The sequence below is a fragment of the Chiloscyllium punctatum genome, chromosome 34 (genome assembly GCF_047496795.1).
Source record: "Chiloscyllium punctatum isolate Juve2018m chromosome 34, sChiPun1.3, whole genome shotgun sequence".
Taxonomy (NCBI): domain Eukaryota; kingdom Metazoa; phylum Chordata; class Chondrichthyes; order Orectolobiformes; family Hemiscylliidae; genus Chiloscyllium; species Chiloscyllium punctatum.
In genome coordinates, this window is record NC_092772.1 from 56,576,421 (window position 1) to 56,783,510 (window position 207,090).

A 207,090-nucleotide genomic window follows, 5' to 3' on the forward strand; every position below is an offset into this window, starting at 1 on the left:
GAAAACAACGAGGTAAAAACAATGACTGCAGATGCTGGAAACCAGATTCTGGATTAGTGGTGCTGGAAGAGCACAGCAGTTCAGGCAGCATCCGAGGAGCAGTAAAATCGACGTTTCGGGTAAAAGCCCTTCATCAGGAATAAAGGCAGAGAGCCTGAAGGGTGGAGAGATAAGTTAGAGGAGGGTGGGGGTGGGGAGAGAGTAGCAAAGAGTACAATAGGTGAGTGGGGGAGGGGATGAAGGTGATCGGTCAGGGAGGAGGGTGGAGTGGATAGGTGGAAAAGAAGATAGGCAGGTAGGACAAGTCGTGGGGACAGTGCTGAGCTGGAAGTTTGGAACTAGGGTGAGGTGGGGGAAGCGGAAATGAGGAAACTGGTGAAGTGCACATTGATGCCCTGGGGTTGAAGTGTTCTGAGGCAGAAGATGAGGCGTTCTTCCTCCAGGCGTCTGGTGGTGAGGGAGCGGCGGTGAAGGAGGCCAAGGACCTCCATGTCCTCGGCAGAGTGGGAGGGGGAGTTGAAATGTTGGGCCACAGGGCGGTGTGGTTGATTGGTGCGGGTGTCCCGGAGATGTTCCCTAAAGCGCTCTGCTAGGAGGCAAACTTGAGCTTGCAATTAGGAGGTGCTGCCTCCTTTTGGTAAAACAAGCTAGGACAGGATGTACACATTTAATAGTAAGGTCCTGGAGAGTTTTATTGAACAACGAAACCTTGGAGTGCAGGTTCAGAGTTCCTTGAAAGCGGAGTCGCAGGTCGACAGGATAGTGAAGAAAGTATTTGATACTCTCGCCTTTATTGGTGAGTGCATTGAGTATTAGAGTTGGGGGGTCAAGTTGTGGCTGCACAAGACATTGATGAGGCCGCTTTTGGAATACTGCATTCAATTCTGGTCTCTCTGCTATAACAAAGATGTCAAACTTCAAAGGGTTCAGAAAAGATTTACAAGGATTATGATTAGATTTCCGACAGTGAAGGATGTTAGAGGGTTTGAGCTGAAGGGGAGAGGCTGAACAGGCTGGGGCTACTTTCCCTGGAGTGTTGGAGGCTGAGGGGTGACCTTACAGAAGTTTATAAAATCATGAAGGGCATGGATAGGGTGAATAGTCAAGATCTTTTTTCCCCACTGGGTAGGGGAGTCCAAAACTAGGTTTAAGGTGAGAGAGGAAAGATTTAAAAGGCACTTAAGGGGCAACTCTTTTAAATGGTGCATGTATGGAATGAACTGCCAGAGGAAGTGGTGGAGGCTGGTACTATTACAGCATTTAAAAGGCATCTGGGTGGGTATATGAATAGGAAGGGTTTAGAGGGATATGGGCCAAATGCTGGGAAATTGTTCTCTATTAATTTAGGATATCTGTAAGTCCATACTGTCTGTGCTGTATATCTTTCTTTATGACTCTAAATGGGACTAGGTTAATTCAGGATATCTGGTCAGCATGGACTAGTTGGACCAAAGGGTCTGTTTCAGTGCTGTACATCTCTGACTCTGTGAGACAAAGAGCTGGGTTCTAGATTAATGACATTGACATTTCAAGAAGCTCATTGTCTTGCCCTTGACTGAGAAATTCACGAGGAAGATGAAACTGACGAGGAAACGGCATGCATAATGAATGGGAGGAGAGCGCTGGTAGCTCTGATCGCTGAGGGAGGGTTGTTTCAGTGGAGGATACACCAGCTGCCGATGTCCAATAGTTAACTCCCAAGTTTTGCCTCAACCTTCAAACCTTGGCAATCAGTTGAGGGCATTGCGCCCCCTGGTGGAAACCAACCAGAGAAAGGGCCGCCACTTCACGCCCATCTGGAGGCAGTGCTCAGTCCGGTGTCCCGCATTCACGTAGCTACCTCAGCAGAGGTGGGATTGAATCTCACGGTTGCATCCTCAGGCAAGTGACCAACAGACAAGAGAAGCAGGGTAAGCTGTCGCAAGCTGAGATCTTCCAGCGCCTAAGACCCAATGTCGGTGCTGTAGACTGGATTGATAATATCAAACTCTTCAGCATGTCCCTCCAATCTGACGTGACCTTGAGAGGACAGAATGCAAAGGACAATGAGTTTGGCTTGAGATAAGTTAAACACTAATCCCCAAACTAGCTCCGACATCAAATCCATTATTTCTCTGAACCATCTTTTCAAAACTGAAATGTCACTTTGGACAGGAGAGAAACAGCCCTGAGACAGGTAATCTCTTAGAGAGTCATAGAGTTGTACAGCATGGAAACAGACCCTTTGGACCAACTCATCCATATAGCTGACCAGGTATCCTAAAGTAACCTAGTCCCATTTTCCAGCATTTGCCCGTATCCCTCCAAACCCTTTCTATTCTTAAATCCATCCAGATGCCTTGTAAATATTGCAATTATATCAGCCTCCACTATTTCCTCCACCAGCTCATTCGCAATGTCTGCATGAAAAAGTTGCCCCTTAGGTCCCTTTTCCCTCTCACCTTAAACATATGCCCTCTAGATTCAGACTCCCCCTACCCTGAGGAATAGACCCTTGGCTATTCACCCTATCCATGCCCTTCATGATTTCAATAAGATCACCCCTCAGTCTCTGATGGTCCAGTGAAAGTGGGCCCTGCATATTCAGCCTCTCCCTATAGCTCAAACCCTCCAACCCTGGCAAGATCCCTGTAAAACTTTTCTAAACTCTTTCAAGTTTCACAGCATCTTTCCTATAGTAGGGAGACCAGAACTGAATACAGTATTCCAAAGGTGTCCTCACGAATGTCCTGTACAGCCGCAACATGACCCTCCCAACTCCTGTACTGAATACAATGACCAATAAGGGCAAGCGTACCAAACACTTTCCTCATTACCCTATCTACCTGTGACTCTACTTTCAAGGAGCTATGAATCTGCACCCCAAGATCTCTTTTATTCGGCCACACTTCCCAGGACCACGTCTTGACGTGGATAGAGAACTGGATTGCAGACAGGAAGCAGAGAGTTGGGTCCTTTTCAGAGTGGCAGACAGTCACGGGTGTGGTACTGCCAGGTTGAGTGCTGGGACCCAAGCCATTTGCAATATACATGCACAATTTGGACAAAGGAGTTGAGTGCCAGATCTCCACATTTGCAGATGATACTAAGCTGGATGGCACTAAGGAGGATGCCAGAAGCTGCAGGGTGACTTGGACAGACTGGCTGAGTGGGCAAATACAATATAATGTGGGTAAATGTGAGGTTATCCACTTTGGTCACAAATGCGGGAAGGCAGATTATTATTTGGAAACAGTGAGGTGCAATGAGCCCTGGGTGTCATGGTGGAACAGTCGCTGAAGGTTGGCATGGAGGTGCACCAGGCAGTGAGGAAAGCTAATGCTGCCCTTCATAGTAAGAAGATTGGAGTATAGAAGTACAAGCCTTGGTGGGGCCACACTTTGTGTAGCATGTGCAGGTTGGGTCTCCTAGTCTGAGTAACAACATTCTTGCTGTTGAAGGAGTCCAATGAAAGCTCATCAGACTGATTCTCGGGAAGCCAGAACTGACATATGAAGAAAGACTGGATCGACTGGGCTTGTATTTGCTGGAGTTTAGAAGAATAAGGGGGAATCCCCTAGAAACATCTCCAATCCTGATAGAACTGGACAGATTAGATGCAGGAAGAATGTTCCTGATATTGGGGACCCAGGGAATCATACCATAGGAATAAGGGGGAAGCCATTCAGGGCTGAAATGAGGAAGAATTTCTTTATTCAGCAAGTTTTGAACTTGTGGAATTCTCTCCCACCGACAGCCCTTGGGGCCAGTTCATTAGATATACTCAAGAGGGAGTTGGACGTAGCCCTTGCAGCTAAAGGGATCAAGAGGTATGGAGACAGTGTGGGAGTTTGGAGACTGAAATTGCGTGATCCTATTGAACAGTAGTGCAGGCTTGAAGGGCCGATTGGCCTAATCCTGCACCTATTTTATATGTTTCTATGTTAACTCTGTCACCCCCAGCAGGCTGCTACCATTAAACACATCAGCCCAAGTCTTGATCTTCGAGATCCAATGTGCATTTTGTGATCCAGTGATAAACTCGTGTTGAATGTCAGCTAAGGGCTTTAGTCCCACACATGGACCAGTGATGTGAGTCTTTCTCACGGTTAATGCTTTGATTGAATCAATGATCATTTCTGTGAAAGCACAGACGCAGCAGGCAATGAGGAAGGCAAATGGGATGTTGGCCTTCATAGACAGAGGGCTTGTGTCTGGGAGCAAGAATGTCCCGCATCGACTGTTCAGGGCAAAACTGTGTGGTTTCGGGGGTCTCCATATCTGAGGAGGGACATTCTGCAGGGAGCACAGTGAAGGTTTCCCAGACTGGTTCCTGGGTGACAGACGAAGAGAGGCCGAAGAAGGTTAAGATTATATTCACTGGAGTTTAAAAGAACAAGGGTTTGGAATCTCATAGGGAATTCTAACAGCGGTAAAAGCAGGAAGAATATTCCTAACGACCAAAGGGACAGTCCAGAATCAGTCTAAAGGAGACTGGGCAGGACTAAAATGAGGTCTTCACCCTGAGAGTGGGGGAGTCTGTGGAATTCTCTGCCACCGCATGCAGGCGGGGATAGAACATTGAATGTCATTCAGGGAGGAGTTGGATGGCGTTCTTAGGGGCGAAAGCAGGGGGAGGTAGGGACTGAGTTGGAAAATTCTCATGAAGAGAGGGAGCAGTTTAGAAGGGCTGAATGGCCAAATCCCACTCCCACTTTCTATGTTTTAGAGTCATAGAGATGTACAGGACGGAAATAGACCCTTCAGTCCAACCCGTCCATACCGACCGGATTACCTAAACTACCCTAGTCCCGTTTGCCAGCACTTTTGGCCCGCTTTGATTCCACAAGACAAGATCATTGCTTTACCTTGCTTCGACTTGTTTCGAGCTCGGATTGTAAGAACAACTGTGAGAACTGCTGCCAACAAGGCCACAGCGATGACATAGTAATATCGTGGGACCACATGCCTCCCAGATGGCTTCCTGAATTCTGGATTGGACAAAGACATTTCAGTAACTTCTTCTGTTCGTCTCCTCTACCTGCAACTTGACTCCAAACTTGTGCCGGTTAAATCAACGCGTGACATTTATAGAGGCAGGTTGATCCCGAAATTTCACAAGATGCTTGTCAGACCTCAGCTGGAGTATTACAACCAGTTATGGGCCCCACATTGTAGGGAAGATGTCAATGCATTACAGAGAGGAGCCTGTCCCTAGTTGCCCCCTTGAGAAGCAGCCTTCCTGAGCCACTGCAGTTCCATGTGTTGTAGGTAGATCCACAATGTCCTAAGGGAGGGAATTCCAGGATTTTGATGCTGAAGGAACAGTGATATACTTCCAAGTCAGGGTGGGGAGTGGCTCAGAGGGAAACTTGCAGGGGGTGTGTTCCCATGTATCTGCTGCCCTTGTCTTTCTAAATTGAAGTGTTCATGGGCCTGGAAGGTGCTGACCGAGGATTTCTGGTGAATTTCTGCAGCGCATCTTGGAGATGGTACACACTGCTGCGACTGACCATTGGTGTTGGAGGGAGGGGATGTTTGTGGATGTGGGGCCAATGAAGCGGGGCTGCTATGTCCCATTGAGCTTCTGGAGTGTTATCAGAGCTGCACCCATCCAGGCAAGTGGGGAGTTGTCTCACTTGTGCTTTGTTGATGTTGGCACAGGCTTTATGGGGGGGGAGAGTCAGGAGGTGAGTTACTCACAGCAGGATTCTAGGCCTCTGACCTGCTCTTGTAGCCACCATGTCTATGTGGCAAGTCTAGTTCAGTTTCTGGTCAATGGTAATCCCCAGGATGTTGATCGTGGGGGGATTTCAGTGATGGTGACACCATTGAAAGTCAAGGGGGCACAGATAGACTCTCTCTTATTGGAGATGGTCATTGCCTGGTGTTTGTGTGGCGTGAATGTTATTTGTCACTTGTGAGCCCAAGCCTGAATATTGTCCAGATCTTGTTGCATTTGGACATGGAAGGTTTCAGTATCTGAGGAACTGTGAATGATGCTGAACATTGTGGAACTGTCACCAAACACATAAAAGACCCTCGATGCAATATCACCCAATATTGCAGACCTGTCAATGTCACCATCGACCCATCAATCTCGCCCAACCACCACACTCAATCCAAGCGGTTTCTCCCCCAGCCAATGGTTTCACCTTTTGCACCTTCCTCCTGCCCTATGACACCTGCTCTCCTACCATTGGGGTTAACCCATTCAACCGTTGCATCAGTTACACCTTCCTGTTGGGGAGCCTGGTTATCGCCTCCATCCTACTCACCGCTGACGGTCACCTGCAAGCTTTCGCTGAAGACGGATGCCAACACTGTCCCGTTGACCGTCAGGTTGTAGCCACAGGAATAGTTCCCTGCATCGTCCTGGCTCACATCGGCGATGATGAAGGTAACAGAACCACCTGCCTTCCATACTGTCCAGTAGTGAGGCAAGGAAGTGGCGCCATCCCTCTGCAGAAAGAACTCTTCATTGGGCTGGCTCCCCTCGCTGAGGCAGGTTATCGAGAGGTTCCCTCCAATCTCATCCACCGCCGACACGCCAGTTATCACCGGCTTCACCGCCTCTGAAAGTGAAAAAACAGGTGAGAGGGCACGGGATGGCAAATTCCGACAGTGTGGCCCAACCCCTTCCCAATCTGTGACCAGGACCGGCAGAGGTATCCTTTCCATTTGACACAACCAGACAAGAATTTGCAAACCTCCATGAAGGAGGTTGGTTATGGGGTTTGGAAAATACAGGTAGAGTCGGTTATAGTTTTGGGAATTCAGATGGACTCGGTCACCATTCCAGTCAACACAGATGGAATTGGTTAGAGTTTCAGGCAATCACCTGACAATTTTGTGACGGCACGGATCAGTGGAATGATTATCGAGCTGGCAAATGGCAATTCTTTTTCGATATATCCCATAACCCTGTCCGACTATCCATATGTGAGTTAGGTTTCGTCCTCAAACAAGATTGAGCTTTAATTGATGATGTTGATTAGATTGCCTTGTGGTTTATCTGTGTTATAGAGTCATAGAGATGTACAGCATGGATACAGACCCTTCAGTCCAACCCATCCATGCCGACCAGATATCCCTTTCCAATCAAGTCCCACCTGCCAGCACCTGGCCCATATCCCTCCTACTAAAGTTGCGTTCAAGATGATAAATTCTTAATTTTTGTTTAAGTGACAAACTTGATGCCAAAGATTCGTTATTCAAAAAGCCTGTTTGGGGACAATTGAGCAATTTGGAGTGCCGTTCAATGTTGTAATTTCACTGTGTTGCATCTCCAGTGAAAGGGAGGCTGATTTGGTTCGGCTTGTTGTCCATGTGTTGGAATCAATTTGCCTTTAGTTTATCTGTGTTCTGTTAAAGTCTCACTCTATATAATAAGTTTTTAATTTGTGTTTAAATTATAAACTTGGCGCCCAAGATCTGTTATTTGTAAAGACAGTGTCATTTGGGGTGGCTCAGTGGTTTGTGCTGTTGCCTCATAGCGTCAGGGGTTTGGGTTTGATTCCAGCCCCGTGTGGAGTTTGTACATTTTCCCCCCGTGTCTGCGTGGGTTTCCTCTGGGTGCTCTGATTTCCTCCCACAGTCCAAAAGGTGGATTGGCCATGCTAAATTGTCCCATAGTGCCCAGGGATGAGCAGGTTAGGGTGGATTGGCCATACTAAATTGCCCTGTAGCATCCAGGGATGTGCAGGTTAGCATGGATTGGCCATGCCAAATTGTCCCATAGTATTCAGGGATGTGCAGGTTAGGGTGGATTGGCCATGCTAAATTGTCCCATAGTGCCCAGGGATGTGCAGGTTAGGGTGGATTGGCCATACTAAGTTGTCCCATAGTGCCCAGGGATGTGCAGGTTAGGGTGGATTGGCCATGCTAAATTGTCCCATAGTGCCCAGGGATGTGCAGGTTAGGGTGGATTGGCCATGCTAAGTTGTCCCATAGTGCCCAGGGATATGCAGGTTAGGGTGGATTGGCCATGCTAAATTGTCCCATAGTGCCCAGGGATGTGCAGGTTAGGGTGGATTGGCCATGGTAAATTGTCCCATAGTGCCAAGGGATGTGCAGGTTAGGGTGGATTGGCCATGCTAAATTGTCCCATAGTGCCCAGGGATGTGCAGGTTAGGGTGGATTGGCCATGGGAAATTGTCCCATAGTGCCCAGGGATGTGCAGGTTAGGGTGGATTGGCCATGCTAAATTGTCCCATAGTGCCCAGGGATGTGCAGGTTAGGGTGGATTGGCCATGCTAAATTGTCCCATAGTGCCCAGGGATGTGCAGGTTAGGGTGGATTGGCCATGCTAAATTGTCCCATAGTGCCCAGGGATGTGCAGGTTAGGGTGGATTGGCCATGCTAAATTGCCCCATAGTGCCCAGGGATGTGCAGGTTAGGGTGGATTGTCCATGGGAAATTGTCTAGGCGAAAGTGAGGGCTGCAGATGCTGGAGATCAGAGTCTAGATTAGAGTTGGGCTGGAAAAACACAGCAGGTCAGGCAGCATTCAAGAGCAGGAAAATTACATTTTAGGCAAAAGCCCTTCATCAGGAATGAGTCCTCATTCCTGATGTAGGGCATTTGCCCGAAACATTGATTTTTCTGCTCCTCGGATGCTGCCTGACCTGCTGTGCTTTTCCAGGACCACTCTAATGTAGACCATGCTAAATTGTGCAGGTTAGGGTGGCTTGGCCATGCTAAATTGTCCCATAGTGCCCAGGGATGTGCAGGTTAGGGTGGATTGGCCATGCTAAATTGTCCCATAGTGCCCAGGGATGTGCAGGTTAGGGTGGATTGGCCATACTAATTTGTCCCATAGTGCCCAGGGATGTGCAGGTTAGGGTGGATTGGCCATGCTAAATTGCCCCATAGTGCCCAGGGATGTGCAGGTTATGGTGGATTGGCCATGCTAAATTGTCCCATAGTGCCCAGGGATGTGCAGGTTATGGTGGATTGGCCATGCTAAATTGTCCCATAGTGCCCAGGGATGTGCAGGTTATGGTGGATTGGCCATGCTAAATTGTCCCATAGTGCCCAGGGATGTGCAGGGTATGGTGGATTGGCCATGCTAAATTGTCCCATAGTGCCCAGGGATGTGCAGGTTAGGGTGGATTGGCCATGGTAGTTGTGGGTATAGGGGGCCAGGGTGGGATGCTGCTCAGAAGGTCAGTGCAGACTCAACAGGCCAAATGGCCTCTTGCTGCACTGTCGGGATTCCAATAGTGACGATTGACGGGTTAAACCCATGCGAATTATGGGTCGGAAATATATAGCTTGCAACATCAGTAAGAAATAAATAAAGAGACATTGTTACCCTGTACGGTTATTGACACAGCGTTACTAAGACTGGATATTAGATGTCTCCCAAACACAATCATTTCACACTGGCAAGTGTAGCTCCCTCCGTTTGCGCGGGTGAGATTTCCGATGGAGATGGATGCCATATGTTGGTCAGGGCGCGCCTCCAGTGAGTGTAAGAGCTCTCCGTCTTTGTAAAACATGACCGATTGGAGCTGGGACTGACTGGGATTGGAGCAGCTCAGGGTCGCTGCACTCCCTGTCAGGTACAGGCCGGTCTGATGGTCCAGGGAGACAGTCACGGAAAGAGTTAACCCTGGAACACCAACATAAGAGATTGTGAGCCTTCAGCTCCAGGAGTACATCTTCCAGCCCATCGAGTCTGCTGTGCTGTTCAATGGCTGATCTGATCTTCTTCGACTACAGCCCTCTCAACTCCCCCTTCCTGATGAAAAATTTCGGCATCCTGTACACTCAATGACCCAGCCTCGGTGGGAAGGAATTCCGCAGATTCGCTGCTCCCCTCAGAGTGGAGAAATTCTTGTGTGTCTCTGTCTTTCCCCTTATTCTGAGGTGATGCCTCTCTGGTCCCAGAATCTCCCACATGCAACGGGAAACTAGCTCTCTCTCCACATCTACCCTCAAATCAACTCATCTAAGAATCTTCAGTCAGCTTGCCTCTCATTCTTTTAAACTCCAATGAGGACAGGCCCGAGCCACTCAACCTCTCTTATTAGACAGTCCCTCCACACCCAGGATCAGTTGAGTGAACCTTCTCTGGATTGCCTCCGATGCCCAGTCTATCTTTCCTTAGATATGGGATTCACGGGATATTAGCATCGCTGGCTGGGCCCAGCATTTATTGCCCTCTGTCCCCAATTGCCTCCTTGAGAAGGTGGGGGTGAGCTGTCTTCTTAAACTGCTGCAGTTCACATATGGTAGGTAGACTCACAATGCCCCTTAAGGAGGGAATTCCAGGATTTTGAGACTGTGGCTGACATATTTCCAAGTTGGGACGGAGAGTGGCTTGGAGAGGAACTTACAGGGGGTGGTGTTCCCAAGTCCTTGACCTTCTAGATAGAAGTGGTCACGGGTTTGGAATATGCTGCCTGCGGATCTTTAGTGACTTGCTGTAATGCAATTTGTAGATGGTACACACAGCTGCTACTGAGCGTTGGTGGGGGGAGGGAGGAGATGGTTGTGGGTGTGGTGCCAGTCAAGCGGGGGCTGCTTTGTCTTTGGAAGGTGTCGAGCTTCTTGAATGTTGTTGGAGCTGCCCCCATCCAGGGGAAGCATTCCATCTCACTCATAACTCCTCTCAATGTAATCCCCAGGATGTTGATAGTGGGGGAATTCAGTGACGGTAGCACCATTGAACACCAAGGGGGTGATGGTTAGATTCTCTATCAATGGTAATGCCCAGAATATTAATACTCAGTGATGGTAATGCCACTGAACATCAAGGGGCTGACGATTAAATTTTCTCTCAGTGGTAACACCCAGATGTTAATAGTGGGGGATTCAGTGATGATAATACAATTGAACGTCAAGGACATGATGGTTAGATTCTCTTTCCACGGTAATCCCCAGGATGTTTATAGTAGGACTGAGTAATGGTATCATCATTGAATGTCATGGGGTGGTGGTTAGCTTGTCTCTTCCTGGAGATGGTCACTGTCTGGCATTTGTGCGGTGCGAATATTAATTGTGCAATGCCACTTGTCAGGACAGAACCCCACTGGTCCTCACCTACCACCCCACCAACCTCCAGGTACATTGTATCATCCTTCGTCATTTCCGCCACCTCCAAACGGACCCCACCACCAGGGATATATTTCCCTCCCCTCCCCTATCAGCGTTCCGGAAAGACCACTCCCTCCGCGACTCCCTCGTCAGGTCCACACCCCCCACCAACCCAACCTCCACTCCCGGCACCTTCCCCTGCAACCACAAGAAATGCAAAACTTGCGCCCACACCTCCCCCCTCACTTCCCTCCAAGGCCCCAAGGGATCCTTCCATATCCGTCACAAATTCACCTGCACCTCCACACACATCATTTACTGCATCCGCTGCACCCGATGTGGCCTCCTATACATTGGGGAGACAGACCGCCTACTTGCGGAACATTTCAGAGAACACCTCTGGGACACCCGGACCAACCAACCCAACCACCCTGTGGCTGAACACTTTAACTCCCCCTCCCACTCAGCCAAGGACATGCAGGACCTTGGCCTCCTCCATCGCCAGACCATAGCAACACAACACCTGGAGGAAGAGCACCTCATCTTCCGCTTAGGAACCCTCCAACCACAAGGGATGAATACAGATTTCTACACCTACCTCATTTCCCCTCCCCCCACCTTTTCTCAGTCCCAACCCTCGGACTCAGCACCGCCTTCTTGACCTGCAATCTTCTTCCTGACCTCTCCGCCCCCAACCCCTCTCCGGTCTATCACCCTCACCTTAACCTCCTTCCACCTATCGCATTCCCAACGCCCCTCCCCCAAGTCCCTCCTCCCTACCTGCTTCGCACACCCTCCTCATTCCTGAAGAAGGGCTTATGCCCAAAACGTTGATTCTCCTGCCCCTTGGATGCTGCCTGACCTGCTGCGCTTTTCCAGCAACACATTTTTCAGCTCTGATCTCCAGCAATTGCAGTCCTCACTTTCTCTCAAAGCCACTTGTCAGCCTATATTGTCCAGGTCTTGTTGCATTTGAACATGGACTGCTTCAGTACCTGAGGATTGGTGCTGAACATTGTGCAATCATCGGTGAACATTCCCACTTAGAGTCAAAGAGTCATAGAGATGTACAGCATGGAAACAGAGCCTTCAGTCAACTTGTCCACACCGACCAGATATCCTAGGTAAAAACAATGACTGCAGATGCTGGAAGCCAGATATCCTAACCTAATCTAGTCCCATTTGCCAGCACTTGGCCCATATCCCTCTAAACCCTTCCTATTCATATACCCATCCAGACACATGTTATAATTGCACCAACCTCCACCACCCTCTGTGTCAAAAAGTTGGCCCTTAGGTCCCTTTTAAATCTTTTTCCTCTCACCTTAAACCTATGCCTCTGGCCTTTACGATAGTGGGAAGGTCATTGATGAAGCAGCTGAAGATGGTTCGGCCTAGGGCATTACCCTGAGGAATTCATGCAGGGATGTCCTGGACCTGAAATGACTGACTTCCACAAACATCTTCCTATGTGTCAGGTCACTCTCACCCCCCCCCCCACTCTGGAATTCAACTCTTTTGTCCTTGTTTGACCCAAGGCTGTACTGAGGTCAGGAGCTGAGTTGCCCTGGTGGAACCCAAACTAGACTTTAACCATGAGCCCTCCAACTGCGACCGAGTACTTTCAAACTGCTACGACACGTTCATTTCAATGTTGTTAAACATTTCAGGCAGCGTTCACATTGATGGCCCCAATCAACATACATAGGTAGAGGACAGTTAAGAATCATCCCCATTGCTGTGGGGTCTGGAGTCACATGGAGGTACAGATCAGGTAAATAGGGCAGAATTACCTCCCTGAGGGGTATTAGTGAGCCAGATGGGTTTTTACAGGGAACAGCAATCTCACAATGGCATTGAAAACTAATTATGCTCAGATATCACTCTGTGCCCACACCCAGGACATTAGCCTGGGTTCCTGGATTGCGAGGTCAGTGATATTACTGATCACCCAGAACTCGTGTCTAACACGTGAAACACATAGAAAAAATCACGAGGAATATTTTCCCCTTTCATATTTGAGTGTTGTGTTTCATCGAGGGAGCCACTTCATAGGGAAGATGGGAACATAGAGAGAGAGAGAGAGAGAGAAAGAGGTAGAGAGAGATACACAGAGAGAAGCAGACATAGAGAAAGAGAGAGAGGGAGGGAGAGACAGAGAAAGACACAGAGAGAGAGGCAGACATAGAGAGAAAGAGACTGAGAGAGTGGGAGAGACGGAGACAGATACAAAGAAAGAGAGAGAAACGGAGAGAGAGGGGGAGACAGAGGAGAGAGAAAGAGGCAGAGAAAGAGGCAAAGAAAGAGACAGATAGGGAAGCAGACAGAGAGAAAGAGAGAGTGAGAGACAGAGGCACAGAAAGAAGGGGGAGGCAGAGAGAGAGAGATACAAAGAGTAAGAGAGAAAGAGACAGAGAGAGAGAGACAGGGAGGGAGTGAGAAAGAGAGAGAGAGAGAGACAGAGAGAGTACAGAAGCGATTTACAAGAAGGATCCAAGGATAAGAAACGCCAGCGATGAGGATCAATCTAAGAAGCTGGGAACTGTTCTCCCTGGGAGGAGAAGGATGAGATAAGGAGGTCCCAGCGAGGAGGGGGAGGGAGAGGGGGCTGGAGAGAGATGGCAGGGAGAAGCTGTTCCCGCTTGGAAAAGGAACAAGAACTAGGGAGGCAGAGGGTGCATAGGTTTAAAGTAACATGTAAATGGAGCAAGGTGGGGATGGAGAATTGAAGGAAAAATGTTCTCACCTAGTGAGTAGTTAGGGTGTGGAATGTACTGCCTGGAAATGTGCTGGGAGCAGGTTAAAAGGAAGTGTGCATTGGATGGGGCAGACACACAGAGATGGGGTATGGTGCAGACTAGTTGGGGATAGAACCAATCGCACGACAGGCCAAACTGTCTATTTCCACCTACTCCTGCTCCTATGTCTAAGGGAACAGGAATCCCCCAGGAAGCATTAACATCACAGACCCAAGTGTAGCCGTGACCCACCTGTCAGAACGATGGAGACAGACCGACTGGAAGATGAAGTGACCCAGCGACCAGACACCATGGTCTTGTAGGAACACGTGTAGAGCCCCTGGCAGCTGTTAGTCAGGTTCTGAATGGTGTGTCTGAGGGACTGTTGGCTGGTGGTGTCCTCCACAATGGAGATCGAGTCCTTTTGCAAACGGACTTGAGCCGGGGAGATGCCGTTGGGAACAACGCACTCAATGGTGACTGTCTCTCCCTCCAGGTAGACAGGGAACACAGGACTCAGAGAGATGCTGGGCTCTGTTGGAGTATCTGAAACAGGACAGACAGGCAAGATCATGTAGCAGTTGGACCAGCCACCACCTGTTCCTCTGGCTGCTCATCTCATATGCGCAGCACCTTCTACATGAAAAGGTTGCCCCTCAGATCCCTTTCCCCTCTCACCTTACACCTACACCCACTAGTTTTGGACTCCCCTACCCTACGGGAAAAAGGTCTTAAGTATTCACCTTATTTATGCCCCTCATGAATTTACAAACTTCTGTAAGGTCACCCCTCAGCCTCCGACTCTCCAGGGAAAATAGCCCCAGACTATTCAGCCTCTCGGTGTAGCTCAAACCCTCCAAAATCCTTGTAAATCTTGAACCCTTTCAATTTTAACATCTTTCCTATAGCAGGGAGACCAGAATTGAATGCAGTATTCCAAAAGTGGCTTCGCCCATGTCTTGTACATCTACAACATGACCTCCTGACTCCTGTACTCAATATACTGACCAATAAAGGCAATCATCCTATACGCCTTCTTCACTATTCTATCTACCTGAAACTATTTTCAAGGAGCTATGAATATGCACCCAAAAGTCCCTCTGTTTAGCAACACTCCCCAGCATCCTATTATTAAGTATATTAGTCCTGCCCTGATTTGCCTTTCCAAAATGCAGCACCTCACATTTATCTAAATTAAACTCCATTGGCCACTCCTCGGCCCATTGGCCCATCCGATCAATGTCCCATTTTGTACTCTGAGGTAATCTTCTTCATTGTCCACTACACCTCCAATTTTGGCGTCATCAGCAAACTTACTAACCATTCCTCTTACGTTCACATCCAAACCATTTATATAAATGACGAAAAGCAGTGGACTCAGCACCAATCCTTGTGGCACTCCACCGCTCACAGGCCTCCAGTCTGAAAAGTAACTCTCCTCCACCACCCTCTGTCTCTTATCTTTGAGCTAATTTTATATCCAATTGGCTAGGTCTCCCAGGATGTAAAGTGATCTAACCTTGCTAAATTGGAGAAAGTGAGGACTGCAGATGCTGGAGATCAGTGTCAAAAAGTGTGGTGCTGGCAAAGCACAACCAGACAGGCAGCATCCGAGGACCAGGACAGTCAACGTTTTGAGCATAAGCTTTTCATCATGAATGTTGGGGGGAGGGAACCAAGGGGACTGAGAGATAAATGGGACGGGGTTGGTGCTGGGGGGAAGGTAGCTGACAATGCGATAGGTAGATGAAGTTGGGGGGGGGTGAGGGGGTTTGGTATTAGGTCAGAATGGGGGGGGGGGTCACCTCCATCCAAGACCCCAAAAGATCCTTCCACACCCAACGGAGATTTTCCTGTGCATCCAAATACCTCATCTACTGTGTCCATTGCTCTTGATGTGGTCTCCTCTACATTGGGGAGATAGGACGCCAACCTGTAGAACATTTCAAAGAACATCGTCGGGACACATGCACTCAACAACCCCATTGCCCTGTGGCCAGCCACTTCAACTCCCCCTCCCACTCTCTCAAGAGCATGCAAGTCCTGAGCCTCCTCCACAGCCAAATCCAGCCACCCGACACCTGGAGGAAGAACACTTCATCTTCTGCCTTCTAACCACATGGAATCAATATCGATTTCACCAGTTTCCTCATCTCCACTCCCCCTTGTTATCCCAGATCAAAACCTCCAACCCGGCACCGCCCTCTTGAATTGTCTTACATGTCCAGATGAAAGGGGTAGCCATGGGTATCCACATGGGCCCCAGCTATGCCTGTCTCTTTGTCAGCTACATGGAACAGTCTATATTCGGAGTTACACTGGCATCACTCCCCACCCTTTCCTCCGCTACGTTGATGACTGCATCGGCGCCACCTCGTGCTCCCGCGAGGAGGTTGGACGATTCATCAACTTCACCAACACATTCCACCCTGACCTTAAATTTACCTGGACCATCTCTGACACCTCCCTCCCCTTCCTGGACCTCTCCATCTCCATTAATGACGACCGACTTGACACTGACATTTTTACAAACCCACCGACTCCCACAGCTACCTGGATTACACCTCTTCCCACCCTACCTCTTGCAAAAATGCCATCCCGTATTCCCAATTCCTCCGCCTCCGCCGTATCTGCTCCCAGGGGGACTAGTTCCACCACAGAACACACCAGATGGCCTCCTTCTTTAAAGACCGCAATTTCCCCTCCTACATGGTTGATGATGCCATCCAGCGCACCTCATCCACTTCCCGCACCTCTACCCTCGAACCTCACCCCTCCAACCACAACAAGGATAGAACCCCGCTGGTTCTCACCTTCCACCCACCAACCTCCGTTACATTGCATCATCCTCTGCCATTTCTTCCACCTACAAACGGACCCCACCACTAGAGATATATTTCCCTACCCACCCCATCCACTTTCCGTAAAGACCATTCCCTCCATGACTACCCGGTCAGGTCCACGTCCTCCAACAGCCCACCCTCCCCTCCTGGCACCTTCCCCTGCCATCACAGGAATTGCAAAACATACGCCCAACACCTCCCCCCCTCACCTCCATCCAAAGCCGCTAAGGAGCTTTCCACATCCATCAAAGTTTCACCTGCACTTCCACACAACATTTACTGTATCCACTGTTCCTGATGTGGTCTCTACTTTGGGGAGACAGGACTCCTACTCACACAGCACTTCAGAGAACACTTCCAGGACACCCGCACCAATCAAGCCCAACGCCCCATGGCCGAACATTTCAACTCTCCCTCCCACTCTGCTGAGGACATGCAGGTCTTGGGCCTCCTGCATCGCCACTCCCTAACCACCCAACTCCTGGACGAGGAACCTCATCTTCCACCTCGAGACTCTTCAACCTCATGGCATCAATGTGGACTTCACCAGTTTCCTCCTTTCCCCTCCCCCCCACCTTACCCTAGTTCCACCCTTCCAGCTCAGCACCACCCTCATGACCTGTCCCACCTGTCCATCTTCCTTCCCACCCTCACCTCCATCCACCTATTGCACTCAAAGCTACCTTCTCTCCACCCAACCCCCTCCCATTGATCTCTCCACCCCCGAGACTCCCAACCTCACTCCTGATGAAGGACTCCAGCCCGAAACGACAATGTTCCTGCTCCTTGGATGCGGCCTGACCTGGTGTGCTTTTCCAGCGCCACCCTCTTGACTGCAATCTCCAGCATCTGCAGTCCTCACTTTTATCTTCCTTCCCACGTATCCGTTCCACCATCCCCACTGACCTATCACCATCACCCTCCATCTTCATTAACCTATTGCATTTTCAGCTACCTTCCCCTTGGCCCCACCCCCTCCCATTTATCTCTCAGCCCCCTTGGGCACCCCCCCCCCCTCCAACCACCCCACATTCTGGTGAAGAACTTATGCTTGAAATGTTGACTCTCCTGCTCCTTGGGTGCTGCCTGACAGTCTGTGCTTTCCCAGCACCACACGTTTTGACTCTAACCTTGTTAACTTGTCAAATGCCTTACTGAAGTCCTTATAGACAACGTTCACGGCTCTGCCTTCATCAAGCTTCTTTATCATTCTTCAAAAAAGTCAATCAGGTCAGTGAGACATGATTCCCCACACACAAAGCCATGTTGACTATCCTTAATCAGTCCTTGCCTTTCCAAACACATGTAAATCTTGTCCCTTAGAATTCCCTCCAACTTGCTCACCACTGATGTCAGGCTGTCTGGTCTATAGTTTCCTGGCTTTTCCTCACCACCTTTCTGAAATAATGGCACCAAGTTAGCAACCCTCCAGTCTTCTGGCACCTCACTTGTGGCTATCAATGATGCAAATATCTCAGCAAGGGGCCCAGAAATCACTTCCCTAGCTTCCCACAGAGTTCTGGGATACACCTGATCAGGTCCTGGGGATTTATCCACCTTTAACTCACTGCTTGCAAGGGCTGGAGAGACAGAAACCCTCATCAACTGAAGACGACTTGAGATAGGCACTTGCAATATGAGATTCTGGGTTAGTGGAGCTGGAAGAGCACAGCAGTTCAGGCAGCATCCGAGGAGCAGTAAAATCGACATTTCGGGCAAAAGCCCTTCATCAGGAATACAAGCAGAGAGCCTGAAGGGTGGAGAGATAAGTGAGAGGAGGGTGGGATGGGGAGAAAGTAGCATAGAGTACAACGGCCCTGCGTCAGCTGAGGGCCACACTCTCTCAGAATTGCAAAGGACCCACTCTGTACTACATCCTCAGGAGAATTCATACTCTCATCAAACAGTATTTCAACTCCATCTCAAACATCAGAAACTGTAAGTACAACAAACTTTTATCTACCCACCTCCATAACGAGCGCTCCTCAAACATTCCCGTAGATTCCCCTGGACTCTGGAACTACTCGGACACCATTAGCCATGCGGCTGCTGCAGCTACCATCCCCACGCTGATTGATGATGTCTCTTCCGCCCCCATCATGGCCACTCTCACAGCCACTTCCACCCTTCACAATTCTACATGCACCATACTTGGCATAACTTCCGCCCCTCACATCATCGCTGATGTCACACACTCGGTGACTTCTGCCCCCGCCACTGCCATGGTCACCACCACTTCCACCCCCACCAGCGCCACTCACCTGCATTCTGCTGACACGCCCCCCACAGATCCCACTGTCACCATCCCCGCCCCCCCAGAACCCTGAGGGGAATACTACCCCTGCTCATGACTCCACCCCCATTCCCCCCACCACCACACCCACTCCAGCTACAAGCTCCACCCCCATTCCCAGCTCCACACCCACACCAGATCCCAGCTCCCAACGCTGCCATGTTTTCACGATCCCTCCAGACCTTCCCCTCACTGAGGATGAACGATCAGTCCACAGCAAATAACTCACCTTCATCCCCCTCTGTCCACGCATCAATGAATTTAACACATGCCGTGACATTGAACAATTCTTCCGCCGCCTCCGCCTCCGAGCTTACTTTCACAATCAGGACTCCTGCCCACCTTCCGAGGACCCCTTCGCCCACCTCCAACACACTGCATCCACCTGGATACCCCGCGCTGCCCTTGACCTCTTCATTTCCAACTGCCGCTGAGACATTAATTGCCTCAACCTGTCTACCTCCCTCCCCCACTCCAATCTCTCACCCTTACAACATGCAGCCCTCCAATCCTTCTGCTCCAATCCCGACCTCACCATCAAGCCAGCAGATAAAGGGGGCGCAGTGGTAGTCTGGCGCACTGACCTCCACACCGCTGAAGCCAAACGTCAACTCGAGGACACCTCTTCCTACTGCCCCCCCGACCATGACCCCACCCCCCATCTCCAAACCATCATCTCCCAGACCATACAGAACCTCATCACCTCAGGAGATCTCCCACCCACAGCTTCCAACCTCATAGTCCGGGAACCCCGCACTGCCCGGTTCTACCTCCTTCCCAAGATCCACAAGCCTGACCACCCTGGACGACCCATTGTCTCAGCATGCTCCTGCCCCACTGAACTCATTTCTACTTACCTCGACACTGTCCTATCTCCGCTAGTCCAGGAACTCCCCACATACATTCGGGACACCACCCACGCCCTCCACCTCCTCCAAGAGCTCCATTTACCCGGCCCCCAACGCCTCATCTTCACCATGGATATCCAATCCCTCTACACCTCAATCCACCATGACCAGGGCCTCCAAGCCCTCCATTTCTTCCACTCCCGACGTCCACCACAGAACACACCAGATACCAGATGGCCTCCTTCTTTAGAGATCGCAATTTCCCGTCCCACGTGGTTAAAGATGCCCTCCAACGCATCTCGTCCACATCCCGCACCTCCACCCTCAGACCCCACCCCTCCAACCGTAACAAGGACAGAACGCCCCTGGTGCTCACCTTCCACCCCACCAACCTTCGCATAAACCAAATCATACGCCGACATTTCCGCCACCTCCAAACTGACCCCACCACCAGGGACATATTTCCCTCCCCACCCCTTTCCGCCTTCTGCAAAGACCGTTCCCTCCACGACTACCTGGTCAGGTCCACACCCCCAAACAACCCACTCTCCAATCCTGGCACTTTCCCCTGCCACCACAGGAATTGCAAAACCTGCACCCACACCTCCTCCCTCACCTCCATCCAAGGCCCTAAAGGAGCCTTCCACATCCATCAAAGTTTTACTTGCACATCCACTAATATGATTTATTGTATCCATTGCTCCCGATGCAGTCTCCTCTACATTGGGGAGACTGGGCGCCTCCTAGCAGAGCGCTTTAGGGAACACCTCCGGGACACCCGCACCAATCAACCACACGCCCTGTGACCCAACATTTCAACTCCCCCTCCCACTCTGCCGAGGACATGGAGGTCCTGGGCCTCCTTCACCGCCACTCCCTCACCACCAGACGCCTGGAGGAAGAACGCCTCATCTTCCGCCTCGGAACACTTCAACCCCAAGGCATCAATGTGGACTTCAACAGTTTCCTCATTTCCCCTTCCCCCACCTCACCCCAGTTCCAAACTTCCAGCTCAGCACTCTCCCCATGGCTTTTCCTACTTGCCTATCTCCTTTTCCACCTATCCACTCCACCCTCCCCCCACCACCGATCTATCACCTTCACCCCCTCCCCCACTCACCTATTGTACGCTATGCTACTTTCTCCCCACCCCCACCGTCCTCTCACTTATCTCTCCACCCTTCAGGCTCTCTGCTTGTATTCCTGATGAAGGGCTTTTGCCCGAAACGTCGATTTTACTGTTCCTCGATGCTGCCTGAACTGCGGTGCTCTTCCAGCACCACTAATCCAGAATCTGGTTTCCAGCATCTGCAGTCATTGTTTTTACCTACTTGCAATACCAGGTCTATATTCCAAAGCTTGGGGAAATATGATTGGAGATTATTGAGGTGCTGCTTTTTGATGGGCTGAATGTCCTACTCCTGCTCCTATGTCTAAGGGAACAGGTGTCCTTCAGGAAGTATTAACATTACAGATACAGGCGTAGCTGCGACTCACCTGTCAGAACGATAGGGACGGACCGACTGAGAGATGAAGTGACCCAGCGACCAGACACCATGGTCTTGTAGGAGCACGTGTAGAGTCCCTGGCTGCTGCTGATCAGGTTCTGAATCGTGTATCTGAGGGACTGTTGGCTGGTGTTGTCCTCCACGACGGAGGTCGAGCCCTTTTGCAACCGGAATCGAGCCGGGGCAATGCCGTTGGGAAGAATGCACTCAATGGTGACTGTCTCTCCCACCAGATAGACAGGGAACACGGGACTCAGAGAGATGCTGGGCTCTGTTGGAGGATCTGAAACAGGAGGGACAGGCAGGATCATTTTCAACCAGTGTAGCAATTGTACCAGCCACCACCACTTCCTCTGGCAGCTCAATCCATACATGTACCACCCTCTGGGTGAAAAAGTTGCCCCTCAGGTCCCTTTCTCCTCTCACCTTAAAGCTATGCCCTCTAGTTCTGGACTCACCGGCCCCTTTGGGAAAAAGACTTTGACTATTCACCTTATCCATGCCCCTCATGAATTTACTAACCTCAGCCTCCAGGAAAAATCACCCCAGACTATTCAGCCTCTCCCTATAGCTCAAACTCTCCAAAGTCCTTGTGAATCTTTTCTGAACCCTTACAATTTTAACAGCATCTTTCCAATAGCAGGAAGACCAGAATTGAATGCAGTATTCTAAAAGTGGCCTCACCAATATTGATGAAGGGCTTATGCCTGAAACGTCGACTCTCCTGCTCTTCAGATGCTGCCTGACCTGCTGTGCTTTTCCAGCACCACACCTTTCGACTCACCAATGTCATCTACAGCTGCAACACGACCTCCAAACTCCTATATTCAATGCTGTGACCAATAAAGGGAAGCATATCAAACACCTGCTTCACTATCCTACTTAACTGCGACCCCATTTTTAAGGAACTATTAACCTTGACTCCAAAGGCTCTGTGTTCGGTAACACTCCTCACAGATTTAATCATTAAGTGTATAAGTCCTGCCCTGATTTGCCTTTCCAAATTGCAGCATCTCACATTTATCTGAATTAAACTCCATCTGCCACTCCTCGGCCCATTGGCCCATCTGATCAAGCTCCTGTTGTACTCTGAGGTAACCTTGGTCACTGTCCATCACACTGCCAATTTTGGTGCCATCTGCAAACTTACTAACCATCACTCCTATATTCAGATCAAAATCATTTATATAAATGATGAAAAGCAGTGGACCCAGCACCGATCCTTGTGTCAGACCACTGGTCACAGGCCTCCAGTCCGAAAAGCAACACTGCACTAACACCCTCTGTCTCCTAACATTGAGCCAATCTTGTATCCAATTGCCAACGCTCCCTGGGTTCCATGTGATGTAACCTTGCTAACTAGTCTGCCATGCAGAACATAAAACAGTCCAGCATAGTACAGGCCCTTCAGCTATTGATGTTGTGCTGACCTTTTATCCTACTCTAAGATCAAACTAACCTACATAACCCTTCATTGTACTGTCCTCCATATGTCAATCCAAGAGTCGCTTAAATGTTGCTACTGTATCTGATTGTACTCCCACCGCTGCCAGTGCATTCCACACACCCACAACTCTTTGTGTAAAGAACCTCCCTCTGAGATCTCCCCTAAGCCTTCCTCCAATCACCTTAAAATTATGCCCCCTTGTGATAGCCATTTCTGCTCTGGGAAAAAGTCTCTGACTATTCACTCTCTCTGTGCTTCTCATCATCTTGTACACCGCCATCAAGTCACCTCTCATCCTTCTTCATTCCAACGAGAAAAGCCTTAGCTCCCTCAACCTTTCTTCATAAGTCATCCCCTCCAATCCAGGCAGCATCCTGGGAAATCTCCTCTGCACCCTCTCGAAAGCTTCCACATCCTTCCCATAATGAGGTGATCAGAACGGAACACAATATTCCAAGTGTAGTCTAATCGGGGCTTTATAGAGCTGCAACATAATCTTGCTGTTCTCAATCTAAATCCCGCTATTATTGAAAGCCAAGACACCATATGCCTTCTTAACAACCCTATCAACTTGGGTCGAGACAAAAAAGCTGCAGATGCTGAAATCCAAGTTAGTCAAGAGGAGGCTGGGAGAACACAGCAAGGCAGGCAGCATCAGGAGGGACAGGCAGGAGGCTGGAAGAACACAGCAAGGCAGGCAGCATCAGGAGGGACAGGCAGGAGGCTGGAAGAACACAGCAAGGCAGGCAGCATCAGGAGGGACAGGCAGGAGGCTGGGAGAACACAGCAAGGCAGGCAGCATCCAGAGGGACAGGCAGGAGGCTGGAAGAACACAGCAAGGCAGGCAGCATCCAGAGGGACAGGCAGGAGGCTGGGAGAACACAGCAAGGCAGGCAGCATCAGGAGGGACAGGCAGGAGGCTGGGGGAACACAGCAAGGCAGGCAGCATCCAGAGGGACAGGCAGGAGGCTGGGGGAATACAGCAAGGCAGGCAGCATCAGGAGGGACAGGCAGGAGGCTGGAAGAACACAGCAGGACAGGCAGCATCAGGAGGGACAGGCAGGAGGCTGGGGGAACACAGCAAGGCAGGCAGCATCCAGAGGGACAGGCAGGATGCTGGGGGAACACAGCAAGGCAGGCAGCATCAGGAGGGACAGGCAGGAGGCTGGGAGAACACAGCAAGGCAGGCAGCATCAGGAGGGACAGGTAGGAGGCTGGGGGAACACAGCAAGGCAGGCAGCATCAGGAGGGACAGGCAGGAGGCTGGGAGATCACAGCAAGGCAGGCAGCATCCAGAGGGACAGGCAGGAGGCTGGGGGAACACAGCAAGGCAGGCAGCATCCAGAGGGACAGGCAGGAGGCTGGGGGAACACAGCAAGGCAGGCAGCATCAGGAGGGACAGGCAGGAGGCTGGAAGAACACAGCAGGACAGGCAGCATCAGGAGGGACAGGCAGGAGGCTGGGGGAACACAGCAAGGCAGGCAGCATCCAGAGGGACAGGCAGGATGCTGGGGGAACACAGCAAGGCAGGCAGCATCAGGAGGGACAGGCAGGAGGCTGGGAGAACACAGCAAGGCAGGCAGCATCAGGAGGGACAGGTAGGAGGCTGGGGGAACACAGCAAGGCAGGCAGCATCAGGAGGGACAGGCAGGAGGCTGGGAGATCACAGCAAGGCAGGCAGCATCCAGAGGGACAGGCAGGAGGCTGGGAGAACACAGCAAGGCAGGCAGCATCAGGAGGGACTGGCAGGAGGCTGGGAGAACACAGCAAGGTAGGGAGCATCAGGAGGGACAGGTAGGAGGCTGGGAGAACACAGCAAGCCAGGCAGCACCAGGAGGGACAGGCAGGAGGCTGGGAGAACACAGCAAGGCAGGCAGCATCAGGAGGGACAGGTAGGAGGCTGGAAGAACACAGCAAGGCAGGCAGCACCAGGAGGGACAGGCAGGAGGCTGGGAGAACACAGCAAGGCAGGCAGCATCAGGAGGGACAGGCAGGAGGCTGGAAGAACACAGCAAGCCAGGCAGCATCAGGAGGGACAGGCAGGAGACTGGGAGAACACAGCAAGTCAGGCAGCATCAGGAGGGACAGGCAGGAGGCTGGGGGAACACAGCAAGGCAGGCAGCATCAGGAGGGACAGGCAGGAGGCTGGGAGAACACAGCAAGGCAGGCAGCATCAGGAGGGACAGGCAGGCAGCTGGGAGAACACAGCAAGGCAGGCAGCATCAGGAGGGACAGGCAGGAGGCTGGGAGAACACAGCAAGGCAGGCAGCATCAGGAGGGACAGGCAGGAGGCTGGGAGAACACAGCAAGGCAGGCAGCATCAGGAGGGACAGGCAGGAGGCTGGGAGAACACAGCAAGGCAGGCAGCATCAGGAGGGACAGGCAGGGGGCTGGGAGAACACAGCAAGGCAGGCAGCACCAGGAGGTGGTGTAGTCAATGTTTTGACCCTTCTCCAGGACTGGGACTGGGAGTTCCAGATCAAGGATGTGGGGGGGGAGCGCTGGATGGTGAAGTAGGAATAGGTGAAGGCAGGTAGAGGGTACGACCTGGTTGGTCGATGGGAGGGATGAATCCGGTTGGTAGCTGGAAGGAAGGGTCGATCAGAGGAATGGAACAGAGGGGAGACGCTGGGAAGGGAGTCAGGGGGATGGCAAGGGAGGCTATTTGAATTGGAGAACTCAATTTTGAGTCCTCCAGGCTGTAGACTGCCAGGGCAGCAGATGAGGTGTTGTTCCTCAACTTGGGTGGCAACTTTGAGGGATCTATGGGCATGGACCCCAAGATCCCTCTGTTCCTCCACACTGCTAAGAATCCTGCCTTTATGCGAAATCTGCATTCAAATTTGACCTTTCAAAATGCATCACTTCACACTTTTCCAGGTTGAACTCCATCTACCATTTACCAGCCCAGTTCTGCATCCTGTCAATGTCCGTTGCAACATACAACGGCCTCCACACTATCCACAACTCCACTAACCTTCATGTCTTTAGCAAACTTATGGACCCATCCTTCTACTTCCATATCCAAAATCACAAAGAGCAGAGGTCCCAGAATAGATCCCTGTGGTCACTAAGCTCCAGGTTGAATACTTTTCATCTACGACCACCCTCTGTCTTCTATGGACCAGCCAATTCTGTATCCAGACAGACAGCTTTCCCTGTATCTCAGGCCTCCTTACTTTCTGAATGGGGAACCTTATCAAATGCCTTGCTAGAATCCATGTATGCCATATCCACTGCTCTACCTTCATCAATATGTTTTGTCACATCCTCAAAGAATTCAATAAGGTTTGTGAGGCATGACCAATCCCTCACAAGGCCATGCTGACCATCTCTAATCAAACAATGGTTTTCCAAGTCATCATAAATCCTGTCTCTCAGTATCCTCTCCAATAATTTGCCCACTACAGATGTAAGACTCACTGGTCCCTAATTCCCAGGATTATCCCTATTCCCTTTCTTGAACAAGGGAATAACATTTGCCATCTTCCAAACATCTGGCACTATTCCAGTGGACAGTAAGGATGCAAAGATCATTGCCAAAGGCACAGCAAACTCTCCCCTTGCTTCCTGTAGTAACCTTGGGTATATCCCGTCTAATCCAGGGGACTTACTCATGTTTTTCATCAGTTTCAGCACATCTTCCTTCTTAACATCAACCTGTTCGAGCATATCAGCCTGATTCATGCTGTCCTCACAAACAACAAGGTCCCTCTCAGATGTGAATACTGAAGCAGAGTATTCATTAAAGGACCTCCCCTATCTCCTCTGACTCCAGGCACAAGTTCCCTTCATTATCCTTAACTGGCCCTACCCTCACTCTAGCCACCCTCTTGTTCCTCATATAAGTGTAGAATGCCTTAGGGCTTTCCTTAATCCTACCATCAAGGCTTTTTCACGCCCCCTTCTAGCTCTCCTAAGTCCATTCTCCAATTCCTTCCTGGCTACCTTGTCACCCTCTAGCCCCGTCTGATCCTTGCCTCCTCAACCTTAAGTAAATGTCCTTCTTCCTCTTGACTAGATGTTCCACGTCCATTGTCACTGAAGGTTCCTTCACCCTACCATCCCTTCCTTGCCTCAGTGGGACAAATCTGTCCAGTACTATCAGCAAGTGCTCCCTAAACAACCTCCACATTTCTGTCGTGCATTTTCCTGAGAACATCTGTTCACAATTTAGGCCCCCCTGTTCCTGCCTAATAGCATCGTAATTTCTCCTCCCCTAATTAAATACTTTCCCAAACCACCTGCTCCTATCCCTCTCCATAATAAAGGTCAGAGAGTTGTGATCACTATCACCGAAATGCTGTCCCAGTGAGAGATCTGACACCTGGCCTGGTTCGTTGCCAAGCACCAAGTCTGATACGACCTCCCCTCTAGTTGGCCTTTCTACATATTGAGTCAGGAACTCTTCCTGGACACAGCTGACAAAAAATGCTCCATCCAAACTGTTTGAACTAAGGAGGTTCCAATCAATATCAGGAAAGTTAAAATCACCCATGACAACAACCCTGTTACTTCTGCACCCCAATCTCCTCCCAATCTGCTCCTCTGTGTCTCCGTTGCTACTGGGGCGGTCTGTAGAAAACTCCGAATAAAGTGACTACTCCTTTCTTGTTTCTGACTTCCATCCAGACTGACTCTGCAGACAAACCCTCCTCGACGGCCTCCCTTTCTGCGTCTGTGATACTATCCTTGATTAGCAATGACAATTCCCCCACCTCTTTTACCTCCCCCTCTGTTCCTTTTGAAACATCTAAACCCTGGAACCTCCAACAACCATTCCTGCTCCTGTGATATCCAAGTCTTCGTCATGGCCACAATGTTGTAGCTCCAAGTACTGATCCATGCTCTAAGTTCTTCACCCTGATTTGTGACACTTCTTGCATTAAGTAGACACACTTCAACCCATCACACTGACTGCAACTTTGCACTATCAAATGTCTATCCCTCATCACAGTCTCCCTGCATATTGGATCTGGCTGTTCACTAACTACTGAATCCTTTGATCCATAGCTCTGGTTCCCATCCCCCTGACAAACTAGTTTAAACCCTCCCGAAGAGCTCGAGCAAACCATGTTTGAACCTTGTTGAACACCTTGCTGAAGTCCTTATTGACAAGGTCCACCACTCTGCTTTCATCAATCTTCTTTGTCACCTCTTCAAAAAGCTCAATTAAGTGACTGAGGCATGATTTCCCACGCACAAAGCCATGTTGACTATTCCTAATCAGTCCTTGTCTTTCCAAATATATGTAAATCCTGTCCCTCAGAATTGCCTCCGGCAACTTTCTGATGCCAGGCTGACCAATCTATAGTTCCCTGGCTTTTCATCACTGCCTTTCTTAACTAACGGCACTACATTAACCACCTTCCAGTTTTCCAGCACCTCACTTGTGTGGCTATTGACGATGCAAATGTCTCAGCAATGGCCCAGCAATCACTTCCCGAGCTTCCCACAGAGTTCTGAGACACACCTGATCAGGTCCGAGGCAACTTATCCACCTTTAACTTGCTGCCTGTCAGGGCACGACTTTCAGAAGCCCTCCATCACATTGAAGAAGGCTCAAGATAGGCGCTTGGGATACCAAGGCTATGTGTCAAGGGCTGGGGGAATAGGGTTGGGGATTAATGAGGTAGCGGTTTGTAACAGGAGTGGACTCAATGGGCTGAATGGCCTACTGCTGTTCTTATGTCTAAGGGAACAGGAATACCTCAGGAAGCATTAACACCGCAAACCCAGGTGTAGCTGCGACTCACCTGTCAGAACAATGGGGACAGACTGACTGGGAGATGAAGTGACCCAGCGACCAGACACCATGGTCTTGTAGGAACACGTGTAGAGTCCTTGGCTGCTGTTGGTCAGGTTCTGAATTGTATGTCTGAGGGACCGTTGGCTGGTGGTGTCGTCTATGATGGAGATCATGTCCTTTCGCAAACAGACTCGAGCTGGGGAGATGCCGTTGGGAAGAATGCACTCAATGGTGACTGTCTCTCCCACCAGATAGACAGGGAACACGGGACTCAGAGAGATGCTGGGCTCTGTTGGAGGATCTGAAACAGGAGGGACAGGCAAGATCATTTTCAACCAGTGTAGTAATTGTACCAGCCACCACCTCTTCCTCTGGCAGCTCATTCCATACATGCACCACTCTCTGTGTGAAAAAATTGCCCCTTAGGTCCCTTTTACATCCTTTCCCACTGACCCTAACCCTATGCCCTCTAATTCTGGACTCCCCCACTCCAGGGAAAAGACCTTGACTGTTCATCCTATCCACGCCCCCCCCATGATTTTATAAACTTCTATAAGGTCACCCCACAGCCTCTGACACTCCAGGGAAAATAGCTCCAGATTATTCAGCCTCCCCTATAGCTGTAACCCTCAAATATCCTTGCAAGTCCTTTCTGAACACTTTCAATTTTAACAACACCTTTTCTATAGCAGGGAGACCAGAATTGAATGCAGCATTCTAAAAGTGGCCATACCAATGTTCTGTATAGCCACAACCTGACCTCCCAATCCTATACTGACCAATGAAAGCAAGCATACCAAATGCCTCCTTCACTATCCTGTCTACCCATGACTCCACTTTCTTTTTTTATTTTTTTTCCACAAGTTTTTCAAAAGAAAACTAAAAAAAAACCCAAGAATAAACATTGATATACAGTTAAATCTTAAATAAATGATCACCAAAATCTATCAAACAAGAAAACAGAAATACCAAGAGAAAAAAAAAGACAAAACTCAACTAACTACTCATCTAACTTACAACTAACCAGAGTGTATCATTAAAATTCTTACATTATTCAAGAGAAAAAAAGAAAAAAAAGAAAAAAAAGAAAAAAAAAATCCAACGGATAACACATAAATTGAGCAGTGATATACATGCTCGGAATGTGTTCACATCCGATCACAACAAAACCCGTATTTATCCAAAACATCCCGAGCATAGAGCATATAAAATTCACAAAAACAAAAGCTCTTTAGTACATTCAGATCAATATAAAAAACAACATTTCTAAATTGTAAAAACAAAGTATAAAACGTATTTAAATGGAGATCTTCCCCCTTATTCCCAGGGGGCATCACTTCCTTTCCAAAAAACCCATGATAATCTCTCCCAACCAGTGCCCCACCCTTGACTCAGGCACCTCACGATAGGATAAAGAAAATTCAAGTACACTGCTGAACTAGAACTAACAGTGAGTACGCTATCCCCCCCCTCCCCCCGCCCCCCCCCCCCTCCCCCCCAATACCAATACCTGGATATATTTGGTAATGTTAATACCATATATGAACATATATGACTATAACATTTACAGTCTCAACAAATAATAATTAAATATATTAATACAAAACAACAGGGGAAAACAACCCTGCTCCCAAGGACAAAGATAAAATAAGATAAGGTAGCCACCTTCACCCATCTACATTAACTAGACCCCCTGGCCTATGTATATATTTAAAAAAGGGAAAGGAAATCGCTAAGTAAAGGATAAATAAATAAGCCCACGCCCCGGAGATAATATTAAACAGTAAGATAATGAAAGGAGAAAAAAAAGGGGGGATAGACCGGGGTGGGGGGTAGGGAAAAACAACATCAACTAACTCTTATAATTTGTCTAAGAGAGTCCAAAAGTTCCTTGGCCTTCTCCAGTGATCCGAAGTTAAACACGGACCCTTCATGGCGAAAGCGTAGTATAGCTGGGTAGCGCAAGGAGTATTGAATGTTTAAATCCCTTAAATGCTTCTTTGCTTCATCAAACGCCTTCCTCTTTCGGACCAAAGCTGAGGAAAAGTCTTGAAATAACATAATCTTGGATCCTTTATGAGTCATGGCTTGTGGATCTTTCCCAAGATTTCTGGAGGCTTCCAAAAGCATCTGCCTCACCTTATAGCTCTGCAGCCGAACGGGACCGGGCGGGGGTGCTGGTTCGAGCCGGACCTGCGTATTGCGACCCTGTAGGCCTATTCTACCCTTACCTGGCCTGATCCAGCCTCCAGATTCAATAACTGTGGAAGCCACTGTTCAAGGAACCTTGTAAGCTGGCCGTCTTCTTCTTTCCGTTTGGGAAGGCCCAGCAAACGAATATTTTGTTCAACAACCTCAACCCAATCCACGGCCGATTCTGCAATGGCCTCGGAGGTCGCAGCCTTTAGCCCCGCCCCTCCGACTCGGCATTCAATTTCTTCGATGTCTCGGCTGTGCTTTTGTAGCGCATCCAAGTGTGAATTCCACCGACTTCGGGCCTCTTCTATGAAAGCATCGATCTTTGCGTTGAGTTTGGAGATTATTTTCGCGAGGCTCACCACTGTAGGTAGGTCCCCCGGGGCGACTGCGGACGCCTCTGCCGCAGCTGGGGAGGGTGGGGGGGCGGCTCCTGCTTGCTGAGAGCTGCCGGCTCTTTTCCCCCTAGTCATTTTTACAGGAGACCGAACTGTATAAATTTAGTACTAAACCACTAATAACATTAAATAAAAACAATTTTTAGTTGATTTGGTGAGTGTGGTGGAGCAGGATGGCCCACTTTGCCTAGGTCTTGGGAGGAGCACTATAGACTCAGACTTGCTGAGTCGCCGCCATCTTGGATCTCCATGACTCCACTTTCAAGGAGCTGTGAACCTGCATCCCAAGGTCTTTGCGTTTGGCAACATTCCCTAGGTCACTATTATTAAGTGTATAAACCCTGATTTGCCTTTCCAAAATACAGCACCTCACATTTATCTAAATTAAATTCCATCGGCCACTCCTCAGTCCATTGGCCCATCTGACCAAGGTCCTGTTGTACTCTGAGATGACCTTCTTCGCTGTTTGCTACACCACCAATCTTGGTGTCATCTGCAAGTGTACTAACCATCACTCCTCTTTTCAGATCCAAATCATTTATATAAATGATGACAAGCATCGGACCCTGCGCCGATCCTTGTGGCACACCGCTGGTCACAGGCCTCCAGTCCGAAAAGCAACTTTCCACAAACACCCTGCCTCCTAACTGAGAGCCAATTTTGTGCCTAACTGGCCAACTCTCCCTGGATTCCATGTGATCGAGCCCAGCTAACCAGTCTACCATACAGAACCATGTTGAACGCCTTACTGAAGTCTTTATAGACAATGTCCCCCCGCACTTCTTTCATTAATCTTCTTTGTCACTTCTTCCAAAAACTCAGTCAAGTTGATGAGACATGACTTCCCACGCAGAAAGCCATGTTGACTGTCCCTCATCAGTCCTTGACTTTCCAAACTCAAATAAATCCTGACCCTCAGAATCCCCTCCAATATCTTACCCATCACCGATGTGAGGCTCACTGGTCTTTTCCTTACCACCTTTCTTAAATAATGGCACCACATTAGCCACTGTCCAGTCTTTTGGCACCTCACTTGTGTCTATCGATGATGTAAATGTCTCAGCAAGGGGCCCAGCAATCACTTTCCTAGCTTCCCACAAGGTTCGGGGATACACCTGATAAGGTCTCAGGCGATTTATCCACCTGTCTGTCAGAGCAGGAGAGACAGAAACACTCAACACATTGAAGAAGGCTCAAGACAGGTGCTTGTGATGCCAAGGCTATGGGCAAAGGGCTGGGCAAATAGAATTGGGGACTAGTAAGGTAGTGGTTTGTGACAGGAGTGGACTAAATGGGCTGAATGGCATACTCCTGCTACTACATCTAAGGGAGCAGGAATCCCTCAGAAAGCATTAACATCATAGACCCAGGCGGAGCTGCGACTCACTTGTCAGAACGATGGGGACAGACTGACTTGGAGATGAAGTGACCCAGAGACCAGACACCATGGTCTTGTAGGAACACGTGTAGAGTCCTTGGCTGCTGCTGGTAAGGTTCTGAATCGTGTATCTGAGGGACCGTCGGTTGGTGGCATCATCCACGATGGAGATCGAGTCCTTTTGTAACCGGAATTGAGCTGGGGACTTGCCGTTGGGAAGAACACACTCAATGGTGACCATCTCTCCCGCTAGATAGACAGGGAACGCAGGGCTCAGAGAAATGCTGGGCTCTGTTGGAGGATCTGAAACAGGAGGGACAGGCAAGATCATTTTCAACCAACTGAGCTCAGAGCTCAATCGAGAGAGCCGCATACATTAGGCCCAAAGAGCTGTGATATCTTTTAATAGAAGATCTGTTATGAAGCTTTGATCTAATGTAAGGGCTTACTTAGTGGGCGGCACGGTGGCACAGTGCTTAGCACGACTGCCTCACAGCGCCAGAGACCCGGGTTCAATTCCTGCCTCAGGCGACTGACTGTGTGGAGTTTGCACGTTCTCCCCGTGTCTGCGTGGGTTTCCTCCGGGTGCTCCGGTTTCCTCCCACAGTTCAAAGATGTGCAGGTTAGGGTGGATTGGCCATGTTAAATTGCCCGTAGTGTTAGGTAAGGGGTAGATGTAGGGGTATGGGTGGGTTGCGCTTCGGCGGGGCGGTGTGGACTTGTTGGGCCGAAGGGCCTGTTTCCACACTGTAAGTAATCTAATCTACTTTGTTCCCCAAAGCAACTCTGAGCAGGTAGACTGATGGAAGGTGATGCAGGAAAGTAAACCAGGCAGGACTTACACATTTAATGGTCGGGCCCTGAGGAATGTTGTCAAACAGAGAGACCTAGGAGTGGAATGGTTAGTAAGTTTGCAGATGACACCAAAATTGGTGATGCAATGTACACTGAAGTTGGAGATAGAGTTTAATATAGATAAGCATGACATGTTGCATTTTGGTAAGGCAAATCAGGGTAGGGTTTAATAGTAAGGTCCTGCCGAACCAAGGGACTTTGGGATGTAGGTTTATAGTTCTTTGAAAGTGGAGTCACAGGTAAACAAGACAGCGAAGAAGGCACTTGGCATCCTTGCCTTCATCAGTCAGAGCAATGAGTATAGCCATTGGGATGTGATGTTATGGCTGTATAGGACATTGATGTGGCTGCTTTTGGAATATTGCATTCAATACGGGTCACCCTGCTATACTGGTCACTCTTATTAAACTGGAAAGGGTGCAATAAAGGATGTTACCAAGACTTTGAGTTACAAGGAGAGGCTGGGACGTTTTCCCCAGAGTATCAGAGGCTGAAGGGTGACTTTATAGAGGTTGATAAAATCATGAGGACATAGAAAAAGTAAATAGCCAAGGTCTTTTCCCCAGGTAGGGAAGTCTAAAGTTGTACCAACAGATTCAAGAACAGCATATTCCTCGTTGTTATCAGACTCATGAATGGACCTCTCAGATGTTAGAGTTGGTCTTTCTCTGTCATTGTGACACTATATTCTGCATTCTGTTCTGTTACCCATCTAAACTCCTATAGACCTAAAGTTCTCCATCTTTCTCCATAAGACAAACCCATCATCTCTGGAATTGATTGAGTGTATCTCCTCTGAACTCCGTCCAATACAACTCCATCCCTCCTCAAGTAAACGGGACAAAAACTACACAGGGTACTCCAGGAGCAGAAACAATTGTACAGTTATGACACTTTAGCTACTCTCCCTCTTTTCTCTGAGCTACCTCCGATGAAACTCCATCCCTCCTCGAGTAAGAACCGGAACTCTATGCGGTACTCTGAGTGCAGAAGTGCCAATACCTTGTACTGTTGTGACAACACTTTAGCTACTCCCTCACCTTTCTCTGAACTGCTTCCAATATAACACCATCGTTCCTCAAGTATAAGTAATCAAAACTCCTCACCATGTCCCAGTTGTGGTCTGGCTAGTGCCTGGTACAGTTTTTGTTGTACCCCATTTGCTTCTTCTCCACGATCCCTCTTTCCTGGGGCTTTCCGCAGTCTTTCTCCTGTTTCACTAATCTTCATCTCCTCTCTTCCTCCTGCATCACCTCACACCTCCCCTCATTAAATTCCATCTGTTTGCCCACCATTGAACCCTGTCTAAATCCCACTTTGCATCATCCTCAGCATCTACCTTCCCATCTATTTGGGGACAACTGCAAACATGCTGACAGTCCATTCACTTTCCTTCATCCGGGTCGCTGATGTATATTGTGAATAATTATGGTCCTGGCATTGATTCCTGTGGCCCACCATTAATTACAGTTTGCCATACTGAAAAGATCCCAAATTTGGAAATTTACCACAATCTAAAGGTGACTAATACCTTTTTCCACCTGAAGAGTAGTTTGAGAGCAGAGAGCATCACCTCAGAGAATAAGGGTCATCAGTTTAAGATGGAGACAATAGTGCAGTCTTACAGGTCAAGAGCACAAGCAAAAGCCCTCTAAATCTTTTCTGCACACTTTTCAGTTTAATAACATCCTCCCTATAGCAGGGAGACCAGAATTGTACTCAGTTTTCCAAAAGCGGCCTCACCAGTGTCTTAAACAACCACAACATGACATCCTAACAGCTGTAGTCAATGCTCAGACCGATGAAGACAAGTGTGCCAAGGATACGGAATTGGAGCAGGAGTAGGCTACCTGGCCCATCGAGCCCGCTCCACCAGTCAATAGGATCATGGCTGACCTTTCTTATGGAGTCAGTCCCACTTACCCACCCACTCACCGTCACCTGAAATTCCTTTACTGTTCAAACATCTATCTTTACCTTATAAACATTCAACGAGGTGGCCTCATCTGTTTTACTGGGCAGGGAATTCCACAGATTCACAGCCCTCTGGGTGAAGAAGTTCCTCCTCAACCCAATCCGAAATCTGCTCCCCCTTATTTGGAGTCTGTTCTCCCCTAGTTCTATTTTCACTCACCAGAGATTCCACCCCTCGTCACTTCTAAATCCAAACTAATAAGGAGAAGGTGCTAGAAAAGCTGAATGGCCTGAAGGTGGATATATCACCTGGACCAGACGGACTACACCGCAGAGTTCTGAGTGGTGAAAAATGTTTGCTCCTTCCTTTCCTGCCAACCTAACCAATACCCTTCCACTGACACCGTCCTTCGACTGACTGAACTGGTCCTCACCCTGAACAACTTCTCTTTCCAATCCTCCCACTTCCTCCAAACCAAAGGAGTAGCCACGGGCCCCAGCTATGCCTGCCTCTTCGTAGGATATGTGGAACAGTCCATCTTCCGCAGCTACACTGGCACCACCCCCCACCTTTTCCTCCGCTACATCGATGACTGTATCGGCGCTGCCTCGTGCTCCCACGAGGAGGTTGAACAGTTCATCCACTTTACCAACACCTTCCACCCCGACCTCAAATTCACCTGGACCGTCTCAGACTCCTCCCTCCCCTTCCTAGACCTCTCCATTTCTATCTCGGGTGACTGACTCAAAACGGACATTTACTATAAACCAACCGACTCCCACAGCTACCTAGACTACACCTCCTCCCACCCTGCCCCCTGTAAAAACACCATCCCATATTCCCAATTCCTTCGTCTCCGCCGCATCTGCTCCCAGGAGGACCAGTTCCAATACCGTACAACCCAGATGGCCTCCTTCTTCAAAGACCGCAATTTCCCCTCAGACACGGTTGACAATGCTCTCCACCGCATCTCCTCCACTTCCCTCTCTCCGCCCTTGAACCCCGCCCCTCCAATCTCCACCAAGACAGAACACCACTGGTCCTCACCTACCACCCCACCAACCTCCAGATATATCATAGCATCCTTCATCATTTCCGCCACCTTCAAACAGACCCCACCACCAAGGATATATTTCCCTCCCCTCCCCTACCTGCATTCCGGAAAGACCACTCCCTCCGCGACTCCCTCGTCAGGTCCACACCCCCCCACCAACCCAACCTCCATTCCCGGCACCTTCCCCTGCAACCGGAAGAAATGCAAAACTTGCGCCCACACCTCCCCCTTCACTTCCCTCCAAGGCCCCAAGGGATCCTTCCATATCCGTCACAAATTCACCTGCATCTCCACACACATCATTTATTGCAGCCATTGCACCCGATGTGGCCTCCTCTACATTGGGGAGACAGGCCGCCTACTTGGGGAACGTTTCAGGGAACACCTCTGGGACACCCGCACCAACCAACTCAAACACCCCGTGGTTGACCACTTTAACTCCCCCTTCCACTCCGCCAAGGACATGCAGGTCCTTGGCCTCCTCCATCGCCAGACCATGGCAATACGATGCCTGGAGGAAGAGCGCCTCATCCTCTGCCTAGGAACCCTCCAACCACAAGGGATGAATGTAGATTTCTCCAGCTTCCTCATTTCCCCTCCCCCCACCTTATCTCAGTCCCAACCCTCGAACTCAGCACCGTCTTCTTGACCTGCAATCTTCTTCCTGACCTCTCCGCCCCCACCCCCTCTCCGGCCTATCACCCTCACCTTAACCTCCTTCCACCTATCGCATTTCCAACGCCCCTCCCCCAAGTCCCTCCTCCCTACCTTTTATCTTAGCCTGCTTGGCACACCTTCCTCATTCCTGAAGAAGGGCTTATGCCCGAAATGTCAATTCTCCTGCTCCTTGGATGCTGCCTGACCTGCTGCGCTTTTCCAGCAACACATTTTCAGCTCTGATCTCCAGCATCTGCAGTCCTCACTTTCTCCTTTTTTTCAGAGTTCTGAGAGGGACAGCTGAAGAGATGGTGGAGGCACTGGTGGTGATCTTTTAGGAATCACTAGAGTTAGGGAAGTTCCTAGAAGACTGGAAAATCGCTAGCGTGACACCCTTGTTTAAACAGGGAGTAAGGCAAAAGATGGAAAATTACAGACTGGTTAGCCTAACTTCAGTCATGGGTAAGATTGGGAATCCATTGTGAAGGATGAGATTTCTGAATACTTGGAAGTGTGTGGTAAAATAGGGCAAAGTCAGCATGGTTTCATCAAGGGGAGGTCATGCCTGTAAGGGCAACTTTTTCACGCAGAGGGTGGTATGTGTATGGAATGAGCTGCCAGAGGATGTGATGGAGGCTGGTACAATGACATTTAAGAGGCATTTAGATGGGTATATGAATAGGAAGGGTTTGGAGGGATATGGGCCGGGTGCTGGCAGGTGGGACTAGATTGGATTGGGATATCTGGGTCAGCATGGACGGGTTGGACCGAAGGGTCTGTTTCCATGCTGTACATCTCTATAGCTAAGTAAGGACCAGATTAGACTAAGGAGAGTCAATGGATGTTATCCACCTGGACCTTACAAAGGTCTTTGACGAGGTGGCACACAGGAGGCTACTGAGTCAGATAAGGGCCCATGATGTTAGAGGCAAGATGCTAGTATGGATAGAAGTCTGACTGTCTGACAGAAAGTAGAGACTGGGTATAAAAGGATCTTTCTCAGGATGGCAGCCGGTGACAAATGGCGTTCCACAAGGCCCAGTGTTGGGACCACAGCTTTTCACTTTATACATTAATGATCTAGATGAAGGAATTGGGGGCGGGTTCTGGCAAAGTTTGCAGATGATACAAAGATAGGAAGAGCGACAGGTCGGCATTGAGGAGGCGGGGAGGCTGCAGAATGATTTGGACAGGTTAGGAGATGGGTTCTTGAGTAGGAAGGGTTTTGGGAAGAAAGTGTGAGAATGGGGTTGAGAAACTTATCAGCCATGACGAAATGGCGAAGCAAAGTCGATGGGCTGAATGGCCTAATTTCTGCTCCTTATGGTTTTAAGGAATATTGTCCCAGTCTACTCAATCTCTCCTCATAAACCAACTGTGTCAACTCCAGCATCGACCCCATGAACCTTCTCTACACCCCCTCCAATACCGGTACAGCCAGTTCTTCTGTAATGCAATGGTAGTGTTCTTGTGCAACCCCATGTTATAGAAAAGTCACATTGTAAAACAGTGCTTAAAGTGTTGGCGCCATAATCACATTACAGCTAACACATGTTTAAAACATTCGCGCTTTAGATACAACATCCCCAATTTGTCATTCCCATAATGGCGAACCCATTCTGACAAAACACGTGTTATAATGGAACAACATGAAAACCCATTCTCAAGTAAGGAGACCAAAACTGTACACAGTGATCCAGATGTGACCTGACCAGCGCTCTATACAGCTGCAGCATCACCTCCCAGTTTTAGGCTCCGCCCCTCCTGCAATGAAGGACAATATTCCAGTCGCCTCCTTAATTACCTGCTGCACCTGCAAACCAACTTTTGTTTGCGATCCAAGCTCCTTTTCCGCTCTGCCTCCCTGCGATTCCACTTTCAAGGAATTATGTCCCTGCACCACCCTGGGTCTCTCTGTTCTCCAACACTCTAGCAATGGAGGACAATATTCCAGCTGCCTGCTTCAATACTGGCTGCACCTGCAAATACCAATGTGATTTTACAGTTCCACGCCTCCCTCGACACCCTGTCTCCCCATTGACGGAAGAGCTGGCACAGCGGGTTCCAAAGACAGAGACGGGAAAGGCACCGAAACGTGACTCACCTATGACCCGGATGGGAATGGAGGGGCTGGCCCGGAAGGTGACCCAGACGCCAGCGACCAGCCTCTGGTACAGGCAGCTGTAGCTCCCCCCGATGCTGGTGCTCACGTTACGGTACAGGAAAACAGCTCCGTTTCTGCCGGGGTCCAGCCGGTGCTCCTTGGCCACAGACGTACCCCTCAGGATGCGGAAGCGGCCCCCAAGGTACCCCTTTGGAGCCAGGCACTGGATTGCCAGGGGGATCCCAGACACGTGGAGCGGGATGTCCGGTGTGATTGTGATGAAAGGTCGGAGCAGGACGCCTGGGGGGGAGGGAGGGGGGGACATAAGGTCATTAGGATTAGTGTCTCATTCACTTCCCCCCACCCCTCACCGCTATCACTGTGGGACACCTCGATCACAGTCTCTGCTCCCCCCTCATGGGGTGAGTTGGGCTGTTGTTGTCGATTTGTGAAGGGAGAGGGGTTGGGGTTATCATGGGAGAGGCTGTATGAGACACACACAGAGAGGAACAGGGTGGGAGAGAGGGAGTGAGTGTGTGTGTACGAGAGACACAGTTTGCAAGAGAAAGTGTGAGAGAAAGAGAGTGTGAGTGAGAAAGTGTAAAAGAGAGAGAGTCAGGCTGTGGGAGAGTGTATGAGAAAAGGAGTGAGAGAGAGAGAAAGTGAAAGAGCGATAGAGTGAGAGAGAGAGACAGAGACAGAGACAGAGTTTATGAGGCAGAGTATTTATGAGCAAGAAAGATAGAGTTTGAGCAAGACAATGTGTGAGAATGAATGAGAGAGGGGGAGAGAGTGAGCGTGTGTTTGTGCAAGTGTGGGTGTGGACATGAGTGTACGTGAATGTGAGAGTCTGCATGAGTGTGAGTGTGTGTGAAAGTGAGTAAGAGGGTGTGAAAGTGCATGAGAGTGTGTGAGTGAGAGTGTGTGTGTGTGAGATTGTGTGAGTGCGTGAGTGAGAGTGAGTGATAGTGTGTGTGTGTCTGTGTGTGTGTGTGTATGTGAGACAGTAACTCCCGCCCACTCCCCTGACCCTTTCCCAGATGGTTCCCCCTGCCCCTTTCCTTACTGGGGTTACAGACCACACTGGCATCTTCCTGGTGCCCACAATTGCCCCGGCCCCATCCACTGAATGGACACGCCCAGAGGCTCGGCTCTGTCCCTCCGCAGGACACCTCGTCCATCCAGACCATTCCTGACCCGTGTCCGAACCCAGTCCCGGGAAGTGCAGCCACGGCTGACCCACACCCCAGCTGGCGGCACACCACCCTGGCTTCCGAGATGTCCCAGGAACGGTCGCACACTGTCCCCCACTCTCTGTTGTACTGCACCTCCACTCTCCCCGAACATGAGTCACTGCCATTCACCAGCCTGACACGGGGCTCTGTAAGATCAGAGAGAGAGAGAGAGAGAGACAGGGTGTTATCACAGCAGGAGACATAGAAGCAGAAGGAGGCCATTCAGCCCATCAAGCCTGCTCCACCATTCAATAGGAATGGATTAGATTAGATTCCCTACAGTGTGGAAAAAGTTCCGTTGGCCCAACAAATCCACACCGACCCTCCGAAGAGCAAACCACCCCCCTACATTTACTGCTGACTAATCCACCTAACATTCCAGGCAATTTAACATGGCCAATTCACCTGATCTGCACACCTTTGGACCATGGGAGGAAACTGGAGCACCCGGAGGAAACCCACGCAGACGCGGGTAGAATGTGCAAACTCCACACAGACAGTCACCCGAGGCGAGAAGTTGCCCGAGGATCATGGCTGATGTGATCATCCTCAACCTCACTTCTCCCGTATCCCCCTCGATCACCCCTTCTTGATTAATAATTTCTCCATTTCAGCTTTCAATATACGCTCAATGACCCAGCCTCAACAGCCCTCTGCAGTAAAGAATTCAACAGATATACACTCCCCGTCTCGGAGAGCCTCTCTGGTCCCAGACTCTCTCACACGAAGGGAAACAACTTCTCTCTCCATCATCCTTCAAATTAAGTTACTTGGTCACTGCTAATTCTTTGAAGCTGGAATGAGGACAGGGCCAACCTATTCAACCCTCTCCACTATTTGAGGGTCCCTCCTTACATGGGACCACAGCCAATCGAACCTTCTGTCAACTGCCTCTGAAGCCGTCTGAAGAACGTTCCACCCAGAGGCATCCTTATCCTATCCCGATAACCCTGCTTTATCCCCTTCGCTAATCCACCTAACCCATACATTCGTGTACCCTTTGGGGCAATTCCCCATGGCCAATCGACCCTAACCTGCATATCTTTGGACTGTGGGATGAAATCGGAGCACCCGAAGGAAACCCACAGTGACAGCCGCCCAAGGGTGGAAGTGAACCCAGGTCCCTGGTGCTGTGAGGTATAAACAATGACTGCAGATGCTGGAAACCAGATTCTGGATTAGTGGTGCTGGAAGAGCACAGCAGTTCAGGCAGCATCCGAGGAGCAGTAAAATCGATGTTTCGGGCAAAAGCCCTTCATCAGGAATCTGGTGCTGTGAGGCAGCAGAGCGAACCCATGATCCACCATGCCTCTCTGTAAATTTATACTCTGTTTCTTTCTCTCTCTTGCTCCACAGAGTTGCTGACTTTCTCCAGCAACTTTCTGTGTTTATAACCTGAAAAGGTAACTCTGCCTCTCTCTTTCTGCGTTAATCAGATTCGGAAAGCGTCCGCTGTGCAATACAGCAGGTGTTCATACTCACGAGTGAGGGCGATTTTCACTGGGAGACTGGCGGCTGATGAGAACAACCGTCCATACTTCTGGGTCTGGTAGGAACACGTGTAGTTCCCCGCATCGATGGAGGTGAGATGGAGGACACTGTGGGTGAATCGCCGCTGGTTCCCAGTGCTGTTGGTGACGAGGGCAGAGTCTTTCAGAAACTGGATGTGAACAGGGGTGAAACGGTTTGGGATTACACACGTCACGGTGACATTTTCTCCCACCAGATACGCCGGGTACGAAGGAGCGGCCATAATCTCCGGCCGGGCCAGTGGCTCTGAAAGAAGAACATGAGAAACCTTCAGAAACAGACTCTCGGAATTACACAGTGGACAGAAAGTGAAACAACACAGATAGGCGCCAGCAAGAGTGCAGAAAGTAAGCGTGGAGGATAAAAGCAGGGAAGCTGTTGTTTATAGAGTCATAGAGATGTACAACATGGAAACAGACCCTTCGGTCCAACCCATCCATGCTGACCCAGATATCCCAACCCAATCTAGTCCCACCTGCCAGCACCCGGCCCATATCCCTCCAATCCCTTCCTATTCATATACCCATCCAAATGCCTCTTAAATGTTTGAATTGTACCAGCCTCCACCACTTCCTCTGGCAGCTCATTCCATACCTGTACCACCCTCTATGTGAAAACGTTGCCCCTTAGGTCTCTTTATATCTTTCCCCTCTGACCCTAAACCCATGGCCTCTAGTTCTGGACTCCCTGACCCCAGGGAAAAGACTTTGTCTATTTATCCTATCCATGCTCCTCATAATTTTGTAAACCTCTCTAAGTTCACCCCTCAGCCTCCGATGCTCCAGGGAAAACAGCCCCAGCCTGTTCAGCCTCTCCCTGTAGCTCAAATCCTCCAACCCTAGCAACATCCTTGTAAATCTTTTCTGAACCCTTTCAAGTTTCACAACATCTTTCCGATAGGAAGGAGACCAGAATAGCACGCAATATTCCAACAGTGGCTGAACCAATGTCGTGTACAGCCGCAACATGACCTCCCAACTCCTGTACTCAATACTCTGACCAATAAAGGAAAGCATACCAAACGCCTTCTTTACTATCCTATCTACCTGCGATTCGACTTTCAAGGAGCTATGAACCTGCGCTCCAAGGTCTCTTTGTTCAGCATCACTCCCTAGGACCTTACCATTAAGTGTATAAGTCCTGCTAAGATTTGCTTTCCCAAAATGCAGCACCTCGCATTTATCTGAATTAAACTCCATCTGCCACTTCTCAGCCCATTGGCCCATCTGGTCAAGATCCCGTTGTAATCTGAGGTAACCCTCTTCGCTGTCCACTACACCTCCAATTTCGGTGTCATCTGCAAACTTACTAACTGTACCTCTTATGTTCGCATATAAATCATTAATGTAAATGACACAAAGTAGAGAGTCCAGCACCGATCATTGTGGCACTTCACTGGTCACAGGCCTCCAGTCTGAAAAACAACCCTCCACCACCACCCTCTGTCTTCTACCTTTGAGCCAGTTCTGTATCCAAATGGCTAGTTCTCCCTGTATTCCATGAGATCTAACCTTGCTAGTCAGTCTCCCATGAGAAACCTTGTCGAACACCTTACTGAAGTCCATATAGATCACATCTACTGTTCTGCCCTCATCAATCTTCTTTGTTACTTCCCCAAAAAGCTCAATCAAGTTTGTGAGATATGATTTCCCACGCACAAAGCCATGTTGACTATCCCTAATCAATCCTTGCCTTTCCAAATACATTTACATCCTATCCCTCAGGATTCCCTTCAACAACTTGGCTCACCGGTCTATAGTTCCCTGGCTTGTCTTTACCGCCCTTCTTAAACAGTGGCACCACGTTAGCCAACCTCCAGTCTTCCAGCACCTCACCTGTGACTATCGATGATACAAATATCTCAGCAAGAGGCCCAGCAATCACTTCTCTAGCTTCCCACAGAGTTCTCGGGTACACCTGAGCAGGTTCTGGGGATTTATCCACCTTTACCTGTTTCAAGACATCGAGCACTTCCTCCGCTGTAATCTGGACATTTTGCAAGATATCACCATCTATTTCCCTACATTTTATATCTTCCATATCCTTTTCCACAGTAAATACTGATGTAAAATACTCATTTAGTATCTCCCCCATTTTCGGTGGCTCCACACAAAGGCCGCCTTGCTGATCTTTGAGGGGCCCTATTCTCTCCCTAGTTACCCTTTTATCCTTAATGCATTTGTAAAAACCCTTTGGATTTTCCTTAATTCTATTTGCCAAAGGTATCTCATTTTTGCCCTCCTGATTTCCCTCTTAAGTACACTCCTACTTCCTTTCTACTCTTCTAAGGATTCACTCGATCTATCCTGTCTATACCTTACATATGCTTCCTTCTTTTTCTTAAACAAATCCTCAATTTCTTTAGTCATCCAATATTCCCTATTCCTACTAGCCTTTCCTTTCACCCTAACAGGAATATACTTTCTCTGGATTCTCATTATCTCATTTCTGAAGGCTTCCCATTTTCCAGCCGTCCCTTTACCTGCGAACATCTGCCCCCAAACAGCTTTCAAAAGTTCTTGCCTAATACTGTCAAAATTGGCCTTTCTCCAATTTAGAACTTCAACTTTTAGATCTGGTCTATCCTTTTCCATCACTATTTTAAATCTAATAGAATTATGGTCGCTGGCCCCAAAGTGCTCCCCCACTGACACCTCAGTCACCTGCCCTGCCTTAGTTCCCAAGAGTAGGTCAAGTTTTGCACCTTCTCCATTCACATGCTGAATCAGAAAGTTGTATTGTACGCACATAACAAATTCCTCTCTATCTAAACCCTTAACTCTCTGGCAGTCCCAGTCTATGTTTGGAAAGTTAAAATCCCCGACCTTAACCACCCTACTATTCTTACAGATAACTGAGATCTCCTTAAAAATTTGTTTCTCAATTTCCCTCTGATTATTAGGGGGTCTATAATACAATCCCAATAAGGTGATCATCCCTTTCTTATTTCTCAGTTCCACCCAAATACCTTCCCTGGATGTATTTCCGTGAATATCCTCCCTCAGTACGTAAGTACACAAGGAATTGGCGTTTTCTCACCTGGGGTACCGTGGAACGTTTTGGTTTCCCTGTACTTGAGGAGGGATAGAGTTGCATCGGCGGTAGTTCAGAGAAAAGTGGGAGAGTAGCTAAAATTTTGTAAATGTATAAGGCATTGGCAATACACCCGGAGTACAGTGTAAAGTTTCAGTTCCCCTTTACTTGAAGAGGGATAGAGTTGTATCAGAGGCAGTTTGGAGGAGATTCACTCAATTCCAGGAACAAGGAGTTTGTCAGATAGAAGAGACAGTTTCTCAGGAATTTGGAAGAATGAGATGAGTTCTAAATGAATGATGTTAGACACCAAAGGGAAGGATTGACAAAGGAGATGGAGAGAGAATGGTTCCTCATGTGGGACAGTCTACAACAAGACAAACATTGCTTCAGGATGGGGCAGCACAGGGAGTCAGTGGTAAGCACTGCTGTCTCACAGAACCAGGGACCTGGGTTCAATTCTACTCTCACGTGAATGTCTGTGTGGAGTTTGCATATTCTCCCTGTCTCTGTGTGGGGTTACCTCAGTTTCCTCCCATAGTCCAAAGATGTGCAGGTTAGGGTGGATTGGCCATGCTAAATTGTCCCACAATGCCTGGTGATGTGCAGGCTGGGTAGGTTAGTCAGGGGAAATGTAGGGTTACAGGGATAGGAGGGGTGGGTCCTCGGAAGGTCAGTGTAGACTCGGTGTTTCCATCATTTCTACGAATGGCCTGTACGCCTCTAAATCCTCCCTATTCATGTACCTTTTAAATGTTATTATTACACCAATCTCCACTACCTCCTCTGGCAGCTCATTCCATGCACATATCACATGGGAATGTTTCCCCCCAGGTCCCTTTTCCCTCTCAACCTAAACCTATACACTCTAGTTTTGGACTCCCCCACCCAGGGAAAAGACCTTGTCTATTTATCCTGTCCATACCCCTCATGATTTTGTAAACCTCAATTAGGTCACCCCTCAGCCTCCGACACACCAGGGAAAAATGCCCACCTGATTCAGCCTCTCCCTATAACTCAAACCCTCCAGTTCCCAGTCACATCTTTTGTAAATCCTTTCCTGCACCCTTTCCAGTTTAATAACATCCTTTCTATAGCAGGGCGACCAGAATTGTATGCACTGGTCCAAAAGCGGCCTCACCAGTGTCTTGAACAACCACAACATGACGTCCCAACTGCTGTAGTCAATGCTCTGCCCGATGAAGGCAAGTGTGCCAAGGATACGGAATAGGAGCAGGAGTAGGCTACCTGGCCCATCGAGCCCGCTCCGCCAGTCAATAGGATCATGGCTGACCTTTCTTATGGAGTCAGTCCCACTTACCCACCCACTCACCGTCACCCGAAATTCCTTTACTCTTCAAAAATCTATCTTTACCTGATAAACGTTCAACGAGGTGGCCTCAACTGTTTCACTGGGCAGGGAATTCCACAGATTCACAACGCTCTGGGTGAAGAAGTTGCCCCTCAACTGAGTCCTAAATCTACACCCCTTTATTTGGAGGCTATGCCCCTAGTTCTAGTTGCAGCCACCAGTAGAAACAAACTCCCTGCTTCTATCTTCTCCACTCCCTTCATAAGTTTATGTTTCTATGAGATCCGCCCCTTCTGAATCCAAGTGAGTATAATCCCAGTCGACTCAGTCTCTCCTCATAAGACAACCCTCTCAATTCTGGAATCAATCCAGTGAACCTCCTCTGTGCATGCCCTCCAGTGCCAGATGTTCCATAGCGTGCTGGTGTTATTCTTGTGCAACCCCGTGCTATAGAGCATCACACTGTAGAACAGTACTTAAAGTGTTGGTGCTGTAACTGCATTACAGGCAACACATGTTTAAAACATTTGTACTTTAGAAACGCATCCCCAATTTGTTAAACCCATTGCGGCGAATTGGCGTTGACGAAACACATGTTATAATGGAATGACATGAAAACCCTTTCTCAAGTAAGGAGACCAAAACTGTACACAGTGATCCAGATGTGACCTGACCAGCACCCTATACAGCTGCAGCATCACCTCCCAGTTTTAGGCTCCGCCCCTCCTGCAATGAAGGACAATATTCCAGTCACCTCCTTAATTACCTGCTGCACCTGCAAACCAACTTTTGTTTGCGATCCAAGCTCCTTTTCCACTCTGCCTCCCTGCGATTCCACTTTCAAGGAATTATGTCCCTGCACTCTCTGCGTCTTTCTGTCTACAACACTCTAGCAATGGAGGACAATATTCCAGCTGCCTGCTTCAATACTGGCTGCACCTGCAAATACCAATGTGATTTTACGGTTCCACGCCTCCCTCGACACCCTGTCTCCCCATTGACGGAAGAGCTGGCACAGCGGGTTACAAAGACGGAGATGGGAAAGGCACCGAAACGTGACTCACCTATGACCCGGATGGGAATGGAGGGGCTGGCCCGGAAGGTGACCCAGACGCCAGCGACCAGCCTCTGGTACAGGCAGCTGTAGCTCCCCCCGATGCTGGTGCTCACGTTACGGTACAGGAAAACGGCTCCGTTTCTGCCGGGGTCCAGCCGGTGCTCCTTGGCCACAGACGTACCCCTCAGGATGCGGAAGCGGCCCCCAAGGTACCCCTTCGGAGCCAGGCACTGGATTGCCAGGGGGATCCCAGACACGTGGAGGGGGATGTCCGGTGTGATTGTGATGAAGGGTCGGAGCAGGGAGCCTGGGGGGCGGAGGGGGGACACAAGGGCATCAGGATTAGTGTCTCATTCACACCCCCCCCACCCCTCACCGCGATCACTGTGGGACACATCCATCACAGTCTCTGCTCCCCCCTCATGGGGAGGGGGTCTGCTGTTGTCAGTTTGTAAAGAGAGAGGGATTGGGGTTATTGTGAGAGAGGCTGTATGAAACAGAGAGAGAGAGGAAGAAACGGAGGGAGTGTGAGAGAGAGGGGGAGAGAGACTGAGAGAGAAAGGGGTGAGAGAGAGAGGGAAAGAGTATTTGTGTATGGGGAGAGATAGTGTGCAAGAGAAAGAGTGTGAGAGAGAGTGCTTGAGGTAGAAAGAAAGAGATGTATGTGAGAGAAAGAGAGACAGAGAGGGTCTGAGAGAGAGACACTGTGAGAGAAATGTGAGACAGTGTGTGAGAGAGTATGTGTGAAAGAGTGTGTGAGAGTGAGAGTGTGAGCAAGTGTGTAAGACTGTGTGAGAGAGGCTGCTGGAGAGTGTGTGATAGAGAGTATGAGAAAGGGAGTGTGAGAGAGAGAATGTGAAAGAGAGACACACTTTGAGAGAGAGACTTTGAGAGAGTTTATGAGGCAGAGTATTTATGAGAGAAAGAGAAAATGTGAGAGAGACAATATGTGAGAATGAATGTGAGTGAGGGAGAGAGTGTGAGTGAGTGTGAGTGTGACAATATATGTCAGGGTCAGTGTATGTTAGAGTCAGTGTGTGTAAGTGTGACTCTGTGTGGGGGAGGGGTGAGTGGGGGGTGTGAATGTGAATGTGTGTACGTGTGTGTGTGTGTGTGTGTGTGTGAGACAGTAACTCCCGCCCACTCACTCCCCCCCCCCCCATCCCTTTTCCAGATGGTTCCCCCTCCCACATTCCTTACTGGGGTTACAGACCACACTGGCATCTTCCTGGTGCCCACAATTGCCCCGGCCCCATCCACTGAATGGACACGCCCAGAGGCTCGGCTCTGTCCCTCTGCAGGACACCTCGTCCATCCAGACCGTTCCTGACCCGTGTCCGAACCCAGCCCCGGGAAGTGCAGCCACGGCTGACCCACACCCCAGCTGGCGGCACACCACCCTGGCTTCCGAGATGTCCCAGGAACGGTCGCACACTGTCCCCCACTCTCCGTTGTACTGCACCTCCACTCTCCCCGAACATGAGTCACTGCCATTCACCAGCCTGACACGGGGCTCTGTAAGATCAGAGAGAGAGAGAGAGACAGGGTGTTATCACAGCAGGAGACATAGAAGCAGGAGGAGGCCATTCAGCCCATCGAGCCTGCTCCACCATTCAATATGATTACGGCTGATCTGATTATCTTCAACCCCACTTCTCCCCCGCCCCTTCGATTCCCCCTTCCTGATTAATAATCTCTCCATTTCAGCTTTCAATATACACTCAATGACCCAGCCTCAACAGCCCTCTGCAGGAAAGAATTCAACAGATACGCTCACTGTCTCAGAGAGAAGAAATTCCTCCTTGTCTCTGTCTTCCTCTTTCTTCTGAGACGATACCCCTCTGGTACCAGACTCTCTCTCCATCGTCCTTCAAATCAAGTTATCTAAGAATTTTCAACCCGGTCATTCTTCTGAACTGGAATGAGGTCAGGTCAAACCTATTCAACCCTCTCCCTTATCAGACAGAACCTCTTTACGTGGGATCAACCAATTGAACCTTCTGTAGACTACCTCTGAAGCCAAAACTATCTTTGATCAGATACAAGGCCCTAAACCTGCGCTTAGCTCCAATACTCTCTCTGTAATTTATAACCTGTAATCATAGAATCCCTACAGTGTGTGAGCATCAGGTCCACACTCACCTTATGAAGAACATCCCACCCAGACACATCCCAATCCTATCCTATCCTATCCCTGTAACCCTGCTTTACCCCGTGGCTAATCCACCCTAACCTACACATCTCTGGACACTTTGGGGCAATTCCCCATGATTAATTCACCCCTTCATGCACATCTTTGGACAGTGGGAGGAGACTGGAACACATGGAGGTAACCCGCACAGACACAGGGAGAACACGCAAACTCCACATGGATAGTCACCCGAGGTTGGATATGACCCTGGGTCCCTGGCGCTGTGAGGCAGCAGTGCTAACCACTGAGCCACTGTACAACTCTGTCATATTAGCTCTGTTTCTGTCTCTCTCGTTCCACAGACTTGCTGACTTTCTCTAGCAGCTTTCTGTGTTTATAACCAGCAATGTTAACTCGTCTCTCTCTTTCTGCGTTAAACAGATATGGAAATCATCTGATGTGCAATGCGGCAGGAATTCAGACTCACGAGTGACGGCGATTTTCACTGGGAGACTGGGGGCTGACGAGAGCAACCGTCCATACTCCAGGGTCTGGTAGGAACACGTGTAGTTCCCCGCATCGATGGAGGTGAGGTGGAGGACACTGTGGGTGAATCGCCGCTGGTTCCCAGTGCTGTTGGTGACGAGGGCAGAGTCTTTCAGAAACTGGATGTGAACAGGGGTGAAACGGTTTGGGATTACACACGTCAGGGTGACATTTTCTCCCACCAGATACACCGGGTACGAGGGAGCGGCCGTAATCTCCGGCCGGGCCAGTGGCTCTGAAAGAAGAACGTGAGAAGTATTCAGAAACGGACTCGCTGAATTACACAGTGCACAGAACATAAAGCCACTTAGATAGGCGCCGGGAACAGAATGCAGAACGTAAGCGTGGAGGATAAAAGCAGGGAAGCTGTTGTTGCAAATATACAGGAATTGGCGTTCCCGCACCCGGAGTTCCAAGGAGAGATTTGGTTCCCTGTACTTGAGGAGGGATGGAGTTGCATCGGCGGTAGTTCAGAGAAAAGTGGGAGAGTAGCTAAAGTTTTGTAACTGTATAAGGCATTGGCAATACACCCGGAGTACAGTGGAAGTTTCAGTACCCCTTTACTTGAGGAGGGCTGGAGTTGTATCAGAGGCAGTTCAGAGGAGATTCACACCATTCCAGGGACAAGGAATTTGTCTGATTGAAGGGACAGTTTCTCTGGAATTTGGAAGAAGGAAACAAGTTCTATATGAATGATGTAAGACACCAAAGGGAAGAATTGACAAAGGGGATGGAGAGAGAATGGTTCCTCATGTGGGACAGTCTACAACAAGGCAAACATTGCTTCAGGATGGGGCAGCACAGGGAGTCAGTGGTAAGCACTGCTGTCTCACAGTACCAGAGACCTGGGTTCAATTCTACTCTCAGGTGAATGTCTGTGTGGAGTTTGCATATTCTCCCTGTCTCTGTGTGGGGTTACGTCTGGGTGCTCCAGGTTCCTCCCGTTGTCCAAAGATGTGCAGGTTAGGGTGGATTGGCCATGCTAAATTGTCCCACAATGCCTGGTGATGTGCAGGCTGGGTAGGTTAGTCAGGGGAAATGTAGGGCTCCAGGGATAGGAGGGGTGGGTCTAAGTGGACCATTCCTCGGAAGATCAGTGTAGACTCGGTGTTTCCATCATTTCTTCGAATGGCCTGTATGCCTCTAAATCCTCCCTATTCATGTACTTTTTAAATGTTGTTATTACAGCAATCTCCACTACCTCCTCTGGCAGCTCATTCCATACACATATCACATGGGAATGTTTCCCCTCAGGTCCTTTTTCCCTCTCACCCTAAACCTATATCCTCAAGTTTTTGGCTCCCCCAACCTGGGGCAAAGACCTTGTCTATTTGCCCTACCCATGCTCCTCACGATTTTATAAATCTCGATAAGGTCACCCCTCAGCTGCCTGCTTCAATACTTGCTGCACCTGCAAATACCAATGTGATTTTACGGTTCCACGCCTCCTTCGACACCCTGTCTCCCCGTTGACGGAAGAGCTGGCACAGCGGGTTCCAAAGACAGAGACGCGAAAGGCACCGAAATGTGACTCACCTATGACCCGGATGGGAATGGAGGGGCTGGCCCGGAAGGTGACCCAGACGCCAGCGACCAGCCTCTGGTACAGGCAGCTGTAGCTCCCCCCGATGCTGGTGCTCACGTTACGGTACAGGAAAACAGCTCCGTTTCTGCCGGGGTCCAGCCGGTGCTCCTTGGCCACAGACGTACCCCTCAGGATGCGGAAGCGGCCCCCAAGGTACCCCTTCGGAGCCAGGCACTGGATTGCCAGGGGGATCCCAGACACGTGGAGCGGGATGTCCGGTTTGATTGTGATGAAGGGTCGGAGCAGGGAGCCTGGGGGGGGGAGGGAGGGAGGACACAAGGGCATCAGGATTAGTGTCTCATTCACTCCCCTCCCCTTCCCCCTCCCCCCAAGCCTTTCACCACTGTCACTGTGGGGCACGTCCATCACAGTCTCCGCTCCCCAACCACGGAGTGTTGTCATCGGTTTGTAAAGGGACACAGATTGGGGTTATCGTGGGAGAGGCTGTATGAGACAGACAGAGAGAGGGAAGGAGTGTGAGAGAGAGAGGGGAGAGACGGAGAGAGAAAGGGGGGAGAGAGCATCTGTGTGTGGGAGAGAGACACTGTGCAAGAGAAAGAGTGTGAGAGAGAGTGTGTGAGATAGAAAGAAAGGGTGTGTGTGTGAGAGAAAGCGAGAGAGAGAGAGAGAGGGCCTGTGAGAGAGGGCCTGTGAAAGAGGGACTGTGAGACAGTGTGTGGGAGAGCGTGTGTGAGAAAAAGAGAGTGTGACAGTGTGTGTGAAAGAGAGTGTGAGTGAGAGACAGAGTGTGTGAGAGTGAAAGAGTGTGAGAGAGTGTGTAAGACAGTGAGAGAGAGAGAGGCTGCTGGAGAGCCCGTGATAGAGAGTACGAGAAAGGGGGTATGATAGAAAGAAAGTGAAAGAGAGACGGTTTGAGACAGAGAGAGAGAGAGAGAGACTTTGAGAGAGTTTATGAGGGAGAGTATTTATGAGAGAAAGAGAGAATGTGAGAGAGACAATATGTGAGAATGAATGTGAGTGAGGGAGAGAGTGTGTGAATGAGTGTGAGTGTGACAATGTACGCCAGTGTTAGTGTATGATTGGGTCTGTGTGTGAGCGTGACTCTGTGTGGAGGGAGGGGTGTGAGTGTGGGTGTGATGAATGTGAGTGTGAGAAAGTGTGTGTGTGTGTGTGAGACAGTAACTCCCGCCCACTCCCCACCCATCCCTTTTCCAGATGGTTCCCCCTCCCACATTCCTTACTGGGGTTACAGACCACACTGGCATCTTCCTGGTGCCCACAATTGCCCCGGCCCCATCCACTGAATGGACACGCCCAGAGGCTCGGCTCTGTCCCTCCGCAGGACACCTCGTCCATCCAGACCGTTCCTGACCCGTGTCCGAACCCAGCCCCGGGAAGTGCAGCCACGGCTGACCCACACCCCAGCTGGCGGCACACCACCCTGGCTTCCGAGATGTCCCAGGAACGGTCGCACACTGTCCCCCACTCTCTGTTGTACTGCACCTCCACTCTCCCCGAACATGAGTCACTGCCATTCACCAGCCTGACACGGGGCTCTGTAAGATCAGAGAGAGAGAGAGAGAGAGACAGGGTGTTATCACAGCAGGAGACATAGAAGCAGAAGGAGGCCATTCAGCCCATCGAGCCTGCTCCACCATTCAATAGGATAACGGCTGATCTGATCATCCTCAACCCCACTTCTCCCCCATCCCCCTCAATTCCCCCTTCCTAATTAATAATCTCTCCATTTCAGCTTTCAATATACACTCAAAGCCCCAGTCGTGACAGCCCTCTGCAGGAAAGAATTCAACAGATACGCTCCCCGTCTCGGAGAGCCCCTCTGTTCCAGGCTCTCACACGAAGAGAAACAACTTCTCTCTCCATCGCCCTTCATATCAAGTTACCTAAGAATCTTCAACCTGGTCACTGCTCATTGTCCTGAACTGGAATGAGGAGAGGGCCGACCTATTCAACCCTCTTTTCATCTGAGGGTCGCTCCTTACGTGGGATCAGCCAATCGAACCTTCTGTAGACGGCCTCTGATGCCAAGTCTATCTTTGGCTGCTCCCAGCTCCAATACTCTCTGTGTTTATAACCTGTAATCATAGTGTGAGCATCAGGTCTGCACTGACCTTCTGAAGAACATCCCACCCAGACACATCCCTATCCTACCCTATCCATGTGACCCTGCTTTACCCAGTGGCTAATCTGCCCTAACCTACACATCTCTGGACACTTTGGGGCAATTCCCCATCATTAATCCACCCCTTCATGCACATCTTTGGACTGTGGGAGGTAACTGGAGCACACGGAGGTATAGTCATAGAGTCACGAAAACAGACCCTTTGATCCAACCCATCCATGCTGACCAAATATCCCAACCCAATCTCGTCCCACCTGCCAGCACCCGGCCCATATCCCTCCAAATCCTCCCTATTCATATACCCAACCAAATGCCTCTTAAATGTTGTAATTGTACCAGCCTCCACCACTTCCTCTGGCAGCTCGTTCCATACACGTACCACCCTCTGAGTGAAGACGTTGCCCCTTAGGTCTCTTTTACATCTTTCCCCTCTCACCCTAAACCTATGCCCTCTAGTTCTGGACTCCCCCACCCCAGGGAAAAGACTTTGCCTATTTACCCTATCCATGCCCCTCATGATTTTATAAACCTCTATAAGGTTACCCCTCAGCCTCCAACGCTCCAGGGAAAACAGCCCTAGCTTATTCAACCTCTCCCTGTAGCTCAAACCCTCCAACCCTGGCAACATCCTTGTAATCTTTTCTGAACCCTTTCAAGGTTCACAACATCTTTCCGATAGGAAGGAGACCAGAATTACATGCAATATTCCAACACTAGCCTAACCAAAGTCCTGTACACTGCAACATGACCTCCCAACTCCTGTACTCAATACTCTGACCAAACACCTTCTTCACTATCTTATCTACCTGTGACTCCACTTTCAAGGAGCTATGAACCTGCACTCCAAGGTCTCTTTGTTCAGCAACATTCCCTAGTACCTTACCATTAAGTGTGTAACCTGCACAGACATAGGGAGAACATGCAATCTTCAAATGGACAGTCACTCAAGGGTGGATTTGACCCCTGGCACTGTGAGGCAGCAGTGCTAACCACTGAGCCACCTTGCCTCTCTGTCATATTAGCTCTGTTTCTATCTCATTCCACAGACTTGCTGACTTTCTCCAGCAACTTCCAGTGTTTATAACCTGAAACGTTAACTCTGTCTCTCTCTTTCTGCGTTAATCAGATTCAGAAAGTGTTCAATGTGCAACACAGCAGGAATTCAGACTCACGAGTGAGGGCGATTTTCACTGGGAGACTGGGGGCTGACGAGAGCAACCGTCCATACTTCTGGGTCTGGTAGGAACACGTGTAGTTCCCCGCATCGATGGAGGTGAGGTGGAGGACACTGTGGGTGAATCGCCGCTGGTTCCCAGTGCTGCTGGTGACGAGGGCAGAGTCTTTCAGAAACTGGATGTGAACAGGGGTGAAACGGTTTGGGATTACACACGTCAGGGTGACATTTTCTCCCACCAGATACGCCGGGTACGAGGGAGCGGCCGTAATCTCCGGCCGGGCCAGTGGCTCTGAAAGAAGAACATGAGAAACCTTCAGAAACAGACTCTCGGAATTACACAGTGGACAGAAAATGAAACAACACAGATAGGCGCCAGCAACAGAGTGCAGAAAGTAAGCGTGGAGGATAAAAGCAGGGAAGCTGTTGTTGCAAATATACAAGGAATTGGCGTTTCCGCACCCGGAGTACCGTGGAGAGTTTTGCACATTCTCCCTCTGTCTGTGTGGCTTTCCTTCCACAGTCCAAAGATGTACAGGTTAGGGTATGATTAGGATTGGCCATGCTAAATTGCCCATAGTGTTCAGGGATGTGCAGGTTAGGTGCATTAGTCAGAGGTAAATATAGGGTAGGAAGATGGGTTACTCTTCGGAGGGTTGGTGTGGACTTGTTGGGCTGAAGGGCCTGTTTCCGCACTGTTGGGAATCTATGATTTTCTTTCTGACTCTGTCTCTGTCACTCACACTCTGTCCTTCACGCTTATCTCTATCCCTGTGTGTGTCTCTCTCTCCCTCCCTCTTTATATCAGTCGTTCTCTCTCTGCCTCACTCATTCTCTCACTCCGTCCCCAATACATTCCCATCTTCCCTATAATGTAGTGCCCATGACTGTGTACAGCATGCTAGCTGAGCTCTAACAAGTGTCTTGTGTAAGTTCAGCATCACCTCCCTGTTCTCGGACTCTACACCCCTATGAATAAATCCAAGGGTGCTGTGTGCTTTAGTAACTGCTGTCTGTTCCTCTGTACTACCCCTTTCACTATGCAGGATAGACAAATGGAGTTCATTCCCAGCCAGTGAGAGTCCATTGAATCCCTCATTCCCATCCCAGACTGGGAAGTCCAATTCCCCTTCTCAGATTTCCCTTTCTGTCCCGATTGGAAATCACTCTCTGGAAAATTCCAACCTCTGCTGGCGTTTGAGCTCTCCATAATCTTCCTCATTTGTCCTTTGCTCCCTCATCCAGTTCTGCCCATTGGCCTTTCCGAAGGTTTTCGACGAGGGGAAATGCGGGAAGAGGGGGTTAATGCAATGGCGGGGGTGGGTGGACCGGAAACCGAGAGTGTGGGAACAAAGGGGGGACCTTTCGACTTCTATGTCTAGCGGGTACCGCAATTGTGGCACTTGGTGCTGTAGCAATCCCCTTGTCTTCATAGAACACCTCCTTTACAATGTCCAGAGAGCGTGGCGCCTCCCGATGACCAGGACTTATGCACCACTCAGAGTCGCACGGTCTTGCTGGGCAGGAAACATTGCCCGTTCCCACCGGCAGTTGCTTTATTGAGGCACGTGTAGTTGCCCGTGTGGAGCAGGGCCATCTTCCCCAGCCAGACGTTGACGCTGCGGGTCCCGGCTGCCACCACTTGCCAATGGATCATGGGGAAAACTTTCGCTGTTCCAAAGCGTCCCCTACTGTATCCCTCCAGAGCTGTGCACCTGAATTCCACATTACTCCCCACCAGGGGCATCGGATCGTTGAGCTTCAGAGAGATTGAGGGACGGAAAAATTATCTCGGTGGGGAGGGGAGAAAAAGGGGGAAACAGGGTGTGAGACAGTCCGAATCTCCGTGAAAAAAACTGGGTGACATCCAGGGGAGCCCCCGCCATGTTGGAATTCAAATTCAATGGAGAATCTGGAATTCATGAATCCATTGTCGGGAAAGAAACCTGTCTGGTTCACCAGTGCCTATCAGGGACAGGAATTTGCCGTCTGTATCTGATCTGGGCCTACACACGAATCCAGTCTCTTAGCTAGGTCAGTTGACTCTTTACTGCCCCCTCTGGGCAATAAATGCTGGCCCAACCAGCATGGCCCAACCAGCAATGCCCACACATTCTGCACACGAATAAAACCAAAGGACGCGTCGGGAAATGCTTGCGTTGAGAGAGACAAGTTCCCACGGGCTCGAGAGAGAGAGAGAGAGAGAGGTGGAGAGTGGACTAGGGGTGGTTTAACCTGAGGGTCTTTGCTTCCAATTTCGAAATCAGGGGTTGAAGCTGCTAGATACAACTCTCTCTCTCTGCTGCTGAAAAAACAGAGTTTGAGTTCCCTCTCTCGCTGTTAGGTTCATCCTTCCTTCTCCTGGACTGGAAGAGGCAGCAAAGTGAGGGAAATCTGTCTCACTGAACCTGCCTTTCCCAAGGACGTGTTTATGGGATGCTGGGAGTGTTGATGAGTTAAATATAACACGTTATCTTGTGAAGTTTTTCAATAAAGTTCTGCCAATTCTTTTACTTGGGGTGTCAGAATAAAGTGTGTTTTACTTAAAGCCAAATAGTGTGGCCAACTGAATCACAGCTGGAACACAGCACTTTACACTTCCCTGTAAATGAGATAAGTGTTAGGCTGTCTCCTCGGTAGGTTTTGAGGGGGTTTGGTCTGCCCCATAGCAAGAGTGAGGAAATGGGCCCTTTAGGGTAACCTCAGTCGATGCAGAGATTGAACCCACGCTGTTGGTGTCTCTCCGTATTGCAAAAAACATCCATCTGAGCTAACCTTGCCCATAGACCCTCGGGGTAAAGTGGAGATCAACGTGAGGCAATGCACTTGGGCACAACAAACGAGGCAAGGGAATACACGATGGGACCCTGGGAAGCATTGAGGATCAGAAGGACCTCAGTGTCCATGTACACTGGTCCCTTAAGGTATCAGGCCAAGTAGATAAGAAGGTGTAAGGGGATATTTGCCTTTATTAGCTGAAAGATTAAGATCAGGGAGGTGACTCAGTGATGAAAACTCCATTGAATGTCAAGGGGGTGATGGTTGGTTTCTCTCCACTGGTAACCCCCAGGATGTTGATAGTGGGGGTTTCAGTGATGGTAACACCATTGAATGTCAAGGGAATGATGGTTAGATTCTCTGTCACTGGTAACTGCCAGGATGTTGATGGTGGGGGGGGGATTCAGTGATGGTAACATGATCGAATGTCAAGGGGGCGATGATTAGATTTTCTCTCAATGGTAACCCCCAGGATGTTGATAGTGGGGGGAATCCAGTGATGATAACACCGTTGAATGTCAAGGGGGCGATGGTTAGATTCTCTCTCAATGGTAACCCCCAGGATGTTGATAGTGGGGGTTTCAGTAATGGTAACACCATTGAACATCTTGGGGTTAATGGTTAGATTCTCTCTCAGTTTGGATGGTCATTGCTTGGCGTTGGGGTGGCATGAACACACTAGCCTGAGACTAAGTGTGAAAATAGAGAGTGACATCTTACCTCCTTCTTGACAGGTCACTCCAGCGTCTTCGTTGTGGTTGCAATTGTGTTTTTTCCAACCTTGAAATAAGCAGGTGGACAGTTGGAGCTCCGTACCCCGACACCGGACTTCGTCCATCCAGATCTTTCCAGTGCCAATTGTGTAATACCCACCCCTGGGCGCCGAGATGGCAGGGCCACACCCAAGTTGGTGACACACCACCCTGGCATCTTCAATGCCCCAGTTGTCATCACACACGGTGCCCCACTCTCCCGAGTGGTAAACCTCCACTCTCCCAGAGCACGGGGTCGGGCCGTCACTCAGCCTCACTAGAACGAGAACGGGAGGGGAATGAGGGGCAAGGAACAAAAACAATGGCTTCTATCTGTCTCTGTCTCTCTCTCTCTCTGTCTCTGTCTGTCTTTGTGTCTCTGTCTCTGTCTCTCTCTCGCTCTGTCTATGTCTCTCTATCTGCCTCTCTGTCTCTCCATGTTTTCTCTGTCTCTCTCACTGCATCTATCTCTCTGTCTCTCTCTGTCTACCTATCTGTCTCTCTATCTCTGTCTCTGTCTGTCATTCTCTGTCTCTATCTCTGTGTCTGTCTGTCCACCTCACGTTGTGTCTCTCTTTCCGCGCTCTCTATCTCTCTCTCTCTTTCCTACCCTTTCAGTCCCTCTCATCTCTCCCCCTCTCTCCTGCCTTTCTCTCTCTTTCTCACCTCTCTCTTTCCCTCTCTCTCTCTCTCTGTCCCTTTCTCATACCCTCTGTCTATCACTCTCTCTTTCTCACCCTTTCTCTCTATTTCTCTATGTCTCTTTCTGTCTCTCTATATCTCTCTCTCTCTCACCCTGTCTCTCACAGCCTCTGGCTCTGTCCCTCTCTCTGTCTCTGTCTGCATCTCTGTCTGTCTTTCTTTCCTTCCAACCCTCTCCCTTCCTCTCTCTCTTCAGCCATTTGTCACTCTTTTTGACACTCTACCTCTCACTCTCCGTCAATGTCTCTCCTGCTCTCCCTCTCTCTGTCTCCCTTGGGAGGCAGGGAGGACGGTGGAGAGTTTTAGTGATGGAGAGAGATTGGATAGACTGGGGTTATTTCCCCTCAAGCAGGGGAGATTGAGAGAGGGAGGGGAGGGGAGGAACATGATTAAGATGTATAAAGTGATGCAGGGGGCATCAATAGAGTAGGCACATAGAAACATGCCGTCCCTTGATGTAAGGATCAATGACTGAGGGGAGGAGGGGGAAAGATAGCTTGAAGGGAAGAGGCAGGAGGTGGTGAGGGGCAACATTTTTGCTCAGACGAACTCACCACCTGTAAGAGTGGGAGAGGCAGACACTCTCATTGCATTAGAGAAGGAGTTCAATGGCTACCTGTGTTGCCAAGGCTGTGGGCCAAGGGTTGGGGAAATGGGAATTGGAATACACGGATATTTGAGGGCCATTGAGGTCAGGATGGGACAGGGAGAGGGGACGGATTCTGAAATCTGGAAGATGAGGTCCAGTACGGAGTTTGATGTCCACTTGGAAACCTTCACGTGTACAATGGTGGAGAGTTTGCATCAGAAAAATTAATGTAATTTTTTTTCACTGATTGTAGTAATGTCACTGACCTTGAGATTCAATTGCCTGCTGTGAATCCTGGAACACTGCAAGAGAAAACAGCGAAAAGGTTAGATCTCAGACGAGATGGGGAAGTGCGATGGAACGGGGGGGGGGGAGACTGGTTAACCAATTGCACCAACATTGGTTCTGTCATCCATCCCCCATCACCAACCCCCTGTTTTCACTCCATCCCCCATCACCAATCCCCTGTTTTCACTCCATCCCCCATCACCAACCCCCTGTTTTCACTCCATCCCCCATCACCAACCCCCTGTTTTCACTCCATCCCCCATCACCAATCCCCTGTTTTCACTCCATCCCCCATCACCAATCCCCTGTTTTCACTCCATCCCCCATCACCAATCCCCTGTTTTCACTCCATCCCCCATCACCAATCCCCTGTTTTCACTCCATCCCCCATCACCAATCCCCTGTTTTCACTCCATCCCCCATCACCAACCCCCTGTTTTCACTCCATCCCCCATCACCAACCCCCTGTTTTCACTCCATCCCCCATCACCAATCCCCTGTTTTCACTCCATCCCCCATCACCAATCCCCTGTTTTCACTCCATCCCCCATCACCAACCCCCTGTTTTCACTCCATCCCCCATCACCAACCCCCTGTTTTCACTCCATCCCCCATCACCAATCCCCTGTTTTCACTCCATCCCCCATCACCAATCCCCTGTTTTCACTCCATCCCCCATCACCAATCCCCTGTTTTCACTCCATCCCCCATCACCAATCCCCTGTTTTCACTCCATCCCCCATCACCAACCCCCTGTTTTCACTCCATCCCCCATCACCAATCCCCTGTTTTCACTCCATCCCCCATCACCAACCCCCTGTTTTCACTCCATCCCCCATCACCAATCCCCTGTTTTCACTCCATCCCCCATCACCAATCCCCTGTTTTCACTCCATCCCCCATCACCAACCCCCTGTTTTCACTCCATCCCCCATCACCAATCCCCTGTTTTCACTCCATCCCCCATCACCAATCCCCTGTTTTCACTCCATCCCCCATCACCAACCCCCTGTTTTCACTCCATCCCCCATCCCTCCACACCCCATTTCTATCCAATGCCCCCTCTCCATTTATCCTGCTCCCAGCACATTTCCAGGCAGTACATGCCACACCCTAACAATTTGCTGGGTGGGAACATTTTTTCCTTAATTTTCCCAACCCCTCCCTCATTCCGTTTATACCTCACTTGAAATCTTTGCCCCTCCCGTTCCCTTTCTCATTCGTGTTCCTTTTCCAAGCGAGGACAGCTTCTCTGTATCATCTCTCTCCAGCCCCCTCCCCCTTCTCCTTTGTGATTTTGAAAACCTTGCTGGATCTCCCTCTCTCAGCCTTCTCCTCTCCCAGGGCGAACAGTCCCCATTTTTTTCAATCAATCCTTATTGCCGGAGTTTCTCATCCCTGGGACCCTTATTGTAAATCATTTCTGCACTCTCTCAGTCTCTCTGTCTGCCTGTCTGTCTGTCTCTCTCTCTCTCTGTCTCTTTCTCCCTCTCTGTCTTTCTCTGTCTCCCTCTCTCTCTCTCCCTCCCTATCTTCCTGTCTCTTTCTCTCGCTCGTTCTGTCTCATTGTCACTCTCTCTCTCTCACTGTTTCTCTCTCTGTCTCCCCTCCCTCTGTCACTCTGTCACTGTCGCTCTTTGTTAGTCTCACTTTCCAGCTCTTTTTATCTCTCTCTGTCCCTCTCTCTCTGTCTCTCTCTCTCTCTCTCTCTCACGCTCTCTTTCTTTCTCTCTCTCAGTCCCTCTCCCTGTCTCACTCTCTCTCTCTCCGTCTCCCCAGTATGGTCCCATCTTCCCTATAATGTGGTGCCCGCACTGTACACAATACTCCAGCTCAGGTCTAACGAGTGACTTGCACAAGTTCGGCATCATCTCCCTGCTCTCAGATTCGGCACCCCTAGGACAATTCTGGGCAATCCAAGATGGAGGATGGGAAAAAAATTGTGAGTATAAGAGCTGCTCCTTTTTTCAGATATTGTAGGTGATTTCCTCAAATTCCAGGAGCAGCACTTACTGTTTTATATTCCATTGCATTGTTTTGGAACTTTGGAAAGAAAAGAAGTCAAAACAACGGCACTTTTAAAAGAGAGAAAGACAAAGAGAGAAAGCACATGATATAAAATGATGAGGGACATGGATAGGACAAATAGACAAAGTATTTTCCCTTGGGTGGGGGAGTCCAGAAGTAGAGGGCATAGGTTTAGGGTGAGAGGGGCAAGATATAAAAGGGACCTAAGGGGCAACTTTTTCACACAGAGGGTGGTACGTGTATGGAATGAGCTGCCAGAGGAAGTGGTGGACTCTGGTACAATTACAACATTTAAAAGGCATCTGGATGGGTACATGAATCGAAAGAGTTTATAGGGATATGGACCAAGTGCTGACAAATGGGACTAGATTAGATTCGGGTATCTGGTCGCTATGGACGAGGTTTGGACCGAAGGATGAAATGTGCTGTACATCTCTATGACTCGATGAATAAATCCAAGGGTGCTGTGTGCTTTAGTGACTGCTGTCTCTCAGTCTGTCCTACCGTACACCCAGTCAACCTGACTGTTTAGTCCACCAAATCTGCTCCAGTTTTCAATTGGATCACAACTGACCTGATCATCTTGCACTCCCCCCACCTCCCAGCCTGATTTCTCTTCTTGATTATCTCAGATATACTCACCGACCCAACCTTAACAGCCTTCTATGGAAAAGAATTCCACAGATTCCCCTCCCCCCTCGGAGAGGAGCCATCCCTCCCCATCTCTGTCTTCCCCCTTATTCACAAACAATGTCCCTTTGGTCCCAGACTCTCCCACACTGTGAGGGGAAACAAAGCTCTCTCCCTCATTTACTCTCAAATCAAGTCATCTGAAAGTCTTCAATCAGGTCACCTCTCACTCTTCCAGTCTCCAATGAGAACTGACTCAAACTCTCCCTCATCAGACAGTCTCTCTGTACCTGCAATCGGCGGAGTGAACCTACTCTGTACTGCCTCCGATGCCCAGTCTATCTTTTCTTGGATACAAGGCCATAATATTCCTCACCGTATCCCAGCTCTGGTCTGACTCGTGCCTTGAAGTGTTTTAGAAAAGCCTTCCAACTTTTTTACCCTATTCCCTTTGAAACAAAGACCATTTGCCTTCCTGTGACCCACTGAACTGGATCCTAGCATTTTCTGTGACTCACAGATGTGGTCTCCACTAAATCCCCCTGAGCCTGTGGCTTTCCGCGGTCGTTCTCCGATGCAATAATCTTCTGCTCCTCTCTTCCTCCTGCCAAAGTGAGTCCCCTCATGTCTCACAGTTATTAAACCCCACAGTAGCCACTACCTCCATGTTAAATGGCCCGGCAGATTTCGAACAGGGATCTGGAGATCCGCGGCCAGGATTTTGACCAGGAAGCAACTGAGCACATGAGGGAGTCACTCACCCATCGCCTGGAGGAGGAGGAGGAGGAGGAGGAGCTGGGTGCCGCTCATGGTAACCTTCACCCCGAGGGGACCACGCATTCTCGCTTTCCTCTTTCTCTCTCCCTGATGTGAGGGAGATGAAACTGCGATGCGTGAAACCACTAGCTTCTGAGGAACATACAGTTTCGACTCCGGGGAAAAACGTCTTGGATTCTTGTGACATCCCATGTGATCTATTCTCTTCCCATTCCGCACGTGCCTGTCCCTTCAGCAGCAGTTCCACACCACAATTAATCTGAGGAGGCTGTGTCTTTTATTAACTGCACTCTCTCTCTCTCTCTCTCTCTCGATCTCTCTCCCCCTCCACCCCGGTTCCCCCCAACCAGCCTCTGTCCTTCAATAATCTGTGCACACATTGCCCCAGCTCTCTCTGCAACACACCACTTTTCCAATCTTAGCCTGCATCTTGTGTTATTTAGCAATATGACTGGCAGGGAGGATGAGAGTTTTAGACACTCAAACACAGTCCAACCTCAGGGCGAGAGCGAGAGATCGAGAAGGAGAGTATTCAAGGGTGACCTCAGCCAGTACGGGAATTGAAACTGTTGGTGTCGTGCTGCATTGCAAAGCAGCTGTCCAGGCAACTGAGTGAACTCAGTCCCTAACTAACACACACACACTCAAAAACACACACAGTCACACACAGACAAAAACATTCACACATACACACACACACACTCAGAAACACACATACACTTAGACACACATTCCCACTTACACACTCACACAGTCACACACTCTCACCCACACATACACTCATATGCACACACATACACATACACATGCACTCACCCATACACACACTCACCCACACATACACACACACTTACACAAACTCACCTACACACTCTCAGACTGACACACATATGCATCAAAGTGGTTAGCACTACTACCTCACAGTGCCAGGGACCCGGGTTCAATTCCACTCACGTGAACTGTCTGTGTGAAGTCTGCACACTCTCCCTGTGTCTGTGTGGGTTTCCTCCGGGTGCTCCGGTTTCCTCCCACGGTCCAAAGAGGGACTGAGTTCACTCAGTTGCCGGGTTCAATTCCACCCACGTGAACTGTCTGTGTGAAATTTGCACATTCTCCCCGTGTCTGTGTGGGTTTCCTCCGGGTGCTCCGGTTTCCTCCCACGGTCCAAAGATGTGCAGGTTGGGGTGGATTGGCCATGGGAAATACAGCGTTACAGAGATAGGGTGAGGGGGTTGGATTTGGGTGAGCCATTCTGCAGAGGGATCAGTATGGACTTTATGGGCCAAATGGCCTGATCCCACACTATCAGAATTCCGTGATTATGTAAGTCACACAAACGTAGACACACACACACACACAAATGGTTACATTCAAGCACTCACATATACACCGATTCACACTGATGTGCACACTCACACCCTTATACAAACATATTGTTGAAAGAGGAGAAAGTGAGGACTTGAAAGACCCTTTGTTGACAGACCAATGAGGAAGAGCTTGTAATATCACAGGGAGAGGCCGGAGGTTTAGAGGGGGATTTGAAGTAATGATTTGCACCCGGAGGCTGGTGGGGTCCGGAATGCACTGCCTGGGAGTGGAGTTGAGGGGGTAAACCTCCCAAACTTTACAAAGTACTTGGATGATCACTCAAAGGGTCAGAACATTCGAGGCTGCGGAGTGTGGGAAAGTGGGTTCGGTGTAGATTTAGAGTACTGACTCAATGGGCCGAGGGGCTTGTTCTGGACTTTCCGAATGAGGAGTCATTAAGGCCATTCCATGGGTTGACTTCAACGGGCTGAACTGGAATAGCCACGGCACAGATGTGAATAGGAAGAGGAAGTTGAGTGAGGAAGACCAATGGTCAGGAAGCAGAACCGGATGGTACTGGCAGCTTTGCAGAGTCAGTGTTTTCGGAATTCAGATGGAGGCTACTGCAAGTCAAGGGATCATGAATGACCCTGAATGTGTCCCCAGAGGGATATAGGAGGTGTTCACCGGGTTTAAAAAGTGGCATCTCTGGTCTAGTCATCGAGAGAGGGGCCTATGGTGGTGGTCTCGAGCTTAACTGTTGATCCTGGAGGACAATAAAGCCACAACAGAAGCAGAAATAGACCATTCAGCCCATCAGCTTCATAATTCTATCATGGCTTACATGTTTCTCAACCCCATTCTAGCCCTCTTGAAATGAATGCTAACACTGCATCAACTGCCAACTGCACCTGCACGTCAACCTTAAGAGAAATCTAAGTCCCTTTGTGCTTCCGACTTCTGAAGTCTTTCCTCATTTAGAAAATAGTCTACACCTCTATTCTTCCTCCCAAAGTGTAACCTCCCCGGACCCCCTCAAAGACCTTCCTTGGATACGGGGCCCAAAACAGCTCACAATATTCCAAACGCGGTCTGACCAGAACCTTATGGAGCATCACCAGTACATTCCTGCTCATGTATTCCAGCCCTCCCAAAATAGCTTTCAAAAGTGTCCTAAAACATACGGGGGCTACTGGAGTAGGATCGGACAGATGGACAGACAAGCCTATATACTCTTGTACAAATTAACAATAGCTAGCAAGGTTTAAGAGATGTACCCTGCCAACTACTGGGAGTTATCAACCATTCTTTCCACTGTTGGCATCTTGGGGTTCAGGTATGTAGTCCTTTGAAATTGGAGTCACAGATAGACAGGATGGAAGAAGGTGTTTGGTACACTTGCCTTTATTGGTCAGTGCATTGAGTTGAGCTGTCAGTTTGCAGCTGTAGAGGACATTAGTTAGGCCACTTTTGGAATATTGTGTAAATTGTGGTCTCCTGTTATAGGAAGATGTTGTTAAACTTGAAAGTGTTCAGAAAAGATTTGCAGGGCTTTTGCAGGGCTGCGGGAGGGTTTGAGCTATGGGTGAGGCTGAATAGGTCGGGGCTAATTTCAATGGAGCATTGAAGGCTAAGTGGGGGGTGACCTTATAGAGATTTATAAGATCATGGATAAGGTGAATAGACAAGGTCTTTTCCCCAGAGTACGGGATCCAAAACTGGAGGTGTAAGGTGAAAGGGGAAAGATTTAAAAGGGACCTGAGGGGCAACTTTTTCACACAGAGGGTGTTGCGTGTATGGAATGAGCTGCCAGAGGATGTGGTGGAGGCTGGTAGAGTTACAGCATTTAAAAGGCATCTGGATGGGTATATGAATAGGAAGGGTTTGGAGGGATATGGGCCAAGTGCTGGCAAATGGGACTAGATTAATTTAGGATGTGTGGTCGGCATGGATGAGTTGGACCAAAGGGTCTGTTTCCATGCTGTACATCTCTATGACTCTAGAGAAGGTGAGGGTTTGAACTCAGGACCCCTCAATATTGAGGCAAGGAATACTCCCACTGTGGCACAAGGCACTTGAAGCTTACTGGTTTATAATTTATTGCTGTCTATGACGGTCATATTGAAAGAAGATTAGCCTTTGGGGAGCCAGGGATTAATTTAAAAATAAAAACCACCGGTGATTAATTTAAAATAAAAAGTGGCAGCGTAGAGTCACTTCTCCAGAGTCTTTCAGCTGACCGTCTGTATCATTGCCACGCTGACAATATTCTTGCATCATTGTCACTCTCTCTCCTCTATATTTAGAAAAACAGTCATTGCACATTCCTGGCAAAATATTAAGAATGATTATGAAAAAAACCTTTATGCAACCCCATGCCTTATTTCTCTGCCTTCATTTTTTGCAGAATTCAATATCGACCATTCACTTGAATACGCTTCACACAGTTCTGATTTAATTCAGGAAAATATCTTAACCTTTTGCGCTCTTCGGTTCAATCCAATCTCTTTCTGGTCTGAGGGAATAACCCTCTCAAAATCTCCAACATTTCTGAGATCAAGCCTTCCCTGTTGCTTTTCGTCCCCACACAGAGGCACAATTAGTAAGTGTGCAGATGACACCAACTGTGGACAGTAAAGATGATGATCTAAGGTTACAAAGCAAGCTTGATCGATTGGGTCAATGGACTGAGGAGTGGCAGGTGGAGGTTAATTTGGAGAAATGTTAAGTATTGCATTTTGGTAAAAGAAACAAGGGTGGGACTTACACAGTGACAGTTACGTTCTCGCCTGGTATTGTAGGACACAGAAAGCTAGGGGATCAGGCACATAATTCTTTGAAGTATGCATCACAAGGTGGTTAAGAAAGTGTTTAGCACATTTGCCTCCATTGCTCAGGAATTTGGAGGTCATGTTGAGAACGTTGGTGAGGCCTCTTCTGGAACACTGTGTGCGGGTCTGGTCACCCTGTTATAAGAAAGATATTATTAAGTTAGAGAGGATTCAAAAGAGATTTACCAAGATGTTGCTGGGGATGGAGGTTTGTGTTGTAAGGAGATTCTTTTCACCAAAGTGTAGGAGGTTGAAGGGTGACCTTATAGAGGTTAATTAAACCATGAGGGGTGTAAAGCAAAGGTCAGGTGTCTTTTCCTTAGGATGGGGGACTTCTAGACTAGAGGGCGTATTTTTATGGTCAGAGGAGAAAGATTTAAAAGGGACCCGAGAGGCAACTACTTTCACACAGAGAGTGGTTGATATGTGGAACAAACTTCCTGAGGAAGTGGTAGATGTGGGTACACTTATAATGTTTAGAAGATGTGAATAGGAAAGGTTTGGAGGGATATGAGCCAGGAGCAAGCAGGCAGGTGGGACTAGTTGAGCTTGGGAACATGGTCAGCGTGGACTGGGTCTGTTCCGAAGCTGTGTGACTGAATGATTAAGCTGAAGGTAGTGGTCCAGGGAGTGATTTTCTGACTGGAATTCATAATGAGTGGAATCCCACAGGGCTCAGTGTTGGGGGAACCATGCTGTTTGTGGCTTATACAAAGGATTTGGACTGGAATGTGGGAGGCTTGCTCAATCAGTTATGATGTGGAAATTGGCGGGGTGGCATGAAGTGAGGAAGATAGCCTTGTGCCAAGGAGGGTATAGACAGGGCTGGTCAGACTGGGCCGATCAGGGGGCAGGTGGATATGGATAAGGGCGAAGTTATGCTCTTGGGCAGGCTAAACAAGGCAAGGGAAGTCATGATGCACAGTCGGAGCCCGGGAAGCTCTGAGGATCAATGGGGTCTTGTTGTCCACCGGTCCCTGAAGGACTCGGGAACAGGTGGATAAAATGGTTAAGAAGGCTTGTGGGGGACACTTGCCTTTATTAGCTGAGAGTTTAAGAGCAGAGAGGTGATGTGAACTGTAGAACATGTCGGTGAGGCCACAAAGCAAGAGTATCGTGTGGAATCCACATTCTAGGAGGGAGGTCAGGATGTGGTGTTGGACTGGGGTTCTCAAAGTTAAAAATCACACAACACTGGATTATAGTGCAACAGGTTCATTTGGAAGCACAAGCTGTCAGAGTGCTGCTCCTTCATCAGGAACTGCTTCACTAGCTTTCTGACGAAGGAGCAGCGCTCATAAGCTTGTACTTCCAAATAAACCTTTTGGACTAATATCTGGTGTTGTGTGATGTTTAACCAGGAGGGAGGTGACAGCATTGGGAGAGGGTGCAGAGGGAGATTTACCAGGATGTTGCCTTGTGAGGGGGCTGGGGCGTTTCAGTGATGGAAAGTGATTAGATAGACTGGGGGTTGTTTTCCTTCGAGCAGGGGAGATTCAGAGAGAGAGGGGGTGGTTGGGGAGGGTCATGACAGAGATGTATAAAATGATGAGGGAGGCACAGATAGGGTAGATGAGAAGGAACAGTGGATCAGTGGTTAGCACTGCTGCCTCACCACACCAGGGACCCGGGTTCAATTCCAGCCTTAGGTGACTGTCTGAGGAGTTTGCACCTTCTCCCTGTGTCTGTGTGGGTTTCCTCCAGGTGCTCCAGTTTCCTCCCACAGTCCAAAGCTGTGCAGGTTAGGGTGGATTGGCCATGGGAAATTGTCCCATAGTGTCCAGGGATGTGTAGGTTAGGTGCATTAGTCAGGGGTAAATATAGGGTAGGGGAATGGTTCTGGGTGGGTCACTCTTCAGAGGACTTGTTGGGCTGAAGGGCCTGTTTCTACACTGTAGAGATTCTGTGAATTTCTATGAAGTTTCCTCTTTGATGCAGGGAATCAATGACCGGGGTGGGTGAAAGATTGAAGGAAGGGGGCAAGAGGTTTCGATAATGTTTTCACCCAGAGGGCCTTGAACTCATTGCCTGTAAGGGTGGGACCGGCCAAAACCCTCATCACATTGGAGAAAGATTTCAATGGGCATTCGTGATGCCAAGGCTGGGTTGGGGTTTGGAGAGTAGTAAGGTGGTTGTTTCTGACTTGCACGGACTCAATGGGTCAAAGGGCCTGTTTCCACACTGCAGACCTGTCAAAATGTACAGTACCAAATGAGGCAATTCAGTCCCTCTTAGCGTGGTGTCTCGAAACAGGTCAGCCATGATGGAATGGTGGAGCAGCCTAGATGGGCTGAATGGCCTAATTCTGCTCCTGTACATTACCACTGGTGTAAGTGTTCGGTCATGGTGAAGCATGATGAATTAATTTTGCATGTTTCTCTCTCTCTGTCTGCTGCACAAGTTGGGGTGTCACAGACATACACATCGATTACAGACGAGTTGGCGGATCTGATTGGGGTCAAGCTAGAATTCCAAGGTCCAGGAAGACACCAAAACTTGAGGAAACTGCCATCAAGGCACAGTGGGGAAAGACCACTGTCTTGAGGTCTTCCTGCTGAAGGTAAATAGGGATCCGCTCAGTTATCAAACCCTCTTAGTGCCTCAAGTGCATGTAACTATAGTTCTTGTACGTGTAAGAGATGTCTATGAGTTGCTTGGATAGAGTTTGTTTCCTTCATATGCTACTGTACAGAACTGAACTGTTTATGGCTATGCATATATTCAAAGATATTTATGTTTAATGTATATTTTTTAACTATAAAAATGTAAGAAGAGCATGGACATCCTCCACCTCCACTGACTAATAGACACCAACGAACAAGTGTACACAAGGTAGCAATTCCCCTAAAACCTTGGAATAATTTCAACAAAGATTAACATTTCCACAGCACCATTTGTGGCCAAAGTGTCCCACAGTGATTTGTAGCCAATGAAATACTACAATGAATTCAGGTGTTCTGAACTCGAGTCTTCCTAAAACTACAATGAAATCAGAAAATGACACTAATTCAGCTGTTAAATTTCCCAGAGGAAGAGGTGAGGGAGGGGGTTTAGAGCAGAACCACATATTTGACAAAAAAAAATTCAGTGGAAGCCAATTCCCACGTGGGTGCTCATAGCTCACACCTTTGGTTTGGAGCAAGTGAGTGAGTGAAAGGAGATGTTGTTTAATGTCAGAATAAGTGCAACCAGGCAGAGCGAAAGAGATGGTGACGGAGACTAGAGGGAACCTGGCAGTGACAGGGAATGGAGTTTGGGATGTAATGTCATAGAGTCATAGAGATGTACAGCACGGAAACAGACCCTTCGGTCCAACTCGTCCATGCCAACCAGATATCCCAACCCAATCTAGTCCCACCTGCCAGCACCCGACCCATATCCCTCCAAACCCTTCCTATTCATATACCCATCCAAATGCCTCTTAAATGTTGTAATTGTACCAGCCTCCACCACTTCCTCTGGCAGCTCATTCCATACACGTACCACCCTCTACGTGAAAAAGCTGCCCCTTAGGTCTCTTTTATATCTTTCCCCTCTCACCCTAAACAAATGTGACATAAAAATTATATTTGGGATAACTGAAACTCTCACATTCTCTTCCTCTCTGCAAACATCTACACTCCCAGTCACCAGGAACACCAACTGGATGTTCAAACCCAGCCACCTCCTGAGATTCCCACAATCATTGATCCCAGTCTTTAGCCAATTCCATTCACTCCAATTCATAGTCAGGGACTTACTGCCTGACAGCCCCTTTGTTCATGCAGTGACTAGCAGAGTCAATAAACATCAGAATGTAGACCCACTAATATCAGCATCAGCTTCTCTTTAATCACAGCTTGGAGCAAAAAGTACAGGTAGAAAAGTTACAACTATCGGGGCAGAAATACAGATATATCCATAATTAATTTTTACAACAAATGCAATTATATAGAAAAATCACATTTAAACATGGATGACACCTCTGTATGATATAAGTACAAATAACCAGAACAGAAATACAAGTGTATCAATATAAAATATTTACAGAATTCTATATACAGACATCAATACCAGGATCCCTTGAATCACACTCTGGCACACAGTACACAGAAAAGGAACTGTACATGAGAGATTCACAACATACAAATGATTGAATTGTTAAGTGGGGTCCTGGCAGCATCACCCACACTGAGAACAAGTTAATAATGTCATCAGGAACTAACTGATGTTCCTAGTCATTTGCCACAGTACTGGGCTGACTGCCCCAGCCACTCCGAGCCGGGCTCAGTGCAGTGGAAACTCAGTCAGTGCTGGACAGCCCCGTTCCCCAGAAGGTTTTGTTCTCCAGCCACTCCATCCTGATGCTCAGGTGCTGTTGGTACAAGGCTCCATGCTTCACCCAAAATGGTAACCCCTGTCAGAGGATCTATTCGTGATTTTTGATTGCTAGTGCATTGTTTTTGGTCACAATTCCGAGGGGAAAGAGAAACCAGCAGAGTACAGGTTCGAAGAATCCAACACTTTGGACACATGTGTAAAGGAGCTGTTCAGGAGCACAGACACATGAAGTGACCCTCAACATCCTGGGGACCAATGGCAGCTGGAAAATGGGTGACAGGAGCTGCACGGTGATGGAGCACAGAGTGTAGAGGAGAGGAGGCTTATTGGGGAGGCAATGGGCAAGAGCTGGACACTGCACAGGAGCTGTGCTGACTGACAGAGGGAGGGCCAGAGCAGAGAGTGAGAGAAACCCTGCGATAGTTCCCCCTCCCACAGTGAGGAAAGGCAGGGAAGCATAGAGATGTGGATATTGAGGGAAACAAGGCAATCTAAGATGGACTTCTGAGTGAATCCTGGATGGTTTGATGGAACAGACACAAGGAAAGTGAGGAGAGGCAGAGGGACACAGAGGGAGGAGAAACACTGACAGAGGTTTAGGTGAGGAGTTACAGAGCTTCCAAGCCAGGCAGCTGAAGGCACAGCCACCAATGGGGCAGCAATGGAAATATCAGGGAGACAGGAGCACAGAGATCTGAGGGCTGTACAGCTGAAGGTGGTTACACATAGGGAGGGCTGAGGCCACGGAGGGATTGGGAAAAAAGATGGGAATGTTCAAATCTGTCCATCTCAGTCTGAAACAGATTTAACAATGGAGCATCCACACCCACATGAAGAAAATTTCAACCTGGGCAGCGGGAGACACCAGAACCTGCCCCGTCCACAAGATGGAGTAGCAGACGTAGGCCATTCGGCCAATCGATCAATTAGTCTATGGCTGATCTGAAAACGACCAACCCCTGTGTTTTTCATGTAGCCTGTGGTAAAGAATTCCACAGAATCACTTCCTCAGAATAGATTCCTCTCCACCTCTGTCTTAATAAGACCCCTCAGAATGTTCTGTTTCAATAAGATCACTTCTCCTTCTGAACTCCAGTGAGTACAGATCCAGTTATCCCTGAATTCTGTCTAATGAAGGAAACTGAGACAGTACATAGCCCTCCAGATTGGGTCTCACCCCTATCCTCTCGAAACTGCAGTAACATCTCCTTCCTCTGACCCACTGACAATCAAGGCCACCATCCCACCTCCCTCCCTCATTTCATACATGTTAAGTTGGTGATTTATCTACAAATTCCTGAATTACATTCACTAGCCTTTCACACTAAAAACACCATTTTTTTCAAAGTGGATACTTCACACTTCCCACGTTATTATTGTCCCAAACATTTCTCCAGCATATCCCTGTTTGCAGCCTCTGTATCCTCCTCACAGCTTACTTTCCCACTGAGCTTTGTCTCAGCAGCAAACTGGGACAATCCCACTCTATCCCCCCATCTCAGTCACTGATATAGATTGTGAGTCACTGAGGTCCCAGCACTGATCCTTGCAGCACCAGTTACATCCTGACAACTGACAATGACCCTTTTGTTCCTGCTCTGTTCCTGTCCATTAACCAATCCACAATCCATGCTATATTACCCCCCAATCCCCTGGGCACTCATCTTGTACAACAACCTATTGTGTGGCACCTTCTCAAATACCTCCTGAAATTCCCAATATGTGCCCCATCCTCTGGTTCTCCAGTGGGATAATATTTGCTCCTTTCCAATCCACGGGGACTGTTCAGCAGCGAGAGGATGACAAGCTGGAAGTGACTGGATGCTGCTGCTCAATGACAGGCTGGATTGAAGCATCCTCACAGCTCAGGGAATGGACAGGGACAGAGCTCAGCAACATTTCACACAATGTTATACAAAGATCAAATGGTTACCATGGAAATAGTGGAACATTCCAGAACTCACCATCTTTGTGGCTTTAGGACAATGTAACCCACAATTCCAACAAAAACAGCACCAATCCCAGCAGCAAATCCCAATCCAACTCTTCTTCTAGTTGTGACTCCAGGACCTAGAGACATAATGAAGCCATTAACAGACTGGGACACACAAACAAAACTAACAGCAGAGACCTTCAGCACCTAGTTTCAGAACCAGCCCCAGTCCAAACAGATCCCTGGGTAATTCTAGTCTTGGAGGAATGTGGGAGGTTAGATCCCAATATTCACACACACACAGCAGACCACCCCACAGCTCCTTGCACACACACACACACACACCCACCCCCACAATGGGATGGATACGTGCTTTCCCATAGAGAGAACTGGGCACCGACCAGCAGCAGTTTCCCTTCAATTAAATACAACAGCTGTTAAAATTATTTTAATTTTATGATTTTCCTGTGGAGATGTTGACAGCGTTGAAAGGCAAGTGTTTCAACAATGTTCAATGTTATACTGCACTGCCTTTAATCCAGCGTCACTCCCTCCAGACTGTATCTCACTGTGCCCTCACCCCTGATGGGACAGGACATACCCAGGGATGGTGATCGGGGAGTCTGGGATGTTGTGTTATTTCTGTCAGTGTGACTATGTCCCACAGTTTGCCAAGTTGGACCCCAGTCCCCAGATGTTAGTGAGGGGGACTTTACAGGGTCAGCTGGGCTGGCTGTGACATTGCTGTGTCCTGATGCGATGCCTGGCTCACATTCAGTTTTTTTAATTTGTTTTTTTAATGTTTTCCCCACACTACTGTCTAACTGCGGTAGGGCTTATTTTTCCCCAGCATCCATGGTGTGTGTGTGTGTATGCAGGTGTGAGACACAGTGAGAGACACAAGGTGCACGAATCTTTATTCAATTGCCACCACCAGGATTAAAGGAAACACCCGAGTGGCCAGTGACAAGCACTGCCCTTCACACCAAAGGGCAATATTGTGTGATCAAACAGTGAAGGGGAGGGTAGGGATTAAATCACAATAGAGTTGGACAGGGAAATCACACTCCACTCCCTGCGGTGCCCACCTCTCCCTGATTACGAGCCCGGGTAGCTCAGTCGGTAGAGCATCAGACTCTTAATCTGAGGGTCCAGGGTTCAAGTTCCTGCTCGGGCGGGTCGCTTTTAAATCGCACTGCCACGGGACAACAGCGAAGGCGCAGTGCAGTGCTAGCAAATCAGACTCAATGGCCCTCACATTGTGGCGGTGGGAAGCAAGCACAGGGCGGTTTTGCCTGCATTTCCGAACTGTCGCAGTTGCTGCCATACCCGCGGAACGCGTGGCTTCTGTTTGAATTGATCTCTTATATGGGCGGCACGGTGGCACAGTGGTTAGCACTGCTGCCTCACATCGTCAGGGACTCTGGTTCAATTCCCGCCTCAGGTGACTCTGTGTGGAGTTTGCACATTCTCCCATGTCTGCGTGGGTTTCCTCCGGGTGCTCTGGTTTCCTCCCACAATCCAAAAATGTGCAGGTTAGGTAAACTGGCCATGCTAAATTGCCCGTAGTGTTCGGTGAAGGGGTAAATGTAGGGGAATGGGTCTGGGTTGGTTACACTTCGGCGGGTTGGTGTGGACTTGTTGGGCCGAGGGGCCTGTTTCAACACTATAAGTAATATAATTACCTCAAGGGTGTTGGTGGACACCGCGTGCTCCTTCTCCAAGGACACCCAGGCTCTAACATAACCCCGGAAGAGGGGCAGGCAGTCGGCCCTAACGACCCCCTCCACTGCCTGGACCTGTTTATGGCCAGTTTTGGCCAGGCTCAGGAGCCCATTCAGTTTTATTGTGGATTTTCCTGTCTCGGGGTTTGGTACAAACTGATTGATGTGCTCAGACAATTAAAGCAGGCAGTTAAACCTCCCCCAGGTTAATGTGGGACTGGAGTCACAGATCAGACTGGGTAAGGACGGCAGGTTCCCTTCCCTAAAGGGACATGAGGGAACAAGTTGGGGTTTTACAGCAATCCAACAGCTTCATGGTCACTTTTATTGGGAATAATTTTCTATTTCCAGGTTTCTATTGAATACACTGGCTTGAAAATCTAAAACCCCAATACCAGATTTTGAAGAAGCTCTGATCTATAACTCTGCTTTCCTTTCTGTGGAAGGTGTAAAGCTCAGATTTGTAGTATTTATAATGACAATTTCCTGACAGTATACTCAACACATGGAACCAAGTAAACCTCAACGTGAGAAAATTCCCTTTCTCCCTTGGACTAGGTGGAAGGCCAGGTTACACCAGGATGAATATTACTCTCCACTGTCTTCACTCCCAATCCCAGTTTCCCAACAGGAGGGTCTCGTTCACACAGAACAGAGACTCTCCACACAGAATTCCAGAAACACTAATGCTAATGGAGGCAGGAATTCTCAGAGTTCTGTATCTGAGGGACATGAAGGGGAGTCTCAGAAACAGAACAATTCGAGGGAGTTTAAGGACCAGTTCCAGGTAACAGTGACCCACACCACTCACTCTCAGATTCGTTCTTTGGTAAAATAGCACACAGCATTTCAAACCTTCCAATGTTCCTCCCTGTCTATCCAGCATGATCCAGTGTAAGAGCTGAAAGCACATGCAGTAGTTTAGAAACAGATTTACCTGGTACAGGTGTGTTTGACGGGGGCGGGGACTCCCTCTGATTGACACCCACTGACGGGGGCGGGGACCCCGTCTGATTGACAGGTTCGGGAACTCCCTCTGATTGACATGCGCGGAGACACCCTCTGATTGACTGGGGCGGGGACTCCCTCTGATTGACGAGGGCGGGGACTCCCTGGAGAGATGGGGGCGGGGACTCCCTCTGATTGACAGGTACGGGAACTCCCGCTGATTGACATGCGCGGAGACACCCTCTGATTGACTGGGGCGGGGACTCCCTCTGATTGACACCCACTGACGGGGGCGGGGACTGTGTCTGATTGATAGGAGGCTGGGCCTGATGAACACATGCACCAGCAGCAGGAGTGGGCCATTTGGCCCTTTGTCAGGAGTTGACCCAGACATTGAGTCCTCCCACCCTTTGATGCTGCCAGGATTGCTGTGTTTTTCCAGCTTCCTGCTTGGCTACTTTGATTCCAGTATCTGTAGATCTTTTTTTTTGTCTCTAACCTTTATTTTGAGGCTGTATCCCCTTTTGTTCTAGTTTCACCCACCAGTGGAAACAACCTCCCTGCTTCTATCCTATCTATTCACTTCATAATTTAATATGTCTCTACAAGATACCTCCTCTTTCTTCTAAAGTCCACTTAATTGCTCCTCGTAGGCCAACGCTCCCAATACTCTCCACTGTCTTCACTCCCAATCCCAGTTTCCCAACAGGAGGGTCTCATTCACAAAACAGAGACTCTCCACACAGAATTCCAGAAACACTAATGCTAATGAAAGCAGGAATTCTCAGAGTTCTGTATCTGAGGGACATGAAGGGGAGTCTCAGAAACAGAAAGAACAATTCTAAGGAGTTTAAGGACCAGTTCCAGGTAACAGTGACCCACACCACTCACTCTCAGATTCATTCTTTGATAAAATATCTCTCAGCATTTCAAACCTCCCTGTCTATCCAGCATGATCAAATGTAAGAGCTGAAAACACATGCAGTAGTTTAGAAACAGATTTACCTGATAACAGGTGTGTTCGGTCCAGGTGTAGGAGCTTGCTCTAAAGAAAACATCATGTGTTTAGTACGGTGTGTGAAACAAACTGCAGAAATGTTCAAATACTCTCGACTAGTCAATTTAACAATGAATGTGCCATCTCAGGTCAGAGATGAAACAATAGCTGAAATATAGACCTCTCACCTGTCACAGAGATTGACTTGAACAACTTTCTCCCAGTGAAGTTGATCTCCCATCTTGCTGTAAATCTGACAGTCGTACTCATCCTGGTCTGTCTCCCTGAGGTCAGAGATCAGAACTGACCAGTTGCCTTGTTCCAGTTGATCTTTAAACAGGTTTGTTCTGTTTCTGAACCGTGGGTCTTGTTCCCTCAAATCATCGCTCCCATTGACAAACTGGTGTAAAAAATCATATTTGAGTGTTCCCCAGATAACCAGTAAATCAGAAACTGGGACATTCCCTTTGTCGGTACAGGGCAGCACAACCTGCTCCCCAAGGAACCCAGAAACTGGGAAGGCGAGTCATCTGGAAAAGATTGGAAGTATTTGTCCAGTATTCACTGCTACTACATTATATCCCAATCCCATACCCAGTCCTATTCACAGCTTCTAAAATTATAATCTGCACTTTCAAATTACTTCAAAATAAAATTAGATACTGTGATAGGTGACAACTGAGGATTAACTGACTTGGTCTGTGGATTAAAATAAATAGCCACCAACTCAAACAGACAAAATAACCCATTCTACAAAAGGTGTCACTCCCCACCTCCTGAAACCTATCTTCTTTCCCTCCACCATTAACCTGTCACACTTGGCACCTCCCCTGCTGGACTGAGGAAAGACTGGTCGGGGACTGTCTCGATGGTGTGAAGTCAAACACAGTGGATATCCAAAGAGACTTGGGGGTTCAAGTGGATAGATATTTAAAATGGCAAGACCAGGAAATAACGAGAAGTAATGGAGTTCTAGTCTTTAAATCCAGAGGACTGGAGTACACGAATACAGACATTATGCTTAGACCCCACTTGGAATATTGTGAGCAAATCTGGGAACCGCAACGTAGGAAGGATAGATTTTCCTTGGAAAGAATACAAATGGTCGGTTTACGAGAATGATACCAGGACTAGAGAGATGACACAAATTATGTCTTTTCTCTAGAACTTCAAAAGATTGAGGTGATGTGATTGACATCTTTAAGATGTTAACAGAGGGGATTGTAAAATTTCTCATACGCCTGAACCCAGTGCTTAGTACTCAATCCCAATCCCACAATACCAGACTGTCCCATCCCTCCGTTGCCACATGTTGCTCAGGGTCCAGATGCCAGTGTTCCCATTCCAGGGGTTAATCTGAAGACATGAAGTGCCTTCTTGACAGCTCTCTCTCATGATCACGGTGTGTAATGTGAACTTGCAGTTCACACAACACCTTAAAGCAAGAGGAATTCCTGATTCCCCCACCCCCAGCCTTTGATCACAGCTGAAATGTTCCAGTACACTCAGCACTGACCTGAAACAGCAGCAACAAGGGGAGTAGTTTCTGTGAGCTGGATCCCTGCAACAAGAAAACACAGTGAGTCCCTTTATAACCGATTCTTCTTTGTACCCCCTCCTTGCACCCTTGTTGTTAAACTTGAAAGTGTTCAGAAAAGATTTGCAGGGCTTTTGCAGGGATGCAGGAGGGTTTGAGCTATGGGTGAGGCTGAATAGGTCGGGGCTAATTTCAATGGAGCATTGAAGGCTAAGGGGGGGGGTGACCTTATAGAGATTTATAACATCATGGATAAGGTGAATACACAAGGTCTTTTCCCCAGAGTACGGGATCCAAAACTGGAGGTGTAAGGTGAAAGGGGAAAGATTTAAAAGGGACCTGAGGGGCAACCTTTTCACACAGAGGGTGTTGCGTGTATGGAATGAGCTGCCAGAGGATGTGGCGGAGGCTGATAGAGTTACAGCATTTAAAAGGCATCTGGATGGGTATATGAATAGGAAGGGTTTGGAGGGATATGGGCCAAGTGCTGGCAAATGGGACTAGATTAATTTAGGATGTGTGGTTGGCATGGATGAGTTGGACCAAAGGATCTGTTTCCATGCTGTACATCTCTATGACTCTAGAGAAGGTGAGGGTTTGAACTCAGGACCCCTCAATATTGAGGCAAGGAATACTCCCACTGTGGCACAAGGCACTTGAAGCTTACTGGTTTATAATTTATTGCTGTCTATGACGGTCATATTGAAAGAAGATTAGCCTTTGGGGAGCCAGGGATTAATTTAAAAATAAAAACCACTGGGGATTAATTTAAAATAAGAAGTGGCAGCTTAGAGTCACTTCTCCAGAGTCTCTCAGCTGACCGTCTGTATCATTGCCACGCTGACAATATTCTTGCATCATTGTCACTCTCTCTCCTCTATATTTAGAAAAACAGTCATTGCACGTTCCTGGCAAAATATTAAGAATGATTATGAAAAAAACCTTTATACAACCCCATGCCTTATTTCTCTGCCTTCATTTTTTGCAGAATTCAATATCGACCATTCACTTGAATACGCTTCACACAGTTCTGATTTAATTCAGGAAAATATCTCAACCTTTTGCACTCTTCGGTTCAATCTAATCTCTTTCTGGTCTGAGGGAATAACCCTCTCAAAATCTCCAACATTTCTGAGATCAAGCCTTCCCTGTTGCTTTTCGTCCCCACACAGAGGCACAATTAGTAAGTGTGCAGATGACACCAACTGTGGACAATAAAGATGATGATCTAAGGTTACAAAGCAAGCTTGATCGATTGGGTCAATGGACTGAGGAGTGGCAGGTGGAGGTTAATTTGGAGAAATGTTAAGTATTGCATTTTGGTAAAAGAAACAAGGGTGGGACTTACACAGTGACAGTTACGTTCTTGCCTAGTATTGTAGGACACAGAAAGCTAGGGGATCAGGCACATAATTCTTTGAAGTATGCATCACAAGTTGGTTAAGAAAGTGTTTAGCACATTTGCCTCCATTGCTCAGGAATTTGGAGGTCATGTTGAGAACGTTGGTGAGGCCTCTTCTGGAACACTGTGTGCGCGTCTGGTCACCCTGTTATAAGAAAGATATTATTAAGTTAGAGAGGATTCAAAAGAGATTTACCAAGATGTTGCTGGGGATGGAGGTTTGTGTTGTAAGGAGACTCTTCTCACCAAAGTGTAGGAGGTTGAAGGGTGACCTTATAGAGGTTAATTAAACCATGAGGGGTGTAAAGCAAAGGTCAGGTGTCTTTTCCCTAGGATGGGGACTTCTAGACTAGGGGGCGTATTTTTATGGTCAGAGGAGAAAGATTTAAAAGGGACCTGAGAGGCAACTACTTTCACACAGAGAGTGGTTGATATGTGGAACAAACTTCCTGAGGAAGTGGTAGATGTGGGTACACTTATAATGTTTAGAAGATGTGAATAGGAAAGGTTTGGAGGGATATGAGCCAGGAGCAAGCAGGCAGGTGGGACTAGTTGAGCTTGGGAACATGGTCGGCGTGGACTGGGTCTGTTCCGAAGCTGTGTGACTGAATGATTAAGCTGAAGGTAGTGGTCCAGGGGGTGATTTTCTGACTGGAATTCCATAATGAGTGGAATCCCACAGGGCTCAGTGTTGGGGGATCCTCTGGCAGCTCATTCCATACATGTACCACCCTCTGCGTGAAAAAGCTGCCCCTTTTATATCTTTCCCCTCTCACCCTAAACAAAATGTGACATAAAAATTATATTTGGGATAACTGAAACTCTCACATTCTCTCCCTCTCTGCAAACATCTACACTCCCAGTCACCAGGAACACCTACTGGATGTTCAAACCCAGCCTCCTCCTGAGATTCCCACAATCACTGATCCCAGTCTTTAGCCAATTCCATTCACTCCAATTCATAGTCAGGGACTTACTGCCTGACAGCCCCTCTGTTCATGCAGTGACCAGCAGAGTCAATAAACATCAGACTGTAGACCCACTAATATCAGCATCAGCTTCTCTTAAATCACAGCTTGGAGCAAAAAGTACAGGTAGAAAAGTTACAAGTATCAGGGCAGAAATACAGATATATCCATAATTAATTTTTACAACAAATGCAATTATATAGAAAAATCACATTTAAACGTGGATGACACCTCTGTACGATATAAGTACAAATAACCAGAACAGAAATACAAGTGTATCAATATAAAATATTTACAGAATTCTATATACAGACATCAATACCAGGATCCCTTGAATCACACTCTGGCACACAGTACACAGAAAAGGAACTGTACATGAGAGATTCACAACATACAAATGATTGAATTGTTAAGTGGGGTCTTGGCAGCATCACCCACACTGAGAACAAGTTAATAATGTCATCAGGAACTAACTGATGTTCTTAGTCATTTGCCACAGTACTGGGCTGACTGCCCCAGCCACTCCGAGCCAGGCTCAGTGCAGTGGAAACTCAGTCAGTGCTGGACAGCCCTGTTCCCCAGAAGGTTTTGTTCTCCAGCCACTCCATCCTGATGCTCAGGTGCTGTTGGTACAAGGCTCCATGCTTCACCCAAAATGGTAACCCCTGTCAGAGGATCTATTCGTGATTTTTGATTGCTAGTGCATTGTTTTTGGTCACAATTCCGAGGGGAAAGAGAAACCAGCAGAGTACAGGTTCGAAGAATCCAACACTTTGGACACATGTGTAAAGGAGCTGTTCAGGAGCACAGACACATGAAGTGACGCTCAACATCCTGGGGACCAATGGCAGCTGGAAAATGGGTGACAGGAGCTGCACGGTGATGGAGCACAGAGTGTAGAGGAGAGGAGGCTTATTGGGGAGGCAATGGGCAAGAGCTGGACACTGCACAGGAGCTGTGCTGACTGACAGAGGGAGGGCCAGAGCAGAGAGTGAGAGAAACCCTGCGATAGTTCCCCCTCCCACAGTGAGGAAACGCAGGGAAGCATAGAGATGTGGATATTGAGGGAAACAAGGCAATCTAAGATGGACTTCTGAGTGAATCCTGGATGGTTTGATGGAACAGACACAAGGAAAGTGAGGAGAGGCAGAGGGACACAGAGGGAGGAGAAACACTGACAAAGAGGTTTAGGTGAGGAATTACAGAGCTTCCGAGCCAGGCAGCTGAAGGCACAGCCACCAATGGGGCAGCAATGGAAATATCAGGGAGACAGGAGCACAGAGATCTGAGGGCTGTACAGCTGAAGGTGGTTACACATAGGGAGGGCTGAGGCCACGGAGGGATTGGGAAAAAAGATGGGAATGTTCAAATCTGTCCATCTCAGTCTGAAACAGATTTAACAATGGAGCATCCACACCCACATGAAGAAAATTTCAACCTGGGCAGCGGGAGACACCAGAACCTGCCCCGTCCACAAGATGGAGTAGCAGACGTAGGCCATTCGGCCAATCGATCAATTAGTCTATGGCTGATCTGAAAACGACCAACCCCTGTGTTTTTCGTGTAGCCTGTGGTAAAGAATTCCACAGAATCACTTCCTCAGAATAGATTCCTCTCCACCTCTGTCTTAATAAGACCCCTCAGAATGTTCTGTTTCAATAAGATCACTTCTCCTTCTGAACTCCAGTGAGTACAGATCCATTTATCCCAGGATTCTGTCTAATGAAGGAAACTGAGACAGTACATAGCCCTCCAGGTTGGGTCTCACCCCTATCCTCTCGAAACTGCAGTAACATCTCCTTCCTCTGACCCACTGACAATCAAGGCCACCATCCCACCTCCCTCCCTCATTTCATACATGTTAAGTTGGTGATTTATCTACAAATTCCTGAATTACATTCACTAGCCTTTCACACTAAAAACACCATTTTTTTCAAAGTGGATACTTCACACTTCCCACGTTATTATTGTCCCAAACATTTCTCCAGCATATCCCTGTTTGCAGCCTCTGTATCCTCCTCACAGCTTACTTTCCCACTGAGCTTTGTCTCAGCAGCAAACTGGGACAATCCCACTCTATTCCCCCATCTCAGTCACTGATATAGATTGTGAGTCACTGAGGTCCCAGCACTGATCCTTGCAGCACCAGTTACATCCTGACAACTGACAATGACCCTTTTGTTCCTGCTCTGTTCCTGTCCATTAACCAATCCTCAATCCATGCTATATTACCCCCCAGTCCCCTGGGCCCTCATCTTGTACAACAACCTATTGTGTGGCACCTTCCCAAATACCTCCTGAAATTCCCAATATGTGCCCCATCCTCTGGTTCTCCAGTGGGATAATATTTGCTCCTTTCCAATCCACGGGGACTGTTCAGCAGCGAGAGGATGACAAGCTGGAAGTGACTGGATGCTGCTGCTCAATGACAGGCTGGATTGAAGCATCCTCACAGCTCAGGGAATGGACAGGGACAGAGCTCAGCAACATTTCACACAATGTTATACAAAGATCAAAGGGTTACCATGGAAATAGTGGAACGTTCCAGAACTCACCATCTTTGTGGCTTTAGGACAATGTAACCCACAATTCCAACAACAAAAACAGCACCAATCCCAGCAGCAAATCCCAATCCAACTCTTCTTCTAGTTGTGACTCCAGGACCTAGAGACAGAGTGAAGCCATTAACAGACTGGGACACACAAACAAAACTAACAGCAGAGACCTTCAGCACCTCGTGTTTCAGAACCAGCCCCAGTACAAACAGATCCCTAGGTAATTCTAGTCCTGGAGGGATGTGGGAGGTTAGATCCCAATATTCACACACACAGCAGACCACCCCACAGCTCCTTGCACACACACACACACACACCCACCCCCACAATGGGATGGATACATGCTTTCCCATAGAGAGAACTGGACACTGACCAGCAGCAGTTTCCCTTCAATTAAATACAACAGCTGTTGAAATTATTTTAATTTTATGATTTTCCTGTGGAGAAGTTGACAGCATTGAAAGGCAAGTGTTTCAACAATGTTCAATGTTATACTGCACTGCCTTTAATCCAGGGTCACTCCCTCCAGACTGTATCTCACTGTGCCCTCACCCCTGATGGGACAGGACATACCCAGGGATGGTGATCGGGGAGTCTGGGATGTTGTGTTATTTCTGTCAGTGTGACTATGTCCCACAGTCTGCCAAGTTGGACCCTAGTCCCCAGATGTTAGTGAGGGGGACTTTACAGGGTCAGCTGGGCTGGCTGTGACATTGCTGTGTCCTGATGCGATGCCTGGCTCACATTCAGTTTTTTTTTTATTTGTTTTTTTAATGTTTTCCCCACACTACTGTCTAACTGCGGTAGGGCTTATTTTTCCCCAGCATCCATGGTGTGTGTGTGTGTATGCAGGTGTGAGACACAGTGAGAGACACAAGGTGCACGAATCTTTATTCAATTGCCACCACCAGGATTAAAGGAAACACCCGAGTGGCCAGTGACAAGCACTGCCCTTCACACCAAAGGGCAATATTGTGTGATCAAACAGTGAAGGGGAGGGTAGGGATTAAATCACAATAGAGTTGGACAGGGAAATCACACTCCACTCCCTGCGGTGCCCACCTCTCCCTGATTACGAGCCCGGGTAGCTCAGTCGGTAGAGCATCAGACTCTTAATCTGAGGGTCCAGGGTTCAAGTTCCTGCTCGGGCGGGTCGCTTTTAAATCGCACTGCCACGGGACAACAGCGAAGGCGCAGTGCAGTGCTAGCAAATCAGACTCAATGGCCCTCACATTGTGGCGGTGGGAAGCAAGCACAGGGCGGTTTTGCCTGCATTTCCGAACTGTCGCAGTTGCTGCCATACCCGCGGAACGCGTGGCTTCTGTTTGAATTGATCTCTTATATGGGCGGCACGGTGGCACAGTGGTTAGCACTGCTGCCTCACATCGTCAGGGACTCTGGTTCAATTCCCGCCTCAGGTGACTCTGTGTGGAGTTTGCACATTCTCCCATGTCTGCGTGGGTTTCCTCCGGGTGCTCTGGTTTCCTCCCACAATCCAAAAATGTGCAGGTTAGGTAAACTGGCCATGCTAAATTGCCCGTAGTGTTCGGTGAAGGGGTAAATGTAGGGGAATGGGTCTGGGTTGGTTACACTTCGGCGGGTTGGTGTGGACTTGTTGGGCCGAGGGGCCTGTTTCAACACTATAAGTAATATAATTACCTCAAGGGTGTTGGTGGACACCGCGTGCTCCTTCTCCAAGGACACCCAGGCTCTAACATAACCCCGGAAGAGGGGCAGGCAGTCGGCCCTAACGACCCCCTCCACTGCCTGGACCTGTTTATGGCCAGTTTTGGCCAGGCTCAGGAGCCCATTCAGTTTTATTGTGGATTTTCCTGTCTCGGGGTTTGGTACAAACTGATTGATGTGCTCAGACAATTAAAGCAGGCAGTTAAACCTCCCCCAGGTTAATGTGGGACTGGAGTCACAGATCAGACTGGGTAAGGACGGCAGGTTCCCTTCCCTAAAGGGACATGAGGGAACAAGTTGGGGTTTTACAGCAATCCAACAGCTTCATGGTCACTTTTATTGGGAATAATTTTCTATTTCCAGGTTTCTATTGAATACACTGGCTTGAAAATCTAAAACCCCAATACCAGATTTTGAAGAAGCTCTGATCTATAACTCTGCTTTCCTTTCTGTGGAAGGTGTAAAGCTCAGATTTGTAGTATTTATAATGACAATTTCCTGACAGTATACTCAACACATGGAACCAAGTAAACCTCAACGTGAGAAAATTCCCTTTCTCCCTTGGACTAGGTGGAAGGCCAGGTTACACCAGGATGAATATTACTCTCCACTGTCTTCACTCCCAATCCCAGTTTCCCAACAGGAGGGTCTCGTTCACACAGAACAGAGACTCTCCACACAGAATTCCAGAAACACTAATGCTAATGGAGGCAGGAATTCTCAGAGTTCTGTATCTGAGGGACATGAAGGGGAGTCTCAGAAACAGAACAATTCGAGGGAGTTTAAGGACCAGTTCCAGGTAACAGTGACCCACACCACTCACTCTCAGATTCGTTCTTTGGTAAAATAGCACACAGCATTTCAAACCTTCCAATGTTCCTCCCTGTCTATCCAGCATGATCCAGTGTAAGAGCTGAAAGCACATGCAGTAGTTTAGAAACAGATTTACCTGGTACAGGTGTGTTTGACGGGGGCGGGGACTCCCTCTGATTGACACCCACTGACGGGGGCGGGGACCCCGTCTGATTGACAGGTTCGGGAACTCCCTCTGATTGACATGCGCGGAGACACCCTCTGATTGACTGGGGCGGGGACTCCCTCTGATTGACGAGGGCGGGGACTCCCTGGAGAGATGGGGGCGGGGACTCCCTCTGATTGACAGGTACGGGAACTCCCGCTGATTGACATGCGCGGAGACACCCTCTGATTGACTGGGGCGGGGACTCCCTCTGATTGACTGGGGCGGGGACTCCCTCTGATTGACACCCACTGACGGGGGCGGGGACTGTGTCTGATTGATAGGAGGCTGGGCCTGATGAACACATGCACCAGCAGCAGGAGTGGGCCATTTGGCCCTTTGTCAGGATTTGACCCAGACATTGAGTCCTCCCACCCTTTGATGCTGCCAGGATTGCTGTGTTTTTCCAGCTTCCTGCTTGGCTACTTTGATTCCAGTATCTGTAGATCTTTTTTTTTGTCTCTAACCTTTATTTTGAGGCTGTATCCCCTTTTGTTCTAGTTTCACCCACCAGTGGAAACAACCTCCCTGCTTCTATCCTATCTATTCACTTCATAATTTAATATGTCTCTACAAGATACCTCCTCTTTCTTCTAAAGTCCACTTAATTGCTCCTCGTAGGCCAACGCTCTCAACTCTGGTATCAACCAATTGAACCTCTTTTGCATCTCTCCAGTGCCAATAAATCCTTTCTTAAGTAAGGAGACCAAAACTATCGATGACTCAAGGTGTGACCTCACCAGCTCCCTAAACAGCTGCAGCATAACTGCCCTGTTTTTAAACTCCAATATTCTATTTGCCTTCATAATTTTTAAAAATTCATTTGTGGGACTTGGGCGTCACTGGCTGGCCAGCGTTGATAGCCCATCCCTATTTGCCGTGGAGAAGGTAGTGGGGATCTGCCTTCTTGAATCGCTGCAGTTCACTTGCTGTAGGTTGACCCACCAATACCAGTGGGAGGGAATTCCAGGAATGTGACCCAAGGACTGTGAAGGGATAAGCGGTATGTTTCCAAGTCAGAGTGGTGAGTGGCTTGGAGGGCAACTTGCAGGTGGTAGTGTTCCAAAGTAACTGCTGCCCTTGTCCTTCTAGACAGAAGTGGTCATGGGTTTGGAAGGTGCTGTCGAAGGATCTTTGGTGAATTTCTGCAGTGCATCTTGTAAATAGTACACACTACTGCTACTGAGCACCGGTGGTGGAGGGATTAAATGTTTGTAGATGTGGTACCAATCAAGCAGATTGCTTTATCCTGGATGGTGTCAAATTGCTTGAGTGTTGTTGGAACTGCACGCATCCAGGCAAGTGGGAAGTATTCCATCACACTCCTTACTTGTGCCTTGTAGATGGTGGTTTGACTTTGGGGTGTCAAGAGGTGAGTTATTCACTGCAGTATCCCTAGTCTCCGACCTGCTCTTATAGCCACTGTGTTTATGTGGTGAGTCCAGTTGAGTTTCTGATCAACCCCAAGGATGTTGACAGTGGGGGAATTCAGTGATGGTAATACCGTTGAATGTCAAGGGGCGGTGGTTAGAATTACCTGCCGCCTATAACAACCAACTTTGTATGGTTCATGCACAAGGTCACCCAGGTCCACCTACACAGCAGCATGCTGTAATTTTTCACAATTTAAATATAATCTTTTTTGCTGTCATTCCAACAAATGGAAGACCTCACATTTACCAACATTGACTCCAACTGCCAGACCCTTGCCCACTCACTTGACCTATCTATATTCCTCTGTAGACACATTCAGTGTCCTCTGCTCAACCACTCACCTTAGTGTCATTTGTGAATCCCTGAGGCACACTATTAACACTGATCGCCAACCAGAAAAAATTCATTTATGCCCTCTCATAGAGTCATAGAGATATACAGCATGAAAACAGACCCTTTGTCCGTCATCCAGATATCCGAACCTTATCGAGTCCCATTTGCCAGCGCGTGGCCAATATCCCTCTATACTCTTCCTATTCATATGCCCATCCTGTTGCCTTTTAAATGCTGTCATTGTACCAGCCTCCATCACTTCCATCAATGGCAGCTCATTCCATACATGCACCACCCTCTGTATGAAAATGTTGCCCCTTAGGTCCCTTTTATATCTTCCCTCTCTCATCCTGAACCTATGCCCTCTAGTTCTGGACTCCCCACTCCAGGGAAAACACCTGGTCTGTCCATGCCCCTCACGATTTTGTTAACCTCAAGAAAGTCACCTCTTAGCCTCCGACGCTCCAGGGAAAACGGCACGGTGGCACAGTGGTTAGCACTGCTGCCTCACAGTGCCAGAGACCTGGGTTCAATTCCTGCCTCAGGCGACTGTCTGCGTGGAGTTTGCACATTTTCCCCGTGTCTGCATGGGTTTCCTCTGGATGCTCCAGTTTCTTCCCACAGTCCAAAAATGTGCAGGTTAGGTGAATTGGCCATGCTAAATTGCCCGTAGTGTTAGGTGAAGGGGTAAATGTAGGGGAATGGGTCTGGGTGGGTTGTGCTTCGGCGGGTCAGTGTGGACTTGTTGGGCTGAAGGGCCTGTTTCCACACCGTAAGTCATCTAATCTCAGAACAGCCTCAGCCAGTTCAGCCTCTCCCTATAGCTAAAATCTTCCATCCCTGGCAACATCCTTGTAAATCTTTTCTGAACCCTTTCAAGTTTCACAACATCCTTCTGATGGAAAGACATCAGAATTGCACACAATATTCTAAAAGTAGCCGAACCAAAGTCCTGTACAGCCGAAACATGACCTCCAATCTCACACACTCAATGCTCTGACCAATAACGAAAGCATACCAAACACCTTCTTCACTATTCTATCTTGCTGTGACTCTACTGTCAAGGAACAATGAACCTGCACTCTAATGTGTCTTTGTTCAGTACCACTGCCTAGGACCTTACCATTAAGTGTATATATAAGTCCTAATCTGATTTGCTTATCTAAATTAAACTCCATCTGCCACTCCTCAGCCCATTGACCCATCTGATCAAGATCCTGTTGTAATCTGAGGTAATATTCCTCGCTGTCCACTACACCTCCAATTTTGGTGTCATCTGCAAACTTACGAACTATACCTCCTATGTTCACATCCAAATCATTTATATAAATGACGAAACGTAGTGGACCCATCACCGATCCTTGTGACACTCCACTGGTCACAGGTCTCCAGTCTGAAAAGCAATCCTCCAGCACCACCCTCTGTCTTCTATCTTCAAGCCAGTTCTATATCCAAATGGCTAGTTCTCCCTGTATCCCATGTGATCTAACCTTGCTAACCGGTCTACCATGAGGAATCTTGTTGAACATTTTACTGAAGTCCATATAGGTCACATCCACTGCTCTGTCCTCATCAATCATCTTTGTTACTTCAAAAAACTCAATCAAGTTTGTGAGACGTGATTTCACATGCACAAAGTCATGCTGACTATCCCTAATCAGTCCTTGCCTTTCCAAATACAGGTACATCCTGTCCCTCAGGATTCCCTCCAACAACTTGCCCACTAGCAATGTCAGGCTCACCGATCTATAGTTCCCTGGCTTTTCCTTACCACCTTTCTTAAACAGTGGCACTATGTTAGCCAACCTCCTGTCTCCGGCACCACACCTGTGACTATCGATGATACAAATATCTCAGCAAGAGGCCCAGCAATCTCTTCCCTAGTTTCCCACAGAGTTCCACGGTACACCTGATCAGGTCTCAGGGATTTATCAACTTTTATGTGTTTCAAGACATCCAGCACCTCCTCCGCTGTAATATGGACATTTTTCAAGATGTCACCATCTATTTCCCCACTTTATATATTTTCCATGTCCTTCTCCACAGTAAATATTGATGCAAAATACTTGTTTAGTATCTTCCCCATCTCCTCACATAGGCTGCCTTGCTGATCTTTGCAGGGCCCTATTCTTTCCCTAGATACCCTTTTGTCCTGAATGTATTTTGCTTTCTGTTAGTTAATCAATCTTCCATCTATGCTAATACATGGCCCGTAACACCGAATGCTTTTACCTTACACAGCTGCCTTTTGTGCAGCACTTTGTTGAATGCCTTCTGGAATCCAGATACACCGGTTCCCCATTATCCACCGCACTCATAATGTCCTCAACGAACTCCAGTAAATTACTTAAACATGATCTGGCTTTCATGAACCCATGCTGTGTTTGCCTGATGGGACAATTTCTATCCAGCCATCTTGCTATTTCTTCCTCGCTGACTGGGGGGGGGGGGCACGGTGGCTCAGTGGTTAGCGCTGTTGCTTCATAGCGCCAGGGACCCAGGTTCAATTCCAGCCTCGGGTGACTGTCTGTGTGGCGTTTGCGCATTCTCCACGTGTCTGTGTGGGTTTGCTCTGGTTTCCTTCCACAGTCCAAAGATGTGCAGGTCAAGTAGATTGGCCATGCTAAATTGCCCATTGTGTTCGGTGCACTATTCAGAGGGAAATGGGTCTGGGCGGGTAACTCTTTGGAGGGTCAGTGTAGACTTGTTGGGCCGAAGGGCCTGTTTCCATACTAATCTAATCTCATAACTTTGGTCGTGGGGAAAATGCTTGAATCTAAGCTAAGGGGCCGACAGTTACTCACGTCTTGTCTACCAGCTTTTGTTATGGGAAGACCTGGCAGTAATTTTAACAACAAAGACTTACATTTCTACAGCATCCTCCAGTCCCAAAGTCATCAATTAATAGTAAAGTTTGAACTGGGTATTGCCACAAATACGACACAGCAGACTCCCACAAAATCTGGGTCCAGTAAATTAAAGTCAATGTGACAGAACTTGTCTACAAATTTCACAATTTCAGTCAATCTTTGAAGGAGGGCTAACACGTTCCCCTTTGATCTGTCATTTGTCACTTGGGGAGGTGGGGCAGTGTATGTGGAGCTCAATTTATTCCTTTATAATCAGCCGGCATCAACATTTACAAACTGGGAGCATTGAAACTGAAACCAAGTCTTACAAGAAAAGGTACATTCCTCATTTGTACAGAGCAGGTCCTGTCCTGAACAAGTTCACTATCAGCACCAGGATATTGAGCAATGTCTCCTCACTTCTCTGCTGAGCATAGTTTCATTTCTGTCAAGCGACAGGGAAGGGCAGACTCTCTGATTCAAGGTGAATGAGAGGAACGACCACCTGTCCTAACCTGGCATTCTCTTACTGTGGACCTCGATTCTCCTCTTCTCGTCTCACTCAAGCTCTGATTGCTTCTGTGGATTTGATCAGTTCGGAAGATAGGGAGGCGTGAAACTGAAAGGAAGAGTGAGTAAATAAAACTTCTTTAAAGGAAAGAAAGTGGAAATCTGGAACTCTGTCCCTCGAAAAGTAGTCGAGGATCGGAGAAGTTAACTGAGACTGAGATTGACAGGTTTTTGTTTTGAGTAAAGGGAGTGAGACATATGGTACCCAGGAGGATAGATTTAATTTTATTCGTTTACAGGACGTGGGTGTTGCTGGCGAGAACATAGAACATTACAGCACAGTACAGGTCCTTCAGCCCTCGATGTTGCGCTGACCTATGAAACCAATGTGAAGCCCATCTACCCTGCACTATTCCAATATGATCCGTATGTTTATCTAGAGACCATTTAAGTGCTCGTAGAGTTGGCGAGTTGGGCCCAGCATTTATTGCCAATTCATCCTTGCCCTTTAGAAGGTGGGGGTGAGCTGCCTTCCTGAACCGCTGCAGACCTTGGACTGGAAAGAGTCCCACAATGCCTTGGTTAATGGACAGAGAAATCAAATTCCAAGTTGATTGGAAGAACAGGCTGCAGGATCGCAGAATAATGATTTTTCGTCCACAGGGTGTAGGCACTGCTGACGAGGCCAGTGTTTTATTGCCCGTCCCTAGTTGCCCTTGAGAAGGTGGTGGTGAACTGCCTTCTTGAACTGTTGCAGTCCATGTGCTGTAAGTATATATATGTGCGGCTGCTGGCGTGGGGGTTCCAGAATTTTAACCCAACAACAGTGATATAAGTCAGGATGGTGAGTGACTTGGAGGGGAACTTGTCAGGAGTGGTGTTACCTTATATCTGCTATTTTTGTCTTTCTAGGTGGTAGATGCCCCAAGTACAGAAGGGGTCATCTCAGGAATATTATTGAGTTGTAACAATGCATCTTATAGTTGGTACACACTGCTGCTACTGTACATCATGAGTGGTGGGAGTGAATGGTGGAAGTCATTGATACAAAGCAAGTCACCCTTGAAGGGTGTCAAACTTCTTTAATGTTGTTGAAGAGTACTCCACCACACCCCTGATCCGTGCGTTATAGAAATATGGACCAACCTTATGGGGACAAGAGTTGAGTCACTCTCTGAAGAATAGCCTGCCCCCAAGCAGGTCTTGTAGTCTATGCCAGATCAGTTTCTGATCAATGGTAACCCTCAGGATGTTGATCATGGGGAATTCAGCGACGGTAACTGCATTGAACATCAGAGTATGGTTAGTTGGAGATTGGCATCACGCAAGTGCCAGGCAATGACAATGTTACTTGTCCCTTGCCAGCCTAAGCCTAATGTTATCCAACTCGTACTTTGCTTTGAAAGAGTCAGCATCTGAGGAGTCACAAATGATGCTGAACATTGTGCAACCATCAGCCAACTTCCCCATTTCTGACCTTACAGTCAACATTGAATCCCTACAGTGTGGAAACAGGCCATTTGGGCCCAACAAGTCCATACTGATGCTCCTAAGAGTACCCCACCCAGACCAATACATTTCCCATGACTAATGCACCTAACCGATACTTCCCTCAACAACATGGGACAATTTAGTACAGCCAATTCACCCTAACCTGCACATCTTCAGAGCACCCGGAGGAAACCCGCACAGACACGGGGAGAATGTGCAAACTCCACACAGACAGTCACACAAGGCTGGAATCGAACCTGGGTCCCTGGCACCGTGAGACAGTAGTGCTAACCTCTAAGCCACCGTACTGCTGCATGGAAGGAAGGTCATAGAGACACAGGAGTAGGCCACTTGTTCTGTAATTCAATGTGATCATGGCTGATCATCCAACTCAGTATCCAGTCCCTGCGTTCTCCCCATTCCCTTTAATCCCTTTAGCGCTTAGAACTATATCTAACTCAACCTTGAAAACACTCAATGATTTAACCTCAATTGCTCTCTGGTAGAGAATCCCACAGGTTCACCACTCTCTGGGTGAAGATTTTTCTCTTCATCTCAGCCCTAGATGGCTTCTAGGCTTCCTCACCATTGGGAACATCTTTCCCGCATCTAACCATGTTAGAGTTTTATAGGTTTCTAGGAGATATCCCCACAACCCCACAGCCCCCAGACCACCCCCCCCCCCCCCCACCCCCCTCCGGCTCCCATTCTCTTCAACTCCAGCGAACATAGCCCTAACCAATCTAGACTCTTTTCATACATCTGCCCTGCATCCCATGAATTAGTCTAGTATACTCCTCCATCGCTAGAACATCCTTCCATGAATAGAGAAACCAAAACTGCACACAATAGCCCAGGTGTGGTCTCACCTGTACAATTGCAGCAAGACCTTCCTGCTCCTGTATTTCAATCCTCTCACTACAAAGGGAGCTGCCTTCCTCACCAACTGCTGCACCTCTACGCTTACTTTCAGCGATTGGTGTACAAGGGCATCCTGGTCTCTTTGCACCTACCCCCTTCCCAATCTGGAACATAGAACATTACAGAGCGGTACAGGCCCTTCGGCCCTCGATGTTGCGCAGCCCTATGAAACTAATCTGAAGCCCATCTAACCTACACCATTCCATTCTTGTCCATATCTAATGACCATTTAAACACACGTAAAGTTACTGAATCTACAACCATTGCAGACAGTGCATTCCACACCCCCTCCTACTCTCTGAGTAAAGAAACTACCTCTGACATTTGTCCTACACCTATCACCCCACAATTTAAAGCTATGTCCCCTTGTGCTTGCTATCACCATCCTCGGAAAAAGGATCTCACTGTCCACCCGATCTAACCATGTAATTATCTTGTATGTCTCAATTAAGTCAGCCCTAAATGGCTCACCCCAATACCCTTCAATGGATTCTGGGCTTCCTCACCATTGGAAACATCTTTCCCGCATCTAACCATGTTAGAGTTTTATAGGTTTCTAGAAGATATCCCCACAACCCCACAGCCCCCAGACCACCCCCCCACCCCCATCCCCCTCCGGCTCCCATTCTCTTTTAACTCCAGCGGACATAGCCCTAACCAATCTAGACTCTTCTAGTCTCGACCTTCTTCTCTCTAACAGAAACAGCCTGAAGTCCCTCAGCCTTTCCTCGTAAGACCTTCCCTCCATACCAGGCAACATCTGAGTAAATCTCCTCTGAACCCTTACCAAAGCTTTCACATCTTTCCTGTAACGCAGTGACCAGAACTGTATACAATACTGCCAGTTCTGCTGCACCAGAGTTTTGTCCAGCTGCAGCATGACATCATGATACCGAAACTCGATCCTTCTACTGAAAAAAGCTAACAGACATTGTCAGTTGTCAGGATGTAACTGGTGCTGCAAGGATCAGTGCTGGGACCTCAGTGACTCACAGTCTACATCAGTGACTGAGATGGGGGGATAGAGTGGGATTGTCCCAGTTTGATGCTGAGACAAAGCTCAGTGGGAAAGTAAGCTGTGAGGAGGATACAGAGGCTGCAAACAGGGATAAGCTGGATAAACGGGCAATAAATGTAATACTTTGTGTAAAAAATGTGAAGTGTGAATCACCAAGTTAACATGTAGGAAATGAAGGAGGTAGATGGGACATAGAATATTAGAGCTCAGTACAGGCCCTTCAGCCCTCAATGTGTGAAACCAATCTGAAGCCCATCTAACCTACATTATTCCATATGATCCATATGTTTATCCAATGGCCATTTAAATGCCCTTAACGTTGGCAAGTCTACTACTGCTGCAGGAAGGGCATTCCACGCCCTCACTACTCTCTGGGTAAAGAAACTACCTCTGACATCTGTCCTATATCCGTCACCCTTCAGTTTAAAGCCATGTCCCTTCGTGCTAGCCATCACCATCCCGAGGAAAAAGGCTCTCACTGTCCACTCTATCTAATCCTCTGATCATCTTATATGTCTCTATTACCATCTCTCAACCTTCTTCTCTCTAACGAAAACAGCCTCAGGCCTCTCTCAGCCTTTCCTCATAAGACCTTCCCTCTATACCAGGCAACATCCTGGTACATCTCCTCTGCACCCTTTCCAATGTTTCCACACCCTTCCGATAATGTGGCGACCAGAACTGTACGCAATGCTCCAAATGCGGCTACACCAGAGTTTTGTACAGGTGCAACATGACCTCATGGCTCTGAAACTCAATCATTCTAACATTAAAAGCTAACACAATGTATGCCTTCTTAACAACCCTGTCACCCTGGATGGCAACTTTAAGGGATCTATGTACATGGACATCGAGATCTCTCTGCTCATCCACACTACCAAGAATCTTACCATTAGTCCAGTACTCTGTATGCCTGTTACTCCTTCCAAAGTGAATCATCTCACATTTTTCTGCATTAAACTCCATTCGCCACCTGTCAGCCCAGCTCTGCAGCTTATCTGTGTCTCTCTGTAACACACAACATCCTTCGGCACTATCCACAAATGTACTGACCTTAGTCTCATAATTTAGATAAAAATAATTTCTATTTTTGCTCCCAAAGCAGGTAATTTATTCACATTTGTCCATCTGCAATGCACTTGTCCACTCACTCAACTTGTTCAAATCACTGTGAAGCACCCCTGTATCCCCCTGAGAATACACCATCTCACCCAGCTCTATGTTGTCTGCAAACTTACACTTAGCTGCCTCATCTCAATCACTAATATATGTTGTGAATAACTGGGGTCCAACCACTGATGCCCTGTTGGTACCCCATTAATCACTGAGTGCCATTTGCAAAATGACTCATTTATTCTCACTGTTGTTTCTTATTTGCCAGTTCTCTTTCCATCTCAATACACAACCCTCAGTCACACGCGCTTCAATTTTAAACACTGATCTTTTGTGTGGGACTTTGTTGAAAGCTACCTGAAAGTCCAAACAAGCCAAGCATGGGCTTATGGTGCAACAGTTGTGTGTCTGACTGTGATACAGAGCTCAGTGGTTAGCACTGCTGCTTCACAGTGCCAGTGATCCAGGTTCGATTCCAGCCTCAGTGGACTGTCTGTGTGAAGTTTGCACGTTCTCTCTGTGCCTGTGAAGGTTTCCTCCCACAATCCAAAGATGTCCAATGTCGGTGTATTGGCCTTGCTAAATTGCCCATAGTGTTCAGGGATGTGTAGCAATAGGTGCATTAGTCAGGGGTAAATGTAGAGTAATAAGGTAGGGGAACAGGTCTGGGTGGGTTACTCTTCAGAGGGTCAATCTGGACTTGTTGGGCCAAATAGTCTTTTTCCACCCTGTAGGGATTCTATGAGTCAATAACCATTGGTTCCCCTCTTTACGTCCTCACAGAATTCCCATAGATTTGTTGAGCATCATTCGCCTTTCGTAAATCCATGCCGACTTTGTCTGATCTTGTCACTGTTTTCCAAGTGCTCTACTATTAAATCTTTGATGATGGACTCTAATATTTTGCCCACTGCCACTATTAGGCTGATTTCCAGTTTTCTACCAAGCTTCATTTTTAAGTAGTGGAGTTACTTTAGCTTCCCTCCAATCCATCGGAACTGTTCCGGAGTCTATACAATCTTGAAAGATATCCACCAGTGCATCCACTATTTCAAGACCACTTTGTGGAGTCTCTGGAATGTCGATGATTAACTCTCAGAGATCCGTGTATAGCAGTGACATCGGCAAGGGAAAGTCAAGGATGTTGTGTGTGGGACCTTCACGGGGCTGCCCAGTTGAGTAGCTTTGAGGGAACATTGGGGGTGGAGGTACCTGGGACATTGTCTGTGATTCCGTGGGGGGTGACCATGTCAGGCTGTTGCTTGACTAGTCTGTGGGACAGCTCTCCCAATTTTGGCACAAACCCCCTGATGTTAGAAAGGAGGAATTTGCAGGATTGATAGAGGAGTGTGACCCATTGTCATTTCCAGCGCCGGACTCAATGCCGGCTAGTTTTCCTGGTTTTATTCCTTTTCTCAGAGTTTCTAGTGATTAGGTTTAACTGGACAGACATTTCCAAGTCAACCACATCGCTGTGGTCATATGTGGGACAGACCAGATACAGGAGGCAGATTTCCTTCCCTAAAAGGCCTTAGTGAAGATAGTGTGTTTTTAATAATAATTATTGGAGATCAACATTAGGCTAATTTTCTTTATTCTAGAAATTTATTGAATTCAAATTTCACCATTGACCAAAGTGGGACTTGAACCCATGTCCAAAACCTGGGGTTAGGGATTACTAATCCAGCAATATTACTGCGTCCTCTAAACATCACCACAGCTTCGGGCTTACCAGTCCAGTGACAATGCATCACTCAATGATTCCCCTCTCAATCCTTTGCCTGAAATCACATGTGAGAGTTACAGGTCGGGACTTTCACTTCACTCAGAAGTTGGGAAGGTTCTACTCAGAGAAAGGAAGTCCTGGGATGAGATTTAATCGAAATGATGAAAGTCCTAAGGGTCCGGGCAGAGTAGAAAGGGAGACATTATTCCCGTTGGTGCAAGGATTGATGATCATATGGAGTTGAGGTGGAATGCAATAGAAGTAATGGCAACGTGAGAACAAACCTGTTTCTGAGAGTGACGAGGGTCTGGGATATGCTGCCTCAGAGTGTGTCCAAGGCAGGTTCAATTGTGGCTTTCCATGTATCATGGACATGACGGGCTGAATAGCCTCAACATGTTGGAAACATTCTTGATGTTTTAATCAGCATTCTCTAATCCTGCGAGTGATTTCAAATGTTAATCAGCCTGAGGGCAGAACCATCTTATCACTTAAAAATGCAATTGATTCAGTTACAACACTGTCAATTTGTCTTCAAAATATATTTCCTGGTATTATCCAACCGCACTAAGCAAACATTAAAAAAACTCATTTCAAACCGGTGTGGACATGCTTTTAGCTCAATGTTTGTGCACGCGTCACACAAAAATACAATGCAAGAGGAGATCACTGGCTCAACTCTTTCCCACACTGCCCTGCAAATCTTTCCCAATCTACCCCCTCCCACCTCCCCAACGTTTGAAAGGTCCTGTTGAATTCACTCCCTTCCAGGCAGCACATCCCAGATTACAACACCAACTCGCCAGGTCAAAAAAGCAAATTCGCCTCCTCTTCCCACTCCACCCACACCTCCTCTGGGTCTTTTTCCCAATTCTCTCCAGCCTGTGTCCCTCTGGTGATTGACCCTCCTGCTCCTGGAGACAGTGTCTCCTTCATTAACTCAATCAAAACCCCGCCCCCCCCCCCGGGGGACTTTGAACTTCCCAATTCAAACTCCACTCGGCGCCAAAGAGAACAAGTCCAGCTTTTCCCAGTCTCTCCACACGGAAGGAATTCCCTCATTCCTTGGTCCATTCCGGTAAATCTGCTCTGAACCCCTCTCCAAGGTGGAAACATCCTTCCAAAAGGGGGTGGTGACTGGAATGGAACGCAATACACCAGCTGGTGCCTTAGCAATCTTTCATAACTGCTTCTCCGCATGACTCCAGGCATTTTCCAGAATTTTCCAGTAAGAAAGATCTCCACATCACAGCTCAAACATTCTGGGGTTCAAACTACATTGACTTCTGTGAATGGAGTCCACCAGGAAGCTGGACAAAATATACAGCAGAGAGAGCAAAGATGGATGTACAGATATAAAACAGCAGAGGGCAGCACTGAGGGAGTGCCGCACTGTCGGAAGGTCAGTGCTGAGGGAGCGCCGCACTGTCAGAGGGTCAGTGCTGAGGGAGTGCCGCACTGTCGGAGGGTCAGTGCTGAGGGAGTGCACACTGTCAGAGGGTCAGTGCTGAGGGAGTACCGCACTGTCAGAGGGTCAGTGCTGAGGGAGTGCCGCACTGTCGGAGGGTCAGTGCTGAGGGAGCGCCGCACTGTCGGAGGGTCAGTGCTGAGGGAGCGCCGCACTGTCGGAGGGTCAGTGCTGAGGGAGTGCCGCACTGTCAGAGGGTCAGTGCTGAGGGAGTACCGCACTGTCAGAGGGTCAGTGCTGAGGGAGTACCGCACTGTCGGAGGGTCAGTGCTGAGGGAGTGCTGCACTGTCGGAGGGTCAGTGCTGAGGGATTGCCGCACTGTCAGAGGGTCAGTGCTGAGGGAGTACCGCACTGTCGGAGGGTCAGTGCTGAGAGAGTGCCGCACTGTCGGAGGGTCAGTGCTGAGGGAGTGCCGCACTGTCGGAGGGTCAGTGCTGAGGGAGTGCCGCACTGTCGGAGGGTCAGTGCTGAGGGAGTGCCGCACTGTCGGAGGGTCAGTGCTGAGGGAGTGCCGCACTGTCGGAGGGTCAGTGCTGAGGGAGTGCACACTGTCAGAGGGTCAGTGCTGAGGGAGTACCGCACTGTCAGAGGGTCAGTGCTGAGGGAGTACCGCACTGTCAGAGGGTCAGTGCTGAGGGAGTGCCGCACTGTCGGAGGGTCAGTGCTGAGGGAGTGCCGCACTGTCAGAGGGTCAGTGCTGAGAGAGTGCCGCACTGTCGGAGGGTCAGTGCAGAGGGAGTGCCGCACTGTCGGAGGGTCAGTGCTGAGGGAGTGCCGCACTGTCGGAGGGTCAGTGCTGAGGGAGTGCTGCACTGTCGGAGGGTCAGTGCTGAGGGAGTGCCGCACTGTCGGAGGGTCAGTGCTGAGGGAGTGCCGCACTATCGGAGGGTCAGTGCTGAGGGAGCGCCGCACTGTCGGAGGGTCAGTGCTGAGGGAGCGCCGCACTGTCAGAGGGTCAGTGCTGAGGGAGTGCCGCACTGTCGGAGGGTCAGTGCTGAGGGAGTGCACACTGTCAGAGGGTCAGTGCTGAGGGAGTACCGCACTGTCAGAGGGTCAGTGCTGAGGGAGTGCCGCACTGTTGGAGGGTCAGTGCTGAGGGAGCGTCGCACTGTCGGAGGGTCAGTGCTGAGGGAGCGCCGCACTGTCGGAGGGTCAGTGCTGAGGGAGTGCCGCACTGTCAGAGGGTCAGTGCTGAGGGAGTACCGCACTGTCAGAGGGTCAGTGCTGAGGGAGTACCGCACTGTCGGAGGGTCAGTGCTGAGGGAGTGCTGCACTGTCGGAGGGTCAGTGCTGAGGGATTGCCGCACTCTCAGAGGGTCAGTGCTGAGGGAGTACCGCACTGTCGGAGGGTCAGTGCTGAGAGAGTGCCACACTGTCGGTGGGTCAGTGCTGAGGGAGTGCCGCACTGTCGGAGGGTCAGTGCTGAGGGAGTGCCGCACTGTCGGAGGGTCAGTGCTGAGGGAGTGCCGCACTGTCGGAGGGTCAGTGCTGAGGGAGTGACGCACTGTCGGAGGGTCAGTGCTGAGGGAGTGCACACTGTCAGAGGGTCAGTGCTGAGGGAGTACCGCACTGTCAGAGGGTCAGTGCTGAGGGAGTACCGCACTGTCAGAGGGTCAGTGCTGAGGGAGTACCGCACTGTCAGAGGGTCAGTGCTGAGGGAGTGCCGCACTGTCGGAGGGTCAGTGCTGAGGGAGTGCCGCACTGTCGGAGGGTCAATGCTGAGAGAGTGCCGCACTGTCGGAGGGTCAGTGCTGAGAGAGTGCCGCACTGTCGGAGGGTCAGTGCTGAGGGAGTGCCGCACTGTCGGAGGGTCAGTGCTGAGGGAGTGCTGCACTGTCGGAGGGTCAGTGCTGAGGGAGTGCCGCACTGTCAGAGGGTCAGTGCTGAGGGAGTGCTGCATTATCGGAGGGTCAGTGCTGAGGGAGTGGGGCACTGTCGGAGGGTCAGTGCTGAGGGAGTGCCGCAGTGTCGGAGGGTCAGTGCTGAGAGAGTGCCACACTGTCGGAGGGTCAGTGCTGAGGGAGTACCGCACTGTCGGAGGGTCAGTGCTGAGGGAGTGTCGCACTGTCGGAGGGTCAGTGCAGAGGGAGTGCCACACTGTCGGAGGGTCAGTGCTGAGGGAGTGCCGCACTGTCAGAGGGTCAGTGCTGAGGGAGTGCCGCACTGTCAGAGGGTCAGTGCTGAGAGGGTGCCGCACTGTTGGAGGGTCAGTGCTGAGAGAGTGCCGCACTGTCAGAGGGTCAGTGCTGAGGGAGTGCCGCACTGTCGGAGGGTCAGTGCTGAGAGAGTACCGCACTGTCGGAGGGTCAGTGCTGAGGGAGCGCCGGACTGTCGGAGGGTCAGTGCAGAGGGAGTGTCGCACTGTCGGAGGGTCAGTGCAGAGGGAGTACCGCACTGTTGGAGGGTCAGTGCTGAGGGAGTGCCGCACTGTCGGAGGGTCAGTGCTGAGGGAGTGCCGCACTGTCGGAGGGTCAGTGCTGAGGGAGTGCCGCACTGTCGGAGGGTCAGTGTTGAGGGAGTGCCGCACTGTCAGAGGGTCAGTGCTGAGGGAGTGCCGCACTGTCGGAGGGTCAGTGCTGAGGGAGTGCCGCACTGTCGGAGGGTCAGTGCTGAGGGAGTGCCGCACTGTTGGAGGGTCAGTGCTGAGGGAGTGGGCACTGTCGGAGGGTCAGTGCTGAGGGAGTGGGCACTGTCGGAGGGTCAGTGCTGAGGGAGTGCCGCACTGTCGGAGGGTCAGTGCTGAGGGAGTGGGCACTGTCGGAGGGTCAGTGCTGAGGGAGTGCCGCACTGTCGGAGTTGTAGTCAAACTGATGTGACTGCAAACAGAGCCCCATCTTCTTACCAGGTGAATATAAAATGTTTTGTGACCACAAGGAACAGGGTAAATGAATGTCTGTAAGGTACATTATCAGACATGATTGCAAGGGCCTCACCGCGCAGATATTTTCTGCCAGTGTTCCTGCACTACTACTTTTCAGAAAATTTTCTGATCACTTTTCAGAAAATCGATTCCATTGGCTGTGAAGTTAATTGGCATGTGCTGAGCAGGTCTCACTGTCTCAATGTTTCTCTTCCAGACATGTTGGTTCTTGGGGCAATCATCGTCCTGGCTCTGAGTCAGCAGCGTGTTTGTGGTGATGACTCGGGTAAGGTGTTTCATCAGGGACCTGTTTGTCCATGATCACTCTGAGCATGTTCGTTGGAAGATCAGGTGGGATCTCTCAAGATCTGAGCCCCCTTGGGCCGGAGGAGCCTGTGGATAAAAGTGGAAATGTCCCAGAATTAATACCTTGGAAAGATTTGTAACAGTGGCTGGACCATTGTTTAGTAGCACAATAACCAGGGGTGGTCCTTGCTGGTGTTCTGGGACTGAACCTTGTAGCTTTGAGTCCTTGCTGTTGGAGCTGTTCATCCAGGCTGACCCTCCCTTGTGCCTGTAACTCAGGGTGCACCCCATTGTCAGAGAGGCAACGGGATAGTTACACAGATTTATTCAGGTTGGTGCTTGACGGAGGGTTTTAGATTTCTGGGACATAGAACATAGAACATGACAGCGCAGTACAGGCCCTTCGGCCCTCGATGTTGCGCTGACCTGTGAAACCAATCAAAAGCCCCACCTAACCTACAACATTCCATTACCCTCCATATGTTTATCCAATGACCATTTCAATGTCCTTAAAGTTGGCAAGTCCACTACTGTCGCAGGCAGGGCATTCTACGCCATTGCAATATCCAGTGCCTTCAACCATTTCTTGATATCACTGAGAACGATAGGGATGTGCAGCACAGAAACAGACCGCTCAGTCTGATTCATCTATGCTAACTAAATATCCCAACCTAATTTCGTCCCATTTGCCAGCATTTGGCCCATATCACCCTAAACCCTTCCTATTCATATACCTTTTAAAAGATGCCTTTTAAATGTTGCAATTGTACCAGTCTCCACCATCTCCTCTGGCAGCTCATTCTGTACACGCACCACCCCCTGCATGAAAACGTTGCCCCTTAGTGCTCTTTCAAATCATCCCCCTCGCACCTTAAATGCCCTCTAAGTGTTGACCTTGTCTACTTACCCCATCCATGTCCCTCATGATTTTATATGCCTCTATACGGTCAGCCCTCAGCTCCAGGGAAAACAGCCCCAGCTTCTCCAGCCTCTCCCTAAAGCTCAATCCCATTATTCCGAAATCCTTCAAGTTTCACAACATAATTCTTACAGCAGGGAGACCAGAACTGAATAAAGTATTCCAGAAGTGTCCATACCAATGTCCTGTATAGCAACAACATGACCTCCCAGCTCCTACACTCAATGCTCTGCCTAATAAAGGCAAGCAATACCTAACACCTTCTTCACGAGAGAGGAGAAAGTGAGACCGCAGATGCTGGAGATCAGAGTCAAAAGGTGTGGCGCTGGAAAAGCGCAGCAGGTCAGGCAGCATCCGAGGAGCAGGAGAGTCGACGTTTTCGAGGATGAGTTCTTCTTCAGGAAGAAGAGCTCAGGCTGACGAAGGACTTACATTCAAAACGTCGACTCTCCTGCCCCTCGGATGCTGTGCCTTCTTCACTACCCTGGTTACCTGGGCACTCGACTTTCAAGGAACAATGAACTTGTACCCCAAGGTCTCTTTGTTCAGCATCATTCCACAGGCACCTATCATAAGCATGTAACTCCTGTCCTGATTTGCCTTTCCAAAATGCAGCAAGTAGTTGCCAGCCCCAACTGGATCCATCCCTCCCATCGACCAAACAGGTCGTAGCTTCAACCTGGGTCCACCTTTCCCTACCTCACCACCCAGCTCCCTGTTCAACGCCTCAGCCATTTCTTTATATCCCAATACCAAATCCCCCTTCTCATCCTCGAAAGGGGTTTGGTATGCTTCCCTTTGTTGGTCAGTGCATTGAGTACAGGAACTAGGAGGTCATGTTGCGGCTGTACAGGACATTGGTTAGGCCACTGTTGGAATATTGTGTACAATTCTGGTCTCCCTGCTATAGGAAGGATGTTGGGAAACTTGAAAGGGTTCAGAAATGACTTACAAGGGTGTTGCCAGGGTTGGAGGGTTTTAGCTACAGAGAGAGGCTGAATAGGCTGGGGCTGTTTTCCCTAGAGCATCGGAGGCTGAGGGGTGACCTTATAGAGGTTTATAAAATCATGAGGGGCATGTATGGGACAAGGTCTTTTCCCTGGGTTGGGTGTGGCCAGAACTAGAGGGCATAGGTTTAGGGTGAGAGGGGAAATATTTACAAGGGAACTAAAGGGCAGGTTTTCCTGCAGAGGGTGGTGCGTGTGTGGAATGAGCTGCCAGAGGATGTGGTGGAGGCTGGTACAATCACAGCATTTAGAGTCATAGAGTCTTAGAGATGTACAGCATGGAAACAGACCCTTCAGATCAATCCGTCCATGCCGACCAGACATCCCGATCCAATCTAGTCCCACCTGCCAGCACCCGGCCCATATCCCTCCAAACCCTTCCTATTCATATACCCATCCAAATACCTCTTAAATGTTGCAATTGTACCAGCCTCCACCACATCCTCTGGCAGCTCATTCCATACACGTACCACCCTCTGTGTGAAAAAGTTGCCCCTTAGGACTGTATTATATCTTTCTCCTCTCCCCCTAAACCTGGACTCCCCGACCCAAGGGAAAAGACTTTGTCTATTTATCCTATCCATGCCCCTCATAATTTTGTAAACCTCTATAAGGTCACCCCTCAGCCTCCAACGCTCCAGGGAAAACAGCCCCAGCCTGTTCAGCCTCTCCCTGTAGCTCAGATCCTCCAACCCTGGCAACATCCTTGTAAATCTTTTCTGAACCCTTTCAAGTTTCACAACATCTTTCCGATAGGAAGGAGACCAGAATTGCATGCAATATTCCAATAGTGGCCTAACCAATGTCCTGTATAGCCGCAACATGACCTCCCAACTCCTGTACTCAATACTCTGACCAATAAAGGAAAGCATACCAAACGCCTTCTTCACTATCCTATCTACCTGTGACTCCACTTTCAAGGAGCTATGAACCTGCACTCCAAGGTCTCTTTGTTCAGCAACACTCCCTAGGACCTTACCATTAAGTGTATAAGTCCTGCTAAGATTTGCATTCCCAAAATGCAGCACCTCACATTTATCTGAATTAAACTCCACCTGCCACCTCTCAGCCCATTGGCCCATCTGGTCCAGATCCTGTTGTAATCTGAGGTAACCCTCTTCGCTGTCCACTACACCTCCAATTTTAGTGTCATCAGCAAACTTACTAACTGTACCTCTTATGCTCGCATCCAAGTCATTTATGTAAATGACAAAAAGTAGAGGGCCCAGCGCCGATCCTTGTGGCACTCCACTGGTCACAGGCCTCCAGTCTGAAAACCAACCCTCCAGCACCACCCTCTGTCTTCTACCTTTGAGCCAGTTCTGTATCCAAATGGCTAGTTCTCCCTGTATTCCATGAGATCGAACCTTGTTAATCAGTCTCCCATGAGGAACCTTGTCAAACGCCTTACTGAAGTCCATATCGATCACATTTACTGCTCTGCCCTCATCAATCCTCTTTGTTACTTCTTCAAAAAACTCAGTAAAGTTTGTGAGACATGATTTTCCAAGCACAAAGTCTTGTTGACTATCCGGAATCGATCCTTGCCTTTCCAAATACATGTACATCCTGTTCCTCAGGATTCCCTCCAATAACTTGCCCACCACCGAGGTCAGGCTCACTGGTCTATAGTTCCCTGGCTTGTCTTTACCGCCCTTCTTAAACAGTGGCACCACGTTTGCCAACCTCCAGTCTTCCGGCACCTCACCTGTGACTATCGATGATACAAATATCTCAGCAAGAGGCCCAACAATCACTTCTCTAGCTTCCCACAGAGTTCTCGGGTACACCTGATCAGGTCCTGGGGATTTATCCACCTTTAACCGTTTCAAGAAATCCAGCACTTCCTCCTCTGTAATCTGGACATTTTGCAAGATGTCACCATCTATTTCCCTACAGTCTATATCTTCCATATCCTTTTCCACAGTAAATACTGAATCCAAGTATTCATTTAGTATCTCCCCCATTTTCTGTGGCTCCACACAAAGGCCGCCTTGCTGATCTTTGAGGGGCCCTATTCTCTCCCTAGTTACCCTTTTGTCCTTAATATATTTGCAAAAACCCTTTGGATTCTCCTTAATTCTATTTGCCAAAGCTATCTCATGTCCCCGTTTTGCCCTCCTGATTTCCCTCTTAAGTACACTTCTACTTCCTTTATACTCTTCTAAGGATTCACTCAATCTATCCTGTCTATACCTGACATATGCTTGCTTCTTTTTCTTAACCAAACCCTCAATGTCTTTAGTCATCCAACATTCCCTATACCTACCAGCCTTCCCTTTCACCCTAACAGGAATATACTTTCTCTGGATTCTTGTTATCTCATTTCTGAAGGCTTCCCATTTTCCAGCCGTCCCTTTACCTGCGAACATCTGCCTCCAATCAGCTTCCGAAAGTTCTTGCCTAATACTGTCAAAATTGGCCTTTCTCCAATTTAGAACTTCAACTTTTAGATCTGGTCTCTCCTTTTCCATCACTATTTTAAATTGAATAGAATTATGGTCACTGGCCCCAAAGTGCTCCCCCACTGACACCTCAGTCACCTGCCCTGCCTTATTTCCCAAGAGTAGGTCAAGGTTTGCACCTTCTCTAGTAGGTACTGAATCAGAAAATTGTCTTGTACACACTTAACAAATTCCTCTCCATCTAAACCTTTAACACTATGGCAGTCCCAGTCAATGTTTGGAAAAGTTAAAATCCCCTACCATAACTACCCTATTATTCTTACAGATGGCTGAGATTTCCTTACAAGTTTGTTTCTCAATTTCCCTCTGACTATTAGGGGGGGGGTCTATAATACAATCCCAATAAGGTGATCATCCCTTTCTTATTTCTCAGTTCCATCCAAATAACTTCCCTGGATGTATTTCCAGGAATATCCTCCCTCAGTACAGCTGTAATGCTATCCTTTATCAAAAACACCACTCCCCCTTCCTCTCTTGCCTCCCTTTCTATCCTTCCTGTAGCATTTGTATCCTGGAACATTAAGCTGCCAGTCCTGCCCATCCCTGAGCCATGTTTCCGTAATTGCTATGATATCCCAGTCGCTTGTTCCTAACCATGCCCTGAGTTCATCTGCCTTCCCTGTTAGGCCCCTTGTATTGAAATAAATGCAGTTTAATTTATTAGTCCTACCTTGTCCCTGCCTGCCCTGACTGTTTGACTCACTTCTGTTCTCAGCTGTACCCGTCTCAGATCGATCTCTTTCCTCACTATCTCCCTGGGTCCCACCCCCCCCCCCCCCCCCCCCCCCCCCCCACCTTACTAGTTTAAATCCTCCCAAGCAGTTCGAGCAAATTTCCCTGCCAGTATATTAGTCCCCTTCCAATTTAGGTGCAATCCGTCCTTCTTGTACAGGTCACTTCTACCCCAAAAGAGATTCCAATGATCCAAAAATGTGAATCCTTCTCCCATACACCAGCTCCTCAGCCATTAAAAGACATCTGGAGGGGTATATGAATAGGAAGGGTTTCGAGGGATATGGGTCAAGTGCTGGTAGGTGGGACTAGATTAGGTTGGGATATCTGGTCAGCATGGACGAGTTGGACCGAAGGGTCTGTTTCCACACAGGACAAGTCTCTGACTCTACACCTCTATGACTACCTTTTCATTCTTTTTTTGTTTTATATGTCAGTAGAAAGTTCTGAGTTGGTTTATTCTTATAATCCATCTTACTGTTCTTTAAAGCTTTTTTTTCATGGCTTTCTGTTGACCTTTAAAAGATTTCCCAATCCCCAAATTCCCCACTAATATTTGCCATTTTGTATGCGTTTGCTTTATTCCTCCCTTCCTTTATTTCCTAACCTATTCACAGCTGATAATCCCTTTGCCTACAACCCTTCCTTTAAACTCATGGATAAAGTGATGGGGGAGGGGGGTGAGGAGAGGCTCAGGAGCAGCAAAAACCACCATCACTAAACAGAGGGGCTGAACGGGCTGTTTCTGCGCCAGAGAATTCTCCACAATTCCAGTAAAGCCATTGATAAATTGAAGGTAATTGGCTGTTTCTGTCTCAGATGCGCAGAATGTGTGCCTGGGGGACTCTGTGACCATGACATTCCCAAGCTGTGTCGAAGAATCCAAGAAACCACAATTGAGATTTGGTTTTCCCAGTGAGATTCTCTGCGATGCCAAAAAATGTTACAAAGGATCATACACCAGCAAATATAATGACAGTGGTTGTTACACAATTGTCATCACAGAAGTTTTGGACAATCATAGTGGAAAATACTACTTAGAATATGGACAATTCGCTTCAATACTCAAGATTCTATACGTGGAAAGTGAGTTTGATTCATAAGAATCTTCACGGTGTGCAATACAACACACATTTCGAGAAACCTCGAAGGGGGTAAAATGAGAAATTGCGGACCATTGTCTTGAGGAGACGAGAGAAACTGGGACAGTTCTCCTCAGGGCCAAAAAGGTTAAAGGTCCGATTGAATTGAGGCATTCAAAATCACGAAGGGCCACGACAGGGAAAATCGGGGGAAATGATTTCCAAAGATCCAGGGGTTGGGCACCAGAGGGAAAGAGATTGAAGAGAATTGGAAGAGGACCGGGGGTGGTTTTATGAGGGAAGAGGAGAATTTGTTTCCGATGCAGCGAATTGTTGTGGTCTGGGGCATGTTGCCTGAAAGGGCACTGGGAGGAGACACAACAGGAACTTTCCAATGGGGAACTGGATAAATACTCCTCACTTTGAATAATCTCAGCCTTGTTTTCAAATTGTTTTATACTCCTCCCGAGCTTCGTAACCTCCTCGACTACTTGAACTCTCCACCTCTCTAACCTCCTTCAACCCCGACACTCCTCCCTATCTCTTTCACCTCCTCTACCCCTCCCTATCTCATTAACCTCCCCCAGCCCCTACACCCCTCCCTATCTCTGTAATCCCCTCCAGCCCCTACACCCCTCCATATCACTGTAACCTCCTCCAGCCCCTACACCCCTCCCTATCTCTGTAACCCCCTCCAGCCCCTACACCCCTCCCTATCACAGTAACCCCCTCCAGTCCCTACACCCCTCTCTATCTCTGTAACCCCCTCCTGCCCCTACACCCCTCCCTATCTCTGTAACCCCCTCCAGCCCCTACACCCCTCCCTATCTCTGTAACCCCCTCCAGTCCCTACACCCCTCTCTATCTCTGTAACCCCCTCCAGCCCCTACACCCCTCCCGATCTCTATAACCTCCTCCCTATTTCTGTTATCCCCTCCAGCCCCTACTCCCCCCCCTATCTCTGTCACCATTTCCAATGCATCAAGGTTGCTGTGTAGCTCCTAATATGGTCACTTTCAGATTCGCTGATTTTTTAAAAATTTGTAACTCCACCATGTTGACCGTGTCCCATTAACTTTGGAGCTCCCTCACTCAACCTCCCCTCCTCCCTTTATCCTCCTTTCAAACTGTCCTTCAACAATTGCCTCTTGGGCCAAAGGATTCTGGGTAATCCAAGATGGAGGACGGGAAAAATTTGTGGCTGGAAGAGCCACCTTTTTTGAGATATTTTAAGTACTGGAGGCGACTTCCTCAAATTCCGGGATTGTTCTATATGCTGTTGCATTGTTTAGGAACTCTGGGGGTGAAAAGATCAAAACAACAGCACTTTAAAAAGGAAGAAGACAGACAAAGATAACGACCACATGTTCAGAGAAAGAAGCTGTTCAGATATCTCCTTATGTGACTTGTTACAAAATGTTTCTGTGATTTGTGCTCTTGTGAAGATCATTTTAGGGACTATGGGAATGTGAGTGATTGGTTAACCAAGCCCTAGTTAAAAACAATCAGTGTAAGATCAGTCAGGTCTGTATAACCTGTAAGATCAGGCCTGAATCAAAACTGAAACAGTTCAGTCTGCGCTGTAAGAGCGACTTAATGGATGGAATTTTACCTTCTAGATTGCTCAAAATCATCTGCAAAAAGTCCACCAGACGGTGAAGCAGAGAATCAGATAGCATCCAACACCACTTCAGGTAAATAACACCTCAAATCGTGGTGACAAATCTGCTAAGGGAGTCTGCCACCTCCTGGATAAAGTTGTTGTTGCGGGTCGTCCATTCCTCAGAGTGAGGATGCTGCTTGCTCAAAGCAAGAACCTGTGTGTGGAGTCTCAATGTGGGGAGTCCACGTCAGCTAGCACCTGTTTTTGCCAGACCAGGAGACTAGGCATATCGAAAGGATTTACAGGTGGGTAATCAGCCTGTTTGGCCACATTATGACACACATTCTGTCGCCAGGAAGTCCTTGAGCTAATGGCCCAAAGACAAGGACGCAACTGGGACACAAGGTTTCCATGTTTTGCAAAGTTACGGAGCCTCATCGAGGGCTTTGGTGTGGTTTGTATTTATGGTGTTGGTGGTAAAAGCTGTACCTGAACAAGCAGAGATGGTTGCAAGCTTGCTCGCTGAGCTGGAAGGCTTGTTTTCAGATGTTTTGTCACCATACTAGGCGACACTATCAGTGACCCTCCGGTGAAACGCTGGTGTAATGTCTCGCTTGCTATTTATGTGACTTGGATTCTTAAGGTTCTTTTTCAGTTCTTTTTCTCAGAGGATGGTAGATGGGGTTCAAATCGTTGTGTTTATTGACAGAGTTCCAGTTAGAATGCCAGGCCTCTCAGGATTTCCATGAGTGTCTCTGTTTGGCTTGTCCTAGGGTGGATGCGTTCTCCCAATCAAAGTGGTGTCCTTCCTGATCTGTATGTAAGGATACTATTAGTGGCAGATATGATCCTGACACTGTGAAAGCATGTCCCCTCAAAAGAGAAAGGTGTGGCAAACACACCCAGAGCTCCCTGTATGAAAAAAGAGAGAGAGAATTAAGATAAAGAAGAAAAAGTTTGTTTCTGACAGGTGTCAGGTGGAACATACAATTGAGAACCAATAGGAATACTGAACATTCAAAGGGGAGGTGGAAAAAATATTAGAGAAGCAAAGAGTGATGATGAAAAAGGACTAGCAGTAAACATAAAGGAGAAACCATCTTCAAATGGCAAATAAGGAGTGAAAGGATGCTAAAAGGAGAGGTAGGCCCAATTTGGAACCAAAAAAAGAATTTAAACGTGAAGACAAGAGGCATAGCTGAGTTAGTGTGAAATAATTACTGTATGTGTCTCTTCACTACAGTGACAGATATTACCTTGGTCATGGCATCAGAGGAACAAAGTCTGTCTCTGGGAATGTTCAAAATTGATGGGAAGGTTGTATTGGATAAATTATTGGTTCTTAGAATTGACCAAATGAGGTTCATTCAAGGACGTTTATATAAGGAAGGGGTGCAATGGGGTTTACACAAAGAATAACAGATATCTGGGAGTTGTTATAGATTGGAAATGGACCAAAGAGGTCAAAGAATTTTTAAACAGAATAAAAGATACTTGGGATTGAGTCACAGACTGCAAACGAATCAAGGGATTCATGATGTTTATTTGTGGAATAACAGATACCTGTGAATGAGTTACAGGCTAGAATTGCGTTAATGGATTTGGGGTGGATTATGTACAGAATAACAGATTGCCTGGGGAGTGATGGTTTAGTGGTATTATCACTAGATTGTTAATCCAGAGACCCAGATTATGTTCTGGGGACCCGAGTTTGAATCCTGCCATGGCAGATGGTGGAATTTGAATCGAATAGAAAACAAAATTGGGATTAAAGTCTAATAATGACCATAATTTCCATTGTCGATTGTTGGAAAAACCCATTGGGTTCACTATTGTCCTTCAGGGAAGGAAACTGCCATCCTCACTTGGTCTGGGCCTACAAGTGACTCCAGACCCACAGCCATGGGGGTTGGCTCTCACCTGCCCTCTGGGCAATTAGGGATGGGCAATAAATGCTGGCCTAGCCAGTGACACCCTCATCCCATGACTTAATAAACAAAAAGCTACTCAGAAGTGGGTTTTAGCTTAGGATGTAAAGCAGGGATTTGAGGTGTTTATACATAGAATAGCAGGTACCCAGGATTCTGCTGCACTTGGAATCCAATCAAAGGGTGTGTGCTGATTATTTCTCGAGCCATAGAAGCCCAAGTGTCAGTTACAAACTAGAATCTAATCTTCGAGGGTTTCACAAACACATCAAATACTGTAGTTGGGAGTGAGTTAGAGAGACTGGAATCTAATCAGGGAGATTTTGGGGAAAACTTTCTTTTATCCTGCCCAGGTCAGCCTCTTTATTGTTTCTCCCAGAAGTGGGAGAAGATTTGTTTCATTCCTGCTGTTTTCTGATCCTGGTCCATGGGGCATGGTCTCATTTACTACCCTCTCAAGGGCAATTGGGCATTAATGATAAATACCAGCCCTGCCGTTAATCCCCACACCCTGACAATGGTGTAAGTATCAGATGTTCATTCGAAGAATTGGGGGAATCTGTTTCTCATGACTGAGAGCATTATGAATGAATGCAACCCTTGGGGCTATTAACAAGTTCTATCAGCTTGTGGGTAATTTTGAAGCAAATGATGAAGCTTTGTTTTCGAAGGCTATTCAATTGGACATTGTTTTCCTTTGTAGGAAAGTCATTTTATAAACTGGTCCAACAATTTCTCACAGCCATATCCTTCACTAGAATTTGTTTTTTGCAGCTATAATGACCCACTGGGTTAGCGCTTTGTAAATTCAGCCTCATTATTCACAGAATTGTACCAAATATTAATGATATTTTAAAGTATTCATCAGACTCCAATTCACCCAACTTTCAGATCAAGCTTGGAGCAGGCTTCTGTACTTAACAAGAAATGCTATTTATTACAAGTAATTAGGCTGTAATTACATGTGAACAGATATAAATCATCTGCATATAACGATGACTAACTCAAACACTAATCCCCTTCTAAACTCCCTCTTACATGTATACTCGCTCCCTCTCTCCCTCCCTCCCCCTCTCCTTCTCCCTCTCCTTCCCCTTCCCCCTCTCCCTCTCCCTGTCACATCTACAAACAGGTAAGTAGTGAAAAATAGCTGATTGGCAGAGGTAGTAACACTGGAAAGTCAGGTCAGTGCTCTTTGCTTCCCGGTTCTGGTGTTGAAATGATCCGTCTTTCTAGCTAGAGCCCTTGTTATTTCAGACATCTTTCTCTGAGTGCTTCCCCTGTTTGTAAGGTGGACTGATTAACTTGTAAAATGTTCCTTATTTATCATTTCAAAAGTTACAGCTCACAGCAACTGCTGCAAGAAAATTAACTGGTGTTCTTCAAGTTGAAACAGAGTTCTGTTTTATTGCAGAGAACTGACTTCTGCAGGGGAGAACAATAAGAAAAGACTCTGTCACGCTCTCTCTCTCTCTGTCTCTCTCTCTCTCTCTCTCTCTGTCTCTCTCTCTCTCTCTGTCTCTCTCTGTCACTCTCTCTCTCTCTCTCTCTGTCTCTCTCTCTCTCTCTCTCTCTCTCTCTCTGTGACTCTATAACTTGTTTCCCACTCCAAACTGCTCAGTTCACTGAGTACCAACCGGCTTCACTTGTAAACATCCCTCAGTTCCTGATCATCTGCACATTGTAGGATCCCACAGCCGCAAGCACAAAATAGAGTTCACAACAGGTATCAAACTCCTTGTTTTCAAGTTTTGGAGCCATCCTGGTAAAGCTTTTTTTTTAAAAACCTGTGTTCCACAATGAGAAAGGATTGTTTTTTAAAGCACAAAAATAAAAAGCTGCAGTCCTTACTGTCTCCATCCTTAAGAGAATGAAATGTCATTTTATTAAACGTGTTTAATTATAAACATGTAATACACAACATCAAAACAAGATCTACATGCTTTTATTTGTCCTCCCACTTTATGAAACCTTACACAGTCTGAACATTTCCTGAATGTTTAACTTATTCTAACATTTTACATTTGGGATAATGTTGTTATGGACTAAGCTAGACCACTCAAAACATTCTTAAACAGGCAGCCCAGACCATAACTTTGCAATTTATTTTGCTAAGTGTACAGTGAAAACTACGCAGAGTAAGTTAGCGAGGTTGACTACCAGGTTTTAAAACAGACAAAACTTTATTCACAAAATTACACAATGAAACACAAAGAACAGAATAAAAGAAGCCGTACAGAACTCAGTCTATCCAAACTAGACTTAATTATGCTGTTCCGAACATACGCAATAGTCCCAATAAGCAAACCCACTTTAAAAAACAGTAAAAATGGAACAAACGCTTACAGGTTGAAGTTAGAAGGGCAGAAGGAGACAGAGTTTAGCAACCAGTTTCCATACAGCTCACTGTTGAACTTTCCCAACCAGTTCTGGACTGAACTGCTCAGCTAGAGAGCTGACCACTGTCCTTTCCTTATACAGGTTACTTCTAAAACATGACCACTTTAGCCTGAAGTCTCATCTGGTTACATATAAACAAAAAGGCCTCTCAATACCCTTTAATCTCTGGACCAAACCAGCCTAATCGGAACCGGGAGCTGTTTAGGATCCCTCTGAAAGAAACCAAGGACACAATATCCTTGAGAAAAGGAACAGCTTTTAGAAAAAAGGCACCAGCTTTGTGACAATGTATCTGTAATTATACTGTCTTTCCTATCATTATGAATATGATCATTCACAGTCCATTGACACTTGGCTATAAAGTTCTTCAAAACCTGGTGTGGCTATCAAATGGACGGGTCTGATTACGTGCTGAAATGTCCTGACCTCCTGACCTGCATAATATATTTTACAGAACTGCATGATGTCTTGATGAAGTCCTGGGCCTTGTAAAATACTTGTTTATGCATGTTTTGTTTCTTATATTCCTATATCCCCTGCTTTTGGAATTTCATGTGCTATTCGCAATATTCGCTCAGGTATCTGGATGGTACCAGTATTTGATGAACAGCCATCTGTTTGTCATTCATAGGTTTGTGATGATGTCGCCATGTCCTCATCAGAACTCAATTTCTTAAAATATATACTGACACTCCAACCTCAGCCTCAGTGGGATCTGTCTGTGCTGTCTTAGTCAGGTCTGGCTCTGCATCCCGAGTCTCAGTTCATAAACACATCCTTTGAATTATCCTCATTCTTCAATACAGCTTTGGTGACCCGAAAATCTGCTTGTGGTATTTCTGAGACCTCTGGTGATGGACTTTGTTTAGCAATTGCTCTGATCATGCTCAGTGTTGGAAAATACCCAGGACCTGTTCCTCTTACTGTCCTGTCTTTTAAGCCTCAACTGGACTTCCTGTGATCAAAAGCAAAACTGCGACTCTCACATCTGCCAAACCACTCCCCAGAAGCAAAGCAATTCCGTCTACAGGTAGTTTTTTTAACTGCCCCCACTACCACGAGTCCAGACAACCCGAGTCACACTTCTATTGGACTTTGGACAAAGGCAAGTGGGATATACTCTCCATCCATCCCATTTCCCAACACGTTGGCTTCATCCTTCTCCATCAAGTAGCTCTTGTATCTGTGAGAATAGTGACTGGCTTGGATTCTTCCTTTGAAGAAAAAGGTGCTACCTTGTATTTACATAAAAATCCTCCATATTGTCTCATCTATTCTACACTCACCGTAGTGTCTACCTCTGGCCTTGAATTGTAAGTAAATCTACAACTCGATTCCTTTCTTTTTCAGGCGCTTTCTTACAAACTCTAATCTATACCATTGGTTTCCATTGAACCTCCAACTTGCCTCCAAATTTCCTTGTTACCGTGGAAACACCTTAGCTTGCACCCTCCACCTTCAGTACTTTTCTTTTTCGTCTGAGGGGGAGACCTTGGGGTGTTCCCAGCTCTCCATTTCTTATCCCTTGCCTTCCACTCACTCTCCCATTTTCTATCCCTTTCGAATTTGAGGGCAGTGGAAAACAAGTCCCAGAGACACGGGCGCACAGAACAAAGGAGACAGAAGATTGTGCTGCTGTTCTCTGCAGAAGCTGTCTGTTCTCTGCAGTCAACATTCAGTTTAAACGTGTATTTACATAAAACTTACCTTTCCACTTACTGTCCTGCAGCTGTTGCTGTGAGTGGTGATTTTTGAATTGATCGATCAGAGACTCTTTTTCTCTGGAAATTCAACACTGATGGCTTGGCCAGCCAAAGAAAGATGATCTCAAATCAGGATCAGGAAGGAATGAGACTTAGACTGACTTTCCAGCTTTCTCCACTCCTGGTAGTAATCTAGTTTCCCCAGTTGTTTTGTCCGTGTGTGTAAAGGAGGATTTTATAATTGCGATTGTGCTAAATACTAATGGTTTATATCTGTTTACCTACAGCTATAGTCCAGTTACTTCAGCCGAGAATGACCCTGTGAGGGTGAGTGGTGTGGGTCACCATTTCCTAGAACTGGTCCTTAAACTCCCTGGAATTGTTATTTCAGTTTCTCAGACTCCCCTTCCTGTCCCTCAGATACAGACCTCTTGAGGTTTCCTGCTTCCCACTTGAATCAGTGTTTCTGGAATTCTGTGTGGAGAGTCTCAGTACAATGTGAACAGTATAATGTCTCTCCTGTTGGGAAACTGATGGCATTGGGAGTGATGCTGGTTGAAGTCAGTGACGATAATACTGACCTCAGTGTCAACCAATGTTCCACCAATTGCATGGTGTTCCAAATTGGTAAGTTACACACTCTTGCTGTTGTGTTTAACTGAAGGGAAACTGCTGCTGGTCAGTGTCCAGTTCTCTCTATTGGAAAGCATGTATCTATTTGTGTGTGTGTGTGCGTGCAAGGAGTTGTGGGGTGGTCTGGTGTATGAGATTATTGGAATCTAACGTCCCATATCCCTCCAGGACTAGAATTACCCAGGGATCTGTTTGTACTGGGGCTGGTTCTGAAACACGAGGTGCTGAAGGTCTCTGCTGTTAGTTTTGTTTGTGTGTCCCAGTCTGTTAATGGCTTCACTCTGTCTCTAGGCCCTGGACTCTCCACTGGAGCAAGAGTTGGATTGGGAATCGGGATTGGTGCTGTTTTTATTGGAGCTGGAATTGTGGGTTACATTGTCCTAAAGCGACAAAGAAGGTGAGTTCTGGAATGTTCCACTATTTCCATGGTAACCCTTTGATCTTTGTATAACATTGTGTGAAATGTTGCTGAGCTCTGTCCCTGTCCATTCCCTGAGCTGTGAGGATGCTTCAATCCAGCCTGTCATTGAGCAGCAGCATCCAGTCACTTCCAGCTTGTCATCCTCTCGCTGCTGAACAGTCCCCGTGGATTGGAAAGGAGCAAATATTATCCCACTGGAGAACCAGAGGATGGGACATATATTGGGAATTTCAGGAGGTATTTGAGAAGGTGCCACACAATAGGTTGTTGTACAAGATGAGAGCCCAGGGGATTGGGGGGTAATATAGCATGGATTGAGGATTGGTTAATGGACAGGAACAGAGCAGGAACAAAAGGGTCATTGTCAGTTGTCAGGATGTAACTGGTGCTGCAAGGATCAGTGCTGGGACCTCAGTGACTCACAATCTATATCAGTGACTGAGATGGGGGAATAGAGTGGGATTGTACTAGTTTGCTGCTGATACAAAGCTCGGTGGGAAAGTAAGCTGTGAGGAGGATACAGAGGCTGCAAACAGGGATACGCTGGATAAATATATGGATAATAACTGTAGTCGTTTGTGTTTTTAAAAAAAAGTGAAGCGTAAATAGAAAAGAAGAATATTTTTACAAGGAGAAAGGCCAGTGAATGTCATTCAGAGGAATTTGTAGATAAATCACCAAATTACAGGTAGGATATGAGGGAGGCAAATGGGATGGTTGGCTTTATTGCAAGTGGGTCAGAGGAAAGAGACGTGCTGCAGTTTCTCTTGGATATGGGAGAACTGTGTAGTCTTGGTCCCTTTCGCAAAGACTGGATGGTGTTTGGGTTTATGGGAATGTCACAAAGTTGTACTCGGCTGAACACTGGAGTCAATGGACCCTCAGCCCCACCCACCCTGTGCTCATTGAAGCTGGCTCTCAAGGTACAGGTATCTCTCGCTGTCCGAAAGCAGAGTGTTCCTATGAAACCTTTCGTAAGCTGAAATGGCATCAAGCAAAGAAGCAGTAATTTATATTGGAAATCCTTTTCAGTTCCCACACCCAAAAATTACCCAACCAAATCATATCAAATAACACACAAAACCTAAAACAACGCCAACGTATAGAAAAAGCAGCAGTGATCCAATAAATACACAGCCTACAGAAAGAGGAAATGATGTATGTACAGTGTAGTTTCATTCACCAGAATTAGGAAACGCAGTGAGCACACTGGAAGGCTGAGAGGTGGAGGTTATGATGATGATGATGATATGTTAGACTGAGTCGTCCGAGGTTGGGGTAGGTGGGAGACTGGGGTGTAGGAGATAGAGGAAGAGGGTCATCTATTAATACGTTCGGGGAAGAAGGTTGTGTGTGCTTTTTTTGTAAAAGCTGAAAATCCTCTTTCAGTTAGCAAAAACAGGTCCGAATGTAGGTCTTTGGTAAAAGTGAATTGGCATAAAGCAAACATTCGAAAAGTGGGGGCTGCCTGTATACCTCATACTTAAATTCCTGTGTGTCACTCAGGGTCAGATTGTGTTTTACCTCTCCTATATTCTGTGTTAAAGCTGCTAAATAAATGCAAGTTGTTGTTGCTCTGTTGCATCCAGGATTTTCAAACCTCCCCTTTATCCTGGGCATCAGATGCATCAGTCACTGGGAATAGCCTCTCGGATTTCCTCGTTTTCCTCAATATCCACATCCCTGTGCTCCCCACTTTGCCCCACATGCACCCTTCACTGTGGGAGGAGGAACTATTAAGACCATCAGAAATAGGAGTGGAAGTAAGGCCATTGGGCCCATCGATTCCACTCTGCCATTCAATCACGGCTGATGGGCATTTCAACGCCACTTACCCGCATTCTCCCTGTGTCCCTTAATTCCTTGTGAGATTAAAAAAATTATCAATCTCTGCCTTGAAGACATTTAACATCCCAGCCTCCACTGTGCAATGAATTCCACAGGCCCACCACTCTCTGGCTGAAGAAATGTCTCCACATTTCTGTTTTAAATTGACTCCTTCTAATTCTAAGGCTGTGCCCATGGGTCCTAGTATTCTAGCCTGACAGAAACAAATTCACAGCATCCACCCTTTCTAAGCCATGCATTATCTTGTAAGTTTCTATTAGATCTCCCCTCAACCTTCTAAACTCTAATGAATACAATCCCATGATGCTCAGCCGTTCATCATATGTTAGGCCTACCATTCCAGAGATCATCCGTGTGAATCTCCGCTGGACACACTCCAGTGCCACTATTTCCTTCCTAAGGTGTGGAGCCCAAAACTGGACACAGTATTCTAAATAGGGCCTAATGAGAGCTTTATAAAGTCTCAGTTGCACATCACTGCTTTTACATTCTAACCCTCTTGAGATAAATGACAACATTACATTTGCTTTCTTAACCACGGACTCAACCTGCAAGTCAACCTTTAGCGAATCCACGACTAGCACTCTCAGATCCCTTTGTCCTTTGGCTTTAGGAATTTTCTCACCGTTTAGAAAATAGTCCATGCCTGTATTTTTTTTTCCCAAAGTGCTAGACCTTGCATTTGCTCATGTTGAATTTCAGTAGATTCTTGGCTGAGATGGGCAGAATCTTAATCAGTCAGGGAATTGAGGGTGATAAGGAAAAGGCAGTAAGGTGGAGTTGAGGATTCTCAGATCAGCCATGTTGTCATTGAATGGTGGAGCAGACTCAATGGGCTGAACGGCCTACTTCTGCTCCTATGTATTATGGGCTTATTAAAGATGGTTCACTCACACTGCTGCTACTGAGCGTCTGCAGAGAGAGTAAATATTTGTGGATGTAGTGCCAATCAAATGAGTTATTTTGTCATGGATCGTGTGAGGTTTCTTGTCTTATTGGAACTGCACCCATCTACTCAAGTGGGGACTTTTCCATCACAATCCTGATTTGTGCCTTGTGGTGGCTGGCTTTGGGGTGTCAGGAGGTGAGTTAGTTGTTGCGGGATTCCTCGCCTCTGAACTGCCCTTAACTTAAGGGCAGCATGGTGGCTCAGTGGTTAGCACTGCTGCCTTACAGCACCTGCCTTGGGGGGTTTGATTCCTGCCTTGGGCGACTCTCTGTGTGAAGTTTGCACATTCTCCACGTGTCTGCGTAGGTTTCCTCCTACAATCTAAAGATGTGCAGGCCAGGTGAATTGGCCATGCTCAATTGTCCATAGTGTTAGGTGCATTAGTGAGGAGTAAATATAGGGTAGGGGAATGCGTCTAGGTGGGTTACTCTTTGGAGGGTTGGTGTGGACTTAATGGGCCGAAGGGCCTGTTTCCATACTGTAAGGATTTGAATTGAATCGAATCGAATCAGCCATTTCTTGGACCACTGTCTAAATCTGTCTGCAGCCTCCCCACATCCTCAGAACTACCTGCCTGTCCACCTATCATTGGCGAACTTAGCCAGAATGCCCCCAGTTCATCCAGATCAGTAATTTCTAAAGTGAACAGCTGTGGCCCCAGTACTGAACCCTGCAAGACTCCCCTTGTCACGAGCTGCCATTCTGAAAGAGAACCTTTTAACCCAACTCTCTGCCTTCTGTCAGACAGCCGATCCTCAATCCATGCCAGTAGCTCACCTCGAACACCATGGGCCCTCACCTTACTCAGCAACCTCCCACGGTCCCTAATTGCAGGGCTCTTCACTCTCTCCTCTGGCCCTCCCTCTGTCAGTCAGCACAGCTCCTGTGCAGTGTCCAGCTCTTGCCCATTGCCTCCCCTATAAGCCTCCTCTCCTCTACATTCTGTGCTCCATCACCGTGCAGCTCCTGTCACCCATTTTCCAGCTGCCATTGGTCCCCAGGATGTTGAGGGTCATTTAATGTGTCTGTGCTCCTGAACAGCTCCTTTACACACGTGTTCGAATGCAACATGAATTCTTGTTGATTTTTCTTCTAGGAATACAAACGGACCATCTAAACAAATCCCTTTGAGAGATGTGTCTCATTCAAGCGAAAGGGAAGCACTTTGTCCGACATCACCCGATCATCAGGATGGAGCGGCTGGAGAACGAGCCCCTCTGGGGGCTGGAGCTGTCGATGAAACCCCCATGAGTTACTCTAACCCTGTGACCGAGTCACTGAGGGAACAATCAGCTCTTTCCCGTAGCTGCTCAGTGATTATCCGTGGAGAGGCTGAGATCAGCGATGACATCCCAATGTCCAAGTCCTGGCCACCAACACAATCCCGTAAAGTTAGGCCTCGGTTTTCACAAACTCAGACCCACTCCGGGGGCCGTTAAAAATGGCTGGTGAGATCCGATTCCTTGATTCCGATGATTCCAGCAATGTTTCATCCTGCTCCCTGCACTCACCACCTGGCCATCTCCATAGGACGGGGTCATTATCTCCAACCCTGTGGATTGTTTGTCGAGTTGGGCCAACTCTTCGATGATTGATAGTTGATGGGAGTTGTGAACTCTAGCCTGCATTCAGAAACCTGAAGTTTGGAAACTGTTAGCCATGCCTGCTCTGTCCTGCTCAGCCAAGTCCACACACTGTACTGAATCAATTCGCCAGCTCTAGTGATGTCAAATTTAAATGCAGATTGAAAAGAATTAGATATCAGCTTTGAAAAAGCTCTGCCTGTCTAATGTCAGCAGCTTTCCGTCATTTCACACCCTCGCATATGTCAGGTATAGACAGGATAGATCGAGTGAATCCTTAGAAGAGAATAAAGGAAGTAAGAGTATACTTAAGAGGGAAATCAGGAGGGCAAAACGGGGACATGAGATAGCTTTGGCAAATAGAATTAAGGAGAATCCAAAGGGTTTTTACAAATATATTAAGGACAAAAGGGTAACTAGGGAGAGAATCGGGCCCCTCCAAGATCAGCAAGGCGGCCTTTGTGTGGAGCCACAGAAAATGGAGGAGATACTAAATGAATATTTTGCATCAGTATTTACTGTGGAAAAGGTTATGGAAGATATAGACTGTAGGGAAATAGATGGTGACACCTTGCAAAATGTTCAGGTTACAGAGGAGGAAGTGCTGGATGTCTTGAAACGGTTAAAGGTGGATAAATCCCCAGGACCTGATCAGGTGTACCCGAGAACTCTGTGGGAAGCTAGAGAAGTGATTGCTGGGCCTCTTGCTGAGATATTTGTATCATCGATAGTCACAGGTGAGGTGCCGGAAGACTGGAAGTTGGCAAACATGGTGCCTCTGTTTAAGAAGGGCGGTAAAGACAAGCCAGGGAACTATAGACCGGTGAGCCTGACCTCAGTGGTGTGCAAGTTGTTGGAGGGAATCCTGAGGGACAGGATGTACATGTATTTGGAAAGGCAAGGACTGATTAGGGATAGTCAGCATGGCTTTGTGCGTGGGGAATCATGTCTCACAAACTTGATTGAGTTTTTGAAGAAGTAACAAAGAAGATTGATGAGGGCAGAGCAGTAGATGTGATCTATATGGACTTCAGTAAGGTGTTCGACAAGGTTCCCCATGGGAGACTGATTCGCAAGGTTAGATCTCATGGAATAAAAGGAGAATTAGCCATTTGGAGACAGAACTGGCTCAAAGGTAGAAGACAGAGAGTGGTGGTGGAGAGTTGTTTTTCAGACTGGAGGCCTGTGACCAGTGGAGTGCCACAAGGATCGGTGCTGGGCCCTCTACTTTTTGTCATTTACATAAATGATTTGGATGCAAGCATAAGAGGTACTGATAGTAAGTTTGCAGATGACACCAAAATTGGAGGTGTAGTGGACAGCGAAGAGGGTTACCTCAGATTACAACAGGATCTGGACCAGATGGGCCAATGGGCTGAGAAGTGGCAGATGGAGTTTAATTCAGATAAATGCGAGGTGCTGCATTTTGGGAAAGCAAATCTTAGCAGGACTTATACACTTAATGGTAAGGTCCTGGAGAGTGTTGCTGAACAAAGAGATCTGGGAGTGCAGGTTTATAGCTCCTTGAAAGTGGAGTCACAGGTAGATAGGATAGTGAAGAAGGTGTTTGGTATGCTTTCCTTTATTGGTCAGAGTATTGAGTACAGGAGTTGGAAGGTCATGTTGCGGCTGTACAGGACATTGGTTAGGCCACTGTTAGAATATTGCATGCAATTCTGGTCTCCTTCCTATTGGAAAGATGTTGTGAAACTTGAAAGGGTTCAGAAAAGATTTACAAGGATGTTGCCAGGGTTGGAGGGTTTGAGCTACGGGGAGAGGCTGAACAGGCTGGGGCTGTTTTCCCTGGAGCGTCGGACATTGAGGGGTGACCTTATAGAGGTTTATAAAGTTATGAGGGGCATGGATAGGATAAATAGACATAGTCCTTTCCCGGGGATTGGGGTGTCCAGAACTAGAGGGCATACGTTTAGGGTGAGAGGGGAAAGATATAAAAGAGACCTAAGGGGCAACTTTTTCACACAGAGGGTGGTACGTGTATGGAATGAGCTGCCAGAGGATGTGGTGCAGTCTGGTACAATTGCAACATTTAAGAGGCATTTGGATGGGTATATGAATAGGAAGGGTTTGGAGGGATATGGGCCGGGTGCTGGCAGGTGGGACTAGATTGGGTTGGAATATCTGGTCGGCGTGGACAGGTTGGACCAAAGGGTCTGTTTCCATGCTGTACATCTCTATGACTCTTAAATTTGTCCAAATGCACCTACAGATGCCGAAACAGCATATCAAAGATCAATGAAAAACCTACACTTCACTTCAACCTGACAGTTTCATTTCTCTGTCTTACTTCTGCAGACTGTTTCCAAACACAGTCGCAGGAACAAAGGGGACCACCTTTCACTGTGTAGACCATTGATCACACTTTGTGCTGGTGTGTGAGATAGTAACTTCCAGAATGTTCCATGGATATGAACTTCACAAACAGGAGCAGGAATACATCATTCCGCTCCTCTAACCTCCCCCATCGGTGATGTTCTACCCCATCTCCAGTTTCGTACCCTCTCACTTAGTGTCCAAGAATGGATGGATCTCAGTCTTTAATCGCCTCAGTATCTGAGCATTCACAGCTCTATGGGGGTGAGAACTCCAAAGGTCCACAGGCCTCTGGGTGAAGAATTCTTTTCCTCATCTCATTCTGCAATCGGCCAGGCCCTTATCCTGAGGCTGGGACCTTGGGTTGTAGACTCTCCTGCCAGGGGCACCAGCTTATCAGCATTGACCCTGTCAAACCTCCTGGGACAAGGCTGTCCCCTTCCAAACCCCATACCCCTCCCTGTGGGATCACAAGCTGAGAGTTGAGGGCGGTGAGCTGTGAGGCAGGAATGGCTTCCATGAGGATGGACTGAGTGCTAATCGCACAAAGTCCCTTCCAATCCTCACAGCTTTTCTCTGGGTAGGTGGGGAAGGTGGAGGGGGAGGTGGAGGGGGAGGGGATCCTAACGAGTTGGTCTCTCAGGCCCAATCCCTGCTGCAAAAACAAAGCAGGTGAAGGGGTCAGGGTTTGTGTTTTGGTCCAAACCTTGTCTTTTCGTCAACTCTCACCTCACTCAACTTTTGCTCCTCCCCCACCCCCATCCCAATCAAGGTGTGGAGAGCAGGAATCGATGCTTCCTTTCCAATTCCATTCCCAGTCATCCCAGTGCGATGTCAGTTGTCCAAAGTCAAAATGGGATCGTGGTGGGAAAAAGCTTGGTAAGTTAAACGTATGAGTTTCAATGGGATTCTCTCTCATTCTTATAAACTCTTGAGAATATAGACCCATTCCATTCAATCTGTCTTCATAGAACAGCCCTTTCATCCCAGGAAACACTGTCCTTGTACAACCCCGTCTCAGGATCCTTCTTTGAGTAGGGAGACCTAAGGTTTAACACAGTACTCAAGATGTGGTTTCACCAGAGCCCTATATCACTGTAGCAAGACGTCCTTACTCTCCAACTCCCTTGAAACGAATCATTTGCTTTCCTAGTTGTTTCCTAGTTATTGAGCTAAAGCCCATCTTGGATCATCTGCAGTCCCATGGCTTAGGGAAGGATTGTAATGCTTGACTTCTTACATTTATTTCTTTGTTTTTATGTCCTAGTGTGGAACTTTTTAAAACTTAATTTTTCATTTTTCTGCTTTTATGCAGTTGTATGGAACTTTTTTAAACTTTTTTTTTTGTTTTTCTATTTTTGTATCAAAGATAGTGCCGGGAATGATGACGTTGTGGACACTTTTCACTGTACTCCTGTACCTGGCAATAAACACTAAATCAAACAAACTCAAAACAGTTTGAGGTCCTTATTTGTAAAAGGATATAATTGCAGTTCAGAGAAGGTTCATTCCTGGGATGAGGGAAAGATTGAGTAGGTTGGGTTTGTACTGATTGGAGTTTAACAGAATGAAAGGTGAGATTATTGGAATAATATAGAAGACACTGAGTGGACCGGGTGGAGCAGATACTGGGAGGATGTTTCCTCTGTTCAGGGAGGCTAGGACTAGGGCACACAGTTTAAGACTGAGGTCTCCCTTTTTTTAGGAGGCTAAAGAGGCATGTTCCCTCTGCACAAGTTATGAGTCTGTGGAATTCTCTTACCCAGAAAGTAGTGGAGGCTGGGCCATTGAATTGGTCTAAGGAAGGTTCGATTGATTTTTAATAGAGAATGAAGCCAAGTGCTGTGAGGGGGACAGTCAGGAAAGTGGAGCTGAGACCACACCCAGATCAGCAAGGATCTTATTAAATTGTGGAGCAGGCTCAAATATGACCCATTCCTACTCCTAGGTTCTGGGTCCCTGTGAATAACACATAGGTTCAGAATAATTTATTCACAGTTTGGGTGTCATGGCTCCATTTATTATCCATCTGTATTCACCCTCCAGTTTATGGCGAACCTTATTCCTGAATCCCTCCGGTCTGGGTAGAGATGGTGCCTCCACAGTAGAATCAGGTCAGAAATCGCCTGTGATTCAGAAACACTAGATTCAAAGTTGACCTTCTTGGAGAAAGTGATCCTTTGTCTTATCTGGACTCTGGAAGACAGTGGCTCAGATTCTGTCCTTCACCTTCCACGCACACACATTGAATAACATCCAGAACATTATTGCGAAGTGTATTAATGTGGGTGGACTGGACGCAGTGGAAAATTTGAGCAGAAGTAACAGCCCAGAGTCATTGAGTCTGTCACAAAGTTACAATGTCAGAACGTGTGGACGTTTCCTTCAGATTTGTTTTCTGAGTCTTTTTTTTTGAAGGAGGGCTCTTGTCATTTGTTTTTACCAGTCAATTAGATTAGATTACTATGGCCAATGATCCTCATTGACCAGAAACTTAGAACAAGCCACCAGCTATTTAGGGATGGGTCCTTAAACTGCACTGAAACTTCCTGGAAAGGTAATCTGTGTGGGACATTTCACAATCAGAAATCTGTGTGTTTCACCCAGTCAAGTCAGTTAAAGTTGATCAAATCAAAATGGTTCTGTGGCCACCACTGGTGTTTTTTTTAAAAATTGTTCCTGAAGATCATTGTTACTCCCTGCACGAAACAAAAAAGCAAATCACTGGTAATTGGTGGGAGAAAGTTCCATTTTCTACTGTTTAAATATTGTATAAAATTTACTGCTTGCCATGATGAATATAGAACGTGATATTTGAGAATTCTCTTCAGCAGCTGAATCAGTGGGTTTGGAATGTGTGGAAGGGGGTTGGGGGTAGTTATGAGGCTTGGACTCCCACTGCTCGAACACTAAGTCACCAGTTTCTCTGGACTCACTGTTCAGGTCAACCCCACCCAGGAGTCACCGCACTGGGACCAAAGGACCACCTTTGGTATCAGGTTCACCTTTTCCAACACCACCTGGGATTGGACTATCCTTTACTTGGTGCCTCCCACAAAAAATGAACACCTCAATCCATCAGCAGAATCCCATTATTTAAATATTCCAGTTATCTCAATATTTGCGGAATACAGGGTTAATGGTAGGGTTCTTAGTCAGGTGGAGGAACAGAGGGATCTTGGGGTCTATGTACATAGATCTTTGAAGGTTGCCACTCAGGTGGATAGGGTTTGTAAGAAGGCCTATGGAGTATTATCGTTCATTAGCAGAGGGATTGAATTCAAGAGTCATGAAGTGATGTTGCAGCTGTACAGGACTTTGGTTAGGCCACAGTTGGAGTACTGTGTGCAGTTCTGGTCGCCTCACTTTAGGAAAGATGTGGAAGCTTTGGAGAGGGTGCAGAGAAGATTTACCAGGATGTTGCCTGGAATGGAGAGTAGGTCGTACGAGGATAGGTTGAGAGTTCTCGGCCTTTTCTCGTTGGAACGGCGAAGGATGAGGGGTGACTTGATAGAGGTTTATAAGATGATCAGAGGAATAGATAGAGTAGACAGTCAGAAACTTTTTCCCCGGGTACAACAGAGTGTTACAAGGGGACATAAATTTAAGGTGAAGGGTGGAAGGTATAGGGGAGATGTCAGGGGTGGGTTCTTTACCCAGAGACTGGTGGGGGCATGGAATGCGCTGCCCGTGGGAGTGGTAGAGTCAGAATCATTGGCGACCTTTCAGCGGCATTTGGATAGGTACATGGATGGGTGCTTAATCTAGGATAGAAGTTCGGCACAACATCGTGGGCCGAAGGGCCTGTTCTGTGCTGTATTGTTCTATGTTCTATGTTCTATGTTCTATTTAAACTCAAGAGTCTAGACTAGAATGGTGCTGGAAAAGCACAGCAGTTGGAGACAAAGTATGCCAGTGAGAATCACAGGGTGATGGGTCCGTGCATCTGAGATACAGGATAAGAGAGGTTTTAATTGGGGAATAAGTGCCCTCCACTCCTCCCTGGAGATTGTTCACTCCAATCACTCTGGGAAAACCTTCAAAGTTGCCTGGATATCAGGAGCAGAGGAGCTGAAAAGTAAAGAAAGAGAGGCCAGATAGACCCAGAATCTGGTTCCTGTATTAAAGGCGGTTCAGAGAAATAGGCTGAGAGTCTGGTTCCTGCAGTAAAGGGTAAAGCCAGTGCTGTCCACCCCAAGTGGACAACTTTCACTAACAGCGCCACCACGTGAGCAGAGCGTGGTATTGTAGGGAAAGCTTGGAGCAATTCCAACAACAGCAGCCTGCATTTCTATAGCGCCCTTCAGGATTACAGGACTTTCTAGAGTCGTTGGGAGCCCGTGACATAAGTGAATGTAGATGTTTTAAAGTTGGCACTGCCACAAGAAGTCACAGCAGGCTCACACAAAATGTGGCCGAGGACCAGAGCAGATCGGCTGACTTCATTCATGGGCTTTTAGGAATAATTATTAATGTCTCAGGTGAAAACATACTCCGAGCATCTTCCAGATCATGCCAAAGGATGTTTCCCATTCTCCTGAGGGACAGACAGCACTTCGGTTCAATGTTTCATCCAAAGAACAGAATATCCAACACTGCAGCAATCTGTCCTATATTCCCCTCTAACAGTGCAGCACTCCCTCAGCACTGCACTGGGAGGGTCACCCTGTATTATGGAGTTCTTGTCTCTGTGATGGGAATTCAGAAGTGGAAGTGCTACCCACTGAGACCTTAAAGTAACCACTCAGCACTGAATCAGTGCTATCCTGAACAGGATTCTCTTGGAAATTCAGTTCTGAGATTTTTGACTAATTGGGAATTACAGGAAATGGGAATTAGACAGGAAAGTGGAGTGAGGTGAAAAATCAGCTACTATCTTATTGAATGAGAACAAGAATGGAGTGGTCAAATACGCTTTACCCATACATTCTTAAAATGTATGTTCCCAGCACAGGATGGACAGTCTGTCTCTTCTCAATCCATATCACTATACCAACTTCCCCACCCATGTGACTTCACATTGTTTACTAACAGGAAGGTGGGGGGTGTGGAATCATGGAGACCGTGAAGGTGGGAGAAGAGGGGACACTGGAAACAGGGTTGAAATTGTCCAGGTCAGGGTGAAATCTGAAAATGACACCAATTCAGTTACTGATGTACCAGAAGAGGAGGTGAGGGAGGGGGTTAGAGCAGAACAGAACCAAGGAGATTTCTACATTTCCTACAAAAAGACAGCAGGAACCAATTCCTATGTGGGTGCTCATAGCTCACATCTTTAGTTTGGAGCAAGTGAGTGAGTGAAAGATGTTGTTTGGTGTCAGAATAAGTGCAGCCAGGCAGAGAAATTGTGATAGAGTCTGGAGGGAAACTGGCAGTGACAGGGAATTGCATATTCTTGGGGTGAAATGTCATTAAGTTTATGTGGAAAATGACAAATGTTCCTTTAAAGTTGTACTTGGATTAATTGTTACTATTACCGTCACCGAATATCCTACTGTCAACATCCTAGGATTACGATCCTCAGAAGCGCAAGTGTCATTTAAGGCGTTTGACAAGGTTCCCCATGGGAGACTGATTAGCAAGGTTGGATCTCATGGAATACAGGGAGAACTAGCCATTTGGATACAGAACTGGCTCAAAGGTAGAAGACAGAGGGTGGTGGTGGAGGGTTGTTTTTCAGATTGGAGGCCTGTGACCAGTGGAGTGCCACAATGATCGGTGCTGGACTCTCTACTTTTTGTCATTTACACAAATGATTTGGATGCGAGCATAAGAGGTACAGTTAGTAAGTTTGCAGATGACACCAAAATTGGAGGTGTAGTGGACAGTGAAGAGGGTTACCTCAGATTACAACAGGATCTGGACCAGATGGGCCAATGGGCTGAGAAGTGGCAGAAGGAGTTTAATTCAGATAAATGTGAGGTGCTGCATTTTGGGAAAGCAAATCTTAACAGGACTTATACACTTAATGGTAAGGTCCTAGGGAGTGTTGCTGAACAAAGAGACCTTGGAGTGCAGGTTCATAGCTTCTTGAAAGTCGAATCTCAGGTAGATAGGATAGTGAAGAAGGCGTTTGGTATGCTTTCCTTTATTGGTCAGAGTGTTGAGTACAGGAATTGGGAGGTCATGTTGCGGCTGTACAGGATATTGGTTAGGCCACTGTTGGAATATTGTGTGCAATTTTGGTCTCCTTCCTATCGGAAAGATGTTGTGAAACTTGAAAAGGTTCAGAAAAGATTTACAAGGGTGTTGCCAGGGTTGGTGGATCTGAGCTACAGGGAGAGGCTGAACAGGCTGGGGCTGTTTTCCCTGGAGCGTCGGAGGCTGAGGGGTGACCTTATAGAGGTTTACAAAATTATGAGGGGCATGGATAGGATAAATAGACAAAGTCTTTTCCCTGGGGTCGGGGAGTCCAGAACTAGAGGGCATAGGTTTAGGATGAGAGGGGAAAGATATAAAAGAGACCTCACGGGCAACCTTTTCACGCAGAGGGTGGTACGTGTATGGAATCAGCTGCCAGATAATGTGGCGGAGGCTGGTACAATTGCAACATTTAAGAGGCATTTGGATGGGTATATGAATAGGAAGGGTTTGGAGGGATATGGGCCGGTTGCTGGCAGGTGGGACTAGATTGGGTTGGGATATCTGGTCGACATGGACGGGTTGGACCGAAGGGTCTGTTTCCAAGCTGTACATCTCTATGACTCTACATAAATGAAGGTTGGTGCTGTTTTCCCTGGAGCATTGGAGGCTGAGGGTGACCTTATCGAGTTTATAAAATCATGAGGGGTATGGAAAGGGTAAATAGACAAGGTCTTTTCCCTAGCATGGGCGAGTCCAGAACTCCAGAGCACAGGTTTAGGGTTAGAAGCGAAAGATATAAAAGATACTTAAGAGGCAACTTTTTCTCACAGATGGTGGTGCATGTATAGAACAAGCTGCCAGAGGAAGTGGTGGATGTTGGTACAATTACAACATTTAAAAGGCATTTGAATGTGTTTATGAATAGAAATGGTTTAGAAAGATATGGGCAAATGAGACTAGCTTCACCGAGAGGTCAGACTCGAGACCAATGGGCCCACAAGATTATACCTTGACTGTTGATGCCCCTGTAGTAACTGGGGTTGAAGCCCCTGAAGTAATTGGGGTTGGAGCACGTGGAGATCAGCAGTTTTGTGAAGATTTGAAGTAAGTCAGATAAATATGGGTGCAATCCTTAATAAGATGTAAGACAAATATTCCCGAACAAAAATAATAACTCTGTATCCTAATTATGAGAAACAATTAAGGAGAACATCAGTCGCAGCTGCTCGACCGAATAAGGACTGGCCTGTAGGAGGCACATAATGTTTAACTCATTAAAGTTGAACAAGGGATTTGGAAAAAAGGGAAGCAAGCAAAAAGAAGCCATATCAGCGTGGAAAGGTAGCTAGTGAAAAATCCACGAATCATCATGGAGACAAAGCTGTATTAAACGGGGAATTAGCCCATTAACTGAGGGAGGATCTGAACTAGACTGGACAGAACTAAAACACAAATGTGAAGCACACGATTTAGAAGCAGAGTTGGCAGTGGCTCGGGAGAAAATAGGAAAAAATAAGAAGGAAAGCAAAGATTCAGAACCTACGCTGAAATGTCAAGCACTTCAAAGAAAAGGGGAAGCGAGTGAATAATCAACAGACTGCAGCTGTGCAAGACCAGACTGACAATAACGACTATTCACTTACACCCCACCCTCCCATCCCCCAAAGACCCAGGACTAAAGAATCCTGATCCATCTGCAGATGAGGAATGGGACTCTGGTTCGGAGGAGGAAATATTTTACGCCTCTCGTTCTGTCAGCCAACCTCCTCCGGTTCCCTCCTCAAACCTCACCCACAGTACGGCCAAGGGGAACATCTTCATAAAACTAAAAGTCGCCTGAACTTCCCACCGTACTCTTGAGGACCAACGTGCCAAGGCCCTTTCCCCAAGAAATCATTTGTCCCTGACTGTTCGGCGTGTTACAGCTGCACTGATAAGTGAACTTAAGTCCACTGATTTTGATCAAATTTAACTGCTGCTTTTAAAAAAACCAGTTCGTCCTCCTTCACCAGACAGTGAAAGAAAACGAGGCACTACTGAAGGACCAAAATCTTGCTAGTTTTTCAAAGAATAAGTATTGCAGTTAGACCTTAAAACAACCAGAAGTACAAGTTAAATACTAACCTACCTCCTGACTCCCCAAAGCCTGTTCATCGTCTCTAAGGCACAAGTCAAGAATGTCATGGAATACTTACCTGGATGGGAGCAGCACCAACACTATGCAGGTCAAAGCAACTCTTGATTGGCACCACACCCACAAGCGTCCACTCCCTTCCCCACCAATGCTCAATAACTACAGTGTGTTATCATCTACATAACGCATTGTACAAGTTCAAAGATCCTCAGATAGAACGTTCCAAACCCGTGACCACTTCTATCTAGGGCAGCAGGTTCATGGGAACACAGCCATCTGCAACTTCACTTCCGAGACATTCATTATCCCTGATTTGGAATTATATTGCCATTCCTTCACTGTCAATGGATCAAAGTTCTGGAATTCGCTTTCTAATGGCATTGTGGGTCAACCCACAGAAAGTGGACTTCAGCAGTTCAAAAAATGCAGCTCACCACCTCCTTGAAAAGCAACTCGGGATGGGCAATAAATGCTGGCCAGCTAGCAAGGTCCACATTCTGCAGAGAAAAATTAAAAATAAAAATTGGGACCCACACACCCCCCGACCCCATCCCCTAAACATCTGCACTTCCAACCATCAGAAACACTGACTGGATGATCAGTCCCAGGCTCTTCCTGAGATTCCCGCAATCGCTGATCACTGGCTTCAGCCAATTCCATTCGCTCCAAGTCGTATCAGGGACTTATTGCCTGTAGACAGCAGCCCCTCTGTTCACACAGTGACCAGCAGAGTCAATAAATATCAGACTATAGTCCCACTAATATCAGCGCCAGCTTCTCTTTAATCACAGCTTGGAGCTCAAACTACAGGTAGAAACTTAAGAGTTCAAGACAAAAATAGACATACATAGATGTCAAACATTTACAACATATGCTCCACCATTTCCATGAAAAAACTGACCAACTACTTCCGGAGCAAAAACTTTGGATGATTGTAAAATGAAGGGTATGTAGGTTAGTTTGATCTTAAAGAGTCGAATAGAAGGCCAGCATAACATCGAGGGCCGAAGGGCCTGTACTGTTGTATGTTTAAGAGAACAGTACATCACAGTATTGTTCAGGTCTTTTCCCTGGGGTGGGGTGGGGGAGAAGAGTCCTGAACTAGAGGGCGTAAGTTTAGGTGAGGATCTAACATTTGAATTTAGGCAACAAAAATACATAGATTTTTATTATAACAAAATGGTTTCTCAATTTAAAAGAATACTATAAAATGGCTTGTGAACCACACTGCTGATTTTCAGAGTTAAGTTGCAGTTCAAAGATAAAAGGACAATAGAGTTTTCATAAGATGAATACTGCCACATTAATTGACCACTTGAACTAACCTTGAACTGATACATGGCATGACAATTTATGTAAATAAGATATCCTTCTTAAAAAATACCATTGGATTAGCCTGTCTTCAATCATATCACCATATTAGAGTTGATTGGACTTTTTTTTAATTAAGAACCCTTTCTCAGGAAATATAATTGGAATAACTTGCTGTAAATCATGTCACCTTATTATATGTGATTGGTCTTTCTTGTGATTAAGGTTGTACTATTACTAAAAAACATCTACATGTAATTTTCAAATGCAATTGTGCAACTTCACCATGGAACATAGAAGCTTCAACCTCCATGTTGCTGGATAGAATTGTGTCAAGGTACCTTAATTCAATAAACTAATGACCGTTGCTTTTTGAATAGACCATATTTGTCGACTCTTTTGACCGATCTTGAGCCAAGTGCACCCCCCCCCCCTCCCATCACTCCCCCCTCTCCCCCCCCCCCCAAGGAGCCGAAATCTTCATTTTGGTGCCATGACACGTTTCGGCTTGGACAGACTGTGAACAGCGGTGTAAGAGTTAAATGTCTTTCACTATTGAGTGTTGAGGAATTCGGCCGGCCAGACGTGAGTATTTTAAGAACGTTTGGTTTCCTCTCATTCAGGTGGAGTCTGATGTGACCCCTCACTGTATATTTTCCAGCCCAGCCCGAAAGAATCGGTCTGAGCAAAGATTGGGTCTGGGGGGACATTTAACTCTTACTGTTCACAATCTGTCAAAGCCGAAACAAGTCACGGCACCAAAAAAAAAAGAGGGGGTGTCCTGAACTAGAGGGGATAGGTTTAGGCTGAGAGGAGAAAGATATAAAAGGGACCTAAAGGGCAACGTTTTCACAGAGGGTGGTATGTGTATGGAATGAGCTGCCAGAGGAAGTGGTGGAGGCTGGTACAATGACAGCATTTAAAAGGCATCTGGATGAGTATATGAATAGGAAGGGCTTGGAGGGATTTGGGCTGGGTGCTGGCAAATGGGACGAGATGAGGTTAGGATATTTGATCGGCATGGACGAGTTGGACCAAAGGGTCTGTTTCCATGCTGTACATCTTTTTGATTCTAATTGTATAGATAAAATACAGTTCAGGGTCATAAAGTGATAATATGCCCATTGGGAGTTTCTCTCCTGAAGTGTGCTTCTTAGAAGGGTTTGTGCAAAGTGGGAAGTGATTGTTGATCCCAATCCTGTGCTCAGACTTTCCACCAGCAATCACTCGATCCCCCCAACACTGGGCTGATTCACCCTCTCTGAGCCCGGCTCAGTGCAATGGAAACTCGGTTCGTGCTTGACAGTCCCGTTCCCCAGCCGCTCCATCCTGATGCTCAGGTGCTTGTGGCACAAGGCTCCGTGCTTCACCTGAACAGGTCACCTCTCTCAAAGAGACACCATTCGATGCTGCCATCTTGTGTGGATTTTGTTTCCTGTGGAGAGAGAAACCAGCAGAGTACACATTAGAAGAATCCAACACTTTGGACACGTGTGTAAAAGGAGCACAGACCCATTAAATGACCCTCAACATCACGGGGACCAATGGAGCTGCACGGTGACGGAGCACAGAGTGGAGAGGAGAGGAGGCTCATAGGGGAGGCAATGGGCAAGAGCTGGACACTGCACAGGAGCTGTGCTGACTGACAGAGGGAGGGCCAGAGGAGAGAGTGAGAGAACCCTGCGATAGTTCCTCCTCCCACATTGAGGGCTGTACGTGGGGAAAGGCGGGGAGCACAGAGATGTGGATATTGAGAGATACAAGGAAATCCAAGATGGGCTTCCCAGTGACTGAATCCTCCAATACCCAGGATAAGGGATTGACAGTGTGGTTCGAAAAGTGCAAGAGAGTGAACAACAACTTGCATTTCCATACCACCTTGCACATTGTGCAGTATAGGAAAAGACAAGGAAAAAAGAGGCATTGGGGAGACAGAGGGAGACGGAGGGAGAGAAACTCAGACAAAAGAGGTTTAGGTGAGGAATTACAGAGCTCCAAAGCCTGGCAGCTCAAGGCACAGCCACCAATGGGGCAGCAATGGAAATATCAGGGAGACAGGAGCACAGAGATCTGAGGGCTGTACAGCTGAAGGTGGTTACAGATTGGGAGGGCTGAGGCCATGAAAGGATTGGAAAAAAGATAGGAATGTTCAAATCTGTCCATCTCAGTCTGAAACAGATTTAACGATGGAACATCCACAACCTCATGGAATATAAACGTGAACCAGCTTATCCCTGTTTGCAGCCTCTGTATCCTCCTCACAGCTTACTTTCCCACTGAGCTTTGTATCAGCAGCAAACTGGGACAATCCCACTCTATCCCCCCATCTCAGTCACTGATATAGATTGTGAGTCACTGAGGTCCCAGCACTGATCCTTGCAGCACCAGTTACATCCTGACAACTGACAATGACCCTTTTGTTCCTGCTCTGTTCCTGTCCATTAACCAATCCTCAATCCATGCTACATTACCCCCCAGTCCCCTGGGCACTCATCTTGTACAACAACCTATTGTGTGGCACCTTCTCAAATACCTCCTGAAATTTCCAATATGTGCCCCATCCTCTGGTTCTCCAGTGGGATAATATTTATACCTTTCCAATCCACGGGGACGGTTCAGCAGCGAGAGGATGACAAGCTGGAAGTGACTGGATGCTGCTGCTCAATGAGAGGCTGGATTGAAGCATCCTCACAGCTCAGGGAATGGACAGGGACAGAGCTCAGCAACATTTCACACAATGTTATACAAAGATCAAAGGGTTACCATGGAAATCGTGGAACATTCCAGAACTCACCTTCTTTGTTGCTTTTGGATGATATAAAACACAATTCCAGCAACAACAAGAACAGCACCAATCCCAATTCCCAATCCAACTCTTAGTCCAGTGGAGAGTCCAGGACCTGAAAAACAGAGTGAAGCCATTAACAGACTGGGACACACAAACAAAACTAACAGCAGAGACCTTCAGCACCTAGTGTTTCAGAACCAGCCCCAGTACAAACAGATCCCTGGGTAATTCTAGTCCTGGAGGAATGTGGGAGGTTAGATCCCAATAATCACACACACACACACACACCGGACCACCCCACAGCTCTTTGCACACACACACACTGCCCCACGATGGGATTGATACATGCCTTCCAGTATTGAGAACTGTACACTGACCAGCATCAGTTTACCTCCAATTAAACCACTGATGAAATTGTTTTATTTTACAGTTATTTTCCTGTAGAGAAGCCTACAGCATTGAGAGGAAAGTGCTTGAGATGAATTTCAATGTGCTTTACAACTGGGTCAATATAATACCACACTGCCTTCAATCCAGGGTCACCCCCTCCAGACTGTATCGCTCAGTGCCCTCACCTCTGGTGGGCCTGTCCTTCCAGTGGGACAGGACATACCCAGGGATAGTGATCGGGGAGTCTGGGATGTTGTGTTATTTCTGTCAGTGTGACTATGTCCCACAGTCTCCCAAGTTGGACCCCAGTCCCCAGATGTTAGTGAGGGGGACTTTACAGGGTCAGCTGGGCTGGCTGTGACATTGCTGTGTCCTGATTCGATGCCTGGCTCACAGCCAGTGATCCATTCAGATTTATTGTGGATTTTCCTGTCCCGGGGTTTGGTGCAAACTGATTGATGTGCTCAGATAATTAAAGAGGGCAATTAAATGTCAACCAGGGTAATGTTGGACTGGTGTCACATGTCAACATAACTCACCACTGGATTATTGTCTCTGTAAAATCAGAGACTTAACAGAGAATACCTGAAACAGAAATATCTCATCTCTCACAGAGAGATGGACTGAAACAACTCCATCATGATGAAAGTGTTCCTCCATCTTGCTGTAAATCTGACATTGATACTCATCCTGGTCTGTCTCCCTGAGGTCAGAGGTCAGAACTGACCAGTTGCCTTGTTCCAGTTGATCTTTGAACAGGTTTGTTCTGTTTCTGAACCATGGGTCTTGTTTTCTCAAATCTTCGATCCCGTTCACAAACTCGTGTACCATTTCACTCTTGGGTGTCCCCCAGATTACCAGTAAATCAGAGACTGGGATATTCCCTTTGTAGGTACAGAGCAGTACAACCTGCTCCCCAAGGAACCCAGAAACTGGGACAGGCGAGTCACCTGGATAAGATTGAGAGTATTTATCCACAGATAGAACCTCCCTGTTGGTACATTACAGCCCAAGCTTCACATGGTTACACTGTGATGCTGGATTTACAAGAAGCTCTGATCAGTAACTCACTGCTTTCATTTCTATGGGAAGATTAAAGCTCAAGATCACATTATTTCTAACAAAGATTCCCTCCACTGTGTGCAGACTCTAATCTTTCTTTAAACTGGAAACTGCACAGAGCCATATGCAAGCAAGTAAATCTCAACAAGATGAGAAAATTCCCTTTCTGCCAGGGACTGGGTGGAAGACCAGTCAATATGGCTTCACTGACTTCAACCAGCATCATTCCCAATCCCATCAGTTTCCCAAGAGGAGGGTTCCATTCACATTGTACCGAGAGTCTCCACACAGAATTCCAGAAACACTAATGATAGTAGGAAGTAGGAATCCCTAGTATTCTGTATCTAAGGGACAGGAAGGGGTGACTCAGAAACAGAAATAACAATCCCAGGAAGATTAAGGACCACTTCCAGGGAACAGTGGCTCATACCACTAACTCTCACGGAGTCATTCTTTGGTAAAATATCACACAGCATTTCAAACCTTCCAACCTTCCTCCCTGTCTATCCATCATGATCCAGTGTAAGAGCTGAAAGCACATGCAGTAGTTTAGAAACAGATTTACCTGGTACAGGTGTGTTCGGTCCAGGTGTAGGAGCTCGCTCTAAAGAAAACATCATGTGTTTAGTACAGTGTGTGAAACAAACTGCAGAAAAATTCAAAGTCCAGTTTCCCAACATGACTACTATACTATTATCTCAGGAAATCAAACTCAGAGCAAAATAACCAAACGAAAACACTCACCTGTGACAGAGAGATGGACTGAAACAACTTCCAGCCATCGAAAGCGATCCCCCATCTTGCTGTAAATCTGACACTGGTATTCATCCTGGTCTGTCTCCCTGAGGTCAGAGGTCAGAACTGACCAGTTGCCTTGTTCCAGTTGATCTTTGAACAGTTTTGTTCTGTTTCTGAACCGTGGGTCTTGTTCTCTGAAATCATCATTCCCATCAACAAACTTGTGTACGATTTCACTCCTGGGCGTCCCCCAAATAATCTGTAAATCAGAGACTTGGACATTCCCTTTGTAGATATAGGGCAGCACAACCTGCTCCCCAAGGAACCCAGAAACTGGGACAGGCGAGTCACCTGGAAAAGATTGGAAGTATTTATCCACAGATAGAACCTTCCTGTTAGTATATTACATCCCAAGCTTCACATGGTTACACTGGATTTACAAGAAGCTCTGATCAGTAACTCACTGCTTTCATTTCTGAGGGAAGGTTAAAGCTCAGATACTGAGGGTCTCCAACTAAAGGGAACTTGTGCTGGATATTTGTCAGCACTAAGCAGCTGGACAGTACTGTGTTACTTAGAACATAGAACAGTACAGCACAGAACAGGCCCTTCAGCCCATGTTGTTGTGCTGACCACTGATCCTCATGTGAGGTAAACCTAATGTACACACCCTCAAATTTCTGTGACCATATGCATGTCCAGCAGTCTCTTAAATATCCCCAATGATCTCGCTTCCACAACTGCTGCTGGCAACACATTCCATGCTCTCACAACTCTCTGCATAAAGAACCCGCCTCTGACATCCCCTCTACACTTTCCGCCAAACAGCTTAAAACTATGACCTCTCGTGTTAACAATTTCTGCCCTGGGAAATAGTCTCTGGCTATTGACTCTATCTATGCCTCTCACTATCTTGTACACCTCAATTAGGTCCCCTCTCCTCCTCCTTTTCTCCAATGAAAAAAGTCCGAGCTCAGTCAACCTCTCTTCATAAGATAAGCCCTCCAGTCCAGGCAGCATCCTGGTAAACCTCCTCTAAACCCTCTCCAAAGCATCCACATCTTTCCTATAATATGGCAACCAGAACTGAACACAGTATTCCAAGTGCGGTCTAACCAAAGTTTTATAGAGCTGCAACAAGATCTCACAACTCTTAAACTCAATCCCCCTGTTAATGAAAGCCAAAACACCATATGCTTTTTTAATGACCCTGTTCATTTGGGTGGCCATTTTAAGAGATCTATGTACCTGCACACCAAGATCCTGCTGTTCCTCCATACAGCCAAGAATCCGGTCTTTAATCCTGTACTCAACTTTCAAGTTCGACTTTCCAAAGTGCATCACTTCACATTTATCCAGGTTGAACTCCACCTGCCACCTCTCAGCCCATCTCTGCATCCTGTCAATGTCACGCTGCAGCCTACAACAGTCCTCTATACTGTCGAAGACACCTCCAACCTTTGTGTCGTCTGCAAACTTGCTAACCCATCCTTCAATCTCCTCATCCAAGTCATTAATGAAAATTACAAACAGTAGAGGCCCAAGAACAGAGCCCTGTGGAACACCACTCACCACTGACTTCCAGGCAGAATACTTTCCTTCTACTACCACTCACTGTCTTCTGTCAACCAGCCAATTCTGTATCCAGACAGCTAAATTTCCCTGTATCCCATTCCTCCTGACCTTCGGAATGAACCTACCATGGGGAACTTTATCAAGTGCCTTGCTGAAGTCCATTTACACCACATCCACCGCTCGACCCTTATCTACTTGTCTAGTAACATCCTCAAAGAACTCAATAAGATTGATGAGGCATGACCTGCCCCTCACAAAGCCATGCTGACTGCATTTAATCAAGCCATGCTCTTCCAGATGGTCATAAATCCTATCCCTCAGAATCCTTTCTAACACCTTGCAGACGACAGACGTGAGACTGACTGGTCTGTAATTGCCGGGGATTTCCCTATTTCCTTTCTTGAAGAGAGGAATTACATTTGCCTCCCTCCAGTCCTCAGGTATGACTCCAGTGGACAGCGAGGATGCAAAGATCCTCACAAGCGGCGAAGCAATCACATTTCTCGCTTCCCAAAGCAGCCGAGGACAAATCTGGTCTGGCCCTGACGACTTGTCAATTTTAATGTTTGTCAAAATTTTCAGCACATCAGCTTCCTCAATCTCTGCATTCCAGCACGCTCCTCAATGGTTTCATTCACTACAAGGTCCTTTTCTTTAGTAAAGACAGAAGAAAAAAAACTCATTTAGGACTTCCCCTACTTCCTCAGTCTCTATACAACAAGTTCCCTATGCTATCCCTGATCGGCCCTACTCTTTCTTTGATTATTCTCTTATTCCTCACATACGTGTAAAATGCCTTTGGATTCTCCCTAATCCTTCCTGCCAAGCCTTTTTCGTGCCCCCTCCTGGCTCTCCTCAGACCATTTTTCCTCGCCTGCCTGTAATCCTCTAGAGCTGAGCAAGACCCTAGCTTCCTCCACCTTACGTAAGCTACCTTCTTTCTTTTGACGAGAAGCTCCTCCGTTCTCATCATCCAAGGTTCCTTAATCTTTACCCCTTATTGCCTGTCTCCTTCTCCATAGCTATGTTTCCCATTTGGGCACACACTGGGAAAAAACAGCCGGATACCGGACTCAGACACTTACAGCACAGGAGGCCATTTGGCCCATCGTGTTTACAATACTTAACAATGGTCTGACGATAACTACTCCAGTTCCAGCTCTTTGCCTATTGTCCAGGACACCATGGCAACACAATTGAATATCTGAACACAGCTTAAATATAAGAGGAGTTTCTGACTCAATCACACTCTCAGTCATAAAGTTCCAGACTCTCACCAGCCTCTGTGTGAAAAAGATTCTCTCACTCTCCTCTTCACCTTCTAGCTCATACCTTAAATCTGCAGCCTCTACTGACTGACTGCTCTTCTCATGGAGAAAGTACCTTCCAGACCACATGATGTATGTCCCTCAATCTTATCCACCCCTATCAAGTCCCTTCTCAACATTCACTGCTCCAAGGAACACAATGGAAAATTGGCTTATGAACAGGAAGCAAAAAGTAGGAATAAATGAGTCATTTCACAGGTTGGCAGGATTTATAAGGACTGTGCCACAGGATTCAGTGTTGGGGCCTCAACTCTTTATAATTTCTATAAATGGTTTGGATGAAAGAATCCAAAGTTTGGAACCTAAATTAGCTGATGATGCAAAGAGAGGTCAGAAAGTGATTTGAGTGGAAAATACAAAGAACATACAAAGGAATATACAATGGCATCTTAGGTACAGAGTACTAGGTACAATCTTTACTTACAGAATAGAAAAATTAAGAAAAGAATTTACATTACATCTGTAGACAGTGTGGCCACAGGTCAGAAAAACAAAATGCAAAGTTAAAAAACAAACAGAATAGTCTCTGTCCAAAGGCTCTCCACAACAAAATGTCACAGGGGACCTCCACATGGTCTCCACTGGCTACTGCCACGCACTACACTGGCCCACTGGCCACTGGCATCCCTGCTTCGGATACCTGGGCCAGGTGTCCAAGGCCAGAAGAAAGGAGGAGAAAGAAAGGAGGCAGAGTGGACATCAGGTCTACTCCACCACCATCTTACTTCGTACTCTTGTGGGTGAAGCTAGGACCAAGGGTCTGACATGGAGATGGTGGCATTGGAGTAATGTCATTGAATCAGCAATCCATAAACACAGGTTAACATTCTGGGGTTGTGGGTTCAAATCCAACTATGGCAGATGACGAAATTTGCATCCAATATTAAAATCTGGAATGACATTTAAGAGTCTTTAAGGCAGAGGCAGATAGATTCTTGATGACCAAGAAGATGAAAGTTTTTCAGGATGTCCAGGAAGGTAGAGTTGAAGTTAAATTCAGGTCAGGCACGATCAAATGGCCTTCACTTATTGGTATGTAATTCCAGTCTGATCATTTTTTTCTCATAGCACACACCCTCCGAACCAGACACAATCTTTCAAGAAAAATCACTGACTTGGGGTTGGGACAGAGAACACTGACCTGAGTGTAAAAAAGGAGAGCGATGTGTGTGAAAGGGTGTTCCCGAGAATGTGGAAATGGCTTTCGTACAGGTTGAGGGGGACAGTGACAGGCAAGAATAGCATAGGGATGAGGCAGCAGCTGATGGTGTGAAAGGCGCCGAGGCAATGTGGATCGTCAACTCCCTCCGCCACTAACCTGTCAGATCTTGCTCCCCCGATCCAGTACAGCTTGATCCAGCCTTATCCCAGGACCCAAAGCCCAATAATGAGTCCTGATAACCTCACTCCCCTTACACAGTGACAATTCCCAGGTCTACTTGATTTCAGCTTTGGCAAGAAACCTGACCCCAATACTCAGGAACCCACCAAACTTCCACTGGATCCCAGTTTCCAATCCCAGTAGAGTGTTGCTCAGTGTCCAGATGCCAATATTCCCATCCTAGGGGTTAATCTAAAGACATCACGTGCCTTCCTTTCAGCTCTCTCTCACAATTATGAGGTGAAATGTGAACCTACTGTGTCCATTCCCTAGGTGGGTCCACTTTTGGGCCAGGGAGGGAGTGGGGGGAAGAGGAGGAGGAGGTATATCTCATTATTTCTCAGATAAGAATGTTTAGCATGGGCTGTGCAATACTGAGATTCTCTGTACAAATTAAACTTACTCTTATGATTCAGAATGTGAAACCTGTGTCGATTCATCATTCATTAGTGTTGCTCAGAAAGTTAAGCTTCTATTGTTAGTGAGTGAGCTTGGTTGTAACCAGCAAGTCTGAACAACCATTACATGATCAAACACACTCTACATCCCAATCTTGATACCCCAATCCCTCTACTCTTGGACAATTCCCAGTTCTATTCAATTCCAGAACTGATCCCAGTGCTCAGGACCCATCCCAGTCCCATGAATTATAGTCCCCCATCCCGTCGGGCAGCACGGTGGCACAGTGGTTAGCACTGCTGTCTCACAGCGCCAGAGACCCGGGTTCAATTCCCGCCTCAGGCCACTGTCTGTGTTGGAGTTTGCACATTCTCCCAGTGGGTTTCCTCCGGATGCTCCAGTTTCCTTCCACAGTCCAAAAATGTGCAGATTAGTGAATTGGCCATGCTAAACTGCCAGTAGCGTTAGGTAAAGGGGTAAATGTAGGGGAATGGGTCTGGGTGAGTTGTTCTTCGGAGGGTCGATGAGGACTTGTTGGGCCGAAGGGCCTGTTTCCACACTGTAAGTAATCTTATCAGTGTCACTGAATGTTGCTCAGGGTTCAGATGCCACTGTTCACATCCCAGGGGTTAATCTGAAGACATTAAGTGCCTCCCTTACAGCTCTCTCCCACACAATCATGGTGACTAATCGTGATTTAGTGGTGCTGGTGTTGAACTGGGGTGTAACAAAGTTAAAAATCAGACAATGCCAGGTTATAGTCAAACAGGTAGTACTAGCTTTCGGAGTGCTGCTCCTTCATCAGGTGGTTGTGGAACATTAAATCACAAGACACAGAATTTGTAGCAAAGGTTTACAGTATGATGCAGCTGACGTTAAACATTGAAAAAGACCTGGATTGTTTGTTAAGTGTCTCATCTTTTAGAATGATCATGTTGGTTTCAGTTTTTTCATATGTAAATCCCAGAGCTTTTTTTTTCTAAAAGTTATATTAATGGTGTTTAATTGTGAACCTACTGTGTCCCACTCCCTCAGGTGGGTCCACTTGCAGCCCACACAGCACCTTAAAGCAAGAGGAATTCCTGATTCTCCCCCACCCCCAGCCTTTAATCACTGCTGAAATGTTCCAGCAACTCACAGCACTGACCTGAAACAGCAGCAACAACATTTAGCAGCAGCAGCAGCAGCAGCGGGGGGAGTAGTTTCTGGGAGCTGTGTCCCTGCAACAAGAAAACACAGTGAGTCCCTTTCCAACAGATTCCCTTCCTGATCAGGTTGATGATCCAGCCCTGTCCCCGGGTGATGACTGACAGATACAGTCCATGAGAAGGGCTGGGACATGGGGACTTGGAGTGAGAGGGAGGGCAGGGACAATTCATTGAGAGATTCAATTTTGAATTCACCGCTTTGATGAGGGGGGATGATGAGGGTGAGGGGGGATGATGAGGGTGAGGGGGATGATGAGGATGAGGGGGATGATGGGGGTGAGGGGGGGATGATGAGGGTGAGGGGGGGATGATGAGGGTGAGGGGGGGATGATGAGGGTGAGGGGGGGATGATGAGGGTGAGGGGGGGATGATGAGGGTAGGGGATGATGAGGGTGAGGGGGATGATGAGGGTGAGGGGGGATGATGAGGGTGAGGGGGGATGATGGGGGTGAGGGGGATGATGAGGGTGAGGGGGGATGATGGGGGTGAGGGGGATGATGAGGGTGAGGGGGGGATGATGAGGGTGAGGGGGATGATGAGGGTGAGGGGGGATGATGATGATGAGGGGGATGATGAGGGTGAGGGGGGGATGATGAGGGTGAGGGGATGATGAGGGTGAGGGGGGATGATGAGGGTGAGGGGGGATGATGAGGGTGAGGGGGGATGATGGGGGTGAGGGGGGATGATGATGGTGAGGGGGATGATGAGGGTGAGGGGGGGATGATGAGGGTGAGGGGGATGATGAGGGTGAGGGGGATGATGAGGATGAGGGGGATGATGGGGGTGAGGGGGATGATGAGGGTGAGGGGGATGATGAGGGTGAGGGGGGGATGATGAGGGTGAGGGGGATGATGAGGGTGAGGGGGATGATGAGGGTGAGGGGGGATGATGGGGGTGAGGGGGATGATGATGGTGAGGGGGATGATGAGGGTGAGGGGGGGATGATGAGGGTGAGGGGGATGATGAGGGTGAGGGGGATGATGATGGTGAGGGGGGATGATGAGGGTGAGGGAGGGGGATGATGAGGGTGAGGGGGGGATGATGAGGGTGAGGGGGGATGATGAGGGTGAGGGGGGATGATGAGGGTGAGGGGGGATGATGGGGGTGAGGGGGATGATGATGGTGAGGGGGGATGATGATGGTGAGGGAGGATGATGGGGGGATGATGAGGGTGAGGGGGATGATGAGGGTGAGTGGGGGATGATGAGGGTGAGGGGGGATGATGAGGGTGAGGGGGATGATGAGGGTGAGGGGGGGATGATGAGGGTGAGGGGGGGATGATGAGGATGATGGGGGGATGATGAGGGTGAGGGGGATGATGAGGGTGAGGGGAGGATGATGAGGGTGAGGGGGGATGATGGGGGTGAGGGGGATGATGATGGTGAGGGGGGATGATGAGAGTGAGGGGGATGATGAGGGTGAGGGGGATGATGAGGATGAGGGGGATGATGGGGGTGAGGGGGATGATGAGGGTGAGGGGGATGATGAGGGTGAGGGGGATGATGAGGGTGAGGGGGATGATGAGGGTGAGGGGGGATGATGGGGGTGAGGGGGGATGATGATGGTGAGGGGGATGATGAGGGTGAGGGGGGGATGATGAGGGTGAGGGGGATGATGAGGGTGAGGGGGATGATGATGGTGAGGGGGGATGATGAGGGTGAGGGAGGGGGATGATGAGGGTGAGGGGGGGATGATGAGGGTGAGGGGGGATGATGAGGGTGAGGGGGGATGATGAGGGTGAGGGGGGATGATGGGGGTGAGGGGGATGATGATGGTGAGGGGGGATGATGATGGTGAGGGAGGATGATGGGGGGATGATGAGGGTGAGGGGGATGATGAGGGTGAGGGGGGGATGATGAGGGTGAGGGGGGATGATGAGGGTGAGGGGGATGATGAGGGTGAGGGGGGGATGATGAGGGTGAGGGGGGGATGATGAGGATGATGGGGGGATGATGAGGGTGAGGGGGATGATGAGGGTGAGGGGAGGATGATGAGGGTGAGGGGGGATGATGGGGGTGAGGGGGATGATGATGGTGAGGGGGGATGATGAGAGTGAGGGGGGGATGATGAGAGTGAGGGGGATGATGAGGGTGAGGGGGGGATGATAAGGGTGAGGGGGATGATGAGGGTGAGGGGGGGATGATGAGGGTGAGGGGGGGATGAGGGTGAGGGAGGGGGGTGATGAGGGTGAGGGGGGATGATGAGGGTGAGGGAGGATGATGGGGGGATGATGAGGGTGAGGGGGATGATGAGGGTGAGGGGGGGATGATGAGGGTGAGGGGGGGATGAGGGTGAGGGAGGGGGGTGATGAGGGTGAGGGGGGATGATGAGGGTGAGGGAGGATGATGGGGGGATGATGAGGGTGAGGGGGATGATGAGGGTGAGGAGGGGATGATGAGGGTGAGGGGGGGATGAGGGTGAGGGAGGGGGGTGATGAGGGTGAGGGGGGATGATGAGGGTGAGGGGGGGATGATGAGGGTGAGGGGGATGATGAGAGTGAGAGGGGGGTGATGAGGGTGAGGGGGATGATGAGGGTGAGGGAGGGGTGTGATGAGGATGAGGGGGGATGATGAGGGTGAGGGGGGATGATGAGAGTGAGAGGGGGGTGATGAGGGTGAGGGGGATGATGAGGGTGAGGGAGGGGTGTGATGAGGATGAGGGAGGGGGATGATGAGGGTGAGGGGGGATGATGAGGGTGAGGGGGGGATGGGGGTGAGGGTGGATGATGAGGGTGAGGGAGGGGGGATGATGAGGGTGAGGGAGGGGGATGATGAGGGTGAGTATCCCCCCAGACCCCCCTCCCTCCCTCCCTCCCTCCGTGTCCCCGGGTGGGAGACACTGACAGTAAGGACCTGCAGCTCTGAGCCTGAACCAACAAGAATGAGGAGCCGTGGCATTCTCCCGCGCCAGGGGAAAGAATTCCCGTGCTTTTCCCCGTATTTCCTCATCCCACCCTCCAAGAGGGGCGTGAGCTGAATATTAAATATTCAAAACACACAATTCCCAGTGACCAGGAGAGAGGGAGAGTCCAGGGGGACATTACAGGATTAGCTCTGGGTTATATCTGAGTGAGACACAATCCGCTCTCCCTCCAACATGGAGTTTTACCAAATGTTTCTCCGCAACTTCTCGGTCTCCTGTCAGTGTCTGCCTCTGATCCTGATCGCAGTCCCGGTCCCGGTCCCGGGAAAGGAGCTGCAGGTACTTACTGTCAGTGTCTCCCACCCGGGGACACGGAGGGAGGGGGGTCTGGGGGAAACTTTCCGAGCAGTGAATCTGTTGGAAAGGGACTCACTGTGTTTTCTTGTTGCAGGGACACAGCTCCCAGAAACTACTCCCCCCGCTGCTGCTGCTGCTGCTGCTGCTAAATGTTGTTGCTGCTGTTTCAGGTCAGTGCTGTGAGTGCTGGAACATTTCAGCAGTGATTAAAGGCTGGGGGTGGGGGAGAATCAGGAATTCCTCTTGCTTTAAGGTGCTGTGTGGGCTGCAAGTGGACCCACCTGAGGGAGTGGGACATTGTAGGTTCACATTACACACTGTCATCATGAGAGGGAGCTGAAAGGAAGGCACTTAATGTCTTCAGATTAACCCCTGGGATGGGAACAGTGGCATCTGGACCCTGAGCAACACTCAGTGACACTGGGATGGGACAGTTTGGTAGAGTGGTATTGGGATGGAGTACTAAGCACTGGGTTCAGGCGTATGAGAAATTTTACAATCCCCAATCAGTGGAAATGGTTTATCTCCACCTACCTTGCCTTTTCATGTTAATATCTTGAAGATGTCAATCATATCACCTCAACCTTTTGAAATTCTAGAAAAAAAGACATAATTTGTGTCATCTCTCTTTATACTTTAACCCCTGAAGTCCTGGTATCATTCTTGTAAACCGACCATTTGTATTCTTTCCAAGGCCATTCTATCCTTCCTACGTTGCGGTTCCCAGATCTGCTCACAATATTCCAAGTGGGGTCTAAGCATAATGTCTGCATTCGTGTACTCCAGTCCTCTGGATTTAAAGACTAGAACTCCATTACTTCTCGTTATTTCCTGTTCTTGCCATTTTAAATATCTATCCACTTGAACACCCAAGTCTCTTTGGATATCCACTGTGTTTGACTTCACACCATCTAGACAAGAGGCGCCAAGTGTGTCAGATTAATGGTGGAGGGAGATGAGATCAGTTTCGGGAGGTGGGGAGTGGCACCTTTTGGAGATAGGGTTATTTTGAATTTGTGGCTATTTATTTGAATCCACAATCAAATCAGTTAATCCTCAGTTGTCACCTATCACAGTATCTAATTTTATTTTGAAGTAATTTGAAAGTGCAGATTATAATTTTAGAAGCTGTGAATAGGACTGGGTATGGGATTGGGATATAATGTAGTAGCAGTGAATACTGGACAAATACTTCCAATCTTTTCCAGGTGACTCGCCTGTCCCAGTTTCTGGGTTCCTTGGGGAGCAGGTTGTGCTGCCCTGTACCGACAAAGGGAATGTCCCAGTCTCTGATTTACTGGTTATCTGGGGAACACTCAAATATGAATTTTTACACCAGTTTGTCAATGGGAGTGATGACTTGGGCGGCATGGTGGCACAGTGGTTAGCACTGCTACCTCACAGCGCCAGAGACCCTGGTTCAATTCCCGCCTCAGGCGACTCTCTGTGTGGAGTTTGCACATTCTCCCCGTGTCTGCGTGGGTTTCCTCCGGGTGCTCCGGTTTCCTCCCACACTCCAAAGATGTGCAGGTCAGGTGAATTGGCCATGCTAAATTGCCCGTAGTGTTAGGTAAGGGGTCGATGTAGGGGTATGGGTGGGTTGCGCTTCGGCGGGGCGGTGTGGACTTGTTGGGCCGAAGGGCCTGTTTCCACACTGTAAGTAATCTAATCTAATCTAACCCACAGTTCAGAAACAGAACAAACCTGTTCAAAGATCAACTGGAACAAGGCAACTGGTCAGTTCTGATCTCTGACCTCAGGGAGACAGACCAGGATGCGTATCAGCGTGAGATTTACAGTAAGAGGAGAAAACAACTTCATTGGGAGAAAGTTGTTCAAGTCAATCTCTCTGTGACAGGTGAGAGGTCTATATTTCAGCTATTGTTTCATCTTTGACCTGAGATGGCACATTCATTGTTAATTGACTAATCTAGAGTATTTGAACATTTCTGCAGTTTGTTTCACACACCGTACTAAACACATGATGTTTTCTTTAGAGCGAGCTCCTACACCTGGACCAAACACACCTGTACCAGGTAAATCTGTTTCTAAACTACTGCATGTGCTTTCAGCTCTTACATTTGATCATGCTGGATAGTTTGAAATGCTGTGTGATATTTTACCAAAGAATGACTCAGTTAGAGTGAGTGGTGTGAGTCACTGTCACTGTTACCTGGAACTGGTCCTTAAGGTCCCTGGAATTGTTCTTTCTGTTTCTGAGACTCCACTTCCTGCCCCTCATGTACAGAACTCTGAGAATTCCTGCTTCCGTTAGCATTAGTGTTTCTGGAATTCTGTGTGGAGAGTCTCGCTTCCATGTGAATGGAACCATCCTGTTGGAAAACTGACGAATTGGGATTGAAATCAGTGTAGAGTAATATTGATCCAGATGTAACCTGGCCTTCCACCTAGTCCCAGGAAGAAAGGGAATTTTCTCACCTTGTTGAGATTTCTTTGGTTCCATGTGGCTTTGTGCTGTTTCCAGTTTTTAAAGTTGTGTGCACTGAACAGGGAATTGCCATTATAAATGCTACAAATCTGAGCTTTACACTTCCCACAGAAATGAAAACAGAGTTATAGATCACAGCTCCTTCAAAATCTGGTATTGGTGTTTGAGATTTTCAAGTCAGTTTATTCAATAAAAATCTGAAAATAGAAAATTATTCCCAATAAAACTTCATGGGAAGCTGTTCGATTGTTGTAAAACCCCATCTGGTTCCCTCATGTCTCCGTAGGGAAGGAAACCTGCCGTCCTTACCCAGGCTGGTCTCCATATGACTCCAGTCCCACACTAATCTGGGGGACGTTTACCTGGCCTTTTTAATTATCTGAGCGCATCAATCAGTTTGTACCAAACCCCTAGACAGGAAAATCCACAATAAAACTGAATGGATCACTGGCTGTGAACCAGGCATCGAATCAGGACACAGCAATGTCACAGCCAGCCCAGCTGACCCTGCAAAGTCCCCCTCACTAACATCTGGAGACTGGGGTCCAACTTGGGAGACTGTGGAACATAGTCACACTGACAGAAATAACACAACATCACAGACTCCCCGATCACCATCCCTGGGTATGTCCTGTCCCAATGGAAGGACAGGCCCACCATGGTGAGGGCACAGAGAGATATAGTCCAGAGGGAGTGACCCTGGATAGAAGGCAGTGCAGTATAATATTGAAAGTCGTATGAAACACTTTCCTTTCGATGCTGTCAGCTTCTCCACAGGAGAATAATCTTAAATTTAAAATTTCATCATCTGTTGTATTTAATTGAGGGGAGATTGATGCTGGTCAGTGTTCATTGTGGGGCTCTGTGCGCGTGTGTGTGAATATTGGGATCTAACCTCTCACATCCCTCCAGGACTAGAATTACCCAGGGATCTGTTTGTACTGGGGCTGCTTCTGAAACACGAGATGCTGAAGTTTTGTTTGTGTGTCCCAGTCTGTTAATGGCTTCATTATGTCTCTAGGTCCTGGACTCTCCACTGGAGCAAGAGTTGGATTGGGAATCGGGATTGCTGCTGGAATTGTTACTGGAATTGTGGGTTACATTGTCCTAAAGCCACAAAGATGGTGAGTTCTGGAATGTTCCACTATTTCCATGGTAACCCTTTGATCTTTGTATAACATTGTGTGAAATGTTGCTGAGCTCTGTCCCTGTCCATTCCCTGAGCTGTGAGGATGCTTCAATCCAGCCTCTCATTGAGCAGCAGCATCCAGTCACTTCCAGCTCGTCATCCTCTCGCTGCTGAACAGTCCCCGTGGATTGGAAAGGAGCAAATATTATCCCACTGGAGAACCAGAGGATGGGGCATATATTGGGAATTTCAGAAGGTATTTGAGAAGGTGCCACACAATAGGTTGTTGCTCAAGATGAGGGCCCAGGGGATTGGGGGGGTAATATAGCATGGATTGTGGATTGGTTAATGGACAGGAACAGAGCAGGAACAAAAGGGTCATTGCCAGTTGTCAGGATGTAACTGGTGCTGCAAGGATCAGTGCTGGGACCTCAGTGACTCACAATCTATATCAGTGACTGAGATGGGGGGATAGAGTGGGATTGTCCCAGTTTGCTGCTGATACAAAGCTCGGTGGGAAAGTAAGCTGTAAGGGGGAATACAGAGGCTACAAACAGGGATAAGCTGGTTCACGTTCATACTCCATGTGGGTGTGGATTTTCCATCGTTAAATCTGTTTCTAACTGAGAATGACAGATTTGAACATTCCCATCCTTTTTCCAATCCCTCCATGGCCTCAGCCCTCCCTATGTGTAACCACCTTCAGCTGTACAGCCCTCAGATCTCTGTACTCCTGTCTCCCTGATATTTCCATTGCTGCCCCATTGGTGGCTGTGCCTTCAGCTGCCTGGCTCGGAAGCTCTGTAATTCCTCACCTAAACCTCTTTGACCAAGTTTCTCTCCTCCTTCTCCCTCTGTTATTCCAATGCCTCTCTCTCTCTTGTCTTTTCCTATACTACACAATGAACAAGGTGCTATTGAAAGGCAAGTTGTTGCTCACTCTCCTCCACTTTTTGAACCACACAGCCCATCCCTTATCCTGGGTATTGGAGGGATCAGTCACTGAGAATACCATCTCCTTTGTTTCTCTCAATATCCACATCTCTGTGCTCCCCGCCTTTCCCCACGTACAGCCCTCAATGTGGGAGGAGGAACTATCGCAGGGTTCTCTCACTCTCTCCTCTGGCCCTCCCTCTGTCAGTCAGCACAGCTCCTGTGCAGTGTCCAGCTCTTGCCCATTGCCTTCCCTATAAGCCTCCTCTCCTCTACACTCTGTGCTCCATCACCGTGCAGCTCCTGTCACCCATTTTCCAGCTCCCATTGGTCCCCAGGATGTTGAGGGTCATTTCATGTGTCTGTGCTCCTGAACAGCTCCTTTACACACACGTACAAAGTGTTGGATTCTTTTAACCTGTTCTCTGCTGGTTTCTCTTACAATAGCAAACAAAATCCACACAAGATGGCAGCATCGAATAGTGTCCCTTTGAGAGAGGTGACCTGCTCAGGTGAAGCACGGAGCCTTGTACCAACAGCACCTGAGCGTCAGGATGGAGCGGCTGGAGAACAAAACCTTCTGGGGAACGGGGCTGTCCAGCACTGACTGAGTTTCCACTGCACTGAGCCTGGGGATCGTGTGATTCCTGATGAAAAGCCTGAGCTCAGGAATGGGATCAGCAATCGCCTTTCATTTTGCACAAATCCTTCTGAGCAGCACCATCTCAGGAAAACTCCCAGTGGGAGTGTTGTCCCTTTATTCAAAAAACCGACCAAGTGTTTCATCCTCTGTATTATCTCAGCAGTCCTGTTACAGTCTGTGTCCAAACACTGTCTCAGGGTTCAGCTGTGGTACCCTAACTCTAACCCCCAACGCTAATCCTGTGAGATATTTTTCACAGATAATTTCTTTATTCTTAATTAAGAACTTTATTAATTTGTGCTCAGTGTGGGTGATGCTGTCAGTGCCCCATTTATTGTCCATGTGGCCTTGACCCACTGCAGTCTTTGTAGTGATGGTGCTCCCACAGTGGGGAACATGGGAAGAGGCCTCAGAAACTCCCCCTGCAGCAGCGCCTACTGGGCAAAGCCAGGAACTACATCACAACCACCTGATGAAGAAGCAGCGCTTGGAAAGGTTCCAAATGAGCCTGTTGGACTCTAACCTGATGGTGTGTGATTTTTAACTGTATTTCCTGCAGTATTGTAATATGAGGATATTGATAATACAGGAAATAATGTAATGTAATGAAGGTATTAATAGTATATTGATCTTGTGCTGATATGTCCTGTATGTTTATTTCTGACTTTTGTGTACAAAACAAGATTGTAAATATTTTATATGTAGATATTCCCATATTTTTATTCCGGATATTTCTTGCATTTCTACCCCTGCTTTTTGCTTTGAGCTGGGATTAAGGAAAAGCTGGTGCTGATTTTAGGGGGTCTACAGACTGATGTTTATTTACTCTGCTGGTCACTGCATGAACAGAGGGGCTGCTGTCTACAGGCAGTAAGTCCCTGATACGACTTGGAGTGAATGGAATTGGCTGAAGACTGGGATCGGTGATTGTGGGAATCTCAGGAGGAGCAGGAACATTTATCCAGTCGGTGTTCCTGGCTGGAGACGTTCTGAGCCGGAGTGGAGTGGACTGGAGGCAGGGAGCGGCTGTGAGCTGGGGGCGGGCTGCAGGGGTGCCTTATATCGGAAAGTAATGCAACTTGCCTTTTTAATCGCTCTGTCACACCTCCCGCTGTGGTTCAGTCCCGTTTTATTCACAGAAATTGGCAAGTCACAGAGAGACTGAACCGCATGGAGACAGACCATTAGACATTGAGCCGCACTTCCCTCTCGATGTGTAACTTTTTAATGAAAGGCTTTACGATTTACATATGAAAGAAGTGAAACTAACAAAGTCATTCTAACAGGTGAGAGATTTAACACACAATCCAGGTCTTTTTTCAATATATAATTTCAGTTACATCACACTATAAACTTTTGCTGTAAATTCTGTGTCTTACAATCGTGTCCTCCAGAAAGAGTTGGATAGGGCTCTCAAGGAGAGTGGAATCAAGGGTTATGGAGATAAGGCAGGAACAGGATACTGATTTGAGGATGATCAGCCATGATCATAATGAATGGTGGTGCAGGCTCGAAGGGCAGAATGGCCTGCACCTATTGTCTATTGTCTATCCACCTGATGAGGGAGCAGTGCTCCGAAAGCTAATGCTTCTAATTAAACCGGTTGGTCTTTAACCTGGTGTTGGGTGATTTTTAACTTTGTGCTTCCAGACTGTTTATAAACAGGGTTTGGAGTTTGGCCAAGTTCATGTTGAATCAGACGGAAATATTTCTCTTAATTCATTTCCAGCAGTGACTCGCTGGGCCCGCGTTTATTCTCGAATTAGAATTAGAATATCTTTATTGTCACGTGTACTCAAGTACAGGAGTACAGTGAAACCTTGACAATGTCAAACCCTGGATACAATGTAGAGCGATTCAAAAGGGAAGTTGTGTTACTTTACCATGATTCACAGTAAGATATAAGACACCCCTCCAGCCCGCTCCCGGCTCACAGCCGCTCCATGTCCCCGCTCTGTGCCTCTAACCCACTCACTTGCCCTTGGGGGTGTTGCTGAGCCACCTTCCTGACCCACTGCAGTCCATCCCCGCTGTGAAAGGAGAAGTTATCCTCGCCCTGGAGGACCATGGGGCTGCTCTCATTACAGAGAGAGGGCTGGTGGTGATTGAACTGGTGCCCTGGATTCTGAACCGGTGCCCTCTGGGCCTGGACTCTCAGCTGGGGGGCTTCTTGAACCGCTGCAGTCCATGTGCTGTGGGTAGACCCACAACGTCTTTAGGCAATTGGCTGGGTGGGGATTAGAATTATGTTTACTGTCAGATGTACTCACATGGGGACAGTGAAAAGGTGACAAGGCATTGCTTTGGTACTGAGGTACCCAGGTACAGATTGTCGGAATTCATTAGAGAAAGAAAATAAAAGTCCAGCATTAGGTCCCAAAATACAAAGCCCTCGGAATTAATTGGACAGTAAGTGCAGAGTTACAGTTTCCCGACTCCAGTCTGTGCTGGTACCTGGCCCAGCCTCATCTCCAGACTGCAGCAGGCCAGGGATCTCAGCACCAGACTCTGATGGGGACTTGTCTTCACACCATGCCAGGCCTGGCCTCCAAGGGCCGGATCCACAGAGCCCCTTCCGCTACTGAAGCAGGCCCCGCCTCCGAAAGGACCCTGGACAGTCGTTGCTCAAGCTGCGCCTGCCCCTGGCACAAGGAAACGGCCCAGACCCACTGACTCAGCAGCTCCCTGCAACCCCCCCCCCCCCTTCATTGCAGCTGCAAACAACAACAAACAAAATGCATTTGGTACAAAAGGCAAGTGAATACATTGAAAAAGAAAGAAGGATTTATCCTTGTTGTGTACAGGATATACTGGACACCTTTCCACATTGTTAGGGAGATACCAGTGTTATAACTGTACTCACAGAGCTAGGGAGACAGCAAGTGATCCGTGATTGTGGGAATCTCAGGAGGAGAAAGTGAGGACTGCAGATGCTGGAGATCAGAGCTAAAAATGTGTTGCTGGAAAAGCGCAGCAGGTCAGGCAGCATCCAAGGAACAGGAGAATCGACGTTCCGGGCATGAGCCCTTCTTCAGGAATGAGGAAAGTGAGTCCAGCAGGCTAAGACAAAAGGTTGGGAGGAGAGACTTGGGGGAGGGGCATTGGGAATGCGGTAGGTGGAAGGAGGTCAAGGTGAGGGTGATAGGCCGGAATGGGGGTGGGGGCGGAGAGGTTAGGAATAAGATTGCAGGTTAGGAAGGTGGTGCTGAGTTCGAGGGATTCGAGGGTGGGGGCAGGGGAAATGAGGAAACTGGAGAAATCTGAGTTCATCCCTTGTGGTTGGAGGGTTCCTAGGCGGAAGATGAGGCGCTCATCCTCCAACCGTATGGTCTGGCGATGGAGGAGTCCAAGGACCTGCATGTCCTTGCTGGAGTGGGAGGGGTAGTTCAAGTGTTGAGCCACGGGGTGGTTGGGTTGGTTGGTCCAGGTCTCCCAGAGTTGTTCTCTGAAACGTTCCGTAAGTAGGCGGCCTGTCTCCCCAATATAGAGGAGGCCACATCGGGTGCAGCGGATGCAATAAATGATGTGTGTGGAGGTGCAGGTGAATTTGTGGTGGATATGGAAGGATCCCTTGGGGCCTTGGAGGGAGGTAAGGGGGGAGGTGTGGGCACAAGTTTTGCATTTCTTGCGGTTGCAGGGGAAGGTACCGGGAGTGGAGGTTGGGTCGGTGGGGGGGTGTGGATCTGACAAGGGAGTCACGGAGGGAGTGGTCTTTCCGGAATGCTGATAGGGGAGGGGAGGAAAATATATCGCTGGTGGTGGGGTCCGTTTGGAGGTGGCGGAAATGACGACGGATGATACGCTGTATATGGAGTTTGGTGGGGTGGTAGGTGAGGACCAGTGGGGTTCTGTCCTGGTGTTGATTGGAGGGGCGGGGCTCAAAGGCGGAGGAGCAGGAAGTAGAAGAGATGTGGTGGTGGGCATCGTCAATCACGTCTAGGGGAAAATTGCAGTCTTTGAAGAAGGAGGCCATCTGGGTTGTTCGGTCTTGGAACTAGTCCTCCTGGGAGCAGATGCGGCGGAGACGAAGGAATTGGGAATATGGGTTGGCGTTTTTACAGGGGGCAGGGTGGGAGGAGGTGTAGTCTTGGTAGCTGTGGGAGTCAGTCGGTTTATAGTAAATGTCCGTGTTGACTCGGTCGCTCGAGATAGAAATGGAGAGGTCTAGGAAGGGGAGGGAGGAGTCTGAGACGGTCCAGGTGAATTTGAGGTCGGGGTGGAAGGTGTTGGTAAAGTGGATGAACTGTTCAACCTCCTCGTGGGAGCACGAGGCAGCGCCGATACAGTCATCGATGTAGCGGAGGAAAAGGTGGGGGTGGTGCCAGTGTAGCTGCGGAAGATGGACTGTTCCACATATCCTACGAAGAGGCAGGCATAGCTGGGGCCCATGCGGGTGCCCATGGCTACTCCTTTGGTTTGGAGGAAGTGGGAGGATTGGAAAGAGAAGTTGTTCAGGGTGAGGACCAGTTCAGTCAGTCGAAGGAGGGGGTCAGTGGAAGGGTACTGGTTGGTACGGTGGGAAAGGAAGAAGCAGAGAGCTTTGAGTCCTTCGTGATGGGGGATGGAGGTGTACAGGGACTGGATGTTCATGGTGAAGACAAGGCGTTGGGGACTGGGGAAGCGAAAATCATGGAGGAGATGGAGGGCGTGGGTGGTGTCCCGAACGTAGGTGGGGAGTTCTTGGACTAAGGGGGACAGGACCGTGTCGAGGTATGCAGAGATGAGTTTGGTGGGACAGGAGCAAGCTGAGACAATGGGTCGGCCGGGGCAGTCAGGTTTGTGGAATTGGGCAGGAGGTAGAAACGGGTGGTGCGGGGTTGTGGGACTATGAGGTTGGAGGCGGTGGATGGGAGATCCCCTGAGGTGATGAGGTTATGGATGGTCTGGGAGATGATGGTTTGGTGGTGGGAGGTGGGGTCATGGTCAAGGGGGCAGTAGGAGGTGGTGTCCGCGAGCTGGTGTTTAGCCTCAGCGGTGTAAAGGTCGGTGCGCCAAACTACTACCGCGTCTCCCTTGTCTACCAATTTGGTGGTGAGTTTGGGGTTGGATCGGAGGGAGTGGAGGGCTGCACGTTCCAAGGGTGAGAGGTTGAGGCGATCAATGTCACGGCAGCAGTTGGATATGAAGAGATCGAGGGCGGGTAAGAGGCCAGCACGGGGTGTCCAGGTGGATGGGGTGTGTTGGAAGCGTTAGAAGGGGCCGTCAGAGGGTGGGCGAGAGTCTTGGTTGGAGAAGTAGGCGCGGAGGCGAAGGTGGCGGAAGAATTGTTCGATGTCACATCACGTGTCAAACTCAGTGATCCGAGAGCGTAGGGGAATGAAGGTGAGGCCTCTGCTGAGGACTGATCTTTCATCGTCAGAGAGGGGGAGATGTGGAGGGATGATGAAAACTCAGGAGGGATGGGAGCTAGGACCTAGTGTGGGGCTGGAGCTGGGACTGGGGGCGGAGTTGGGCATAGGGGCGGGGACGGAGATCGGCGTTGGGGCAGAGTTAGACGTGACGGTGATCGCCGTGAGGGTGCGGTCCCGGGCCGGGGGCGGGGCCGTGAGGGTGCGGACCCGGGCCGTGAGGGTGTGGGTCACAGTTCAGATTCACCAATCATTATCCCAGCAGCAAGTGTTTCAGGGGATCGGGAAAGGTTTGGTCTTACTTGTAAAACCAGGCTCAGCTCTTCAACATGAGGCACAATCCTCTATCCCAACACTATACTCCCGCTCTCTCCCTATAACCCTCAACACTTCAGCTTTGAGTAATGAGTTTTCTGAAACATTTTCAGTGATTTCCCCTCCACAGCTTTCTGGGAGAGAATCCCACAGGTCCACTGTCCTCTGAGTGAAGACATTTCTCCGCAGCTCAGTCTGAAATGGCCTCTCCCATATCCTGAGACTGTGGCCCCATGCTCTGGAGCACTAGCCAGGGGGAAACATTGTCCCTGCACCCAGTCTGTCCCACCCTGGAACAGTCTTATTTCTGGAAGTCCTGTTGTTTGTTATGTTGAAATGTGATCAACAGGAGTTTTCTCGAATCAACCCAGAGATATATTGACACAATTCTGGGGCAGATGGGACTTGTACCTGGGTCTTCTGGCTCAGAGATAGGGACACTACCACTGCACCCCTCTCCCCTTTCTATGCAAGATTACTGGGGGATCTGATTGATTATCCATAATGTAGATGATGAAAATGATTTAATGGTGGGAACAAATTGTCCAACACAACACAATGCTCCATGGCAACCATCTGTCTCAGGCTGGTTACAGTTCTCCAGCAAAGCACAGGCCAAGCTGGAAGAAGATAAATTGAGTTTAAAAATGTTAGAGCTGGAGGCACGTTCTCCCATGACCTTACCCCAACCCCACACACCAGACTTTGTCATCACGGGGGCTGTTACCCCACCCAACCCAACCCATTGTTAACTTCCAACAGTCCCCATTAGCAGCTGTTCATTCTCCCACATTGACCTTTACCCAGGCCTTTGTTTGTCCCACTATTTTTGGGCAACTCTTTCGACTCTATCCATCCCTATCTTCTGCACAAATCCCAAGCTGCCATCAGTTCTGAAGAAGGGTCACTGAACCAGAAATGTTAACTCTGCTTTCTCTGCACAGGGGCTGCGAGACCTGCAGACTTTTTCCAGAAATTTATTTTTCTTTGGTTTCCAGCATCAGCAGATTTTTTTTATTTACTGATGGTACAGAGTCAGTGTGGATTTGAGGAGGAGGCTTCAGGGGATTGAGACAGGCTGAGTGAGTGGGTACATGGAATATAATGGGGAAAAGTGTAAGATTATCTCCTTTGGTCAGGGGGAATGGAGGGGCAGAGTATTGTTTAAAATGTGAGAGTTTGGAAAGTGATATGTCCAAAGGGATTGAGATGTACTTGTTCACAAGCTGCTGAGAGATAACACACAGGTATAGGAAGCAATTCAGAGGCAAATGGAAAACAGCGCTTGATCAATTTCTAGTCACTGATCACAGCGAGAGATATGGGGAAGGGGCAGGAATACGGTCATGAGGTAGATGATCAGCCAGGATCTGGAATGGCAGAGCATGCTCCGTCAATTTAATTGGCCGACTCCTGGCCCTAATGTAAAAGACCGAAATGTTTACAACCATCTTCAGCCAGGAACACCGACTGGATGATCATTCCCAGCCTCCTCCTGAGATTCCCACAATCACTGATCACACTCTTCAGCCAATTCCATTCACTCCAAGTCGTGTCAGGGACTTACTGCCTGGAGACAGCAGCCCCTCTGTTCATGCAGCGACCAGCAGAGTAAATAAACATCAGACTGGAGACCCCCTAAAATCAGCACCAGCTTCTCTTTAATCACAGATTGGAGCAAAACCGTCACTTGGATCATAAAGGTCACAGTGTATATGCAGGTACAATCATTGGTCGTTAAAATCATTCCAATTGTACTAAATTTCCATAAAAAGTATAAAAAGTATAAATATGGAGAGATAAGGACCTGCAGAATAAAGATTCATGTTCAGCATTGACAACCAACCAATTGCAGGGTGACAGTTGCACATCCCTAGGTTTAACAATAATGCCCGAGTGTACAAACAGATATCAATTCAGTATCAGCACCATGGACTGAATGATCTCCTCTCTATCACACAGAGTCCACATACTCACAATGCAATGTAAACTGATTTCAATCTGTAACATTAATACTGAAATATAACTCAGAGGAGGAAATACTTGGACAGTGTTTCTATGGAACGGAGATAACACTGCCACTGGGAGTTTCCCTCCTGAGATTGTGCTACTTGAAGGGTTTGTGCAAAGTGGGAAGTGATTGTTGATCCCAATTCTGACTTTCCACCAGGAATCACTCGATTCCCCCCAACACTGGGCTGACTCCCCCTCTCTGAGCCAGGCTCAGTGCAGTGGAAACTCAGTCAGTGCTGGACAGCCCCGTTCTCCAGAAGGTTTTGTTCTCCAGCTGCTCCATCCTGATGTTCAGGTGCTGTTGGTACAAGGCTCCGTGCTTCACCTGAACAGGTCACCTCTCTCAAAGGGACACCATTCGATTCTTCATTCCGATCGCTGGAGTGTCGGCTTCGAACACAATTCCTAGAAGAGAGAAACCAGCAGAGAACAGGTTAGAAGAATCCTACACTTTGGACGTGTGTGTAAAGGAGCTGTTCAGGAGCACAGACCTATTAAATAACCCTCAAACGTCCAATGGCAGCTGGAAAATGGTAAAGACGGCCTTCCCAAGTAATCGAGTCTTCCGATGCCTGTATTAAGGGGACAGGTTATAGAGTGTTGGGGAAAGACTTACATTTGTACTGCACCCTGAACAGAAACATCCAAACATAATTCATGGGAGGAATCAGACAGAAGATGATACCAAGCCACATGAATACAAACTGAGACAGAAAGGTGGAACTTAAGGAACGTCCAAAGAAGAGAACAGGAAGAGGCAGAGAAGTTTGTGGTGGGAATGACCACAATTATGAGCTTTCAGGCAGCTGAACGTCTGGTCACCAATGGTGAAACAATGAGAAACTGGACAATGTTTTCGAGGAGCAAGGGAGGAGTATGGAGACCTCAGAGGGTTACAGATCTGGGGGAGGTGCCAGAGAGGTGCAGGGGAAAAGCACAGAGGGAGGAGAATACTAGAATCGAATCATTGCTGAACAAAGTCAGTGTGGGTCAGTGAGGGCAAGGTGATATCTGAATAATTAGGGAAAGAGCATACATTGAATAAAGTTCATCAACCTGACCCGACAAGAACACATTTATATAAATGATTTGGATGTGAATATAGGAAGTATGGCTAGTAAGTTTGCAGATGATACCAACATAGCTGGTGTAGTGGACAGTGAAGAAGATTGTCTCAGAGTACAATGGGATCATGATCAGATGGGCCAGTGGGCTGAGGAGTGGCAGGTCACCTTCAATTGAGACAAACGTGAGGTGTTGCATTTCGATAAGACAAACCAGGATACGTAATGGTAGAGTCCTGGGAAGTGTTGCTGAACAAAGAGACTGAAGGGTGCAGGTACATAGCTCCCTGGAGGTGGAGGCACAGGTAGACAGGGTGGGGAAGGCAGCATTTGGCACATTTCCTTTCGTTGGTCAGTGCATTGAGTTTAGGAGTTGGGATGTCATGTTGCAGCTGTACAAGACATTGGTCAGGACACGTTTGGAATACTGTGTACAATTCTGGTCCTCATTATACAGGAAAAATAAAGGTGCAGAAAAGATTTAAGGACATTGCTGGAAATGGAGGGTTTGTGCTAGAGAGAGGCTGAATTGGCTGGGGCTATTTTCACTGGAGTGGAGACTGAGGATGACCTTCTAGAGGTTTATAAAATCATGAGGGGCATGATTAGGATGAATAGCCAAGGCCTTTTCCCAGGGTAGAGGAGTCCAAAACTGGAGGGCATAGATTTAAGTTGAGAGGGGAAAGATATATAAACACCCTAGAGGTGTAACAATTTCACTCAGAGGGTGGTGCGTTTATGGAATTCGCTTCCAGAGAGAGTTGTGGAGGTTTGTACAATTGCAACATTTAAAGGGCATCTGGATTGTGCATGAATAGGAAAGGTTAAAGAGGAATATGGGCCAAGTGCTGGTAAATAGGACCGGGTCAGATTGAGATGTCTGGTTGATGTGGATGAGTTGGGATCGAAGGGTCTGTTTTGGTGCTGTTTAACACTATGTGGAAGAGGCTGGAGATTGCATGATGTAGCTACCAACTCTGTCAGGAACCATCGACCCAGAGTGCAAGCAAATCACCTCGAGTCTGAGGGACCGGCCAGGGAGAAGGATTCAGGAATTGTTGAGTCTGTGATAAGAGGGATTGATATGAGAGTTTCAGCAGCAAATGAGCTGAGTCAAGCAGTTGGAACAGGAGATGTGACAGATTTGAAAGTACACAGTGCGGGTGATGGACATGAGGCTACAAACTGAGCTCAGGGTTAAATGGGAAGCTGAGCTTGTAAACACTTCACTGCAACCTCACACAGTGACCAGGGAGGACTGTGTCAGGGTTTCAGGATCCCAGAGAGAATATGCAGTCAGCTTGGGGTGAGAGGGGAAAGATTTATAAAGCTACACTCTTTTCCTCGTTATCCTTGGGGTACAGACAGACTCTAACCTCACACCTTTACTGCACTGTCTGAGCTGAGATGTTATCTTTTTTTTATAAAACCTTAAGTTATCTGAGAATATGATTTATAAGAACTTCTGGGCTTGACGTATTAATGAACCAAAACCTGCAACCCATTCTAAAAGATGAAAGCCCGAACAGCAAACTAAGTTTGTTCCAAATGTCATATCAGTCGCATGACACTGATCTTTTGCGATAAATTCCTAATGATCCTGCCCACTAGCGACGTGATAAAGGAGCAGCACTCTGAAAGCAAGTACAGTACTTCCAAATGAACCTGTTGGACTATAACCTGGTGTTGTGTGATTTGTCCCGGGAGTTGCCTGTATTGTACCCATCGTTATTCTCCCAAACCCCCTTTTCACTTTTGTCATTTCCTTTCTAAGTTTCTCCATGCACAGACTGTACTCATCCAGGGTTTCTACTGATCCGACCATCAGTATCTGCCATCAGTCTCCCTGGTTGCAGAGAGTGGTGAACTCGGCCCCGACAATCACAAAGGCCAACCTCCCATCTATAGCATCCGTCTACCAGGCCCCGCTGTCAAGGAAAGGCCACCACCATTCTCAAAGATCCATCCCACCCTCGCAATGCTTTTCTACAAACTCTACCATCGAGGAGAAGGTACAGAAGCCTAAACATACGCACCAGCCGGTTTCGAAACAGTTTCTACTCTGCTGTTGTCAGAATGCTGAATGGACTCTCAAACTCTTTTGCATTTGCCTGTAGCTGTGTTTTAGTTTTTGCTGCTATTTACCCATTATTTACTTATCTATGCTCCTTAACTCTGTGACCTGCCTGGATTGCTCTCAAGACAAAGCTTTTCACTGTGCCTCAGTACACATGTCAATAAATTCAATCCAATCTAATCCTGTACATCACTCGATACCAGAGTTTGCTGAATGTATTGGTGCCACCAACCTTAATTGGAATATGATGGCCCTGTCCTCTCCCTATTTCCTTCTTGAATGTGTCCCACCTGTTCTTAAAAGATAGAAACAGATTTCTGTCACAGATTTACCCAGAAGGTCCCCTCTGGCCAGGTCATATCTCCTTATTAAAATTGGCCTTCTTCAGTTCAGACTCTGATTTCAAGCCTCCCCTTTCCCTTTCCCAGAACAAGCTTGAATCTGACTGAGTCATGACCATTGTCAACAAACCGTTCCCCAACTGATACTTCAATCACTCGCTGAGCTTCATAACCTAAGATTACGTCAAGGATCACTCTTTCTTGTATGGTCTTCTGAAGCTGTCTTACGTGCATTCTAAAAATGCCACACTCTAAACCTTTCATACGATGACCGCACCATTTATCCTTCATGTTGAAATTCCCGACAATCACTACCCGATTACTTTTACATTGCCTGAGATTTGCTGAGAAAACTGCTCTTCTGTTTCTCTCAGACTCTGTGAGGGTGTGTGGGACACAACTACATCCTCTGGTTCTCCAGTGGGATAATATTTGCTCCTTTCCAATCCACGGGGACTGTTCAACAGCGAGAGGATGACAAGCTGGAAGTGACTGGATGCTGCTGCTCAATGACAGGCTGGATTGAAGCATCCTCACAGCTCAGGGAATGGACAGGGACAGAGCTCAGCAACATTTCACACAATGTTATACAAAGATCAAAGGGTTACCATGGAAATCGTGGAACATTCCAGAACTCACCATCTTTGTCGCTTTAGGACAATGTAACCCACAATTCCAACAACAAAAACAGCACCAATCCCAGCAGCAAATCCCAATCCAACTCTTCTTCTGATTGTGACTCCAGGACCTAGAGACAGAGTGAAGCCATTAACAGACTGGGACACACAAACAAAACTAACAGCAGAGACCTTCAGCACCTAGTGTTTCAGAACCAGCCCCAGTTCAAACAGATCCCTGGGTAATTCTAGTCCTGGAGGGATGTGGGAGGTTAGATTCCAATAATCACACACACACCAGACCACCCCACAGCTCCTTACACACAGACACACAGACAATCTGTTGACACATGCTTTATAATAGAGAGAATTGGACACTGACTAGCAGCTTCCCTTCAAATAAACCTGAAGGAAAAATTGTGACGTTATTTCCTGGATGCCGAAGCCATGGGATTGGATGGCATCCGCATTAATACCCAGATCAATATTATTCTCCATTGTCTTCAATGCAGAAGAATCTTGGGTCCACTCCCTCCTATCTGGTTATCACCGTCCCCCAAATCTCTGGTGGGCCCTCCTCCCTCAGTGGGACAGGACATACCCAGGGACAGTGACTGACTAATTTGGGAGATAGGATTGAATCAGTGTATGACCGTGTTAGAGAGTCTCCCAACTTGGACACCAGTCTCCAGATGTCACTTAGAAGGCTCTGGAGTTACAATTGGTCTTTGTAGTTTCCTGATTCAATCCTTGGGTCACAGCTACCCCTCCCCCATTCCTCCTGTGTCTGACCTTCAGACTCAGAGGTTAACTGTACCCAGTGAGCCACCCCTTTGTGCCTCCCACAGCATTATACCCTTTCACAGGGGGTTACCTTGGGTTGTATTGAGTCGCTCGCCATAACCTCCCTCAAGAATTTCACTTGGTCCTTGGGTTGAATGAACTGGAAAACAAAAGTCAAAACAGATCTAAATGTTTATGATCTACAGATCCAGCTGTTCCAATATTCTCCTGGTCAATGTGTCACCTCCAACCTCCGTAACCTCCAATCCATCCCAAACTCTGCTGCCCTTATTCCCCAACCCACTACAATGAGTCCCTATCACATGCTACTCACCAACACTTATTAGCTCCTGGTCTAATGATGTCTCCGTTTAAAGTTCACTTCTTTTGGAAAGTTGACAAGAAGGTCACGAAAACAATCTCTAACTTCAACCAACCCTCCCCGTCCCTGGGACATCCTTCAGCCTGTCGACCTCTCCCCATCTCTCACCTCCTCCAGTCGTGAATGGTGGTGGACAATTAAACAACTCACTGGAGGAGACAACTGCACAGGTGGCACCTAACATTTGTGCCACACCAATGCCAGACAATGACCATCTCCAATAAAATGGAACCTAACACTGGCCCTTGACATTCAATGGTATTCCTATCACTGAATCTATCACTGTCAACATCTTCATCTCATCATCCAGAAAGTGAACTGCACTCACCACACACATACAGTGGCTACCAGAGCAAGTCAGAGGCTAGGAATACTGCAGCCAGGCACTCACCTCCTGACTCCCCCAAGTGTGTCCATCAGTGACAAGGCACATAATGTAATGCTCTCCACTTGCCTGGATGGGTGCAGCTCCAACACCACTCAAGAAGCTCAACACCTTCCACGACAAAGCAGCCCTCCCTTAACTGGCACCATATGCACAAATATCCCCTCCCTCCCCCACTGACACTCAGCAGCAGCAGAGTCTACCATCTGCGAGGTGTACTGCGGAAATTCACTAAAGACCCTCAGACAGCACCATCCAAACACGTGACCACATCTGTCTAGAAGGACAAGAGCAGCAGATACATAGGAACACCACCCCCGGCAAGTTCCCCTCCAAGCCACTCACCATCCTAACTGAAAATATATTACGGTTCATACAGTGCGGCTGGGCCAGAATCCTGGAATTCCCTCCCTAAGGGCATTGTGGGCCAACCCACAGCACACAGAGTGCAGCGGCTCAAGAAGGCAGCTCATTACCACCTTCTCAAGGGCAACTGGGGATGGACAATAAATGCTGGCCCAGCCAGTGACACCCATGTCCCACTTTTAGTGGGACTAACTTGCTATTTTCAGATTTTTGTTTGAATATCCAGTTTATATTGTGCCATAGTGGCATAATCCTTGCACAACCACAGACATTAAATACCGAATATCTGAAGGAGCTAGCTCTCACCTCTTACAGAGAGATAAACACGATCACGCTGCTCCAAAAAATGCTGCACACCCGTTCTCTTGTAAATCTGACAGTAATATTCGCCCTGGTCTGACTCCCTGAGGTCAGAGATCAGAACTGACCAGTTGCCTCGTTCCAGTTGATCTTTGAACAGGTCTGTTCTGTTTTCGAATTGAGAGTCTGGTTTTGACAAATCATCACTCCCATCGAGAAACTCATATAAAGTTTCCATCTTGGGTGTCTTCCAGATTACCCATAAGTGAGAGACTGGTCCATTCCCTTTGTAGGTACAGGGCAGCACAACCTGCTCCCCAAGGAACCCAGAAACTGAGACAGGTGAATCACCTGGAAAAGATTGAAAAGTATTAATCCACAGATCGACCCTCCCTGCTGGTACATTACATCCCAAGCTTCACATGGTTACACTGTGATGCTGGATTTACAAGAAGCTCTGATCACTGTTTTCATTTCTGAGGGAAGGTTAAAGCTCAGACATTGAGGGCCTTCAACTAAAAGCAGCTTGTGCTGGATATTTGTCAGCACTGAGCAGCTGGACAGCACTTTGCAGTGCTGCAACAGCAGAGTGGGTGGGTGGGTGTGTGCGTGGTGAGGGGGGGGTGGAGGTGGGTCCACATGCCAGGAGACCAGGTGATAGTCAGACAGTGAACCACGTAAGATGGAGCTCACAGGCAGAAAATTACCCCCAAATGTTAAGACAAGAATGGGCACGGCAAGGTATACCCGAGGGGAATGAGGGGGTTTGGACTGGGTTGGGGCACAGTGCTGATTGAATGCACTATGCACAGGGTGAGACAGTACCTGATGGTTTGAAATGGGCCAAGGCAATGTGGATCCTTGCCTCCCTCCATCATGAACCTTTCAGACCTTCCTCCCACCCTCCAACACAGCCTGATTTGAGGCCGGTCCCAGGACTCAAACCCCAAACCCTTTAAAGTGTTATAATTTCAGACCCTGGTTAAAAACATTGGATTCTCCTAGTTTTGGGAAAGGGGCCCTTTCCAAAGGCTATTTCTCCCAAATTCTCAACCGAAAGGATCCCCAGCCTACGGAGACTGACCACCTCATCACTGGCTGCAAATTGGCAGGGGTGACAATAACATCCAGTGGCTTGATCTTATCAAGGAGAGGCCCAGGTTCAAGGCTTAACTTCTCCAGAAGTGTGTGATATCATTGAACAGCTTGGTTACAAAATATCTCAAAGCTCATAGGAATGTGGTTCACACGACATATCATACTCAAGATCAGCAGTTCCCATTGTCCCACAATACCAAATCAATGAGAGACAGTGAAACAATATACATTTGAACACATTTCTGTACAAGAGACCATTTGTTTTCACATCTGAGTCAAACAGTCAAAAACTGGGGCAGTCTCAGAAAGGGAACAGTGTCAAACTGTGGGGGAAACGAAGGAAGAAACATAGAGGTACACAGTTCTACAAGATCAGAGCAGCATCTCTCTCTCTCTAACCAGGAGAGAAGGAGGACTCACCCCACAAGGAATGGGTACTGCCCTGAGGACACTGACCAGAGAAAACAGAACAGGGTGAATGATTTACCCAGAACCTGCAGAACCCTCAACCTGACACCGTTACCCCACATCTCCCAACCAAACCTTCGGGAGTTTAACAACCTGAATGAGGGAACCCAGTGAGGCTTGATTGAATGAAGTCCAAGAGGTCAATAAATTTTGTTACTAATCAGATGAAAATATTTCACATCGGTTGAGATTATCAATACAAATTAAACACACTTATTCAGATTTCCCATAGTGTAGAAACAGGCCATTCCACCCAGACCCATTCTCCTATCCTATTACTCTGCATTTCCCCTTGACTAATGCACCCAATCTACACATCCCTCAACACTGTGGGCAATTTAGCTTCGGCCAACTCACCTGACCCTTACATCTTTGGACTGTGGGGAGACACGCGGCGAATGTGCAAACTTCACACATACACAGACACCTGAGGCTTGAATTGAACCTGGGTCCCTGGCACTGTGAGGCAGCAGTGCTAATCACTGAGCCACCGTGCCATCCTTAAATTTTGGTTATCCATCACTGTCACTCAAAGATAAACCTGGACCTTTGACCATAACTGAGTTTAGTTGTAGCCAGCAAGTCTGAACAACACATGATTGAAAACACACTACATCCCAGTCCCAATGCCCAACTCCTTTCATTCCCGGACAATTCTCAGTTCTATTTCATGCCAGGACAGCCCCAGATTTCTGATTACACACCCTATCCCACTCATCCCTGTGTCAGTGTTGCTCAGGGTCCAGATGCCACTGAAGACATTAAGTGCCTTCCTTTCAGCTCCCTCTCATGATGACGGTATGAAATGTGAACCTACTGTGTCCCACTCCCTCAGTGGGTCCACTTGCAGCCCACACAGCACCTTAAAGCAAGAGGAATTCCTGGTTCCCCCCCACCCCCAGCCTTTGAACACTGCTGAAATGTTCCAGCATTCGTAGCACTGACCTGAAACAGCAGCAACAACATTTAGCGGCAGAAGTAGCGAGGGGAGTAGTTTCTGTGAGCTGTGTCCCTGCAACAAGAAAACACAGTGAGCACTTTGGAGAAAGTGAGGACTGCAGATGTTGGAGATCAGAGTCAAAAAGTGTGGTGCTGTAAGAGCACAGACGGTCAGGCAGCATCTGAGGAGCAGGGGAGTTCCTGTTTCCAGCAATAAGCTCTTCATCAGTCAGCCCCTTTCCAAAACATTTCATTCCTTGTCACGTTGATGATTCCGACCCGTCCTCAGATGATGACTCAGATAAGCCAAATCGCGAAAATGACTTTAATCGGCTGTTTGCCAAATTCACCTTTGAAGCCCATTCCTTATCCCTTTTAGAACCGCCACAGTCTCAGTCTAACTCCCTTTTCTATGTGGCGAAAGTAAGTACAGCTGATGCTGGAGATTCGAGTCAAGATTAGAGTGGTGCTGTGCTTTTCCAACATCATTCTAATCTTGACTCCCTTTTTCAATGACACAATTGACCCTCCCCCACTGCGCTCTTCCTGAGGTTGTTGTCAGATCACTTTACAAACTTCTGAGAAGTTCCAGCCCTTTCTGTCTGTGTCTGAGATGGTCAGCGTTTCCTTTTAATAAAGAGGTGAGCGCTGGGGGGGGGGTGATGAGAGAGAGAGAGAGAGAGAGAGAGAGATCCCCCCACCCCCAGACCCCCCTCTCCCTCCGTGTCCCCGGGTGGGAGACACTGACAGTAAGTACCTGCAGCTCCTTTCCCGGGACCGGGACCGGGACTGCGATCAGGATCAGAGGCAGACACTGACAGGAGACCGAGAAGCTGCGGAGAAACATTTGGTAAAACTCCATGTTGGAGGGAGAGCACATTGTGTCTCACTCAGATACAACCCGGAACCGGCGACAATGTGCCACTGGCTTCACTCCCGGTCAATAAAATGCACGCTCCACCCACCGGGGGGCGGGGCGTAGAGAGGGGGCGGAGCGGGGGGGAGGGGGCGGAGCGGGGAGGCATGGGGGCGGGGCTTGAAGGCTGATCCATATTGTACGCTGAGGGGGTGTACCATTTCCTGAGCCCGGCCCTCTCCTTCTCCCCAGCTCTGGATTCACAGTTTTCCGGGAGTCCGCACTTGGACCGTTCTCTCATTCCCATCCTTCCCAGAGAAGAGCAGTTTTGACCCGGCTTTTCCCGACAGCAGCTGCACCCGGATCCATCACACCCCCCCCCCCCCACCTCTCTCTCTCTCTCCCCCGGTTCGAATGGGAACTGCGCATGCTCGGCTGTCTGTGTTTATAAACAGTGTCAAAGTTAAAAATCATACAACACCAGGTTATAGACCAACCGGTTTAGGAGCGCTGCTCCTTCATCAGGTGGTCGTGAAGTATAAGATTGTGTCTGGCACACAGTATAAGACACAGAATTTATAGTAAAAGTTTACAGTGTGATGCAGCTGAAATTATACATTGGAAAATACCTTGATTGTTTGTTAAGTCTCTCATCTGTTAGAATGACCATCTTAGTCTCACTTCTTTCATATGGAAGTCGCAAAACCTTTTTTAAAAGTTAAATTCTCAAGTGAACTTTAACAATTTGTGTCAGCCCAGATAATGGGCTGAAGGTGTTATAGTGTTGAAGGTTGGACAATAACCTGTTGTGTGATTTTTTTAACTTTGTACACCCCAGTCCAACACTGGCATCTCCAAATTATAACAACCTTAAAAACACTGTCAGGCATGATTTGGAGGAGCCGGTGTTGGACTGGGGTGGGCAAAGTTAAAAATCACACAACACCGGGTTTTGGTCCAATAGGTTTATTTGTAAGTCAGGTAGTTACCTGATGAAAGAGCAACGCTCTGAAAGCTAGTGCTTCCAAATAAACCTATTGGGCTATTGGTGTTGTGTGATTTTTAACTTGGCCTGAGAATGGGAAGACGTCTCCCACAGTGCAGCTGAAAATGATTCACATCTCACCGTTCCCCACTGTCTGAAACTCCCCCTCTCAACAATCCACTTATTAGCTCCTAAAATCATCTTCTACCCCACTTGCTGCTCCTATCTCCACAGAATACAAAACTATTGAAGGGGGTTCAGACAAATAAACCCAGAGTTTGGTTCATGTATAAAATAGGTTTCTTTATCGAAAGGAGCTCAGTTTTAATGATAAATACATCATGTGGGTGAATCTTTATTCTCATCACATCTCCAAACAAATGGAAACATTTTCTTCATACAATAAATTATCTTTATCGTTTGGATTGAGAATTGAAAATATGCAAAGTGAATAATGCTTTAAACAAAAGGATGAAATGTGCAAGGAGCTGGTTGCCGTAAGTGAAACTTATTGATGGACAAGAAACAATGTTAGTATTTGGCAGGGTGGATCCAAACGGAGTGGCACCATTTGTTCTGGGGAGAAAACATAGGAACCGAAACCTCTTCTTTGAAGCAAGGACATACCTCTAACCCTTATACCCACCACCTCCCTATTCTATCACCCTCTCCCAGGTAAATATTTCCCGGCCTCACAATCCCAGCAGCAGCCTGCACTCTCAATTCTTTTCTTTGACTTACAGAACATCTTCCAAACAAGGGCTCTTTCTCTCCCACCTTTGCAGCAGACACAAGAGAGAAACATCCTGGGATGGAAAAGTAGCTCCTAGTCAGTTCTCTCATAGAGTCATCAAGTCATTGGGATGTACAGCACGGAAATAGACCCTTCGGTCCAACCCGTCCATGCTGACCCAGATATCCCAACCCAATCTAGTCCCACCTGCCAGCACCCGGCCCATATCCCTCCAAACCCTTCCTATTCATATACCATCCAAATGCCTCTTAAATGTTGCAATTGTACCAGCCTCCACCACTTCCTCTGGCAGTTCATTCTATACACGTACCACGCTCCGCGTGAAAAAGTTGCCCCTTAGGTCTCTTTTATACCTTTCCCCTCTCCCCCTCTAGTTCTGAACTCCCCAAGCCCAAGGAAAAGACTTTGTCTATTTACCCTATCCATGCCCCTCATGATTTTATAAACCTCTGTAAGGTTACCCCTCAGCCTCTGACGCTCCAAGGAAAACAGCCCCAGGTTGTTCAGCCTCTCCCTATAACTCAAATCCTCCAACCCTGGCAACATCTTTGTAAATCTTTTCTGAACCCTTTCAAGTTTCACAACATCTTTCTGACAGGAAGGAGACCAGAACTGCATGCAATATTCCAACAGTGGTTTAACCAATGTCCTGTACAGCTTCAACATGACCTCCCAATTCCTGTACTCAATACTCTGACCGATAAAGGAAAGCATACCAAACACCTTCTTCACTATCCTATCTACCTGTGACTCCACTTTCAGGAGCTATGAACCTGCACTCTAAAGTCTCTTTGTTCAGCAACACTCCCCAGGACCTTACCATTAAGTGTATAAGTCCAGCTAAGATTTGCTTTCTCAAAATGCAGCACCTTGCATTTATCTGAATTAAACTCCATCTGCCACTTCTCAGCCCATTGCCCCATCTGATCAAGATGACGTTGTAATCTGCGGTAACCTTCTTCGCTTTCCACTACACCTCCAATTTTGATGTCATCTGCAAACTTACTAACTGTACCTCTTATGTCACGTTCGAATCATTTATGTAAATGATGAAAAGTAGAGGGCCCAGCACCGATCCTTGTGGCACTCCACTGGTCACAGACCTCCAGTCTGAATAACAACCCCCCACCACCACCGTCTGCCTTCTTCCTTCAAGCCAGTTCTGTATCCAAATGGCTAGTTCTCCCTGTATTCCATGAGATCGAACCTTGGTAACCAGTCTCCCATGGGGAACCTTATCGAACGCCTTACTGAAGTCCACATAGATCACATCTACCGCTCTGCCCTCATCAATCTTCGTTGCTACTTCTTCAAAAACCTCAATCAAGTTTGTGAGACATGATTTCCCACACACAAAGCCATGTTGACTATCCCTCTCACAGGGACAAATTTCTCTAGTAGGCATTTAGGCAAGTTGGGCGGATAATGTGCCCTGTCACCTTGTACTCTGAGCACTAGTCCAAAAGCCAATGAACTGACTATTTATTACTCTGACAAATGTTTGATCTTCTTCTGCCTAAAAAGGCAAAACTGATACTTTTTAAATGTAGATTATATTTTCAGTTCACAATGATCTTGATGCAAATAGAGAACATTGAAACTGGAATTTACCTGTCAGAGATGCAGAGAACTGTTGCTGGGGTCGGTGATCATGTCACTGTGATTTCAAACATGCTTGACTATCTGTCGGGTTCAGGACACATCACTTTCACTGGAATCCACAAACCAGCAGAAACTAGATTGTCCTTTTTGTTGTGATTGAGTTCATTCCAGTCCTCAGGACATTCTGATTACTAGCTGAAGGCCTTGTTCCAGTTTCTTAGACCCACTGGTGATGGAGAAACGGCTGATATCTCTCCAGGTCGGAATGGTGCATGTGTGGGACCGATGGGGTATGATCCTGCTGTCCTTGTCCTGCTCAGGGAGACTGGAGGTTTCATTGGAAAATGTGGGACTGGGAAAAGAAAAGAATGAAGATTTGTTCTCCTTGTTCAATAGTCATCCTCAAGGAAGCTTCAGCCCCAGACAATCAATTTCTTTCTTTCTTTAAAACAAAGAAATTTGTTTAGAATAAATGCAATACATATCCCATCCCATTAAAATATTTTCCCCGAGCTTCCCCCTCCCCTCTGAAGTTCCCCATTCCCTTTCATTTCCACACGCACTTTCCAATATTTTACACAGCTTCCTTCCCGAATATCCCCGACATCCCCAGCTCAGAGAGAGATTTTTAAAATTCATTTGTGGGACTTGGGCATCACTGGCTGGCCAGCATTGAGAGCCCATCCCTATTTGCCCTTGAGAAGGTGGTGGTGAGCTGCCTTCTTAAATCGCTGCAGCCCACGTGCTGTGGGTTGACCCACAATGCTGGTAGGGAGGGAATTCCAGGATTTTGACCCAACCACTTTGAAGGAACGGCAATGTATTTCCAAGTCAGGGTGGTGAGTGGCTTGGATGGGAACTTGCATGGGATGGTCTTCCCAAGTTTCTGTTGCCCTTGTCCTTCTCAATAGAAGTGGGAGGTGCTGTCGAAGGATCTTTGGTGAATAACAGTTCTGCAAAGGGACTGATCTGTTTGCCAGGGAGAAAAAAGCACTGATAATGGGGATGACAGGAAGGTGAAATTGACTTGGCAGTGCTGAAAGCAGCCCACAGCAGGGCCTGGGGTAGAGATGAAAGTAAAGGATATAGAAGGTATTCAGTTTCTAAAATTATCGATCTCAGTTTTGAGTCCTGAAAGCTGAAGGGTCGCCATGCGGAAAATGAGACACTGATCTTCCAGTTTGCACTAGATGTCATTGGAGCACTGGAGGAGGCTTGAGACAGAGATCTTGGTGAGGGAACATGGTGGTGCATTGAAATGGCAGACAACAGGATGGTATCTGCAAATAGTACAAAGGTGTTCTGCTACACAGATTGGGCAACTGCTTTTTGTCTCTTCCAATGTACAGGGGCAGTGAATGTGGTAGACTGGATTGTGTTAACTACAGGTAAAGTATTGCTTCACCTGAAAGGTGTGTCTGGGGCCTTGAATAGCAAGGAGGGAGGAAGTAAACAGGCAGGTATTGATTCCATTGAGGAAAACTTGTGGACAACTTCACTCTGGGGCGTTCCCCAGGTTACCAGTAAATCAGAGACTTTGCAGATACAGGGCAGCACAACCTGCCTCCCAAGGACCCAGAACCTTCTGTGATTGATGGGAAGATGCCGGGGAGGTATGGGAGGGTGATGAGAGTGGAGGTGTGGACCAGGATGTCCCGTAGACTCCCTGCAGAATGCTGACAAGGGACGGGAGGGGTACGTGGGTCCAGTGGTGGTATCTTGCTGGAGGTAGCTCAGAGGTTGTTGTCACTGGGCTCCATTCTTTACCTGAACAGGTCAACTACTTTCCAGGTTCCTGAAAGGAACAGCATTCAATCATTCAATGTTCAGACACACTATCCGGCTTTAGGGGAAAACATTCCAGGGAGGAATGAGGCTCAGGTCAGACTGATCAGGAGGGATCAGGAGTGAAAATTCCAACCGGATTGCACTAACTGTGAAGGGTAGAATGGAAGTTTTCCAGAGTGACCCTGAGCAGGATCATTCCCAGCAGCTTACATCCCCCTCCCAGGATCCTGGGCCGACTGGGATACACTTTCAAGGTCAGTGCACTGGGTCTTGGAAAGACTGTTTGGGAGGGACTATGGGTCCCCACCTCCTTCCCCCTAACCTCTGGAGGCAGAAGGTCACAGCCTGTGATGGTGACAGTGCAGTCTCTGGTGTAAGGGGATTCTCTCAATAAGGCTCTGTTACACAGCCCAACGTACAGATGTTAGTGATGGATCTTTGCAAAGTTGACTTGATTTGAGTGTGTCTCTGCAATTCAGTCCCTGGTTCAGAGCCAGTGGTCTGTTGAGTTTTATTTTTGTTCCTCTTTGTCGTGGTGAGACAAACTCATTTCCCTCTGAGGTAATTTGCCAAATCAGAAAAATGTCCCCCAGGTTGGTGTAGGACTGGAGTCACATATAGACCAGACCGGATTGTAGAGTCCCGCGTCACGGCGCTGCTCGGGAAAAACCTCGACAAGCACCACTGCATTCCTCTCCAGACTTCTTCTGCATAGGCACATTCCAGAAGGAGATGTGTGACAGTCTCATCCCCCCCGCAGCCACTTCGAGGTGTGGCTGAGAGTCCGGGCGTGCATAAAGGATCTCACAGGCAGAGCCCTTCTCACCACCAGCCAAGCCATGTCTTGGTGCTTGTTAGAAAGTTCTGGCGATGAGGCATTCTGCCAAATGACTTTGACAGTCTGCTCAGGGAACCGCTCGATAGGATCCGCCCTCTCCTTTTCCCGAAGGGTCTCAAGGACACTACGTACTGACCACTTCCTGATGGACTTGTGGTCAAAGATGTTTTTCTTCATAAACTTCTCCATGAAGGACAGGTGATACAGAACGGTCCAACTACTCGGAGCGTTCCGTGGCAGCGAGGCCAGGCCCATCCTTCGCAACACCAGGGACAGGTAGAACCTCAGTACGTAGTGACACTTGGTGTTTGCGTACCGGGGATCCACGCACAGCTTGATGCAGCCACACACAAAGGTGGCCATCAGGGTGAGGGTGACATTGGCTGTATTTTTCCCCCATTGCCCAGATCTTTATACATCGAGTCCCTTTGGACCGGTTCATCTTTGATGTCCATATAAATTGGAAGATCGCCCAGGTGACTATAGCGGCACAGGTCTGGGAATAGGCCAGACCTGTGCCACATATAACAATACTGACAGAACCTCAGACTTGATGACCAGGTTTTTTTCCCGCGACCGGGGCACGCCCCAGCCCCACCGAACCAAATCCTAGCACCTTCAGGTGGTCGGTCCTGATGGTGAAGGGGAGAGAGGTTTGCTTGGCCCAGTTCCCGAAGAGCACGGCCTCGTTCTTGCCTCAGTTTTCCTTGGCCCCCGAGGCCCAGTCGAACTGGTCACATATGCACATGGGACTGCGCACGGACAGCGGATCCGAGCAGAAAACAGCAACGTTATCCATGTACAGGGAGGCCTTAACCTGCAGGCCCCCACTGTCAGGAATAGTCACCCCTCTCAGGCTCACATCCTTCCTGATGGACTCGGCAAATGGCTCTATGCAGCACACAAACAAGGTGGGAGAGAGAGGGCAGCCCTGCCTGACTCCAGATCTGACTGGGAAGTTATCTGATTCCCACCCATTGACTGAGACTGCACTGACAATGTTGGTGTAGAGCAGTCTGACCCAATTGCAGATTCCCTCCCCAAAGCCCATTTTGGAGAGAACATCTCTCATATATGTATCCAATATCTCGTCAAAGGCTTTCTCCTGGTCTAGGCTGATGAGGCAGGTGTCCACCCCCCTGTTCTCCACGTTGGCAATCGTATCCCTGAGGAGTGCGAGACTCTCAGCGATCTTGACCTGCCTGGACATAGCCAGCAACAGTGGAAGCTGCTGCAGGACGGCCAACCGTTCACTCTTACCCACTGGGGTGTACACATTAATCAGTCTCAGGGGAGCATTCCTGTACATGACATCGGTGACCAGGAGGCGCCCGCCCACCACCTCCTTAACCTCGGAGATGGTGACGTTGCCTCCTCGCAACAGGATACTCAGGCCGGAGGCGCAGCTATTGTTGCCCCCCGACCAAACTGACGGCCCAAGGGCCTCCATGCTTGACCATCTCCTGTAGCTGCTGAGGTGCGGTATCCCACACTCCTGCAGAAACAGGACGTTGGCTTTAATGTTGGCCAGGAAGGCCACTGTAGAAATACATTGTGTAGGCGATTTGATGCTACGCACATTGATACTTGCAATTCTTATCCCCAATTTAACAGTTTACGAGGTTACCAGTGTCCATTTGCTGCTGGTCTTGCCTCTCTGGAGTAGCTGTGTGCATCCCCATGGTGACGCCAAACTGCCGGACCCTCCCAGGGCTGAGGTAGCTGTCTGGCTCCACGCTGGAGCCATTTCCCCGCTCTGGTGTCTTCGGGTCGGGCCTAGGGTCCGCACAGTCCAGTTCTCCATCTGACAGCGGGGTTGGAGCTGTGGGCCGGTGGGTACCTCTTGGTTCTCACCGGGTGGGGGGGAGGCCTTTACGCATCCCCTCAGAGGGATCGTCTTTCCCTGTTTGGGTGGCGCTGCCCTCATCTTTCCCTGCGGCGCTCTGTCTCTTCCTCTGGTGATGACCCTCCTTGCGCCCGTCCTCACCGTCGGAAGAGCTGCCTGTATCATCATCGTGTAGGTGTCGCTTCCCCCTTTGCTGGGTGGCTTTGGGGGCCTTGTAAGGTTTCCTCTTCCTGCTTTTGACAGTAATCTAATCCTCTGCCTCCTTTGTTCCCTCCTCTTCCATTTCCTCCGTCTGTCTTGAAGGAGCTTGGATCGGCTGCTGCACCTCCCCGCTGTCTGCAGTCTGCTCTGCTACAGCCTGCCCTTCCTTCCGGGTGCCCCCTGACACTGTTCCTGTGCTGGTTTTTGGTACCTTGCTGGTCTTCGGCGGTCCATGGCTCGTGTTGCCACCTCTGGCCGTCTGTGTGTAGGTGGCAGCCCCTCGTCTTGGGCAGGCCGTGTACATGTGGCCCGCCTCTCCGCACAGATTACAGTTCTTGGCCTCCTTACATTCCTCGGTCGGGTGGCCTTCCCGTTTGCAGTTTCGGCAGACGGTCACCTTACAATCTGCCGCCAGGTGGCCTGACCTCCCGCAGGTTCGACACACTTCATTTTTTTATTTCAAAAATGTACTGTATTCATAAACTATTTTGATGGTCTGTACAATTGCTCATGCCATACATCCGCAAACATTCCATTCTGGACGGAGACTTCAACTGTATCATTGATGCAGATGGACGATCCGGCCGGGGGGAGGGGGACAGTAAACTGGACGCCACGTCCAGAGCCCTGATGGAAACGGTAAAAGATGCCAAGCTGCGTGACGTTTTCAGCACCCCTGCAGATGGAGCACAGCGTAGATACACCTGGTCACGGGCAGACGGGTCTATCCGCTCAAGGATAGATTACCTGTTTGTGTCCCGAACGCTCTCGGTCAGATCCACCGACGTCAAGCCGGTGTTCTTCTCTGACCACTGCCTCCTGCTGGCCGATTGTCACCTACAGGACGAACAGCGGGTGGGCAAGGGAACGTGGAAACTGAACACAAAGCTGTTGACCCCGGGAAACATTGAGGAGCTCAAGAGGGAGTACGCAGGTTGGAGAACCGTGAAGCCCCTCTTTGAGTCCCCAGCGGACTGGTGGGAAACAGTAAAAGGGAACATCAAGAGGTTCTTCATCCTCAAAGGTGTTCAGGAGGTGAGAGAGAGGCGGGGAAAACTGTCCCAGCTCCAGGAAGGTATGCAGAACCTGCTCCTGCTGCAGACGATGGGTTCGATGTCACGGAGGACCTCAAGGAGGTGAAGGGCCAGCAAGCCTCGCTCTTCACCTCGGGGGCCTCCAAGATAATCTTCCAGTCCAGGGTCCGCTCGGTGGAGCAGGACGAGACGTGCTCACATTTCTTCTTCCAGAAGGTGCACAAAGAGAGCTCTGTGCTCAGCAGCCTGAAGGAAGAAGATGGCTCGATAACGTCATCTCAGGCTGACATCATGAGGATCAGCAAATCCTTCTATGCCAGTCTGTATGACACGAAGCCAACCGACAGCGCGGCCTCCCAGTCGTTCCTGTCCTCTATCACGGAGGTCTTAGACGACAGAACATGGGAGAGGCTGGACCAGCCGCTATCCCTGGCCGAGCTGACCAAGACCCTCGAGTCCTTCGAAAAGAATAAAACTCCCGGAAGTGACGGTTTACCGGTCGAGCTCTATTCTGCTCTGTGGGACCTGCTGGTGGTGTATGTCAGTATGCTTCGGGCAGGTACCATGAGTGAATCCATGAGAAAAGGCATCATCACCCTCATCTACAAGTGGAAGGGGGAGAGGGAGGAACTCAAAAATTGGAGAGCAATCTCACTGTTGAATGTGGATTACAAAGTTCTGTCAAAGGTAATCGCCAACTGGGTCAGGTCTGCTCTGGGGTCAGTGATCCACCCTGTCCAAACCTGTGCTGTGCCGGGCAGGAAGATCGCTGAGAGTCTCACGCTCCTCAGGGATACGATCATCTATGTGCAGGACACAGGGTTGGACACCTGCCTCAACAGCCTGGACCAGGAGAAAGCCTTTGACAGGATATCATACAGGTATATAAGAGATGTTCTTTTCAAAATGGGCTTTGAGGAGGGAATATGCAATTGGATCAGACTGCTTTACACCAACATTGTCAGTGCAGTCTCAATCAATGGGTGGGAATCAGATAGCTTCCCAGTCAGATCTGGAGTCAGGCAGGGCTGCCCTCTCTCTCCCACCTTGTTTGTGTGTTGCATAGAGCCATTTGCCGAGTCCATCAGGAAGGATGCGAGCCTGAGAGGGGTGACTATTCCTGGCAGTGGGGGCCTGCAGGTTAAGGCCTCCCTGTAAATGGATGACATCGCCGTTTTCTGCTCTGATCCGCTGTTCATGCACAGACTCATGTGCATATGTGACCAGTTCGAACGGGCCTCGGGGGCCAAGGTAAACCGAGGCAAGAGCAAGGCCATGCTCTTCAGGAAGTGGAACAACCAATCCTCGATCCCCTTCACCGTCAGGATCTACCACCTGAATGTGCTGGGTATTTGGTTCAGGGGGGCCGGGGGGTCCCCCAAGTTTTGGGAGGAGCGTATCAGCAAAGTGAGGCAGAAACTGGGCAGATGGAAGCTACGGTCGCTCTCCATCGCGGGAAAAAGCCTGGTTATCAGGTGTGAGGCACTGTCATTGCTGTTATACGTGGCACAGGTCTGGCCTATTCCCAGAACCTGTGCCGTTGCAGTCACCCGGGCAATCTTCCAGTTTATATGGAGGTCAAAGATGAACCGGGTCCGAAGGGTCTCGATGTACAAAGATCTGGGCAATGGGGGAGAAATACAGCCAATGCCACCCTCACCCTGATGGCCACCTTTGTGTGTGGCTGCATCAAGCTGTGCGTGGATCCCTGGTACGCAGACACCAAGTGTCACTACGTACTGAGGTTCTACCTGTCCCCGGTGTTGCGAAGGATGGGCCTGGCCTCGCCGCCGCGGAACGCTCCGAGTAGTTGGACCGTTCTGTATCACCTGTCCTTCGTGGAGAAGTTTATGAAGAAAAATACCTTTGACCACAAGTCCATCAGGAAGTGGTCAGCACGTAGTGTCCTTGAGACCCTTCGGGAAAAGGAGAGGGCAGATCCTATCGAGTGGTTCCCTGAGCAGACTGTCAAAGTCATTTGGCAGAATGCCTCATCGCCAGAACGTTCCAACAAGCACCAAGACATGGCTTGGCTGGTGGTGAGAAGGGCTCTGCCTGTGAGATCCTTTATGCACGCCCGGACTCTCTGCCGCACCGCACGCTGCCCTCGAAGCGGCTGTGGGGGGGGAATGAGACTGTCACACACCTCCTTCTGGAATGTGCCTATGCAGAGGAAGTCTGGAGAGGAATGCAGTGGTGGTTGTCGAGGTTCGTCCCGAGCAGCGCCGTGACGCGGGACTCCGTGCTCTACGGCCTGTTCCCCAGGACGCACACCGAGATGAACATCAACTGCGCCTGGAGGATCATCAACTTGGTGAAGGATGCTCTCTGGGCGGTCCGAAACCTGTTGATCTTCCAGCTGAAGGAGTTGACCCCGACTGAGTGTTGCAGACTGGCACATTCCAAGGCCCAGGACTATGTGTTGAGGGACGCGCTGAAGCTTGGGGCAGCTGCCGCCACGGTGCGGTGGGAAAAGACCACCATGTAAAGTATGCCTGCCTAAGAAGAACAGGGGGCCCATGCAGTGATTTGAGCTCTGCTGATGCCTCAGCTAAATATATGGACATATGATTGATAAATGTACAGATCTGTATATAAAAATGATAAATTCTGATCCCTGTATGTAAATGTTTACGTATGTATGGCATAACCAACTGTACAGACCATCACATTATTTTATGAATAAAGTATATTGTTGAAATTAAAAAAATGTTGTTGCTGCTGTTTCAGGTCAGTGCTGTGAGTGCTGGAACATTTCAGCAGTGATCAAAGACTGGGGGTGAGGGGGAATCAGGAATTCCTCTTGCTTTAAGGTGCTGTGTGGGCTGCAAGTGGACCCACCTGAGGGAGTGGGACACAGTAGGTTCACATTACACACTGTCATCATGAGAGGGAGCTGAAAGGAAGGCACTTAATCGTTTCTTGCCTATTTGGCTACGATAAAGTCACGTATCTATTCTTATCAGAGTGGGAGTCGAGTTGGGAGTCATCAGAGTTATTGGGATCATTACTGGATGGTGATTGGGTGTTGGAGGATCATTGGTTGAGCTGACCTGCTCTTGGTGGATCTTCATGCTGCCTTCGGCCTAGCGCCAATTCAGGGAAAGCTAACCCAGAGCGATGGGTTCCCCGGGACCCACCCACAGCCCAGGTCATGGAGTCCGGAACACAGTCATGGTGACTGTGATGAAGGTGGAAGAACATAAACCAGTTGATCAGACTTTTTCATGAAGAGGATTTTACTGGATTACTGTGAGGTCCAGCTAGTAGACACCTTCCGACGGCAGGATTTCCCCAGTGGTGGATGTTTCAGTGTGACCTTTAGGAGTGTGAAGCAATGTGAGCATCTTCTGAAGGTATTTGAGGAGAAAGAAGATGAGACTTGTTCTCCATCCTGTCAGCGGTGCCATTGTGTGTTCTCCCTGCACAGAGGAGCTGGGTTGTTCCAATCCATATGTACAACCCCCATGAAATGGATGATCTGCTTTCGCCATGAACCAGATTTTGTGGGAGTGGGAGCGTGCTGTGCCGTATTTGTGGCAATACACACTTCAAAACATCTAATTTCACTGTTATCAGTGACAGGCGACTTTGGGATGTCCTATGCTCCTGAAGGACAATGTGGAAATGCAGGTCTTTGTTAAATTTGCTCGAAGGTCTCCCTGAAATACCACTGTGTGCTCACCTGGTGGCGCTGTTACTATGGCTTGGCCATTTGGCGGTGGACAGCACCGCCATCTACTGGTTTCAATTACATACTGACATACCCCCAGAACACACACAATCCATTAGATACACTGACACACACACATCCACTCCATAACACACAGACTGTAATGGACATAGTCTAATACAGACTCCAACAGATAGAAGGAACTCCTGATTGGAATACCTGCCAATACGCAGAAGCATCTTGCTCCAGTGAAAGGCTATAATGATGGCCGTGTCATGGGGGAACCGTTCTCCAACACAACGGGAAGAGGGACCCCATTGATACTGTCAAGCCAAAAGGATCATTGAAGCTGGGGATGGGAATATGGCCCTGGGCTGGGAGGGATGGGGACCTGTCAGAAACACACCCGTTTGTGGGGTACACTCCTCCAGGGGTTCCATGAGCAGGAGAACGAGAGCGAGTGCTGAGGGATATGCACTGGGTTAGGAGTGGTCACCTTTCCAATGCTGGATTAGTGGTGCTGGAAGAGCAGAGCAGTTCAGGCAGCATCCAACGAGCAGCGAAATCGACGTTTCGGGCAAAAGCCCTTCATCAGGAATAAAGGCAGTATGCCTGAAGCGTGGAGAGATAAGCTAGAGGAGGGTGGGGATGGGGAGAGAGTAGCATAGAGTACTATGGGTGAGTGGGGGAGGAGATGAAGGTGATAGGTCAAGGAGGAGAGGGTGGAGTGGATAGGTGGAAAAGGAGATAGGCAGGTCGAGCTGGGGAAGCCTTGAACCATTTCATAAATCCTGTCACCTGATGCTGCTGTAGAAACTCATGGAAACCACTGAGACTGAGAGCTGGAGCAATCTGTGACTCAAATCAGATCACTGTTCCCCTCTCCCCCCTTTGCAGAGACTTCTAACAACCTGTTCAGGGATGTTAGGACACATCTCTGGAGAAGATGAGATTTGAACTGAGGCCAGAGGTGTCCAAGAGGTGTAGTCACTACCACTACACCCATCCCTTGTAGAATAAATAGGGTGTCTGATTGGAAAAAGCACTCACCTCCATTTTACAGAATAATTTTGGGGAAGGAGGGGGTGTGGGGTGGGGGGTCAGCAGGAGAATGTACCAGGGGCCAGGGAACCAGATGGACAGACACACCGAGGGGGTATGTTGGGTGAGCAGGAGGGTGTACATGGGACCAGTGGACCAGCCGGACAGACACACCGAGAGGGTGTGAGGGGATCAGCAGGAGAGTGTACCAGGGGCCAGGGGACCAGATGGACGGACACACTGAGGGAGTGTGGGGGGAGCAGCTTCATTGAGCAGCTATGTCCATGCTCTCGGTCTTGGTGGTAGCCCCACCAGGATCGAGCCTGGGAGCGTTGGAGGGGGGGCAACAAGAGAAAAAGGAGTGCAGGGGGAGGGGGATGGGGGCCCAGAACTGCCAGCTGGACTAAACCTGCACACGGCCGGTAGCCCCGAATCCCCGGGGTTGGGAAGGTCGAAGGGCGATGAGAGAGAGTCACCGTGGGCCAGGGGCCAGGAAAGGGCTGGAGAGAAAAGGAGAAGCCCCACACAGGGCTGAGGGACATGGAAGGGAGACAGGCCCTTTAGGTAGGGAGCTGAGGAGTCAATATCTAAACTTCATGGGAGCAGGGAACAACGTTAATGGAGAGCTTGGAGGGAAATAAAAGGTGGGATCTCCCAGACTCACCAGAGGAGGGAAAGATCTGGTGGGAAACAGAAATAGAAACTGGGGCAGGAGTCAGGGAAAGGCTTGGAGAAATCATCTTGGAAATATCAGAGTTTTCTGGAATGCTAGGAAGAGGAAAGTGTGTTTGTGTTCTGAAACTGCAGGAATATTCTAGAGCGGGAGGGGAGGAGCCCTGGGCTCATGCCTGAAACGTCGATTCTCCTGCTCCTTGGATGCTGCCTGACCTGCTGCGCTTTTCCAGCAACACATTTTCAGCTCTGATCTCCAGCGTCTGCAGTCCTCACTGTCTCCTTATTGCATTGGTAGGTGAATTGCAAAGGATTCAGCCAATTTGACAGGCCAAACTTCTCATACTAATGGGGATCACTGTGGCAGTCTGGTTCAGTAATGTCCTTCAGAAAAGGAAACTACCATCCTTACCCGGTCTGGCCTACATGTGACTCCAGACCGTTGCATGCAGTTGTTTGGTACGGAGATGATGGTGGTTTTCTTGAAGCAGGTGGGGACTTCAGACCGGAGCAAGGAGAGGTTAAAGATCTCAGCAATACTCCCGCCAGCTGGTACGCACAGGATCCGCATGCACGGCCTGAGACACTGTCTGATGCAATCGGAGTCATGAAAGAAGTCACGGGCGGCACGGTGGCACAGTGGTTAGCAATTCCCGCCTCAGGCGACTGACTGTGTGGAGTTTGCACATTCTCCCCGTGTCTGCGTGGGTTTCCTCCGGGTGCTCCGGTTTCCTCCCACAGTCCAAAGATGCGCAGGTTAGGGTGAATTGGCCATGCTAAATTGCCCGTAGTGTTAGGTAAGGGGTAGATGTAGATGTAGGGGTATGGGTGGGTTACGCTTCGGCGGGGCAGTGTGGACTTGTTGGGCCGAAGGGCCTGTTTCCACACTGTAAGTAATCTAAATCTAAATCTAAATCACTCCTCCCCTTTCCGCTCAGCTGTGCTCAGGAGTTTTGTGTTTGAACTTTTAACCTATGACAGAACTGACCTTAAAAGGACATCATCCCACACTGTGTCAGAGGAAGGAGGCGGGCTCTGGGCTCTCCCATTCTCATAGCGAGGCGGGGAGGGAGAGGAGAGGGATCCGGGTGCAGCCTCTGTCGGGAAAAGCCGGGTCAAAGCTGCTTTTCCCCTGAAGAGATTGCAGGGAGACAATGATCTGAGTGGGGACTGCCGGAAAACTGTGGGTCCAGAGCCGGGAGAGCAGGGAGGAAAAAGGGACATGAATTGGTGCACCACCGTCTCCTCACAATGTGGGTCGGTCTGCAGTGTGCAGTTGTTTGTTTTGAATGAGGCAAGTGACCGGGAGTGAATCCAGGATCGGCTCCGGGCTGTATCTGAGTGAGACACAATGTGCTCTCCCTCCAACATGGAGTTTTACCAAATGTTTCTCCGCAGCTTCTCGGTCTCCTGTCAGTGTCTGCCTCTGATCCTGATCGCAGTCCCGGTCCCGGTCCCGGGAAAGGAGCTGCAGGTACTTACTGTCAGTGTCTCCCACCCGGGGACACGGAGGGAGAGGGGGGGTCTGGGGGAAACTTTCCGAGCAGTGAATCTGTTGGAAAGGGACTCACTGTGTTTTCTTGTTGCAGGGACACAGCTCCCAGAAACTACTCCCCCCGCTGCTGCTGCTAAATGTTGTTGCTGCTGTTTCAGGTCAGTGCTGTGAGTGCTGGAACATTTCAGCAGTGATTAAAGGCTGGGGGTGGGGGGGAATCAGGAATTCCTCTTGCTTTAAGGTGCTGTGTGGGCTACAAGTGGACCCATGTGTGGCGCTGGAAAAGCACAGCCGGTCAAGTAGCCCGCGAGGAACAGGAGAGGTAATGTTTCGGACATAAGCCCTTCATCAGGAATGTGCAGTGGTATGGGGCTGAGGGATGAATAGGAGGCTGGGGCTCAGGGGAAGGAAGGTGGGAAGGCGACAGGTGAATGCAGGTGGTGGGTAACTGTGATAAGTCGGTGGGGAGGATGGAGTGGATAGGTGGGAAGGAACATGGACAGGTAGGATAGGCGGTGCTGAGTTAGAGGGTTGGATCTGGGAGGAGGTGGCCGGAGGGGACTTTTGGAAAGCAGTGAAGTCGATGTTGATTCCGTGTGCTGGAAGGGTCCCAAGGTGGAAGATGGGTGTTCTTCCTCCAGTTGGTGGGTGGCATTGACTTGGTGGTGGAGGAGGCCCACGGTTTGTATGTCCTTGGGGGGAATGGGAGGGGGAGTTGAAGTGGTTGGCCACAGGGTGGTGGGGTTGTTTGGTGCATGAGTCCCAGCGATGTTCTCTGAACTGCTCCTCATGTTGGTGTCCTGTCTCCCCAGTGTAGAGGAGACCACGTCGAGTGCAGTGGATGCAGTAGATGTGGTGGGTGGATGCACAGGAAAATCTCTGCCAGAGGTGGAAGGATCCTTTGGGGTCTTGGGTGGAGGTGAGGGGGTGTGTGGTGTGGGCACAAGTTTTACACAGTGTGTGGTGGCAGGGGAAGGTGGAGGGTGGGTTGGTTGACAGTGTGGATCCAACCACAACAAGGATAGAACCACCCTGCTCCTCACCTTCCCTCATACCCCTACGAATCTCCAGAAATAGCATATGCAATTTCTGCCACCTACAGTCACAGCCCATCACCAAGGATATATTTCCCTCTCCACCCCGATCCGTGTTCCACAGAGATCATTCTCTCCGCAACTCCCTCACTAGGTCCATGTGCCCCCCACCCCCAACAACCTCCCAAAGTTACTGAAGATTTGGTTGGGAGATGTGGGGTAACTCTCCACACAGTGTCAGGTTGAGGGTTCTGCAGGTTCTGGGTAAATCATTCACCCTGTTCTGTTTTCTCTGGTCAGTGTCCTCAGGGTAGTACCCATTCCTTGTGGGATGAGTCTTCCTTCTCTCTGGGGTTGGGGAGGGGGGAGAGAGAGAGAGAGAGAGAGAGAGAGAGAGAGATGCTCCCCTGATGTTCCAATCTTGTGGAGCTGCGTATCTCCTGTTTCTTCTTTCCTTTCCCCCATAATTTGACTCTGTTTATACTGATTTCTCACTAATCGACTTACACACTGAATACAATTGCAAACTGCCTTGATTGGTCTCACGTACAGAAAGCTTTGTTTAAATGTGCATTGTTTCACTGTCTTTCATTGAACTGGTATTGTGGGGTAATGGGAAGTCTTGATTTTAAATGTTATACAGTGCGTGAACTGCCTTCCTTTGGGCTCTGATATATTTTCTCTAATCTCAAATGATAGTACACATCTCTGGAGCAGGTGGAATTTGAACCATGTCCTTCTGGCTCAGTGGCAGGGACACTACCACTGCACAATAAGCCCCCTCCAATAGGCTCTGACCTCTCCTTGACGATATCAAACCAGTGGATGTCACTGTCTTTCCCCAGCCAATTTTCAGTCAGTGATGAGGTGATTTAGGGCAGCACGATGGTTCAGTGGTTTGCACTGCTGTCTCTCAGCGCCAGGGACCCAGGTTTGATTCCAGCCTCCAGCGACTGTCTGTGTGGAGCTTGCACATTCTCCTCGTGTCTGAGTGGGCTTCCTCTGAGTGCTCCGGTTTCCTCTCACAATCTATAGATGTGCAGGTTAGGGTGAATTGGCCATGCTAAATTGCCCATCGTGTTTAGGGCAGCGTGGGTTAGGTGTATTAGTCAGGGGTAAACATAGGATAGGGGAATGGGTCTGTGTGGGTTACTCTTTGGAGAATCGGTGTGGACGTGTTGGGTCAAAGGGCTTGTCTCCACACTGTAGGGATTCCATGAGGTGATCTGGGTGGAGGTGGTTTTTAGTTGAGGATTTGAAACACTTTGTCCTTTCTGCTCTTGGGGCAAGAAGCAAGCCTTGTTTTAAACAGGGCTCCTCTTCCCGAAACCGGAGAGCCATTCAGGGATTGGGCTTTGGGTTCTGAGGAGAGGCTGAATCAGGCTGTTTTGGGAGGTGGGTAGGAGCAAGATCTGATAGGTGAGTGGTGGAGGGAAGTGAGGATTCACATTGCCTCATCCCCTGCATAGTGTATTCATCTGTCACTGTCCTCCCAACCCTATCCAAAACACATCCTCAGGTACCCCTTCCAACACCCATTCCTGACTTACCTTTTGAGAGTCAGTTCACATGTGAGCTCCACCTCACATTGTGTACCCTCCGACCATCAGCCCCCATCCAGCCCAATCTCCCAGTGAGTGTCCAAATGGGAACCATGTGATTCAAAGTGCTGTCCAGCTGCTCAGTGCTGACAAATATCCAGCACAAGCTGCTTTTAGTTGAAGACCCTCAATGTCTGAGCTTTAACCTTCCCCCAGAAATGAAAGCAAAGCTTCTTGTAAATCCAGTATCTCAGTGTAACCATGTGAAGCTTGGGATGTAATGTACCAGCAGGGATGGTATATCTATGGATAAATACTTTCCGTCTTTTCCAGGTGACTCACCTGTCCCAGTTTCTGGGTTCCTTGGGGAGCAGGTTGCGCTGCCCTGTACCTACAAAGGGAAGGGACCAGTCTCTCACTTATGGGTAATCTGGAAAACACCCAAGATGGAAACTTTATATGAGTTTCTCGATGGGAGCGATGATTTGTCAAAACAAGACCCACGGTTCAGAAACAGAACAAAACTGTTCAAAGATCAAGTGGAACAAGGCAACTGGTCAGTTCTGATCTCTGACCTCAGGGAGACCGACCAGGATGAGTATCGGTGTTACATTCACAAGAGAGTCAGTGTGCGCCATTTTTTGGAGCAGCGTGATCGTGTCTATCTGTCTGTAAGAGGTGAGAGCTATCTCCTTCAGATATTCGGTATTTGGTTTCTGATTTTATGTCTGTGGTGGTGCAGGAATTATGTCACTAAATTATATGTTAAAATAAAAATCTGGAAATAGCAAGTTGGTCCCAATAAAAGTGACCGTGAAGCTATTGCATTGCTGTAAAACCCCAGTTACCTGAAGTTACTTTATTCACTTATGGGGTATGGGCATGTATTGCCTGTCCCTAATTACCCCTTGAGAAGGCAGTGGTCAGCTATCTTATACAGTCAGAGTCAGACAGCACAGAAACACACCCTTCAGTCCAACCAGTCCATGTGGATCATAATCCCAAACTAAACTCGTCCCACCTGCCTGCCATTGGCCCATATCCCTCCAAACATTTGTTATTCATGTACTTATCGAAACCATCTTTTAAATGTTGTAACTAATACCTGCATCCACGACTTGCTCTGGAAGTTCATTCCACGTCTCTTATAGAATCAGAGAGATGTACAGCACAGAAACAGACTCTTCGTCCAACTTGTCATGCTGACCTGATATCCCAGCCTCATTTAGTCCCGTTTGCCAGCACTTGACCCATATCCCTCTAAAAGGAAGAAACAGGAGGTACGCAGCTCCACAGGATTGGAGCATCAGGGCAGCATCTCTCTCACTCTCTCTTCCTATTGATCATATCCATCCAGATGCCTTTTAAATGCTGTCAATGTACCAACTTCCACCACTTCCTCTGGCAGCTGTCCCTTGTCATTTTTTAACCTTTTCTCCTCTTATCAAAAAAAATGCCTCTGCCCTCAGGAAAAGTCACCTGCCATTCACCTTATCTGTACCCCTCATTATAAAATGAACCTCTTTATGTTCACCTCTCAACCTCCTACTCTCTCGTGAAAAAAGTCTAAGCTCGTTCTTACAACTCAAATCCTCCATTCCCGGCATTCCCTCCATTCTGAACCCGCTCCAGCTTAACAATATCCCTCCTGTAACAAGGAGACCAGGACTGGACACAGTACTCCAGAAGAGGCCTCACCAACATCATATACAACCTCAACACGACATCCCAACTCCGACACTCAAAGATCTGAGCAATGAAGGCAAGCAAGAGAAATGACTTGTTAACCACTTAACCTTCTTGAACTTCAGCATATGGCCTGTAGCAGGTAGACCAACAATGGCTTTAGAGTGAATTCCAGGATATTGAACCAGCCACAGTGAGGGAAAAGTGATATATTTCCAAGTTAGGGGGTTCAGTCGTTTGGAGGGGAACCTCAATGTGATGGTATTCTCATGTGTCTGCTGTTCTGTTGCTCCAGATGAAAGTGGCTGTAGGTTTGGAAGGTGCTGTCTAAGAGTGTCTGGTGAATTTTTGCAGTGCATGTTATTGAATGTACACACTGAGCATCAGTGATGGAGGGAGTGGATGTTTGTGGATGCGATGCTAAGAAGGTAACGAAACAGGTGGATGAAGGTAAAGCGGTTGATGTGGTGTATGTGGACTTTAGTAAGGCCTTTGATAAGGTTCCATATAGTAGGCTATTGCACAAAATACAGAGTTTCAGTATTGAAGGTCATTTAGTGGTTTGGATCAGAAATTGGCTAGCTGAAAGAAGACAGAGTGATGGTTGATGGGAAATGTTCATCCTGGAGCTCAGTTACTGGTGGTGTGCCGCAAGAATCCTTTTTGGGGCCACTGCTGTTTGTCATTTTTATTAATGATCTGGATGTGGGCACAGAAGGATGGGTTAATAAATTTGCAGATCACACTAAGGCAGGCAGAGTTCTGGATAGTACCGAAGGATGTTGTGGGTGACAGAGGGACATAGATAAGATGCAGAGCTGGGTTGAGAAGTGGCAGTGGAGTTAAAGCGGAAAAGTGTGAGGTAGTTCACTTTGGAAGAAGTAACAGGAATGCAGAGAACAGGGCTAATGGTAAAATTCTTGGCAGTGTGGTTGAACCGAGAGATCTCAGTGTCCAGGTGCATAAATCCCTGAAAAGTTGCCACCTAGATTGATAGGGTTGTTAAGAAGGCATATGGTGTGTTGGCATTTGTTAGGAGGATTGAGTTTTGGAGCCATGAGATCATGCTTCAGCTGTACAAGACACTGGTAAGGCTGCACCTGGAGTATTACATGCAGTTCTGGTCACCGCATTATAGGAAGGATATGGAAGCTTTGGAAAGGCTTCACAGGAGAATTACTAGGATGTTACCTGGTATGGAAGGAAGGTCTTATGAGGAAAGGCTAGGGAACTGAGGCTGTTTTCGTTGGAGAGAAGGTGATTGAGAGGTGACTTAATCGAAACGTACAAGATAATCAGAGGGTTAGATAGGGTGGACAGTGAGAGCCTTTTCCTCGGATGGTGAAGGCTAACACAAGGGGACATAGTTTTAAATTGAGGGGTGATAGATTTGGGACAGATATCAGGGGTAGTTTCTTTACTCAGAGTAGTAGGGGCGTGGAAAGACCTGCCTGCAATAGTAGTAGACTCATTGACATTAACAGCATTTAAATGGGCATTGGACACACATATGGATAATAATGGAACAGTGTAGGTGAGGTGGGCATCAGATTAATTTCACAGGTCAGCGCAACATCAAGGGCCGAAGGGCCTGTACTGCACTAAAACTCTGTATGTTCCATGCCAGTCCAGCAGGCTGCTTTGTCCTGGATGGTATCAAGCTTCTTGAGTGTTGTTGGATCTGTACCCATCCAGGGCAAGTGGGGAGTATTCCATCACACTCCTGACTTGTGCCTTGTAGATGGTGGACAAGCTTTGGGGAGTCAGGAGGTGAACTGCTTGCTGCAGTATTCCCAAACCCTGACCTACTCTTCGAGCTGACTTCTGGTCAATAGTAACCCCTAGGGTGTTGAGTAGTGGGGTAATCAGTGATGGTAATGCCTTTGACTATCAAGGAGCAGTAGTTCGATTTGTTTCTTTATTGGAGATGGCCTTTGCCTGGCATTTGTGTGTTGTGCTTGTTACTTGCCACTTATCAGCCCAAGCCTGGGTATTGTCTAGGTCTTGCTGCATTTGAACATGGACTGCTTCAGTGTCTGAAGAGTTGTGAATGGTGCTGAGCATTATGCAATCACACCAGTGAATATCCCCACTACTCACTTTATGCTGGAGGATAGGTCATTGAGGAAACAGCTAAAGATGATTCGGCCTGGAACACTACCCTGAGGATCTCCTGCAGAGATGTCCTGGAGTAGTGCCACTCCCCCTCCTCTCTTGCCTCCCTTTCTATCCTTCCTGTAGCATTTGTATAAAGGATAGCTTTACAGCTATACTGAGGGAGAATATTCCTGGAAATACATCCAGGGAAGTTATTTGGGTGGAACTGAGAAATAAGAAAGGGATGATCACCTTATTGGGATTGTAGTATAGACCCCCTAATAGTCAGAGGGAAATTGAGAAACAAACTTGTAAGGAGACCTCAGCCATCTGTAAGAATAATAGGGTAGTTATGGTAGGGAATTTTAACTTTCCAAACATCGACTGGGACTGCCACAGTGTTCAAGGTTGAGATGGAGAGGAATTTGTTAAATGCGTACAAAACAATTTTCTGATTCAGTATGTGGATGTACCTACTAGAGAAGGTGCAAAACTTGACCTAGTCTTGGGAAATAAGGCAGGGCAGGTGACTGAGGTGTCAGTGGGGGAGCACTTTGGGGCCAGCGACCATAATTCTATTCGATTTAAAATAGTGATGGAAAAGGATAGACCAGATCTAAAAGTTGAAGTTCTAAATTGGAGAAAGGCCAATTTTGACAGTATTGGGCAAGAACTTTTGAAAGCTGATTGGAGGCAGATGTTTGCAGGTAAAGGGACGGCTGGAAAATGGGAAGCCTTCAGAAATGAGATAACAAGAATCCAGAGAAGGTATATTCCTGTCAGGGTGAAAGGAAGGGCAGGTAGGTACAGGGAATGCTGGATGACTAAAGAAAAAGAAGGAAGCATATGTCATGTATAGACAGGATAGATCGAGTGAATCCTTAGAATAGTATAAAGGAAGTAGGAGTATACTTAAGAGGGAAATCAGGAGGGCAAAAAGGGTACACGAGATAGCTTTGGCAAATAGAATTAAGAAGAATCCAAAGAGTTTTTACAAATATATTAAGGACAAAAGGGTAACTAGGGAGAGAATAAGGCCCCTCAAAGATCAGCAAGGCGGCCTTTGTGTGGAGCCACAGAAAATGGGGGAGATACTAAATGACTATTTTGCATCAGTATTTACTGTGGAAAAGGATATGGAAGATATAGACTGTAGGGAAATAGATGGTGACATCTTGCAAAATACTCCCTGGAATATCCTCCCTCAGTACAGCCATAATGTTATCTCTAATCAAAAACCCTACTGCCCCTCCTCTCTTGACCCTTTCTCTATTCTTCCTGTGACATCTATACCCTGGAACATTAAGCTGTCAGTCTTGTCCATCCCTGAGCCACGTTTCTTGTAATAGCTATGGTATCCCAGTCCCATGTTCCCAACCATGCCCTGAGTTCATCTGCCTTACCTGTTAGGCCTCTTGCATTGAAATAAATAGTTAAATTTATCAGTCCTACCTCATTCTCTGCTTTGTTCCTGTCTGCCTTGACTTTTGGACTTGCTCTGTTTCCAACTGCACCAGCCTGAGACTGATCTCTCTTCTCACTATCTCTCTTGGTCCCCCTGCCCCTTACTCATTTAAATCCTGGGTAGCTCGAGCAAATATTCCCACCAGTATCTTAGCCCCCTTCCAGTTCAGATTCAATCTGTCCTTCTTATAGAGGTCACTTCTACCCCAGAAGAGATTCCAATGATCCAAAAATATGAATCCTTCTCCCCTGCACTAGCTCCTCAGCCATGCATTCATCTGCTCTATCCTCCTGTTCCTACTCTCCCTAACACGTGGCTCTGGAGTAATCCAGATTTTACAATCCCTGAGGACCTACATTTTAATCCCCTCCCTAATTTCCTCTATTCTCTCCTCAGAACCTCATCCTTTTCTCTTCCTATGTTTTTGGTTCCAACAACAACCTCCTGCTGGTCCCTCTCCCGTTTGAGAATATTCTACACCTTCTCAGAGACATCCTTGATCCTGGCACCAGGGAGGCAACACACTATTCTGATATGTCGTTACTGGCTGCAGAAACTTCTGTCTATGTTTCGGACTAGAGTCTCTTATCGTAGTCAATCGTGTGGAACCTGGATACCCCTCTTTATATTAGAGCCAGTCTCAGTACCAGAAACTGTGTTACAGCCCCCTGAGAGTCCATCACCCCCTGCACATTCCAAACAGTTTACTTGTTTGAGATGGGGATAGTCCCAGAAGACTCCTGCACTACCTACCTACCCATCCTCCCTTTCCTTGAGGTAACCCATCTACTGTATCTGTGGTTTTCCTCCCTTCCTGAAACTGATACATTTTAAAATGGAGGTGTCACTGAACTGTATGAGCTAATGAGAGTCAGTGAGTAACAGTGGGTGATGTGAAAGGGACTTACTGCAGGGTTACGTTAAAAGCACAGCAGAGTTTGGGGTGGACTGGAGGTAATGGAGGGGTCAATGTGATACATTGACCAGGAGAATATTGGAACAGCTGTATCATAAAGAAAAAGATGAGGGTTTCAGCAGTTGATGAGCTCAGAGGGAGGGAAGTGGAAGGTAGACATTAGATCTGTTTCACATTTCACTGTTGTGTTTTCCAGTTCATTCAACCCAAGGCCAAAGTGAAACCCCTGAAGCAGGTCATGGTGAGTGACTCAATATAACTGAAGGTAACCCCCTTTGAAAGTGTCCCTCCCCCAGCATTATACAAAGGGGTGGATCAATGAGTACAGCTAACCTCTGACCTCTAAGTCTGAAGGTCACAGGGTCAAATCCCTCTTTATTAGACCCTGGGAAAAACAACGGCTCACACACCCTGCTGCTGAGGGCCCTGAAGGAGCACCATCCCATTGGGGAAGGAGCAGTACAGTGGGGGAGCACTATATTGTCATGGAGGGTGCAGTACATGGGCATCTGTCAGGGATATGGTGGTACAGTGGTGGAATGCCACACTGTCAGGGAGAGGGTGGGACTGGGGCGAGGGTGCCACACTGTTGGGGAGAGGGTGGGACTGGGGGGGGGGGGGGGGGCACATTTGGGGAGGGTAGTACTGGGGGAGTGCTACCTTGTCAAGGAGAGGGTGGGACTGGGGTGAAGGTGCCACACTGTGGGAACAAACTCTGAGCCAGGGATTGAATCAGGAAACAACAAAGACACATCCGGCCCAGTTGCAAATCCAGACTCTCCTCAGTAACATCTGGAGACTGGGAGACTCTTTAACATGGTCAGTCAGTGTGTGTGTGTGTGTGTGTGTGTTTGTGTGTGATTATTGGGACCTAACCTCCCACATCCCTCCAGGACTAGAATTACCCAGGGATCTGTTTGTACTGGGGCTGGTTCTGAAACACTAGGTGCTGAAGGTCTCTGCTGTTAGTTTTGTTTGTGTGTCCCAGTCTGTTAATGGCTTCATTATGTCTCTAGGTCCTGGAGTCACAACTAGAAGAAGAGATGGATTGGGATTTGCTGCTGGGATTGGTGCTGTTTTTGTTGTTGGAATTGTGGGTTACATTGTCCTAAAGCGACAAAGATGGTGAGTTCTGGAATGTTCCACTGTTTCCATGGTAACCCTTTGATCTTTGTATAACATTGTGTGAAATGTTGCTGAGCTCTGTCCCTGTCCATTCCCTGAGCTGTGAGGATGCTTCAATCCAGCCTCTCATTGAGCAGCAGCATCCAGTCACTTCCAGCTTGTCACCCTCTCGCTGCTGAACAGTCCCCGTGGATTGGAAAGGAGCAAATATTATCCCACTGGAGAGCCAGAGGATAGGGCATATATTGGGAATTTCAGGAGGTATTTGAGAAGGTGCCACACAATAGGTTGTTGTACAAGATGACGGATCAGGGATTGGGGGGGTAATATAGCATGGATTGTGGATTGGTTAATGGACAGGAACAGAGCAGGAACAAAAGGGTCATTGTCAGTTGTCAGGATGTAACTGGTGCTGCAAGGATCAGTGCTGGGACCTCAGTGACTCACAATCTATATCAGTGACTGAGATGGGGGGATAGAGTGGGACTGTCCCAGTTTGCTGCTGATACAAAGCTCAGTGGGAAAGTAAGCTGTGAGGGGGATACAGAGGCTGCAAACACAGATAAACTGGTTCACGTTTACTCCATGAGGATGTGGATGTTCCATCGTTAAATCTGTTTCAGACTGAGATGGACAGATTTGAACATTCCCATCATTTTTCCAATCCCTCCATGGCCTCAGCCCTCCCTATCTGTAACAACCTTCAGCTGTACAGTCCTCAGATCTCTGTGCTCCTGTCTCCCTGATATTTCCATTGCTGCCCCATTGGTGGCTGTGCCTGGGTCTGAAGCTCAGCATTTCCCGATAGAAACCTCTTTGGGTTTCTCTCCCTCTGTGTCCCTCTGTCTCTGCCCCTCTTGGTTTGTGTCTTCCTCCCCCCTCCAACTCCTCAGCTGCCTGGCTCTGAAGCTCTGCAATTCCTCAGCTAACCTTGTCCGAGTTTCTCTCCCTCCGTCCCTCTCTGTCTCTCCAATGCCTCTCTCTTGTTTTTTCCTACACTGCAACGTGCAAGGTGCTATCGAAATGCAAGTTGTTGCTCATTTTCCTACACTTGTCAAACCACCCAGCACAACGGTTATCCTGGGCATCAGAGGTTTCAATCACTGGGAAGCCCATCACAGATTTCCTTGTTTCCCTCAATATCCACATCTCTATGCTCCCTGCCTTTCCTCACTGTGGGAGGGGGAACTACTGCAGGTTTTTCTCTCTCTCTCTCTCTCTCTCTCTCTCTCTCTCTTCCCCCCTCTGGCCCTCCCTCTGTCAGTCAGCACAGCTCCTGTGCAGTGTCCAACTCTTGCCCATTGCCTCCCCTATAAGCCTCCTCTCCTCTACACTCTGGGCTCCATCACCGTGCAGCTCCTATCATCCATTTTCCAGCTCCCATTGGTCTCCAGGATGATGAGGGTCATTTAATGGGTCTGTGCTCCTGAACAGCTCCTTGACACACCTGTCCAAAGTGTTGGATTCCTTTAACCTGTTCTCTGCTGGATTCTGTCTCCACAGGAAACAAAATCTACACAAGATGGCAGCATCGAATGGTGACCCTTTGAGAGAGGTGACCTGTTCAGGTGAAGCATGGAGCCTTGTACCAACAGCACCTGAATGTCAGGATGGAGCGGCTGGAGAACAAAACCTTCGGGGGAACAGGGCTGTCCAGCACTGACTGAGTTTCCACCGCACTGAGCGTGGCTCAGGGATGGGGGAGTCAGCCCAGTGTTGGGGGGATCAAGTGAATCCTCATGGAAAGTCTGAGTTTAAGATTGGGATCAACAATCACTTCCTGCTTTGCACAAACCCTTCTGAACAGCACAATCTCTCGGGAGGTAAACTCCCAGTGGAAGTGTTATCCCATCACTAGAAAAACTGTCCAAGTGTTTCATCCTCTGTATTATATCAGCAGTCCTGTTACAGTCTGTGTCCAAACACTGTCTCAGGGTTCAGCTGTGGTACCCTAACTCTAACCCCCAACGCTAATCCTGTGAGATATTTTTCACTAATTTCTTTATTCTTAATTAACAACTTGTGCTCAGTGTGGGTGATGCTGTCAGTGCCCCATTTATTGTCCATGTGGCCTTGACCCACTGCAGTCTTTGTAGTGATGGTGCTCCCACAGTGGGGAACATGGGAAGAGGCTTCAGAAACTCCCCCTGCAGCAGCGCCTACTGGGCAAAGCCAGGAACTACATTATTGCCTCCAGATTGTCATGTAATGGAGGTATTAATCATGTGTTGATCTTATGCAGATATTTAATGTATGTTTATTTATTACTTTTCTGTAGGAAGCAAGATTGTAAATATTTTATATGCAGATATTTCCATATTTTTATCCTGAATATTTCTGACTTCCCCTGCGTTTTGCTCCAATCTGTGATTAAAGAAAAGCTGGTGCTGATTTTAGGGGGTCTACAGTCTGATGTTTATTTACTCTGCTCTTCACTGCATGAACAGAGGGGCTGCTGTCTACAGGCAGTAAGTCCCTGATACGACTTGGAGTGAATGGAATTGGCTGAAGACTGGGATCAGTGATTGTGGGAATCTCAGGAGGAGCAGGAACATTTATCCAGTCGGTGTTCCTGGCTGGAGATGTTCTGTGAACTCTTCAGTCTTTTACATTGTGCCAAGGGGAGGTACATAGGAGCAGGAGTCGGCCAATTAAGTTGTTTGAGCCTGGTCTGCCATTCTCGATCCTGGCTGATCATCTACTTCAAAAGAACAAAACAACAAAAGAAAAGTACAGCACAGGAACAGGCCCTTCGGCCCTCCAAGCCTGGGCTGATCATCCTGCTTTCACTAAACTAACAAACAAACCTTCTGCCCTTATTCAGTCTGTATCCCTCTATTCCCTCCATATTCCTGTAATCGTCTGGATGCCTCTTCAATGTCGCCAATGTGCCTGCTTCCACCACCTCTTCTGGCAGTGTGTTCCAGGCTCCTACCACTGTTTGAAAACCTTCCCTCACACATCTCCTTAAACTTCCCCCTCCTCACCATAAACCTGTGCCCCCTTGTAATTGAAACTTCAACCCTGGGAAAAAGCCTCTGACTATCCACCCTATCCATGCCTCTCATAATTCTGTAGACCTCTGTCAGGTGTCATCTCAGCCACTGTCTTCCCAGTGAAAAGAACCCTAGTCTTTCTTTGTGGCCAATGCCCTCAAGATCTGCCAACATTCTGGTGAACCTTCTCTGTGCTCTCTCCATGTCCTTCTGGTAGCATGGCAACCAAAACTCATTTCCATATTCCTGCCCCATCCCCTGAAGACTCATGAACAGAGTTGTGGATGGGTTAACAAACTGTGCAGTCTATTTGGACGATGTAGTGATCTTTAGTAAGTCCTGGAAAGATCACATGATATAGCTGGCAGAGCTCTTTGAATGACTATGAGAAGCAAAACTGGTGATAAACTTAAATAAAATGGAATTCGCGAAAGCAGAGGTGACATTCTTGGGATGTAACATTGGTCATGGAAGATTGACCCCACGGAACGCAAAGACGAAGGCCACCAAGGAATTTCCATGACCCATCTCAAAGAAAGAGGTGCTTAGATTCTTAGGACTCAGCGGATTCTATTGGAAGTTTGTTCCTAACTTCGGCAGTGTAGTGGCACTGTTAACCGATTTGCTGAATAAGAACACAAAGTTTTGGTGGATGGAACAATGCCAGGAGGCATTCGATCATTTGAAGTCAATATTAACCACCAAACCAGTTTTAGCTATACCAAACTTTTCAAACCTTTTAAAGTCACAAGCAATGCTTGTTAGTTTTTGAAGAAGGTCAACATCCACCAAAGGAAATACTCCACAATCAAAAAAGAACTATAGAGTTTGGTACTGCCTTACAACATTTTAACATGAACAAAGTTTCAGAGACGGTTGTGTACCTGACCACAATCTGATTACATTCTTAGAACTCTTTAAAGACAAGAATATGAGACTATTTTAGTTGGACTCTTATATTACAGACTTTTAATTTAAAAATCGTATATGTTGTCGATTGGAAGAATGTAATCGCAGACGCGTTATCACAGATTTAACTGATAGCATTTAAATAAGGTTTGTCTTTATTTAATGTTATATAGATAAATGGGAAGAAGTTCAGGAGAACTTATATTAAAGTTCTCTGTATATTAGGGTAATGTGTTTAGAAAGTAGAGAAAAAAAAATAAAGCCATCTTTTCTTCATAGTAGTTCATTATTTCTTAAGGGAGTGGTATTATGAAGATGTGGGTATATTATACATTTAAGAGATAAAAGCTAGCAGTGACAGCACCAAGTGTTCTCAATAAGACACAATGTAGCATGTGCTGCAGCTACTGGGGTTGCTAGTTGCCTGGAAACAATTCAGATTCAAATTTGGCTAATCAGGTTAAATTATATCCCAAAAAAAACCAAATTCCAATCAAGTTTGAATTGAGTATATTGACAATCTTAAAGGCCAATAATACAATCTGATGCTTTGGGGTATAGGACTGGGGAAAATTGAATAGTTGGGAGGAGAACTGCCACCAGACCAACAGATGTAGACTGCGAGTCAGAACTCTGAGAGGTACCTGTCTGGAGAAGGAGTTTGCACAGAGAAAAACCTCAACACTAACCTGGAGAGCCATTCTACTGACTAAGATAAAAAGAAGATTTGACTGCTAGCTGGTTTTAAAATTGGAATTTTCCTGTAAATCTTAATTGGGAGTCTTATCGGACTAGTAGTATAGAAGGGAAGGTAAAGATAGGTTTTAGGAAGGAGATGTAAATAGTTGTTAGTTAATTATTCTCTGTTATACTTTAAGAAATGAAGTTGTTAATTTTTCCTTTAAATAGTTCTTGGCCACTTGAATTTTTACAGATTACTGTATGGGATATGTTATTTCTGTGTTGCTGGTTTTAAGTTAAGCAGGACGGTTTACCCTGTGTTGTAACAACTGACATCAGGTGAACAAGCCTGTGGCTTCTTGTAACCCCACTGTTTCAGAAAGAAGGGGGAGCATTTTCAAACTTCCAATCTGTAGGCCCCATTGCAGGATGAACAGATTGTGGGAAGATTATCATCAATGGACGCTCTCTCTCCCTTTCTCACCATCTCTTTGAGCAGATGCAGGTTTCCCCATCTTTGAGGATACGGATGGACATGGAGTCACCTCCCACTCGATGTTGAATGGTTCACCACCATTAAAGGCTGAATGCAGCATTGCAGAGCTCTGATGGTGTGAACACTTTCTTTTACATTGACTCCATTTCAGGAAGGGTTTACATTTATACAACACGTTTCAGGTCTGTACGACATCCAGAAATGCTTCCCTCTCAGTGAAGAGACTGGTGTAATCTCGGAATGATGGTGGTTAATTTGTGCACAGTAAGCTCCCACACGTAGCACTGTCATAATGATCAGATTCTCTGTTTGATTTTAAATGCTGGTGGTTGAGGGGGATATTGACCCCAAAAGTGAGGATGTAGGAGGAAAGCGTTCTTTATCAGTTACAGGATAGGACAGCATGGAAGGAGGCTGTTTGGCCCTTCATGTTTGGGCTGGCCCCCCCTCCTCTCAAATCATTTTAACCATTTACACCTCAATCAGACCACCCAGTAATCTTTTACAGCGAGGAAAGGATCTTGTGGTACAGTGGTAGTGTCCCTATCTCTGAGCCAGGTGACTTAGGTTCAAGCAATCCCCCTGCCCTGAGATGTATAATATCATCTCTGAATGGTGTGAGTCAAGAACAGGTCTTACAGAGAGAGTGTCAAAGCTGACACTGTGCAGCCTGTCCTCCTGATGTTACCCTTTTCACTTTGCTCTCATTCTAGTTAATTCACAGTGTGCCCTCTCCCCAATACATCCTTCCTGGGGTGCAATACCCACAATTGAACACTGTGACTCCAGGTCGGTGTGGTGGGGAAGGGGTGTGTTTAACCAACTTGAAGCCCCTCTGAGCCAGCATTACATTGCTGAGCAATTTGACAGAGTCACTCCCTGTTCTATCCTTTACAGAGGTTGCTCTCACTTTTTCACATGGACAGGGGCTAGGGGTGGGATTGGGGGGGGGGGTCACATTTCAACATCTCACAGACTCAGGGAGCCAGACAGGATGTTTCAGAAAGATCAGGTTTGAGATAACAGGAAACAGGAATTTCAGAAATAAAACAATTCCAGGGTGGGACAGACTGGATGCAGGGACAATGTTTCACCTTGGCCAGGGCTCCAGAGCAAAGGGTCACAGCCTCAGGATACGGGAGAGGCCATTTCAGACTGAGCTGAGGGGAAATGTCTTCACTCAGTGGACAGTGAACCTGTGGGATTCTCTCCCACAGAAAGCTGTGGAGGGGAAATCACTGAATATGTTTCAGAAAACCCAGATACATTCCTTGAGGCTGAAAGTGTTGAGGGTTATGCGGAGAGAGTGGGAGTATAGTGTCATAGCGGATTGTGCCTCATGAAAAGCCAAGCCTGGTTTTACTAGTAAGACCTAACCTTTCCCTGATCCCCTGAAACACTTGCAGCTGGAATAACTTTGACCCAGCAAATTCCTGCAGCCCCTATGAGGTTTCAAAATGTCTGGTTGTATTGGATATGACCTCCCACTAAGGTGACGTATATTCCCACCCACTCCAGGTGATCATGGAAACATGTTCCACTCCAAATACAAACCTCCCGTCTGTATATCTGTTCATTCACTTTCCTTCTCATTTCTGCATTTCGATAGTGCTGCACATTCTGTGACCTGCCTTAACCTCGCTTTTACAATCATTGGGTAGGATTAAACAATGTTCTGGGTCATCGATTTGTTGAAAGTGTACATTTAGCAAGATGACAGTTGAGTAAGATGCTCCAGCCGGTGCTTTTCTGCTTGCCAGTTTTCTTTGTTTCTTCTCTCTCTGCTGCAGTTTGTCTTCATCCCAAATCCCAACTTTTAACTTGTTAAACCATCCTACCTGGAGGGAACGGAGAACAGAGTCTGAGACCAGCCTGGCTCAGCAGACGAATCACAGCTGGAGTGGGAGTGCGGATAGAGCCCAGAGTGGGGAGTAGAGACACAGACAGAGCCCGGAACGGGACTTGAGATACAGACAGAGCCCGGAACAGGAGTAGAGGCACAGACAAAGCCTGGAGTGGGGAGTAGAGCTGCACTGGAGCCTGAAGCGGGAAGCAGGAGCAGGAGTAGACTAAGCCCAGGCCAGCTGGGAGGGGATGAGTCCGGGACAGAAACCAGTGCGTAGAGGCAGTTTGGACTCATGTTCTGAAACCTGGTGGGCATGGACCCAGTGAAAAAAGAAGAATGACTTGAGTACTTTACAGATACTTTTTATTCTCATTCTGGTATTTTAAACTCTGTATTCCCATGCTCGTCTATTTGTATTTATTACTATTATAAATTCTGTAACAACATTTAAAAGTATCTGTACCTAGGTACCCTGGGTCTTGTACAGGCTACTTGGGAGGGGCTGTGGGTCCCACCTCCTGCAGCCCAACCTCTGGAGACAGAAGGACCATGTTTCTGGGGAGGAAGTGCAGGTTCTCACCCCGTTAACCCCTCCCATCACCCAGTTTGGTAGCTCCATCTTTCAGTGCTCAGCCAGCTCGCTCAGTGGGGTTTATTACTGAGTGACCTTTGGGGATGGACAGGGAAGACCCACTCAGTAAACTCTGTGTCTGTGTGACCCTCAGTGCTTCCTCCACGTGGGGGTGAACATTGTGAGGTACCCATTGATCAGCTGAGGGAGAGCAGTAGGTGAGAATCAGCAGAAGGTTTCCAAGCCCATGTCTGACCTGAGTCTGACAGATTTCATGGGGCTCAGAGTCAATGTTGAGGAGTCCCAAGATTTATCCCACATGATTGCATACCGTTGTACTGCCATTTCTGGTGGTTCTATGTGACCAGTGTGTTATGAAGTGGAGGTCAACACTCCCCTACTGATTAAACCTGAAACACCGACAGTAGTTCACCTCACCTGGTAATTTGATAAAAGTAGTATGATGAGGAGTACAACCTACCTCTTACCCCAATTTGTTACAAAGGAGGAGTTAAATAAAATTGACTCCCTGATACTCACTTCATACTCATCCTGGTCTGTCTCCTTGAGGTCAGAAATCAGATCTGACCAGTTGCCTTGTTCCAGTTGACCTTTGAACAGGTTTCTTCTGTTTGCAAACCTTGGGTCTTGTTCTGTCAAATCATCACTCTTATCGATGAATGTCTGAATATTTCATTCTCTGATAGCCCCCAAATTACCAATAAATCAGAGACTGGTACATTCTCTTTGTAGATACAATGTAGTACAGCCTGCTCCCCAAGGACCCCCAAAACTGGTACATGGGAGTGACACGGAAAGGATTGAAAGTATTCATTTACAGATAGACCCTTCCTGCTGGTACATTACATCCCAAGCTTCACATGGTTACACTGCGATGCTGGATTTACAAAAAGCTCTGATCAGTAACTCACTGCTTTCATTTCTGAGGGAAGGTTAAAGCTCAGACATTGAGGGTCTTCAACTAAAAAGCATTTTGTGCTAGATATCTGTAAACACAGAGCAGCTAGACAGCATTTTGTATCACATGTTTTCTAATGTACACATGATGGGAGAACATGTTGGGATAGCTGTCAGACCCCTTTGGGAGAAACATATGCAGTCTAGTCCCTGTATTTTAAAAGATAGTGTACTTGATAGAATGTACTGTTGGATGCTGTTCAAAAGAGATTCATCAATCTGTTTCCTGTGATGAAGCAGGTGACTTATTAAGAATGGCTAAAGAAGTTAGGCCTTTATCCATCAGATTTTAGAAGAATCAAGCATGATCTTATTGAAACAAAGAGGATTCTGAGGATTCTTGAAAGGGTACATGATGAAAAGATGTTTCCACTAGTGGGAGAATAGGGTGCATAGCTACATAATAAAGGAATGTTCATTTAACTGAAAGGGTCACGGATTCATGCAGTACAGAAAAGGTCCTTCAGCCCATTGACCCATCTGCACTAATCCTATTTTCCAGCATTTGGCCCATACCCTTGAGTACTATGACATTTCAAATGAACATCAAGTAATTTTTGCAGATTGAGAGATTTTCTGCCTTAAAGACTGTCCCAAGCAGCACATTCCAGATTCCCACCACCTGCTGCATGAAAAATAATCCCTCAAATTCCCTCTAAAAGCTCCCACTCTTCACTTTAAAATTAAGCTCTCTTAGTATTGCCCTTTGACTAAGCAAAATAGCTGCTTCCTTTCCAGCCTGTTCCCGCTCCTCAGGTATGTCTCTTTCAGGTCACATTCAACCCTCTCTGTCTAAAGAAAACAATTTGAGCTTATCCTGCATCTTGATAGCCAAACTGCTCCATCCCAGGAAATATTTCCATGACTCAATATGCCCTTCTCTGCACCAAGTGCAACCACATCCTTTCTGTAGAGACCAGGACTGCACACAGTGCTCCAGCTGTGGCCTAACTAAAGTTTTGTACAGCTCCAACATAAATCTCCCTGCTCTTATAATATACACCACAACTGATAAAGTGTTCCTTCTCAACCACCTTGAAGGGATTTCTTCTCCCAGGGGGTATGTCTGGAATTCATATCCCAGGAAGCATCCCTAACTCACCACGTTGACCTGGAAGAGTATTAGTATTCCACATAGCCAAGATGTTTAGCTCTTAAATTATTCCTTTTTTTTATATTCACTATGGGATGTGGGTGTCACTGGCTGGGCCAGCCCCAGTTTCCTTGATAAACTGATGGTTGAGCTGCCTTCTTGAACCACTGCAGGTACAACCACAATGCCATGAGGGAAGGTGTTCCAGGATTTCGGAGGAAGCCATTAGGGAGGGAGTTCCAGCAACACTGAAAGAATAACATATTTCCAAGTCAAGATGTTTATTTCCTCTCAAACACCAATTAATCTAATTCCAAAGACCAAATCCATTTTAATAATGGGACAACAAAGGTATTCACCCAGTCCTGCTTACCAATGTTGCTGCTGTTTGTGCACTTGACACAGTAGTTGCACATTAAACATGAATGGATAGGGGGCACAGAGTTAAGACAAGAGGCAGAAAGTTTAGAGGAGATGTGACAAAATGTGTTTTCACTCAGAGGATGGTGGGAATCTGAAACTCACTGCCTGTAAGATTGGTAGAGGCAGAAACATTTAGATGTGCACTTGCAATGCCAAGGCTTACAAGGTTTCAGGTCAAATGCTGGAAAATGGGATTAGAATAGTTAGGTGGCTGTTTTTGACCTGCACAGACTCATTAAGCTGAAGGGCCTTTTTCTGTGCTGCAGACATCCAACAGCAAAATTAACACACATGATAGAATCATATAGAATCCTATAGTATGAGAATATTACATTACAAAGTGAAGCCATTTGACCCATCATGTCTACACTGGCACCTGAAAGAGCTACCCAGCTTGTGCCACTCCTCTATATTTATCCTTTTCAAAATATATCCAGCTGTCTTGGAGCCTCCTATGGAATCTGCCTCCATAGAATCAGACAATCAACTGTGCAGAAACAGACCCTTTGGTCTAAGCAATCCATGCTGAACATAATCCCAAACCAAACTAGTCCCACCTACATGTTTGTGGCCCTTATCCCTCTAAAGCTTTCCTATTCATTTGTCTTTTAAATGTTGTAATTATGCACACATCCATCACTTCCTCAGGAAGTTCATTCGGCATGAGAACCACCCTCTAAAAATTTTGCCCCTCATGTCTTTTTAAAAATCTCTCTTCTCTCACCCCAAAAATATGTTCCCTAGTCTTGAAATCCTCCATTGCAGGGAAAGGACACTTACTATTAACCCTATCTATACCCCTCATTATTTTATAAACCTCTATTAGGTCATCTCTCAATCGCCTACACTCCAGTGGAAAATGTCCCAGCCTATCCAATATTTCTTTAAAACTTAGTCCTTTCATAGTACATCCTGGTACATCTCTTCTGAACCCTCTCTAACTTAATAATATCGACCACTCTCCCAAATCCAAACAAATCCTAAGAACTCTGAGTGAAGACGTTTTTTCTCATCTCACTCCGGGCTCTCTTGCTGACAATCGTGAAATTGTGCCTCCTGGTTGAC

The 207,090-nt window shown here is 47.9% G+C and overlaps 5 protein-coding genes and 2 non-coding genes across 7 annotated transcripts; 4 read left to right on the top strand and 3 right to left on the bottom strand.

The window, feature by feature from the left end:
- Nucleotides 1-674: 674 nt before the first annotated feature.
- Nucleotides 675-63,436, bottom strand: LOC140458877 (uncharacterized). The gene is made up of 20 exons (XM_072553610.1): nucleotides 63,240-63,436; nucleotides 59,799-59,834; nucleotides 58,210-58,518; nucleotides 54,710-55,003; nucleotides 52,636-52,950; nucleotides 51,385-51,684; nucleotides 49,790-50,083; nucleotides 48,372-48,686; nucleotides 47,179-47,478; nucleotides 41,722-42,015; nucleotides 40,071-40,385; nucleotides 39,005-39,304; nucleotides 32,429-32,722; nucleotides 28,455-28,748; nucleotides 21,241-21,534; nucleotides 14,012-14,305; nucleotides 9,295-9,594; nucleotides 6,258-6,554; nucleotides 4,848-4,970; nucleotides 675-2,019 (listed from the first exon to the last, which is right to left on the bottom strand). The coding sequence occupies exons 1-20, from the start codon at nucleotides 63,316-63,318 to the stop codon at nucleotides 1,943-1,945; spliced, it is 5,124 nt and encodes a 1,707-aa protein (XP_072409711.1). The 5' UTR covers nucleotides 63,319-63,436; the 3' UTR covers nucleotides 675-1,942.
- A 6,448-nt stretch (nucleotides 63,437-69,884) lies between these two features.
- On the top strand, nucleotides 69,885-122,467 carry LOC140458880 (uncharacterized). The gene is made up of 6 exons (XM_072553615.1): nucleotides 69,885-69,954; nucleotides 102,424-102,492; nucleotides 108,455-108,721; nucleotides 110,337-110,411; nucleotides 117,276-117,381; nucleotides 121,299-122,467. Exons 2-6 carry the CDS (start codon nucleotides 102,426-102,428, stop codon nucleotides 121,639-121,641), a joined length of 858 nt encoding a protein of 285 aa, XP_072409716.1. The 5' UTR covers nucleotides 69,885-69,954; nucleotides 102,424-102,425; the 3' UTR covers nucleotides 121,642-122,467.
- trnak-cuu (transfer RNA lysine (anticodon CUU)) lies at nucleotides 74,752-74,824 on the top strand. Its single transcript has one exon. It is a non-coding gene; the product is annotated as a tRNA-Lys (tRNA).
- trnak-cuu (transfer RNA lysine (anticodon CUU)) lies at nucleotides 84,857-84,929 on the top strand. Its single transcript has one exon. It is a non-coding gene; the product is annotated as a tRNA-Lys (tRNA).
- A 14,718-nt stretch (nucleotides 122,468-137,185) lies between the features above and the next one.
- On the bottom strand, nucleotides 137,186-147,411 carry LOC140458965 (CD276 antigen-like). Its single transcript, XM_072553701.1, has 5 exons — nucleotides 147,358-147,411; nucleotides 144,324-144,453; nucleotides 138,630-138,974; nucleotides 138,451-138,489; nucleotides 137,186-137,773 (listed from the first exon to the last, which is right to left on the bottom strand). The coding sequence occupies exons 1-5, from the start codon at nucleotides 147,409-147,411 to the stop codon at nucleotides 137,370-137,372; spliced, it is 972 nt and encodes a 323-aa protein (XP_072409802.1). The 3' UTR covers nucleotides 137,186-137,369.
- A 12,795-nt stretch (nucleotides 147,412-160,206) lies between these two features.
- LOC140458879 (uncharacterized) lies at nucleotides 160,207-170,275 on the bottom strand. Its single transcript, XM_072553614.1, has 6 exons — nucleotides 170,141-170,275; nucleotides 169,390-169,456; nucleotides 166,885-167,229; nucleotides 165,537-165,605; nucleotides 164,685-164,793; nucleotides 160,207-160,968 (listed from the first exon to the last, which is right to left on the bottom strand). The coding sequence occupies exons 1-6, from the start codon at nucleotides 170,261-170,263 to the stop codon at nucleotides 160,794-160,796; spliced, it is 888 nt and encodes a 295-aa protein (XP_072409715.1). The 5' UTR covers nucleotides 170,264-170,275; the 3' UTR covers nucleotides 160,207-160,793.
- A 15,453-nt stretch (nucleotides 170,276-185,728) lies between these two features.
- Nucleotides 185,729-200,219, top strand: LOC140458881 (uncharacterized). Its single transcript, XM_072553616.1, has 6 exons — nucleotides 185,729-186,147; nucleotides 186,263-186,326; nucleotides 189,077-189,421; nucleotides 195,104-195,148; nucleotides 195,924-196,032; nucleotides 197,536-200,219. Exons 1-6 carry the CDS (start codon nucleotides 186,025-186,027, stop codon nucleotides 197,693-197,695), a joined length of 846 nt encoding a protein of 281 aa, XP_072409717.1. The 5' UTR covers nucleotides 185,729-186,024; the 3' UTR covers nucleotides 197,696-200,219.
- Nucleotides 200,220-207,090: the final 6,871 nt, after the last annotated feature.

Bases quoted from the DNA above. Each gene is read 5' to 3' on its own strand.
- LOC140458877 (XM_072553610.1), bottom strand. From the start codon at position 63,318: ATGCGTGGTCCCCTCGGGGTGAAGGTTACCATGAGCGGCACCCAGCTC. The intron at 28,749-32,428 runs GTGAGTCGCAGC...CTCCTGTTTCAG, and splicing joins TGTCCCCATCGTTCTGACAA to ATCCTCCAACAGAGCCCAGC. The intron at 6,555-9,294 runs GTAACAATGTCT...TTTCACTTTCAG, and splicing joins TGTGTCAATAACCGTACAGG to AGGCGGTGAAGCCGGTGATA.
- LOC140458880 (XM_072553615.1), top strand. From the start codon at position 102,426: ATGTTGGTTCTTGGGGCAATCATCGTCCTGGCTCTGAGTCAGCAGCGT. The intron at 102,493-108,454 runs GTAAGGTGTTTC...TTTCTGTCTCAG, and splicing joins TGTTTGTGGTGATGACTCGG to ATGCGCAGAATGTGTGCCTG. The intron at 117,382-121,298 runs GTGAGTTCTGGA...TTTTTCTTCTAG, and splicing joins GTCCTAAAGCGACAAAGAAG to GAATACAAACGGACCATCTA.
- LOC140458965 (XM_072553701.1), bottom strand. From the start codon at position 147,411: ATGCCACGGCTCCTCATTCTTGTTGGTTCAGGCTCAGAGCTGCAGGTC. The intron at 138,975-144,323 runs GTAGGTTCACAA...AATCTTTTCCAG, and splicing joins ACCTGAGGGAGTGGGACACA to GTGACTCGCCTGTCCCAGTT. The intron at 137,774-138,450 runs GTAAATCTGTTT...AATCTTATCCAG, and splicing joins ACCGAACACACCTGTACCAG to GTGACTCGCCTGTCCCAGTT.
- LOC140458879 (XM_072553614.1), bottom strand. From the start codon at position 170,263: ATGTGCTCTCCCTCCAACATGGAGTTTTACCAAATGTTTCTCCGCAGC. The intron at 167,230-169,389 runs GTCAGTGCTACG...AATCTTTTCCAG, and splicing joins TGTTGTTGCTGCTGTTTCAG to GTGATTCACCTGTCTCAGTT. The intron at 160,969-164,684 runs GTGAGTTCTGGA...TCTCTCTTCTAG, and splicing joins GTCCTAAAGCGACAAAGATG to GAATTGTGTTCGAAGCCGAC.
- LOC140458881 (XM_072553616.1), top strand. From the start codon at position 186,025: ATGTGCTCTCCCTCCAACATGGAGTTTTACCAAATGTTTCTCCGCAGC. The intron at 186,148-186,262 runs GTACTTACTGTC...TTCTTGTTGCAG, and splicing joins TCCCGGGAAAGGAGCTGCAG to GGACACAGCTCCCAGAAACT. The intron at 189,422-195,103 runs GTGAGAGCTATC...TGTGTTTTCCAG, and splicing joins TGTCTATCTGTCTGTAAGAG to TTCATTCAACCCAAGGCCAA.